The following is a 288,358-nucleotide window of genomic DNA, read 5'->3' as shown; positions in this document are numbered from 1 at the left end:
TTAGTTTTTATTAACAATTCAACATGCTTACTTCACATTAGGAGTTTTACTGATTGTATTCAAGTTATTTTCTTATTCAAACAACACGTATTTATCAAGTATACACCATATTCCAGGCACTGAGCTTTGGGTTGGGCTTCCAAGGGAAGCAGCACACACATGGTCTTTGCTTTCAAGAAAACAATCACTTGTCTCACATACACAAGAATAAGCGCAGTTGTTATCTGTGAAAAGTACAAGGACAAACTACGGGGTGTTAAAGGAACCCATAACAAGTAGACTTGAGCTAAACCCAAAATGGGCAGGATTTCTCCAGGCATGTGGCATCTGAACTAAACTCCTTCAGTATTAGGTAAGAGAAATGGAGTTGAGGGTGCAGTTCAAGATTGGAGTTGAGGGTGCATTTCAAGCAGAGAAAACATGTGCAAGGACCTAAGGGTAGACAGGAAGGTGACTTCCTTCATACTCAAAAGATGTCAGGTGTGTCCAGAACTTGGAGACCCAGGGAATGAATTGGCCTTAAGGTTGACAGACAAGCCGTGTTAAAGATTTTGGTCTTTGTCTTAAGAACAATGATGAGGATGTTCAATGACTTGCTCAAAGAAATCTAGCCAGTAAATAAAGATGGGTATAAATAAAGATAAATAAAACAAAATGTTAACATCTTACAACCAGTAATCAATGATAAGGGAAATCAAAAATAATCATTGCATTAGCACTTTCCCATATAGGGTATCATCAAAATCTCACAAGAATTCTATTAGTTATTACTAAATGTATTATTACATCTCCTAGGTTACAGATGAGAAAACTAATGCTCAGAAGAGTTAAGTGATATGCTTTGAGATTACAGTCAGAAAGGTGGTAAAACTGGGATGAGAAATTAGAACTATTTAATTGAAATCTTGCATTCTCTCCGTGAAGCATGCCCCATGTGGTGGTTAGCTGGTCCCTTAAATTCATTTTCAGAACTGGGTACCAGGGAACAAATAGGCAGATGCAAACCTTTCTGCAAGACTGACCTTGACCTCCATTCTTGAGGCATGTAATTGACAGTGGAGGAGAATATATGAGGCAGTTTGTAAATTATTCTAATAAATGGAAAGTCATTATCTAGATTATTCATGCACATGCATGATCAATCTTGGATTTTAACAAGGGAAAGAAAACAAAACATCTTTCACCACTGAAAGGTAATTTGAAATTTGTAACACTTAAGATATTAAAAATCTAGGTCACCTTTACCTTTACATGCATTGATTTTAAGAAGCTAGAATTCAGATAGAATTGAATGCTGTTATTTCCATACCTAATGAGGGGAAAGAAAAATTTGAAGAGGATCTAAAAAATTGTTCCATTTGTTCACATGAACAGTGCTCTTTGCTGTTGTTTTTGCCAAAAACAAATATTTTGCCATTTTGGTCAAAATGGTACTCTTGACAATAAAGAAGGAAATCTTATGAGAAAAAAGGAGCCACAGAAGAGACGGAAACTCCCTGGAAAGTCATTCGGCTCCAGGGGCAGAGCAATGTCATTAGCTCCTCAGCAGCAAAAGCTCTTGAATCACCCTCAGCAGCGCTGCCATTCCCAGGACCCCTCAGTCCTTCTCCGAATCATCTTTCCTTCTACTGACAGTGTGACAGCATTTGATATGCATCCCCTGGTTGTCACAGAATAGGAGCATGAACCTGGACAGGGTCTCCATCTTCTTGGCTATGAGAATTCACTAAATATCTGTTACATCCTAATCTATCTCCTCCCCTGACTATCCACTTTCTTCTCTCCTCTGTGCCTTTCCCCTACGGGACACCTCTGCCTGCTAACACTTGCGGGTGATCACTGCTTTGGTTGACTCACAACCCCTGAAGACCTCTGTGTCTTAGGGCCTCAGTTCACAGGGGTTCTCCCCATGTGAGTTTTGCTGCCTGCCCCTCCCTCTGTGTTCCTCCATCTGTATTCCTCAGTACATATTTGCAAGAGAAAACTTGATTGCTCTCATTCATGCCACATTCCAGTTTTGGTACAGCTGTTTCCACGAGGCCACTTTGTGGACTGCTGGCATGGGCCACCTTGGTCCAGGCAATCACGACTCTCCCAGTAAGATGGAGCTGAGGGAGGTCACATGGAGAATCACTTGGCACCAATGCGAGACCAAGCTCTGTGATCTGAGTACTTGGGTTCAAATCCCAGATCTGTCATTTACCACTGTGGGACTTTGGGAAGATTCCTTAATGTCTTCTATAAAAAAGGAGGGTAACTATAACTCATATCTCACTGGGTTGTGAAGATCAAATGAAATAACACACAAAAAGAATTTAGGACTGTATTTCGTACTAATAAGGACTCCATAAGAGTTAGCTATTGTTATGCACATCCATGTAGACGTGAGCATAGTAATTGCCCTTGACTGGAAACTGAAGGCCCAGAGGAACCCATCAATAATTTGTTCAGTCACGCATGTAAATTTTGTCAACTTCAGCTCTGTCTGTCAAAGCTCACTACCAAGGTCTTGGATTTTTGGATTTTTTTTCTCTCTAAATTTTTTTCACCTCTCTAGTTTAAAACAGAAAAATTAATATACACAAGTATGGGGAATTTCTGGAATAGGCTATCAAAATCCCACTTCTTAGTTGGAGCAAATGAAGTATTATGGTTGAGTTTAGACAGCTTTTTATGGTTGTTTAGGTGCAAACTTTCATGTTTGTTGTGTATATATTTAAGAACTCCCTAATCACTATGGGACCTGTTAAGCTCTTATGGAGTTCTTATTAGTACTAAATACAGTCCTAAATTCTTTTCTTGTGTTATTTCTGAGCCCAGCATAAGCCAAGAAAAATTATCTGGTAGGCTGGAAAATTGGCTTATTTAACTGATTTAATCAGGCCAAGTAGTCATAGAAGAAGAACTAACTAAATTTTTATATTTAAATCCGAAGTTTAACTGTTATGAGACAATACAGAAACAGCTCTAGTCTAAGGCAGTGTAATCTCTGACCCCATCTAAACTGATCTGGCTATGAAACGGCTGCTAGAGCCTAATCCTGAGATGACCTGAAGTCACCACATCCGCATTGTACCACTCTGGGAAGCTCCCCATTCACACCATATTCCAGAATACCATGAAGAAGCCTTATCTGAAGTCTAGGCCTTCCAGTAATTCTCACCAGGGAAGGATGAAGAAAGACTACAGAAGTCAAAAAGTTTCCAAATTCGCAGACTGATATTTGTTGAGCGGTTGCAGCATCATTATCCGTCATTAACATAAAACTCAGAAAACCATTAACTGGACCTGATACCTCCCATTTTCAATCCCTCCAATAGCATAGAACATGAGCACTTTAGTGTGGATGAGTGCTCCTGCCTCTCTCTGCAGCCTCACCTCATGACAGCTTCCTCAACCCTGCCCTGGTTCAAAATGCTTTAGCTCCTCTGCTTCCTTTCTGAGCCCAGCACATGCCAAGGCATGCCAAGGTCTTTCCCAGCTTATGGGGCCCAGGCCCTCATGAGCCCTCTCTCTCATTACCTACCTGAGACTGCTCCTGCATCCCCTACCCGGCATTTCCAATCTCAGCACAGTATTTGTTTCCCGTATAGCACTTACGATTTTTAATTATTCTGTTTATAAGCTCACTTAAATTCGGAGATCTCTGCCCCTCAACTAAAGCTGAATGAAAATGGGAACTATCTCTATTTTACTTACTATTAGGGCTCCAATATTTAGCACAGTGTCTGGCCCACAGGAGGTACTCAATAAATATTTTTTGAATGAATTAAGGAAAGGAGGGAAACCTAAGGGCAATTCACATGCTGCAGGGGAAGAAATAGGTGTCTTGTCCCATAATGCAAGTAGATGGACAAAAGCTGAGAGAGAATACAGCAAACTGAAAATTTTGTCCACACAAAAACCTGCACACAAATGTTTACAGTAATAACACAGGATTTTCTGCTCCTTAGTTCAGCTCAAATCAAGGTTCTTGTTACACAACCAGGAAAAATCAGGCACATGGACATATTGAAAGGTGAGGAGAGTGGAATTTATTAAAAGAAACTCTCAGCAAAAAAAAGGGGGTCCTGTCAACAGGCTCCCAGCCACAGACTGAACACCAGGCAGAGCTGAAGAGCCCAGGCTCCTCTTTCTGCATAAGGTGTGAATTACCAGTGGCTCTGCCCCACTCTCCCAGTGCGCAGGCGGGCCCTTAATCTGAGCCGCTCCACATTGATTTCCCTTACTGCACATGTGTTAAGGAAGAGATGGAATTTTTCACTGTGGGCATATCTAGGCAAGCCCTCTATGCACCATGACCTGGGTGGCATTTGGCTGTCTCCCGTCTCTATCAATAACAATATTCATAATTGTCAAAAACTGGAAACAACCAATAAATCCTTCAATAGGTGAATGAATAAACAACTATGCTACATCTGTACAATGAAATACCATTCAGCCATTAAAAGAAATAAGCTATCAAGACACAAAAATAAATGGAGGAACTCTGAATGTATATTCCAAGTGAAAGACCCATCTGAAAAGGCTACATAATGTTTAATTCCAATGTATTCGTTTCTGAGGGCTGCCTCAACAAATTACCACAAACCAAGTGGCTTACAGCAATAGAAATGTATCCTCTAGCAGCTCTGGAGGATGAAAGTCCAAAAATAAAGATATTGGTCAGATTCTGCTCTCTGAAGCCTCAGGGGGGAAACTTCTCCATGCCTTTCTCTTAGCACCTGGAGTTGCCAGCCATCCTTGGCATTCCTTGGCTTGAAGCTATGTAACTCCAATCTCACCCTCCATTATTACACAGTGTTCTTCCTGTGTCTGCATTTGTGTCCAGACTTTTCTCTTCTTATAAGAAAACCATTCATATTGGATTAAGGGCCTACTCTACTTCAGTATGACCTCATCTTCAATAATTGCGTTTGCAATTCCCCAGTAGAATCTTGTTTCAGGGTACTAGAGGTTAGAATTTCAATGTATCTTTTTGGGAGTGTTCACAATTCAACTCATAACATCCAACTAGATGCCATTTTGGAAAATGTAAAACTATGGAGAGAGCAAAAAATATTCGTGGTTGCCAGGAGTTTAGAGGATGAAGAAGAGAGGGTGAATAGGTAGAGCACAGGGGATTTTTAGGGCATCATACATGCTGTTCTGTATGATGCTGCAATGGTGTCTACATGGCAGTCTGCATTTTTTCCAAAGCCTTAGAACTCTACAACATGAGTCAACCCTAATATAAACTTTAGTTAATAATAATGGATCAGTACTGGTTTATCATTTATAACAAATGTACCACACTAATGCAAGATGTTAATAATAGGGAAAACTGGGATGGGGAAGTAATATGAGAACTCTTTTTTTCTGTTCAGTTTTTTGTAAACCTAAAACAATTCTTGGCCAGATGCAGTGACTCACACCTGCAATCCCAGTACTTTGGGAGGCTGAGGTGAGCAGATCATGAGATGAGGAGATTGAGACCATCCTGGCCAACGTGGTGAAACCCCATCTCTACTAAAAATACAAAAATTAACCAGGCATGGTGGTGGGAGCCTGTAATCCTAGCTAGTTGGAAGACTGAGGCAGGAGAATCGTTTGAACCTTGAGCTGAGATCACATCACTGTACTCATCCTGGCGACAGAGCAAGACTCCATATATAAAAAAAAAATCTTAAAAAATAAAGTCTATTAATAAAAAAAAAAATAGGCCACAGTTCAGATTTGGTTTCTTCTAAAAGTAGACGGTACAGTAGTCCCCCTTTATCTATAGTTTTGAGACTTACAATTTCAGTTACTCTTGGTCACTGCAGTTCAAGTGAAATTCCAGAAATAAACAATTTATAAGTTTTAAATGCTGTGTCACAATGCCTACATCATTCATCTTACCCCTCAGCACATAGGCATTTCTTCATCTCACGTCATTAAAGACAGGTAACTAAAGTACAGTAAAATATTTTAAGAGATCACATCCACATAACTTTTATTACAATATATTGTTATCATTGTTCTATTCTGCTGTTAGTTGTTGCTGTTAATCTTTTACTGTACCTGTTTTATAAATTAAACTTTACTACAAGTATGTACATATAATTAGGAAAAAATATAATGTAAATAGAGTTCAAGACTATCCATGGTTTCGAGCATTCACTGGGAGTTTTGAAAGATATTCCTCACAAATAAAAGGGGACTGCAGAAAATATTCTTGTCTTTCTATCTTTCATGAGAGGTTTCTAGAAATGATCAGCCTAAAACAAACTGGCTGTAGACTCCTGCCATTTTTTCTTTGTTTTCGGTTTTGGTTTTGCATTTTGTTTTTTTGCTTTGGTTTGGTTTGGGTTTATTTTTTTGAGACAGAGTCTCACTCTATCACCAGGATGGAGTACAGTGGCATAGTCTTGGCTCACTACAACCTCTGCCTCCTGGGTTCAAGCGATTCTCCTGCCTCCAGTTCCCAAGAAGCTGGGACTACAAGCACGTGCCACCATGCCTGGCTAATTTTTGTATTTTTAGTAGAGACGGGGTTTCACCATGTTGGCCAGGAGGGTCTCCATCTCTTGACCTCATGGTCCACCACCTCGGCCTCCCAAAGTGCTGGGATTACAGGCATGAGCCACCGTGCCCAGCCAGACCTCTACAGTTTTAAGAAAGCCATTTATCCATGAAGTATTCTTTACTCTTTTCATGTAGTTTTTACTTCTTTTCACTTGCCAATTATTATGACTACAAACCTCAATGTTCCAATTACTCTTTGGGAAGCTGTTAGAGATCAAAAATTCTGTCCCAGAAACCAGTCTTGCATTTGAGTGCTCTTTCACCAAAGTTTAACATTCAAAGTTGCTGGTTCTCTTTGGTCTTGGCAAGTTGTGTGTCATGGTTAAAAAAAAAAAAGAAAAGAAAGAAAAGGCACAGGACAAAGATGACAAAGACAGAGTCAGAAATAGTATGGAAATAGAATCTACCATACATACCAGAACATTCTGGATAGTAAAAGGGGAAAGGGGCAGCTATTAAGTGTAAAATAAACAGTCCCAGGAAGACTGAGCAATGAAATCACCTAAATCAAAGGGTCCATATTGAAGCTCCAACCCTGCTACTTATCATTTGGCCGTATCATTTATCCAAGTCCCATTCATACAGTGGAAGCCTGTAGGCAGAAATACTGTTCAGGGACACAAGACACTGATCTGTTTCTCTTTCTTTTCCCTGCTACAGGTAAAGATAAGGCCTTGTTAGTTTCAAGGACGAAGATCCAGATGTTTGTAACAGTCCTTCACATAGATAATATAAAGAATCTTCCAGAAAAGAGATGTAAGCCCTGCATTTAAAGAGTGATGCTACTGTAAGAATTGAGCTTTCCAGTTCTGGCAAGACCATATGTGGCACAGTCAGGTGCCTGCTATGGATGTGAGAGGGAGGCAACAGATCTTTTGCTGAGATGTAAATATTTGCTCTTGTTTTTGGTCCCCATTCCATTTCATAGTCTTAATGCACTGGATTGAACAGTGTCTCCCAAAAATCCATGCTCACCCAGAACCTCAGAATGTGATCTTACTTAGAAATAGGGTATTTGTCAGATGTACTCAAATTAAGATGACACCATATTGGAAGTAGGGTGGGTCCTAATTCCGATATCAATGGTATTCTTAATAAGAAAAGAAGAGCCACCTACACACAGAGGACAAAGTTCCCTAAAGACAGAGGCAGAGACTGGAGTGAGGTATGTATCAGCTAAGGAACCCAAGGATTACTGGCAACCACCAGGGGCTCAGAGAGAGGAATGAAACAGATTCGTCTCAAAACCTGCAGGAGGAACTGACCCTGCCAACCCCTAGATTTCAGATTTTTGATTTCCAGAACCATGAAAGAATAAGTTCCTGCTGTTTTAAGCCATCCAGTCTGTGCTAAATTAAGGCACCTCTAGGAAACTAATATACTCGTCTAAATAAACGTGGAATTAATATAATCTTAGAGTGGTTTTTGTGTTTGTTCTTACACTGTCTTTTTATAACCTACCTGAAGTGCTACATTCCTTCACCATGTACCCCAACTCTAGTCAGCTATCAAGTTCTTTAGCTTTCTCCATCTTTTCTCTTGTAGATCCCATCCTTGTTACATCTTTCTTGGACTATGGTAACGTTCTAAGTTCTCCCTTTACCTCCTACTTTAACCTACTCTTATCCCTCCTCAAGCAAAGCAGTCTTTTTAAAAAAGGAAACTTGGCTTTTTCTGTTACAGTGACTCATGCCTGTAATCCCAGCACTTTGGAAGGCCAAAGCAGGCATATTGCCCAGGAGTTTGAGACCAGTCTGGGCAACATGGTGATACCCTGTCTCTGCAAAGATATACAAAAAATTAGCTGAGCATGATGGTGTGCACCCAGCTACTCAGGAGGCTGAGTAGGAGAATCACCTGAACCTGGGAAGTCGAGGCTGCAGTGAGTTGTGATCATGGCACTGCACTCCAGCCTAGGTCACAGAGTGAGACCCGGTCTCAAAAAGGGAAAAAAGAATAACTAAATTTAATGAAATTTCTTCTTGCTTAAACCTTCTTAATCGCTCTCGTTGCCTATAGAAAAGAGAGAGAGAGAGAACCTCAGTTGTTTTGCATGATGTCCTAGTTACCTCTGGTTGCTGTAACAAGATAGAGATTGGATGTAGGTATATAGATTGGATAGCTTAAACAATGAAAAATATTCTTCACAACACTGGAGTCTATAAATCTGAGATCTAGGAGCCAGTAGGTCTGTATCTGTGAAGGATCTCTCCCTGGTTTGCAGATAGCTGTCTTCTTGCTATATTCTCATATGATGGAGATCAGAAAAAGAGACAAGCTTTCAAGTGTTTCTTCTTTTAAGGACACTAGTCCCAATCATAAAGGCTCTGCTGTGATGACCCAATTACTTCCCAAAGGCCCTACTTCCTAATACCATTACATCGAGGGTTAGGATTTTAACATACGAATTTGGGAGAACACAAACACTTAGTCCATAACACATGACATACGGGACGTTTTATAATATGACCCCCAACCCAACTTACCTTTCAACTATTTTACCTCTTGTGTAATACTGCTGAAGTCTTAGGGAATTAGTAATAGTTGTTCAAAAAAACTAAGCAGGTACACAACAACAATAACCTAAACAAAGCAATTATTAACTGTAAGGGAAACAAAAAGTCACACAAGAAAGCAGATGTAATCATATTACTTGGATGTAATCAGGTTGCTTGACACAGGTATGAAAAATCTTTCTAAAAACCATTGTGCAGAAAAAAAATCCACATAGCAAGCCTGACTGCTATGCTTTAAAAGCTTTGCTTACAAGGCTGACTCTTCTGCCCTTGGCTGGCATCATTTCAGGATACGTGATTTACTGTACCTAAACTGGCTGTACAAACAATATGCTTGTGCTGAGCACCTGTTTTTCTTTTAGCAGTCTAGAACTTTGTATACACCAAACAAAGAGTGCTTAGGTGACAAGCAATCAATTAAAAAATAAATTAAAATTATGGGCACTGATTCTCTATTGAGCTTCTCTGTGTGACAAAATATGTCACTTTTCGTCACAACTTGCTGGAGAAATTACATGTGTACTGTATGACTCTACTAGGAGAAGACTCTGGGAGCTTGCTCCTAGCTTCTGTGGACTTTACCCATATGCCTTTTACTGCTGTTGATCTTACTCTGTTTCCTTTTGCTGTTAAAAAAAAATAATAATAATCTTAGCCATGATGATACCATTTCGATGTGTCCCCCAAGGTTCAAGTGTTAGAAACTTAATTCCCAGTGTTACAGTGTTTCGAGGTGAGACCTTGAAGAGGTGATTAGATCATGACTCTGCCCTGCCTGATAAATGTATTAATGCCATTATCCAAGAGTCACTTTTTTATCTTAGGAGTAGGTTTTTTTTTTTTTTTTCAATGAAGTGTGAGTTCAATCCCCTCTTATGAGTGCATTCTCTCTCACTCTTACTCTCTCTTGCCCTTCCACCTTCTGCCATGGGATGGCATAGCATGAAGGCCCTCAGAAGATGCCAGCCCTTTGATCTTGGACTTTCCAGTCTCCAGAATCATAATACAATCAATTTCTGTTCATTACTAATTACCTAGTCTCCTATATTTTGTTATAGGAACAAAAAACAGACTAAGACACGTAAGTACAGCTATATACTGAGTCCTGTGAATTCTAACGAATCATCAAACCTAGACATGATGTTGGGGTCCCTTAGCACAATAACACAGTAAACACTGATTACTAATTTAACAAAATATTGAAATTATCTAACCTTGACAAATGAAGAAATGTAAACATATTGCCTGCAAATAAAAAGGTAAATCACAGAAAAAACAACTAGAAGTAGACAGTGAATTTGGGATAGGAAAAAGTAGATCCAGAGATGGCTAATTTTTTTGTAGGTTTGTAGTCATTTAAAAACTATATATATATATGTGTGTGTATGTGTGTATGTGTGTATGTGCATATATATAATGCTTATATGCAACATATATATAATGTTTATATAATGTTTATATATGCGTATATATGTGTATGTGTGTATATGTGTGTATATATATGTGTGTATATATATATGTGTGTGTATGTGTGTGTGTGCATATATATGTTTATATGCAACATATATATAATGTTTATATATGCTTATATATGTGTGTGTATGTGTATGCACATACACACACATATGTATGCATATATAAACATATATATGCACTATATTATATATATTACTTTTTATAAAAATTGAAATAAGTATAGAAATTTTTGCTAGAAAAATCACATTAGATTTGTATTGCTATTATTACTAACTCTATGTGCCAGGTACTTGGCTTTTTCTGTTACATAGTTAACCATATTCAATTTTTTTCTCTCACTCTTTCTCTGACAGACACACAAACTTAATACTTCACATAGGTTATATCACTTAATCATCACAAAATAAGAATTCTTATTTAGATGAGTTTCCAGATAGCTCATGATGAAGACAGCCCCCTAAATCCAAATCTTTCTAAATTTCCTCCAAAAGCAATATGAAATTAAAAAAAAAATACAAATGCAACTATTCAAAACCTGCACCTTCAGCAAATAGGAGATAAAAAATAATCAAACCTCAAATTACCTATACGTAGAAAAGCAACCCCAAATCCCAAGGAATTATTGCCCAATCTCCTGCAAGCCCTAGCAGAGAGCAAGAGCAGACTAGAAAAAAATGCACAGAAAAGTGGAGCTGGCAGAGAGCCTGAGAATGATGTAACTCACCTCCAGAAAGAGCAAATCTACTGTAAAGGGATCAATACTGAAAGAGATCTGAAAGATTAGAACAGTGGTCACAGGGAGGGACATTAAGAGTATGTGTGTCTAGGTGGCAGTCCTCAAAAGATATCACTTACAGGGGAGAAGAAAGCAAATTTGAGTAAATAAATAAGTAGAATGCAAATAAAGGAAGCTGGGTTTCTCATTGTCCAAAAAAGGAGGTACAAGTACAAAAGGAACCTGTGGCACCCGAATGGAATTGGAGTAATTATGACTTTGCATATAGGTGGATAGAAAGATATAGAAAACCATATGGAGTAATATATATACACAGAAACATATATTTCCTAGCTTTATGCAATAAAAGGGCACTAGAAGATATGACACCTCAATGACAATGAATGTTCCTACTACTCACATACCGTTTTTGAAATTCTTTCTCCACAGAAAAGAATCTTTGGATAAATGGCTGGTTCCTGAGATAGAACAGTGTAAAATAAGTCTAAATGTCTTTTTGCACCAGAAAGCAAGAAAATGCATAAAGAATAACAGCAACATGGCAAAACAACGCAGGACCCGAACTGAGAAGACATCACTGGCCAAATCTGGAATAATTTGAGCAAAAATAAATAATGACATAATAACGGTTATAATGGAAAAGATCTATTTTACATTAGAAAGCAAATAATAAATCTAGAAAAAATAACAGAAATTATAAAATCAACATGTGGCAACCATCAGAGTAATAATTGAGTGCCACAAATTGTCAATGGATGCTAAAACTCGTGGGCGAAATCTTCATGAGAAAAGAATATTTCTGTAAATGTTCTCGAAGTATCTCTTCACAAGACAATCATTGCAAAAGAGATAAATGGTAGTTTTATAGTGGAGAAACATGGCAGATACCATCTTGAACAAGTGATCAGAGTTATCAACAGTCATGGGACAAACGGACTTATATGGAAGGGCTAAGAAGCATTTAATGCAAGAAATGCATAACCTAATCTAATAATAAGGAAACATTAGATAAAGCCAAATTCACAGGCATTCTATAAAATAAGTGGTAAATTCTCTTCAGAATGTCAAGGTCATAAAAGCAAAGAGTGCCTGAGAAATTGTCATATATTAAATACCACTAAAGCTAGCAGGTGATCCTTAACATTATTGGGACAATTGACAAAATTTAATTAGATAATAGTATTATATTAATATTAATTTCCTGATTTTGATAACCTTTCTGTAGTTATATACCCAAAAAAGTGTATTTTTCAGAAATCTACACTAACACATATAGGGGTAAAGAAAATTCTGCAATTTACTTTCAAATGGTTTGAAAAATATATAAACACACAGACACACACAGAGAGAGAAGAAACGACAAAGTAAATGTAAGTATTATTAACAACTGGAACATACGGGGTGATGTACACGAGGATTTTTTGCACCATTCTTGCGACTTTTCCGTAAGTTTGAAATTATTTCAAAATTAAAACATTTTTAAAGAAAGGAAATTTTTTAAAAAATCTTCATCTGGCAAGCAAAAAAGCTTTAAATTAGGTTGGGTTCTGCCCATAGCTGCACAGGTAGTAGGCCGGAAAGCAAGGAGTCAAATCCAAATCTATCCCTTGCACTTAGCCACCAGAGCATACTGCCTACTCACCAACAGCCAAGCCCACATGTTGGAAAGTTTCATTCGTATTATATGTCCATAATTGGCAAATATATCGAGACGGAAACTAGATTAGTAGTTTTCTAAGGCTGGGAGCAAGAGAGGAAATGGAAAGATGACTCTCTCTGGTAAAAATATTCTACAATGGATTATGGTGATGATTGCAAACTCTATGAGTATACTAAAAACCACTGAATTATATACTTTAGGTAGATGAATATATGTTATGTAAATTATATGCAATATGAATCACATCTTAATAAAGCTGTTGCAAAAAAACCCAAAATTCATAAATGCTGAGAACTTTGCATTTCTGAATAATATTGTGACATTTGACTCTATTTCATACGCAAGTAACTTCTTCGAAACAAAAAAGAACCATGCTGATGAAATCAACCCAATAGTCCCATAGGCAGTTTTTTTCTTTGAAATACATAGAAATTGACCCTTTGGGTCTTAAGGCTTGAAACTTACATTTGTTTTATCTGAGTTCCTTCTTCAGGAAAGGACTCCCAGGCCTCTCAAAAAGTATCAAAAAACTAAAACTCACCAGATCATTGTATCCAGATGATGAGATGCCAGAAACCTTATTCATCATGACTGCTTCCTAGCCCCTCCCTAGTTCCTGTTTTCCCATACATTTCTTCCCTGCTATATAAACCCCTAAATTTAGTCAGTCAAGGAGATGGATTTGAGACTGATCTCCCAAATCCTTAGCTGGCATACACAATTAAAGCCTTCTTTCCTGGCTATGTTTATTGTATCAGTTATTGGTTTTCTGTGTGGTGAGCAGCAGGACCTAGGCCAAATCCCTGGTATTTTGGTAATCCTGGAACCAAAAATAACGGTGAACTGCTGCATTATTCATCATGAAAGCACAGACCAGCCCTTGACTGAAGCTTGAGATCAATAAACTACAATTAGAAGGTGACCAACAAAATGTCTCCCTAGAGGGTGAGTCCCATGGCACCTGCTCAGCATTTTGAGGATCAGTCTATATAAAGCTAAGGAGGAAAACAAATGGACTTGGTTTCCATTGCAATGAAATCCAGAAGGTGCTTGGTTGAAGGGGAGAAATTCATATTATCTTCTCCTCATCAACCTTGTTCAATGCTTGATCTCTGGAAGCACTGAGATGCTAAAATCCAATTGTAGAAAATCTTTGATTTCATTTTTGCTTTATGTATTTCTATACCATTTGAATGTTTTCAAAACAACCTGTAACCTTTTTCTCTTATTCAAAGTATTTTGTGTTGAAGAAGTAGGAAGATGTCTCAAACTGGGACTGCACCTGGGCCTTTTGTCTGATAAGAATAACAAAATGTCCTAATTAACTTAAAATTATCTACTTGGAGGCTGGTTCCTTAGGAAAGGCCTCCCCTTCCTATGGATATAAAACTAAATATGGGATTATATGAGATCTCCTATAGGCTCTTATAGCTTCCTAAAATCCTTTCTGGAAAGAAGGAGGGCATTGCAAAATAAATCTTCAGTAGCAATTGATATGACAAATAGGATATGCATAACTCTGATTCTATGGAAAAAAATCACAGGGTCCCTTGGGTTGAAGGATTTAAGACTTTAGTGGAGTCTTTTTGTTCTTTCTTTCTGGGTTTTTGCCGGGTACAGAAACTAGGTAGCCAAAAATGAAAATTTCCTTTTCTGAAGGGTTAAGATACTGCTCAGATGCAATGCCTCCAAAGATCATGTTTACACAGACAAAGAACAAGTACTTTCAGATTAAAACCAATCTGGATCTGAGTCCTAGCTCCATTATACCTTAAAATTAAGTGTGATATAGTCAAGTTATTTATATTTGGTAAGATTGTGTTTCCATTTGCATGAGGGGAATAGTAATATTTACTACCTCTTCTGGCTGTTTTGTAGATCAAGTAAAACACAGAACACACCTATTATAAAGCATGGCACATAGAAAGCACCCAATATGCATTAGTAATTGTTAGTCCAAGAGAAAGTTCCATCTAAAATCAAATACTGTCTCCTGCCCCCTGGAAACCTATATGGCACCCATCATAAAGGTATAATCTTCTGAACCTCATTTTCCTATTTGGAAAATAGGAATAATACCTATAGCAAAGGTAAGAATTAAATAAGAAAATACATGTCACAGTAATTTGTAAATTACATGGCTATATTTGCCTTATTTAATATACTAGTTTTGACAGCTAGAAAAAAACTGACAAGTTACATATAAGACACTCACCATTAGATTATCAGAGTTCTCAGCAGAAGCCTTGCAGGCCAAAAGAGAATGTTATGATATATTCAAAGTGTTGAAAGAAAAAAAAAAAGCTAGTAACCAAGAATACTATACTAATACTTCAGAAATGAAAAAGAAAATCTTTTCCATACAAGCAAAAGCTGAGGAAATTCATCACCATTAGACCAGCCTTACAAGAAATTCTTGTGCTACAATTAGAAGTAATAGCATAATAATTACCATAACAGAAACATATGAAAGTATAAAAGTCACTAGTGTAGGTAAATTCATAATGAAACTTGGAATACTTGAGTATTAGAATAGTATTATGGAAATCTTTCAAGCCTGTAGTATGAAAGTTAAAAGTCAAAATGGTCAAAAATACCAATAGCTACAATCAGTGCTAAAGTAACACAATAAATAAAGATGTAAATTAACATGATAAAAATATAAACTGGGTTGGTGGGGAGCCTGGACTATTTTTTGTGACCAAAGCTAAACTGTTATCACCTTAAACGAGTCTATTATAACTACAAGACTTTATGTTAACTCCATAATAATCACAAAGAAAGAAATTACAGAGGATACAAAAATAAGAAGGAGAAAGGAATCAAAGCTTAGCACCACAGAAAAGCATGAAACCAAAATGGTAAAGAGAGGAAGAAAAGGACAAAGGATCTATGAAACGACCAGAAAACAACAAAATAGGAATAAGTTCTTACCTATCAATAATAACCTTAGTTATTTGTTTATGGAGTTCAAGTCAAGTTATTTATTTAGAGTTTCAGTAAAAAACTGTACAAAGAAAAAAACAAACCCATTCAAAAGTGGGCAAAGGATATAACAGACGCTTTTCAAAAGAAGACATTTATAAGGCCAATAAACATGAAAAAATGCTCATCATCTCTGGTCATTAGAGAAATACAAATCAAAACTGCATTGAGATACCATTTCACACCAGTTAGAATGGCGATCATTAAAAAATCTGGAGACAGCAGATGCTGGAGAGGAAGTGGAGAACTAGGAACACTTTTACGCTGTTGGTGGGAGTGTAAATTAGTTCAACCATCGTGGAAGACAGTGTGGTGATTCCTTCAGGATCTAGAAATAAAAATTCCATTTGACCCAGCAATCCCATTACTGGGTATATAGCCAAAGGATTATAAATCATTCTATTTATAAAGACACATGCACACGTATGTTCATTGCGGCACTGTTTACAATAGCAAAGGCCTGTAACCAACTCAAATGCCCATCAATAATAGACCCCACAAGGAAAATGTGGCACATATACACCATGGAATACTATGCAGCTATAAAAAAAGGATGAGTTCATGTCCTTTGTAGGGACATGGATGAATCTGGAAACCACCATTCTCAGCAAACTGACACAGAACAGGAAACCAAACACTACATGTTCTCACTCATAGGCAAATGTTGAACAATGAGAGCACATGGGCACAGTGAGGGGAACGTCACACACTGGGGTCTGTTGGTGGTGGGGGGCTAGGGGAGGGACAGTGCTGGGTGGGGAGGTTGGGGAGGAATAACATTGGGAGAAATGCCTGTTGTAGGGAGGGGGGTGATGGAGGCAGCAAACCACCACAGCATGTGTATACCTATGCAACAATCCTGCAAAATCTGCACATGTACCCCACAACTTAAAGTACAATTTTAAAAATAACTGTACAAAGAAAGAAAAAAACTGTAAAAAGAAACAAAGTAGTAATCTTTCATGGGGGTAGAGAAAAAATGAAGAGATAAAAAAGTCATTATGTAATAGTAAAGGGGCTGATTCAGCAAGAGGATATAACAATCAGAAATGTATATATACCCAACACAGAAGCACTCAAATATATAAAGCAAATATCATTAAATCTAAAAAGAGAGACCAACCGCAATGCAACGATATTAGGGGACTTCAACAACCTGCTTTCAACAATGGAAACATCGTCTAGACAGAAAAGAACAAAGAAGCATTGGACTTAAAGTGCACCCTAGACAAATTAAACCTAACAGACATTTACAAAACATTCTATCCAGCAGTTTCAGAATATACAATTCTTCTCAAATGCATGTGGAACATTCTCCAGGATAGATTATATGTGACAAAACAAGTCTTAACAAATTTAAGAAGATACAGGTCATGTCAAGTATCTTTTCTGACCACAATGATATTAAACTACAAATCAATAACAGGAGGAACTTCAGAAACTTTACAAATACATGGAAATTAAACAACATGTTTTCGAATGACCAATATATCATTGAAGAAATTAAAAGAGAAATTTAAAAAATTTAAGACGAACAAGAAGGAAAACACCACATACTAAAACCTATGGGATACAAAAATAAAAGCAGTTCTAAAGAGATGCTTATAGCAAAAAACATCTATGTCAAAAAAGATAAAAAATTTCTGATAAATAACCTAATATTGCACCTCAAGGAACTAGAAAAACAAGAACAAATTAAATAAAAAAATTGGTAGAAGGAAGGGAATAATGAATGAAGCTCAAAACAGGTAAGACCCAGTCTCCACAAAAATAAAGAATTTAGCAAGGCATGGTTCTGTGCCCCTGTAGTTCTAGCTATTGGGAGGCTAAGGTGGAGGGGAACACTTGAGCCCAAAAGTTCAAATCTACAGTGAGCTATGATTGTACTGCTGCATTCCAGCCTGAGTAACAGAATGAGACCCCCACCTCTAAAGAAAAAGAAAAAGAAGAAAATCAAATACAGAAATAAAATAGAAACTAGAAAAATATACAAAAGATCAGCAAAACAAATAGTTGATGTTTTGACAAGATAAAATTTAAAAGCCTTTACTTAGACTAAGAAAAAAAAGAGAGAAGACTCAAATAAATAAAATCAGAGATGAAAAAGGAGGCATAACAATTAATGCATAGAAGTACAAAGGATCATGAAATAATATTATAAACAATTGCATATACCATCAAATTTGACAGAGAAAAAGAAATAGATACATTCATGGACAAATACAACATACCAAGATTGGCTTATGAAGAAATAGAAAATCTCAACAGACCAATAATGAGTGAGGAAATTGAATCAGTAATAAGAAGTTACATCAAAGAAAAGATTAGGACCCGATAGCTTCATCACTGAATTCTACCAGACATTTAAAGAGTAACATACCAACTCTTCTCAAATTATTCCAGAAAATCAAAGAAGAGGGAATACTTCCAAGCTCATTGTATGAGTCCTAGATTGTCCTGATACCAAAATAAGAGAAGGACATAACAACAACCAAAAAAAGCACAAAGAGAGAGAGAGAGAGAAAGAAAGAGAGAGAGAGAGAGAGAGAACTACAGATCAATATTCCTGATGGACCTAAATGCAAACATGATCAAGTGAGATTCAGTCCAGGAATGCAAGTATGGTTTAACATATGCAAATCCACAAACGTGGTACATCACAATAATAGAAAGGAGGACAAAAGCCACCTGATCATTTCAATAGATGCAGGAAAAGCATTTGACAAAATTCAACATCAGTTCCTGATAAAAAGTTTCAACAAATTAGATATAGAAGGTATATACCTCAATATATTTAAAGTTGCATATGACAAGCCCACAGCTAACATCATACTAAACAGGGAAAAGTTGAAAGCTTTTCCTCTAAGGTCTGGAATCAGACAAGAGTGTCCACTTTTACCACTTCTATTCAACATAACACTGAAAGTATTAGCCTCAGCAAGTAGGCAAGAGACAAAATAAAAGGCATCAAAATTGGAAAGGAGGAAGTCAAATAGTCTTTGTTTGCAGATGACATGATCCTGCATATGCAAAACCCTAAAGACTCCACCAAGCAGTGGGGGGAACTGTTAGAGCTAATAAATGAATTCAGTAAAGTTACAGAATACAAAAATCAATAAACAAATATTAACAGCATTTTTAAATGTGAATAGTGAACTCTCTGAAAGAAAAAGAAATCAAGAAAGCAATCACTTTACAAGCGCTAAAAATAATAGAATACCTAGGAATAAACTTAACCAAAGTAAAAGTTCTCTACACTGAAAACTATAAAACATTGATGAAAGAAATTGAAGAAAACACAAAAAAGTGGAAATATATTTTATGTTCATGGATTGGTAGAATTAATGTTGTTAAAATTGTCCATATTACCTAATGTTATCTACAGATTCAATACAATCTTTATCAAAATACCAATAACATTCTTTACACAATTTTTTACTCCTAAAATTTGTATGAAACTACAAAAGAGAAATAAAGAAACAAAAAAAAAAGGAAAAAAAAAAAAAAAAGAAACTACAAAAGACCCTGAATAGCCAAAGCCACCTTGGGCGGGGGGATGGGAGGGTGGGGAGGGGCAGGGGGAAGCAAAAGGCACCACACAACCTATCTTTAAAATATGTTACAAAGCTATTATAACCAAAACAGCAAGGTATTGGCACAAAAACACGTATAGACTAATGGAACAGAACAGACAACCCAAGAATAAATCCGTACATCTATAGCCAACTGCTTTTCAACAAAGGTACCAAGACCATACACTGGGGAAAGGATAGTCTCTTCAATAAATGGTGCTGGAAAAATTGAATACCCACATGCAGAAAAATGAAACTGGACTCTTATCTTCTACAATATACAAAAATCAGCTTAAAACATACTAAAAAATTAAACATAAGGCCAGAAACTATGAAACTTTTAGAAGAAAATGTAGGAGAAATACTTCATGACATTGGACTGTGCGAGGATTTTTTGGATAAGACCTCAAAAGCACAGGCAATAAAAGCAAAAACAGACAAATGGAATTACATCAAACTAAAAAGCTTCTGTACAGCAACGGGAACAATCAGCAGAGTGAAGTGACAACCTACAGAATGGGAGAGTAGTTCAACAGCAAACAATAATCATAATAATCCAGTTTTTTAAATGAGCAAAAGACCTTAAAAGACATTTCTCCAAAAAGAGACATACAAATGACCAAAATGTATGTGAAAAAATGCTCATCACTAATCATCAGGAAAATGCAAATAAAAACCACAATGAGATATCATCTCACTTCAGTCAGAATGACTGTTATCAAAAAAAAACAACAAAGGTTGGCAAGTACGTGGAGAAAAAGGAACTTTTACATACAGTCAATGGGACTGCAAATCAGTAGAGCCATTATGGAAAATGGTATGGAGGCTCCTCAAAACATTAAAAATGGAACTACCATTGCTTAGCAATCCTATATATCCAAAAGAAATAAAATCAGTGTGTCAAAGAGATTATCTGCACTCCCATGTTTATTGCTGCAGTATTCACAATACCCAAGACATGGAATCAACTGAAGTATCCAACAGTCAATAAATGGTTTGGAAAATGTAGTGTATATATGCAGACATATATACACTACATATATATACACACACACATATATATACCTTATATATATATACACATGCACACATATATATATACACATATGTGTGTATACACTACATATATACACACACATACACACATATATATGTATATACACATATATACACACACATATATACAGACACATATACACACACATATGTACACACACATATACAAACATATATATACACATCTATACACTGCATATATACACACATATATGTACACACATACATATATACACACATATACACTACATATATACACATGTGTGTGTATACACTACACATATACACACACATACATGTGTATACACGTGTGTATACATGTGTATACACGTGTGTGTATGTGTGTGTGTATATATGTTTGTCTGTGTGTAATGTGTGTGTATGTATGTGTGTACTATTTCATTGTATATGTGTGTAGTATTCCATTGTATGTCTGTATGTATATAATATGTGTGTACCACTATAGTCCCACCACAAGGAAATGATAAATGCTCAAGGTGATAGATCTGCTAATTACCCTGATTTGATAATTACACTATGCATACACGTATTTAAACATCACATTGTACCCTATAAATATGTACAATTATGCATCAACTAAAAATGAAAATAAAAATATGTATTAATTTTGTCATTCATTTTATTCATGTTATAATATTCCAAGCACTCATTACTGTTGCTATATAACCACAAAAAAATTCACAACCAGTTCTCAATTTTAAGCCTTAGGATTAAAAATGAAGATAGATTACTTTTTTCCAATGAGAAAAACACACACACACACACAAAATAAAAAGGAATGAAATAACATGTGTTACCATTAATTTTTTTAAGTGCCAACTCAACTTGTTTTTAACTCATGGTTTGGAATAATGAGCAGTAGAGAAAAACAAGTCAAATATTTATACATATGCAGGCAGAATAAGAGAATAAAAGAGCTGGATCAGTTTTAAGAGGGGTTCCAAATCCTGTTCATTTTTCTACCATCAAAATGCAGAGATTATACGATGAAGTATAGATAAGACCTTCAGAACAACATCATGAATCTTATCTCAATGGCTGAATTCTTAGAGACAAATATCAAAGTATATCCATGGTACAGAAATAACTTGTCTTTAAAGCTCAAACTTGATCAAACATCTCACATGGAGGGCTTGTTATGAGACAAATGGTTAGCTGCCACCGCCTCAGAGTCTTTTATTCAGCAGGTCTGAGGCGGGACCTGAAATCTGCATTTCTAAAAGTTCCCAGTTGATGCTGATACTGCATGTCTAGCAACCGCACTGAAAATCGCTGACCTAGACAAGATGGGTATTTCTGTAACTTGTGCAATTCTCCAAAAATGGTTGGGAGGAGAACATAGTAGTATTTTATTTCAAATAGGAAAATCACTGAATGGGAAGTAAGGGGATTGAAATTATGGTCAAGAAGTGCTGTGACTCCTAAAGACATCTGTTCTGTGAACCAGTATAAACCAGGGACTCCTTTGACCCAACTGCCTTGCTGGAGTCTCTAGTTCAAAGTATCTGTGGGCACCCACTGGTCCCCAAGAATGCAATGTTAGTACAAAGGGGAGTCAATTTGTCCTGATGTGGATACCACAATCCCAGAGAAGAGATCGGGGCACTGCTGCAAGTGCCCTGAAAGGATATGAGTCGACTTTCAACAGAGAGCTGAAAAAAAAAAAAAAAAAAAACACCAGCTTTTTGTTCTCTTTATTGTTCCGTAAGCAATTTCAAGTATTATCTGATTCCCAGCTGTGACTGAATTCCCGGCCATTGAAAAGCACTATTGGTACTACAACTGGGCAAGGTTATTAATAAGGTCCAGCATTTATTGAGAGCCTACTGTATGCTGGACACTTAACACGCATTATCCTATATAATCCTTGTATCCTGTATAATCAGCCTGTACAGTAGGAGCTACTATCATTTTCCAAATGAGCAAACTGAGGTTAAGAAATTGGTGCTAAATCATAAAGCCAGTAAATAACAGAGCCAGGTTTCCAACCAGAGCACACCGACTGCTCATCCTGTGCTATTTTCAGACAATAGAGACACGTATGAAGAATAATCTGTGAAAGGCACATCTATAAAGCATAACTGGTCCCTAAGAGTCTTCAGAAACCAAACACATTTCTATATGCATATCTTGTCACTTCCCTCAAAAAGCATGATTATTCCTTGTTGCTACTAAACAACAAACTAAAATATGATGCAGAAAGATACAAGGTTTCCTGTGTTCTGTCAGCTTCATAATTTTTATGTTATTTGATCGACAGAAATCCTCTTTGTCCGTAAACAGTGTGTTGATTTCCACCCCTGCTGTGTATCCTCTTCCTTCTTTATCATGAATCTTGGTCTCTCTCTTAGTTGTCCTACTTCTCCAGGCTAAGGAAACAAACATCCGAAGAAAGCACATAATTTCCGTGATTAAGCACCTAGAAATCCTGCATGACTTTGCCTTATTTACTATTCCCAACAAACTGCAAAGCCGACACTGTTCTCCCCGTTTCATGCATAAGGAAATGAGTCTGGGGATATGGAGTGTGGTGGTTAATATCATGCAACCAGAAAGGGGCTGAGGAGCTCCTTGAGTCTATGCCCTTTAACTCCAAAGCTGTTCTCTGTTTCTTTCCTGTTACTCTCCTTGCTCTTTCTACCACTGCTGTACTTTTCAAACACGGATTTCATAAAGCCTAAATAGAGAAAGTAGAGTGAAAGGTCGGCATGCAAAATATTTAAAAATGTATATCATTCCCTGTGATATTAGGGCCACCATTGTCATTCAGCTGAGGTCCCTGAGATGGATTCCCCTCGGGTTAGCTCATGAAGAATGTGTTCTGTGTGTTTGCCCCCTGAACAGGATGAACTAAAGCCAGTTGGTCAGTGGCTTGTCTGCCTAAGAGTTGAGTCTGACCTGGTTGGTGCTGTGGGGACGGTGCTGGCTCATTCCATCTTGTTTGAACTGTGCTATGTTACACTGCCACCCTGTGGTCCCTTCTTTGTGAGTTCAGATGCAAAACTGTGGCTTGACAAAATCAGCCTCATAAACCATTGGGAGTGAGTTTGGAGTAGGGGCTGAAGGAGAAACCAGGTTTGGGAAAGGATATGAGAGGCCTTAACTTGCCAGAGAAAACGTAGGTCATTTTTGATATAAAGTAATTTACTGGTTATAAACACAGGACTTGGAGTCAGGTCGACCAGAGTTTAAACCTACCAACTGTTAGAAGAAATTAGTTCTAATGTTTGACAGCAAAGTAGGATGGCTACCGTGAATAAAAATGTATTGTATATTCCAAAACATCTAGAAGACAGGATTTTAAATATTCCCAACATATAGAAATGGCAAATATGCAAGATGATGGATACCCTAAATACCCTGATCCTTTCACATTCTATGCATGTGTTAAAAGAAAAAACTTCAGCCAAATTAAATTTAAAGGAGTTTAACTGAGCAATGAACAATTCATAAATCAGGCTGCCCCTAGCATCACAGCAGATTCAGAGAGACTTCAACACAGCCACGTGGTAGAAGAAGACTTATAGACAAAAAAGGGACTTGATGTACAGAAATTGGAAATGAGGTACAAAAACAACTGGCTTGGTTACAGCTTAGCATTTGCCTTATTTGAACATAGTTTGAATACTCAACAGCATGTGAGTGGTTGAAGGATGGCTGCTGGGATTGGTCAAGACCCAACCACTGTTAGGGGCACACACTCCCAAGTTAGGTTCTCACTCTTGTCTACTACTATGTTAGGTTGCAGCTCATCCACAAGGACTTAAATACAGAAGTACAGAGTCCTTCTCAGGCCATATTTGGTTCACTTTTAAAATCCCCCCCTTTTGGTCATTTTCTCAATTTTAAGAGTGATCAAAACTTTAGTCATTGATGTTACTATTACCATTGTAAATGTACATATTTGGTCTTGAAACGCACTGGGAAACAGCAGAACAGTGAGTTTTGCAAAGGTAAGAACAAGGACTGAGTAGCGAGTACCTCCTTATGTTAGAACACCCTGTTTACACAAGTAGCACGATAGCACATGTACCCCATAAATATGTACAAACATTTTTTGCTTTTTTGAGATGAAGTTTTGCTCTTGTTGCCCAGGCTGGAGTGCAATGGCACCATCTCAGCTCACTGCAACCTCCACCTCCTAGATTCAAGTGATTCTCCTGTCTCAGCCTCTTCAGCAGCTTGGATTACAGGGGTCCACCACCACACCTGGGTAAATTTTGTATTTTTAGTAGAGATGGGGTTTTGCCAAGTTGGCCAGCCTTGTCTCAAACTCCTGACCTGAGATGATCCACCTGCCTCAGCCTCCCAAAGTGCTGGGATTACAGGCGTGAGCCACCTCACCCAGCCTAATATGTATAAATATTATGTATCAATTTTTTTAAAAAAATTTTAATAAAGTCACCAATGAAATAATTTCTTCCCTGGGCCCAACAAGATTCTTGGTCTGTATAATGGGAATAGTGATAATTTCTCAGGGCTGTTGTAGGAATTAAATAAGACAATGCATGCAAAGTGCTTAGTCTTAATCATGACACATAATAAGTTTTTGTTATTATGGAGCTGGGATTAGAACAGTGCTTTCCTTTCCAAAGCCCCAGTGAGGACAGCCCTTCCTTGTCACTTCCTAGGACTCCCTCTTTCTACTTTGCCCCTCTTTGGTTTGAGGCTTAACATGGGATCTTCTGCCACCTTTGAAGTGTAAACTTTGGGAGGATCAAACAGAGCACATTTCTCATCTCATCTTCATCATCTAGGAGTTTTGTGACTTTTTTCAGATTCATAGTAACTTCTGGAACCTTAGTTTCCTCATCGGTAAAATAAGGCTAATAACACCCAGGTCTTCAGATTATAGAAAGAATTAGAAACAACATATACGAAGCACTGGACGTGGTGTCTTGTACATAGTCATCACTCCATATGGTAATCCTTATTACTGTCATTATTACACTTGCTCATTCCAATTCTTCAATCCTTCCTTTGTCCTTCAAGAAGCAATAAGATTTTTAAGCTCACTTTAGCCATTAAATATCCTTTGGGTAATTGGGATGGAAAAAACACGCCCCAATAAAACATTATTTTTCCAATATGTCATAACATATTTATGTTCTCAAGATTGTGAAAATCATTTTCACATTTTGATGTTTCTAATATTGAAGCCTATTTTAAAAATCAATGTTCATTTGTATGTTTTGGTTTTTTCTACTTAGTTCCCAACTTCCTTCCCAAAAATTATTAAATCAAAGTATACCTTAGAATTCAGAATTAAGAAATACAAGCAGATTCCATTTTCATCTACCTTCAAATAGAGAAGACTAGATTTATGGTGACATCCTGAATCTTCTTAACTACAAAACCATGAAATCCCCAAATCATAGTTCTCTTCGCTTTCAGCCTTACTGCTAAAAGATACATCCTTAAAATTCTCTCCTGACTATTTTTCTGGGCTTCCCAGAGTATCTCACATGTGCTCATATTCTTTGGCTGTGAAGCCCTGCCCTCTGGGTTCTCTTTTTGGGGGACTGCTGCCGCTCCCCAGAGACCTGCCCTCACCAGGACCAGCAGCCCCCAGTGCACTGAGGTTGCGACAGAGAAGCCGAAATCCCCAACCACTGCCAGCCAGTCTCTCATGACCACCTTCCTTCGCCTCTGGCACTAACCCTCTGCACTTTCCCCATCAGGCCTCAGGCCAGCCCCTTCCCCAAGCAGAGGGATAGGCAGACACCCTGCCATTCTCATGCCAACACCCTTCTCTCCATCTCTCTCCTTGGGTATCTCTCCATTTGCTAACATTCCTCTCTACTCTTTCCACTAAAAGATTAAAAATTAAAAGCCCCCGTGAGCATTTGGTGCTTAGAGAGGTAGCCAGACTTTCAGTTCCTCTAAGCATCAGATTAGATTTCCAGGTTGGGTTCAGCTAGTTTAATCTATAACAAAAACATAATAAAGAGAAAAATTATTCCTTTTTTCTAAAAAGATATCTTATGAGTATAAAAATATATTTGTATAATGTAAAAATTTTTATTTCAACCTCATATATAAACATATATATGCATATTTTTACATTTGTGGATTATAGGTTTCCACTAACTATATGAACTATAATAGAATTGTATTACATAAATACATGCATACAATTTATATTATACATAACGTTGATACTTTTGTGATGTAAATAGTATTAATTATGCACTTAATTGTGTGCTACAATCATGAATGCATTTAACCTCAACAAATCTTTGAAGCAAATACTGTTATTAGTTCAATTTCACAGGTGAGCAAACAGAGGCGCACAGTGTTCAATACTTTGTTCAGAGTTTCTCCAGCTCCATACGGAGCTGAGCCTGGATTTGAACCCAGGTAGCTTGGAGCAACATCCTAAATACAGAGCTCTTTTATCATTTTTATCATCTGGGCCAGATTGCAGATAAAAGGAGCATGTTTTGACTGATGGCTATGGTATTAGTCCATTCTCATGCTGCTATGAAGAAATATCTGAGACTGGGTAATTTATAAAGAAAAGAGGTTTAGCTGACTCACAGCTCTGCATGGCTGGAGATGCCTCAGGAAACTTAATCATGGTGGAAAGTACCTCTTCAGAGGGCCGCAGGAGAGAGAATGAGAGCCATCAGGGGAAATGCCAGAGGCTTATAAAACCATCAGATCTCATGAGAGCTCACTTACTGTCACAAGAACAGCATGGGGAAAACTGCCCTATGATCCAATCACTTCCCATCAGGTGCCTCCCACAGACAAAACATGGGGATTATGGGAACCATAATACAAGATGAGATTTGAGTGAGGACACAGCCAAACCATATCAGCTACAAATGATAAGCTGCCGTTATGATGCAATATCCTCCGATCCACTCCAACCCCCTACAACACGCAAACATACAAAAAATATTTATGCTCACTTCAAGGCAAGGACCAATTTTCTTTTGCAAAATGTTTTTAAAAATCAAAATCACCCACCTTAATTTTCAAGGGAGAAGGATGAAAAGCCAGAGGCATGGGATAAAGGGGCCCCTGGTTGTATTCAATGAAACATGTTCCTCTGAAGCAACGGCAGTGAGTTGAGCCATTCAAGGGTTTAATCCAAGTGACTATATGACAAGCCCCTTCCCTTGCAATACAGAATGAGTTGGAACTCTTCTATTTTCTATTTCTTTATATCTCAGAAACAGATGAAAAGCCCTGAGCCCTCTAGACTCAATTGAAAAAGACTTGGCTCTGTTTCTTGAATATACAATATGCATTCCCAGGATACCAGAGCTGGCAGCACTAAGGCTGAATACTAAAACTGCTCCACCTTAGGCCAAGTAGGGACCTGGCTTTTTGAGGTCACTGAAATATAGTTAGGATGGCTGCCTTGGTTTTTCTAATAAAAGGAAACTTGTTACATAATTGAAAACAAGCCTAACGTGTTTCGTTCATTACTGTCAGAAGAAAAAAAAGAGAAGAAACAGTCCTGTTACTTACCCTCTCAAAGTCCCTCTGGGCAATTTGCCTGCATAAAAACTAGCCCATCATCCCCAGCCACTCCAGGTTTTGGCAGCACCTTCTCTAGTCCAGCCCTTGGCACTGAAGATAAAATGATCTTTGTAGCTGCTTCTTTGGGAAGGTAACTTCAGTGCAGTGGAACAACTAATGAAGGTGGAGGAATAACTGACCATTTCACTCTGGTCTAAATAGGTTGTTTCAGCCGCAGTGTGCAGCTGGTAGGTGAGCCAACCAACACCTTTTTCTAATTCTTCCAAAGAAAAACAAACTGAGCTTGGACACCTCAGGGCCCCAGAGAATGTGCTGGCAGCCCAACTGAGTTATAGCCTGCAACTCTGATAACTGAAGAGCTGATGGCTTTCTCTTTCTTATTTCCTTTCAATTCTCATTGCCTATTGCCCAGGACACCTGGGAGGCAGCAGCACCTATTAAGACACAGGTGGAAGTTATCATACAAATTGCCTTAGTTGCCATCTTCTCCTGAGCTAAATGGAAACTCTGACACCAACACGCAGATCTTGTGCACAAGCCCCCTTCTCGAGACAAGCCGTTAAGAGACAATTAAAGTGAGTGTTCTCAGCTGGACTATTATGTCCAGGTGCTGCCTCTGCTATCTTTATAGCAAACTGAAAGCTGAAGAGGTCTTGGATTAAACTGAATAAAGATTTTCTCAAGAGATGCCACTGCTAAGATACCATCAACTCAACTTGTGCGTCTGTGAAAGGAGATCCAATTCCTGATATCCAAAGTCAAGCCCACTAGGTAAAGCTTATAAAAGAGTCGGTCTTTAAAAATGGCCTGTGTTCTGGGCTATTCAAAGACAGGAAGACCAAAAAGAACTGAATCCCAAACAAATGAAAACTCTGGCTGAGGAGTACCCAAACTGAAAAGGGATAAGGAAAGCATCATGTAAGGCTTAAAGAGATAAAAATAGCAAATCAATTATCTTCAAGAAATAACCACTCTTCCTGGAGAAGAGAATCTTAGAAGTTGGATTAACTGCGCTCCTCACATCCTCTAACTCCGTTTCATTCCCTGAAAGCATCAAGTGCAGCCAATTTGTGACACTGTATTTCATCTAGTCCACGAATATTTATTGGAAGCCTACTGCATGCCAGCTATTCTACAGCAGTGAAGAAGCTTAACCCAACCTCTGTCTTCAGGGTTTACACTCTGTTGGAGCCCCTCCAACTATGTCATGTACAGTAAGATGAATTGGAAAGGACACCGAACTAAGACTCAAGAAAACTGAGGTCAAGACTCAGCTTCAGCCTTGACCTTATAAAAGACCATTTACAAATCATTACACGGGTGTCCTCACGACTTAGTGAAATGAGGAATGTTTGTGAGCTGCAACCTAGTTTACTTTCTGCTCATGTTCCTCGGGGTTTGGAGCTCACAGCGTCTTGAAGGTGACATGGAGCTTCCTCTACCCTGTATTTTAACTACAGAAGGTCTGTCTGCTTCAGTTTTAATACATCAGAGTTTAGAGTTCAATCTCCTTTGAAAATGAAAAAAATAACAGCTAACATAAAGTTTGAAAATTACTGCCTTAAACAATTTTAAGATCCATTCCTGTGCTGTGGTTTGGTTTCCCAAATTTCATAGTTTCTCCCACTTAGAGCATAAACCAGTCTTTTATCTCTAGCAGATAATCACTGGGGGAAACCTCTGAGAAAGGTTTCTCTCCTGATCATACATACTTCTCGCCTCAATATTATCCCACCACAACCCCAGATGATTTCTGTCTCTACTTATCCCCCGCAGCATTCCATATTATTTCTTCCTCTCATCTTTGAAATGTAAGGTCACCAGTGCAAAGCTGGTCTGGACAGCTCATACCGTCTACTATCCTTGAGATTTTTCCTTGTATAAACCACTGTATTTTCTATTTTAGCCACCACTATGGGCCACTTGTTCTCCTTGGGAAAAATTGTTGGTTTTGTTTGTTTGCTTGTTTAATTTCCATCTTGTTCTCAAAATGCATAAACTGCAGAATTGCATAATATCTTTAAATGATATCAAAATAATACATGCACATATTTTTAAAAAATAAATAGCCCAAACAGGCAGAATGGGAGAAAAAATAGGCCTACTTTCCAGAGAAAACTTCTTTAAATCATGTAGCTTTTATTTTTAGTCCTGGTAATTGCTTTTATATACCCTACATGATATGCTAAAATTTAACTTTTAGATTTTCTATATGTTGATTTCATTTTTTAATTTTTCAGATGGAGTCATGCTGTCACCCAGGCTGGAGCACAATGGCACAATCTTGGATCACTGCAACATCCACCTCCTGGGTTCAAGCGATTCACCTGCCTCAGCTCCTGAGTAGCTGGGATTACAGATGCACGCCACCACACCCAACTGATTTTTGTATTTTTAGCAGAGACGGGCTTTACCATGTTGGCCAGGCTGGTCTCGAATACCTGACCTCAGGCGATCTGCCCGCCTTGGCTTCCCAAAGTGCTAGGATTACAGGTGTGAGTCACCACTCCCTGCCTTGATTTCTGACATTATGGGGTGGAGGGGGGGGGGCAGTTAGTGCTTACCTACCCCATGCTCTCATTGTAGGTGTGTCACTATTTTAAGCAAATGTATTTTTCTAGTATGATGATTATTTAAATGCTGTTCCTGGAAAGGCCAAGCTGTTTTCTAAGAATGAAGCCTACATGAGAACCAAAAAGTGGAAAAACAAAGGTGGGAAAATAAATGGGGCTATGAATAAGATTAAAGTACATATTCTACAAAAAAAAAAAAAAAAAAAAAAAGAGTATTTCTCTAGTTCCATGAATAAGCCATTGCTTAAATCTTTCTCAAACTATAATGTGTGTAAAATTCATCTGGAATCTTCTCAAAATGCAGATTCTGATGGAATAGGTCTAGGTAGGGCCTAAGATTGTGCATTTGTGACAAACTCCCAGCTGGTACCAATGCTGCTATTCTGTGAACTATGGTTTCAACAAGGTCTTATCTGATGGCTTCCACATTTCAAATATGTTTGGTCGGTGGCTATAGTAGATTGCCAAAATTCTCACAAATCATCCTCTTCCTTAATAGCTATGTCCTTTGCAATATGGCTTTGCAACTTCTCCCATCAAAACGTCTCCATTGGCCTTGTGCTTTCTCTGGCCAATGGAATGTGACAAAGCAGCCCTGCAGTTCAAGCCTAGGCTTCAAGAAACCTTCTGGGATTTCCCAGTTACTGCAAAGAAATCTGGCACCATGTGAGTAAACCCAGGGTAGCCTCCTGGGAGATGAGTGACCACCTAGAGCAAAGATGAACCATCTCAGGTAAGCTTTGTGCCCCAACCACCACAATACACCAGCCTGGCTCCAGCTGACCTAGCACCTTCTCACACCTGAGTCCAGCTCAAATCGCCAAACCACAAATTCTTCCAAAATGAGATGTTAATTTATAACAGGGGTATCCAGGCTTTTGACTTCCCTGGACCACACGGAAAGAAGAATTGTTTTGGGCCACACATAAAATACACCAGGGATAGCTGATGAGCTTAAAAGAAAAAGTTGCAAAAAAAAAAAAAAAAAAAAAAAAAAAAAAAAAACTCATAATGTTTTAAGAAAGTTTACAAATTTGTATTGGGCTGCATTCAAAGCCATGCTGAGCCACATGTGGTCCCATGGGTTGGACAAGCTTGATGTATGCCATTGAGCTTGGTAGTGCTTTAATAGCTAAAGTTAACTTATATAGTCCCCTAAATCGGGAAATACTCAAAATAAACCCCAACCAAATGCTTTATGTAGACCTTTTTGGAGGCTGATTGAAACCAAACCAACATTTTTAAGATAACTGAGGAAATTTAAAATGGTATGAGTATTAGACGATATTGAGGAATTATTGTCCATTTTGTGAGATGTGGTAATGATATTATACTTATGTTTTTAAAACATTCTTATCTGTCAGGGACATAAAAAATAAACACATGCATATATAAAATAAATATGTACATACACACATACATAAACACATACACCCTGAAATATTTAGGGATGAAATAACTTTATGCTTGGAATTTGCTTTAAAATACTCCAGCAATTAAAATAAAAGAGCAGGGAACAGGGCATAGAACGGAGAAAATAGACTAACTATAATGGTGACAATGTTGGAAGGTTGATAATGGCTACATGGCAGTTTGTCACACTATCCTCTCTACTTTTGTGTATGTTTGAAAATTTCCAAAATAATTTTTCATGTTTTTTGCCCACAAAGCAGTTCTTAAGATTATTTCTGAGACTTTCTCAAGTACCTGGAAAGAAAACAATCACTAAATGGAAACACCACGTAATGCTATCATTGGCCTGATGATTTGTTCAAATAATCAATAAATTTCATAGCTATAGAAAAATTCCAACCCTAAGGAACTCCAAACTCCCTTGCTGTGGCCAGCACTGCACATCCTTCATAGTAGATGATGAAGGAGGAATTAAACACAGTTCCTGCCAGCTTTGAAAAATCATCTTACACTATATAGGCAAAGGCCAAAGACATATTGCCCTGGAGAGCCACAGGGCAGCAGTGGAAGGCAGGGCAGCCCCAGGAAAGCTGTGGCTCTGCTCTCCCAAGGCACAAATGGATAATCCTGCTTCCACCACCCACTGTCTTCAGAACTCAGAGTAAGTCACTGAAACTCTCCACACCTCTAAGATGGCAAATTGTTAAAGCTTGTCTTTATTAGCTCTTTGGTTTTATGTGTCTGGGTGAGGATTATATAAGATAATTGATGGACATGCAACATAAAAGCAGAATGGATTCTTCTGTTGATGTTACTGTCGCTATAATACTACTTATATTACAAACCTTGGAGAGAAGTTGAGTATGATATTAAAACAACTTACTGGCTACCATCTGACTCTTTTATGAGCCCCAGAATTCCACAGTGTTATCTTTCAATGTGATGTGCTTATTCAATGTACAAGATAAAGAGGACTTGTAGATTATCTTGGAATTTTATTTCTTCCTTTCAAATGTGGGTTTCTTTTTTATGTAATACTGGCTCAAGCTCTCCATCCTAAAAAAAATATACAGTTCTATGGCTATGACCTATCAAACTAAGGGAAGAGTTAAGAGAATTCATATTCTCAGTATCCTCTCTACTGAGAGGCAAAGGTGTGTGATAAAAAGAATTTTGATTCAGACTTTTTTCAGTTCTGATTGGCCACTTGCTAACTGTGTGCCCTTGGGATGGCTATTTTCTGGGCCTCAGTTTTTCCATCTTTAAAATGAGGGAATGGAATGGGTAGAAATAATACTTACCTTGCAGAGCTGTTATGAATATTTAAGCAAAGTGTAAAATGTGTCTAGCAGAGGGCTTGGCTAGCAGGCATGTGCTCCTTAAACAGTGACAACTACTCCTAGTATCACCCAATAGCAGTCATCTTGCACTTTCTACCTGAGTCTGCAGAGATTTCTAGATTGCATAATGGTGTCAGTTTGCTGTTCAAACATGGGAAATCCATAATCCTTTACTGGACCAATTTTTGGTATTGACCAATTTTTATAATATATGTATATTTTGTTCTTATTATAAACAAGAAGGGAATAAAAGTAAATGAAATACAGACCATAAAGGCCAGGAAATTAGCACAATGTGTAGCTTTTGATAATTAGCTCTGTTAAGCATGGAAATCAAAAAAGGAACTTGTAAAACCTTGAGAGTGATCTAGGTGATACACCTATTTTATAACTTGCAGAATGCCAGTAATTACTATATCCTTATTAATCGAAGCATAACATCTATATAATATAAACTCAATTCCATTTCCTCCCCTTCCATCTAGATTTGCATCCATTATATCAATTAATACAGGAATCAATTGATTTTAATAATTTTTTTAAGTTGACACCTTTACAGCTACAAAAAACAAATGCCTGTTCATTTGCTCTTCATTAAAGAACATTAAAAAGCCATAGGGAAAATAAATTTAACATCTTTTTTATACTGAACAACAAGCTTCATCTAATTTCTAGTTGGGAGACAAAGCTGTTGGGATAATAATGGGCATATGCAAACTCTCTTTAGTTTCTTCTGAATCAGACACTTGGAAAAATGCTAACAGACAGCAGCAGTACCAGCAAAATATTATGGACTTGTTGGCCATGACTGATGCTATTTGCTTGAGATTTTGGTAATCAAATGTGCCATTCTGATGTCTTTCATTGTCCTATAAGCACTCACTGAACCTAGGCAAAATAATGATCCTGCAGAAAACAATAACAAAACATTCCTCCCCACCTGGCATAGGAGCCTCTCAAAGATCATTGCCTCCCTCTATCCCCTCTCCCCAACCCCTCCCTTCTCTCAGGGTCCACTTCACTTGCAGGTATACGCCTTCTATTTACTTCCCTGTACCTCTTTTATCCTATTAAAGCTGTGTCTCCATCCCTCTGCTATCCACCTTCCATCTCTGGTTCTCTATTTTCTCTCTCTTCAAAACAGACTTGATCTATGTAAACATCTGGCTGCTAGAAACTCCTAGATTGGTAAATTCAGCTTTACTTGGTTACCTGTGATTTTGTGTTGTAGGCCCTCCTAGGTGAGTGAGGGTCACTACCTTTTCATAGCTGTTCATCCCCAGGCTGACCATCTCTTTACACAGATCCACGGGCAAGGATGGGACCGCAGTCACAAAGCTGGGGGTAGGATTGGTTGGGAATCGAAGAAGGAGTTGCCTGCCTTGAGCACCTTCTCCAAACTGATGCCTTCTCAAAATACTTTAAGCAAATATGTTGACATAATGAGTGTTAAGATGTATTAAATATGATCACAGAAAGTAATGTAAAGGGAGATCTGTGGGAAGTTAGATGGAGTGACTGTTGATGGAGCTACTGCTCATGCCTGTAATTGCAGCACTTTGGGAGGCCAAGGTGAGCTCTCTTGAGGCCAGGAGTTTGAGACCAGTCTTGGCAGCATAGTAAGACCTCTGTCTCTACAAAAGAAATATACAAAAAATTAGCCCAGGCATGATGGTGAGCACCTGTAGTCCCAGCTGCTCAGGAGGGTGAGCCAGGAGGATTGCCTTAGTCCAAAAGTTCAAGGTTACAGTGAACTATGATCCAGCACCTGGCACTTTAGCCTAGGTGACAGAGAAAGAAAGAAAAGAAAAGAAAGGAAGAAAGACAGAGAAAGAGAGAAAGAAAGAGAGAGAGAGAAAAGAGAAGGAAGGAAGGAAGGGAGGGCGGGGAGGGGAGAGAGAAGGAGAGAAAGAAAGAAAGGGGAAGAGAGAGGAATAGGGAAGGAAGGAAGGAAAATTAGATGGTAGTTAAAGGGACCTCTATATGTCCTTGGTACCCTGTCAGTCGTCAACCATCAGCAGAGGCACCTCTTATACACCCACAATCTCCCCTCCCCGGTCCCTGGGGTATGTGCATTTTCTGTGTGCCTCCTCTCCTATAGTGCAAGAACTTGACCTGGTTTATATTTGATATTGGAGTAACTTTTTTAGATTTAAAACATTTTTCTCAGGATAAAGCAAGAAAGGACAATAATGCATACATATATGTGGTTTTTATCCCTGCTATAATAATTCTATCATTGCCGGGCGCGGTGGCTCAAGCCTGTAATCCCAGCACTTTGGGAGGCCGAGGCGGGTGGATCACGAGGTCGAGAGATCGAGACCAGCCTGGTCAACATGGTGAAACCCCGTCTCTACTAAAAATACAAAAAATTAGCTGGGCATGGTGGCGTGTGCCTGTAATCCCAGCTACTCAGGAGGCTGAGGCAGGAGAATTGCCTGAACCCAGGAGGCGGAGGTTGCGGTGCGCCGAGATCGTGCCATTGCACTCCAGCCTGGGTTAACAAGAGCGAAACTCCGTCTCAAAAAAAAAAAAAAAAAAAAAAAATTCTATCATCAATATTGTGTGCCATAGGTATGAAAAATAAATATGTCTCCTTACATTGGAGAGGAAAATGTGATACATGGTGGTGAATGAATTATATCTAAGTTCACATCATGATTAGAATACAGTACTTGGACTTGACTTCCAGATTTCCTGCAAATAAAAGAGGTTGGCTCTCAATTTAAGATGGGATTAACATAAACTAATGGATCTTAAATTATGAAAGAAATGAAAGAGTCTAAAAGAAACCCGGCTAAAGGCCAGTGGATATTTTAGTATTCTTCTATTATTATTTTCATTATTATTAATGACTCCCTAGTGGTATATTTTAGAATACTGATGAGCCTTGACCTTGGATGCCATACCATCATGACATTATTAAGTGTCAGAAGAATTGATAGCTTTTAGAAAGTAACAGCAAGGCTGAAATTAACTCCCAACCAGTATGCAGTTGACAGCAGCAGATGGATGAGGGTAAGTGCAGGAAAGATATGGATGCAAAGGAGATCACATGTTTCTGCCCCTTGAATCTCTCAAATCTGATTAGCATCCGTGCTTTCCCAAAGACCGCTGTGAACTCTGATGGTAGAAGAAACTGAAGTCCTTCCCTTTTACTTCCATTGACCAGGGAGCTGGAGGATAATGATTTATAGATTCCCTTGTTAAATGAAAAGCAATCCTTGGTCTTGGGAAATAAAATTATTGGAGAAATACAGGCATTTTCAAACTCTTTAGTTTCTGTTGAATCAAGCACATGCAACGGTGCTAACACCTTTTAGAAGAGGTTTACATTCTATTGGAACTTCAGAATCTAGAACGCTCTTCTGTGTTCCAATTCTGTCAACATGGTCTGCATGCAGTTTAGAAGCACAGCAGCCAGTTAAAAAAGTAAAAAATTTAGAAAGGGAAAATATGAGAAAATTTTAATTTTTAAAAAATTTAAAATAAAAACAATTCCTGAAAAAGTGGGGTTTTTTGGTATCAAAAGCCTCTTTGGCCTTTGGCTTGAATGGCATATTCCTTCTGAGGGCTGTTTGAAATGGAATCTCTACCACTCTTCAGTGACTCTGAGCCCCAGAAGACTTGGGTAGAAATCAAGAACACTAGGCTCTGGCTCTTGGCACTTGTGCCAGCGTTTGATTTTTCTTCTGAGTTGGCAATACTGGGCAGGATCTAACTTCTTTCTCAAAGCCAAAACCCCAAAGAGGCTTTAGAACTTACAACATCAATCCTGCAAAGGAAACGGTATTGCTATAAGTGCTGGTCAGGACACAAACAGAGCCTGAAGATATTTAGGCAGAAAATCCCAACCATATAATCATGAAGATGATTATTAGAAACTTTTCAGTAGACTGTAAATTTCCTCTTCTTTGGGAGACCCTCCAAAAACTCTGGAGGAGGTAAAGATGCACATAACGTGGAAGGTCTAATTCATCAAAGCATGTTTTCACCACCATGCTGGGGAGGGAGTCAGAGAGAGGGACGGGGAAAGGAGAATGGGGAGGAGGCATGGAGAAGAAGAGTGAGAAAAGTTTTCAGTGTAGCATCTATGAACAAAATCATCTTGCAGTTTAGTGGCATGACTTCTTGAAGAACTGTTCAATGTGATTGCCAGTCACTAAAGGAGAAATCCAAACTGCAAGCCAGACAGAAAATAAAAATAAAAAGATGGAAAGCAATGCCCTTCCAATGATGCTGCTCCCCTAAATACCTGGCCCTTATTTCTATTGGGAAGCCGTTGTCTCCACTCTCTCAACAGCTCCTTCTTGTGCACTGTGGTGCATCTCATAGATCACAGTGGAACTTCCACAGGCAAAGGAGAGACGTGAACTGTCAGCAAGCTTATCTGGGGGCCTGGGTTCCACAGAGAGTTTGGGAAATGTTAAGAGAGAGACAGAGCAATTCTAGAGTTGGCTGTGAACTTGGTGGTAAATAGAGGTTTTTAAGAAGTTTAACTCTTTCTTCACCCTCTACTCCCCCCAGCCCCCTACTTTAAGAGCTCCTCCATGTTCTATTCTGGGCCCTTCTTTTTTTTCTACCATATTTTCAGCAACCTAAACAAACCTTCTTCTTCCCAGTTCTCTGTATTATTTACTTCTTTATCTCTAGTTTGAATGATTTGGGTTTTGCTGTTCATTGTCTTAAGCCATCCTAAACTCATTTTTCTAAGGAGTGGAAATAAATAAATAAACACACAAATAAATAAAGTACATGGGCCTCACTCTAGAGCACCCTCATGGTTTTAACCATTTCTGTAAAATGATTCCTGAACCTGAGTCTTCAGTCCTGAGAGTCTTCTCCCATAGCCTGAGTTCACTGGGTTGAATTTCCTTTTAATGTTTTCACTTGATTCTCCTGTGAGCAGCTCACACACAGATCCCAGAGCCATTTTCCTCTCATCCATTGCAGATCTTCTCCTAACTTGTATTACAAGGATTACTCATCACCTGCTCAGCCACACAGAAACCCCCAATCACCTGTGATTCCTCAGTCTCCCTTGTTCCTAAATATCCAAATATTTGTTACATACCATCACCCTGTTGCTGCCATATTTCCAACTTCTTCTTTCTCTTTCTATAAAGCCCTTCATTAGTCCAAAATTCCCTGATTGTCACTTAGGCATTAAAACAACCTCCCTTCCTAGCCTGTAGTCTATGCCCACCTCCAGACCTTCCTATATAAGGAAACCATTTAATTTCTCATCCAAGCCAGGACACCTTTAACAGTCAAAGCAGGCACTATTAATAATTACCTCAGAACAATAGATGAAATTCATATCTATCCTGGATATATATGGTCATGTTCATTCCGCATCCATCTAATGAAGTGAAGCTGAACTCTGATTCTATACAGCCCTGAAATAAAATCTTCACTAACTCATTGTGGCTGATCAAACAGATTTGATGCTTCTTGACACAGCATTTAGGAACTCAAGGCTCTGGCTGCAGCCTGCCATCCTAGCATGGTTTCTTTCCACCTTTCTTCTTGCCTCTCCACTCCAGCCAAACTCAGGGACCTATGCCCTACCACTTCCAATATTTGCCCTTTGCCTTCACCTTCCATATGCTCCACTCCCAACCACTGCCAGTCTCCCAATATCCAAATCCTATCTGATTATTAAGCTCCACCTTAAAGGCCACCCCATCTGGAAGCCATTCCTACTCTCAACATGGCAGGCTCTGAAATCAAACTGCCTGGATTAAGTTCCCAGCTCTTCCACTTACAGGAAGTGCACCCTCGGATGTTTTACCCTTGTCTTAGTTTTCTTACTTGTAAAGCTTCATCGGTTGCTCTGAGCATGAATTCACTAAATACTGAAAACCGCTTACAGCACTGTCTAGCCTGAGAAGAGTATCCTGGAAATGCAGGTGATCATGATTATCTTGAGACGCCTCTCTTTCCTTTATGCACCCAAACCCCTCCTCTTTTTTTTTTTTTTTTCCCATGAGATGGACTTTTGCTCTTGTTGCCTAGGTTGCCTAGGCTGCAGTGCAATGACACGATCTCAGCTCACCACAACCACCACCTCCCGAATTCAAGTGATTCTCCTCCCTCAGCCTCACATGTAGCTGGGATTACAAGCGTACATCAGCAGGCCCAGCTAATTTTGTATTTTTAGTAGAGGCGGGGTTTCTCCATGTTGGTCAGGCTGGTCTCGAACTCCCAATTTCAGGTGATCTGCCCACCTGAGCCTTCCAAAGTGCTGGGATTATAGGCATGAGCTACTGCACCTGGCCTCTTTCCACAAGACCCTTATTGCAGTTTACTTTGTACTTCGATATTTCCCAGAATAAAAATTTTTTGAAAATAATGTCTTGGTAACAGCAAACAAAGCAAAAAGAACAGACATAGAGCTTCCCTGGCCCACCCACCTGCTAGGTAGGCCTTCTGGGCAGCCTATATGTCCCCAAAATCATTGTCAGGGTTTTGGAGGAGAGGTTGCCCTCATCCATGTTAGGTTTTAGAGTAGGAGAAGCAGTAAGTAAGCAATCTCTCAGTAAACCTTCAGACCATAGCTCTGAGGAGGCCCAACATTACTGTGACTCGAGGCCTGAGGAGGGAACGACAGAGCAGGACAAGGAAAAGGGTCATAAATCAATGTGACAAGGGGGGCAAGGAAAATGCTCCACATTGAGGGATGAGTTGTTTAAAGCCCTGTGGCAGGAAGGACCAGGGACCATTCACAGATGTGAACAGCAGTGTCAAGAGAGAAAGAGACAATGTCCATTGAGGTGAGGCTGAGAACCAGGGACCAGGCACACAAACCAACCAAATCTAGGCCATGAGGACCAGATTGTACTTTATCCTGAGAGCAATGGGGAGCCATCGAGGGGCTGCGAGCAGGAAGGTGGGAAGATCATGTTTGTCTGTTGGAGATTTGTCAGAATTGTGGGAGAAATTATAGAAAATGCAAACCTTCTTGGAAGACTGGAAGGTTCTGCAAAAGCCTCGGAAGAGAGTTATGGCTGAAGGCAGCCTAATCCTCTTACCTTGAGCTAACAGCTAAAAGTAGATATAAAAGAATATAGAGGAGTTTATCTAAATATCTTGTTTACTCATGTGGTTCTAAGAACGACCTCTGATCATCCATGCTGCATGACTGCTCTCTACTTGGGTGTCAGGGGCCAGCAATATTAATTACCCTCTAATGGTGCTTACTCAAGACCTTTGTCATTTAATCTGTACTAAATAAATGCTAGCATTGATGGCTTATCAGGTGGCTGCTGACCCTGGCAGAAGTTCCCTGGCCATGCTGACTGGCAAGCCTGTGTCAGTGTATGTCTTTCATCCATCACTCAGGCATATTTGCTGGTCAGACTTGACATTTGTCTTTTGCAGAGCTCTCTCTGGTAACAGTGTAGAGAGTGGAGAGTCCACATACTAAAGTCGTTTGAGAAGCGGAGTTACACCAAGGGAATCCACTTGCTTTCCTACAGGGCTTGTTGCAGGCTGTAGAAACAGAACATGCCCTGTGAATATCCCAAGAGAGGGAGCAGCCAGTACATACATTTTTGCAAACATGTTTGAGTGTGGAACACTTTCATTTTTTCCTGCAAAGCCATCTATTATCATATCCTGAAATCCTGTTTTCTGAAACACTAGTTTGGGAAACACTGATTAGGCTTAAGTTAGGATCTTTGCTACTCAGATGTTTATGATTATGAAACACACCCCTAATGGCACCTTCAGCACAGGCTTTTTCATTGAATTTCCCTACATCCCCTAGCAGGCTGCCTTCTGTGTAGCATTTGTAAATTATCATCCTATCATTTACTGTAACAGCTGTGTTGTTGTTATTATTGACTGAAAACTTTCTAGGGGTGCCTGACACTGTGCTTCTCATATTTTATCTCATTTGATCCTTATAAAGTTCCTCTAAGTTTCATGGATCTTCAGGAGTCAAAAATGAATTTTCATGTGGTTTTAGCAAAGACATGGTATAGCCATCCAATGTGAATCCTAAATTCTTAATAATAATTTTGCTGTTTTTATTCTCCTTTCCTGCTTTACTTTGAAAAATGGGGGAAGGGATATTTTCAAGCCATCAGCACAAACTCTGCCCATATCACATATGGCTTTTGGGTAATGCTATAATTATAATTATGATAAACTTGAATGGCTAATTTTAGAAAATGGTTTTCCCACAAAGCAAGAGTGAAATGGCAGCTTGTTCACAGATGATAAGATGATGAGATGACTCAATATGCAAAGGACTCCCATTTGAGAAACTAGGAGCTAGAAGATTTAATGATCAGCTGCTTTTGGCCACCTGCCCAGCCACGCCTCCCAATGAAGCTCATCTCAGCAAGGTGTCAGGCACATCCATGCCAGCTGGAGGGAGCGAGTGAAGTGACAGAAGCTAATAAGTGATCCTCCCGTCTTTTTATCCCTGAGGATTAGAATAAAAATCCCATTCCTTCTACCAAAAAATGAGTAGAAAATGCATTTCCCACAGTCACACTCATTATCATCATAACCACCAGAGTAAGACCTAACCTTTTCCCTAGATGCTCACAGATGACACCAAAGTTTGCGTCAACCCTGGGAGGGCAAATCTGATGTCACCATTTTACAGGCGAGAAAAGAGAGATGTTGTGAGGTTAATTTGACTTGTCTAAATTTACCCAGTCAATAAACTAACACTCAAACCCAATTCATTTTCAACCACTCTGTTATACTGCCTTAAAATGGTACCAGTAAGTAAATCCAAGGGTCTGGTTTCCATAAGAGTTCATCAGTTTTACAAAGAAAGACTTTCTATCTGCCATTATAGGCTGTAATGATAAAACTATCCACAAATTAGTGCTTCTGATTTTCAGGAGCCATGAAGGCCTTTCACTGGCTTGGCCCTATGTTTGGACACTTTGCAGAGCTGTGTGGCCTGTTTCCCAGTGACGGCCATTGAGAGTACAGTGTACCTGGCCTGAACTTCTTCCATGCTGACTGCCTCAAATTGCTGTTGACCTTACCTTCAGAGTTGGAATAAGCCAAGGGCTGGAGACATGAGTGGCAATAGGTGAAGGTAAATCTCATGTTTTCTTCCTTTGGAATGTCTCAGAGGCCAATAGGATGAGGAGCCCACAAAGCAGGATCCAACTGTGGTTCTAGACCCCCAGTTCCCTCCTTGAACTCCCCTGCTATGTGATTTAGGAGAGATCAGTTCCCTTCTCCATCACATGAAGGAAGAGGTGTGTCCATAGGTGTGGTCCATGGCTTCTGAGTGTCCCCCAGGGATCCCCACCTCCTGGTCTTCATACTCCTCTGTAATCCCCTCCACTTGAGTTTGGATTGGACCTGGTAACTCAATTCCAGGAAGAGAATACAGCAAATGTGATAAGATGCCACATATGAGATTAGGTTACACAAAGACTGTGGCTTCTGACCCAGACACTCGATCTCTCCTGGCTTACTCACTGGCTCTAGGTGAGGGCAGCTGCCATGATGTCATCTGCACTATGATAAGGCTCCATTAATGGGAACTGATGTCTCCATTCAATAATCAGGAAGGACAATGTGTGGCCTGACCACAGCCATGTAAGCACGGAAGCAGAGCCTCTTCTCCTCAAGCCTTGAGATTCCCTGGCCAAGACCTCAATTGCATCCTTGCAGAGACCTTGAGTCAGAGGGGCACCTAGCTAAATTGCACATGGATTTTGGACACACAGAAACTGCAAGATAACAAGTGTTTGTTGTTTGAAGACATTAAGGTTTAGAATCATTTTGTGTGTGTGTGTAGCAATAGATAACTAGTACAATAAGAGGTAATTCCATGGTTGAGTACAAAGTGGTGACCTCAAGTTCTTCTCAGCAAAGGTACCTTTTAATGGTCTTCTCCCTATATATTTGGTGGAGGAATAATGAAACTTTTGTGGGTCACTGACACAGTGATGAGTCAGGAGTGTTGCATGCTGAGCATGTAAGATTTTAAATCTAAGGAACTCTGCATTCACTGCCCTGACATGTCCTCTGTCTAGCCTGGCACCTGCCTCTTCTGGAAGAGCAAAATTGATGTCTTATACTGCCATCTTCATATCTAAGGCCCTCTACTTAATTATTAAGTACCTTTTGTGTGTGATGCTGTTCTTTAAATCTGTACATCTACACATAAGCATATATAGAATATGTTTTCCTTTATATATTGACACAAACTTTCAGCTCAATGATAAGATTAAATGAACAGTATGTCATTCAAATGTACTTCATACTTAATATAGATATGTCTTTATTCATAGAGAGACTTCAAGGTCATTGTGTTAAGCAATAAGGGCTATAGCAGAAAAGAAATGAAAACTGGCTTTGCTTTACTAAATTTCAATAGAGCAAATTTGCAGCATATAGAACAATTGATCTCCTAACATAATATGAAAACAGAAATCATGGAGTTATTTTATTAAAAGTTATTAATTAATTAATCATTGAGTTATTTTCAATATCTGTCACTACCCGATTATAACTGCTCTCCATTAATTTTATTTTCTTCATACAGAGAAATAATCTTTGCAGATAAGTACTATCTTTCCTGTTTGTTCAAACTTAACTCTGAGGCTCTGAAAAGCACATGACCATATTTGGCACTGAAAAAGAGAATAAATGATCCTCTGCAAATTACCGTACTATAAAAAGGCAATTCACCAGTCTTCTATAGGGAGCCAAAAGAATGACCAGTATGAATAAAGAATAGTATATTCCTTTTCTCAGACAGACCGGAGCATGCATGCGCGCGTGCACACACACACACACACACACACACACACACACACACACACAGTCTATCTCTTCCCTCAGAGTAGCTATATTTGTTCCAATTAATATTTGAACAGTGGTAAGGGTTTGGACCTCATGACTTACTTGATTACAATGGTGATCCTTAAGGACGCCTGGAATACAAATGATTTTCCAAATCTAGAGAGACTTTGCAATGCTAAGGGCAGCACCAGATTAACTTCATTGGAAAAGAAAGCAAGTATAATATCCAGATTGATAAGGCAAATGAGGCACTGCCTTTCATGCTTTGGGGATCACGTTTGCACATCCCCAAAGGTATTTTGTATGAAACTGTCACCAGATTGACCCTTTCCTCAAAATGCATCACTTGGTACAATTTCAGTCTCTTTAGAGCCATCTATGCAAATGAGATGGAAAAACAGTCAGCCAGGTTACCATTAACAACAAGACAATATAGTACAGACGAACGTTGTGCCTGCTTATGCACAGCTGCTAAATGAAGGGACTGGGAACAGGTGATCTGCGCAGCTTTGCCAGCTCTGCAATTACTCTGCTGCACACCAAGTAAAACAAAGTGATGAAGCCTCTCCAAGAGGGCTTTGTAACCACACAGAACTGGAACCCCACACAATTAGTGTGGCCTTGCCCACTTTGCTGCAAGATCAAAGGGCTCAATCAAAGCCCTGGATCTAGCCCCCGACATTCAAGTGAAATAACTGGGGAGTCAACAAGCTCAAGAGGTTGGATGCTATTGTAAAAGGTCCATGCCAAGCAACTCTGGGTGTTTTAATGGCCTGCTTGAATTGTCTCAAAGCCCTCATAGAACTTTCTGACATTTTTTCTGTTTCTCTGCAACATTCCTTTGGAAGATGATGAAGTTCTTGGACATGTCAAGAATAAAACCATCATTACAGTGATGCCTTCGAGTTCGACTACCCCATGCCCACCCCTCAACTTAAAGCTGGGGGTGAAGGATCACATAAAGAATAGCATAACAATTAAAGAACTCTGGATTCAACAGACCTGTCCACTCTTTGCTGTGTGGCCTTGGGCAAGTAACCGAACTTCTCTAGGCTTCCGTTACCCCTGGTAAAATACGGACAGTAAGAGTATTTTTGCCTCCAAGACTGACTGCTAAATAAGCCAAGAGTCAAAGACCCCAGTCTGGAAACTCTGGAACACTATACCAGGTAGGGAAGACACTCACCCCATAAGACAAGAGTACCTGAGCCATTCCAAGGACATGAGGTGATTGACAGAGCTTTGAGTCCAACACCACAGAACTTATCTCTCCACTCAGCTTAGCTGGACATTGTGCTGAGTATTAACAGTTGATAGAACACAATGATTATCATTTTAACAGCATAGCAAGAAAGTCAGTATGTACTGTCCTGTTTAGAGGCATAAGAAAAAACATTTCAATACTTCTTAAATGAAGGACCTTACCCCACCATAGTGGGACAACTATTGGAATAGAGAACAGTCAGAACCAAATCAAGGCAACAAAGTCATCCAGAGTGATGTCAAGAGGGACAATAGCATGACTCCAAGGTTAGAAAAAAGCAGCAGAGTTGCTACAGTGGAGACGCAGGATTGCAGAAGATCTCTGTACACAGCAGGTGATCAATACATACTAGTTGAATGAACAGCTAAATTTGATTTGCACAGCCAGCCTCTGAGTTAGAGCAAATACTTTCCATTTTGCAGGTGTTGAGTCAGAGATTCCAAGGAAAAAAAAATACCTAAAATTATGTAACTAGTAAACAGAAAATCTAGAAATCAAATCCTGATTCTTACACTTTTGAATTCATGTCTCTTCCTATCATATGCAAATGCTTAGTAGATGGAATCTACTGTATCTACAATGATGCAATGGTATCATTGTTTTTATTACTGTTATTATTATCATTATTATTGCATCAAAATATCTTTTACATAAACAAAATTATATCTGAGCTCTGCCTTCCAGGTACACATCATTGAGTAAATAAAATAAGACAAGCACACAAATAACAATCTCTTGTAATTCAAGTAACACTGGGCTTGAGCCACCTTCTGAGACTTTTGCCAGTCCCAATGGGTCATTCATGTGGTCATGTCTGGCTCCAGGCTCTTGCTTTGCTGTCTGTGCTGACTCAATTTGGTACCAATTTCAACAGGGACATGAAATTCAGCCCCTCCTTAGATTTCACACAAACATACACAAACATCCAAATAAGCATACAATTACAACTCAAAAGGATTTCTGATTATTGTAGAATTTACTGAAAGTTTACAAAGGAGAGATCAACATCTAGTAGTTCATCCCATTTCAAACTGAACTTCAGGTTCAGGTTAGACAATAGATTTTCCCGAAGTTACTGTGTCTGGGTCTGACCTGCAGACCCTGACCAGCAATGGATGAACAAATGCACTCAGACACAGATATCCAGTGAAAGATTGGACTTAGGGGCCTGGGACCCTCACCAATACTGAGAAAGGTCCAGTAAAAAGTTAGCAGCCATGACCCCAGTCAGCCAGCAAAGTTCACATTTATTTAATACAGATTAAATGACAAAGGTCTTGAGTAAACACCACTAGGGGGTAATTGACATTGCTGACCTCCCAAGTATCGAGCAATCATGTACCCTTGTATAATCAAAGATTGGCCTTAAAAAACACATGAGTAAACAAGCTATTTAGATAAACTCCCCTACATTCCTATGTATCTACACCCTAAGCTTTTAAGATAATTCAGCTGCCTTCAGCCAAAACTTTTACTGAAGCTATGCACCCCCCGAGCCTGGCCTTCCAAGAAGGTTTGTGACTACTTCCTATAACTGTCTTTATAATTTTTCCTCCAAAATCTTTCCTGCCACCCTGACTGAACTTCCATAATACTGCATCAAGAAACTTTTACAAGACACTTCACCCCCACCAGTAAAGCCCATCATGTCATATATAGCTGGCTTCTTTCTGCCTACACACACGCTCCCTCCCACTTTACTTTCCTCCCTCTCTTTCTATTTTTCTTCTTAAAAGCACAAAGGCATTAATTTTATTGTGCCATTCAAAGGAGTATAACAGTCACCTTTGGTCTCTTGGCTCTTACTGAAGGCAGTACTACCTTCCACTTACAAGCACCTCATCAGTGTGGTTTTCTAATCAGACAGCTTTCTCCCTAAAAGTCATTCCAGTGCCAGCTGTTGAAATAATCTACTTAATGCCTTGTCACAACTGCATGAGTACAAGGTTGATCTGTAATAACCTTGTAATTGATTAAGCATCTACTCAAACACAACCATGGCTAATTAAGCACATATTTTTCCTTCGTTTATTTCCTGTGCATCATATAAATAAAATTTTGTAGCCTTTCCTTCTCCACTGAATTTTATTTAACAAACATCTTCTATATAACTACATAGTCATTATATGTGTCATTTTTCATGGCTATGTAATAGAGTTTTGAATGTATATACCATGTAGTTTACTTAACCATTCCCCTACTGTCAGACTTTTAGGTTCTTCATACATTTTTTCTGCTATAAATTAGGGTATATCTTTGTGTGCAGAGATCTTCTTTTGCTCTTAAAAATAGAAATTTGGGAAGATTTTTTGTGAAACTTTCACAAAAATCTAAATGAAATTATTGGTTTACAGATATATTAGCAGCTAAGATTCCAAGTATTCTACCAGCAGTTTATTTTCATTTAGAAAAATGCTTTTACAGAATCAAAGACATGTCTATAGAGAGCAATCAAATTCTTGTTAAGTGACTATCATATATCAGGTATTTTTTTTTTTTTGAGACGGAGTTTCGCTCTTGTTACCCAGGCTGGGGTGCAATGGCGCAATCTCGGCTCACCGCAACCTCCGCCTCCTGGGTTCAGGCAATTCTCCTGCCTCAGCCTCCTGAGTAGCTCGGATTACAGGCATGTGCCACCATGCCCAGCTACTTTTTTTTGTATTTTTAGTAGAGACGGGGTTTCACCATATTGACCAGGATGGTCTTGATCTCTTGACCTGGTGATCCACCCGCCTCAGCCTCCCAAAGTGCTGGGATTACAAGCTTGAGCCACCGCGCCCGGTCATATCAGGTATTTTTTATTAAGTGTTGATGGAGAGAGAGAAGAACAATTTTAACTTTTACAAATCCCCTTTATGAAAATGATGCCATTTTCTATACACTTGATTGACATTGACATTCATTCAGTGACATTCAAGGTAAGTTTACCAAAAGGATGGGAACATATCTTTTATATTTTATTATTTAAAATTATATCCATGCCATTGAATATTGGATTTTTTCCTGGAATGCCCTTCTGCACTTACAATGGTGAATTCCTATTCTTTTCCAAATACTGTTCAATTATTACCTCCTCTGTGGAACATTCTCTGGCCACCTGAATGATGTGTTGAAGCCAGCTTACATGAGCAACAGAAAGCCAGTTGTATGCATCTCTTTTCATATCTGCTTGCTGTGACTTTAGGTAGTTAGCTTGAAATCATCCATCACAGTAATATTTACACAACAAGAATTGATAAACTTACAAATAGAGACATTTCCCTAGAAAGATGATTGTTTAACATTTCCTGGACCACCTCCAGAAACAGGTAATCACATGTTTCTCTGAGCTACTTTTATTTATTACTACTTTTGGGTTTAAATTTTAAATCTTTTTCTTTTCTTTTTTTTTTTTTTTTTTTTTTTTTGAGATGAAGTCTTGCTCTGTCACCCAGCACCCAGGCTGCAGTGGCACAATCTTGGCTCACTGCAACATCCACCTCCTGGGTTCAAGCAATTTTTCTGCTTTAGTCACCCAAGCAGCTGGGACCACAGGCATGTGCCACCATGCCCAGCTAATTCTTTTGTATTTTTTTTTTTTTTGAGACAGTTTCACTCTTGTTACCCAGGCTGGAGTGCAATGGCGTGATCTCAGCTCACCGCAACCTCCGCCTCCTGGGTTCAGGCAATTCTCCTGCCTCAGCCTCCTGAGTAGCTGGGATTACAGGCACGCACCACCATGCCCAGCTAATTTTTTGTATTTTTAGTAGAGACGGGGTTTCACCATGTTGACCAGGATGGTCTCGATCTCTCGACCTCGTGATCCACCCGCCTCAGCCTCCCAAAGTGCTGGGATTACAGGCTTGAGCCACCGCGCCCGGCCTATTCTTTTGTATTTTTAATGGAGATGGGGTTTCACAATTTTGGCTAGGCTAGTCTCAAACTCCTGACCCCAGGTGATCTGCCCACCTCGGCCTCTCAAAGTGCTGGGATTACAAGTGTGAGCCACTGCGCCTGGCCTAAATGCTAAATCTGATGCTTATTATGTTGGTTATCATACCACCTCTATTTGCATATCTTTCACTCTCAGTCTGGAACTTCTTGAGCTTAGGGACTGTGTCTTAATCATCTTTTTGCCACTTCAGTTTTGTACGGAGTAAGAATTCTATGAACAATAGTGGTTATTATTGTTGTCATTGTCATCATTGTTATTTAAGTGGTTGTTAAACTAAACTGGTAGGTTAGTACATTAACTTTAGGGCAACATTACCTCCAACATAGACTCTTGGCAGATAGGCAAAATATAAACCAAGCCTGTTTTAAGTTGGCTTTTTAGTATATAAAAAAGCCAATTCAAATTACACTGGTATATTTTAGGGGCTCGATTTCATTACGTATTGTAGCTAATAAGCCAAGTGTCAGACTCAGAACAAACTATGGAAAATTTGTTGGAGCCAAATCTCAGTGATAATTAAAGAAGAATTAAAACCGATTTGATAAAATTAAGATATTGTATAACCACACATTCATTTTTCTCTCCCATGCCAAAGTCCAGTTTTTTTTTTTTATAATTTTTTTAAGCCCTACATGGACTAAAAAGGGACTTACACAGACTGGATACTCAGGCAAGTCTCTGGAACTGATTAAATGGTCCCTCTTCTTCATGCTCTGTTGACCTTGTCATTCAAACTTCCACAAATGATGTAAAATCCTTTTAAAATATTCAAAGACATACGTTTTAGGGACAAATTTTTGGCACTAAGGCCCTTGGTATCACAGATAATGCTTATAACTTTTGGGATATCTTCTTGTGGCCTGAAAGAGGTAAAAATGAGGATTCCTGAAACATTAATTTATAAAGAAACAAATTACAAAACACAAATGATGGTGTCATCTTCCTTAGCATTACTTCGAGTGCCTTCATAACAAAGTCTTGTCCAGCAATGGGTTTTAGAAAGAGCACTGAACTAGGAGTCACAATTGCTGGGTTTTAAGGCAAGCATCGCACTAGAAGCAAAATTATCTTGGGCAAATTGTTTAATCTTTCTTGGTTTCAGTAACTGAAAAATGAGGGGATTTGATGGATGCTTCCTTGTTTTCCCCCAGTTTTTAATTCTCTGACATCTGTGTAGCCTAAGAGATTAGTTCCCTTGATAAACTTATGCCAAGAGGAGCAGATATTGTCACCTTCACCTTTTCAGTGATTTTTCTCTGTTCTCTTCTAGTTAGAAATTTCTGATACTGATTTTCCTGCAGGCAGAGAACTGTGAGAAAGGAAAGAAACATTCATGGGAGTTTTGACCAAAGGCATCTCGAAACTAAAATATGAAAGTATGAGAAAAATACATAGATAATGAGCCTAGAATAACATACTCATGAAGCTTCTAATAAGACAATTCCATCCAAAAAACAATGAAGTAAAAACACATTTCAGAATCAAGAAAAATATGTAGAAACAATGAGCGAAGGATGTTTCTATTTCCCTATTCTCTGTGTAATGCTTATATCAGGAAAGAATCATTAAATCTAACAGCAAATTTAGCAAAGTTAGCCTTACTATATGGATACCCTGAATTAAAATTGTTTTTAAATCTTTTCTACAAAACTCAAAAATACATAGCTCCAACTGATAAGAAAGTATGATGAAAATCAAACTGATGATTAAACATTGAGCCTTAAATATTTTGAAATACAATCAATTGGGGAAATAAAGGAGCTCATTTGAAATGATACCAGCAATAAATAATATAAAGCATCTGTGCCAACAAATGCCGTGACATTATTCATATGTTCTTCACTGTATGTCCTTAAGTGAGAGTTGTATGTGATAGTAAATGGTCATTGTAGCACATCTGCTTCTCTGTATGGACAGGTGTGTTATGTATGCCAGAAGCATCTGTATGCCTTCTAACTTATAACTACTAGTATCCTTCTCTTGACAAGTGTTTATAGTATAATAACTAAGCATAACAGACATCATAAAGACCTGGTTCAAGCTATACCTCTTTCATTTTTTTATTTGAACAATGCACTTTACCTCTTGAAACTTAAATTTCTGTATCATAAGACAAGGATATAGTAATACCATCCTTACAGAGTTATAAAGAAAGGGCTTAGAACATTGCCTAAAATATAGTACATGCTCAATAAATTATTTTCATCTTGTTTTATAACCTGCAGTGTGCATGGTCCTGGGGATTTCAAAAGGTGCCAAAAAGTAATTTGCATATCCCTTTGTGTGTTAAGTTCCAAATGACTTAGAGGGTTTTAAGAATGTTGACTCTTCATGAATTCAAAGCGTTGGTGGAAGCTGCTATGTGTTATAGGTGTGAAACATCCCTTTCCTTGAGGTAGGAAATCAGAGGTAGCAGCAAGCCATCATTCCAACTGCAACTCTAGAAAAAATTAAAATACTTTCCTATGTGGAGTGAGATTTTTAGCTATTATGTTCCCTGGAGACACAGGGTAATTCTGGTAGGAACTGAGGACTGGCTTGGCATAGGTAGTGGTTCACTGCTAGGAACAAGAGAAACTAGCACAGCTTTTGATAGCTGCATGGGCTGACATGAGAAGTAAAATCTAGAGGAGACCCAAATGCATGGCTATTTTTCCCAGAAGGCCGCTTCTGAGTGCTGAGGCAGTAGGAGGCAAGAGTGGGCTGAGAAGACAGAATGAACTTTCCCACAGTCTCATAGTGCTTAGGCAACAAAATCCCACTAAAAGTGCACTGTAACAAGCATGCCACAGATCTCATCCTTGAGCCATTTGACCACAGAGATGGACTGAATATAATTAAAGCTGTTATCCAATCCTGAAACTGATAAAAATCTGATTCGACTGCGAGGATTAACACTTACACCTAGTTACCAAACAGAAATGGCTAAGAGCCCCTGAAAAAAATAATATCACTTATTTATATACAATGTGTGTGTAGCACTCAATCAAAATAAGCATGAAAAAGTGGCTAGTAATCAAGAGAAAAAACAGACAATAGAACTGGGCCCAAATGCAATCCAGGTATTGGCATTAGCAGATAAAAACATTTAAGGAAATATAATAAATATTCTCAAAAAAATTGGAAAAAGGTGAGAAAAATGAATGAGAACATAAAGACTTTCAACATAGAATTATAATCTACTCAAAAAACACATTAAAATGGATAGGCTAGAACTGAGCAAATAAAATATCTGAAATTAAAAACTTGATAGATTTAATAGTAGACTATAAGTCAAAGACAGAATTAAAAAATAAAAGATAGGCCTATGAAAAAGTTTCAGACTGAAGATTTAAAATGAATTTAAAGATGGGGAAGGGAAATACAGAAAGAATAGAACAGAGTATAATAGATATGTATGATACATAATTGAAGTCTGAGAAAGAGATAGAGAAAATGGAACATGACCAATACTGGCAACAAACAATTGCAAAATATCATCTGATTCTTCTCCTTTGTTTTTAATGTTGTTCATTGTGTGAATTACATTACTTTTTTAATGTTAAAGCAACATTGTATTCATAGAATAGGCCCCACTGCAGTAGTCAACGACTCTCCAGTCTCCAGCCCAACTCTTTCCTCTTGCAGTTCTTTCCCTAGGTCAACACACTGGAGCTACCATCCCTCAGCTGTTTCCCAAGCTGGGGTCCCTCATCATTCAATATGGGCCTCCCCATCCTATTACTGCCTCTCTGATAACCTGAAAACCAGGGGCTTGGCCACACTCACTAGGTATCCTCTGTAAGAAGTAGAATTTTTCTGTCATCATGTTACTGCTGTGGGACGTGGTCTTTCGAATACCTACCTACAAAGCAGCTCTTCATTTTCAGACATCCCTAAGTATTACAAATTTTTATTTATTTAAGGCTAAAATCTGCTTATCTCTAGATTACAATCTAATTTGGGGCTAAAGCTATTCAGAATAAGCCTATTACTTTAAATTCTTTTCTAATGAATTAATTTATTGTTATTGATACATAATAGCTTTGCATATTTTTGCAATATATGTGATAATCAATACATTCATATAATTAAGTCAGTGTAATTGGAATGTCTATCACCTTAAACACTTTTCTTTATGCTAGGGACATTCAAATTATTCTCTTCTAGCTATTTTTAAATGTACAATTGATTTACATTTACTATAGTTACACTACTGATCTATCAAACACCAAGGTTTATTTTTTCTATCTAAGTGTACATTTGTACCTACTAACTATACATGACAATTTTTTCAATATGGGAAGATAATTCCCAAATACCCCCAGTTTTCTCCTACATAAGTTAAATATCTCAACTTCTATTGACTTTATCTTATTTCCATATTAACTGGGACTCTTTTGGTTACTAGTGACAAAAACTTAGCTAACACAGGCTTTGGAAGGGAGGGTCTAGAACATAACTGGGAAATTTAAGGGATTAGAACTGTCTTTGGGCATCCACATGCTTTGCTTTTCTAGAGCTGACTTCACTTTGGAGCATGTGCTCCTGAGTGGTAACTGTATTACCTGTGAAGGCTCTGCCATGCCCTGGAGACATCTGTTGGTGATCAACATTGGGCTCCTCATTACTTATGCAGATTTCTGAAGCTGGCTTGAATTTCTCTCCAGAAAATGGGGTTTTCATTTCTCTCTCATTGCAAGGCTGCGAATTTTCTACATGACTGGGGAGGCCCCAGGAAACTTACAATCATGGTGGAAGGCACCTCTTCACAGGAGGGCAGGAGAGAAATTGAATGCCCAGTAAAGAAGGAAGCCCCTTATAAAACCATCAGATTTCATGAGAACTAACTCACCATCACAAGAACATGATAGGGGAAACTGCTCTCATGATTCAATTACCTCCACCTGGTGCCTCTCACTACATGTGGGGACATAGGAACTATAATTCATGATGAGATTTGGGTAGGGACACAGCCAAATCATATCAGTAACAAACATGACAACAAACAAATCCCAGTTGACATAGTCTTTACAGCATGTAAACAAAGAGCAAAGATCACCTGCTTCTTTGAATGCCAGCGAAAGTCTTGATTGGCCCAGCTTATGATGGCCTATCAACTGCCAACCAATCACATGCAGATAGAATGATAAACTGTTCTGATTGAGCAGAACTGGTTTGGGGGAAAGGAAAAGGAAAATTAGCCCTACCCAAACCAAGGGGAAAAAAATCCAACCACCGGGAGGAGTGGAGGAAAACCACTCTAGTTTAGCAATGTCCTACTATAGATTAGATGACAATGCTAACAATACAGCCATGATTACATAATTGTAATTCGATAGTCTGTAGCTCTTAAATGTTATGTATATTCAATGACACTGAAGAATGCCCATGATATATTGTTAAATGAAAAAAAATTCCACAATGGTATATAAACTATTTTGCCATTTTAATAAATAATACTCTTGATAGCCTGCACTCCACACTTACCCTCACGAGCCTCTTTGAAATATAGGTGGTCCATCCTAACCTACCTAAACTCATTTTGGCCCACATTTTCTCATCTTGCCCTGAAAGATAGCAGGAGAGTTATTTGTTAGATACAACGTTAAAGCGTCCTACATGTGAAAAAAAATTATCTTTATCTATGAAAGGCAGAAAATAATAATATAAGATGGTTTTTCAGACAGTGCAAAATGGATCCATAGAATCCTTACTAAGTTAATTTGACTGATCCTAAGAGCTGTGACATCTTTAACCATACACAAAGGGCTCTTCCCGCATTAAGCAAAATGTGTAGCAATCAAACACAGCAACATCTGCCAAAAGAAATAAAACCAATAAATTGCAAGTGATTGTTTATCTAATGTGATATAATCAGCCATGCACACAGATCATTCCCCAATAAATGCTCTCACCATGCATGGAATATGAAGCATAAATCAATTTCTGATTACTATAATCCTTTAAACAATAATCTGAGAAATATTTCTGTCAGAAAACAAGCAATAAAATCAGATAAAGTGCTCTGCGGTCACAAAAGTTTAAAGATAACTCTGTCTTTATACAATGACCGTAGGTTGTATAGGAAATAGAAAATAATAGGCATTGCATTTTGAAAAACCTTTACATTCATCGCATTATTTGTATAAAATGTGACAGTAATTTGATCCTTCTCATGGAGTTCCCTTGCTTAAGAAAACTTCATTTGAGAAAATTGAATCAACCTTCCTTTCATTTAGAAATAATTCTTGCTTTATGTAACAAGCCACGTTTTCTTTCTTCTCTCTCCACTTTTTACCATCCTCAGGAGCATTTTCAGAAGAACAGAAGGTTTATGGCTCTCGGTTTCCAGGTTCCTGCTGTTTCTGTTTATTCACCACCTGAAGTCTTAATTCTCTGTGTGTAACCCTGCAATTGACTACTGCAGAGATAATTTTGACATAATCATGCTAGAATTATGACTCTGGGACAAGGATCACGGGAAAGTGGATTAAGTCTTACAATGGGTCCTAAATCACGAAGAAGAACCAGCAATAAGATAATTTTCAGCCTGATTATCTGTTCTATCTTTACTACATTTAAAAATAAAATCCACAGGCTTACTTTTCCCTCATTGGTTCTTAAACTCATTTCCAAGGCTGTTTCTGCAGTTATTAACTTCTTCACATCTAGAATTCTGACAAGGGAACCACTTTAGAAATGTCAGAACTAAAAGTTGGTTGAGTTGAGCTGAGTGAAATGTACCAGGTAATCAGCAGCTGCTTGGGACTCTGGCACAACTCAGAAATGAGTTTCACACCTAAATCCCACCTCCTCACTTTCCGAGGTAGACGATCTGCTGCTGGTTCAGCCAACATCAAAACAAATTCATCCTTGTAAGTCTAAGCATTACTGTGAGCCCCTATTGATTATCAAAGCAAAATTCAAAGCAGCCCACACTAAAATTAAACAGAAGAAATAAACCCCACAGTGCCTCTGCTGGGTCTTGGCAAACAGACGGGCTGAGGCAGAGCCAGAGGCAGCCTTAGGAATTGTGAAACCTCAGCTGTGCCTGCTTCCTGAATTTCTATGATGCACAGTTGCTTGGTTTACTTTCACTTTTCCACACTAGCTTTTATCCATCAGAAACACTTAAAGCCATTGTCAGGCCAATCTGATGTCAAAAACAGAGTCAAAGAAAGGCACAGTGCTTGAAGTTGGGACATAGCTTAGCCTAGCTACATGTTAATTAGAAAAGAAATCTCAATTACTATTAAAAATGACTGTGAGAGACACAGCCTAAGGTTACCTCCAAATCACACTCTTGGGTAACTCCCTCCCCTCAAATGTGGGTGGGTGGAACCTGGGATTTGCTTCTAACCAATCAAATATGGCAAAGGTGATAGGGTATTGCTCCTGTGATTATACTGCATTCTATTTATAAGACTCCATCCTACCAGACTGGAGGGACAAAATGTCCCAGTGGCCTTCAAGAAGCAAGATGTGGTGTGAAATGCCTATGGAGAGGATCACATAGCAGAGAACTGGGGGTAGCTTCTGTGAACTGAGAGCCTCAATTCTACAACCACAAGGACTTGAATTCTTCCAACAACCACATGAGATTGGAAGAGGACCCTGAGTTTCAGAAAGGAATGCAGCCTAGCCAATGCCTTGATTGTAGCCTTCTCACAAGGCCACAATAAAAAACTCAGATAAGCTGTGTCTAGACTCTTCACCCACAAAAACTGTGAGATAATGCATGCTATATGTTAAGCCACTAAATGTACATTTGTTATCCAGTATTAGAAAACTAATACGGTGACCGTCAAAATACTCACATTGGAAACACATCTGCATGACCACTGGAAATCAAGGATTGGTGCTACCTATAATCTAGAAATCTAGAAGAGTTAATTCTTCAGATACAGTCTGATATGATTTGTCTGTGTTCCCAGCAAAATCTCAATTTGAATTGCAGTTCCCATAATCCCCATATATTGTGGTTGGGACTCAATGGAAAGTAATTTAATCATGGGAGCTGTTATCCTCATGCTGTTTTCATGATAGTGAGTGAATTCTCACAAGATCTGGTGGTTCTGCAAGGGGCATTTCCCTCTTTTGCTTGGCACTTCTCCTCGCTGCCAACATGTGAAGAAGGACGTATTTGCTTCCCCTTCCATCATGATTTTAAGTTTCCTGCAGCCTCTCCAGCCATGCTGAACTGTGAGTCAATTAAACCTCTTTCCTTTATAAATTACCCATTCTCAGGTATGCCTTTACTGGCAGTGTGAGAGCAGACCATGGACACAGTCTAAGTGGTCCTGGATCAAAAGAAAATGCTGAAAGCAGACCCTTTCTGAGAGCAATGCCTCTGGAAGGGAGGAAGAGGAACTGATACACTCCCACAGATGCCTCTCTATCTGTGAGAATGCATTTGGCTGTAAGCAAAGAAAGCACGAGTCCACATGGCTTAACAGCAAAGGAAATTTAATGACTTGGGGAAACAAATGCAGAAGAATCTCTTTCTAGAGTTGGAGAAGGACTGATTCAGCTACTCAGGATGTCACTAAAGCCTAGTTTTGTTGTTTTCTTTCTAACTACATTCTGCTTGTCATGGTGTTAGATGTATCCTAAGACTGGCTCCTCCACTCCATAGAGTCAAGGTGTCTGCCAACAGTTCCCACTGCTGGCTGCCTCCTCTTCCACAACCATCAGCAAAGTCTTTGTCGCAGGATTCTCAGAAAAATTGCTGAGAGTTACACTGATTGGACTGGCTTGGTTCACATGCTGATCTCCTAAACCAGTCCTTGCAGCCTGAGGGTCGAAATACACATTTGACTGAGCCAAGGTCTCTGTTCCACCCCTCAAGCTGGGAATGAAAAAAAGCATGAAGAAACACATGGAGCCTTAAATGGAAATCACGACTCTGGAAAGGAGAGTGGGTCACGGGTGCAGGGAGGCTGCTACCAAATGTCTAGTAAAACTCCAGTTCTAAGAGGTGAGTTGGCACTGTTCCCAGACTTAGAAGGCAGGAAGTCATAGGGAACTCATGGAAAGCCCAGCCCTTTGGGTCCTCTCATTTGAACTGTAGCAATGCACAGTGGCTGTGAGGGAGGGCATTAGACATGGCTCCTGGTCACAAGTCTGAAAGCAAACAGAGGGCTGGCCATGCTGAAGAGCCCTTTGTCCCTGAATAAGTGTGACAGCACCCAGCTTATGGGCTGGTTGTGGCTGCAGCTGTGACTCTAGGTCCCTGCCCCTTAAGCTGCAAAATCACTGAGCAAGCAATCAGAACCCAGTGAAGTTCTTTGTTGACCCCAAGTCAACACCAGGCAAGCAAAGATATTCTTCTCTAAGGAATGGCAAATAGAACAACTACTGAGCCTAGTAAAATAGCTTATAGGTCATAAGAAAAAAGCAAAAAAAAAAAAATTCTAAGATGACTCAGTAGAGCTACTTTCTTTGAAACAGTTACTTCAAAAAAAAAAAAAAGGAAAAGTTAGAAATTATCTGATTTGTCATTCTTCGACCTTAATTTTTGGACCACATATAATTGAGTTAATCATAGGCCTCAGTTCATGACATACTAAATAATCCATATTTTTGACATGAATCAAGAACCTACAGTCCGCCACCATAAAAACATTTTGCAATAAAAAAGAATTGCAAGGCCAGGAGTGGTGTCCATATTTGCAATCCCAGCAGTTTGGGAGGTCAAGATGGAACAATCACCTTGGGTCAGGAATTCAAGACCAACCTGACCAACATGGTAAAATCCCATCTCTACTAAAAATACTAAATCAGCTGGTGTGGTGGCACATGCCTATAATCCCAGCTACTTGGGAGGCTGAGGCAGGAGAATCACTTGAACCCAGGAGATAGAGGTTGCAGTGAGCCAAGATGGAACCACTGCTCTCCAGCTTGGGCAACAAGAGCAAAACTCCATCTAAAAAAAGAAAAAAAGAGAATTGCACTGAAATACTCCTATTTATCTTAAAAGTAAAATTGATGTTAAAGTCATTATGGAAACATTTAAAGGCAATTTGGACTATGCAGATGGAAAAAGTAAAACAGCCAAATAGAAAATGGTGTCAATAAATTATCTCTGAGAAGCTGGTATCACTCCTTCTGAAACTATTCCAAACAATCCAAAAAGAGGGAATCTTTCCCAAATCATTTTATGAGACCAACATCATCCTGATACCGAAACCCAGCAGAGACTCAACAAGAAGAGAAAACTTCAGGCCAATATCCATGATGAACACAGATGTAAAAATCTTCAGTAAAATACTGACAAATCAATTGCAACAACACATCAAAAAGCTTATCCATCACAATCAAGTAGGCTTCATCCCGGGGAGGCAAGGCTGGTTCAACATACACAAATTTATAAACGTAATTCACCACATAAACAGAATCAAAGACAAAAACCATATGATTATCTCAATAGACGTAGAGAAGGCCTTCAACAAAATTCAACAGCCCTTTATGCTAAAAACTCTCAATAAACTAGGTATTGGCATCTACAATCATCTGATCTTTGACAAACCTGACCAAAAAAAAAAAAAAAAAAAAAAAGCAATGGGGAAAGGATTCCCTGTTTAATAAATGGTGTTGGAAAAGCTGGCTAGCCATGTGCACAAAGCAGAAACTGAACCCCTTCCTGACACCTTGCATTAAAATTAACTCCAGATGGATTAAAGATTTAAACATAAGACCTAACACCATAAGAACCCTAGAAGAAAACCTAGGCAAAACCATTCAGGACATAGATATAGGCAAGGACTTCATCAATAAAACACAAAAAGCATTGGCAACAAAAGCCAAAATAGACAAATGGGATCTAATTAAACTCCAGAGCTTCTGCACAGCAAAAGAATCATTAGAGTGAACCAGCAACCAATAGAATGGGAAAAATTTTTGCAACCTACCCATCTGACAAAGGGCTGATATCCAGAATTTACAAAGAACTAAAACAGATTTACAAGAAAAAAATGAACAAACCCATTCAAAAGTGGGCAAAGTATATGAACAGACACTTTTCAAAAGAAGACATACATGAGGCCAACAAACACATAAAAAAATGCTCATCATCACTGGTCATTAGAGAAATGTAAATCAAAACTACGTTGAGATATCACCTCACACCAGTTAGAATGGTGATCATTATAAAATCTGTAGACAACAGATGCTGGAGAGGATGTGGAGAACTAGGAACACTTTTACACTGTTGGTGGGAGTGTAAATTAGTTCAACCATTGTGGAAGACAGTGTGGTGATTCCTCAAGGACCTAGAAATAGAAATTTCATTTGACCCAGCAATACCATTACTAGGTATATATCCAAAAGATTATAAATTGTTCTATTATAAAGACACATGCACACTTATGTTCATTGTAGCACTGTTTACAATGGCAAAGACTTGGAATCAACCCAAATGCCCATCAATGATAGACTGGACAGGGAAAATGTGGCACATCTATACCATGGAATACTATGCAGCCATAAAAAATGATGAGTTTGTGTCCTTTGTAGGGACATGGATGAACCTGGAAACCATCATTCTCAGCAAACTGACACAAGAACAGAAAACCAAACACCATATGTTCTCACTCATAGGTGAGTATTGAACAACGAGAACACATGGACACAGGGAGGGGAGCATCACACACTGAGGTCTGTTGGGGGGGACTAGAGGAGGGACAGTGGGCTGCAGGGAGTTGGGGAGGGATAGCATGGGGAGAAAATGCCAGATATAGGTGATGGGAATGGAGGCAGCAAAGCACACTGCTATGTATGTACCTATGCAACAACCCTGCATGTTCTTCACGTGTACCCCAGAACCTAAAGTGCAATTAAAAAAAAAATATATATATATATATATAATTACCCCTAAGGTAAAAGCAATAAAAAAACAAAAATGATGTAGAGAAAAGATAAAATATGAGAGTAAAGAGATAATTTCACTCTGAGGAGTGAAGAAACAGAACTGAGAAAGTGAAGAATGAAATGAAGAGAATGAAGAATGGGAGTGAGGAAACAATCAGTGGAAGAGTGACAGATACCAAATTACACAGAAAGTATTTCTTATTTAGAAAAAAATTTTAAATAATAGAGAATACACACCAGATATTTGGCAAACAGAACCCACCATGACATATGTTAGATAAACATCTCTACCTTCAAATATAAAGAAAAAACTTAAGCCTGAACAACATAGCAAGACCCTATCTCTTTAAAATTTTTAAAATAAGTAATTAGCAGCATTCCTTGTAGTCCCTGTTATGGCGATGCTAAAGCAAAAAGACCACTTGAGTCCAGAAGTTTGAGATCAGCCTTGGTGATATAGCAAGACCTAATCCCAATAAAATTATACATATATATAAATTAATTTCACACTTCAATAAAATATGCACAATGTCACAAAGAAGTAAAAAAAAGGAAAAAATCAAGAGTATGGTACTCACCAAAGAGTAAGTATTCTATTGACCTCCTATTTCAACTACTAACGACTGAAAATCATGCAAAGATCTCTACAGACCTTTAAAGGAAAATACCATGATGCAAGAATTCCATGCCCTGAATATGTGACACCAAAATAAAGTAAGTTTGGGATATGAAACAGCTCAGAATATGTACTGCCTAGAAACTTTTCCTGAATAAATAGCTCAAAAATATTAAAAAATATCAAGATGCATTGATGTTCACCTGATATTCATCTTCTTTGTTTTGATTTGTTTTTGAGAGACAGGGTGTTTCTCTGTGACCCAGGCTATAGTGCAGTGACATGATCATGGCTCACTGAAACTTCAGCCGAAGCAATCTTCCCACTTCAGCCTTCCAAGTAGCTGGGACTACAGGTACGCACCACCACACCCAACTAATTTTTTTATTTTTTGTGGAAGTGGGATTTTAGCATGTTACCCAGGCTGGTCTTGAACTCCTGGCCTCAATCACCTGCCTGCCTTGGCCTCCCAAAGTGCTGGAATTACATGCATCAGCCACCATGCCCAGCTATATTAACAATTGTAAATATGGTACAATTGAATTTTTGTAACCCTAAAGCCTAAAAGGAAGCTCAAATAAATATCATACCTCTTTTCAACAACTAAAAAGGAAATATTTTTTAGGAATTTACCAATTCAAAGCCAGAAACTAAGCAAACTAGGATGTCATCTTTTAGCACAGATGTACTTTTTAAAGCATACGTTTTATTGAAGCAAAGCATACATAAATGTAAAACTACACATAGGCAAAAAACGCTGAGGCAAGCTGTTTCCTCTGCATCTTGGAGAGCACTTCCATCTGTCATTTGAGAAAGGGCCACAGTGAGGTTGCCCAGGGTCTCAAAGTAAAAGCTGACTCTAGGGCTTCCCTTCACCCCCAGAATACCTCCCTATTGCCATCTCCTTGAGGAATCAGAGGAGCTGGCACATTTTTTTCCCTGATAATCCTTTGTGACCTTTCTATAAGACTCTTAATTTCCTTCTTTAAGTTACAACCAGAGGCTGGAAGTTTTTGCACTGGGATCAAATATTCCATTATCATTATGCCCTAGGAGAGACAGTTTTACAATCACATGTGCGTGAGGGGACTGGTAGATAAAGTATGACCTTCCTTCCACAAACTAAAAGCTAAAAGACTTTATTCATATTTTTTTCCTTCCCAAATTGAAGGAATTCATTTCTAGACATCCTTGGCAGGAGCTCAGAACTTTTTTATGCAGGCTCCATGCTGGCAAAATAGATATTTTTTGGTATCCTACTTTTGGCTGAGCCGTGGTAATGTTGGCAATGGTGGTGAGAGCAGGAGATCAAGTCATTTTTCAAAGTTCTAAGTAAATGATGTTCTAGTAAGATCAGTATGAGACAATTAAAGACTAATACAAAGGTTATCACAAGGCCAACATCTATAAGTTAGACCTTTTTTTTTATCTCCCTAAGGGCAGTGGCTTTCAAATTTTAACCCATATAAGAATCACCTGGAAGTCTTGTTAAACACAGGCTTCTGGCTGGGCACAATGGCTCACACCTGTAATCCCAGCACTTCGGGAGGCTGAGGTGGGTGGATCACCTGAGGTCAGGAGTTTAAGAACAGCCTAGCAAATATGGTGAAACCCTGTCACTACTAAAAATACAGAAGTTAGCATGCACCTGTAATCCTGCACCAGGTGTAATCCACCACCTAGTAATCCCAGCTACTCAGGAGGCTACTAGAGTAGCACCTGTAATCCCAGCTACTCAGGAGGCTGAGGTAGGAGAATAGCTTGTACCCTGGAGGCAGAGTTTGCAGTGAGCCGAGATTGCACCACTGCACTCCAACCTGGGTGACAGAGTGAGACCTTGTTTCAAAAAACAAAAAAACAAACAAGCACAGACTTCTGGCCCCATTCCCAGAGTTCCGGGGGTTGGAGAGTATGCAGGGGGAAGATTTTTGCTTTCCAACAAGTTCCCAAATCATACTGATACTGCTGGTCCAGGGACCCTACTTTAAGAACTACCAATCCTCAAGGAACCTTCACAGTAAGTATCTGTAATGAATCCAAGCAATGAAAACTTCAGTGAATTAGACTTCATCAGAATTACTTCGACTTTGTTTTGATAAAGTCTATAGACATTGTTGTTTAATGCTGAATACATATGCATTATCTCCACCTAGGCATCAAATGAATGTTCTTTGAGGTACTGATCTAATGAGAATACTGGTGGATATAAATGTTCTTCCATTTGCATTTTAATTATTTGAGAACTAATGTTCACAAATTTGCTCCCCAGTGCTCTAATCATTTCCTCTATTATTCAATGATTATCAAAGCATGTCATTAATCAAATAGACCAACACAAAATGTTTTATGATGTGAAGAAATAGAGTCTCAAAGAATGTATCTCACAACCTTGGAGAAAACAAATAGAAACTTAGAAGTGCTTCACTGAACCATCAGTGATGATTTATTGAACGCCTCAAGAGGAAGTAAAAAGCTACATTTGCATCATTTCTGTATTTGATCAGCCATTGCTTACCTGACTTGTTCTTAGGCTGCCTAGGATTCCAAACTGGCTTCCCTTTAGGCTTTTTCATAAACAAATCACTGGAAATATCTCTAAGGAGGGGAGAGGCCAGTTCCTCCTTGTGGCTGGTGGCGAGGTTGCTTTCACTCAGCCCAGAGGGCACATTGTTACAGGTGTGGCACTTGTTGCTCGGAGCCCTCCCCTGGCAGCTCACTCTGGTTCTGAGGCTCTGAGGATCGTCAGGACCCACCTGGGCGCGGTTGCCTTCAGGGACAGACCATCTCGCAGGTATTAAAGGCAACATTCGGCGGTTTTCCAGGCTTCTCTCTTGCACTTTCCTTTCGTCCTATTGCTATCAGGTTCCCTTGTTTTGCTGGTCTCTTCAGGTCTCGTTAAAATTAATGAATCATTAATCTACAATGGTTTAACAATTTCTAGTACAATGAGATGGCTTCCCCAACAGAGTGGGTGGGTGTTTGCTGGATTCTCTTGGAAGGTCAAAGGCTGGTGAATTTTCTTTACGATGACCATGTATTGATTTCCTCTTTTAAACATCAAGGAGAAGAGTTAGCATGAAGGGATCTACTGTGAACTTTGATTCTACCGGATCCACTGGGCGTAGTCATTTAGGGAGCAACTCCCAGGAGCCTTGGCCATTATCTCATTTAATTTCTGCAACAAGCCTGTAAGGGAGGTTCTTTGATGCCCTCTTGGTAAATGCTGCACACATGTTGGCAGAGGAGAAGTGGCTTGTCCTAGGTCACACAGCCACTTGGCAATGAGACTGGAAGAGAAACCAGATCCATTTACTCTGGTGCTTGAGTTCTTCCTGCCTCTCTGCAAACCACCTCCCAAAGCCCTGCTGTTTTTAAAGTTTCTCCATTTCCGCAATGAGTCATGCCAGCGGTTACTATTGCCTTGGTTCCAATGTTTAACCCAGTGGCTCATAAATAAGACTTACCTATGTGAATCTTATTGGCCATACATAACTTCCTACCGGCAACTACAACCCTTTGTCTGAAACTACTAGAAAGGAAATCCAAATCTGTAACCTAATCCCTCAAAAGAGGAGAGAGAACGGGCCAAAGGACAGAGGCGAAACCCAAAGACTAAGAAATCTGATCTATTATACAAGTGCCTATGCAAATATACTGAATTCCTTTAACATTGGTGCACCTAGAATTTGGACAGTCTTCTAAAGGAGAAAAATAATGGAATGACCCTGAGTGTATATACACATGAAAGTCCCTACTGATTCAAAATTAGCTGGGTGTGGTGGTGAGCATCTATAGTCCCAGCTACTCAGGAGTTCTGCAGCGGGAGGATTCTGTGAGGCTAGGAGTTTGAGGTTACAGTGTGCTATGATCATGCCACTGCACTCAGCCTAGGCAACAGAGCCAGACCCCATCTCCAAAAAAAAGAAAAGAAAAGAAAAAGAAAGTACCTATAGATTTCATGCTCAACCCAGCATTTGTTGGAAGAATGAAGAACTGGCCTCTCCGTGAAGCAACAATGTACCTTATTTTATCAATGGTCAGGAGGGACCATTTCATGCCTCTCCAGCAATGTTAGTATCAACCTTTAGAGCAGCACCCAGGAATTACCAATCTAAAAGCAAAACTAGTACAGTTTCGCCTTACCTGAACATAAGTTTCCTAAACTGGCATTGCCTTCTTTACTTCACTCTGCAAAAAAGGGTACCTCGTGCATGTTAGTTCTACATGTGAAGTTCTGTAGCAGTTGAGTCCTCAACTCAAAATAAAGCAAATCCAACATGCAGAATTTTAGATTTCTTTTGTGAATAAGAGTTGAACTGACTTTAGTTTGCATCTAAGTTGTTCCTCAAACAACTCACCATCTAAAATCCAGTACCTGTTAGTTTCACTTGGCCTTTAAAAAAAAATTACAGAGATGGAGTCTCACTATGTAGCCCAGGCTGGTCTTGAACTCCTTGGCTCAAGTGATCCACCTTTGCCCCAAAAGTGCTCATATTAGATTCATGAGCCTCTGTGCCTGGCCTTATTTGACCTTAAACAATGTAAGAGTCAGGGAGTAAAATAAGAGATCACAAAGTCCCCAAAATCAATGTCACAACATTGTCATGACTGAGTGTCTCCTCTTTACTGATAGGAATAGATCTAACAGCCTGTAATTCTCTATTCAGAAGGTTGCTGGACTTCTATGACTGACACAGATTAAAAGAAACAAAGAGGAGAGAGTGGTTGCCATTGACAAGTACACAAAGCATAGGGAGAAGTAAGGAATAAAAATTAGGGAGTACATCAGTGTGGGGCCATTTGGTGTGGGAGTGAGTATTTAGATGCTATAAAAACCTTTAACAATTATTGTATTCTCCACAGAACTACAGAAAACATAGTAATAATCACTGTATTTTGACAAAGTATCATGAATAATAGTCAGCAGAATGAGGTCAGGTTATGAGGGAAAGGTTTATTGGTTTTCAGCCTTTTCTATATCAAGTCGAAAATGCAAATAATACACTGTGGAAAAGTTCTACTAAAGCGGTTCCTCAAACAACTCACGAATATTGTCCATCCAATTAAAATCATAAGAAGTAAATTATTAGCCATTCTTAAATTTTGGCGATCCAAATGAGGCCAAAGGGTTTCAGATTGCTGAGTTCTGCTTTAGAATGATAAACTTACTAAAACTATTATTGATAATCTTAGAATATATGGTCAAGTACAAATGTTCCATCCACAAACATCCATGCACAGTCTGAAGTCGCCTTCCACGCCATCTGGGGCACGGAAAAATGGGTCTCTCACCTGTCCCACAGTCTCACGTCTGGTCTGTAAATCATCAAGCATCAACTCTCACGCAACAAGTGATGTGTAAGGATTGATGTTTTCCCACACATACCTTTAGGAAGGTACAGAATAACGGAACTGCAATAAGTCACTCCCATGAATCAAATTGTGAAATAAGAGTTGGCTTTTCTTGAGCATGAGAAAAGATAATTCTGCATGCATGAATCATGGAAAACGCCTCCATGAATAGTAGGTTGCCTGGCGACATCTTGATTTTTCTTTTCAAACTTGCAAGTCATTTTTCCAAAATGTAAAGATCAATAGGATCTAAAATAAAGACAATGCCAGATACTTTACATTGGTTACCTTCAAAGCTTGTCTCACTCTGTAATTTAAACCTTGAGAGGAGAAAGCCTTGTTTTTGTATCCCTGGGATGCACCAAAGTATGTCCTTCCATACATAAATATAGATGATAAGGAGGATTTAATGTATATTTGATTCTCTTAAGATGAAATCATCACAAGGAGAGGAACTGTGTGGTTTCCAAGAAGTATCTTAAGTTACCAAAGTTGTTTTGTTTGTTTGTTTGTTTTTGTTTTGTTTTGAAATGGAATTCTGCTCTCGTTGCCCAGGCTGGGGGGCAATTGCATGCCACCTCAGCTCACTGCAACCTCCGCCTCCCAGGTTCAAGCAATTCTTCTGCCTCAGCCTCCCAAGTAGCTGGGACTACACCAGCTGCCACATTGCCCCGCTAATTTTTTGTATTTTTAGTAGAGACAGGGTTTCACCATGTTTAAAGTCTTTTTTGTTTGAACCTAGAAGGAATATTAAGTAGACAGTAAACAGATTTCAATATGCTATTAGATGAGAAGGCTGGAGTCACATATATTAATATCTTCTGAACGTAAAGGATGCTGATGTGAGCTGAACTCTATCTCCTATGAAGAATTAGAAGTTTTCCTTTGAAATTTTAGATCTTTTTTTCTCACTGCAGTCTCCCTCATTTGCTACAGATTCCACAGTCTGCTCTTCCTCACTAAAGATGCGACAACCTGCTTGAAATTCTCTGAAAAAGGACAAAGAACTGCTAGAGGAAGTGTGGTGCTTGAATGCAGAAATTGAGCAACCTCCATGTGATCCAGAGAGCAGCAACTCAGACGTCGCCTGGAGCCTGCTACCAACAGGTCCTCTTAGCTTTATGGAGAAAACAGAGTCACTCTGTCCAGAGGTGCCAGCCCGAGGCTGTGGAGCCTCTCCTGGGCATCCGCTGAGGAGCCTGCCGAAACAGCACTGTGAGAACCAGGGGAGTCTCCTCCAGTTTGACCGGCAAGCCCCAGGCCGCATCTCCATCTCACCCACTTTGAGGAGATTAAGGAGCCGGGGCTGTGGGACTTGGCACTCACTGCCTCAGCAAGATGCCTCGCAGATGCCCACCTGGGAAGACTGGAGAGAGCCCGCGCCTGCGGGCTCCCCATGTTACCTTTCCAAGAGCCTTCCAGGAAGCCCAGAAGATCCTTCGTACTTGCTGTCACCCTTGGGACTGCGCTCAAGATTGACCCCTGAACCTGAAAGGGCCCTGAAGACAGCTGACTCACTGGAGTCCCAAACCCGGCCCACTGACAAGTATCTCCCTCTCGAGCTTCAGCCTGTCAATGAAGGGTCCCTACACCAGGCCTCTCTTCTGCAGGAAGAAGGCCACTTTTTGCCCAGCCCCACCCCACGATGCCCTAGTCCTCAGGTAACACAGCTCTAAACCTCCTACCTCTCAGTTGGCTAACCACAAAGCAAAATAGGTCTCAGAGCTGCTTCGTTCCCCCAGGGGCTAGGAGATCCTAAGAAAGGAGACAGCACAGGAAGTCACAGTGAGGGAACACATTTTCTTTAGGAAGCATTGGCTCTGAAGTGAAAGGAGGGCGGCAATCTGGGGAAGAAAGAAAATAATCTCACTCACTTTCTTCTGTCCTTGGAGGCACTTTAAGAAAGGACTCACCTGCCAGGCACGGTGGCTGGCATCTGTAATCCCAGTACTTTGGGAGGTTGAGGTGGGTGGATCACGTGAGGTCAGGAGTTCAAGACCAGCCTGACCAACATGGAGAAACCCTGTCTGTACTAAAAATACAAAATTAGCCAGGCGTGGTGGCGGGTGCCTGTAATCCCAGCTACTCGGGAGGAGAATCACTTGAACCCATGAGGCAGAGGTTGTGGTGAGCCGAGATAGCACCATTGCACTCCAGCCTGGGCAATGAGAGTGAAATTTCCTCTCAAAAAAAAGAATAAAGGAAGGAAGGAAAGGAGGGAGGGAGGGAGGGAAGTAGGGAAGGAGGATCAAGGCCAGGCCACCGATGGTCTGTCAGGCAGCAGACAGCAATGGGGGCCTTCTTGCAAATGCACACTATTTAAAGACAACGTGGTGTCACTGATTTAAAAGGAGAGAAAGAGCCAGTTACGGTATTCAAATTTCCAGTCCCACCAAAATGTAAACCATTTTTTAACTAATAGGGTTCACTGTTTCTCCTTTCAATATGTTTGCTTTGGAGTTTGGGATGGGTTTGAGCAAGACTAAAACATATATTCTTCAAATTTATTTCAGGGAGAAGAATTGCACCCATCCAGGTGTGTATGCATTTATGGTCTCTGGTGCTATGACATCTGTTGACTATTTACTATTACATCTTTATTTCTGTCCTGACATAGCAAAGCTGATGGTGCGTACTGCACTTTGTTTTACAGCACTCAAGTCACTCTTCACATTTACAGGTGCAAAAGTTTGGATTTCAAGAATATCCCTGTAAGAGCACAGCATGTTGGGGCAGGATACGACATCCATATGCAGTTGTGGTTTTCATTTTGAATTGTCAATGTCTTGGCCCTGTGGCTTAATTAACATGCAGTTAGTAATAGGTTTTGTCTGCTAGAGAAAAATAGAAAGGCCAGACATATTCCACAGCTTTTCAAAAAAAATTAGAGGACAAAAAATGAAAGGAACACAATGTCCTGGTTAAATCTAGGGTGACCTTTAAAATACCCGTTATGATAGAGTGTGCCCTTATCCAGAATGAAGTAGACTGTGTCATTTCTGAAACCAGCTCTAAACTTTCAACATGGCCCCCTGGTTGTAGCAATGGATCTTCCATCCTTGACAGGGATGAAGAGTTTCTGTGGCCGCAGGGAAAGATCCATACCAAATTCCATCATTCTGACTAGCAGGATTGCCAGGAAAGCCCTCATTTCATTTGAAAAGTCACAGATTTTTTTTTTTTTTTTTTTTGGAGAAAGAGCCACTGTTTTATTACTGGACCTCCAACCTCAAGCAATAGTTTGCTGTTCATAGCAGTAAGGATACCATCCATTTACACATTCTTTGTTGATTTTAACCCTCAGTGACCTAACTGTGTCAACAAAAGTAGAAGGTACTTACCAAGCCATAGGAAAATGTAAATTGTTATGTTGGTGTATCAGTTAGCTATTGCTAGATAACAAACCACTTAAAATAACAGACAGTTACTGTTTCTTATAAACCTATGTGTTCCCTGGGGGTGAGTTGCTCTAGGCTGGATTTAGCTGAGCAGTTCCACTCCAGATGTCCCTTATCCTGCTCATGGGATCTAAAAACTCGCATGGGTCCATGGGATCAATTGAGCAGATTCTTTATACAGTGAGGGGAGAGGTTCAAGAGGACAAGTAGAAACATGCAAGGCTTCTTGGGACCTGGGCTCTGAATCTGGTCTAATTTTATTGACCAAAGTAAGTGTCTCAGTTGAACTCAGGGTCAGGGAATTACATGTTACCAACAATGGAAGAGCATTGTAGTCTTATATGGCAAAGTGTATAGATGTAAGCATTGGGGAAGAGTGGGGCTCTTAGTGTAAATCTTCCATACATGTGAAACAGAATTAAGCTCTAAGATGAGATCTAGTTCAGTTGTGTCAAAGAGAAGTGAAAAAGAGTAGACTTAGAAAGAAATGAGATATATAGAGTTGGATTATTTTAATAGGATGTTGAGAAATTTTATTCCTTACCCTAAGAGCAGTGTGAAACCATTTAATAAATTGATGTGATCAGATGGATGTCAGTTATACTTGGGATTTAGATGCAAGCAGACTTAAGTCAAATAATTAGAATGGTCAGGTATGAGAAGCTTGTGAGATTATAATGAAGGCAGTGGAGTTAAGAAGTATCTCATTATAAGAGATATTTAGGAGATACAATCCCCCAGACTTTGTGAGTGGTAGCCTCTTAGGGGCGAGGGAAAGGAATCTTCAAGAATGACCTCCAAGCTTCTGGCTTGTACAATTGGGTAACCAAGGTTTCCATTCACTGACCTAGATAAACTTGGGTGAGGAAATGAAATATGGTGGTTGGGGTATAGGTCTTGAGTTCACGTTTGTACATGTTGAGTTTGAGGACCTATGAAATATCTGAGTGGAGATTTTGAGTAAATAATTGGTTAGAGAAGGCATCAGGGAAGGATATATTATATGCATATTTGTGAGTCTTAAACCAAGGAATGTTTCCTAGAACAGGTAAAGTCTGGGTCCAGCTCTGATTATTAGACGGAGCCAGCAGACATAAAGGCAAATCAATGGGATGCATCAAGCCATTTGCAAAAAATGACATGAAGGTAATTTCCATTGCCATATGGAATCTTTGTGAGGAAACAACAAAAATAGTCTTGGTAAACTTTAAAAGAACAGCTAGGTCAGGCCAGGCATGGTGGCTCATCCCTATAATCCCAGCACTTTGGGAGGCCCAGGCAGGCAGATCGCTTGAGGTCAGGAGTTTGGGACCAGGCTGGGCAACATAGTGAAACCTCCTCTTTACTAAAAATATATTTTTTAAAAAAATTAGCTGGACGTTGTGTAAGGAACCTGTAACTCCCTTCTTAGCCTGTTGTCTTAAAGGTAGGAGGAACCCAAAGCGTCCAGGTGGCAATCTTAGCTTCCAGTTTAATAGAATCATTGTTGTGTTTGCTGGTGGCAGCATTCCTCCCTCTGGAAGCTCTAGGCCAGCAGAACGTAATGTTGCAAGAACAGGAAGCAAAAATTTGGCTAGTGGGTCACTAGAAGTGATGGTGAGTGGTGTCACTTCCACTTCCACCTCTTGATTCCTGAACTCATAGCGAATCCTGGCTAAGAGAGAAACAGTTCCATATATTGGATGCAGATTCAGAGCATACATGGCCTTCAGGAGAAGTTTGCCCCAGCCCTGCAAAGTATCATCACCTAGTTGGCATTATAATTGTGACTTCAGAAGGCCACTCCACCATTCTGTCTATTTAGCCGCTTCAGGATAATGGGGAACACAGTAATACCAGTGAATCCCATGAGCACAAGCCCACTGCCACACTTGCTTCAGCCATAAAGTGAGTGCTTTGGCCAGAGGCAGTGCTGTGTGGAATACCACACAAATGTCTCATCAGTAAGTCGAGTGTGTTTGCCACTTCTTGCTCACTGGATCCAGCCAGCGTAATGTCATCACTGTAATGGACCAGTGTGCTATCAAGCAGTTCTTCTCAAGTGTAGGACACCTTCTAATGGGTCACATTCTCAACCTCACCTCTAGGGACCCACTGGGACTTTAGCCCAGTTACAGGTCTAAAAGCAAACAGGGGTGTTGGGGGTGGCTCCTGAGGAGAAGCAACATTATCTTGCCTGCAGACAGGGCTTATCTCCTCAGACAAAGGTGGAAAGGCTGCTGATGGCAGTGTGGGTCAGGCAGGGGATGTCGCCACTACTGGGGATGGGGAAGCTATTTCTTTTGGCAAAAATGGTTCATCAGAGTTTACAAACTGAGTGTCTCCAGCTTTATCAGGGTCCTTCTGCACATCCCCATTCCAAGTGGCAGGATCCCATTCTTTTCCAATAATGCCTTCACGTTAACAGTAGGCACCTGGTGAGGCTGTGCATACACCTTTCTCTGCAGGTCAGCCACTCACATAAGAGCTTGTGTCTGTTTTTCCACAACTTCAGCTCTTTCTTTACAGAAGAGAAGACTCACTCAGGGTAGTCTTAGCAGATTTGAAGCTCAGTGTCTGCTTCTGAAGCTGGGAATTAGAATTCCTGAGTTTCTCATTCACTCTCATCACTTTGTCCACTGAACTTAGGAGCAACCAAGCAGCTTCATTATGTTCCTTGGTTCTCCACATATGGTCAAAGGTATTGTGTACAGAGTCACTAAACTCCTTGCCTCTCACAGGCGGTGAATCAGGAGTGTCAAATGCATTTATTTTGCATAACTCTCTAAACGGTTCACACTAAGGACTATCAGTGTTCTCCATACTATTAGAAGTAGAGTCCTTAGCATTTTGGGATCTAATCATATGAAGCAGCCAACTCCAGAAACCCCAAAACCAAAAAAGAACTCCATTCTTAATACTCTGTTCCTCTAAAATCACTCCTGGTACCAAAATCTGTATTAGTCAGGGTTCCCTAGAGGGTCAGAACTAATGGGAAAAAAAAAATTATATATATATGTATATAATATATATTTGTAATAAACTATAATAAAATATAAATAAAAATAAAAATATATAATATATATTTATAATAAACTCCCCTTTATATATATTTATTATATATATTTTATATATTTATATAATATTTATATATTATATATAATTTATAATATATATAATTATAATATAATATAATATATATAAATTATATATAATTTATATCTAAACTATATATGAATAATATATATTAATAATATATAATTTTTATATATAATTTATATGATATATAATATAATATATGTATATATAATAATATAACATATTATATATACATATATTAAATATATATTTATATGTATAAATATATATTATATATGTATATATAATATGTTTTATATATATATATATATCTATAAAGGGGAGTTTATTAAGTATTAACTCACATGATCACAAGGTCTCACAATAGGCCATCTGTAGGCTAAGGAGCAAGGGGAGCCAGTGCAAGCTCCAAAGCTGTCCAATGTTCAAGGGCAGGAAACATCCAGCATGGAACAAGCACGTAGGCTTGGAGGATAGGCCAGTCTCAAATTTTCTCGTCTTTCTGCCTGCTTTATATTCACTGGCAGCTGATTAGGTGGTGCCCACCCAGATGAAGGGTGGGTCTGCCTTCCCCAGCCTACTGACTTAAACGTTAATCTCCTTTGGCAACACCCTCACAGATACACCCAGGATCAATACTTTGCATCCTTCAATTTAATCAAGTTGACACTCAGTACTAACCATCACAACATCCTTACATTACTGCTAATAAATAAGAACTGAAAGAAAACAGCCCAGACACATCTGCGATCTGTCTCTCTCTACTCCCTATTCTCTTCTTCCACATGTCTCTGTGGTCTTTTCTGCAGCAGCCATTTGTTCGAAGAGCCCACTTCCTTTGAACAGGTGTTTACCAGGCTGCATTGCATGACCATGTAAGGTTAGGTGAAGAGTGAAGAGCTCTGCATGAGGCCCCACTGTCCATGCAAGAGCAAGGTGCCTGCCTTAAAAAAAAAAAAAATAGGCTTATCAAATGGTATAAACTAGGATTTAGCAAACTACAGCCCATGGCCAAAATAGTCTATCACCTATTTCTGTAAATAAAGCTTTATTGGAACACATCCACGCCCACTCATCTGTGCATTGTCTGTGGCTGTTTTAGCACTGTAATGGCAGAGTTGAGTAGTTGCAACCGAGGCTGCATGACCCACAAAGCCTAAAATGTTTACTATCTGGCCCTTTAGAGAAAAGGTGGGCTGACCCCTGGCCTATACAATTAAGAAATGCTTTCCTCTGTGGCTTCCAATCACAGCAAAATTTTTTTGCTTGCAGAATAGACAGAAAACCTTTTCCAAAAATACTGAATCTTCTATTATAGTGGTTTGGCTGGGCAGGTTTTGAGACAAAGTCTTGCTCTGTCACCCAAGCTGGAGTGCAGTGGCGTGATCTCAGCTCACTGCAACCTTCGCCTCCTGGGTTCAAGTGATTCTCTTGTTTCAGCCTCCTGAGTAGGTGGGATTACAAGTATGCACCACCACACCCGGCTAAGCTTTGTGTGTTTAGTGGAGACAGGATTTTGCCATGTTGACCAGGCTGGCCTCAAACTCCTGGCCTCAAGTCATCTGCCCACCTCAGCCACCCATAGTGCTGGAATCGCAGGTATTGTGGTGTTTTAACATGTAACCTGACAGTGTGTAAGCGAGAAGTATCCAATATACCTGTAGTTCTGAAATCAGCTAACTGGTAGTTTTTTCTTTGTGAACTCCTTCTTGCTCCCATTCCTCTCTCACTCTGTAACATTTGAGTGAAATCATACTCATTTCAAGCCTTCCTCTCTTATCACTAGAATATGGCACCTGGGAAAAGAATCTTCACAACTCGTTCTTACTCAAGGATGAGGGAATTTAGCCTTAACAGAAATATACTCTCATCTTTCCAAGGACAGCCAGTCTCCCTTTTGGGTTTCCCTGCATCCTATAAATGTCTCCATCATAATATCTAAAACTATATTGTGTTTCTTTTACATTCATCTGCCCCTGAGAATCTAAACCTTCCTGAGAGCAGAGACTGTTTCTTATTTACCTTTGAACCTCTAGCATCCAGTACCCAGAAAGAGTCTACTTCCAAAAAGATGAATGGAAGAAGGAAGACAGGCAGGTTGGCAGGCTTCTTGGATTACAATGCCGTCTCCCTACCTCCAGTGTATTTGCATTTTAACAAAAGGCAGCTTGAAGTCAAGCAGTGAAGCTGTGTTTGTGGAATCTTAAACATCAGAAGGAAGTGAGGGAGATGAATTTGTAGGTAGGGAAACCTTCCTAGCATCCCTTAAATTTTGTATTCACAGGAAGTTGTCCATCTCACCTAGTTTTCAGGTCAGTCCTGAAAGTGAGAAAAGAAACATACATGCTACATTTCTTTAAGAGTATAGACTAACCTTCCAGTGCTCAAATAGAGAGTAGGAGAAAAGTTAAATATATGCATATTAGCCAGTGGGGCAATATTAGCTTGAAAGCGAAATGATGAGATATTTGAAAGTCTGTCTTGAGGGGGAAAACAAACAAACAAAAGTATTAAATGCCAGAAAAACTTCCTCCAAAGTCGGATTCATCTGAGGTTACCATTAGGGGGCAACAGGACAGGGAGTCAAAATCTACTGGAGTCAAACTCCCTGAATTTGAATCCTAGCTCCACTTCTCTGTGGCAACACGATCTTGCATGATTTCCTTAACCGCTCAAAACTTCAAAGTTTTTCTCCCTGAAGTGGAGATACAAATACAGTCACGCACTGCATTCATGATGTTTTAGTCAACAATGGGCCTCATGCGTGACCATGGTCCCGTAAGATTATAATAACGTAGTTTCACTTACCTAGTCTCTGTTTAGATACACAAATACTTCCCATTGCATTACAGCTGCCTACATTATTCAGTACAATAACATAACATACGTGTTTGTATCCTGGGAACTACCATTTGTATCCTGGGACACCTGACAGACCAGGTGTGTAGTAGGCTACACACCATCAAGGTCTGTGTAAGTTCGCTGTGTGATGATCACACAGTGACGAAGTTGCCTGAGGATGCATGTCTCAAAATGTATCCCCATCATTAAGCAATGCACATCTGTAGTGTTCATCTCACAGGTCTTTCTTTTGAACTGGTTAAATAATATAACTCAAATAGTAGCCATGGTTATTGTTACAGAAACCATTCATCCAGCGCTTTCCACATGTAACTCATTGGCTTATTCTTTCTAGAATATTCTAACCTCTGAGTTAAATATTCTAACATCAGGAAAAACCAGATGTAATGTATCTGTCCTTTAGGTTCAATACGATACAATATTAAACCCCACACACTTTTATTTAAAATCCCTTATGGCCCTAGCACTGTCTGTTAATACTCTAGAACATACTAGAGGAGGAGAAGACTGTCAGCTTCTTCAGGGCTTTACAGCTTGTTGGACAGGATTCAGAGAGTCATAGGCAGTGTGTTATTAGTGTTCATTACTCAAAAGAGAAGACTGTAGCCCGGGGAGCCTTTCCGATATGGGCATGGTGGAAGGGGAACCGCATGCCATTCTTCCACCAGCATCAGCTCATTTATTAGTTGATGCAAAAGTAATTATGGGTTTTGCCATCACATTTAATTGTGGCAAAAAATGCAATTACATTTGCACCAATCTAATAAAATGTAAGTTCCAGGAAAGTGGGGTTTGCCTCTGTTTTGTTTATTGCTTTATCCCCGGTACCTAGAACACGGCCTGGCAAATAGTAGGTGTCCAATAAATGTTTCAGGAAGGAAAAAGAAAAGAAAAAGGAAGTCGATTCGCAGTTGGGTTTGAACACACATTTTAGGAGAAATTGTATGGTCCCCTGTTGTTTTGTGTATTTTCTCCTCCAACTATTTATTTGGCTCCCTCCAGCTCCTTTTGACCTCCTCGACCTTTCTTATTATTTTGTGCTTGTCTGTGTAGAAATCCCCACAAACCCCCTGGGGATTTGGGAATTTGTATAAGTATTGCTTGATCCCACAATCAGGAGTATGTTGACTTGTCCAGAAAAGACAGTAATCTAGAAAGAAGGTGAGATTTCTGGGCAGTTACCAGCAGTTACCCTGGTGATCTGAACACATGTGCTCAAAAACTATGACTGATTTGACCCCGCAGCCACAGTCCATGGCGGTTCTCACACACTGATGAGACTCTGAAGAGGCATCTCTGTTCTGTGTTCAAACTGATACGTAGAGCACGAGTCTTCCATTTGTTCCCTCCGCATTTCTGAGAAATAGCCATCATGGTACTGGCTTCTGGGTGGTAAACTAGAAGCGCCTCATCCCGTCTACCTTCTCATTTGCATTTGCAACAAATGGAATGCTTTGACAGAAAGTTGAATTGGAAACCACAGTCAAACCTACAAAAGCCCATTCCCAACGACGTTTTGGGCTCATAATGGAAAAATATATCCCAGATTTAACCAAGAGAGCTGTAGTTCAATAACTGGCAGTCAAGTTGTCATTTCTCTTTTGATTATTTTAAAAAGAGATTTTTAGAAAAAGTTTGTTACTGATGCTTAATTTGCTCTTCCTGTGTAATCAACTCATAGTTATAAGCAAGCATTCCAAATTGCACTATATTTCTTGCATAGGGTAAAACATTATGATTCTTAAAATGGAATGCCTACTTTTTCTAGACACACAATTGCTGAAAAGCTGCCTGCTGTGAAGGGCTACATTTACCATGAACTTTTACTACCAGACAAGGACTATAGTTTCTGATAAATAGGGTCTGATAAGGCTGCCTAATTTAAAAAAAATCACTGGACAACATTTGTAGCGAAGAAAAAGATATGACTATGCCTTAGCCAAGTTGCAGTGTCTTCAATAAGATTTTTATTCCTTTAAGACACACATATCACTAAAGACAATGGGACTTCCCATATTCTCTAGCCTTGGTTATTGTTTTTTCTTAAAATTTGCACTTGGGGATTAAGACCAGTAGTTCTTGGTTCAAGTCTGCTGCACAGAAGGAATCTTTTAAACATGTAAATGATCTATTAGTCATATTTCTAAAAGGGGAGCTTTGAATTCATCATCTTCAAACATTTCTGCCAAGATAAAGGTCACCACACAATTCCTGTCCACACCCACTGGCCACAGAAGGAAAGACAGGGAACGATGCTCCTGGATCTCACACTTGAGAATGCAGGATGCAGACAGCCTCACGCTGCACGCTTACTTTCCACAGAAGGAAACGGCAGTCCAAGGAAACAACAGGCCAGGGTCACTGTTGGGAATTCGGGTCCTAAGTTGGGTGCCCTTGCCATTCAATGAGATTGCCCCATATTTGTTTCCCTTGGCTGCTATGATAAGTTACCATAAATCAGGTGGCTTAAAACCAAAGAAATTTATCCTCTTTCCATTCTGGAAACCTGTGTTCATCTCACAGGTCTTTCTTTTGAACTTGTTAAATAATATAACTCAAATAGTAGCTATGGTTATTGTTACAGAAACCATTCATCCAGCGCTTTCCACATGTAACTCATTGACTTATTCTTTCTAAGATATTCTAACCTCTGAGTTAAATATTCTAACATCAGGAACACCAGATGTAATGTATCTGTCCTTTAGGTTCAATACAATACAATATTGTACCCCACATTCTTTTATTTAAAACCCCTTATGTCCCTAGCACTGTCTGTTAATACTCTAGAACCACAAAAGTCTGAAATCACAGTTGGGCAGAGCCGAACTTCCCCTGAAGGCTCTAGGGGAGGGCTTTCGCTTGCTTCTCATACAGGCGTTCCTTGACTTGTGGCTGTCCCACTTTAATTTCTCTCTCTGTCCATCTTCACATGCCCTTCTCTCTTTGCTGTGTCTCTTCTCTTAGTATCTTTTTTTTTTTTTTTTTTTTTTTTTTTTGAGACAGAGTCTCACCCTGTCACCCAGGTCGGAGTGCAATGGCACAGTCTCAGCTCACTGCAATCTCCGCCTCTCAGGTTCAAGCCATTCTCCTGCCTCAGCCTCCTGAGTAGCTGGGATTACCTGCGTGCATCACCATGCCCAGCTAATTTTTTATATTTTCCGTAGAGATGGGGTCTCACCATGTTGGCCAGGCTGGTCTCGAACTCCTGACTTCAGGCAATCCATCTGCCTTGGCCTCCCAAAGTGCTGGGATTACAGGCATGGGCCACTGAGCCTGGCCTCTTAGTGTCTTTTATAAGGACACTTGTGGTTGTATTTAGGGCCCACTCAGACAATCCAGAATAATCTCATTTCTAGATCCTTAATTTTTTTGTGCTTTAAAATAGTAGTATATTTTTCTCTTCTTCCCATTTACAAGTCTTTTTGGAGTCAGACCTGCATGTTTAAATTTCTTTTTTTTTTTTTTTTTTTTTTTTGAGACGGAGTTTCACTCTGTCACAGACCGAAGTGCAATGGTGCAATCTCAACTCACTGCAACCTCCACCTCCCAGGTTCAAGCAATTCTCCTGCCTCAGCCTCCCGAGTAGCTGGGACTACAGGCACCTGCCACCACCCCCAGCTAATTTTTCTGTATTTTTAGGAGATGGGATTTCACCAAGTTGTCCAGGATAGTCTCAATCTCTTGACCTCATGATCCACCAACCTCAGCCTCCCAAAGGGCTGGTATTACAGGCATGAACCACCATGCCCAGCCCACATATTTGAATTTCTAATTCTGGCTCTGTTATTCACTACAACAATGTGACCTTAGTTCCTTATGCATCCCTCTAAGCCTTAATTTCCTCTGGTCTAAAATGAGTACAGTAATTTCCACTACATAGGGTGCTTGTGAAAATCAATATGATAATGCATGTAAAGCGCTTAACAAAGTGTCTGAGAAGAATCAGTTCTCAGTAAATGCCAGCTGATTTTAAATTAGAATAATATTCACCAAGATCCGTCTATTTCCTACAAAACGTACACATTTGAGATCTACTAGGGAACCCATTTCCAGCAGCCAGAGACATTTCTGGCACCAGCACGTGAGAGCTGCCTCATTGTTGAGTGCTGACGCAGGGCGCCGGGCCTGCTCAGCAGTGGGGTAGGGGGAATTCCCGGGATGCTCTGAATTGTTGCGCTCTCAGCCCACACCATGGACCTTCAGATCTTCAGCAGAGCACAGAATAAGGAGACATTCTGGTACCAGAAGCGAGACGAGATTATTCCAGCAGCCATGGGACTAGTCCCTTCGGATCTGACGAGCTTGGGGCAACGCAACTCAGGGTTAGTGAAAGAGTGGCTGTATTCGGGTTTCTACATGGTGGGTGGGGGTGGGGAAGGCCAGTAGAGGGGTGTCCAGCCCTGGAGAGCTGCAGAGTCCGGGTCAGACACCCAGTTATACAATCTTCCGAGTCCCGAAGCTTGCCCTGAAGCAAAGAACCAGAATAGCCAAGCATAAAACCAAAAAAAAAAAAAAAAAAAAAAAGCATTTCTCAAGGATATTTGTTTAGTTGTGTTTCTCTAAACAAAAGAAGGGCAGCATGGAGTTATACTGTACTTACAGGGTGACAGTGGGTTGCCAGCAACACCCTAAATAGTTTGCCTGTGTTATTAGTTTATTCACTAGCTTAGTCCTCCTGTGAGAAAATCCAATCTCTACAAATACTCTTCCCTGTCTTCTTCACATCAGACACCCCTGCCCCACAGACACCACTTTGTTTGCTGGAGGGGGATAAGAATTCTGAATTCACTATAATTGCTCCCAGTGGATAATCAATACAGAATTGGAGACATTGATCCTGCATGAATGCCACGTTTTATTAAAAAACACTCCTAATATTTAGAACAGCTAAATGAAGGTATCAGTTTGGATACACACACCACCCACCATGAGACCTAAATTCAAAGTCATGTTGAACTCATTACAGCTATTTGACTTAATACCATTCATCCAAAGATCTGAGCAATCCCAGCTGACACGGACCCAGGTCTTTTCTAGAGTGCCCAGAAATCCAGTCCACTGCCAGGCACGGACTCAACATAGACGCACATTTTCTGCACCAATCCATGTCTCTTTATGATACTGGGTGTGAATGTTCTGATTACTTTCCTGGTTCTCTGCATGGCTACAATAGTGGTTCTTGATATTTTTATTAACTCAGGCTATCTTTTGACTAACAAAATATATTTCATACCACAGAAATTTTGTTATGCCCTTCCAGAGGCATATTCACATTTCCAGAATAAGCATTCATGGATTTTGAACACCAAGGCAAAAAGCCAAGGTCATGGATCAAGCCATTTACGAGCTGGTTATCTTATCCCTGCTCTGTATGTGCAAATTCAGCTCCAAATTTGACCTTTGTACTCCCAAATGGATGCATGATGTCAGAAGGTATCCCAGACAAGAGCAAAATGGATAGGGGTAATGTAACCAACCACTTTTAACTGGGGAGGAGTGAGCACTCAAACTGCATTCTGCTTTTGTGTATGCATGTAATTACTCATTTATGTTCCAGAATGGAAAACAAATGCATTTAAGGACTGTCAGTATTTTAATCTATAGGTCAACATGTCTATTTATTTGACAAGCTTATCTGAATACTTGTTCTATGTCAGATTCTATGCTAAGTGATTAGATTCTGTGATATATAAGATCCAGTATGAACCGTTGATGTATTTGTTATAAAGAGACAAGGTAGGAGTGGGGAAGGGAGGGAGAGAAAGAGAATTGTCCCCCCACGAGTGGGTCAGAAAAGATTTATGGAGGAGGAATGTCTAAGCTAGAATTTAAAGATGAATACAAGTTTTTCAGGCAGACCAAGTACAGCTAAGCAGGCAGATGGGAACTACCTGAGCCAAGGCATGGAGGCGTGAAGTGCACAGTGTGTTTAAAGAACAGTACACAGCTACCTATTCTTGGAATACACATTCTGTAGGAGTTTGTGTAGGGAAATGGCAATGATCAATCACTCTGACTACATGTGGGTTTGGTTATTGTTCCATTTACTTAACAAATGTTTACTGAGCTCTTACTAAACAGAGGAATTTAGACCAGGAGCTGGAGCTTAGGGTGGTAGAGGAAATAAGACATGAATCTACAAAACGACTTTATAAAGTAAGATACTTTCCATGAAAGAAGATGGTTTCATTCATTCATGTTCATCAGCAACAATGGATTAAGTTCTAAAGTAGCACCTACCAACACAAATGATCATAAGACATGTTTGTTGTACTTAAGAAGCATCAGTCTAGTAGAAAAGACAGATAAATAAAACATGATATTATAATATACTCAGTAATCAGTCGAATAGCGTTCACTGGCTGCTTACCAAGTTTTGGACACTGTTCTAAGTGCTTTATATTAATTAATTTAGTGCAGCCTCACACAATATTATTATTGGCTGCATTTCCCAAATGGCAAAGTAAGGACCAGAGAGGTTACTTAAGTTGTTCAACCAAGGGTCACAGTGCTAAGATTAAACTCCACGAAATTTGACCCCACATTCTTTACCACCACTCCAAAGAACTATAGAAGCAGGGAAGAGAAACACATAAGCCATCCAAGAAGGGGTCAGGGAAGATGAATTATTCTACCCCAATAGTAGCTATATGCTCTCTAAGGTCTCCAGAGAATAGAAAAGCAGTTTATAGAATCTTGTGAAACTACCAAACTTAATGATACTAGAGTGTATAACTTCTAGAGTTCAAGCTCAAAAGAGTCCATTTTTCCCCAAAAATTCACCTAGATTATATTTCTGATTCAAATGATTGTTAATTTTTTCAATCTCTACCCTGTTGGGCCTCTTTAAATGCCAAAATCTCATTATGTGCTTCTTAGATTTTTATCAAGAGAACTATACAGTTGATGGTGAAGCTTCTGACATATTAGGGGTCTTCTTTTTCTGAGCTCTCAGCATTTTATGTTATATAATACCTTCTGAAGACCATTATAAAACCTCCTGGCTGGATTTATACACTGCTAATCGATTATATGTCAATCCCAATGTCCTGTATGCAATATGATGAAACTGGAATTATGTTTCTCATTCGAATTATTTTAACTTTCTCAACACCCACCTAATTAGGTTCCTTCCATCCTCGTAACTATCATGGACATTGAGTTGGCAAACAAAAAAGGAAAGTTGTAAGAAGTCACAGCCCTAATGATCTTCTTATAAAACCAAATCATAAAGTGGAGAAAAAATCTATCAGGAGTGTAGAATCCCGAAAGATGGCTTCATTCTTAGAGGAGGAATCCAGGATGAGAGATCTGTGTTAGTAAGGATAGCATTTGCCTGCATGTCACAGAACCCAGCTAGAATGACCTAGGCAAGTAAAGGGTGGGTTTTCGGTGACATAACCAGATCCCAGGCACCTATTTTCTTATTCTGCTGTTGTGTTTGCAAAAGTTCTGGTATATGCTCAAGTTTCAAGATCTATTCCAGATAGCAAGAAGGCAAAGGACAAGAGGTAAACAGAAGAAGCTAATTGAATCTGTCCCTTTTGAAAAACTTTTTCCAGAATTCACATGCTTGAGCCTCCATTTAAATCTCGTTGGCCGGGTTTGGGTCACATGGTCTTCACTAGCTGCAAGAGACTCATAGCAGGTCAGCCTATGACCTCAGCACATATCACCCCAGACAAAGCAGGGTTTTAATAGCAAGAAAAGGAAAGAGCATGCACATTCGGTTGGCACATTATCTATTATTACAAGAACAATGATGGCTGCATTCTCCTAAAGTTTCCTAATGTAAAAAACAATAAAAGAGCAGAGAAAGGGCAGGTGAAGTAGATTACAAGATCCCAGGAAATATAGAGAATTGAATAAAGCTGAGCCCAATGTCACTTAAGTACTTCCCTTTTGTGCTCCTTAACAGAGAGAACCCCTGGGCCCAAGTCTCATTGTATGAGTACGAGTTAGACTTGGGGAAGGCAGCGAAGAAATAAAACATTACCAGCTAAAGCACCAAACTGGGAAACACCATTTTGTTTGGTGAATTACGACTCATTCCCTATTTCCAGAGATCAAATTGTAAGGTAAACAATACGGGGCAGGTAATTGAAATCAGATCACGGAAGGCTTGTAGGCGTGCTTTAAAACTGTGTTAATCTGGCATAAGCTGAGAATCATCTGAGGTGTCTTAAGCCAGGGAGAGAGAGTTCAGACTTAAATTTTAGGTAACTCATCTGTAGTGACCATGTATAGGATGGAATCAAGTAGATAAAAAGGAAGGGTTAGAAACAAGGTAAGAGGTGACCATGTTAATACAATCAGAAGATGTTGAGGCCCTGATCTGGTAGAGACATGGAGAATTGCACAAATATGAAGAATTACCTCCTCTAAGTATCACGGGAGACGTTTTGGAGGAAGTAGCCTTTTATAACTGAAAATAAACTTTATTTTGTGTCTACAGTGTATATCTAAACAGTCTGAGGCATCCTTTCTTCATATATTTTGTAGAAAATTATGGAATATAAGTTAATTAATTATAAATTCTTAAATAACTTTTTCTACTATTCATAAGTAAAATGTTTTGAAAAGGATTTTGGCAAAGCCTGAAAATGTGAAATAATACTCAAAACCTAAAGGTAGGAAAGGGCTATATCAAGTTACTTATATCCTCAGAATCCATTGTTCTCCAATTCTGGTGAGTATCCAGAGAGCTGGGTAAAAATACGGATGCAGACACCCACTTCAGATTTACTAAATCAGCATCTCCACGGTGGAACTTGGGGATGGGTATTTATAATTAACTCCACAGGATATGCTAACCTACCCTGGTTTTCATCAGCAGCATGATGAACCTACCGGCATAATATGGACTCCAACTTTAGACATATTGACAAGAAAGAGAGCATGGGATCTGAGAATGTGCAATTAAGAAGCAAGAGACAGAAGTGCAGGCAGAAAGGCTCATATAGAAGGTCAGGACCATGGAATTTGGCTGCAGAGCATGGTAGGACTTTAGCAGCAACTAGGTAGGAAAGTGGAAAGAGCAGAGGAAGGACTGTGACAGGGAGACTAACAGGGATCCAAGCACGGTCACTTTTGGGAGTGGGAGGGCGCTAGATGGCAACAGACAAAATCAGAACATCCAAAAGGATATGACAAACCTGGGCTCTCAACTTTCCAGGGAATTTCATAGCTATGCTTTTGTTGATAAATCAAGACAAATGTCTTTCTATGTAAAGTAACATATATATGCTAACTATTTGTTGGTGAAAATACAGAGTTTACATTGGTCAACAAGCAGAAGAAATTGCATCTCTCTCTCCCTTAGAATAGACCAAAAGAATATCTGAACAGTTCTGATGAGAAAACTGTGAATCCCTCTGATTCCATGTTATTAGGAAGGTCCTCAACATGACAGACACCTTACCGCTTTTGCTCCTTAGAGATCACTGAGCAAATGCCTGGTGGCTTTGGCACTGTTCCCCCACTGTGTCTGTGACATCACCCATTTATTTTGTGAACATCCTACAGACACGTTTTATGAAATGGGCCAGAGGAAAGGACATCGTAGGGGAAAGGAGAAGGGCGGGAGAAAGGGGAAGGTAGATAGTCCCGTGTGATGAACTTTTCTAACAGCACTTCTCACTTTTCTCTGGGAAAAGTACAAGTGGCTGACTTTTAACAACCAGCTTCAGCTTGTCGGGGTACCATGGTCACCCCCATGCATCCTACTGCCTTCTGAGGCAGGGTGCATAATTTGCAAAGACTTCTGTGTTTGAGGTCTTTTTCCTAATATCCTTCTGAGTCAGAACAAGCAGTTTGCATTTGTGTTGACAAGTCGAGGTGAGCTCTTCTGCTTTGGATTACTCAAAACCGTAATTGGCAAGGAAGTCTCGAAGAGGCGGTGAGTAGATGTGTGGGGCATCTGTGTCATCACAGCCCTCCCGTCCCTCCCAATCCTTCCTGACAGAGCAGCAGCAGACAGCTTGAAGCCATTCTGCATGACCAGAGGTGGTCTGAACCATGAACCTGACTAACCCAGCTCTAATATCTCTCCTCATATCTTTAAAAAAAAGATTTTAATTCAGGGGGGTACATGTGCATATTTGTTCCATGGGCATATTGCATCATGGAGGAGATCAGGCTTCTAATGTACCCATAATCCAAATATTGAATGTTGTACCCGAGAGTTAATTTTGCAACACTTACTCCCTTCCCACCCCACCCCTCCTCACTTTGGGAGTCTATTGTTTCCGTCTTTATGTCCATGGGTACCCATTGTGTAGTGCCCACTTATAAATGAGAGCATGTGATATTTGACTGTCTGCATCTGGATTAGTCCACTTAGGATAATGGCCTCCAGCTCCATCCATGTTGCTGCAAAGGAAATGATTTCATGCTTTTTCATGGCTGCATGGTATTCTGTGGTGTGTGTGTGTGTGTGTGTGTGTGTGTGTGTGTGTATACGTGTGTGTGTATATATATATACCATATATATTAGATAAAGAAAATACAGTATATATATGTGTGTGTATATATATACGTGTGTGTATATATGTGTGTATATGTGTGTATATATGTGTATGTACATATACGTGTGTGTGTATATATGTGTGTATATATACGTGTGTATATATACATACATATGTGTGTATACATATATGTGTGTGTATATATACACACATATATACACGCACATATATACACACACGTATATATACACACACATATACACACACACATATATAAACACACATATATATACACACACCATAGAATATACACACATATACACACACACATATACACACATATATATATACACACACCATAGAATATACACACATACACACACACACATATATACACACACATATATAAATATGCTGTATTTTCTTTATCTAATCAACCATTTGACATTTAGTTCAGTTCCATGACTTTGCCACTGTGAATAGTGCTGTAATGAACATATGTGTACAGGTGTCTTTCTTATATAATGGTTTCTTTTCCTTTGGGTAGATACTCAGTAGTGGGATTGTTGGGTTAAATGGTAGTTCTATTTTTTGTTCTTTGAAATATCTCCATACTGTTTTCCATTGAGGTTGCACTAATTTACATTCCCAGCAGCAGTGTATAAGCATCCCTTTTCTCTACAACCATCCCAACATCTGTTGTTTTTTGACTTTTTAATAATAGACATTCTGAGTGGTGTAAGATGATATCTCAGTGTGGTTTTCCTTTGATCTCTTGTGCACAGGTTCTATGAACACAGGCGAAGTTCTGTGGTGCTGAACTTACCTGGACTTGAGGTGTTCCCCGGGGACCTTCTGGTGTCAGATGGAGCTGCTGACTACCTATGCCACCCACTTCTGCTGCTGAATTCAGGTTCTGTTCATTCAGCATACTTTCATTCCATGCCCACTGTGGAACAGATACTGCCAGAACCCGGGGAAATTTTCAAAATATTGTATAATTAGTAGAATATATGCCCTGACCAGTTAGAATCAGCTTCACCAATTACAACAGGCACCAGCTGTTGCTGGAATTACTGGAACTAGCTAAGTACCAGCCTTGGTGTTGGACCAGGCGTCCCCAAACTTTTTACACAGGGGGCCAGTTCACTGTCCCTCAGACCCTTGGAGGGCCGTCACATACTGTGCTCCTCTCACTGACCACCAGTGAAAGAGGTGCCCCTTCCTGAAGTGCGGCGGGGGGCCGGATAAATGGCCTCAGGGGGCCGCATGCGGCCCTCGGGCCGTAGTTTGGGGACGCCTGTGTTGGACATTCCATTTACAGAGATGAATAAGGTATGGTTCTCTCCTTAAGATGTCTTCTGGCCAAATGTCTTATCCCAGGCCCAGGACTTGAGACAGGTGCAGCATGTTAGATCAGAGTGCCCTCTCCAGGCTGGTGAGTAGCCTCCCCATTATTGCTGTCATGTGCATCTCCCATTCCATTCCCAGGCTTCAGCCTCACACTGATATCTTCCAACCAGGGTGCTACCACGGGGAGGCAAAGGTGCTGGTGGCAGATGAGTGTCTGATAGAGAAGAGGCTTTAGGGATAAAGCTCCTGCATCTTCAACTCATTTGTGAAATAAAGGAACAATTAGGTGTTCAGGGTGTTTTTTTCTAGATTCTGAGGATAGGTCAATCAAATCCTTTGAGAGCTAAGAGGAGACTTAAAGATTATCCATCTTTTTAAACTGGTTTAGTTCTTAGCAGAGTCCTTTTTGCAACAGAATCCTTACTTGGAAACCCGATGAATAAAACAAATCCAGGTGAAGCTACAATGTTTGCAGCTGGGATGAGCCCCAAAGACTCACCTCCAAGGCATCCCCAGGAGCCTTGGACACCCGGCAAAACAGTTTGAAAACCACCAGGGTCATCCCTCAATCACACATGTGAAAGTGAGACCCAGAAAGGAGAAGTGGCATAGTGGTGGAGTCAGCTGGTTTGTGCAGAGAAATGGAATCGAGGCTCCTGGCTGCGAGTCGGTGCCCTCTCTACCAGCCTGCAGCTGTCATCATCTGTCATCTATTGTAGGGGCAGCTGCAATCTCCTGTATGGGGAGCCCAGGACCACCAGTGAATAAGTCATACATGTTTATAGCTCTTTATTTTTACACACCCTTCCAAGCCTACTTACTGTCTTATATGATGCAGTAGTTCAGCTGAACAAACCAAGAGGGGTCTGCTTGGGGACATGCCCCTAGAAATCAGAGCTAGTTCAAAACACAATGTGACTTTAAAAGAGGTTAGTGTGTTTTATGAGGCTTTAGAATGCTCTCAGTTAGTTAACAACTAGAACAGGGGTTCCCAAAGGCTGTCTCGGACCAGCAGCTTCGCCTGAGTTGTTAGAATTGCTAGAACTGCAGATTCCAGGCTCTCCACCCCACAGACTTTCTGAATCAGAAACTCTGGGGGTGAAGTCCAGCAGTCTGTTAGTCTGGTTTTTTTGGTGGTGGTGGTGGTGGTGGTGGGTTTTTATTTATTTATTTATTTAGTGAGACAGAGTCTTACTCTGTACTCACCACCACACCTGGCTAATTTTTCTGTATTTTTAGTAGAGATGGGGTTTTACCACGTTGGCCAGGCTGGTCTAGAACACCTGACGTTAGGTAATCCACCCTCCTCGACCTCCCAAAGTGCTGGGATTACAGGCGTGAAACACGATGCCCGGCCAGCAGTCTGCTTTGTTTTGTTGTTGTTGTTGTTTTTCATGAAGTTAGATGAACTCCAACTTCATCTAACTGTTTTGTTTATTATTATTTTTTTTTTTTTTTTTGAGACAAAGTCTCGCTCTGTCACCCAGGCTGGAATGCAGTGGCCCAATCTCCACTCATTACAAGCTCTGCCTCCCAGGTTCAAGCTAGTCTCCTGCCTCAGCCTCCTTAGTAGCTGGGACTACAGGTGTGTGCCACCACACCCAGATAATTTTTGTAGTTTTAGTGGAGATGGGGTTTTGCCATGTTGGCCAGGCTGGCCTCAAACGCCTGACCTCAGGTGATCCACCCGCCTCGGCCTCCCAAAGTGCTGGGATTACAGGTGCGAGGCACCATGCCTGGCCTAGCAGTTTGTTTTTTAACAAGCTCTGTAGGTGATTCTGATGCCAGCTCCAGTTTGAGAACCACATGCTAAGGAATGAGGTCATCATTGCTTCTACAGCTCACTAGCTGTTTTGTTGTGTGCCTAGCATCCTGGTAGATACCACACAGCAAAAGATAAGCAGCATCCTCCCTTATACCCCTCGATGCCCTCTTCTCAAGGAGTTTAGGATAGAGGCCTCATGTTCCCAAGGCATGATCTAAAGCAGTGCTGCTCACACTTTACTATGCATATGAGTCACCTGCAGATGTTGAAATAAAGATTCTGGTTCAGCAAAGTTGTCTATTTAAGGCAGATAATGAAAGATTGTGAATTCAATAAAGACTCATAAATCTTGTGAATATTTACAAAGCTTTCTCAAGGCTCCAAAGCTAGAAAAGCACAGGAGAGAAACTGGCCAAGGACCAGGGACCTCAATTATTGCAGTTCAAATTGGATGTAGTAATTTACCACCAGGCATGTGAGAGCTAAGTGTGGTGAAGCTGATTTGTGCCTAAGGGAGAGTCCACCTAATCTCCCTTTTGCAAAGATCAATAAGGTGGTCAAAATGAATGAGAGGATAATCTGTTGGGCAGGTGGCTCCCAAGGTTACCGTGGGAAGGTGCCTTAAGCACATCCTTTGCAGTAAATGCTGCTTAGATCATTGCTTCCCTTTGAGTGAATTATTATGCACACTCTCTTGGGGGATCTGATAGAAAGAGAGATGGGCATGTAAGACATCCGTTTTGCATACTGAATGGTCAGAACATGCCACCCACACCTAAGAGACAATTTTCAGCTTTTTCTAGGTAGCATTACAACTTTAGACAAACAGCATAAAAATCAAAAGGCTAGAATCCAGTCAAATCTCTTTCCTTCCTGGTCTTCAAAAGAATAAGGGATTGAATAATGGCTTTCTTTTAAACTCAAAGCAACTCCTGGAAGCCCCAACATAAAAATGCATGACTTTGGGGGGGTGGGGTTTGAGACGAAGTCTCACTCTGTTGCCTAAGCTGGAGTGCAGCGGCACGATCTCGGCTCACTGCAACCTCCCCCTCCCAGGTTCAAGAGATTCTCCTGCCTCAGCCTCTCCAGTAGCTGGGATTATAGGCACATGCCACCACGCCTGGCTAATTTTTGTTTTTTTTAGAGATTTTTTTAGTAGAGATTGGGTTTCACTATGTTGGCCAGGCTGGTCTTGAACTCCTGACCTCTGATCTGCCCACCTCAACCTCCCAAAGTACTGGGATTACAGGCGTGAGCCACTGCACCCAGTCGGTGATGTTTTAATGTTCCCTATTTTCAGAGTCTTCATTTAACCACATCTGGGGATTATGAGTTAATGTAGTTTCCAAGTCTCCAATTTGCTCGGGCTATTAAAGTTTGTATGTGATGGGATGATTCTGGTAAGACAGTGTAAAATGAAGGGCCTATCCTTTTAGCCCCAAAGTGCTGTGGCTCTCTGTCTTAAATACATTACTCAACATCTTTAGTAAAGTTTATAAATTTCTCCTCAAGTGGTGAGGAAAAAATGTTTAAATAATTAACAGTAAAGAAACAGGGCAATACCACCTTAAGGCAGCAACAGAATACCAACTTCTCGGTTGCAACATTGCTTCATTCACTTGTCTGTAAAAATGTAAATATTCATTTTGTGCATTCTCAAGAGAAAGAGAATTAAAGCAGGATGAATCCTGTTTGGCTAATTTTCAAAAAGCAGGTTTTGTAAAGCAGTGCAGTGATCTGTCACTAGTTACTATAAGTACTTGTAATAATAGATTGTCTTTAATTTCACCCAGAATCCAAAAAGCCAAGATGGCCTTTCTCCAAAAGAGGAGTGGTAAGTGTTGCGAATTGCCATTTTTGTTTTAATTAAGCCTCCTGTAGCTAAGAAAGTAAGAAATGTCTGAAGAGCCCCTTCATTCTGCTTTATCTTTGCATAAAAGCAGATGGCACGTGAAATATAAATGATATCATCACATCCGTAGTATTGGCTACAGAACATGCCAAATGGTGCCAATTTGTGCAGCGAAACAGTGCTAATTGCCAGTGGTTAATTAGCTCTGAAAAAAAGCACAAAGCAATCCTAATATAGTGATGCTTTACAACACTAAATTTATAACTTGCTGCTTAGAAAGCAGCTCACTCGTTGAAGCAAACTTGCACAAATGTATGCCCCAGTTTGCAGTTCATGCCGTGTATATTGGGAACATTGAAAAATGAATGAGATCTTACAGAAACAGATTCCATAAATACACTTCTATTTCTGGGAAGGCCAATGGGATTAGTCCTAGTAGGTTTAAATTCATTCTTGGTGCCATCAATAATTGACGAGTTATCTATCTCAATCAGTGGTCCCTAAGACTTTACTGTCTAGGACAAGGGTGACCACAGTCAAGCCATTCCTTCTGGCACACTGTGGAAAGAGGGAGGGAATGTTCATGATGTCAGCATGACTCCTCCTCTTTTCTAGGGGAAAGGAAGGGACTGATCTGTGTTCTCCCAGCAGTATCACTTGCAGTACCTACATACCATGATCAGCAGCAGCAAGCAGCAGGGCCTTATGGACGGTTACTATGTCTCATTCTGTTAAAAATCTGCCCATATGGCCTTTCCAATCAGTTTGGCATCAGCTGCTGACATCTGCAGTGGTTCTATGAACACACACACCTTGCTATTTTTTTAAGTCCCATCGCTAAATAAAAAGCCCTCTGAGGTTCCATTCCAGCTACTTCACTTACTGCCCTATGACCTTGGCCAAATGGATTACTCTTCCCTCCGCTCATATCTTCCCTATAAAAGACAGAAGAGCAGTCCCAGCCTCACAGCGTGGTTGTAATGAGTGCCTTATGATGCATATGGAGCCTACCCCAGAGCAGGGCGCACGCAGACACTCAGTCAATCTTGGCCATTATCACCAGTAGTAGCATCTTTAATTAGGGTTTGGAAAACTACTTATTCTCATAGCCAAGTGGATGATTGACTTTCAGTTTTTTCCCCAAAAATAAAACATTTATATGAAGCATACTCTAAACATCACAAGCTACAAATCATAAATTGTTAGTAAAATTGTTAACACCATTGCCACCAGGGCTGTTGCTCATCAGTCATTTAGAGACGTGCTGTGTCCATTTTTCTGACAGATCTGAGACAAGGATTATGATGCAGCCCCTCCTGAGCTCTTTCCTCAAATAAACAGAGGCAGAGCTGGTCACTACCAATCACATCTGAGGTCTCAGGAGAAGGGGCATCTCCCCGCCCCCCAGCCCTCCCAAGGGCTTATCTAGGACAGGAAAACTCTCAGGCCCACCTGAGAGATAGAGTATGCTTTTGGAAGGGAAGAACTTGGCTAAGGAAGGGACACTCCTACAAGGTGTTAGGATCAGTCCATGCTTTTCCCCATAAAGAGGCAACTTGTTCTACACACATGTGTTAAGCAACTGTGCCAAGTACTGGGACAGATATCTAAGATGCCAAGATGTCCCTTATCAGCTCACAATTGAGAAAATGGAACTGAGAAGTAAACTGTGGGTAGTGGGAGAAACATGCTAAATGGTTAGCTCTGTGTTGGAGGGAGGGAGAGCGGCAATGATGGAGACACACAAAGAAAGAATAATTAGTGGATGTTTTCAGCAATGAAGAGAAGGTCATTTCTAGAAGCTTCACTTTCACAAGAACACAATGTCTTGTTTTCTTAAAATTAACATCTTTCTTTTATCCTCTTAGCTTTATTTATCAGATAATTCATACCTCTATAAATGGTAATATATAACAATGTATATCAATATACATCAATATAGCAAACACACTTCTATGTTGTGATCTGTTTTTCCATAATTCATCTCTCTATAAATGGTAATTCACATCAATATAACAAACACACTTCTGTGTTATGATGTGTTTTTCCAATCTATTACAGATTTGTCCTTTTCCTTCTTACTTCCTTTCCTCCCAGCTATCAATATAATATTAGTAATAAAAGCTGACGCATCTATAATGTTTAGAACATTACCAGGCACTGTTACTGTTTGCATGTATTCTTGTTTATGTATGTCAGTTAACACATGTGAACTCACAAATTCTACAACAATACAACAAGGTAAGTAACATTATTACTTCTCATTTTGAAAATGGGGAAATGGATTCAGAGAGGTTGACTAGTTTGTCTGAGGACACACAGCTCATAAGCTATGGAGCATCCAGCAGTTCCAGGCAGTCTGGCTTTGAGTTTGTTCTAGCCCTGATGTGGCCCTGCTCCTTCAACTGTGGGAGTCCCCATCACCAGACCTGAAAAATCCTTCCTCCATTCTCTCATTAGAGCTCTCATAGATCTTGCCTGTTCTCACTGATTTGTCAACCCCTCCAAAAGTGTGTGTATTCAGTCTTAACCTTCAGTTTTGCTCCAGTTCCATATGACCAGTGACTACTGCATGTCTTCATGCCACCTACCTCTTAGTTACTAAGTTTGAGACTCCAGAATTAACCTTGGCTTCTCACTTTTCTTTATCCTCTCGAATAACCTTCAAATGCTTGCCATCGCCTCTCCTAACCACTGCTACCACAATGGAGGCAAGAAGGCACTAAATGGGTGTGTCATTTTCAAGAGTTAATGTGACCACTGGGAGGATGGTCTCCTCTCTTCTCACTGGAATACCCACCCAGCCATTTGGCCAGGAGGCTAGTCAAACCCGTAGAAAGCCATGGTGAGCGCCCTTCAAAACACAGGGCTGGCACCCACTTTCCCACAACACCAATGCTGCTTCCATTGTCTCAGCCTCTTTCTTTTCCAACTGGCGGCTGATTTTTTATTTCCACAACATGCAGTCGCTATGGTTTCAGACATCAACAAAAGGCATATGTCCCAATTGCAGTAGGAGGTCTTTAACTGGTTCCAAAATTCCCTTGCTGCTGTGGAGGCTAATGAGTCTACAATAGGTTTCCTCTTTCAGTGCCATAACCCTACCAGAGAAACCAGTCACAGCCCATTAGCGCATTCTAAAACTGTGATAGGGTCTCTTTTCAGACACGCAGGGAGCCCCTACCTGCAACAGCAGATAACCTGTGCCTTCTCTTGCTCATGAAAATAACGTTGATTAACTTTCACCAAACTGTTTAGATCCACGCCAATATCACGCACCCTGAGGCAACAGAACAAGTCAAAAAATTGTTTGTGACAAACATTCATTTGAAATGCAGCCAAGCTGACTTCTAAAAGCCTTGCGCATTGTTATTCGATAGCTTCTTCCTGCTTTGGCTGGTAAAATAAACTCTTTAAGTGGGCAATTCATGACGTTGCAATAGAACAGTGAATGAACCAAAAAGAAAATGCTCACAATGTAAGTAAAAAGCAAGTTGCAAAAGGATATGTAAATATGATACATTATACAGTTTAAAAATTAATTATGAATATGATCAGGAGAATATTTCCAATGGAAATATGAGGGTGAAGACACATTTCATGGTGTTTTTTTTGTTTGTTTCTCAAATATTCTACAGTAAACATATATTATCTTAACAATCTGATTTTTTAAACAAATATTATTAAGAAAAGATGACTATAACAAAAATAAGTGGGTGATTCCATTCTAAGGAAACTAGTGTTTCCAGCATATTTTCGTATTCTTTAGCAGATAATTATTGTTTGGGGCAAGTCGCTTTAACACTGGGCTTTATTTTATCATCTGCTAAATTAAGGGTTGAACCAATATGTCTGAAGTACCATCTGATGTTAATTAAGTCTTAGGGTCCAGAGTTGGGAAAAGTTAAAACTGTGAAGGCTATGTCACCCCACTGGGGAGGCATGATAAGACTGTTGGCTATATGACCATTCTGTGCCTTGGATTTTTCTTTATTTGTAAAATGAGAGGTTTGAACCAGATAGGCTCACAGGCCTGTATCCTCCAACTCTGACATTCTGTGGTTCTGTGGCTCCTACCAGAGCTCAGAAATAGCTTTGGAACTGTTAGTGGCTTAACAACAAAATATGCCATCTCTTATCGTGAATGTTAGGGAATGGACAAAAGATGCCGAGGCTACCAAAGTCGTGTCATTAAGGAATTTGTGTTTGAAAATCGTGTTTCTAACCATCTTTAAGCAGGGAAAAGACAAACACAAGTACATATCCGATCTGGAAAACTGCCTGTCCTCTGTGAAAATTACCAGCTTCAGGGGCTACGAGTTCTACAGTCTTAAGGTATCTTGCAAACTGTTTACTGTGGGGTATGGCTTTTTCTTTTTGTTTTTTGTCAGGGTGGGGAGGGGAGGGTCAGTATTTTAAGCTGCCAGATTGCTGCCTTGTTTATAGTAAGAGCAAAGCGCAAGAGAGGAACCCAGGGCTGACCAGGGCCTGCTCTGCTCAAACACACTGAAAGCGAGGGAAAGTAATTTTATCTTAAATAAGGTAACAAATGTGAGAGCACTTCATAGGCCGGGAAGCCTCTATAAATGTTAAAAGTGGTGTTAGTACTCTTCATCTCTCTGGGCCTCAATTTCCTCACTGGTAATGTCAAGTTGCCGTTAAGTTGTTTTTGATAAGACAGTTTCTAAAGGTCTCTTTGAGTTTAAAGCTCTCACTTCATGATTCTTCAGTCATTAATTTCAACAAGTTTTGCCTGTGGAACCTGGAATCAAACTTATCAGTTTTGGGTTTGGGGTTCTTTGAGATTTTTTTGGCAGTAAACTGAAAAAGACTCATGATATTCTCAAGCATAATTCAAAGCACCATGAATCTGAATTTCTTTGAATTTTAAACTAGAAATAATGCACGTCGTGCATTTCATGCTGTGCATTAGAAGAAATTGGCATCCCAGACCCCCACAGAGAGAAGCTGTGGTTTGGGTCACTTGAGGAGTCCCTGCCAAGAGGGATGCCCAGTGCCTGAAGCAGAAATCATGATTTCGGGAGTTGCTTGGTCCTTTGGAAGTGCAAGCCATAGCAAATAGCCAGCAGGTCAGTCCACTGAGGTGGAAACGTTTTGTTCTCTCTTTTTCCTCATGTACAGGATAAGACCTGGGATGAAGTCATGGAAACACATCACAAACTCCCTACTGATCAATTAGACTTGAGAAAGCAGCAAGAGGCCATGTGGGAACTCTTCACAAGTGAATGCACCTATTTTTTGGACCATTTATTAGTTCTTAAAATGGTAATACCAGGCTTCATTTTTATAGTAGATGGAAAATATTAATTCGGTTTTTGGGCACTGGTTTTCCTCTTCTGAAAGAAATAAAGAAAAGAAAAGAGAGGCAGAGAAAGAAAGAGAAAGAAAGAAAGAAAGAAAGAAAGAAAGAAAGAAAGAGAAAGAAAGAAAAGAAAAAGAGAAGAAAGAAAGAGAAAGAAAAAAGAAAGAAAGAAAGAGAGGAAGGAAGGAAAGAAGGGGGAGGGAGGGAGAGAGAGAAAGGAAAGGAAAGGAAGAGAGAGGAGGGAAAGGGGGGAGAGGCTTTTTCCTCCTCTTTCAGGGAATAGTGAAAATTTTTATTTATCATTTATTTTTGTTTTATCTATTACTTGACTGTCTGTTTATACTTTCCTTAAACATTGGCTGCGATCTTCTAAGTGAACTAGCCTAGTGTCCCATCTGATGTTGAATCAATCTCTTCTGCCTTGTCTCACCAGTTTGCACACTTCTGAGCCAGGGAGCTCGCTCCCTTCTCAGGCAGCCCATTTCATCTTTGTTTAAGTTCCTTCTTGGAGCTCTTGCTCCCTTGTGAACAGCGCCAGCTGAATGCTTTCTGTCAGCTGCAGGGCCACCATTGCAGATTTCTGGGGCTACCATCCACATGCAAGTTAGTACTGTTGAAACACATGGTATATTCATGATGTCTCTCTTGTAAATAGCACCCCTATGGTTGCACACTGCTGCAGGCCTGATCCATTAAGGCTCAGAACAGAGAATTTCTTCTAGAAGAACAATAGGTCAAGGAAGAGAACCATAGAGCAGCTTCCTGCCAGGACCACAGGGGAGGATGGGCCACACAGCTCCCAAGATTGCCTCTGCCCACAGCACTTTTGCATCCTGGTGACCATCTTACACGGTTAAAAGGCACTGTGCTGGCAGACCTGAGTTCAAGGCCTGGCTGTGCCTCTGATCTGCCTTGTGACCTTAGGAAAGTCTAGTCCTTCATATCCTAAACCGGGGTCGGCAAATCTTTTCTGCAAAGGTGCAGATAGTGAATATTTTGGGCTTTTCAGTCTATACAGTTTTTGTTGCAACCATCGAACTCTGCCATTGCAGTGCAAAAGCAGCCTAAAGGAATGTGTCACCCAAAAAAACATCATTTACCAAAACAGGTGGCAAGCCCAGAGTTTGACAATCCCTGTCCTAAGCTATAAAAGAGAAATGGCAGTACCATCTCTGGCTATCTCCCAAGACCATTTTGATGATCAAATTCGTTTTCTTTGAAATCTGTCAGGTGCTATACAAATGTCAGTTATTTTCTGTAAGCAATATTTTTTTTGCCAATCACAGTGCTAAATTCTTAATTGAGCAAAATGTAAACCACAAAGACACTCCAGGAGAAAACTGAAATTTAGAGACAATATCAGGATGCTAACATGAGCATATCATAGAAAACTAGCTTAAATAATACTATATTTTATTAGTCCATGTGACTGCAAAGTTTAGAGGTGGGAGAGAATTCAAGACATGTTTGATCAAGGGCTCAAAACCAAAACAACATTTCTTTCCATCTCTCACCCTGCCTTCCATGGCAATAGCCACGTCCTGTGGCTAGTTTCTCTTGTAGTCACAGCATGGCTGCTATCCTCGAGCACAATGGTCAGAAAGAGAGAGATCTTCTTAGCATTCATAGCAAAAGTCTTGAGATTTATTCTGATTGGACCAGCTTAGATCACGTGCCCACCGCTGAGCCAAATACTCTAGCTCCGTAATGAAAGAATGTGCCAATTGGCTTAAGGCAGTCCGGCCCACCCCTGGGAGAGAGGTCAGCTTGCCACATGGCACATGTGCAGCCTGGGGGAAGAGTAGACATTGAGGTGAAAACCAGACTGTTTTTCGGGAAGGGGAGTATCAAAGGCCGTGGTAACAATACATGTTCACAGCAGAGCACGAAGCCCCTGAGCTATGCCACCTTCCTTGTCCCAAGCGACAGCACAGGGCTTTCTATCCCACTGTAAGCTGTCCAGGCTTTTCAAACTAACATTTCCTGTTTAAGAAAAGGCCAGTTTGAGCTCACTGTCAAATATCTCAGTGTATTTTAAGTATATATGTACCTTCCTTTCACACAATCAATCAATATGTTTTCCAAAAGTGCTTATGAATTAAAAATTGGTAGCTCATATAATAAATATCGGTGGTTTTTAAAAATAGCAAAATTTCTGTAAAGCAAAGAATCTTATAGCAAAAGTCATGTTTCTTCCAAATTGACCCTATTTTTCTGTAGTCATGAGTTCTGTTTCTTACAATCATCTGTCTCAAATGCTTGGATCTTGACAGACTTCCAGACAACCAATACTCCATGGATGCTAAAAGGTCTAAGTGTTTCTCGACAGGTGGTCTCTAGACCAGCAGCATCAGAGTCCGCTGGGGACTTGGTGGAAATGCACATTCTCAGGCCCCATCACCAATGAGGTTGAGGCCCAGCAAGCTCTGGTGTAATGAAGCTTCCAGGGGATCTGATGCAAGTTCAAGAACCTCTCACTACACTAATGAAATAATACAGGAGAGGGAATTGGAGAAGGTTATCTATCTAAAGCCCAGACTTTTGACCCCGAAAATTCTTGAACTAATTTGTCCTTTTGGCCCTTTGAATGCTTTCCCTCCTACGTATACAAAGTATTTCTTTTTCAATAAATTGATCTCTCTTCAGTTTCTGGAAGGAAGGGCAGGCTATCTGTGAGTGAGGGTTGAAGTTCTTCTTTCTTGACTTGTTATGTAGTGCTCCTGTTTGTGAAATCATCAAATTAAGTAAAAATAACAACAACAAAAATTCCTTTAATGTTTTCATCTATGTGTAATGCCTCTAAGCAAATCCCAACCTTTTACCCGTTAGTGAGATGAACTCACTAAATCTCTGTTTTTAATAGACATTTAAAATATACTGAAAGTAAAGTACATTTGAGTCTTTTGCAGAAGAAAGAGTACATGAGAACACACCATGAATATCATTTTGCTCTCAAGTTAGTAGTGTTGGCAAGAAGAGAACCTTTGGGATTTCTCTGGCACTAGAAGCAGAGGAAGCCCATTTGGACAGATTATGTTCAATAGGAAAGTTGTTAGAATTCACATAAGCAACCACAACTTTCATACTGAAAAGCTCATTTCCAATATGTTCTGTGAAGCTTACATGTCATCATTCATATTGAGTATAACATTTAAACCTTGAGAGTGCTGATTTCTACATTGTTTTGTAAAGTTATACCCAGGAAATTTATGTTTAATATTCTTGCAAAAGGCATGTTTCAACATTTAAAAACAGAAATTAATGTCATATATTTTTTATTTCAAAGATCTTTATGAATACATTAAAATACCTGCAAACTCATGAATATCTCCTAGATGTGGATTTATGGAGACTCTTTGCAAACCTGGAGGAGTTAACTCAGGTAAGCCAAGTAGGAAAATGTTAGTAGGTGTATTTTAACATTCACTAGAGGACCATGAAAATTCATGTTTGGTCTATTCTTACGGTTTGTATTCCATAATACATCTCCATATTCCATTCCCAGTTAGGACTTCAGGTTAATAAGACGGAAGTTGAAATATCCTTTCCCATAAATTGTAGATATTAGTTAACCTTCATTTACCATTTTTCCACGGCTATTTTTAAAAGTAAACACATTCCTAAGATCTCCATCATCTTCATAAATGTTTATTTTCAAATGAGTAATATCCTCTTCTCTCATACATTATAAATAAATAATATTTTTCCTCTTAAAAGGAAAGGAAAAGGGATAGCAACAAGAATTTATTTATAAGAAATATTTATAAAAAATATGTATTGGAGGGTGGGGGAAACAAATCTGTGAATTTTGCTAGGAGATAAATTTGAAATGGGAAACATCTGTAAGAATGATATTTGAAGTTCAACAAATATTTATTCCTTAACCCTGGATGTATGCCTACTTTTGTTTTCTTTCTCTCTGGCCCTAGACAAGCCTTGGTTTTGTGAACAGTCTCTTTGGCATCGTCAAGGACTACGTAGACACGTCTGAGACTTCCTCATCACTGGATTTCATTTCTGTGCTCACGAAGGTAAATTCCTCCCAGTAGATTTCAACTTTATGAAGTAAAATCACCAACCCCCCAGGACAGTTGTTTATACCCTACTTGATTTTTCTTCTCCCTGGGAATGTTCTACCTCCACTCCTACAAAGGAACTGTCCCTTTCTCTGCCAATCAACGTTTTCAAAAATAACTTGCAGATTCAGTTTTCCCATCGTCACATCTCCTGTGTGGGTTTTATTAACACAAAATCTACTTGCATGGAAAAGCCATTTCCAAGTCTGTTTTTTAAATGACTTCAATTTAGAGCAATATTCATGGTAATAGTTTAGTGTCTGCTACTTACGTGATTCAGTTGTTTTAATGAAAGTACCAGTCTCTCAGAAAGAAACAGAATAAACCTTCAAATCCGTCAACACCCTTGATCATATTTCTGTGAAATGAGGAGAAAAGAGGAAAACATGTAGTCCTGGTTTGAGAAATGCTTTTTATTTCTTTAGTAGACATTTGAACATCCTCTCCTATTTTTCTTACTTTGACGTGTTTGTTTTGTTTTGTTTTGTTTTGTTTTGTTTGAGATGGAGTCTCGCTCTGTCACCCAGGCTGGAGTGCAATGGTGTAATCTTGACTCACTGCAACCTCCACCTTCTGGGTTCAAGCAATTCTCCTGCCTCAGCCTCCTGAGTAGCTGAGATTACTGGTGCGTGTCACCATGCCCAGCTAATTTTTGTATTTTTAGTAGAGACGGGATTCATGATGTTTGTCAGGCTGGTCTTCAACTCCCGACCTCATGATCCACCTGCCTCAGCCTCCCAAAGTGCTGGGATAACAGGCATGAGCCACCATCCCTGGCCTACTTTGAGGTTTTTAATCTAATTCTAGTCTAATTTCATTGAGCAAGATTTGAATTTTTATACTCCGCTTTTTAAGAGAAAACATAGATTGAGACTGATTGAGAACTCACTAAGTGCTATGTGTGGAGCTGATGCCCTGTGCACAATAACGTGCAAAATTAAACAGCCTCTTGCTTTTAAGGAATTTTAGTCTAGTAGGGGAGAAGTTAATCCAATAATGACACTAATGGTTATATAATTAAAGCAAGATAAATGCTGGGGAAAAGGAGGAACATAAATATTATGAGTGTTCAACAAAGGAAACCTTTTAAGTTGGGGTGCATAGTAGGGTAGTCAGAGGTAGGAAATGCTTCCTGGGGATATGACACTTGAAAAGATACACGAAGAAGGAAGAGTTTTAACAAGGCAAAAATAAGTAGGAAGGTCCTTTAGTGAACATTGAAAATGAGTTTAAATAAGAAAATCTTTGGATGTTTTTGTTTGTTGTTTTTTTTAGACAGAGTCTCACTCTGTTGCCCAGGTTGGAATGCAGTAGTGTGACTTCAGCTCCCTGCAACCTCTGCCTCCCAGGATCAAGTGATTCCTGTGCCTCAGCCTCCCAAGTAGCTGGGATTACAGGCATGCATCACCACATCTGGCTAATTTTTGTGTTTTTAGTAGAGACGAAAGTGTCACCATGTTGGTCAGGCTGGTCTCGAATTCCCAAACTCAGGTGATCTGCCTACCCCAGCCTCCCAAAGTGCTGGGATTACAGGAGCGAGCCACCACACCTGGACCAAATTTAGTTTTTAGTAAATATTCTGGAGAAATGTCAGCTTTTCATCAAAACATGTACGTACACTTAGCACTAAAGAATGGGATACTGTTGGGCTCTTTACTAAGGGTAAACCACATACAAATAATAAACCCACATATGAATGCTCCATGCTGTTACCAATGTGCAATGATGGGTTATAACAACTTTTCCTAAATTTAAAATGTTTTCAGCCAAGTGAGAGTCAGTTGTGCCACAGTAACAAAAACCCTCAAATCTCAGTGGCTTGGTTCACTTCTCACTTAGTTCAAGGCCCAGCTATCAACATTTCCCTCCAAAATAAACTCACATCATCTTTCGTTTTTGTTTTTTTTTTTTTTTCTTTTTTTTTTGAGACGGAGTTTCACTCTTGTTACCCAGACGGAGTTTCACTCTTGTTATCCAATCTTGGCTCACTGCAACCTCCGCCTCCTGGGTTCAGGCAATTCTCCTGCCTCAGCCGCCTGAGTAGCTGGGATTACAGGCACGTGCCACCATGCCCAGCTAATTTTTTGTATTTTTTTAGTAGAGACGGGGTTTTACCATATTGACCAGGATGGTCTCGATCTCTCGACCTCGTGATCCACCTGCCTCGGCCTCCCAAAGTGCTGGGATTACAGGCTTGAGCCACCGCGCCCGGCCACATTATTTTTCAATTACTTCCTGCTGAAGCCAAAACTTGACACTGCTCACTATAGTGTTTTTTAATGTCCTATAACTAAATATTTTTCTAGATGTCACCCTCTCTGGCTTTGTTACTATCACTTCCGTTAGTGGTTTTACAGGCTGGGTCTGCTTTCTCTACTCACCAGCAAATACGTTTTCCTTCTCCGATTTCACCACATTGGGATCTACTGGAATTCCTTAATGCAGCCCATGAGTCATTATATTAATCAATAAATCTATCAATGGACACATAGGCTTAGCAACATGGTAGACACTATAGAATCCTGAAGAGAGTACTTAACAGTAACAAGCCAGGAGAATTGCTGAAGGGAAAAGAATAACCATTGTTCACAAGAAAGACACTTAACTGGGATGGTGGCATGTAGTTCAATGTGCTCAGTTGACTCATTATATGTATAAATAAATATACATAAATTAACAATTTGCCTTATTCTAGAAACAATTTAGGTGGTTCACAAATGTGTAGTCATTATAGCAAGTTTAAGACATTAAATAAGAATAATGAAGAAAGGGGAAGACAAGATAAGCATTAGATTGAATAAGATAAAATGCATGCTGCTAGATGCAGTATGCTTGGTGGGGATGTCCCAAATTTCTACATACTTAGAAACCAGCAAAATTAAATGCATGGACATTCTTGAGGAATATCAGATGAAAAGTTAAGTGTCCTTACTTTAATCACTTACTATCAACACAAGCTTAACATCAACCAACAGGGTCACCCAAATCAAAAGCAATATTTGTCACTGGGTGTCCTGCTGGGTGTGGGGCCTAAAGAAAGCGTAAATAGAAGTAAAGGGGTGAATCAAATCAAAACAGCCTAAATAGAATTTTAATAGGGAGAAAATCATTATTATTGAGGTGTTAGCTGTTTATTATGAGGTATTACTGAGGTGTTAGCTGTTTACCATATTTTGTCAAAAGAATGTTTATTGCTATTATATACAGTGCTACAATGAACATATGTGTGCATATGTCCTTATAGTAGAACGATTTATGAGATTACCTGTGTATTTCCATATGGTTGTAGCACCTGCTTGATCATGGCGTCTCCACCACTTTTCCCTGTTCTAGTTAGGATAAAAGTGAAAAGAAACAGAGTCTGCCAGGGGTCAATGCTCCCCTTAACTTGCATTCATCCTCTTTCTGCCCTTCCTTTCTTGCAGTATTTCCGAGGGAGTCTCTGCCAGAGCCACCAGACCTACTGCCTGAACTACTCAGCTGCTATCTTTTATCTTGAGAGCCTGAGGCAGAGAGACGACTTCGGAATTTATTTAAAAGTAAAGTATCATTTTCTTTTCCTTAGTATTTTTCCGGACGCTTTTTGGGTGTCACAGGTACTCTGGGAATTATTACATCTAAATTAAATGGGAAAGAAGGAAATGAAATGATCAACAATATGTTTTAACTACAAATCTGCTTTCCTCATAAATACATTGTCTGCTGTACACTTAGGAATATTAAATGGTGCCCATCTGGAAATATATTATCTAATATCCCTCCTGAAGTGTTGGCTGGGGCTTAAAAATGTTTTTTGTTCACTGTTTTTTTGCGGAAGAAATTGGTACATTGTAAGGAGAAAACTATAGTAAGAACCTGAGCTTTGTGACTTAGAAGTTTGGCTCTTGCAGGAGTTAGTTCCAGCATAGAAGCCTGGTGCATCTTTTTTTTTTTTTTTTTTTTTTTTTTTTTTTTTGAGACGGAGTTTTCACTCTTGTTACCCAGGCTGGAGTGCAATGGCGCGATCTCGGCTCACCACAACCTCCGCCTCCTGGGTTCAGGCAATTCTCCTGCCTCAGCCTCCTGAGTAGCTGGGATTACGGGCACGCACCACCATGCCCAGCTAATTTTTTATATTTTTAGTAGAGACGAGGTTTCACCATGTTGACCAGGATGGTCTCGATCTCTCGACCTCGTGATCCACCCGCCTCGGCCTCCCAAAGTGCTGGGATTACACTGGTGCATCATTTATACTGTATTCTACATGTATGGTGCCCCCTTGATTACAGCATAAAGCACAGTGTCAATGTCGCCCCCAGAGTTGCACCAATATGGCAGTTCTGGGTCCCACAGCATTAAAAGAAGAAATTTCTGCTGGAGTCCTTCAGCATTTTCTAGTAGGCAAAGCTGAAGCCAATTTCCCCTGACTTCCCTGATTCTGTCAGTCTCTGCTTTGATATTTCTTTAGTCTGAAATGGAACGTTTTCAGTTCTGTGTCAGAGCCCTTTTGGATCATCCAGAGAAAATGGTCTAAGCCTTTCCAGAAAACCAGCTCTTCCCTGCAGCTGCAAGAGGCCCCTGCCAGAGTATGACCTCAGAGGCTTGGGAAGAAAGGCTGCCATGGTTCCCAACGACTCAAGTGTGAATCAGTGGGCTTCTGCCATAGCCTCTATGTGCCGGGAAGCCTGGGTATGCCAAGGATGAGAAAAGAGGAATAATCCTGTAGCTTCAGCCCTTTAGTGCTTTATTTGCTACTCAAACTGAAAACTGAAAGCTCATTAGATTTCCAAATGCATGAATAATCATGTTCCAAATGTTTTCCCTAGACGCTGATGGATTAGACTCAGCTAGGCCCCCAAACTGAGAGAATCCAGGTTCATTTCTCTCCCTTCCAAGCTGGGAAAGAGATTAATTCAACAAGGTCCAATCATCATTTTCAAATAACTTTGGAAAATTCTATATCCATGTATTCAAAGCCAAATGATTTTTGTCAACGGCACCAAAAACATACATTGAAGAAACAACACTCTCTTGAGTAAATAGTGCTATAAAAACGGAATATCTCGATGCAGAAGAATGAAAGTAGATCCCTATCTCTCACCATATGTAAAAATCAAATAAAAATGAATTAAAGACTCAAGTGTAAGGCCTGAAGCTATAAAACTGGTGGAAGAAAACATAGAAGAAGCACTTGAGGATATTGGTCTAGACAAATATTTTAGGGCCAAGACTTCAAAAGCATAGGCAACAAAAGCAAAAATAGACAAATACGACTGTATTGAACTAAAAGGCTTCTGCACAGCAGAGGAAATAACAGAGTAAAGAGGCAATCTGCAACATGGGAGAAAATATTTGAAAACTATTCATTCAACAGGGGACTAATACCTAGAATATACAAGGAACTTGAAGAGCAAAAAAATAAATTGAGAAAAGAATCTGAATTGACATTTCCCAAAATAAAACATACAAATGGCCAATAGGTATATGAAAAAAAAAAAGTTCAACATCACTAATCATCAAGGAAATGCAAATCAAAACCACAATGTGATATCATCCCACCCCAGTTAGAACAGCTATTACTTTAAAAGATAAAAGAAAGCAACAGATGCTGACAAGGATACAGAGAAAAGGGAACTTCCGTACACTGTTGGTGGGTATGTAAATTAGTGCAGTTGTTATAGTAAACAAAATGGAGGTTTCTCAGAAAACTAAAAATAAAACTATCATCGATCCAGCAATCCCACCACTAGGTATTTATCCAAAAGAAAGGAAATCAGTGTATCAAAAGATACCTGATCCCCATGCCTACTGCAGCACTGTTTACATAGCTAAGATATAGAATCAACCTTGTATCCATCGACAGATGATTGATAAAGAAAATGCACTACGTATACGCAATGGAATATTATTGAGCCAGAAAAAAAGGAAATCTTGTCATTTACAGATGAAACTGGAGGTCATTAAGTGAAATAAGCCAGGCACAGAAAGACAGATATTGCATGTTCTCACCCGTATGTGGGAGCTGAAAAAGTTCATCTCATGGAGATAGAGTGTAGGATGATGGTTTCCAGAGGCTGGGAAGTGGGAAGAAGGGGATGAAGAGAGGTCGGTTAATGAGTGCAAACATACAATTATAGAAGGAATAAGTTCTAGTGTCTGAAGGAATAAGTTACTCTCTCTCTCTCTATGTGTATACATAATATATATATCATATTTTATATATATATACTATATATATATATCATGTATATATAATAACCCACTAGGGTGACTATAGTTAACAATAACTTATTGTGTTTCAAAAATAGCTAGAAGAAAAGATCTGAAATGTTCTCAACATGAAGAAATGATGTTAATAAATGTGATTATGGATATCATAAATATCCTGATTTGATCATTACACATTGTACAAATGTATCAAAATATCACATGTACCCCATAAATATGTACAATTGTGTATGAATAAAAATGTATGTAGTGTCCAAAGATATTTTGGGAAAGGTGGTAGAGGATACAGTGCTGTTATAGCACATGATGCTTTTTTTTTTTTGAGACAAGGTTTTGATTTGTTGCCCAGGCTGGAATGTAGTGGCACAATCTCAGCTCACTGCAACCTCCACCTCCCAGATTCAAGTGATTCTCCTGCCTCAGCCTTCTGAGTAGCTGGAACTACAGGCACCTGCCACCACTCCTGGCAAATTTTTTTTGTATTTTCAGTAGACTGGTTTCACAATGTTGGCCAGGCTGATCTTGAACTCCTGACCTCAAGTAATTCGCCCACCTCGGCCTTCCACAGTGCTGAGATTACAGGTGTGAGCCATCACGCCCAGCTACATGATGCTTTTATGCTGCATAATACTTTAACAGACACTTTCTCAAAAGGCTCTTAATTCTGAACACAAACCTGTGAAGTTGATTATATTGTTCTTTTGTGTCCCTGAGGCTCAGAGAGGTTAGATGACATTTGCAAGGTCACACAGCCAATAGGTGGCAAAGAAAGAACTATAGAAAGATTTTCAGACAAAAAATCCAATGCTCTTCATACCAGAATTGTTTCCAGTTCCTTAAGGCTACTTTCCATCACCATGGAACTATTAGCCTCACGAAACTAGGCAAGAGGTCAGGGAGAGACCCGCAGATAGAACTCATAACACATGATGCTGTAAACACAAGGTGACTAGTGTTTGAGCCCTTGCTATGGCCCAGACACTGCGCCACATGCTGGTGATCCATGATCGTCTTGTCTACACACTAACTGCAGATTTTTATGTTGTCCCCGTTTTTCAGGAGTTTAGACAAATTAGGCAACATGCTGAAAGATATGATTGTTCTAGGGCAGAGGTAAGATTTGAATTCAGACCTGTCTGAACCTGACGTTCAGTCTCCTACAATGTTCTGTCGTAAACAACATTCTTGGAGAATTTAAACCCATGTTGTGTTATGGGCTGCCTGAAATTGACCTATAAATGCAGTGGGATAAATTTACCTTCCATTTCACATGAGGCTAAGCTTTATGAATGCATGTACTTTATCCTCGGGCATATTCATGGGATTAGAATTCTTCCTGCTGTTTTTTAAAAATGTCTTTACTTACGTATTTATTTATTGAGACGGGGTCTGATTCTGTCACCCAGGCTAGAGTGCATGGTACAATCATGGCTCAGTGTAGCCTTAGACTCCTGGGCTCAAGTGACCCTCACACCTCAGCCTCCCACGTAGCTGAGACTACAAACATTTGCCACCACACTCAGCTAATTTTCTAATTGTTGTAGAGACAGGGTCTTGCTATGTTGCCCAGCTTGTCTCAAACTCCTAAGCTCAAGCGATCCTCCTGCTTACTATTTCAGAAACAAAATGATGTAGAGGAAGAAACTGAGAACTTCATACCAAGTCTCTTAATGTGGCTCTTCTAATAATGGCTAAGAACTCTAGCCTAATGGACTGAATGGTCGAGATGTGCCAGGCTCTGTTCTAAGCACTTTGTGTAAATTATCTCATTAAAACCTCTCACCAAGCCAATGAGGTAGTTACTCTTGTTATCTACATTTTACAGATAAGTTTTAGAAAGGGTAAGTAAATTTCCTGAGGTTTCAAGAATTCTGGTGGCCCAGTCCCAATGCTGTGCCCCACCAAGACAGATTTATTAGGACTTAAAAAAAAAACAGGGTCTCACCCTGTTACCCAGGCTGGAATTCAGTGGTGCCATCATGGCCCACTGCAGCCTCAACCTCCCAGGCTCAAGCGACAGGACATAGTTTCATTTGGGGCCCTTTAATCCTTTCACGGATTCCCTAAGCACGTTGGATATTTATTATAAAGCAAGAGTACCCTCCATGGATCTAGACTCATCAATAAAAAGTGCCTTTTATGTCCAGTCTCTCTCAATGGAAATGTTCTTTGCCTTTCCTAACGGACCTGAAAAATGAAGTCAGAAGAGAGATGAAAGGAAAACTTACAGCTTTACTTTTGTAATGTCAAGCTATTCTTTTTCTCTTTTCTGAAGTTTTCTGAAACACTAAATGCTTCTAACATCCCTGCCTGGATCCTTGTCTAAATAATTTACCATAGATGCTTTCTGCCAATTGCCATGGAGGAACTTGGTGTTTTCACTTTGACCTGGAATACCAGTGTGTGCTGGCAGCCAGAGCTGTTCCCCACAGCAGGGCAATTTGGGGCAGTGGCCTGGGGCAGTGAGTTTTTTGGTAGGGCAGGGGCCTAACTGCTGCTGAGAAATCAGTTACAAGAACTCCCAGCCACCCAAGAGGTCCAGGACCCACAGGTAGCACTGGAACACTGCTGCCTATGAGTCAACATGGAAATCAGCCGCTAGAGAATAGCCCTGCTCCCCTCCACTCACAGCCTTTCTTCATCCATCATGCTTGCCTCTGTCTCCATCCCTGCCAACATCAATGAGAAGAACCACAGCCATTGGACCTGGAGGAGAACTTGGAGATCATCTAGCCAAGAGCTATGTAGCCAGACCGGAGTCTGAGGCTGCAGTCAGCCATGATTGCACCACTGCACTCTAGCCTGGGTAACAGAGTCAGATTGACCCTGTCTCAATAAATAAATAAAAATAAAATAGTAGGAAAAAAATTTAGACCTATTAAAGTGCACCAGAATAAAGTGCATGCCTTCATAAAGCTTAGCCTCGTATGATATGAAGGGTAAATTTATCCCACTGCATTTATAAGTCAATAACGAGAACCACGGCCATTTGGAGCTGGAGGAGAACTTGGAAATCATCTAGCCAAGATATCATCTGGCCAGACCGGAGTCTGAGGCTGCAGTCAGCTGTGATTGCACAACTGCACTCTAGCCTGGCTGGCAGAGTCAGATCGACCCTGTCTCAATAAATAAATAAAAATATAATAGTAGGAAAAATTCTAATCCCGTTAATGTGCACTAGGACAAAGACATGCCTTCATAAAGCTTGGTCTCTTGTGATATGAAGGGTAAATTTATCCCACTGCGTTTATACGTCAATTTCAGGCAGCCTATAACACAACATGGGTTTCAGTTCTACAGGAACTTACACCTGTAATCCCAGCGCTTTGGGAGGTGTGCAGATTGCTTGAACCCAGGAGTTTGAGACCAGCCTGGGCAACATAGTGAGACCCAGTCTCTATGAAAAACTTAAAAATTAGCTAGGTGTGGTGGCCTGCACCTATAGTGTCAGCTATGTGAGAGGCTGAGGTGGGAAGATCCCTTGAGCCTAGGAGGTCGAGGCTGCAGTGAGCCATGATCGATCACTACACTTCAGCCTGCGTCAAAGAGCAATACCCTGTTCCCCACACCCTTAAAAAAAAAAAAACTGATAGTGTGGGAGGACAGTGAGACCCCACCTCACCCCACCAAGGACATGGTCAAGCTATGAAAGGCAAATGCAAATTGCTAGGCAGGATGCTAGGAGGTAAACAGGGAGGGTTTGTTTAAGTTCTACAGGGATGTTGTTTACAACAGAGTGTTTTCAGAGATTGACCATCGGGTTCACACAGGTCTGAATTGAAATCCTACCTCTGCCCTAGAACAACCATATCTTTTAGCATATTGCCTGATTTGTCTAAGAAGAGAAATTGAAGGTCCAGAGAAAGAAGGTGGTCCTCGGAACCAGGATCCTGGAGCTCTGTTCACCATGCACCGTGAGCTTGCTCTCACAGCCAGCCATCTGTACGTAGGGGAGAGGAGAAGATTGAATTTGGCAGCATCCTTATGATGAAGAGCCCAGGATATTTTTTAAAACATCCAGCTGAGCCAGGTGCTGTGGCTCACACCTGTAATCCCAGCGCTTTGGGAGGTGTGCAGATTGCTTGAACCCAGGAGTTTGAGACCAGCCTGGGCAACATAGTGAGACCCAGTCTCTACGAAAAACTTAAAAATTAGCTAGGTGTGGTGGCCTGCACCTATAGTGTCAGCTATGTGAGAGGCTGAGGTGGGAAGATCCCTTGAGCCTAGGAGGTCGAGGCTGCAGTGAGCCATGATCGATCACTACACTTCAGCCTGCGTCAAAGAGCAATACCCTGTTCCCCACACCCTTAAAAAAAAAAAAACTGATAGTGTGGGAGGACAGTGAGACCCCACCTCACCCCACCAAGGACATGGTCAAGCTATGAAAGGCAAATGCAAATTGCTAGGCAGGATGCTAGGAGGTAAACAGGGAGGGTTTGTTTAAGTGGGACGAGAGAAAGAACTCTCCCTTTCCAAAAAGAATGGAGCCAGCAAAATAGTGCGACTTGTGGGCTGTGTATTTGACCCCTCTTCACAACCCAAAATCTTCAGTAAAATAAACATGCATACTCACAAAACATGTCACGAGGAGGTTTACAGCGGAAACTAACATAGGAAACCAAGAGGATACATTTGTTCCAAGCTGTTCAGGGAAGAAACGGTGTACATGAAAACAAGAGTCCAGGGGAAGCCATTAGAATCTCAGTCCCCAGATACTGGTGAATATCTAGGGGAGAAGTTTGGGCTTCCACAGGCCATTGGAAAGTGTACATGGCCTGTGGAAGTCCAAAGGGAAACAAGAGTCCAGGGCCCAGAGGAAGCCATTAGAATCTCAGTGCCCTAGATATTAGTAAATATCAAGGGGAGGAGTTTGGACTTCCACAGGCCATTGGATTAGTGGAGGCTTGAGTCAAATATACCTAGATCTTCAAAATACAAGGATTGACGTGTGGGCTTGAAGACATCTCTGGGGATGTAGCCATGAGTCTCCTGCAGTGTGGCCCACGTGAGGATGGCCCTGAAGGGTCTGGGTCATAAGGCAAAGGGGCTAACCTGGAGAATGAAAGGAGAATGGAAGGCAGAAAAGAGGCGACAAGACTGCAGCAGGACAAATATTTCGTGTAAGGGCAGGATCCCTGTGGTAGTCAATTCAGACTGCTAAAACAACACGCCACAGATTGGGTGGGTTATAATCACAGGAGAGTGTGTTGCTCACAGTTCTGGAGGCTGAAACTCTCCTGGTGCCAGCATGGTTAGGGGCTAGCGATGGCCCTTTTCTCGGTTGCAGACAGCTGTCTTCCCATTGTATCCTCACATGGTGGAAAGAGAGCTAGAGAGCTCTCCAGGATCCTTTTATAAAGGGCACTAATCCCATTCCTGAGGGTTCCATGCTCCTGGCCTAATCACCTCCCAACAGTCCCACCTCCTAATACCATCCCATTGAAGGTTAGGATTCTATTAGGTTGGTGCAAAAGTAATTGCAGTTTTGGGGATTTTAAAGTAATATGACGTGGATTTGAAGGAAAGCAAACACTCAGTTTATATTAATCCCTCTATCACTGCACTCAGGGTCAATCTGGTATGAGTGGGCAGTGTAGGAGAAGAGGAAGAGAATGCACCCCCCGTGCTCCTTCCTGATGTACCCGTCTGCGTGCTGCCCATCAACCACCTTCATGTCTCATTAATCACCTTCATAAAGGCCAGAGAGCGCCCTAGGTTCAAGGAAGCTCACATTCAAAGAAATGGCACAGCAAATAAAACTAATGTAAAAGCTATTCTCCTGTTCACTCAGGTTTCTCAAACATCGTTTATGGAACCCCAATGTATAAACCCATGGCAATACTTAACTACAGTTACTAAATTACTAACATTTCTTTTCTTGTCTTCCCCAGTGCTGGCATACCCTAGAACTGCCTCTTCTTCCAAACCCCAGCTCCAAGCACTGCCTATTGAAAACCATCCGCGTCTGTTCTTTACCTCTCTCCTCTCCCCTCTTTGTTCTAGATCAACTGAACCGCTTCAACTTCTGTGTTCATTTCTCTTCATTTTTTATCATTACCCTGATCCTTCCCAACTAAGGGGAGTCAAGGAACTGACCCAACAAGCACGAATCCTTCCTTTTCCCCCAACCTCAATTCTCAATTCTCCTAACTGCATCACAAGTGGGAACAAAGCTGGTGAAACCAGAAACCGCCCCCAGGGCTGGGGAGGAGGAGCCAATGGGCAGAACTAAATTCATTCTCAAATGAGAAGGGTAGACAAAGCCGGGGCACATCTATCATGACGTCTTATCACTGCCGCTAATGGAACATGCACTTTGTAGGGGATTGGATCTGTGGCTTATAAATTGTCCCAGGAAACTCACCAGTGCATCCTGCAGTTAACTGAGTAAAATCTCTAAGAAGCTCTCATATCCAGGTTTCTTAGTGGCTCAGTGGGCGAGGTGATCATTCTGATGTGGCTCCTTTTGCCTTCCCCAGTGGTGTGAGCAGAATGAACAATGCAGACGGCTCCACCTGCCTGAGTTACTAGTGGCCCCACTTCAGAGGCTCACTCGATATCCATTGTTGCTGAAGAATATCTGGAAAAGGAGCATGGACTCTGCTGAGAAAATCATGATCTACTCCATCAAGGAAAAGGTGGAAAAGTCCATCCGTAAGTCCCTGAGATAAGTGAGCTTAATTAAAGAGCTGGGGCCTTGTGACTCCTGGGAACTCTCTGGGCTTCCATCCTTGGAGGTAATTCCATTGATTTGAGGTCATGGCTCTCGGAAATGTGGGTTCGAGTGTGAGTGCATTGTAAATCAAATGCGCACAGAACAATGGGCTCCAGTCACATCCTGGCAAACCCTGTGAGAACTCTAGCACCAAGTTTACACAGGACGTGGCTCTGTCTCCAAGTGTTTCAGAAGTGAGTTCGGGCAGGAAAAGTTACTTCCCAGACAACTGAAGGCACTTTGTTTTTAACAGTCATACTGACCCCACACACAAAGCAAATGGGAGTAAACACCGTGGAAAATGTGTCCAGAGGATAAATTACCATTCATCATTTCTTAAATCACCGAAAGCCAGGGTCAATGTGAAACTACGCCAACTGCAATCTTTAGAACTGAAATTTGAGGATGGGAACTGAGCAGGCCCTATGATGACTTCAGTTTATTTGTTTAACTTTGTATAATTGAAATTCACATAAAGAAGTTCATGATTTATGCCCATAAACCAAGATTTCCTGGTGGGCATCAAAAGGGAACAATTCAAATTGGTAATATTCAGCTGTACAGAAATTTTTTTTTTTTTCTCCTTTGGCAAGTTTAAAAGTAAAATGATACTGCCTGGAACAGGTGCTTTAAAACAAAAGTAAAATGACCATTTAATTGTTTGTTTTTTTTTTCTGCTTTTAAATTTTTTATTCAAATTCTAAAATTACCTGAAGAGCTGGAATTAAGTTTATCAAGCGAATAAGACAAAGATTCAGTTAAAGATGACTTCTTTAAACTTTTGAAGTAATCTTAAGGTTTATTATTCATTTGGATGGGTTTGGAAGGATAAAGCAGCACCTCTGGAGATTTCTCAGTAAAAGATGGATTCTCATTGTTGAAGGAAGAGATCTATGTGGCCTTCCTTTAAGTCTATTAGCTTAGAGATTGTGAATTCTGAAGGGTTCCACTAACAACGGGATTCTGCAGGTCTTTTGCTTGCCTTCCATGTTTTCAAAAATCATTTCAAACATGTTACTAGAAAAACGTTGGAAAATGAATACATACCTCCCAAAGAGAAACTGAGTGCTGACCAAAAAAGAAATAATCACCATTATCATGGAGTGAATATATACTTTTATCATTGGGGCAAAAGGGTATGTTTGTCCTTGTTAGTCTGATTTTTTTTTTCTTCCTCTAATTACAGGCTCTGTGGTCTAGGGAATAAGAGAAAACTACCAAGAATTTTATTAGAATTATTGAAATAAAAATACACAATATACTTTCAACTTACTGAATTAAATTAGTTAAGCTTCATTTTTGTCTGCAAGTGGCTGATTTCAAATTAGTGAGTTTTCTAAGTCACATGAACAGCAAGTAATATGTGAAATGAACTTAATATATGGTCTGGCTCCAGGGGCAGCCAGTGTTTCTAAACAATTCCTGTGAACTTTGGTTAAAATCTATACTGCAATGTCACATGCACTTAAAAATAGACTGACTGACTGTGTCTTGTCTTTCAGGCGACCTTGAAGGAAAAGTGAAGTGGCTGGACAATTTCCAAAAATTTAGATATCTACAGGAGATTATAGTGTGGCCACCGCTTTGGGATAGAGATAAAAGGTTTTTTGTTCCAGAGGTACGAAGAAAAGATCAATTAGGACTTATGTTCCTCTCTGGAAGTTGGGCATTCAGACAGAAATACAATCTTAGATGTCCCCATCTGTCTACTTGAAGAAGAAATCTAGTTTCTTGAACAAGAAGTAAAGCCTTCATCTGCAGGGCATTGTACGTGGGAAGGCCGAGGTCATTACGCCATTCTTATGATGGTCCTACTGAGAGCTTCTTTCATTATTTCCCATTCCCATGTCCATCTGCTGGCATTTCCAAATGTCATGAACTTTCTAGACGGAGTTGATTACCCCAGCTTTTTAAACATGTTCTCTTCCGATCACTAACAACATCTCTTGTATTTTTTCTCTTGTTTTACAAGTGTTTGAAACACATTTTTAAAGAACACACGGCAGAAAACATCTTGTCACCAACCAACAGACACCTTCTCTATGAAGGAAAATTAACTCTTGCAGGTAAATAACTGCTTCCTTTAAAAAACCATCTGTGCTGCCTTGTAACTTGTTTGACCGCCAGTAATTGAAGAGCAGGAGGAATTGTGTTTGCCCATGCTGCAGGTGATGGAGGGTGTGAATCAGAGAGTATCCTATGGGGTCACACAGACTCAGGCTTGAAAGAAGACTTTACAATGTAACTAGCTAGGTGCCCTCCATTTTCTCTCTGTAATGGGATAACTGCAACTACTCCATAGGATTGTTAAAACAACATCTGTCTCTTCTAAAAGTACAAAATTAGCCAGGCCTGGTGGCACATGCCTGTAGGCCCAGCTACTCGGGAGGCTGAGGCAGGAGAATTGCTTGAACCTGAGGAGGCGGAGACTGCAGTGAGCCAAGATGGCATCATTGCACTCCAGCCTGGGCAACACGAGCAAAACTCCATCTCAAAAAAAGAACAAAAACAACATACAAGAACAACTTAGCTCACAGTCTGGAATCTAGTAAACACTCAGTCAATGGCAGCTGTTATCATCATAATCATTGTCTCCTCCAATGAGCCAGACAATCAAGCTCTCAAATGTTTATGGAGAATCTATTATATAGGACAAGTTGTGCTAGGTAGGTGCCACTGGGAGATATAAACTACATATTCTGTATAATTCTTTCCCTCTAGTTGGGAAGCTCTGCCTTATTACCAGACCTACAGGATAAGTTCAGAAAAGAAGAGAGTCCTTGAGGCGGGAGTGCCCTGGAGAGGCTACGTGCAGTCTGTAGGACTGGAGGTGGGCTTGGAGGGGCAGGAAGGATGAGGTCAGTGGAAGGACAAGAGGGAGGTCATTCAGATAAAGAGCGCAGCTGGAGAAAAGTCGTGGAGGGAGAAACCCCCGGAGAAACTCAGTTTCTAGCAGAGTACATAGGAAACCAAGCCCCTGGGCTCACCACCTGGCTCATTCCCTGCTCAGCCTTTTCTGCCTTCACAACCTTGGGCCATTTACAGTGATCTCCTGTGCTTCAGTTTACCTTTCTTTATTGTGAGGATTAAATGAACCAACAGATGTATAAGCCTCAAAAGAATGATTGACCCAAAGTTCATGCTCAATAAATATCATGATGACCAGAAAGGCTGCTTGGCTGAAATAAGATTTGCAATCATTTATTTATTCATTTTGGCACAAAATCTTGACCAGGCATCTACTGAGTGTGAAGTCCTGTGGGATGGGAGGTTGCCTAACTGTGGTGATGTGATATCTTGTGGGGAGGGACTGGGAAATAATGTCTTACTCAGTATGTGTATATTGAGACTCTGCTCTATTTTAGAGGTAGTCTGGATGTCAGGTTAGGACATAATCCCCACCTGGCAGCTGTCAAATAAGGAAGATAGACATGTCCAGTGTTTTATATCCAAGGGTTTTTCCATACATTATCTCTTTCCAGTGAGTTAAACAGAGAAGTTGCTTTTAATCCCTTGCTATAGGTGAGAGATTTGGGGCTCGAGGATGTTCTTTATCATGCCCTAGTTCACCTGGTGGGTAAATGACAGAGTACCAGCTGGAGCCAGGCTGCCTTGGTCCGGCCAGCTTCCAGAATCATAGCAACTGCCTTGGAAACCAAACAGAGGAACCCAGCCAGGAAACTGCAGGCAACCAAAAGTCATTGAGTTCTCAGACAGGGAAGTGATAAGTTAAAAGGGCATTGAAGAAAGCGTTGTTAATAAGCAATGTTCAAAATGGCATAGAGGAGACCAAAGCAGAGAGATCAGTAGTGAAACTGGAAGTTCCATGGTGAACAGGCCAAGGTGAGAACACTCTGGGCCTGGCTGCTGCTCTACTATTCTTTACCTGTGGTCCACTCACTCCCTACTTTCATTTGAAGAGATAACAATTTAAATTATTTATAACTTCGGAGTAATTATATTTTATGACAGGGTCAAATTTAAGTAATAAAGCAAAACATTATCTGTGTTGTTCAGCATGTATCTTTCCCTCCAAAATTGGCCCCACCTGAAATTATGTGAGACTTTGGTTCACTCCTTCCCTCTTCCTGCCTATCTCCCAATACTGCGAGATGCACCAGCTTCTCCTAAAACTTTAGAAATGGGCGTGATAGAAAAGGATGCGAGAGATATTGTAAAGGCAAAACCAGGAGGACTTTACGACCGATAAAGTGGATGAAGAGGAAATGAATCTAAAAGTGTTCTGATCTATGTATCTGAAAGTTTTGTTGATAATGCCATGAGTGGTGGAGGGAGTAGGTCAGAGGGTCAATTTTAGGGTTCAGGTTTGGGCATAATTAGAACCCACATGGAAGCTGGAAGAGCAGCTCCTGGTGGGTGAAAGGCTATGTCAGACGTGAATGCATGCATTACATGGGTTTGAAGTGACTGTCATAGATGTGTGGGTGGGAAGCTCATCTAAGAAAGACTTTACAAACAGACTCAACAGCAGTCAAATGCGGTAGCATTGAAATAACTATGTAATGTCACTAACACCAGGCACTTGTTTAATGGTATACGCTGCACTAGTCAAATTCCACCAGAGATGGAGACTCCATGTTGTAATTGACATGGTATCAAGTAAAGTGTAATGTCATGAGACTTTGACTCAGAGTTGAGCATAGAGATTTGACGGGGCAGGGTCACAGTGTGAGAAGAAACAGGACATTCACTTCTTGGTCTTTTGGCTAAGATCAGGTGAAGAAACAGGACATAATTTTGAATGAAAAATGCATTGAACCAAGAGTCAGGGGACCTAGCACCAATTGTAGGCTTTGGGAAAATTTAAATTCTCTTATTCTCTTGTATAATATTATTGCTGCCAATGATGACAAGGATGATGAAAATGATGTGATGAAACCTAACACATACTGCATTTCCAAATGTCTTCCAGCCTTAAAAACTATACTCCTTATAACCAAATCAGTATATTTTCTCATTCCCAGAAGGTATACATTTTTATAATTTGTTTGGTAACTTGCTTGGTGGAACACTAGGTCCTCAATAAATGGTAGCTAAAATAATTATCACTTTCTAGAATAATGTCTGGAACATTATCTAGAATGACTAGAATATGTAGAAAGTGTATTCCCTGCCTGTTTGTCAAAATAAAATAGTTGAAATTATAAGGAGAAAACAAAACTATTTCATTTTGACAATGATCATTGAGCTGACACATATATGAGTAGCAGAGGATGGAGAGAGCAAACTTTACAGGTCTGAAGGTTTCTGTGGACTGAATTGTGTCCCTCCACAAATCACATGTTGAAGCCCTAATGTCCAGTATGACTATACTTGGAATAAGGAAGAAATGCAGGTAAAATGAGGTACTCATGCTGCAACCTTGATCTGAGAGGATTAGTACCCTAACCAGAGCAGACACCAGAGAGCTCACGCTCTCTGCCACGTAAGAACACATCCAGAAGGTGGCTATCTGCAAGCCAAAAAGAGAGACCTTATCAGGAACCGAATCTACCAGCACCTTGATCTACTTCCCAGGCTCCAGAACTGTGAGGAATAAATTCCTATGCTTAAGCCACCCTGTCTGTGGCATTTTGCTATAGCAGGCTGAGTTGGCTGTTCACAGGGCTAATACTGTCCCATCTTAGCCCTGTATATCAATTGGCATATACAGTCAGCCACTGGAGACAGACAGGTAACCATCACTTGAAAGAGATTGTTTCTTTCTCTCTTGTTAAGTCCCAAGGTATATGACAGCTCCACTCCATGAAGTCATTAGGAATCCAGATTCCTCCTGTCATATTGGCAAATCTAGGGTATTGCTTTCTTCTGTGTGGCCCCAGATGATTCACCAATATGTTTGCATTCTACCCAATAAGAAAGAGAGACAGCGATAAGAGAGCTTAGCCCTCCCCTTCACGAATATGACTCAGAAGTTGTATGCTTTGGTTCACACTCCACTGGTCAGAATTTAGCTCCTTGGTCATATTCAGCAGCAAGGAAATGTAGTCTCTATTCTCCATGGATGGGTACTCACTAAAACTTGGGGATTCCGTTGGTATAAGAGAAGGGAAGAACAGTTTGCGAGGGACAACGCAGTCTTTGCCACAACTTGATGTATGAAAAGTTAAGTTTCTAGTATGATTTTTTTAAAAACTATTCAAGGACTGTTTAATTTGAATAAAACACTTGATTTGATTTCTCTCCTATGCAAATATAGAAAAAAATCTTTTCTCTAAACTTGAGGATAGAAATGAATACTAAATGTTTCATCTACTACTTTAAAGCTTCCAGGGGTCAAAACATATGAGAAAGAACTTCTAGAACAACATACATAATATAAATAGAACAACCTGGAAAAAAATTTACTGGGTTTTTCTGTTTACTCTAAGCACTTGTCACATCCCCCTCTAAAAATCTTTTCCTCTGAAATCACTTAAATTTAACCTTTTTTTTTTTTTTTTTTCTAATTTCTAAGTGACAGAGTAAATTAAGGAAGGAGATGCCTTATTCTAATATTTAGTTTCTCTTCTACTACTATTCCCTTCTTAGGAAAAACTAAAGAAAACTATTTACCTTAAGTGACTATTAAAACTAATAGAAAAGTTTGTAAATATGAAGTACATGGAGAATATCTAAACATTTATACCCAGGTTCTAAAACTTGAGAAATAAGTAGTTTTAATGACTGTCAACATAGGCCGCCATAACAAAATACCACGGTCAGGCTGGATTAAACAGCAGATATTTATGTCCTGCAGTCTGGAGGCTGAAAAGTCCCAGGTCAAGGTGATGGCAAATTCTGAGCACTCTCTTCAAGATGAGGGGTGGGGACCCGGGCGCATGGCTCATGCCTGTAATCCCAGCACTTTGGGAGGCCGAGGCAGGTGGATCACGAGGTCAAGAGATCAAGACCATCCTGGTCAACACGGTGAAACCCCGTCTGTACTAAAAATACAAAAAATTAGCTAGGCATGGTGGCACGTGCCTGTAATCCCAGCTACTCAGGAGGCTGAGGCAGGAGAATTGCTTGAACCCAGGAGGCGGAGGTTGCGGTGAGCCGAGATTGCGCCATTGCACTCCAGCCTGGGTAACAAGAGCAAAACTCCACCTCAAAAAAAAAAAAAAAAAAAAAAAAAATGAGGGGTGGGGGACAGGGAACTCTCTGGTGTCTCAACAGAATATTAATTCTACTGGATCAGTGCTCTAGCCTTATCACCCCATTACCCTAATTACTTTGTTACTCCAGATGCAGCCACACTAGGGGTTTAGGGCTTCAACATACGAAATCTGAGGGACACAATAGCATAGTTCATAGCAGTAAGAAAATGCCTTTTCTCTGGTTATGCGTGCCTTTGTCAATAATCACCCAGAGGAATCAAGAGGCAAAAATGCTGCAAATTCAATTAGTTGACGGATTTACCTTCAGCTTAGTTGAAGCCACTACAAATACCATCTGCATTATCTTAGATCCAAATGAGATGCATCATAAATACAATGTCTTTAAAGTTGGAAGCCTGGCCTCTCAGCAAGTCTCTGCTTTAGGAAGAAATCAATTCAAGATTGAGGCAGGCAGCTTTCTGACCTACGTGATTGGAGCCCCTGGGGTACCATAATACCCATCAAGTTTTGTTTTATAAAGAATTCATTGATTTTTTTTTTAAACCCCTTCTACTTACGGTTTCAAGTCCCCATTTCAGCTTCTCTTTTTTTTCCTCAGAAAGCACAAGATTCCTAGATGCTTATCTGTTTCTCTTCAATGATTTCCTCTTAGTTACGAAAACTAAGCGCAACAAAAAGGTAAAATGTTGATATTTCAAAGTAAGTTTCTTAAGAAGTTTGCTAAATGAGTTGTAAAAATATAAAATATTCTTATACATCAAGCTGAATCTTTTCCTCTAAAGAATGAAGGCATTATAAAATACTGGCTTTTTTAGTCATAAAGGTCTGAATTTAAAAAAATAAAACCAAAAAAATGCAAGTAGCATTTCTCAAGGATGTCAAAAGAGGAATACATTTTTAGAACAACTTAATCTATATACTTGCAAGCTAAGTCCCAGAAGCCAGAGAACTTTGCCTGACCTGCCTAAGCAAAGGAACCCAAAACATCTTTGTCCATTTTGGCCCATTCCTTTTCTGAATTGGCCACCACAACAAAAACAGCCGGAGAAGGGGACTCTCTGAACTGTCTACTGTCTTGTGTCGAGGTGGTATTCAACACTCATTCTAATTTGAAAGCTCACATTATTTCTGAGAAATAATGATTTGGAGTGAAGGTAAGAGGGAAACCCAATCACTCAGTATCTACCTATATAAAAAGTGTAGAAGACAATTATATATGCAGCTGTCATCACAGACAGAGTCAACTAGGAGCTAGAGCTACAAAATCTCTACAGGGAATAGGAATTTTTTCACGTTACTTAAGTATTATGTGTTACTATTATTGTTGTTGTTATTTTTACTACCCATTAAGCCACTGGTCTGCTGCAGGTCCCCGAAAGGCTGTCTAATTTACTATTTCACAATCTGTTCCCTGAATGGTGTGTGTGAGTGGTATCAGCAGGGAAGTTTCTCTAAGGCTCTCAGACACCTGATCCAAGATGTGGGAAGAGGAATGCAATGTCCTCAACCGTCAGAGATACCTAATGTTGCTTTATTCCACTCATTTCTTTACCAAGTGACTAGCCTTACACAGATGATAAGATCATGAGACTAGCTATCTCATATCTTTTAATAAACTAAGCTTCTACATTGCATGTTGGTTAGTTGAGCTAAATCAACGATCTTTAAGTAATAAAATAGATACCCATTAATCAATCTATGAATAGTTGATCAATGGTTGGGGAAGGAATGGGTGCACGAGAATATTAAGGGTCACAGTTTCAGAATTTGTATGACCTCCTATTTTAAGTTACTCAGACTAGCATGTCTGCATAAGCCACGTTCTGAAAAATCTCTAGCCCTTTCAAAAAAACCTTGATGCTTGCATAGTTGACCCTCATGTCAAATAATGGTACAAATTAGAACATAAGAATTAATGGCAGCCCATGCTGATCATATAATAAGCTGATACTCTGATTTCATGCATTCCAAGTTGATTGCTAAAGTAAGAAATTGTATCAGTTTATATGCCTCTTTGCTATTTTATGTACAATTTATACCATGCAAGTCATACTTTTTTTTTACCCCTTTTGAAAAAAATCAGCATCTTATGTGTTCAAAATAATTTCAATTATTTATAAATTCTAGAGCATGGAATCTATTTAGAATTCAGTATTAGATCCCAGGCATACAGTTGGCCAAAGTGACGCCCCTTTTCTCATTCATCAAACTCAATAGCATAAAGAGATTAAGATACTGGGAATGAAGAACTTCCCATTGACGTGAGAGTGATTTAAATGCTTCCCAGTTAGGGATATCAACCATTATTTATTCATCAGGTAATGAAACTTGCAGATCAGAAACACTTTGCTGCTGGACACAGTGGCTCACTCTTATAATATCAGCACTTTAGGAAGCTGAGGTGGGAGGATCACTTGAGCCCAGGGGTTCCAGACTAGCCTGGGCAACATAGGGAGATCCCATCTCTACAAAAAAATTTAAAAAAACAAAAATTAGCAGACCATGGTGGTGTATGCCTGTAGTTCCAGCTACTTGTGAGGTTGAGGTGGGAAGATTGCGTGAATGTAGGAGGCTGAGGCTGCAGTGGGCTGATGGTGACAGAGTGAAACCCTGTCTCAAGAAAAAATTTTTAATAATAATAATAAAATAAACACTTTCCCACAAATCACTATGCTTTGGGGCAATGCTTTTCAATATCCAGAAAGAATAGTAAGTTAGATTTTAAGCAAGTGTTTCTCAGAATCTATTTGCTTACAGAGGCACTTTAGATAAGGGTGCCAATTATTTATTTCCTATTTATCGCATTATTTTTCTTGTTAATTTCAGAAACTTGGAGGCTCGGACTCTGGTTTCATGTGCCCTTCTCTTACTCCTGAGTTGCAAGCAGTAATAAAAGAGGGTGGTTCGTGTACAGTACTCGATCAGCCTATTCCACTAGATAGATTGGTAGTCAAAAGTATTGAACCACTCCATGTGTCAGGTACGTGTCTATTTTCATTATTCAGCTCATCTGTTTGCCATCACAGAGGTTTATGTTGGCCTTTTTTGGCAGCAGGGTACAAATCTAATTTAAGTCTTCATAAAAACAAGACTGTGTTCCTATGTGTCTATATATAATATTTTCACTCTATGAATTAGTTATAATGTCCAATGCTTGAATGATAGCTCTGTCACTTGCTAGCTGTATGACCTTAGACAAGGCACTTCAGTTTTCTAAGTGTCAGGTTCTTCTTAACAAAATAGGGGTAATAATATCTATTTCAGTGAGTTTCTGTGAGAATTAAATGAAATAATAAATGTAATGCATTCAATAAATGATAGTTGCTGCTATTGTTATTGTAGTATTAATACTATTGCTATTATTAAAACACTGAGAAACCATGACCAGATATGCAAGACTAAGATATTATAGTCTATCAAAAGCATTATGCCAGAAATATATATACTCATATATATACACACATATATAGGCATTTATCCAGATAACACATGTATCAGAAATATATATCATTTTTAATCTTTTATTCAAGCATTTTTTTTTAGTATCTCCTGAGAGCCAGGCACTCAGATGGCCTTGCAGATACAAAGATGAATAAGAAACAGCCGTTGGCCTTCGGGAGCTCTTAGAATAATGAAAGATCAGTAAATCCTCTGTCAGAAAAGCCCTGGGACCCTGAGTGACTCAAGGACATTTCATTCTACTTAGGGCTTGAGTGGGCAGCAGTGTTCAGGAGGAAGCAGACACCACTCTGCCTTGGCTAGAGGCTTCTAGACCAGCCGAGGCCAGGCAGGTGGGGACTGACTTCCTGTCTCCATGGGAGGGGCAGGAAAAAGAAAGCAGTCACCATCCCCCTCAATTCCAAACCCAGCAGCCAAACCCAGGGCTTCAGTGACTAGCGTAGTACTGACCCATATATAATAAAGAAACCTTAAAGAGTGAATGAATGAATGAATGAATATGCAAATAACAATAGCAAATACTTACATAGTTATGCTACATAACTAAATTATATATTTAAATGCCAGCTGGGTGCAGTGGCTCATACCTATAAATCACAGTACTTTGGGAGGCCAAGATGGTAGGAGTGCTTGAGGCCAGGAGTCCAAGACCAGCCTGGGCAACATAGTGAGACCCAATCTCTATTAAAAAAAAAATAGTGAGGTGCAGTAGCACACACCTGTACTCACAGCTACTCAGGAAGCTAAGGCTGTAGGATGGCTTGAGCTCAGGAGTTAGAGGCTGCAGTGAGCCACTGCACTCTAGCCTGGGTGACAGAGTGAGACTCCGTCTCTGAAAATAAAAATAAATTGTAAAAATTGTAATGTCTTACATATATTAACCCATGAATTAATAGAACCTCTCTCTCCAAGAGCAGAAGGGAAGCCTGTATCCAGAAAGACAACCTCTGCCTCCTGTGTCCCTTCTATTTTCAGTAAGATTTGCTGAAAGGTAACAGGGCTGACTTTAAAGTCTCTGGTGTTTGACTTGACTGGGACCAGTCAAAGTCTATGTAGGCCAAAATCTGAAAAGCCCGAGAGTGGTTCAGGAGCAAGCCACAAAAGGAGTATGTCAAGGTTGCAAAACCCTTGCCTGGTGAGTGTGCTCACTTTCAATGTGAGCCTCTTCCCTGCCCAAGGGATGGCAGAGGAATGTAGCTAAAGCAGAGCTTCAGTATGTTGTGGCTGGAAATCACTTCCAGTCTGTGACCTGTTTAGTTTACCTTTTCATGGGGAAAAGTATCACAGCAGAGGGCAGCCTCCTGTGCTAGGAATTTATTCTTTTACTACAGTGGCTATAGTTCTAGATTGTGGCCTGATACATGGACTTGAGTAAAGGAAGGTGCCAGAACACCCATGAGGAAGAGAAAGCAGTGTAGCTAAGAGATTGAGTGTAGTCACAACCCTTCCAGCTTTAAGACTTACACTTCCTGGGAAATCTGACATCAGTGAATTACCTTGAAAGATGTTTTTTCTCCTCTATTTCATTTTTTTAAATTAAAAAATCTTTTAAAAAATACTATGCTTCTGGGGCCAGGTGGGGTGGTTCACGCCTGTAATCCCAGCACTTTTGGAGGCCGAGGCAGGCCAATTATTTGAGGTTAGGAGTTCAAGAGAAGCCTGGCCAACATGGTGAAAAAATACAAAAAATTAGCCAGGCATGGTGGCACACAGCTGTAATTCCAGCTACTCGGGAGACCGAGGCACAAGAATTGCTTAAACCCAGAAGGCAGAGGTTGCAGTGAGCCAAGGACGGACGTACCACTGCACTGCAGCCTGGGTGGTGGAGTGAGACTGTCTCAAAGAGCAAAAACGAAAACAAATACGCTTCCAGTGTTTCCACCTTTTTTATTTTCTGACTTGTATCTACCATCTCTTGTTCCTTTTAAAAATATTTTTCTCATTCCTCGGACCTATTAACTTGACTAATTAGATACATTACATGAGGCAGAGTAGCTATAGAGCTGGAAAGAGTAAATGAGAATGAGAGAGATTGAGCTCTGGAGTGACAGACCTAATTCCAAATCCTGGCTATATCATTTATAAGCTCTGTGAGCTCGGAAAAATTAATTTCTACGTTCCCTCATTTGCAAGTAGGAATTAGCTGACCTATCTTGTAGGGTTCCTATGTAGAGAAAAAACATAGCATGGTGCCCAGTACATAGAAAATGCTTTTAAAATGGTGTCAATTAATGCATTAGAATGTCAGTGAAAAAAGACCTAGTCCTGCCTATATATTATACTCTCTCCTAACTGTATTTTACAGGCCTAGCTTAGCAGGTCCTTTTATTTATAAAGTCCTTTGTACCCATACTCCAAACCAAATGGATGAAGGATGCCTGGAATAACTTAAAAGTACAGTTACAGTTTTTGAGGAAAATAATTCCAAAAACCAGCCAAGAACCACCACCTGATCTTTAAAAGCCTCATTTGCTACAGGAAATTTTTAAGGCAAAGAATTAGAGAGTAAAACAAACACAGCCAGCTTTTTTTACCCCCAGAAAGTCATTTTAATAGGTTTAAATCCTCTCACTGCAGAGAAGCTGGACAGAATTTTATGGCCTCTCATTAACAGACTTTGTTGTAGTAGAATTTAGGAATTATGATGTTTAGACTGTTAGTATAATCTGTGATACTGGGGTAGTTCTTGCAGTTAAGAAAATAAGTATTGTATTCACCTGGAATCTGAAAGAAGCCCAACCCTCCTCAGATAAGCCTGAGTTAAACTAACCCCAACCAACACAAATAGCGGCAGCAGACAAGCTTATCAGCTTAATGATTAGCAAGAATATGTCACTTGCTCACTTTCTCTTCCCTGAAGCACATAAGGGCAGGAGACAGCCCAGGCCTGTTTTTTAGTTTGTTTGTTTCTAAACATTGACTATAGAAAGAATGCATAAGCTGCAGGACTGTGTTGTATTAATAATTCAAAGTGACTTTCATTTTAAGAGCTCCTGCTATATTAAAAAAACAAAAAATCTGCTCGCCTATCTCCTGTGATTTTTTTGAGACCAGCTAGAAAACGACAGAACAGGCTTTCCTTTGCAAACACAGAAGCCATGCCAACGCCTCTTTTTGTTTTGTTTTACATTTCAGTTTGGTGGACGCTGCTTTATTTGAGTCCGTTTTTTGTTTTTTCTGGGCCTGTAGTGAAGCATTCAGGTGGTTTTGTATTTTTGCCACATCTTAATTTGTTTATAAACCTTGTTTGGATGTGACTTCCCTTTAAATACAAAACTAAAAATTTTTAAAGGAGTGAGAAACAAAACAAAAAATATTACATTGTTTTATTTTGATTATCTGTATTTTCACACACAAAAAATATCTACCTCATATGCTTAGCTTTTCTGTGAAAAGGGGCCCATTTCCCATCACTTAAGAGGTAATTGCATTTCATCAGGTCCCAGAAGTTATTAGCTAAGGAAGAAAGGTTTTCATATTAGAATGGGCTTTATTTGAACACAGTAGTGGGGTCTTGGCACTGAAATAAATTTTTTTCAAAAAACTGTAATCTACATGAAACTCCCACCCTCATTAAAAACAAAAACAAGCCAAATAGAAAACAAACCCCAGGTTTTTGTACTAAGAAATTGTTTGGATTTCATATGAAATGATTTGGCTTTTTGTCTTTGTAATATCTTTTTCTAGTCTTTGGGCTGAGAAATGCTTTTCTCATACAACATGAAAACAGATATCGACAGTGTATAGCAGCATTCTTATTACAAGCCCAAACGGAAAACATCAAAGTATGTATTTTAATTTTGTAGGTCTTTGATTCTTCAGCGTTTACATAAAGAAAAATCTCACCCCAAGGCTCTTAAGTAACAGTGAATGGAAAGTTTTGTGTATTTCCCTCATCCACTTGTAAAGGACAGATTTGGAAGGAGGGGAGGGATACATGTAGTCCATATAATGCTCCGAAGTCTCAGTGTTGACAATTTCCTCACACTTGCAGAATTGACAAAACGACTTTTACTCCTGCTGCAGACGCTCAAGAGATGCCTGTTCTGCAGTTTCTGTAGGAAATGGGGTACGAATTGCTTTGGATTGAATGATGAACTTTTAAGATGCTCCAGTCAATTGCCAAAGTGCAAATAATAAGATATTAGCGTAAGAAGAGCCTGCTGCAATAATGATCCGTGTCAAGTCAGCCTGTCAACCGTTGAAAAATTGCCATTGTTTTTACAGCTATGGAGTTGAAAGAGTAGCTGCCTGACTCTGATTTCTCTATGTTAGAAGTTTCTATTTTTGTATTTCCCGTGGTAGGCGTTCATCACGGCCACAATATGGCCAGGCAATAAATGCAATATTCCATTTCCTGGGTCACTGCCCTCAGTCTCTTTCAAATTATACCACTGGTTAAGAACTTGTTTTCACAGAGAATGGAAATGCTAGCAATGTCATTTTCAAACCACATATATTCTCAGTACTCATTTTTCTAATGAGTTATTGACTCTTATGGTTTCTTGATTACTCATTAACTGTTATCCAACTTGCATACCATACTCATTTAGCCAATTTGCATTTTCCTATATGATTAGAAGTATATTAGATGTAAGAAAGAAAATGGGAAACATATGCAAATATTTCATTAGTCTTCAGTTTTAAAGAGCTGGTCAATAAATACAGAAAATATTAGCCCAAATATGTGAGAAACTATCAGCTTAACATTCTAATCTCTATTTATTTTTTTTTCTTTTTCAACAGAAAACATGGATGGCACAAATAACAACAGCAATTTCTTGCTTTACCAAGAATCAGGAAACCAAGAAAATACCTTTATTCACATTGCCCACAGAATCCTCCGAAATTTAGGGACCTAAAACAAGTGGCATGCCTTTTTAGAAAATTAGGGTTTAAGGCATTATCCCATTCAAACTTTTGTAACATTTAGATAGTGATGAGCTACCAGGAAATGTGCATTTTAAAGAAGTTCCAGAATTTGGAAATTTGAGCTAGGAAAATCCTCAGTATAGAGGAATAATGACTGCAACAAATTTGAACCCTGCGGAATTTCTTGACAAGTATGTACTGACATCCAGATTACCTTCTAATGTTTCAGAGAGGTTCATAAGAGATGTGAGTGAAGAAAGGTGCTAATTTGTAAAAAGTGAATGATCAGATAAACAGAGTATCAGAAGGAAAACAATGTCCACCGCTTGTGTCCAATTTGCACTCCAGCATCTCACTTTGTGTGTATCTATTAAATAATGAAACCAATTTTCCTTCATGGCTTGTCAATCAATCTTACTGCTTTATAGTCCTACCTCAAACACAATGTTAATTCTTTAGATACAAAGCTTGACTATTCTTTTAATAAACAAGGAAGAAGGACTACATTTTAACAGCAATTTTAAAATCCCTATTCTCAAACTCATCTCAGGTAAACTTTGTAATACTCTAACCTGGAAGTAGACCACCCCAAAGACTGAATTCCCTTACTTTAAGATGAGGATGGAAGAAAATCTGGCTTTTCCCAGTTAACACTTTTGCACAACTTTTCTTGGCCTGCTGTGAAGTGTACAGATTTTCATAGGCATAGTAAGATATCTGTCTCTTAACTTCATGTTTGGAAGAATGATGGTGTTTGCCATAAAAATACTTTCTGGTTTTGATTGGAGGTGTGTGTGTTTTGGCACAGAACAGTCACCTAAGTTTATTTGGCAGGACTTCAAATTTCTTCAGAATTTTTATTAAGGCAGTTTGAAGAATTATTATATTATCATGGCAGGATATATACTATTAACTATATTCAAGGAACTAGTTCTTAAGGTCAGAGTATTTTATCAAATGGAAGTCCACAAACTTCCATTTCAGGCTCGTACCTTTTGCAATTTGCAAAGTGGAAGTAGTAAATTTACCAAATGTGGCTGTAAGACAACTGAAGCCTTAGTTGATTTTGTTAAGCTGAAGAATGGGACAGAGAGGATGATGTTTGGGCAAGTCACATGCACCGTAATTCTTTGAGAGGGATGAAATTTCACCAGGCAAACAAGGCAGTAGAGATAAGTGCAGCAGAAAGGCTTTTGTAAAAGGCAAGCATGGTTAGCATGGAGACTAATAATCTCTTTATAATAATGTCAGACATTTAAGAAGAAGAGAAAATAAAAGGAAAATCTGGAAGGCAGTAACTATTGTTAATAAGAATAAATGAGGTAGTGGGGAAAGGCAAAGAAGGAGAGAACAGACTTCAAGCAAATTCCTAGAGATGGCATCTGGATGGGATTGAAAGCAGTTATGTCCAGGAGAAGACAATATAGGTTTATGCAAGAGAAGATTTTATAAAGAAATTTCTGGCTGAAAAAAAATTTTTAAATTAACAATCATCTTGCACATTTTCCAACCTAGGAGGGTAAGCAGTAGACTAGGATGAAGTGTCCTCTCAAATTCCTTGAGTTCCATGAAACCAGCAACCACAGATTTACCTGCATAAAGGTAGTTTTCTCCCTCTAGATCTCATTAAAGGGAGAGAAAGACTGACTAAATTAACAAAATATGTAAAACAGTTCAAGAATACACTGCACATAAACTGACATTTTATAAAGCTCACAAAATAACATGTCTAATATACAATATATTAGATGCTTGAGGATATGCACATTAAACTCTTCAGAAGATTAGCACATTAGAATGAAGTACATTTGAATGAAGAGGTTGTGCGGGGAGGAACAAAAACCATTCTAGAACCATGGTTCCCAGGAAGAAAAAATAGTGAAAAACAATGGCACATTGGGCCTTCAAAAAGGTGTATTTGGGGAGGGGAGGGAGAATAAATAAATAAATAAATAAATAATTTTTAAAGTATCTTTAAATGGTCATCTGGGTATGAAACACAGATACAAAATGAAATAAGGGATTGATTACATATTTTTTATGTTTCTTTTTAGTTTTGTTAATTCTCTATAATACTAAATGGAATGTCTAAAGCAAAATGGCATTAATAATTTCTCTTAAGATCAGAAACTTACTATTCTAAATTAAACAACATTAAAACACCACTGTCTATATCCAAGTGCAAGGTCTTAATATTCTGTAAATAAATAATGCAAAATGGTTAATATAATGTTCTCTTTTGTTAAACAGACAAAACAATTTATAGTCACAGAATACATCTAAACTTTAGAAAGAAACGTTTTTTAATATAATCTTTAAACATATTTAAAAAACAAAAGCAACAATTCAATAAGGATCCTTCCATTGTACTTTATACAGACTTAAATGGTGTCATGTACTTTATCAGTTACATTTATAATTAATAACCTTCTAATCACTGAGTTTAGAAATTGCAGTATTTACTGAACTAACCTTTCTCACAAAATAAGGCACAACTACATGATCACAAGTAGTAAACACAATACAAATAATGAACTCAAAGACTAAATGAGAAAATGTTCATGCAAAAGTATTTATAGAAGTTATGAATGTATGATCCAGTTCAAGGAATTACAGAATGTCATATACACAACTGCATCGTGTTACAATAAATTTATTACTTCTACACAGAAAGAACTTAGTGACTTCTAATTCTATTTTACACAATTTTACATAAATTTAGTAAGTTTATGCACAATATTCACATCCGCAACAATAACAAATTGATCATTAAAATTCAGGCAAAGGGCAATTAAGACACGATAACGTGTGGCACATTATAATTACAGAATACCATTAATCAAGCTATGTCTAGGAATACTATAATGGTGGCACATTTAAATCTTATGGATCAAATAATCCATGGTTTTATAGCCAAAGTGCATTTGTTTTTTTTTTTTATTTAAAAAAACTCCTCTAGTCAAACAGGTCATGAATATCAAAATATATGATCATAATTTGCTCTCCACTTAAAAGCTAACCATTTTTATGCAAATGTAAGGTTTAAAAAAAAGTGGCTTTGAAGTTCTCAAAACTACATAAAATAATCATAAAGACTTTTTAAGAGAGATGGGAAAATAAACAAATTTGGCAGTTACTATTTAACATTACTGTCAGGAAATACTAACGTAGCTAATTCCACATTAAGAGGTAGTTGAACAAAATGTTATTTGTACACTGCACTGAGGTTTTTGTGTTTGTTTCCCTCATTTTTTCTTCAAGGGAACAAATCCTATACCAGCAGCTTTGTCTACTTTCTATTAAAAAAAAGTCTGTAGGTATAGTTTATTGTACACTAACCCAGCAAGACTTGATTTTAACTTACATTCTGTGCCGGGGTTTGGAATTTACTAACGTGATGCCAATGTGTTTTGCATTAAAGCCAAGAGCTGTGCATGCCAGCTCTAACTCACTGAGAAAAAATAGTACCAGCAAACATCTAAAATGTATAGCCAATAAGGACTCCAAAGATGATTTTTTAATTAAAAGAAAAAAAATTTAATTTTTGTTTACAAAACATTTTACATTGGGGAGAGTTAGTGGCAAAAAATGTTAGGTTTCATTTATATTATCAGTATTAGTGGCCTATGGTAGGCAAATTATTCAGGATTTATGAAATGAAATTAGATAAAAATGAAAAAATCATTCAAACATCTATATATGGTTTACTTGTCGTCTTACAATTTTTTTGTGTGAATATGTTGGGGGTCAAGGGGAGACAAAGAGAAGGCCTGTAGGGCATCCAACTAGGAGATAAAGTGAACAAATATTCGAATCCAGATTTTTCATGGCATTTTATTATCTCAAAAATAAAAAACAGTAGTGCTGAACATCTGTGTTTTTCCAGCATACTTACTAAGTTATTTATATGTAAAAGTATAGAATTAAGACTATTTGGAAGGATTTATAAGTATATAAAATGCATAAATAGTTCAGTTTATATTATCCAACTATTATTTTCAATAAAGAGCCACTGTATTTCTTCATTATATTTGCTCAAGGATATATGTTTATCCAAGTCCAGGGACTTAATCGGTGTTCTTAATAGCTAATGACAACAGAGTTTACTTAAATTTTTAAAAAAATAATTAAACAAATATGTAGTGATCTCTTACAGTTTATATATGTTGTAAGTACAGCATAAATATGATAATTCCATTTCAGAATATTTGAAAGCAAATGTATACTATATTTATTATAAATGAAATACGAACTACTGTTATAAAATGATTGCACTGAATGAATGTATAACTATGTTTCTTCTCTAGAAAGATTAATAAACCAATATTAATGGCTTCTCTCTTGAGATGTTTTACAATTTTCCAAATTAATAAGACTATTCTAAATTAAAGTTTGACTCCACTGTTTAGCATACAAATAAGCTAATTCTTAACAATCCTTAAGGTGCTTAGCCATGCTGTTTCAGTTTTTATTAACTGTGGGATTCCTAAATATATTTATTTTTGGTGATACTCTATTCCCAGCTGTTAGTTACTTGAAGGGAACTTCACAATATTATTTTTGTAAAGTTATAAGTAAAACTGGGAACAGCTGATATGGAACACCAAACTTGGAACCATTTTAACTTTTAGTCAATTTTACAACTTTTAAAAATTCTTCCATATAAGGTAAAAAATAGAAAATAAAATATTTAATGTCTTCTTACCATTTTATATCTTGTTTTCACAGACAAAACCACAGCAATATTAGTTACTAGCTTTAAGATGCAAAATTATGAAACAAATATATGAAGCTGAGCTATGCTTGAAAAGGTTAAACCAAATAAAGGAAAAAAGCAGATCTATGGAAAAAGCAAATTCAGAGAGTCTGTAAAAAGCAAACTAGAGAGACAAAAATAATAGTATGTTATGAAGGCTGATCTCAAAAGACTTCTCACTTACAAGAAACCGAGAATAAGAACATTATACAATGTTTATTATTCGTCCTCCAACTGAAGGCAAGGGTAAGAAGCTTTCTAAGATTCTAAATGGACAGTATGTAAGAGTGTAAGAAAGAGACAAAGACAAAAAGAAAAATTAACCCCATTCTTTAAAATATGACCCCAGATAACCATAAGTAAGCAAACTGATTTTATAGTGGTTTTCATAAAATCCACCCAAGAGAATTTAATTAATATTGTTAAAACAAAAACCATTTTTGAATTCATGGTTACTGTATTTTAAGATAAACGGTATTTAGAACACCCAAGTAGTAAATGTAAAACATAACAATGCAACTGAGCTATGAACCTATATATAATAGAAAAAGATAGCAGGAAAGTGTTACAGTTCTGTGCATGACTTCACAAAAAGAATATTTAATATAATTAATGTGCTCTTGTGCAACAAAAACAGCAACAAGTGATATCATCCATGTACACTTTTGCACATTAAATTTAGGAGAAAGAAATAAGCTATGGAATTGCATTCTTCATTTGTGAATAATGAAATTATATTTAAAAAAATACATTGCTATTTTCTGTCCAAAGTTTATTTACATTTCATTGGCTAATTCTAAACTTGGCATGAAAGCTATTCCATGAGGCTAAATGAAAAAAAAGTAATGAAAGATGGTAAGCCCAAGTCTCACAAAAATAGAAGAGTTTTACTTGATATCCGTAACATTCCAAAATATACGAATTCCTATTTGGTCTAGTATTGTAACTAGTGTCCAAATCAAATAGTAGTCCAAGACCTCTATTAAGTATATTTATTAAAACTCTAATGTTAGTGTAATATTACTCTGAAGTCATGATAACCCATTATCCTTGCAAGTCATTGAAACATGCATCACAGACACGAACAGGCTTCTTGGAAGAAGGAGTTAAGGCATTTTTGGCTGAACATTCAGCACAGAAGATATTTCCACACTGTCGGCAGTGATGCTATAAAAAACAAAAATTAAACAATTTCAAGAATAAAAACTATACCAAAAGTATTATGAAATTACACAAATATCACCAACTACATTGTGAAGGTATATTAGCTTTCAAGTCATTGATATATTATTTAATGATATAATGTTTCAATATGTTAATTTAATCCCTTTGTTATAATTAAACTGAATGCTTCCTATTTATCAAACAGTATGCTAAATATTTTACATGGAATTTATCATGGAACTCTCAAAAGAACCAGAGGAGGCATTTAAAAAGTTCTTATAAAGTATCCCTATCAAATGAAAAACTATTCCTATTTGCCAAATGTTTCAGGCATTAATGTCTTCAATAGGAATATAAACTTAAATCATAACACAATGGTACCATTTAGAATACATTTTTTAAAATCTCTGCTTTTTCTTCCTTTAAAGAACCCGATGATTAATTACTAAAACATGAGTTTAATATTGGCACACTGGTTCACAAATGATTGTTCCAGACAGTAACTAAGTTGGAAGACAAAGGCTGAATTTAAAAGTAAAACTCTAACACATATGCTAACCAGAAGCTACACTACATGAAGTTTAGTTATTTTATGCTGTTGTTAAAGTTTACTGATAAGTAGAAAATTGTTTTGTCAAATGAAGGATTGTTTTTATGGTTGAAATATTAATTAATTTTCAGTGACAAATGAAATCCAGAAACATAGTTACATGAAGAAAATTTCATTTACCCGTCTCACTGTTACTGAAAAGCCTTTCCCACAGGCCATACAGTTTTGTACTTCATTGTCTTCAGCCCACTTTCTATTCAATGCTTGTGTATGTTTGATCTGTTTTTTTTTAAAAAAAAAGCATCAATATATTATAATATTCAACATTTTAAAGAATGCCAGAGTTCTATAAAATTTTGATACGATCCATAAATTAAAATTTAAAAAATCAGAAATACACTGGTCAGCTTCAATTGTCATAAATCTGAATGACAAAATAAAATTAATCGAATATTATTCCTGAAACATCTTGCTAAACTTTGCTGATTTCTGATCCATTCTAAACGTAATAATGAATCCTTCCTGAGGACTCTGAGAATATTCTCAGATCACTTCTTTAACACATACTGACTCATCTATTCTTTCGTATTCTTGAATTTTGTAGTTTTTTTCCCCATACTAAGAATTAGTGAATGACACGGCTTTCTAATAAATCTCTGAGGTCTCTGAAACAAGTTCTTTATTTTTATATTTCATTATCCATAAAACCTACAATACTGCTATACAGACAGTAGCTATTTGAACATATTTATAAAACATGAGAATTTTTACAAGTTAAAAATATGCTTTGCACTAAGAAGTCACTCTAGACTAAAAAACTGCCTCACAACCATAGGTGACTGACCTGAAGTGATTGGTTTTCTCTGCCCAGCTCCTGCACTGCTGCAGTTGTATTATCCAGCTTTCTTTGCAATTCTAATACTTTGGTTTGAAGCTTTTCTATTTCACCTTCTCCTTTAAGACATCTGGAATAGATTGCAAAGAGGTAATTAATTTTTTAGGAAATCATTAAAGACTCTTCTAGGGTATAGATAATAGACAACTTTAGTAATTTTAAATATATAATGCATTAATTTCAACTCTCTGATTGTTTTACAGGTTAATTTTTAAATGGCTACTTAAATACCTATAGAGGTTTATGCACTTTTCTCAAGATTCTATTTTTTTAAAATATGGAATATGATAATCTTCTTATTACTTACAATGGAAATAAACTAATTTTACTAGCTATCAATCACCTTTCCAGTAGTGCTCTCCTTTCATCTTGGTTATTCTGAACCGTTGCTTCTAATACTGCAATTTCACCCCGTAGGTCATCCGTCTGCTTCTCGAGCTCACTAACTCTCCGTTGACTAGATTGCCACTCCTTCTTCACAGTGCCTAAGTTTTCATTTAATGCTGTAATCTGCATGGTAAGTTTAGCCTCATTTTCTTCATGCTTCTTCATTCCTACTTCTTTTTCTTTTATTTCAGAATGCTAAATAAAAGGAAAAGTGGGAGGAAAAATCTATCATAAAAGTAGTGCAAAATAAATTTAAGTGATTTTTTTTAATTTAAAATATTGGCAATATAAATAATATTGCTTCTTCAGGAATGGAAACAGGACATATTTCATTACACATTAATAAAACCGATTCACAAGCATCTGTGTAATTTGAACTGCCTCAAAGGTCATAATGCTGAAATGATGGTTAGTGATCATCATGATAGTGAGCTAAAGTGACACGATGTGAGATGTTTCTTTTTCTCCACTGGAGCAGGAAAGCCACATGTGGTTAGGGAGGAATAGCAAGGTGCCCTAGAGACAAAACTTAATGTCCTTATCCCTCCCAAGTCCACAGCATTCTTTTCTCTATCAAGTCTGCCAAAAACCAATATGAAAGCTTCAAATTGAACTTAAAATTGAAACTCTTCAACTAAAATATTCAATGGCCAAGTTATCTGGGCATATTTGGACTTAATTCAACAGAGGAAAGCCAGATGCTTCCCATTTGGCATGTGCAACTTAGGAAAGGAAAAGAAGACTTTATTCATCATAATTCCAAACTCAAGTTTCCGTTTCCCTTTTATCAACATTCACTTTGAACCAACAAATGGGTTTAACATGACTAGCATTCACACCATTGACCAGATCTACACAGTTGTGGAGTTGTTTAGTTTCTGACACTTAAAAAAAAAAAAGTGTTTTTAAAATTATATTTCAATTCAATGTTCACTTATATAAACAGTAATATGGTTACAGGGTAAAATATTTCCAACCACATGTCAGCTATTTAAACAAATCAGACTTCCTGTCTTAATCAGAAACTAAAATGTTAGGAAAGCATTTCAATCATATCTTGTAAGTAGAATAGTCCTCTCACTAGATTGATTTAAAGCTCTATTGCAAAACACACTTCCCACCATCAACTCACTGACCAACTTAGCTTCTTTCTCAATAAATTCTTTCTTCAGCTCCTCTTCTTCCTTTTTCACCTGGTCTTTTAGCATCTGCTGATTTCTCTTCTCCTGCTCAACAGCTGCCTTCAGGGAGTCTGCTTTGCCCTGAAGTTCTAATTTCTGCTGAATTAGAAGCTGTTTAGCATCCTTAAGATTTGTTATCTCCTGTTGAAAAAGTAGGGCCAAAAATAAATCATGCTTCCTAGTAAGTATTTCAAAATGTAGCTAAAATTTATGCAATTTATCACAATAGATCCAATATAAGTTTTACCCACTTGTGAAATTCTTAAAGTTCAGTATTTTAAACAATTGGTTAAAAAGTTGCAAGATTATAATACATCCTACTCAACAATCATTTAAATTCAGGTGACACCTGCTATGCATACGTTTTGATTATATTATGTGGAGAAAAAAAAACTGTACCATCTATTTTCCCTTTCCTCACTTAACATTTAGTTATTACACACTGAGTTAGGTTCTGGGAATATAATATAAAGATGTATTATACACATTTCCTGATTTAAGGAAGTGCATTCTGGAAGACAGAGGAACATAAAGAGATAATTAACTATAAACCAAATGATAACTATGCTGACAGACATAAAGGGTATTGTGAGTGCTCTCAAGAAAGAATCTAACCTTTTTTTAAGGAGTAAGTACTTTACAAAGCAAATGATAAACAATTAGTTTTCTTCAATGGGTACCCTATCTATGCTTATAACAGGTAAAATGTTAAAAATAAGAGATTATGAAAGGACTTTAGGAAGAAAAAGGTTGAATCCCTTTAACTCTTACTTCTAAACTTACATGTTTTTAAATTTACTACCTGTGAATATAATTTTATAAATCAATACATCTCTTGATTATCATTTCAATGACATTCAAACTCTTAGGGTTAATTTGCTTCATTCAGTAATGTGAAAACAAATGTAACAATTTCAATATGTGTATGGATATCATGCCATACAAAAGCACTGTGGCAAGAGTATTTGTCAGAAACAACAGAACAATTTGTCTAGCACATAGCAAGTCCTCAATAAATAAATAAATGTGTGTGTGTATATATATTTCTTTAAATAACAACACAACAGAGAAAGCAGGAAAAATGATTATATTAACATACCTTTACGCTTTCTTGTTTGTGGGATTTGAGTTCTTCACTTAGTTTAGTGATTTCTTTTTCTTGTCTACCTTTAATTTCTTCTATCTCTGCCAATTTAGACTTTTCATTTATTAGTTCTTTTTCTTTCAGTGACTGTAGAAAAATAATGATATATTTTTAAATAATTTTAAAGCAAATAAAATGAAAATGAGTAATAAAAAGACTGCTACTATTGATGACACTGGCTCTGTCCCCTTCTACCTAACTTGGGCAAATTACTTATCCTCTCTTGGTTCTTGCCTGTTTTTATTATTGTATACAATAATAAAAAGATAATTATAAAGATTAAATTGTTATAGTTGATATTGTGAAATAAATAGTACCTGGTCAGAGTAATGATACTGTAAAATTTGGCCAAAACTACCCTTCTTACTCTTATAACTCCTATATTATTACTGTCACTATCTTTATATAAGGTATCGAGTTAGGAACACTACATATTATCTCATTTAATCTCTAGTATATGTAAATTTTTTAACCTCCATTTGATAGGTGAAGAAACAAAAGTTTAAGAGATGTGAAATTATCAGAGGTAGAGCCAAAACCAAAGCAAGGTCTGTATGACCTAAAGCTCTCACAACTAAACTCCTATAAACGCAGTTGTTCTTCTTTTTCTTTTTGAAACAGGGTCTCATTCTATCATCCAGGCTGGAGTGCAGTGGTATGATCACGGCTCACTCATTGCAGCCTTGACCTCCCAGGCTCAAGCTATCCTCCCGCCTCGGCCTCCCAAGTAGGTGGGACTACAGGCATGTGCCACCATGACCAGCTAAATTTTTTTTAATAGAGACATAGTCTTGCTATGTTGCCTAGGCTGGTCTTGAACTCCTGGGCTCAAGCAATCCTATCTCCTCGGCCTCTGAAAGTGCTGGGATAACAGGCATTAGCCATCAAACCTGGCCTTATGAACAACAGTTCTGTCAGAATTCTCTAAACTTGAAGCACAAATCATGAATTTCATTCCAGCTTCACCATTGCCACACCCACGAAAGGTTTTAAATTAAATTTCAGGAACTGAACCACTTAGAATATACAAAGAATTTCAGGGATTATACACTGCAGAGTAATATCCTGTCAGCTAATAGGAATATATGACTTCAACTATAAAACAAAAAATAAACTCTTTCCTAAGATATGAATTTTTCTTTCATATAGAATTTAAAGTGATTTTTTAAAAATGTACTGCTCATATATTAATAAACCAATGCTTTCAACTTTGTAACTTAATAAACTCCTTAGAAAAAGCTGGTTTTTAATTTTAAGAATTCTTAACATGCTTAAGGATTATTTCTAGATCTTTTATTATCTCATTCACACATCTAGAGGATAATATATTATATGAGAAATAGTTGAGGAACTATATTATCTATTCTGAAATAACCAAGGTTCTACAGTATGAAAAATTGGTTTGTAAAACTAAAAAAGAGCAGTAAGAAAAAAGGTTAGAAATAACAAGGAGGCCATTAAGAAGTACTTCCTAGCATTAAAATCCCAATGATCAAAAGTGTCAGAAACTAGAGGTCCCTCTGAGAGGGCTGTTGAAAATAAGGGTGATACCTGTACTGAATAAGAGGTTTGACTAGATGATCTCTAAGACAACTGTAACTCTAAGGTTGGAGACTTAGGTCAGAAACAGGCAATACCTTTTCTTTCTGAATGTCTTGTAGTGCTTTACTTTGCTCCTGCAATTGCTGTTCTTTCTTTGCTGAATCCTGCTCCAACGCAGCCTTGGCAGTCTTCAGTTCTTGAATCAATTTATTTTGATTTCCAATTTGATTTCTGTTTGAAATCAAGTCCTCCTGTGCTAAAGAAAGCTTCTCTTCTACGGACTTACAAAAACAATTTTCCCAAATTATTATATGCCATGATTTTAGTAAATTCAACAGAAACATAAGCTAATATAAGCATTGTAGAAAGCAATACACTGTAAAAAGATAGCATATTATGCCCTTCAGTAGGATCAGGTAAAAGAGAAATAATTCTAAAATATGAACTCTCTAGCTTAAATAGAAAACATTTATGATATAAAATATTTAGTAAAATGGAAGCAATTCCAAAGCTGCTAAAATAATCTATTTACTAATAAATATTTAAAGTATTTGCTAAATGTTGATCACATCTTCCATATCAGCTAGGTGACATGAAAGAATACCAAATAAGTAGGGACCATATCAGATACACTTGGAGAACATACATATGGTTAAAGAAAAGTCATGGGATGATGTGAAAGAAAAAAATTTTAAAACAGATATAATTAAATGCTTAATTATGGATACATTTACATTTGGTAGGTTCTATGATGTCCCTTGACATGTTAAAAACATTAATAAATAGTATGGTGTCAGGATATAGTGGTTTTTGTCCAGGGTTCCTAAATCATAACTCCCACATCCTTTGTTACAGTTTTCTATTACAATGTTGGGTAGGTTAGGCCTCAGGAAACAGATTCTCCTTCCTTCTTTCCACTGGTCCCTAGGCAGGCCTCTAATCTTTTTCCCCACCCCACTTTCTGATTGTGGGTCTTAAGACTCTTCCCTGAGAGGGTCCTGCCTCACACCCTGGGTGAAGGAATGCTTCCATAAAAACCCAAGAGGACTGGGTTAGGAAGTCCAGATAGCTGAAGTTCCAAGAGGACTTCCAGATAGCTGAACAAATGGAGGTTCCTGGAGGGTGGCATGCCCAGGGAGGGTATGGAAGCTCCGTGCCCCTTCCCCCATATTGCCCTAAACATCTCTTCATCTGTATTATCTATAATATCCTTTATAACAAATCAGTAAATTTAAGTAAGTTTTCCCTGAGTTCTGTAAGCTGCTCCAGAGAACTAATTGAACCCAAAGAGGGTGTCGTGAAAACCCCAACTTGAAGCCAGCTGGTCGGTCAGAAGTTCTAGAAGTCTGGACTTTTGATTGGTGTTTGGAGTTATAGGGAGCAATCTTGGGGATTAAGCCCCCAATCTGTGAGATTTGACACTGTCTCTAGGTAGATAGTGTAGGAATTGAATTGGAAGATACCCAGTTGGTGTCTGCTGCTTGATGTGTGTGGGGAAAACTCCCGTATGTTTGGTCACAGAAGTCTTCTGTGTTGATGATTGGTAGTGGTGTGAGAGTAGAGGAAAAAGACAATTTGGGAGTGTTTTTCCTGAAACAAATAGGAAGGCATGTTTTTGTCATCTAATAAAAATAACTATTTCACAGCTGACAACCAGATCAAGTGAACAAAAAGAGCAAATTCAGCCAAATATCTGAGGCTCCATCCTGAGAAGGTGCACTATCCTCTTCTCATCTATATTGTAAAAGTAGTGATTGCCATTTAACACAGTCCATAGTTGTTTACTGTTTTAAGGCCCAAGTGTTTTAAGAAGAAGAAGTTGGGGAAAGGGGAAGCTTTTTCACTTATTATACTTCATTTGGGGATAAATATGGTAACAGGTAGATAATGGGTATGGTAGGAACCTTGCCACTCTCAGCTGCTATTGAAAAGAATCAGCAGGGTAAGAGATCCAACTGATCTCTTCTCCATCAAACCTGGAAAAAGCCAATGTTTCTTATTCTGCAGATACGGTTGATGAAAAGGAGGCAGAAAATGTACTTTAGGAAAGAATCCCTGCTGAGTAGGCTTGTATATAGTAAGTATTCAGTTAAAGAAAAATGAAAATAAAGAAAGATTTTATTTATGAGGATTCTTAAGCTTCCTGAAAAAGAAAGTTTACTTCTTACCAGTAACCCAGTTATGTCTTTCTTATATAAATTAAATCTTAATTTTCAATGACTGCCAGTAGAACACTAAACCCCTTGAGGCTTATTTTTTTCAGGAAAGAATTAATGTCAGCTAGTTCTTTACTAAGCAGGCAGCTAACCATTAATTGAACACACTGCTAAGGCAGAACAGGAATGGGTACAAGCTGGTGTTTAACTTAAGGGAGTTGAGTACATCGCCTGAAAAGCAGAACAGGCATGTAAAATGGAGCTGTACAGGGCAAGAGAGTATATGCTATGTGGCAAATATACAGAAAAACAGTGAGTGTGAAACACTGTGGAGTGTGGTTTACAGAAGGCTCTACAGCACACGTGGGAACTGACTTCTGTGTCACAAAGGGTGAGAGTGATTTCACATAAAAAAGGGGAAAAGTGACAGAGTCCAGTTCAAACAGTCTACAGCAACTATAATTAGTTAGTAGAGATCCTAATCTAATGTTTATGAATACCAAAGCTTGTTAGAGCTTGGAAAGTACGCCTACTCTCTAACCACAAGATTTCCAAAAAGCCCATGGTTTAAATAACAGACTATAAAATTTTAAACTTACAAAACCCAGTGATGATTTTTTAAACTCAAGTTCAAAATTTGGACTGCTTCATGAAATCTTGTCTGAAGATGCCAAGACATACTGTTTTCCCCTGCTTCTGAACTTTCATCTATGTAATTCAATGACATAGATGCCATTTATACTGCCATGTATTTTAAATGTTCTTTTCATCTTTCTTATTGCAGACCATATCATTTCATCTGCTCAGCCTCTTTTCCCTTGGAGAATACTCTCTCCCATTCCATGGCTTCTTGGGACTATCCTTAACCCATCTATTCCCCTTGAAACAGGCAAATCCCTAAATGGATCAACTACTAACCTTGACCCTGATTATGCCAATCACATTATAATGATTTCTGCAGTGTTCTATGGAAGCTATTGTTTTTGTCTATTCAGCAAGTTTTCCCAATCTTTCTTAAAAAAAAAAAAAAAAAAAAAAACTTCATAATTTTAGTTGTTTTTTCTTGATGTCTGATGAAATAAGATTTATATTTAATTCTAAATCTATTCTCCTAGAATTTTCACTTCACTCAGTATGTAAATTTTACAGTTAAATTTTACCTCTACCTTTCTTGGATAATAAAGAGTAGTGCACAGCATAGACAATCTGAAATACCCAAAACTTAAGTACTTCATAAATAATCCAGCAGATGGGGCTAAAGGCATAGATCAGGCCAGGCTATCTTCCATTCTATTGGTGTCTAGGTATACACTGTTAGGCCATACTGTACACTGTTAGCCCATGGTAGATAGCCTTGATGTAGGTAGGTGTCATGTTACAAGGATCTGAATTTTCTTCTTCTCTCTCTTATATACAAGACCATACAACATCACTGAAGCAAAAGAAACATAATAATTAACAGTCATCTCTTATTCTAGTCTAGAAATAGCATCTGAACTTTCCTAGGAATTTACTATTAAAAAAAAAAAAAAAAACTAGCTTCCTAAGTACACTTCTCATTTTAAAAGTATTTACATAAAATTTACCAATCATTTATTCTGCATAAAAAATCTAGTGAAATGATGAAAGAATGGTAGAGTTTGAATCAGAACTAACATGTAACCATGGTTCTGTCATGGTACAGCAGGAGGCCTGTCTTCTCTGCAAAAGGAGGCCCTGTGCCTGCTTTCTTTGGCAAAAGAAAGCTTTGGAATGAAGGATCTATCCAAGGCCTCTTAACAGTTGTAAAACTCTATGGCAGTCTTGTCCTTCAGCTTACTCTTTTTGCACATATTTTCATTTGAATTATTATTTCATATATGCAATTATTAGTATACAACATAGCTTTCAGGCATAATAAAAATTGCTAGCCTAATGAAAGAATATCAATCTAATCAATTAACACATTGATTAATTAAATGTTGGTTCCTGTTACTAGCTTATGCTCTGGGTTAATGACATCCATATAAAAGAGTGTGATTTCTATAAGACTTTTCCAATCAATAAGTTTCATCGCTTCTATCACTTAAATATCCTTCAAATTTATCCACTTTTGTCCATCCTTGCTATTACCAGCCCACACCACCATCATTTTGCACTTGGACTACTGCAAAGTCTCCTTTCTGGTCTTCACATTCAGCCCTGTTTCTCATTTCTCAACCTCCAAAGAGTCATTTGCCTAAAATACAAATGCAAGTAACTCCCTTTAGTGATTCCTCACTGCCTTTAGTCTAAATTCAAACTCCTCCACAAAACTTCTTTGACGTTCAATAATGTTGCAAGGACAAATAATTTAACATTACCTAAATCTTGTGTAGTATTTTTTCTTAATAACAACTCTTGCTAATTTTTACCTCCACATAGATAGATAGACAGATAGACATACAGATAGATAACCCACTGTAGATAGATAAAACAGACATACAGATAGATAATCTACTGGCATTATGAAAATTCTTTTATCCAATTTCCTCTCTCTTTGTCAAATAACTAATCATCATTGATTCCTTCCCTTCCTTTGCAGCCTGGTATGGGTTCAGCCCTTTTGTTTCTTCTCTCTCTCCAATTAATCTCCTCTATTTCACACTTATCTTTTTGTTGTTGTTGTTGTTGAGACGGAGTTTCGCTCTTGTTACCCAGGCTGGAGTGCAATGGCACGATCTCGGCTCACCACAACCTCTGCCTCCTGGGTTCAGGCAATTCTCCTGCCTCAGCCTCCTGAGTAGCTGGGATTACAGGCACGTGCCACCATGCCCAACTAATTTTTTATATTTTTAGTAGAGACGAGGTTTCACCATGTTGACCAGGATGGTCTTGATCTCTTGACCTTGGGATCCACCCGCCTCGGCCTCCCAAAGTGCTGGGATTACAGGCTTGAGCCACCGTGCCCGGCCTATTTCACACTTATCTTTAACTTTCATCCCAGTTCTAATCAACTCATACTTCAACTATTAGAATTTATGGAGAAAGTAAGTTAGCAACCTCTTAACTCATTCTCCACCACTAGTCTATCCCAGGTCCAATCAAAGCTGTCTGCAAACCACTACCACGTTGTTTTCTAAGTACTATTTTCTTCATTTTACTCCTCTGTTTATTTTTCCCCTCAAATATAAAATCCAATTATCTTTGCTAGGCAACTAAGATATTCCACAATTTAGATCCAACCTTCTAAACCTTAATTCCAAACATAAACTAGCACTCCAGCAAGGCAACTATGTTAACTATCTGCTTGCTTTACTCATTCTCACTGTGGTAACTTTTCGCAAATGTGCCCCTGACTAAAATAACCTTTCTCAGGATTCTCTGTGTATTCAAATTCAGGATCTAATCAAGTTCTACCTCCTTCATAAAGCCTTCCTTGTAACAGCTGATGGATAAAACATATGCTTTATATCTAAATAAAACATTTTAATATTCTTTCTCAGAATTTTGCAATATGTACTTTAAATAAACAAAATCTCAAACATAGGAAAGAAACAGAAAGCATTTCCTCTTGACAAAAAGAGAGAAAAAAAACTGGCTGAACCTTCTGTGAGAGAACACAAATATTCCATTTTCCTTAGAAAACTGATACTGTCATGTGACCTAAAATTTTTACCCTTTTCCGATTATCCTTCAATTTGATAAACTTGATACTTTAATCAAATAGTATTACCATAACCAAAATTTCTGTACATTGTTACATAATTAAGGTAAGTTTCTTTTGAGCTATAATCTCCTAATTTTAATCATTAGGCATTCCAGTAATCTTGGTAACTTGACAGGTATATAAAACTAAAGTCAGAATTGCCTGAGAAGCCATGGTAAAATTGCTTGCATTTTTCACAAGTGGTTTACATTTAAAACTCCTTAGATTTTCTAACAGCAGGCCATTTTTAAAATTATTCGCACATAAAGACAGCATAATACTTACATAAGTTAACAGTGTCACAATTAAGATATATCCAAAATATCTTACTATTATGTCATTTTAAAATGTCCACATTTATGTATATTATTTTGTTATAATACAAAACAATTTTTTAAAGCATGCTAATACAAAAATAATAATTTAATAGAAAACAGCACGCTATTCCACAAATACTAACATTCCCTTGCCCATCTGGATTCAAACAGATCATTTAATAAATGTCTATAAATAACTTACAGAGTTTTTAACGGTACAGTATAGTTTACTATACCTTCAGATCTTGCCTGGTAGCTAGAAGTTCAGACTCCTTCCCATAGAAATCAGATTGAAGCTGTTTTAAAGTTTCCTGACATTTTTCGTAGTTGTTTTGTAATACTGACACTTTCTCTTTCTCTGCTGCAAGTTCTTGTGCTGTCTGTGTGGACTGCTGCTGTAGTTTACTCTCAAGCTCTGTCTGAAACATACATTGGTTATTTAAAACAGTATGCATTCCAAAAACCAATTACAAATATAAAGCAAAATCCAGATATCTAGCAGAAAATTCCAAAGAATAAGATGAACTACACTTAAATCCTAAAATTCTACCTCAATAGGGTAGAACCTTACTTATAAAGTCAAAGAATTACAAAATCTAACAAGTTTCAATTTAAAGACTATAAAATACAAAAGTAATTAAATTAAAAAAGGCATTTCACTGGGAAGTACTATCAGGTCTCAGGAGAAGGATTAACAATTACTTTCTGATGGAGCGTGCAATGCTAGATGCCTCAGCTGACCTAATTTAAGGTGGAATAAGGGAAACTTGTACATGAAAGAAAGAAGCTATTACTTTGTTGAAGTATTAATATATAGTTTCTACCCTTGGAAATTCAAGAATAACTCAAGAAAATTCTACAGGTCATCTTAATTAATATCAAGGCAGAAAAAGAAAATCTCATAAAGTTTTAAAGCTCCTCTAAACTTGTCTTTAGTCTTCAAGAAGATCAGGAGATATGCACAAATTATGATATAGTTAAAATACATACATGTACATGGCATGAAAAACAGGTATTTGACTTTTAAAGTCTCAATAATGACCATAATGGCTCTTTGGGCTCATGTTTGGGCTTTCAGTACTTTTCCTATGACAGACTGATTCATTCATTTCTTAAAAATGACTAAGTGCTTATTTGCTAGAAAAGACAAAGTTCTCTTTGAGGAACTCAAACCACTAGTGAAGAAGTTAAATGAGAAAAAAAAAAAACAGATAAATGCAAGTTTGATAACTGCTCCCTTACATAATACAGTCTTCTGTTTCTTTACATACTTTCTTTCTCATTAAATTATAAGCTACTTGAGAGTAAGGAGCCACACCCTATTCATTTTATATTTCCACATTAGCTTTTGAACAAAGTTGGCGAGGGATTTTTGATTTAACAGCATGCTTTCTTGATTCTACATCAGCAAGTCCCAAATAGTCCTATGCTATATATAATGTTTAAAATCATCTCTAGATAACTTACAATATCATTAGGTAACACAGTATTAACAACATAAATGCTATGTAAATAGTTCTTTTACTGTATTTAAAATTTTGTATTATTTTTAATGTTGTACTATTACTTTTTATTTATATATGTAGAAATGTGTAAATGCATTATGATCTTCAATGTGAAAAATTATAGATATCTATATCTATAGATATTAAGCTATCTATCTATAGATATCTATAATGTGTGTGTATATATATTTTTGTTTTATATATATATATATCTTTTTTTTTTAAAGCATGTACACAAATACATCTAAACATTATCCTTGTTTTCCCTACTTCACCATGGGCCAGTGACAATGGTAACTTTGTCGTGGCCTATTACTACATGGTCTGCCACATACACTGACACTTTCAGATCACAGTGTGCTATACTTCCATATAATATCCAACAACTGTTTTACTTCTACATTGTATGGGTCACAGTACTAGAAACCTTAAATACATTATCTCAATCTTTATAACAACTCTATGACTCCATTTAATTGAGCTCGGAAGAAAGAATCATTTCTCTATGACCAGTAAGCTAACGTGTGTCCAAATTTAATAAAACTAAACAAAATATAAATTCAGATCTGCCTGGCTTGAACATCTTTAGATGACTTACAATACCTAATACAATGTAAATGCTATGGAAGTAGTTGTTTTACTGTATTTAAAATTTTTGTTTTCTTGTTTGTTTTGGTTTTGTTTTGTTTTGCTTTTTTGAGACAGAGTCTCAGTCTGTTGCCCAAGCTGGAGTGCAGTGGCATGATCTTGGCTCACTGCAACCTCCACCTCCCAGGTTCAAGCAATTCTCCTGCCTCCCAAGTAGCCTCAGCCTCCCAAGTAGCTTGGACTATGGATGCACACCACTATGCCCAGCTAATTTTTGTATTTTTACTAGAGACAGGGTTGCACCATGTTGGTCAAGCTGGTCTCGAACTCCTGCCCTTAGGTGATCTTCCCATCTCGGCCTCCCAAAGTGCTGTGATTACAGGTGTGAGCTACTGCAGCCAACCAATTTTGTATTATTTTTTAATGCTCTACTGTAACTTTTTATTGCTTCTCTTCTCTCAAATATTTTCAATTCCAACTGCAGTTACAGAATCTACAGATATGGGGGGTCAACTGTACAGGCAATATATAGTAATCACAAATCCAAAAGAAATGTTACTGTGACTCATATATTTTAAATAAAAAAAATGAGAAAAATACTTGCATTTTTTATTTCACTAAGTTATGATGCTATAAAAATGAAGATTTTGTAAATACTTAGATACAAGCCTAGCACATTTTGAAGAAAATGACCTCAGGATCTGAAAGTATACAACCAAGCATGCACTGTGATAATTATATGCTGATTTTGATTATATATGGTAACACAAACAAAAGAATAGACACATTTGTCTATTCTTGGTTGTATTATTAGAGAACTACTATTTTGTAAAGTAGCATAATAGTTATAAAAACAGCAGTCAACATAAAATGTGTATTTTTTTATTGTTTTAATTTATATACTTCGTACTCTAGTGGTATGGTATATTTAGTTTATTCTACATAGTAGGGATTCTACTTTCTTCTCCACAGATCAATTAACACGGACATATTAACAGTAGAGAACTAAATCATTTTGTTCTTATATTTCATATTAAGTACAATCTGTTTTTATAACTCTTGGTCTGGACAAGTATTAAAAAACTTAAGAATAAAAAACGTGCTCAATAATAAATTAGAATAGGTTTGGAAATGGAAACCATTATGGTATAACTTAAAATATTAAATAATTAAAACTATATGAAGCTTTATACTACTGAAAGTTTTTAATATACCCCACTTTGTAATTTTTGTTCTTACCCCTTAATAAGAACAATTTATTTTAAATTTAAGTTTTTCTAATACACTATGAATGTTGCATAAATTATTCCCTTAATTGTTGTTAGTTATATATTATTATTATTATTATTATTATTTTGAGAGAGAGAGTCCCTCTGTCACCTAGCATGTGGCATGATTGCAGCTCACTGCAACCTTCACCTCCTGGGTTCAAGTGATTCTCCTGCCTCAGCTTCCCAAGTAGCTGGGATTATAGGTATGTACCACCATGTCCATCTAATTTTTGTATTTTTAGTAGAGACTGGGTTTTACCATGTTGGCCAGGCTGTTCTTGAACTCCTGACCTCAGATGATCTACCCACCTCGGAGTGCTCGGATTACAGGCATGAGCCACTGTGCCCAGCCAGTTATATATTATTTTTAATAAGGTAGTTTCATGGCTATCAAATGATTAGCACTATAATTTTAAATAACAATTATCTGACAACAGCTATAGTGAATGGAAATCCAGATTCAGGTATTTGATAATATAATAAAATGCTTTATTCACATACTGAACTTAGAAAAAAATTTAGCTCATGTAAACTTTTCTATGTGGCAACTCATCCATCTGTATTAATCATTGTATTATTTTCTTAATTGCCAAGTTTTTCTTCCTGTTAAAAGTAAAGAAATGTATCACTACCTTCTGTAAAACAGCAATTTTAAGTTCTCCTTGGAGTGCTTCAATTTGTTTTTTATTCTGTTCACTTGATTGCTTCAGCTCATTTATGTTCCCCTGAAGTTGTTGCTCTTCTTTTTCCTTTTGTTTTAAAGTATTCTGGGCCTGTGTAAGTTGTTCCTGAATTGAATTGAGTTCCAATTTCAACTGATGAGAAGCCTAAAAGAAAAAAAAACTATTTAGCCTTCATTTGTTCATTCAAAAGACAATTTACTGAATAACTACTACACTCCAGGCACTACTCTAGGAAGAAATTACTGAGGGTGTTGGCTACAGATAATCAATCAGTAAAGACACTTGCCCCCATCTTGCTTTCACAACCAACATAGCTATTAGATGACATGCTGGATTAATCTTTATTATTCAACATTACCTTTCTTTTTAACTTATATATATAGTTAGAGCCTGTAAATGATCAGGATTAGTATTCTCTTGTATCACAGAAAATAGGTATGTCAACATCAATGATTGCTGGATGTCTATTGTCTTTCAAAAACATTATTATATGCCAATAAGCCTACTGGCCACAATTGTCACAAAGAATATATAGTAACTATGATAAAACCAAAATCACTTTTAACAAATATGTTTAGTGTCTGATGACATGAAAATACGCTGCACAGGCCAGGTGCTCATTCCTATAATCCCAGCACTTTAGGAGGCTGAGGCAGGCAGATCATTTGAGGTCAGGAGCTTGAGACCAGCCTGGTCAACATAGTGAAATCTGTCTCTATTAAAAATACAAAAATTAGCCAGGCATGGTGGTGAGAACCTGTAATCCCAGCTACTCGGGAGGCTGAGGCAGGAAATCACTTGAACCTAGGAGGTGGAGGTTACAGTGAGCTGAGATCGCACCACTGCACTCCAACCCGGGTGATAGAGTGAGACTCTGTTTCAAAAAATAATTTAAAAAAAAAAAAAAAAAAAAACTACACTGCAAACAGTTACCTCATTTAGAGCTATCTGGGGCATATTTTACTTCTACCTTGTTTGTACAATCCACCAGAATATGTTTCTCTTCAAATTCAGATATCACACAGAAGTCACACTCAGGTTCCTCTGTGGCCAAGGTAAACCACTATTATCTCCCACCCTCCAACCAAAGTCATGTTTTCAGTTCTCTGCATAGTTCACTAAGAACTCAGCATTACATTTGAACATTTGCCCATATCCAAAGTTACTCTGGAAAAAGTTTTAGTGTTATACACAGATGTCTCAGCTTATCTCCACAATGAACAGCAAAATATTTTTATGCAAAACAGGAGTCAGATAGTATGACAATAAGGATGATATGATATGATAACCAATGTTAAAATAATAACTAGCATATGAGGATTTATTATAGTCAGTGTCCTGAGTACTTTAAAAGATATTAACCTGGCCAGGCGAGGTGACTCATGCCTGTAATCCCAGCACTTTGGGAGGCCGAGGTGGGTGGATTGCCTGAGCTCAGGAGTGTGAGACCAGCCTGGGCAACACGGCTGCCCATCTCTACTAAAATACAAAAAAAAATTAGCCAGACATGGCGGCATGTGCCTGTAGTCTCAGCTACTTGGGAGGCTGAGGCAGGAAATTGCAAGAACCCAGGAGGCAGAGGTTGCAGTGAGCCGAGACTGCGCCATTGCACTCTAGTCTGGGCGACAGAGCGAGGCTCCGTCTCAAAAAAAAAAAACAGAAAAAGATATTAACGTATTTATTTCTCACAATAACTCTATCACATAGATCCAAACAGACTCTATCATATAGAAATCAGGGCACAGAGATTAAATATTCTGTCTAAAATATGGCAAAATGGCATAGCTAATAAATGGCATAGCCAGGATATAAATTTGGACAATCTTGATTCAGAACTTGGGCATGAAGCAATTATAATTTTGCTACTTACATGGCTGGCATCTACAACACAAGTCTGCTTTCAATCAACAACTAGAATACAATCACATCAAATACTTGTCAGTACTATGTCTTGCTCCTTTATCAAATAAGATTTTCTAGAAAGTTGCATGCCTGGACTCTAACAGCTAGCAGGTATGGCTTCAGAGAGTAACAACCATATATTATACCTATTTGTTTACTCATGTGCTTGTCTGTTTTTGCTGGAAACAATAGAAGCAGTAACCACAGAAAAATATCTTAGTTGTTATACAACCATTATCAAGTATACATCTGCATAAGTAAAACTGTCCATGAAATAAAGAGCCTTTAAAAGGTCATTTCTATAGAAAGCATTTTAAGATTTCTTTTTCAACCATAATAATATTCCTTAACTCTGTAGTTCACTGACTCAATTTGCTGTCTTTATTAATTATATTTCTTTATTTGGACCTTTGGTTATAAACTAGCTTAAGTCTTTTTAATAGTAGGTAAAATGCAAATAACAATTTTAAACTATATACATGATTTGTTACATTTCAGAGAATTAAACGTATGACCTAAGTATCAATGTGAAAATACTTTTTTTCCCTTGAAAATATTTTTAAATAAAAAATTCTCTGTGGAAACGCCCCCAAGAACAAACATGCTTTATATATTTATTTAAAATATAAAGACCTGACTATACTTTACATATTTTATGTTACAGAAAAAAGAAAATCTTACCTCCTTCTCTTTTTCAAGTGACTTTTTCAGTTCCTTCTGTTCCTTAAGTGTGTTTTCCATCTGTACTTGAAGTTGATGCTTTAATTCTTTGCAAGTTTTCTCCTAAAAATAATTAAAACTATATTACATAAAAAAATTTGTAATAACCTTAAGAAGTTTAGTTTATAACCTTAGTAAAATACAAACAAGGAAATAAACTAAAACTATTGATGAGCTAAGATGAGACAGGGTCACCCGTTTCAATGATAAAAATAGGCAAATATTACAGAAGTAATGGAGGAGGGACAACAAAACACTAAGGGTTTTGATCATCAACCAAGTCACAATAATATATTTTAAACAATATTAAGACAGTATTTTAGAACACTTTGGAAATTATATTTTATGTCACACAATTCATTATAATTAACTTGCCACACTACTTTTAGAGCAATGGGCTTCAAGAAAATGGGAGCAAGAAAACTTAGAAAACAATAAATTAAAAAATAATCACAAGAGGAAAACTGTACAGATAGAAAATAATTTCTCCAAACAGAAAGGAACATAAAGGCAAAATACTAATAACACAGGAGAAAGATTGTGATATTCAACTGAAAATATTCTTGCCCTTTAGAAAATGGCACACTCACAGGCACACACACACCCACACCATTATCTTGGGCTTCTTTTCAGGTGAAGCAATCACAACTAATTTCCTCATAAGAACTACTTTAAATTATTAAAATGTGGGATGAAAAGCAAACTGTGAACTAAGCAGAAAAATCAGTACATTTTAAATAAAATAATCACTTCTCCCTAAGAAAGTAAATGTAAACTACTAACCAAATCTAATATAGCAGCTTTTCCTTTCTGATTCTCCTTTTCAAATTCACTTTTGGAGTTTTTCAAAGAATCAGAAACTTTTGACAGTTTCTCTTTTACTGTAGAAAGTTCTGACATTAAAGCTTCTTTCTCCATATTCACTTTTTGTAGTTCTGTTGCTGTTGTTTGAATTCTGTTATTCAACTCCTCGTGCTGCATCTTTGCACCTTGACTTAAAGTTTCCAATTCTTGTTTCAGTATTACTTTTTCTTCCTCTTGCTTGGTAAGCTTTTGCTTGATGTTTTCAAGGGCTTCAGATTTTTTCTGAAGATCCAATCTTGTACTGGTTACTCTAAAGATTGTTTAAGAAACAATCTTTTTAAATAACATGTAATTTACAATTTCTAATTTACCATTCAAAATTATCATAAACAATTACTGAGTTCTGAAACTTTTTTGTATAGTTCAGAAGTAAAAATAATCTAATTTCATAAAATCACACAACTAAAAAATACTTTAGAACATCTCATTTTATCACTTAAAAGATGTAGATTATTTTTCTGAAGTCAAATAAGTTGATAGTGAAGACAAAACTATCTAAGCCTCCTGACTTAATCCAGTTTTGTCCACCATAACTAATCCCCAGAAAAAGAAAAACTGCATATCACAGACCCTCTAGTCTATAATAGCCAGAAATGTTTTTCCATAAAGAATCTATTCATCATGTTAGTTCTCCAGCAACCACAGAACTTTGTCTCTTTCCTCAAAAACATAAAGCACATTATGTTTGATAGTTCTTAAACTTCAAAATATTTATGGTTAACCCAGAAAAAAATCAAGTAAGAAAATAAAAGAAACATAGAGGGAAGACAAATTATTTACTTTAACACTGGAACCTGGCAGATTATACAAAGGATTTGCTATCATTTGTTCCTTAATATAGGTCTCTTACACCTGAATGAAAAAGCAACCACAAGAATGAAGAAATAAAGATATAATTTTAGAATAGCTATAGACTTTTATTGTTTTCATAAAAGTAACTATGTAAATTATACAGCAAAAACCCCCAATACACTGTAAATAACAGCCATTTTTAAAGTCAAAACCAGATGCTAAGTAACAATATTTCTAGAATGCTCTCTAGTTCAAATGTAATCAGTATAAATTTATAACCAATAAAAATAATTCAACGATATATTAAAGGGAGGTTGTTAAAAGATGTACTAATCACATATTTGAAACTGTGCATTAATACAATTTCAAAACTGTATTTATACCTTGAAATTTAACTTTTTAATTCTAGAAACACAGTTTTAACTTCTAAAAAATAACTAGAGAAGACATTAAAGTTTAATAGGTTCACAAGATATTATGCCACCCTGATTTTTAAAGGTCCAAATGGAAAAGTCATTATGCTAATATTATTTTATCATTTTAATATAATTAAAATCCCTGTCAAGCAACCCTAAAATTAAGACTTAATATATTTATTTACCATGCTGCTTAACTTTTCCAAAATTAATTACAAAATCATAAGGTTATGTGAATCAAAGAAAGCAAAACGGAAATAGAGGCTTACATAGTCACTGTGAAACTTCTTGTTTTTTTTTTAAGTAACTAAAGGAAGAAATAAACAATCATACTTGGAAATTATAGCATCTCTTTTTTAGAAACTAATAGAACCACCAGAGGAAAAAATTGGCAAGAATATAGACAACCAGAACACCAGAACAGCACTGTAATTGTTATAGACCACTTCACCCAATAACAAAGAGTACATATATGTGCACATAGAAAATTCATTAAGATAAGCCATATGCTGGGCCTTAAATAAGACTTAGTTTCAAACATTTGAATTTTACCAAAAATGTTCTCTGACCACAATAGAATTAAATTAGACATCAGTAACAATAATATATCTAGGAGAGCCTCAATAAAGGTAAACCTACTTATAACATATGCATCAAAGAAAAAATCACAAAGGAAATCAGAAAATACATTGTAAGATGGGAGGGAAAAGTTGGGTGAATAAATTTAAATGGGCCCTCAAAAGGGGGGCCCTGCATCCTGTTATTTGGGCTGAGCCCTGGGCTCATAGGTGGGCTTTAATCAAAGTCCCAATATGTTTATCTGACATAAGAGCAGAAGGGACTCCAGCCTTCCTTGCCTAGGTAGTACTCCAGATATGTAAGAACACCCCAGAGGAGAAATGTATGCACAAAGTACATAGACAAAAAAGATCTCGGTATTAAAGGTTTTCCTACCCCAAAAGGATGTGGGAGCCTTGTGAGTAAATTCTTAACCATGACATTAGAACACAGAATGAAAATGGGCCCACTTCCATTGGGCCCATTGGAAACAGAAAGAACCATTGGGCCTGTAGGGTTTTGGGGGAAGAGAACCAAAGCTGTCTCAGAGGTGATCTTCATGGACTGATAACTGGATTCTAGAGATAATGATGAACCATTTGGTCGGTAATGTAACGGATCAGATATGTTCCTCAAATATCTAGGCACTGAAAACTGCAGTGAGAAGTAATGATACCTGATGCACAAGATACACTTCTATATCCTCCGATTCAAAGTATCAGGACCCAATTTAGTAGATATAAAAATAAGAATATTTTCACCATCGTATCTCCAAACAAGGATGAAAACCATGAAGATGTGAAACCTGATAGGTTTTATTTCATCTTCCTGAAGAAGACTTTTCTCAGGCGTTTAGTCTCCACCTTTACTACTGGAAGAGTCAAGAGCCCTCATCCCCTTGACACAAGTCAAGTCCACCAATTCATTCAGAGTAGCTGATTTTATGTTTAAAGACAAAATGCACTAAAATATAACCAGCCATATGAAGACATCCAAATAATTGGGGTGGAACTGATTTTTATCCAAAAAATTTTCTGGTGAGTGATGTGCTTACTGAAAATCTCATCATGGCAGGACCCAAATTCAGCATCAATATCAAGGATAAGCTGGGCAAGAGATTAATTTTACCTTGGGAGTGAAGGACTGATGCTGCAGCTCAGCACTTTTATGACTATATATGTTCAGAAGCACATACCCATTCTGCCACCAGAGACATTTGAAACTTTATAAACCAATAAATCTTAAAGGTCTTAATATCTTCTAAACCAATCCATCCTTATACTCAGAGCTGCCATGAATCCACTGAGCACTTTAGTGCAAATTAGAAAAAAGATACCCTCCTTCAAGATAATTTGTTACATCTGTGGCAAAACTGTCATAATACGCTGATTTTATTAGAATAAGACTTAATACTACCATCTGCATAAATCTTACATCTCGCATTGACAAGTGAAAAGTGGGTAACTGAAGAAAAGAAACAGACACTACAAAATGTAGACAGACACAGAGAAGCTTTCACATTTAAAAGCTGTTTTAAAAAGCAAAGTAAACATAAAGTCTAAAGATGGAAACAACAAAGAGGAGAAATAAATAACATAAAAAATTGTCAAAATCAATTAAATCAAAAGCTTTTACAAAATTCTGACAAAACTAATAAATCTCTAATTAAACTGATTTTTAAAAAGACAAATTACCAATATTAAGAATAAAGGAGGAAAACTACCACAGATCCTACAGACTTTAAAAGTATAATGTTATGAACAACATTATGCCAATAAATTTGAAGTTTAGAGGAAATGAACACATTTCTAAAAGAAATTACCAAAACTGACTCAAGCAAAAAAAAAGTCAGAAAATCAGAATAGCTCTCTATCTATTAAATGAATTGAACCCCAAAGGAAACAACCCAGAAAAAGAACTCCAAGCCTAGCTGGTTCACTAATGAATTCTATCAAACATTTAAGAAACAAATTATATCCGCCCCATACAAACTACTTCAGAAAGGAGAAGATGAGGAAATATTTCTCAATTCCTTTTTAAGGCCACTATAACTCTGATATCAAAATCTGACAATGATATTAAAGGAATACTACAGACCAACATACCTTATAAATATATAAAAAATTTTTAACAAAGTATTATCAAATAAAAAACAGCAATATATAAAAAGGTAATATAGCATGGTCAAGTGAATTTATTCCAGAAAAGCAAGGTTCTTTTAATAGTAAATCAATGTAATTGACCATATTAACAGAATAAAAGAGAAAATCCACATGATCATACCAATAGATACAGAAAAAAGAAGTTGATAAAATTCAATCCAAGCACAATAATTTTTTCTGTCGCCCAGGCTGGAGTACAGTGGCCCTGGAGTGCAGTGGTGCAATCTCAGCTCACCACAATCTCTACCTCCCAAGTTCAAGCAATTTCCATACCTCAGCCTCCCAAATAGCTGGATTACAGGTGCATGCCACCACGCCTAGTTGATTTTTGTATTTTTATTAGAGATGGGGTTTCACCATGCTGGCCAGGCTGGTCTCAAACTCCTGACCTCAGGTGATTGGCCCGCCTCCCAAAGTTCTGGGATTACAGGCGTGAGCCACAAGGCCGATAATTTTTTTTAAAAAAATAACTAGGTATCCAAGGTAATGTCCTCAATCTGATAAAGGGAATCTCAGAAAAACCTATAGCTAACCTCAAATGTAATGATGAAACATTTAATATTTCCTGCCTAAGATTAGAAATAATGCAAAGATGTTTGCTATTACAAAATTTATATTCAAAATTTTACTGTATGTCCAAACCAGTGAGAAAAAGGCATAAAAGGCCTATAGGTTGGAAAGGAAGAAGTAAATTTGTCTCTATTCGCAGATAACATCATTTTCTAATTAGAAAAACGTCAAGAACTCTATAAACAACTACTAAAACTAAAAAGTAAATTGGGCAAGGTTAAAGGGAGAAAGTCAATATAAAAAACTGTATTTTTATACTAGTCACAAGGAAGTGGAAAATTAAATTTAAATAACAATTTATAATTGCATTGAAAAATACTCAGGAATAAATTTAACAAAAGATGAACAAGATGTCTATGTTAAAAATACTACTTAAAATACTACAGAGGTGGATGCAAGATGGCCAAATAGGTACAAGCTCTGGAGTACCAGTCCCAGAGAGAACAACGCAGAGGGTAAGTGAACACCACATTTCCAAATGAGTTATTACTGCCCACAGACCAGGAGATCCCTGGGGTGAAAAGCACCACAAGCTTTCAACATGGCTGTTTCAGCCAGCGCAGCAGGTCTCCACACAAAAACTCACACAAATCTGGGTGGCCATTTCAACTGGTGCCTGGAACACCTGGGAGACAGAGCCGCCCATTCAACTGAAAAAAAGGGGGCTGAAACAGGGAGCCAGGTGACCTGGCTCGGCAGGTCCCACCTCCACAAAGTCCAGCAATCTGACATGCTCTGGACTGAGAGTTTCCCAGCAAGCACAGCTGGACCTGGGACAGTCCAGCTCTGCTGGGGGAAGGGTGTCTGCCACTACCGAGGCAGTTTGCCATTACTGAGCCAGACCGCCATTACCGAGGCAGTTCTAACTAAACCTCTACAAACAAAACCAAGAGGAAGTTCACACAGCAGCTGGGCAGAGCCCTCGAAAGCTCAGCAATGCCTCTGCTGACAGACTGTGACTAGGCTACCTCCTTGCTGGGCAGGGCAGCTCTGAAAAAAGGCAGCAGCAGGTCAGGAACTTATAAATAAAGCCCCACCTTCCCAGGACAGAGCACCTGAAAAAAAGGCGGTTATGAGTTCCACTGCAGCAGACTTAAATTTATCTGCCCAGTAGCTCTGAACAGAACAACAGAGCTCACACACTGGCACTTGAACTCCTATAAGGGACAAACTGACTCCTCAAGCAGCTCCCTGACCCCTGTAGATTCAAAGAGCCATCTCATAAAGGAGAGCTCAGGCTGACATCTGGTGGGTATCCTTCTGGGAAGAAGATGGCAGAAGAAGAAACTGGCAGCAACCCTTACTCTTCTGTAGTCACTGCAGGTGACCCCCCCAGACAAGCAGGGTCTGGAGTAGACCTCCAGCAGTCCTACAGCAGAGGGACCTGAATGTTAGAAGGAAAACTAAAAAACAGAAAGAAATAACTACATCAACAAAAAGGACATCCACTCAGAGACCCCATCCAAAAGTCAAGAACTACAAAGACCACAGGTAGATAAATCCACAAAGATGGGAAGAAAGCGGCAAAAAAAGGATGAAAACACCCAAAACCAGAACGGCTCTCCTCCTCGAAAGGATCACAACTCAGCAGCAGCAAAGGAACAAAGCTGGATGGAGAATGAGTCTGATGAATTGACAGAAACAGGCTTCAGAAGGTGAGTAATAACAAACTTCTCTGAACTAAAAGAACATGTTCTAACCCAATGCAAAGAAACTAAGAACCTTGAGAAAAGGTTTGATGAAATGCTAACGAGAATAAACAGCTTAGAGAAGAATATAAATGACTTAATGGAGCTGAAAAACACAAGATAAGAACTTCGCAAAGCATACACAAGTTTCAATAGCCAAATCGATCAAACAGAAGAAATTATATCAGAGATTGAAGATCAACTCAATGAAATAAAACGAGAAGGCAAGATTAAAGAAAAAAATATTGAAAAGAAATGAACAAAGCCTCCAAGAAATATGGGATTATGTGAAAAGACCTAATCTATGTTTGATAGGTGTACTTGAATGTGATGGAGAGAATGAATCCAAGCTGGAAAAGACTCTTCAAGGATATCATCCAGGAAAACTTCTCAACCTAGCAAGGCAGGCCAATATTCAAGTCCAGGTAATACAGAGAACACCACAAAGATATTCCTCAAGAAGAGCAACCCCAAGGCACATAATCGTCAGATTCACCAGGGTTGAAATGAAGGCAAAAAAGCTTAAGGGCTGCCAGAGAGAAAGGTCAGGTTACCCACAAAGGAAAGCCCATCAGACTCACAGTGGATCTCTCAGCAGAAACCATACAAGCCAGAAGAAAGTGGGGACCAATATTCAACATCCTTAAAGAAATGAGCTTTCAACCTAGAATTTCATATACAGCCAAACTAAGCTTCATAAGCAAAGGAGAAATAAAATCCTTTACAAACAAGCAATTGCAGAGAGATTCCATTACCACCAGGCCTGCCTTACAAGAGCTCCTGGAAGAAGCACTAAACATGGAAAGGAACAACCAGTACCAGCCACTCCAAAAATGTATCAGTGGTAAAAAGCATCGACACAATGGAGAAACTGGGTTAATGAATGGGAAAAACAACCAGCTAGCATCAAAATGGCAGGATCAAATTCACACATAGCAATATTAACCTTAAATGTAAATGGGGTAAATGCCCCAATCAAAAGACGCAGACTGGCAAATTGGACAAAAAGTCAAAACCCATCAGTGTGCTGTATTCAGGAAACCCATCTCATGTGCAAGGACACAGAAAAACTCAAAATAAAGGGACGGAGGAAGATTACCAAACAAATGGAGAGGAAAAAAAAAAAAAAAAAAAAAGCAGGAATTGCAATCCTAGTCTCTGATAAAATAGACTTTAAACCAACAAAGATCAAAAGAGATAAAGAAGGGCATTACAAAATGGTAAGAGAATCAATGCAACAAGAAGAGCTAATGATCCTAAATATAAACACACCCAATATAGGAGCATCCAGATACATAAAGCAAGTTCTTAACAACCTACAAAGAGACTTAGACTCTGACACAATAATAGTGGGAGACTATAACATTCCACTGTCATTATTAGACAGATCAACAAGACAGAAAGTTAACAAGGATATCCAGGAATTGAACTCAGATCGGGACCAAGCAAACCTAATAGACATACACAGAACCCTCCACCTGAAATCCACAGAACATACATTCTTCTCAGCACCATATCACACCTACTCTAAAATTGACCAAATAATTGGAAGTAAATCACTCTTCAGCAAATGCAAAAGAATGTAAATCATAACAAACAGTCTCTCAGACCACAGTGCAATCAAATTAGAACTCGGGATTCAGAAACCAACTCAAAACCCCACAACTGCAGGGAAACTGAACAACTAGCTCTTGAATATTGACTGGATACACAATGAAATGAAGGAAGAAATAAAGATGATCTTTGAAACCAACGAGAATGAAGACAAAATGTACCAAAATCTCTGGGACACATTTAAAACAGTGTCTAAAGGAAAATTTATAGACATAAATACTCACATGAGAAGCAAGGAAAGATAGAAAATTGATACCCTATCATCAAAATTGAAAGACCTAGAGGAGTAAGATAAAAAAAAAAAGAAAACCCACAAGGTAGCAGAAGACAAGAAATAACTAAGATCAGAGCAGAACTGAAGGAGATAGAGACACAAAAAAACTTTCAAAAAATCAATAAATCCAGGAGCTGGTTTTTTGAAAAGATCAACACAATAGACAGACTGTTGGCCAGATTAATAAAAAAGAAAAGAGAGAAGAATCAAATAGATGCAATGAAAAATGATAAACAGGATATCACCACTGATTCCACAGAAATACAAATTACCATCAGAGATTACTACAAACAACTCTATGCACACAAACCAGTAAACCTCGAAGAAATGGATATATTCCTGGACACTTGCACCCTTCCAAGCCTAAACCAGGAAAAAGTCGAAACCCTGAATAGACCAATAACAAGGTCTGAAGTTGAGGAAGCAATTAATAGCCTACCAACCAAAAAAAGCCAAGGTCCACATGGGTTCACAGCTGAATTCTACCAGACATACAAAGAGGAGCTGGTACCACTCCTTCTGAAACTATACCAAACAATCCAAAAAGGGAATTCTTCCCAAATCATTTTATGAGACAAACATCATCCTGATACCAAAACCCGACAGACTCAACAAAAAAAGAAAACTTCAGGCCAATATCCATGAAGCACGTTGATGCAAAAATCTTCAATAAATACTGGCAAAACAATTCCACCAGCACATCGAAAAGCTTATCCAACACGATCAAGTAGCCTCCATCCCAGGGATGCAAGGCCAGTTTAACATACGCAAGCCTATAAACGTAATCCATCACATAAACAGAACCAAAGACAAAAATCACATGATTATCTCAATAGATGCAGAGAAGGCCTTCAACAATATTCAACAGCCCTTTATGCTAAAAACTCTCAATAAACTAGGTATCAACAGAATATATCTCAAATTAATAAAAGCTATTTATGACAAACTAACAACCAATATCATATGGAATGGACAAAAATTAGAAGCATTCCCTTTGAAATGTGGTACTAGACAAGGATGCCCTCTCTCACCACTCCTATTCAATATAGTATTGGAAGTTCTAGCCAGAACAATCAGGCAAGAAAAAGAAATAAAGGGTATTAAATTAGGAAAGGAGGAAGTCAAATTGTCTCTATTTGCAGATGACATGACTGTACATTTAGAAGACCCCGTCATCTCAGCCCAAAATCTTCTTAAACTGATAAGCAACTTCAGCAAAGTCTCAGGATACAACATCAATGTGCAGAAATCACAAGCATTCCTATACACCAATAACAGACTTAAAGAGAGCCACATCAAGAATGCACTGCCATTCACAATTGTTACAAAGAGAATAAAATACCTAGGAATACAACTAACAAAGGATGTAAAGGACCTCTTTAAGGAGAACTACAAACCACTGCTCAAGAAAATGAGAGAGAACACAAACAGATGGAGAAACATTCCACGTTCATGGTTAGGAAGAATCAATATTGTGAAAATGGCCATACTGCCCAAAGTAATTTATAAATTCAGCACTATCCCCATCAAGCTACCTATGAGCCTCTTCACAGAACTGGAAAAAACTGCCTTAAACTTCATATGGAACCACAAGAGAGCCCGCATAGCCAAGACAATTCTAAGCAAAAAGAACAAAGCCGGAGGCATCATGCTACCTGATTTCAAACTATACTACAAGGCTACAGTAATCAAAACAGCATGGTACTGGTACCAAAACAGAGATATAGACCAATGGAACAGAACAGAGGCCTCAGAGGCAATGCCACACATCTACAACCATCTGATCTTTGAAAAACCTGACAAAAACAAGCAATGGGGAAAGGATTCCCTGTTTAATAAATGGTGTTGGGAAAACTGGCTAGCCATGTGCAGAAAGCAGAAACTGGACCCCTTTCTGACACCTTACACTAAAATTAACTCCAGATGGATTAAAGACTTAAACATAAAACCTAACACCATAAAAACCCTAGAAGAAAACCTAGGTAAAACCATTCAGGACATAGGTGTAGGCAAGGACTTCATGACTAAAACACCAAAAGCATTGGCAACAAAAGCCAAAATAGACAAATGGGATCTAATTAAACTCCAGAGCTTCTGCACAGCAAAAGAAAGAGTCATTACAGTGAACCAGCAACCAAGAGAATGGGAAAAATTTTTTGCAATCTACCCATCTGACAAACAGTTAATATCCCGAATCTACAAAAAACTAAAACAGATTTACAAGAAAAAAAAAACACAAACCCATTCAAAATTAGGCAAAGGACATAGACACTTTCAAAAGAAGACATATATGAGGCCAACAAACATGAAAAAATGCTCATCATCACTGGTCATTAGAGAAATGCAAATCAAAACCACATTGAGATACCATCTCATGCTGGTTAGTATGGCAATCATTAAAAAATCTGGAGACAGCCTGGGCACGGTGGCTCACGCCTGTAATCCCAGCACTTTGGGAGGCCGAGGCGGGTGGATCACGAGGTCAAGAGATCGAGACCATTCTGGTCAACATGGTGAAACCCCGTCTCCACTAAAAATACAAAAAATTAGCTGGGCATGGTGGCGGACGCCTGTAGTCCCAGCTACTCGGGAGGCTGAGGCAGGAGAATTGCTTGAACTCAGGAGGCGGAGGTTGTGGTGAGCCGAGATCGCGCTATTGCACTCCAGCCTGGGTAACAAGAGCGAAACTCCATCTCAAAAAAAAAAAAAAAAAAAAAAAAAAAAAAAAAAAAATCTGGAGACAACAGATGCTGGCGAGAATGTGGAGAAATAGGAACACTTTTACACTGTTGGTGAAAGTGTAAATTAATTCAACCATTGTGGAAGACTGTGTGGCGATTCCTCAAAAACATAGAAATAGAAATTCCATTTGACCTAGCAATCCCATTACTGGGTATAATCTAAAGGATTATAAATCATCCTATTATAAAGACACATGCACACGTATGTGTGGCACTGTTTACCATAGCAAAAACCTGGAACCAACCCCAATGCCTATCGATGACAGACTGCACAAGGAAAATGTGGCACATACAAACCATGGAATACTATGCAGCCATAAAAAATGATGAGTTTATGTCCTTTGTAGGAACATGGATGAATCTGGAAACCATCATTCTCAGCAAACTGACACAAGAACAGAAAAACAAACACCACATGTCTCACTCATAGGTGGGTGTTGAACAATGAGAACTCATAGACACAGGGAGGGGAGCATCACACACTAGGGTCTGTTGGTGGAGAATAGGGGATGGGCAGCTGCGGGTAATGAGGTTGGGGAGGGATAACAGGGAGAGAAATGCCAGATACAAGTGATGGAGGCGTGGAGGCAGCAAACCATATTGTCATGTATGTACCTATGCAATAATCCTGCATGTTTTGCACATGTACCCCAGAACCTAAAGTGCAATTTAAAAAAAAAAAAATACTACTTAAAGAAATTAAAGAAGGCCCAAGTAGATAAAGACATATGTTTGTGTACTAGAAGATTCAGTGTTAAGATGTCACTTCTCCCCAGATTGATTTACAATTTCAATGCAATTCTAATCAAAATCCAACAGCTTTATTTGCAGAAATGGACAACTTAATGCAAAAATGTATATGGAAAAGCAATGAACGTACAAGAGTCAAGACAATCTTGAAAAATAATAAAGTCGAAGCTACATTTAAAATACCATCTGATGGTATATTAAATTTTTTATGGTTATTTTTGTGTGTTATACCACACAAACTTAGCTACATTTATGATTTTCAATATCATGATTATATTAAGTAAAATGATATTAGGTACCAATACCATAATACTTGTGGCAGGGTACCATGTGGTTTTCTACAGGAAAAGAATAAGGAAGATATTGACTAGAAGGGCAAGTGAAAAAACTCCAGTAGTGATGAAAATGTCCTATATAGGGCTGTGGCTAGATGCATAGATACAAAGAATACACACTTATTAAAACTCAAAGTACATATGTAAAAATCTGTGCATTTAACTATGTGTGAATTTCACCTCAATAACAAAAACAAGAATTACACTGGTATTTGTGTTTCCTTTGTTTTTATAAACATAGACAATCTGCCAGAATGCATCACATAGCTGAGGTTATTTTTTTTGTAAGACAAAGTATCACTTTGTCACCCAGGCTGGAGTGCAGTGGTGTGACAGCTTTAACCTCCCGGGCTCAAGAAATCTTGCTATGCTACCCAGGCTGACAAGATCACTTCTTATCAGAAAGAATACATTCCCTGCTTGGTATAGCTAGAAGTCTAACTACTTTTGAGTATTACATAAATATTCCTGAATTTTTAAATTTTACATTAATTTATTCAAATTTGCAAACACTTCAAAACAAATGATTTACCCCAGAGAAATGAGCAGCTTATCACTGTTGAAAACACATGACCCAAAGTTTGTAAAACTAAGTTTTCAGTCCTCTGTAGTGAAGTTTTACCATATTATGATGGCTTTATTTTTTCATTCATATTAACATCAGCAATTTATAAAATTAACACAAAATAAATATTTAATAAATCTTTAAGCACTACGATAGCAAAATTTAAATCTGAAGGAAATTTCAATACTTAGTTTATAACCTTTTCCCTTAATTTATAAGTAAGATGGTTTAGCTTACATTTCTTTCTCCATTTCAAGTTGTTTACTCAATTCTGTGGCTCTAAGCTCTAAATCTGTGTTCAGCTGTCTTTGCTGTTGTAGATCTTGCAAAGCCTGCTCCTTGCTTGCTTTAACTTCGAGACTATCAGCTTCTAGTTTCTATGGAAGAAATATGGTATGGCAGCCATTTTAATATTAGTAATTAGCAATCCATTATTAAATATTATAACATTTTGGGTTATATTCAAATAGGTGTGAAATACACAAAAATAAAAATCAAATATTTATTATAATATAAAACACATTCTGAAACCATTACTAAAGAGGTTATTTTAAAATCTATCAGAATACCCAGCAGAAGGCTTTATACATAATAGGCAGCTGCTAAGTGCTGATGTTTAAAATTAATTCTTGTCTGGGCACAGTGGCTCACACTTGTAATCCCAGCACCTTGGAAGGCAGAGGCAGGCAGATCACTTGAGGTCAGGAGTTCAATACCAGCCTGGCCAACATGGTAAAACCCCATCTCTACTAAAAAGAATAAAATAAAAATACAAAAATTAGCTGGGCACGGTAGTCCACACCAGTAGTCCCAGTTACTTGGGAGGCTGAGGCAGAAGAATGGCTTGAACTTGGGAGGCAGAGGATGCAGTGAGCTGAGACTACACCACTCTACTCCAGCCTGGGCAACAGAAGGAGACTCCATCTCGAACAAACAAACAAACAAAAAAAACAATTCTGAATAAAAGAATCAACTTAAAAGAAACATAAATAGTTATTACCTCCATAAAAGTTGTTAACTCAAGCATGAAAAAAAAAGTTAACAGGTTCTTCACTCATGTACTCACTTAAAATATATTATTTTTTATAGTCATAGTTAAAAACACTGATGTAATTACAAGATATTTAAAACTAAAATGAAGTTCTCATATACTCCTTCTCATTAACACCTATTGATCCAAAATATAAAGCCAATTAAATTCCTCATTTTGCTTCTTTAATCTCTTGGACTAGATAACGTTGTTCTTCAGAATATAGTTTGTATCTCATATATATATACATGTAATTATGTTTGTATTTTTACAAACTTACAACATCAAACTGTTAAAATTAAGTTTGTAAAGCTTTACACAATACTTGCACAGTGGTAGTGATTTTGCACAATAAATATCTTATGAATTGAATGGTACCTGTAGCCCTTACCATTGACCTACACTGAAAATATTCATTAAATAAAAGGTATTTGATGTAGCTATTCTACACGTCTACATAAAAAAATATAAAATACTCCATAAAATGATAATTACAAAGTATTAGAGCTGATCATCACAATAAACACTCAGTTCTAAATAACCACTATTTTTTAAAAGGTACCCAAATAGAATTCTCATTAGATACTTTTCAGTAAAATAATACTTCTGTTTTTTTAACCATGCCTAAGGTACTTTGCATTTGCTATTATCACTTGCCATAAAGAAAAAAAAAGGAACCTATAAACAGAATTGTAATTCTTCTCCCATATTATATTGGTATGTACGTACATATATACATTTCATGACTCTACAATCATACACATATGCTTCACCTGGTTGTGGAAGTGTAAGTTACATATATATAGTAACTTGAGAAGTTTCTGTTTAACTGACAGTAGCTCAATTTAAAAAAAAAAAAAAATTTTTTTATTTTTAGCCAAAAGCAGTTAAGAAGCAAGTGATTCTAGTTTAAAGGACAAAAAACTGAGGTCAAATCCTTCTGAGATGTCTAATCATTTCATCCCTTCAGCAAATCATTCACTTGGAGTTTTGTTAAAGTAAGATGCAGTTTACCATGGTCTCAATGTGTTATTAAATTAGAGGCAAAATATTGAAAGGGTATGAAGTTTTAAAAAGGAAAAAGGCTACCATATCTGAAATGTGATATTGGAATAAGTTGGTAGGAGATGGAAGAATGAAGGATTAGAATAGATTTCACAACAAAAAATTGTAAGTTCCTTGTAATTGTAGAGTAGATCCTCAGTTAGTTGTCTTTGGAAAAAGTAACACATTACAATGGAATCAGTATGTATGTTGACTGTTATTTATAAAAGACACTCATTAAGAAAGAAATTAAAAAGATAGAATTCAAAATTAAGACGTGAAAAATTACAAGTAATTTTTTAAACATTTTATACCACAACTTCACCTTTCTTTGTTAATTAAAAATCTTTGATTCCATGTAGGTCATGAGATTCCACTGCTGCTGAAGTAGAAAATATGACTAAATTCAACTTCTTTTATACGAACCTTAATTTGACCTTCTAGCTCTTCGATTTTCTGTTCTAAAGAGAGATATTTTTCTTTATATTCTTTAAGATGACTTTCCAGCTGACTGCAATGTTCTTGCTTGTCTTGTAACTTTGCAGTGACCTGATCCAACTGAGTAGTAATCTTATTTAACTCCTTTAGAAAAGTACAATTGAAGAAAACTTTGGTAAGGTTTAGTATATTGTAGTGTCCAAATGTTCAAAGTAAAATTGAAAATATGAATTTTATTTAAAAAAATATTTGGAGTAAGATCTCAGATAAGTCTAATGGTATTTTAGAGGCTATACTTACCTTTCAATATAAAGGACATGAACTAAATTCTTATGTAGTCTAAGATACTAAGTTTATATAGTCTAAGATACTAAGTTTACATGTATAACAGTTTAATAGCTTTTCAATGTTTAAGAAGAATTCTTTTAGGAACCAAAGATACAACAGAATATTAGCCAGGCTAATAATAAAGTAATGCTTTTATATTATAATTAAATATTTTCAATGTTCAAAGCACCATTTTTTTAAAGTATTTTTTAAAAGTATTACAGTGATTATGAGGCTTGTTCAATTCATCTGGAATATCCAGTTGCACAAAAAGAACAAAATAAAAATTACTACCAAATCTACTATCCTATCCAAAAGTAGGATATATACCAAATTTAAGAGCAAACATTCCATTTAAATAGGACTGTACTAAAGGGTGGATATAGAAAACTGTTTCTTAAGTTGATGTACTTCTGTATTTAAAAAAAAACAACAACAACAGGCTAATAAGGCTGGGCACAGTGACTCATGCCTGTAATCCCAGCACTTTGGGAGGCTGAGGTGGGTGGATCACCTGAGGTCAGGAGTTCGAGACTAGCCTGACCAACATGGTGAAACCCCACCTCTATTAAAAATACAGAATTAGCTGGGTGCAGTGGCCCATGCCTGTAATCTAGCTATTTGAGAGGTTGAGGCAGGAGAATTGCTTGAACCTGGGAGGTGAAGGATGCAGTGAGCTGAGATTGCACCACTGCACTCCAGCCTGGGCAACATGAGCAAAACTCTGACTCAAAAAAAAAAAAAAAAAAAAAAGCGAGGGGGTGGGGGGACAATAACTAATATTACTCCTTGAATAACAAGTAAATTTTAAAAATTCCTACCAGTAAAAGCTAAGAAAAATCTACCAGCAACATTCACCTTGACCCTAGAGTAGGATGCTTCTATTCTATCAGAGTATTGAGAAAAGTAACTCTTGTATTCCCTCCAGCTCCTCCCTTCCTCCTATTCCCAAGAAAAGAGTAACTCTTATAACTGAGGTAGAATATATAGCGTTCCAAGTGGCAGGTACATCTGGGTCATGGTCCAGCCTACCTACTAAAAACAAGTGTGGAGGTCTGCCCTTCCAATCACCAACACTTGAAGGGATGAGGCAACAATTCAAAAGTTAGGAGTAAATGCTTCTGCTCTACAGCAAGGTCTAGTCTAGAGAATAAGAACAGTATCAGGAAGCCCAACCACAGCTGCACACTAACAGTGCTTTGTCAAAAACAAAGCTGATATTTTTATCTCCATCTAGCTGACCCCCACCTTTACTACTCAACTGGTTCTGAACTCATGGAGAAATTAAGGGGGAAAAGCAAGTCTATCACAAGATTATACAAAACTGAGTATCATCTTTACATGTTCGCAATTTGTTTTCTACCAAAGCACTGGGTTACAGTATGAAATTGCATCAGTTTCCCCACCTGCTGTTTATCTTGTAATGCATTTTGAGCTGTGTCCAAATGATTCTGAAGATCGGCTCTTTGAGCAGTTTTTGCTGCTTCTGCTGATAGCAATAGTTCAGTTTTGGCTTTAATCTGTAACAACATTTACAAATTATTTAATTTATATTTAGTTATTGATTTCCTTTTGCTTGAATGCACACTGCTTTTGTGATTAAACAATTTAAAAATTAAGTCAGGACAGGCATGGTGGCGGGCACCTGTAGTCCCAGCTACTTGGAAGGCTGAAGCAGGAGAATCGCTTGAACCCAGGAGGCAGAGGTTGCAGTGAGCTGAGATCGCACCTCTGCTCTCCAGCCTGGGCCACAGAATGAGATTCTGTCTAAAATCACACACACACACACACACACACACACACACACACACACACACACACACACAAAAGGAAAAAGAAAAGATACACTTTTGTCCAGAAAAAAGGTTACTATATTTTTCAGAAGTGAATACTTGAAAGTCTAGCACTCTTATAATAAAGTAAATAACCATACCCCCAAAAAATGATGACTCCAAAGATAATCAAGAATTACAGAATTCAAGGACTCAAAACAGCCAGACAACTGGCACTTTGTAAAATTCAGTATTTTCTGATAATTTCTCACTTAAAGGGTTTTACTTTTGATGCTTAGAGTCAAAATATTAAACATTAAAAATTCAAGGCTTTCAACAAAAATCAAACAAGCAAACAGATCTATCATGTTAGTGTTACTAACAAGATCTATCTCGTTACTCAAAAGTAACATTTTTAAGTGTTTGAATACCTTTAGTACAACTCACCTCGAATAAGAAAAGCAAAAAATAAAAATATATATGTAAAAAGACATATTTAAAGTTAACATTTTGAGAAAACAGAAAAATGGGGGGAGCATTCTTTTAGCTGGTTGAAGAGAGGGTCAATGAACATAAGAAATCTGAAATTTACATTGTATGCATAATTACAAGCTGAAGGAAAAATTCAATTAATTTTTTCTCAATACCTAAATACTTAATTTTCACAGGAATAATAGTTACATCAAGGTATATACATCTACACTGATTTAAAGATGAAAACTAAAGAAATCCTCCCTTTAAACAATACATAGTAATTCTATATTGATGGATATATAGCACAGACTATGAATATATTTTTGAAAAAGTCAGCTTTGTTTACATATGGCATTTCATCTACTGGAGGAACCAAAAATTCATGAAATATTTTAACATGATAACCATTCATGATCTTCTTTATACAGCATGCTTCAGCTAATGTGATACATATATATTTCAAAGTCATGTTGCATATAAAGAAAGTTTGGGGGAAATTAAGTAATTGCTCCATGGTTTGCCTCATTTTAGAAAGGCTTCTGATGGGGGTGGGAAATGTGCCTATTCATATAGCCAGCCCCTCCTGCTTACTTTTTTTATAAGCAAGTACCTAAAAGTACCAGTTGCTACAAGGCTACAATTGTTACAGCTTTTGCATTAAAGCCCTTAAAACAGTGAAAGCAGTGAAGTGCCCTCATTCATGGGCATAATAATTTACCGTGATGCTGTCATGATCATGCATACAAAGAAGTACCTTAGAAGGGATCAAAAGGTATATTATAGAAATTAAAACTGAGAAACAGCTTAAAAGCCTCATTTGTATAGTTAAAGAGACACTCCAGGAAAAAACAACAACAACAACAACATTATCTTAACAGTTAAGCTACAGCTGGCTACAGCTAATACCCCTTGGCTAAGCAGTTTTGGTTGACATTCATTTATTAATAATATCACTTAAAGCACTAGGTTTTCCTGAGTCTTAATTCTCAAAAGAAAAGTAAGGCCATACATCCTACTTTATGAACTAACACTAGTTCACAAAGAATTTAAAGCAGTTTTGAAAGAAGCCTCAAAAACTTAAAAATATCTACAGGTAACACTTTTCAAAGAGTAATGGCAAAGAGGTTATTGTCAAGGTGATAATGGGAGCAATGATAGTAACAAAAAATGGGCTGATCTCATTGCTGGAACTAGTTCTGAAATGAATAGCAGTGGAAGGGCAATCTTTTGTAAAGGAAAGGGTCCTACAATGCAGAAAGAATCACAGACTGGCCTAACACATTAGTTCGTCCACATTGTCTCTACACTCCCATTTCCTCCCCATGCCCCTCCCCCTTACACTGAACATTGACATATTGGTTTATCTATCAAATAACTCATCAAACAAATAATTTTTTAAAGTGTATTCTCTCCAAGTTCTAATAAGTATTCCAGTTATATTATTTTATTATATTCCTGATTTCCAGTGGCAGCCTTCTCTTAAAATAAAATCAAGGCCTGAACTATTTCTACACATTTCTCTTCTATAGCACAGAATAAGAAATCAATAGTAAGAATGGAGAATAACAGTTACCTATTATACAAGTAAGACTAACCATGAAGTTCACAAATGATGTAACAAAAAATTATGTCTTACTGCTCACCCCATGATTGACTCATTGAGCAAGACTACTATATACACTTCTGAAAGAATATGGTACCATGTAGCGGATTTTTTTTTTTTTAAATCAGAAGTCAGACCTTTAAAGGAAGATTTAAAAAATCAAAGTCAAAAAATATTTAACACAGAAATCTAATGGTACAGTATCGAACTAATTTGAATTTCAAAAACAATAATGACATGATCAAAACAAAAGCTACAAGATTTAGAGATTTCAGCAGGTGTAGCTTGAGGAGAGACACAGAAACAGAGAGGGAGACAGAAAGAGAGAGAGAGCTACAGCGAGAACCTGAGAGCAAGAGCCAGAGCCAGAGAGAGGGAGGGAGAGCAAGAGGGTGAGGAGAGAAGAAAAGTGAAAGGAAGGCAGAAGGGAGAAGGGGGGAGACAGAGAGAGAGGACAAACCGGAAAGTTCAAAAAAATTGTCTAGATATAGCCTTTATCTAATTCCTATTTCAAATTTTTTCCTATTACTACGCAAGGCAAAAAGAGATAGAAACAGAATTTAAAATATTTGATGGCTGAAACTGGTACTTTATACAAACATTAAATTTAATGTTACCTGTATGTCAAGCTGGGAGACCTTCTCCTTGCTTTCATTTAACTGACTATTTAATTCATTGACACTGGTTTCTAGGGAAAGGACACGGTCTTGCGCAGCTCTAAGATGTGCCTTCTGCTCTTGTACCTGGTCATGCAAATCCTCCTGGGCTTGTTTATGGCTTTCTGACTGATTCTTCAGCTTCTCTGTTAGTTGAGTTACCTATTATACAAGTAAGACTAACCATGAAGTTCACAAATGATATAACAAAAAATTCAGAAACCTAAATTTGAGAACCATGAGAATGTTAAACTGCTTTATGAGAGTTTATCTCAAATTTTTCAAACAAAATTATTTACTTTTCCAAATATCTCAAATACCAAGAAATAACATTAAGTTCAAACACATTACTTTTAAAATAATCTTTGAGTTGTAACTTATATAGAATTTATTCCATTTAAGTTGTACAATTTGAGATTTGATGAATGTATATACTCATTTAACCAGCCATCACTACAATAAAGATAAAGAATATTTCCATTATCCCAAAATGTTTCCTCATGCCTTTCTGCAGTCGTTCTTCCCATCCTATCTCTAGCTCCAGCCAATCACTGATCTTATTAAATAACAAGATTTCTTTATATGTTCTGGGCATTTCTGAATTGGCAGATACATGTATTGCAAATGTTTTCTCCCATTCTATCTTATGGCTTTTATTTTTATAATGGTATCTTTTGAAGAGTCTACTTTTTTTAAATTTAGATGAAATCCAAGTCATTTGATATTTCTTTGAAGTACTTTGCTTTGAATTCACCAAGGTTTTTGAATCTGTAGGTTCATTTTTTTCATTAAAAATTACGTTTTTCACTTGCATCCATTGAAATACAGAAATAATTTTACAAATTAAAAGCTTTTTAGCCATTGTTTCTATCTTCTTCCTCTCCATCCTTCTGTGACATTAATTGTACTTATGCTAGCTTGTATAATACTATCCCATGGGTTGCTAAGGCACTGTTTTTTTCCCCAGCCTTTTTCCCTCTGTACTCCATTGTGAACAATTTCAATTGTCTTTCATGTTCACTGATACTGTTTTCTACTTGCTTAATCTATTAAGTATATCCAACAAAACTTTCATTTTTTTTTTTAAGAGACAGAATCTCACTCTGTCACCCAGGCTGGAGTGCAATAGCACAGAGGTAGTGCACTCCTGGTTTCAAGGAATCCTTTCATTTCAGCCTCCAGAATAGCTGGGATTACAGGCACAAGTTACTGGGCCCAGCCATTTCTACTTCTATTTCCATCATTACAGTTGTTTGTTTCTATCCATAAACATATTAAAGAGCTGTTTTAAAGTACTTGTCTGATGACTACAACATCTCTCACTTCAGGGTCTGTTCCCATTGAATAATTTCTCTCCTGGTCATGGCTCACATTGTTTCTGTTTCTTCACATGTCTAGCAATCGTTTACTATTTATTGTGACCACTCTCGATGTTGTTGTCGTCTTTCAAAGAATGTTGAGTTTTGTCCCAAGTATTTAATATATTTGTGATTCTACTGGATCTTTTTAAGGCTTGTTTTTGCACTTTTAAGGTTAGGTGTATGGCAGTTTTTACTCTAGGGATAGTTTAGCCTTACTCGTCTCCTCGGGTATGACATTTCTGGTGTGTCTACTGAATACTCCAAGTGTTGAGCGGCATCGTTCTACTGACTGACTGGAACTTGAACATCTCCCAGCCCTGTGTAAGCACTAGTAATTTTTCAGCCTGCAGCTCCTTGATGGTACTTACTTTCTGGCCTCATAGCAACCCACTTTACAAGTACAAAAACAAAACCTTCAAGTAGATTCCTAAGCAGACTTCTGAAGCTTTTTCTCTGTACTGCTCCTTCCTTTCTGGTATCCTGTCTTCCAAATTTGAGCTGCCTTAACCTCCCTGAACTTCAGTCTCTCAATTTAATTTAATCTCTCATATCCTCAGGTCAATAAGACCGCTGGGCTTTTCCTTAGATTCCCCCAACCTGAGCCACAGTCTGGAAAATGTCTCTGGGTCCAAAGTTAGAATGGTCAAAGAGTTCTTTCAGGGATCACAGTCCTGCACTGCCTATTGCCCAATGTCCAAAAACAGTGGTTTTGTACATTTTTTCCACTTTATTTATGGCAGAAGGGCTAAATAGGTTTTAACTATCCCAATATGGCCAGAAACAGAAGTAGATTTTAATTTATTCTTTAAAATAAACAGATGACTTCCTGACCATATTTATGTGATAAACAACGCCAAGTTGTATACAACTAAAAACTAACCTAAAGAATTCCTCAAAACTAGCTTAGAAATTTGGGGGGGTAGGGGGGGAATCTGTTATATTCTAATTCTAAAATTAGAAAAGTGATATGGCCTTCTGATACTTTGTTTTAAGTGTTTTCTCATTTAGATATTAACTTATTACATAATTCTTCCCCCAAAAACTATAAATTCTTTTTTGTTTGAAAATATACTGATCTAAATTTTATAAACTTTTCTTAAACTACATTTTAATGTTAGAACATTAAGGCAACTTATGAAAATTATTATTGGCTATACATTATCCAAAGACATACACTTTACCAAAATATATATGTTAATCAATACACAGTAAAAACTAACACTTGATTAATACCTTTAATTTACTACTACATTTCATTATTCATTTTTTTAAATATCACAAAATACCATTAGGCAAGTATGCACTATTAGTATCTCTGTTTTTCCAGTGAGCTAGCAATGTAAAATTATTTACTCACAGTCACACTCATTTACATCCAGGGACATGAACTGAGACATTTTCCTTTGTCAAATCATGTGAACTAACTATCACTACAACCCATAACCTACCTCTTAAAGTACATGAGATGCTATTTGTCAAAAAATACTTAACATTTAAAATGTGCTAAAAAGAGAGAGAAGGAAGAATCATTGAAATAAAGCATTTAGGAAGACTTACAGAGACAGAAGTAAACTTTAGAAGTATAGTAGGTTTTACAAGCTTACCTGCTCCTGTAATGTATGGTTTTTTTCTTGTAACTGGTTAAGAACAGCAGTCTCCCCTTCACCAGCCTGAATTTTTGCATAAAGATCTTCTCTTTCCTTTTCTAGTAATGAAATATTTTCTTTGCTCTTCTGTAGCAAAGCTTCAAGGTTCTGGATCTTTTGGTCCTTATCACCAATTTGACGTAGTACTTGTTCCAAATCATTCTGTAAAGAATTGAAAACTACTGCTTTAAGGATAGAGAACTTAAGTTATTCCTCCAACATAAAATGACTAATAATAAATTCTATCACTCAAATTCTTAGTCCCACTTTTTTAAACTATTACATTTTAAAATGATAAATTTAGTTAAGTAATTAGAACTGTATATTTAATAATATAAATCTGTATCATTATAAGCTAGAATTTAACAAAAAACTCTCAATTAACCACATTCTTTTTTAACACTTTAATCTTACCTCCTCCTCCTATTCTTTTTCTGACCCATTTCAGACACATGAGACCCATCATTCCTTAATCTCACACTAGGCACACTCCTACCTCGAAGCTTTTGTACTGTTTGTTCCTTCTACTTGGAACTCTTCCCCCACAGAGTCACATAGTTTACTCCACCTCCAAATGTTTGCTCAAACATCACCTTTTTAATCAGGACTACCTCTGACCATTACATTTAAAATTTCAGTCTTTCCCAATACTCCCTATCTTGATTATAATTTTCTTTCCATAGTGCTTACTTTCCAACACACTAAATAATTTGCTTATTTTTCACGCTAATCCTCATTCCAACCACCCTCTGTTAAAATGTATGCTCTACAAAGTCAGGATTTTGTGTCTTAGTCATTGAGGTATCCAAGATATCTGACACATATGTTCTAAAAAAGTCATCGAATGAATAGAAAAATGAGTGATTCCACTCTAAATCACATACACACCCAGGCTCACTTCAACACCCCAAAAGAACTCTTCTATCGATACAGCAAGGGATCCCTCTTCTTTTACTTCCACACTACTCTGCTGACACAGAGTCAGCAACCATGTGGTACTCTTATGATTTGTGCCAATATTAAAAGATTTGAGATCACTCACTTGCAAGCATACTTCTCATCCTTCTAAGCTTTGGTCAAATGACAAAGGCAACCAACCGTCTCTGCTTTGTCTCTATTCCTGCCACTGACAGATAACTCCTCTCTCCACATTCCACTAATCTGGAATCAGAATCCCCTGCCTAAGCTTCTTTCCACAGAAGTCACTCTGAGGGAGGGAAACATCACATACTGGGGCCTGTCAGGGGGTTGGAGGTCAAAGGGAGGGAGAGCATTAAGACAAAGACCTAATGTACCTGGGGCTTAAAACCTAGATGATGGGTTGATGGGTGCAGCAAACCATCTTGGCACATGTGTAGCTATGTAACAAACCTGCACATTCTGCACCTATATCCCACTACTTAAAGCATTTAAAAAAAAAAAAGTCACTCTGTTTCCAAGTCTTCACCAAAATGTGGTTCTCCCTTTACAGATGCCAATTCTCCCTTACCCCTCGCCCTGCTCTGGTCAGTAAGGCCTATTCCACTGAGCAAGTAGAGGAGGGTGACCTTTTCCTGGTGTTTCACTGCCATTACTCTCTCCTTCATGTGAAAGCTTTGTGCTGCCCTGGGGAATATGCCATTTACTTATTCTACTCTCTACTTTTTGTTGCTATCATCTATAAATCCCTACCTCATTCACTGAAGACTTGAGACCTGATTTAGTCTTTCTCTCAATCCCAATTTCTGCCAATTTCCTGGGAAATACAAAATACATAGAGAATTAAGACAATAGCCTCAACATTCATATTATCTTAATTCCTGGACCTTTATTCATTCCACATTTCACTCACTCATATAGGATTTGTAACCAACTGAAATTCTTCCAGCTAGAAATTTCTATCCTACTCTATAACCACAACTGTCTTCCAATTTAATGACCTAATTTCTGTTCTTCAATGTTAGAGACCTCAATTTCCTTCTAGCATATTCAGCATATGCCTAGCTTCTCTTCCTGAACCTTCCATATAGATATGAATCAACCTTAACCATTCTTTCAACCACATTGTCCGTTTCCTCTCACCCAAAAATTTCCAAGAGCCACCCCCAAAAAGCCCAATTCTCCACTCCTATACTTCTAAGCACTGTAAAGAGTAACATCACAAACCTCCATAGATTGGTGCTACTACAAATTTCTAGCTCCAGTTTCAACCTCCATCATAGAATATGTTCAGAATTGTCTTGTTAATCATTTTATTTGAATGAGGCTCTCGCCCTCAAACATTCCCCTCAATAACTACTTAAAAAATTCCATATTCTCTCTACATTCTCAATCTCTGCTTGCCTGATATTCAGCTATTACTATATCCAACTTTCACAATAAACATGAGAGTTTCAGGAAGGATCAATCCTGATTTTCCAAAAATAGATAATTTGATATGATACACATATACACATATAATTAATTAGAATTATATATTTAATAATATAAATCTATAATATTATAAGCTAGAATTTAACAAAAAACCTTAAGTAACCACATTTTTTCTAATGCTCTAAATTTATTTCCTACTACTACTCTTCTGATCCATATCAGATACATGAGACAGATATAGATACACATATATACATATAACTATATATACATAATTATATATAGATATATGGAGCTATGTATACATACCTTACTCCATATTTACCTCCTTTCCTCAAGCTTCAGCCAATGAGCTCCATTTCACCCTCCCCCACTGTATCAGTAACATTGTAGCTTCTGAGCAACACCTTATTCCCTCAGTCGCCTCTTCCCCAATATCCTTAATAACTCCTTCCCTATGAATCCTTTTGTCCTAGAATATAAACATGTCCAGTTCTCTTATTCTCAAAAACACTCCCCAGGACACATCCCCCTCCAGTTTCTGCCCAGTCTTTAAACAACTGACATTTAAATTTCAAAAATAATTTATATTTACATTCCTAATTCCCTTATTTACTCACTAATCAACAATCAGATTTTCATCTCTATTACTTTACTGAAATTATGTTTAGCAAGGTTATCAATTTACTTCTTAATTGCTTAATTTAATTGGCATTTTTCATTCATCACACTGAGCATCACCACCACACACACCCATATTTGAAGGTGCTGATTACCCCTAACTTTCAACTCTTCCTATTTCTTTGGCTTCCACTCTGCAGGTTCTTCTTAATTACTCTGATCTTGGGCTGCTCTTCTACTCAGTCATCCCTTAAGGGCTGGTATTTCTCAGAAGTCTTAAGCTACCAATTATCTATTTTTCTCACTGTACTCTCTCTCTGGCTGATCACATCTACTCTAATAATTCCATTTACTTCATATATGCTTATGTCTCTCTCAGTTAATATATACAGCATGATTCCCTCCTCCAAACTTTAAATTAATATTAAATACATTGCTCTGGTAGCTCATGACATGTCCCAAACTGAACTTATCACATTCCCCTATAAGATGGCCATTTGTCTCACATTCAGTAACACAGTTGATGACACCTCCATTTACCATGCATCCAATGGAATTCATTCCTTTTCTCTCTGATCCCTTTTATCTATTAAGTCAACCAGTGCTGTTTGTTTATTTTACTTCCTAGGTATTTCCCACATTTGTCCCTATGACTTCAACAACTGCTTGAACTAAGATCATTGTTATTTTTCATCTGAACTGCTGCATGTATTAGTATTTTAACTCATCTCATTCCAGAACATTCCCAACCAATTTCATCTTTCACACATCAACAAGAATAATCTATTTAAAAAGTAAATCTGCCTATGGCAATTCTTTCCTAAGACCTTCAATACCTTTCCATCTTCAATGTCTTTCCATCTTAAAATACAAATGTCACATGAGATCCTCTATAAACTTATCCATATCTAATGCTCTGACTTCTTTAAGTAATCTCTAACATATACTTTAAGTTCCGGCAAAACCTGAGTTTAGTTCACACTAGCCTCAGTATACTTAAATCTTTGTAACTTCTATCTGGAGCAAACTTCTAACTACCACCATCTTTGCACCCCCAAAATATCTACTCATCCTTTGTGTTCAGGTTGTCACTTTAAAAAAGTTTTCCATGGCTGCTCTTTTCCAGACTCTGGAAAAGAGTTGGGCTAGGTAACTATTCTCTATACCACCATAATAATTTTATATACACATATACACCTAGAACCAGACTTATTACATCTCTTTTATTAGTTGTTAGGACTTTTCATGTTTCCGTAATCTCTTTTATTAGTTGTTAGGATTTTACCTGGCCTCTCTTTCATCCTTTCTGCATTCCTTCCCAGGGAATAAGAATTTACACTTAATAGAAGGTGCAGAATAAGGGACAAATAAGCATGTTCAATTGGGTCCCTGCTGTCCTCCCTCAGTTTGAAAGACAACCTGTCTGCAAGAAGGTGAAAGGCTGCCATTTCCAGCTTTGTGGCTAAATTAATTACTTTAATTCTGGGGTATGGCATAAGAAAGCCCACTTGGCTGCTGACCTAGACTAAACTCCTCACACTTGCTTTACTATTCCCATTTCTTCCTTGCGCTTTACAATAAAGCTCCTAGAATTATCTATATTCAGTCTATCAAACTTTTTTCTTTCCATTCTCTCTTAAACCCCCTCCAAACAGGCTTTTGTCCCACTTCTCTATGCAAATCACCCTTATCAAGGTCCTCAATGACCTCCATATTGACAAATCCAGTGGGACTCTCTATCTTCATTTTGTCTGGTATCCATCCTTCTAAATGCCCAGGCCAAAACCCCTGGAATCATCCTTGAGTTCTCACTCAATACTCTACAATAAATCAGTCAGCTTTACCTTTACAGTATATCTAGAATCTGACTGCTTCTCACTACCTGCATTGTTTCCTCTAATCCAAGCCACATCATTTCTTGTCTAGACTATAGCAGTAACCTTAGCTTGTTTCTATGCTTCTACTCACGTACCCATACAGTCTACTCTCAATACATCAGCCAGAATAATTCTGTGAAATTATAAGTCAAATCATATCACTGCTTTGCTAAGAACTTTCCAATGGTTTCTCATCTTATCTCGAAGTAAAATAAAGTCCTTAAAATTACCTACAAGGCACTAGAGGTTCTGATCTCCTGTGAGTTCTATGACCTGTCCCTTTTAACTCCTAACACTCTCCCACTGCGGGCCTGACTTCCTGTCGTTCTTGAGACATCCTCCAGTCTCTGGACCTTTTAACATACTAATGGTCTTCTCTCTGAATCCATAGGCTCGCACCCTCCTTCCTTCAGGTCTTTCATTCTCTTCAGAGAGGCCTAACACTGCAGTCTCAACTTTGCCCCCCACAAAATACTTCCAACTCCCCACCCCTCCTCTCATCTTTATAGCACTTATCACCATTTAACATGCTATATGTTTTTCCTATTTACCTTGATTATTGTTGCCTCTCTCACTAAGCTTGTAAAAGCAGACATTTTTATCTGTTTTGTTCCCTCCTATGTTCACAAAATCAGTTCTGAGAGTAGACATTAGTAAATATTTTTAAAATAACAAAATAAAAGAATAAATAAATGGGCCAGGAGTGGTGGCTCATGCCTGTAATTCCAGTACTTTGGGAGGCCAGGGCAGGCGGATCACAATGTCAAGAGAGAGAGACTATCGTGGCCAATATAGTGAAATACCATCTCTACTAAAAATACAAAAATTAGCTGGGTGTGGTGGTATGTACCTGTAGTTCCAGCTACTCAGGAGGCTAAGGCAGGGAAATCGCTTGAACCTGGGAGGCAGAGGTTGCAGTGAGCCAAGATCACACCACTGCACTCCAGCCTGGTGACAGAGTGAGGCTCTGTCTCAAAAAAGAACAAGTAAATGAATGCGGTATTTAGATCTCTATCCATCTGACTCCCATGGCACTCTCCAAACTCAGAAGAGAAGGGCATATTATTTATTTCCTCCTTCAAACTACAATATTGTTTCTATATACATATCATTAAATTGGCATCTCCTAGGGGGCAAGTACCCTGTTCACAGTGCTAGGCACAGTGATTGATAAAAGAATGAATTAAAAATATTAAAGTCAAATTCATTTCAACAGCTCGGCAACCTCCCCTCACCATAACAAAATGAAAACTTAACTTCTTTTGCTATTCTAAGCTATGCTGCAGACTTTGTATAAATTTAACCCAAACAATTATATTTTCTACACCTAAAATTCCAATGTTCAGATGATGGTTATAAACCAGAAAAAGAAATGACCAATAAATACTAAATTCTACTGTAGGAAATACAAAATATTCTTCTTTACTGGACTAACTATCCCAGGTAATTTTATTTGAACATTTCTGATTTTCCAAATACTGTATTTTAACCAATAATAAATGATAATAAATTTATAATTTAAATAACAAATTTAAACATATTTAATAGATAAATCTAATAAATTTAATTAATATATGAAATATAATAAATACATAATAAATGTGTTTATAATATTTTACACTATGTTGGAAAAAACTTTTCAACATAGTAATCAAAAGAAAAAGAATTTTCTGATTATCCAGGCTTCAAAATTATCAATATCCCACACAATCAAGTATTTTGCATTTTCTAGTTTTGCCACAACAAAAGGATAATTTGGATTAATTAATTTTCTTTTTTCCCTTATAGTATATGTAATGGTAATTAATTTTTGTGTGCAAGACTATTAATGTAAACAATGTTTACCTGAGCTTCTCGAAGTTTTGCTGTGGTGCTTTGCTGAAGAGCCTGTTGTTCTTGATGCTGTTGCTTTGTTTTATCTAATTGATGCTGTAATTCTGTAGAACTTGTTACTTTTTCCTTCAACTTAAAAAAAATGTAGATTGTCAATTGATAACTTAAAGGCATAATGGTATTATTCATAAACATCAGGCATTACCTCAATTTTCAAGTCTGAACAGAACAATAAATTCAAGTAACACATAAGAAAGATCAACTTTAAAAGTAGTATCTCATTACATAGAGAATCTTAATCTCTTGTTGAAGAAACTATTTTCTATAAATAGACTTATCCTAAAAAATCTTTCTCCAGGTTGGCATTCAATTATTTTTTTGGAAAACTGGTATGATCAAGGGATTAATTACATATAAATTATTTGTAACAATAATCTAAACTACATATCAGTATTTATTTTTTTTTCCTTAATAGTCATAATTGCCACTTGTTGGAAAAGAATAGGATCATCTACCACATCTAAGATTTTAGGTCTAGAAGAAAACCTATTGCTGAAGCTACAGATTTTATTGTAGAATATATGCTTAATTCCAGCCAGGCATGGTGGCTCACACCTGTAATCCCAGCACTTTGGGAGGTCAAGGCAGGGAGATCATTTGAGGTCAGGAGTTCAAGACCAGCCTGGCCAACATGGTATAACCCCATCTTTACCAAAAAACACAAAAATTAGCCAGGCATGGTGGTGCACACTTGCAGTCCCTACTGGGTAGACTGAGGCATGATAATTACTTGAAGCTGGGAGGCACATGTTGCAGTAATTGGAGATAGTGCCACTATACTCCAGCCTGGGTGACAGAGTGAGAGACCTTGTCTCAAAAACAAATAAAATTAAAAATTAAAAACTTAAAAATAAAAAATAATGTGTTTAATTCCAATAAAAGATGCAATCTAATAACTTTGACTTTATCCATATTACAGGCATCATTTTCAGCAAATGCAAGTCTAATTAGGGATAGCATTCAAACATATGCTTAATTTTTAAAAGCAAAAATTCTTAAATGGAAACTCAAAGTTTATATGTACCAACTACATGTCATTAATGAGCTTTATCAACAATTAATAGTTTACTGTTTCATTAGGAAGTAGTCCTTCCTGGATAGGAAGACTCTAGCTGCCTGATGGGCTCTATCCCAGAATGTTTCCTGCCTACAGTTCAGAGTAGTTTTCTTTGTGCATTTTTGTTCAGACCTTTAGGGAATACAATTATAACAAAATGACTTAATGTAGTTAATAAGCAGGATGCTGCTACTGGAGAGTAATAAGTGTTGCACTTTAAAAAGTCAAATTAAAGTTCTGACAATTAACAGATTGATGAATCACAACAATATTAAAGATGTCTCAAGTCTACTAATACACTGAAAATGCTAGCTTACCTGCTCTTCTAACCGAGAAAGTTTGAGTTGCAAATCAGCCACTTGTTGTTCTTTATCCATCAACTTTTCACTTGAAAGCTGTCTCTGCTCCTTTAGCCTACCATGAGCTTCCCCTAGTTGGCGCTCTGTCTCCAGAAGTTTGCTATGTAACTTTAAAAAAGAAAAAAAAAAGTATGTACATATGTATAAACACACACACACCACCACCTACTTTCCAAACAATGTTTTACTTTTCACCAATATAAATACAATATCGTAATTTTCATGATACTTTGGGGAACCCTAAGATTTTATATAGTAATTATAACTGCAACTGAATTTTAATCACATAATTAATCACGTAAAATTATAGTTAAACATCACAATTTTTGTTTTTGTGTTACTGTTCTCTTAAAACAAATGCAGGCTCTTGTATGGATATAAATGTTGTAATTTTCAGAAACTTAAAAGAATAAAATTCAACTTAAAAATTAGGACACTTAGTACAAACTCAGATCTATTCTACAGTATTGTTTAAAGTTCCACAGTGATTCTTGCTGGTTTTCCACAGCCAAGAACCATCACAGATAAATTTTTACATTTGGGTATTAGATAGTGCCCAACACATTCCCAAGTCCTCATATTTGGCATATAATTTCTAAATAAAATAGAGAAAATGATTATAAATATATTTTATACATATATCCACACGTAATATAGTATATTATCATGAATTATGTCTTTCTTTACTAGACTCTGAACTCTTTGGGTGCAAAGACCATGTCTTACTCATTTTTTATTTTCACTATCTGGCATCTTGCTTTTTTTTTTTTTTGGAGACAAGAGTTTCACTTTGTCACCCAGGCTGGAGTGCAGTGGCATGATCTAGGCTCATTGCAACCTCCATCTTCCAGGTTCAAACAATTCTCATGCCTCAGCCTCCTGAGTAGCTGGGACTACAGGCACACGCAATGTGTGTGTGTATGTGTGTGTGCGTGCGTGTGTGCACGTGTGTGTGTGCACGCGCGCACATGTGCACATACACATATCTATATGGCGACCCTCATTCATTGACTTTACAAATGCCACCCAATTAAATCTAAGGGAGTTAAAAACCATCACAAGTATTCCATCCCTGTTATACATACCCTATCCTAAGAGCAAATCAGTGTCCCTTCCTGCTTCTTACAATACTTTCCTGCCACTAGCTTGCTCTCACTAATCCCCCTGGCTGGAAGACATATTTGCTTTCAAACTGCCACTTGTCAAAACCTGTTCAATATTCCCAATTTCAAGTACCACCTCTCTCTAACACAAAGATTTCCTGATCACATCATTGGATAAAATAATTACATCAAGTGAAGTACTGGGCTGGGGGTAGGGGAGGACAGAAGAGAGAAACTCTTCTAAATTCCCATAATATATGGGATCCTTTTATTATAATTCTCATAATCTTTAGTATGATAGATAGTACTTGTCTTATCCTCTCCATGAAATTTACATAATTATTAAAGGTAGGTACTATTTCTTATTCATTTTTGCATCCCTAGTAAACGAGGCATGTGTCTTTCAGAAAGCATAAATGCTCAATTTGCTTATCTGAAATAAAAGTCAAATATATAGGTTAAAGTTATTCACTGATATCCCCATGCCTCAGTTTCCTGCCATTATGAATGCTTACATTTATTCATTCATTCACTTACTAAAACATTTGCCAACTAACAAGCAAAATGTTGGCTGGGCACAGTGGCTCACGTCTGTAGTTCCAGCATTTTGGAAGGCTAAGGCAGGTGGATTACTTGAGCTCAGGAGTTCAAGACCAGCCTGGGCAACATGGTGAAACCCCGTTTCTACTAAAATACAAAAAAATAAGCCAGGTATGGTAGTGTGTGCCTGTAGTCCCAGCTACTCAGGCCCCTGAAGCACAAGAATTGCTTGAACCCAGAAGACAGAGGTTGCAATTAGCCTAGATCATGTCACCATACTCCAGGTCTGGGCAACAAAGTGGAACTCCGTTAAAAAAAGAAGGAAAGAAAGAAAGAAAAATGCCAGGTAGTGAAAATAAAATGAGTAAGACATGGTTTTTGCACCCAAATAGTTCAGAGTCTAGTAAAAAAAAGACACAATTTATGATAATATATATATTGTGATATTAGTAAAATACTAAAGATATGTGCATGCCTAAGCTATCTTGGGTGTCGGGCAGCAGTGACATGTTTCAAATGGATTTCTAGGGAGAGTGGAAGGGCAGGTGAGGATTGAAAAATTATCTGTTGAGTACAATGGTCATTATTTGGGTGATGGGTAAACTAATAGTCCAGACTTCACCATTATACAATATATACATGCAAGAAATCTGCACTTGTACCCACTAAATATATTTTTAAAAATTTTTCAAATCTTTTATTTTTATTTTAGGTTCAGGGGTATATGTGCAGGTTTACTATATAGATAAATTATGTGTCACAGGGGTTTGGGGTACAGATTATTTCATCACCCAGGTAATAAACATAGTACCCAATAAGCAGTTTTTCCATCCTCACTCTCCTCCCACCTTCCACCCACAAGTAGGCCTGACTGTCTATTGTTCCCTCTTTGTGTCCATATGCACTCAACATTTAGCTCCCACTTATAAGTGAGAACATGTGGTATTTGATTTTCTGTTCCTATGTTAGTTCACTTAGGAAAATGGGCCTCCAGCTCTAAACATGCTGCTGTAAAGGACATGATCTTGTTCTTTAAAAAAAAAAAAATTAAAAAAAGTGACAAGTGAAGTAAATAGTAAATAGTATTTATCAAGGTAAAGAGAAATAAAAAGAATATCTCAGGTCAAGAAGACAGACTGGGCCAGGCGTGGTGGCTCATGCCTATAATCGCAGCACTTTGGAAGGCTGAGGCAGGTGGATCATGAGTTCAGGGGTCTGAGATCAGTCTGACCAACATAGTGAAACCTGGTCTCTACTAAAAATACAAAAATTAGTCAGGCATGGTAGTAGGTGCCTATAGTCCCGGCTACTCAGGAGGCTGACAGGAGAATCACTTGAACCTGGGAGGCAGAGGTTGCACTGAGCAAAGATCACTCCACTGCACTCCAGCCTGGGTAACACAGCGAGACTCCGTCTCAAAAAAAAAAAAAAAAAAAAGACTGAATGATACCACAAAAGCAAGACACAATACAATATGTAGGAAAAAACTGAAGATGCTTCTGTATTCTTGCAGTGAAGAATAAGAAAAGAATGGTAAATTGTTGAGGAGGTAGGTAGGCCCACAAGATGTCTGTGGATACTGCATGCCATGACAAGGAACCTCAACTTAATCCATTACACCATAAAGAGTTATTAATAGGCTTAAAGCATGATTGGAACATGGTAAGATTTGCCTTTAAGACAGATTACTCTGGTGGCTATACAGAAGATCAATTTGTCAGGGGCAAGAAGGAAGACAGATAAGTTAGCAGTTGTTAGAGTGGTTTAAGAGTGAGACAAGCAGAACAGGGCTTGCAGAAAGAGTGAAGGAAAAGACATGCTAGATAAATATTCTTAACTCTTGATTCACTGTATCATGGAACTCAGAGTCTAATCTCAAAAATTAGTATTAGCATATGTGAAGTGCTTCCTCTAATTCCTGAAATATAACTGAAGCTCATTAAATTACTAACATAATCATTATTATTATTACTAAAGGACATAAAGCTGTGAAAATTATTAATTACAATAAAATTAAGTATCAATTCCATTTTAGAAAAATAGCTGAACATTATCAAAAAAGTAGCAAAGGAAATGAGTATCTCCCAATTTCCATTTACAATCAATTTTCAGTGTTACCTAAAGCAATAATTAGAATACAGACATTAAAAAATTAAGTTAATGGCAAAGTCAAAACTTGCATTAAACTTCATCTGATACCCACTATATTATTAACCTATACAAAATAGTTTTGCCTTTAAGCTAGTTTGGACTTTAAGCTAGCATTCTGTATATGTAAATAACACAGTTCAAAATATGAGCTATATAGGTAAATAATACAGTTCATATATTATTTACCTATGCAAAATAGCAGCATTAGGGCTGATTCACTTTCTATAAAATATCTAATTTTTATTTTTATTAATTTTCAAAAAAAGTTTTTCCTAAAACACATGGTGTTTAAAAATATCTAATTTTTATACCATTGGTTTTATAGTAATGATGCTTTTAAAATTTAGTAACAAAAAAGAAAAAAAATTAAATGAAAGAATGCTCAACAATTCAATTTAATTATAATAGTTAAAACCTAGTGAGTACCTACCATGTCCCAGGTACCATCCTAAGCAATTTATAATATCAATTCATAAACACTTCCCCACAAAGCTAGCTGTAAGATGGATACTATAATTTTTTCTTAAGGGAAATTGAAATCAAAAGAAATGAGATGTGACAATACTACAGGATATAAAAGTTAAGAGTTAATCTTTTGAAATGACAGTATTTTTTCAACATGAACTATATTATGATCAAACAACCATCAAGTACACAAAGAAAAACCAGAGGGAGAATTACAATAAATAAGATTAACAGCTCTTACTTGATTAATTTCACTTTGGAGTTGTAACCCATGCTGCTCCTTTTCTTCTCTCTGTTGTTGCAGCTGCTTAAACTCTGCCTTTAGATGCTGGTGCTTACTCTCTACCTCAGACAATTCTTCTTTAAGCTTTTGAGTAGCTTCACCTTTTTCACTTAGTTCTGCCTGTATTCTCTGCAGTGAGGTCTCAGATGCAGACAATCTTGACTGAAGCTGCTGACAATCTAGGTCTTTTTGATGAAGGGTTGCCTGAATATTCTTTTTACTCACAGATTCTTCATTATGTTTCTCCTCTAACTTAGTATAGTCTTGTTCTTTTTTCAGCAACTTTCCCGTCAAGGTCTAAAATATCAATTTAACAATTTATTTCCTTTTCTAACATTTTTAGTTACCCCAATTATTTGAACAATCATTGGAGCAGTACTATCTCCTACTAAACATTTTAGTCAACATTAAAATATAAAACAGTGACAATATTCTAGTCAAGAATTAAATCATTACATACTAACTTGTGATTTCAGTATTGGTCCACTTGACTAAATTCTACGAATAATACAACTTAAGAATTGCCAAGCAAATGTTGACATAAAATAAAAACAATACAATCTCCTGGATTTTTTAGGGTATGTGACATATTTATATTCTTCCATTTGAATTAAAAATTGAAACTACCTTTCTACCAACAAATTATTTTGAATAACAATATTATGCAAACTCTTATTTTTCACTGTGCAATTTCATAGTTGGTAAGAGCTTTAGCAAAACAGTATCATCCACTGTTCTAATGCACCTTACCCTATTGATTGTATCTTTTTATTCTCTTCTTGTTAAAGACCAAGTTTTAGAGTAACAAGCTGAGACTAATTCAAATTTTTTCTAGGGGTATAAAAAAATGATCTAGAGCTATTACTCACCTGCCTTAAATTTTGCATTTTATTCAATGCTATCAAGTATAAAACATAAGAATAACGCTTCCAGTCAAAGACCGGGATCAACCCACCTAATAAATGTCAAAGCCTGATCTCAGTGGAGTTGTAAAAATTAACACTGAACATTTGAAGTCAACATATTTAAACATAAATTATGGATCAGAATTTGAACTAAATTCTGTAAGACATTCAGCCAGGCTAAGAAACTACTATAAGTATCTGGTGAGTCAATTAGTAGACCTTTAATGTACGAACTTATATGCAGTGTGCTGGAAGGGGATGACACCGAAATAGGAGAAAACAATCAAAGCCTTCATACCTTCAAAAGAATATACTTTAAATTAAATACACACATCAAAACAAACAAACAACAACAATAAAAACCTTTCCAAGAAAGTCAAACGCAATGCACAAGTCAGAATGGATTAATAGAAAAGTGTGTCAAATTTCTTAGGGACGATTGAAAAAAAAAGAGCCAAGTCAAGTGGGACTAACTAGTAAGATCATCTAAATGCAATGAAGTTTGAATCTCGTTTTAAAAGTGATGGGAAAAATCAAGGAACACATATACATGATACATGCCATCTGCTTTATATAAATGTATAAGACACAAAGGACGGGACAAACAAGTTTAGGTGGGGCAACAGCAAACCCTATTATCTCATAGGGGATAACAGATTTAGGTACCAACACGAGAAACATGGCAATAAAGGTTCTTCAATATTTGTCTGAGAAAAAGTAAGCTAATGTTAATTATCAAATAGGAATATACTATGGAAAAGCAGTGCCCAGAAAGATGATAAAAGTATATATAAGAGAGGCCAGGTGCAGTGGTACTCTCAGTAGTTTGTGAGGCTGAGACAAGAAGATTACTTGAGGCCAGAAGTTTAAGACCAGCCTGGGCAACACAGCAAGACCCTAACTCTAAGAAAAGGAAAAAAAAAATTAGCCAGGCATGGCAGTGTGCAACTACAGACCAGCTACTCAAGAGGCTAAAGCAGGAGGCATGCTTGGGCCTACAAGTTCAAGGCTACAGTGAGCTAAGATCACGCCATTCCACTCCAGCCTGGGCAACAAAAGCAAGACTCTGTTGCAAAAAATAAAAGAGAGAGATAGATAAGAAAGAAAGAAAGAAAGATAGAAAGAAAGAAAGAAAGAGTACATATAAGAGAGACATAATAGACAGACTTAGAAGTAAGAAGAGCAACCATTAAGTTTGTTGCAAAATTAGCTAAACGATGTGTGCCTTGACTAAGCAACAAAAACAGAAAAAAAAGACATAGAGCCAAGAAAACTACAGAAAAAAATACTTCTGATTCAAAAAAATATATTTCTGATTCAACTGTATGTTAGAAAAATCATCTTTTTATAAACATTTCTAATTCCAAATCTTTCTTGATATAATTTTCCATTTGTTTTGTTTAGGAAAACAACATTTATTTTAGAATTTGTAAGCAAATTAAGTCTATTCAGTGATCTATAAATCATCTTTTTAAAAAAGAATTCTGGGAGAGAGATCCAAGATGACCATTTAGCAGCAGCTCACAATTGCAGCTCCCAGTGAAGGCACAGGGAGTGAGTGGACGCAAAACTTCCAGACGAATTTTTGTTGCCCACGGACCAGGAGATTCCCAGTGGAGGAGCCCCACGGGTCACCAGTGCAACTCTTTGACCGGTGCAGCTGTTTTGACGGCGTCTTGGCACGGTGGTTCTCAGTGCGGAGTATGCAGAACTGGGTGCCCTTTTAGTTGGCGTTTGGAGATCCGGGAAGGCAGAGTCACCCATTCAGCTGATTGAAAAGGGGACTGACACCAGGAGCCAAACCAGGAGATTCCCAGGCAGAAAAGCACCCCTGTTTCAGCTGGCGTGATTGCTGCACGGGAAATTGCATAGATCCCGGCGCCTTTTCAGCAGGTGACTGGGGCACCTGGGAGAGAATCAACCATTCAATTAGGAAAAGAAAAAAAGGGGGCTCTGAATCGGGGAGCCAGGTGATCGGGCTCGGCTGGTCCCACCCCCACAAAAAAAAACAGCAATTGGAAATGCTGACAGTTGAGAGTTTCACAGAAAGCACAGCTGAACCCAGGAAGGGCCAGCTCTGTGGGGGAGGGGCGTCTGCAGAAGGAAAACAAAGAAACAGAAGTGATATCATCACCAACAAGCTGGATGTCCACTCAGAGACCCAATCTGAAAGTCAGCAATTACAGAGATGACAGGTGACTAAATCCACAAAGATGGGAAGAAACCAGCACAAAAAGCAGAATGCCTCTCCTCCTTCAGGGGATCACAGCTCATCATCAGCAAGGGAACAAGGCCTGATGGCAAATGAGTGTGATGAATTGTCAGAATCAGGCTTCAGAAGGTGGATAATAAGAAACTTCTGTGAGCTAAAAGAACATGTTCTAACCCAATGCAAAGAAACTAAGAACTTTGAAAAAAGGTTTGATAAAATGCTAACGAGAATAGACAATTTAGAGAGGGATATAAGCGGAATAAGTGCAATGGAGCTGAAAAACACAATACGAGAACTTCGCGAAGTATACACAAGTTTTAACAGCCGAATTGACCAAGCAGAAGAAAGGATATCAGAGGTCAAAGACCAAATCAATGAAATAAAAGAAGAAGACAAGATTAGAGAAAAAAGGTAAAAAAGAATGAGAAAAGTCTCCAAGAAATATGGGACTATGTGAAAAGACCTAATCTACATTTGATAGGTGTACCTGAATGTGATGGAGAGAATGAATCCAAGTTGGAAAATATTCTTCAGGATATTATTCAGGAAAACTCCCAACCTAGCAAGGCAGGACAATATTCAACTCCAGGTAATACAGAGAACACCACAAAGATATTCCTCAAGAAGACCAACCTCAAGGCACATAATCGTCAGATTCACCAGGGTTGAATGAAGGAGAAAATGCTAAGGGTAGCCAGACAGAAAGGTCAGGTTACCCACAAAGGGAAGCCTATCAGACTCAAAGCAGATCTCTCAGCAGAAACCCTACAAGCCAGAAGAGAGTGGGGGCCAATATTCAACATCCTTAAAAAAAAGAACTTTCAACACGGAATTTCATATCCAGCCAAACTAAGCTTCATAAGTAAAGGAAAAATAAAATATTTTGTGAACAAGCAAGTACTCAGAGATTTCATCACCACCAGGCCTGCTTTACAAGAGCTTCTGAAAGAAGCACTACACATAGAAAGGAACAACCAGTATCAGCCATTCCAAAAATATACCAAAAGGTAAAGAGCATCAACATAATGAAGTATCTACATCAACTAATGGGCAAAATAGCCAGCTAGCATTAAATGGCAGTATTAAACTCACATATATTATTATTAATCCTAAATTTAAACCAACTAAATGCCCAAATCAAAAGACACAGACAGGCAAATTGGATAAAAAGACAAAACCCATCAGTATGCTGCATCCAGACCCATCTCACATGCAAGGATACACAAAGATTCAAAACAAAGGGATGGAGGAAGATTTACCAACCAAATGGAGAGCAAAAATAAATAAATAAATAAAAAGCAGGAGTTGCCATTCTCACCTCTGATAAAAGAGACTTTAAAGCAACAAAGATCAAAAGAGGCAAAGAAGGACATTACATAATGGTAAAAGGATCAATGCAACAAGAAGAGCTAACGATCCTAAATATATACGCACCCAATACAGGAGCACCCAGATACATAAGGCAAGTGCTTAATGACTTATAAAGAGACTTAGACTCCCACACAGTAACAGTGGGAGACTTTAACATCACACTGTCAATATTAGACAGATCAATGAGACAGAATATTAACAAGGATATCCAGGACTTGAACTCAGACCTGGAACAAGTAAACTTAATAAACATTTACAGAACTCTTCACCCCAAATCCACAAAACATACATTCTTCTCAGTATCACATCACACGTATTCTAAAAGTGACTGCATAATTGGAAGTAAAGCACTCCTCAGTAATTGCATAGCATTTCACAGGTTTAAATGAAATTGGTTGGCTGCTTGTTTGTTATTTTCCTCCCTTATTCCTTCCTGTCTCCATTGTTAAGTACAATTATTGGCATAAAAGAGGTTTTTAATACCCATTTTTAGACTGCATTCTGGCCTGGTCAATAAAGCAAGACTCTGTTCTCTCTCCCTCTTTTTCTTCTTTCTTTCTCTCTTTCATCTTTTTTTCTTTCTTTTTTTCTTTCTCCCCACCCCCCCAAAAAAAAGAGAGAGAGAGAATTCTGTTACTGAATTTCATAAATACAACCATGTTCACATACACTGAGAACTTGGGTGGCATATGCCTTTTAAAATATGCTACAAAAATTAAGGTTCATAATAAGTTAGTCTTCTTCCCCTGACTTACTTAGAAAGTAACAAAATAATCCCACCATTTCTATACACCCTTGAGATAGTTTCACTCTTTAAGAGGCAAAAAATATATGGCAACAACTAGGGACTGATTAAAATTGCCTTGTCCTAAGAAAAATAATGAAAATCTACCAGCATTATTACATAGATAAAAGAGAATTAAATTTTCTTTAAAAGTACTGAAACCACTTTCTTTTCAAAAGAACCTAATCCACTCACACTTTGTAATTTTCAAAAGGCTAACTATATTTTATTATTAAAACATTTCATTATTATAGTCTTCCCATGGAATCTGAAGCAAAATATTATAGTGAATACAAGGTTTTTGAAGAGTGACTTTTTAAAGTATAGTGAAATCCATTAAAAAATATTGAGCATTTTTACTTTTCCATATTAATCTTTAAAACAAAATACGAGATAGGAATTTTCCAGATGAGGAAGCTGAAGTTGACAGAGCCTGATATGACTGATCAAATGGCAGAGTCATAGATTATGATTCTAAATCCAATAAATTTTTCACAACACAATTGAGACATTCAATAAATTAATTCATGCACCCTAATACATCTCCTATTCAAATTTAAATTACAAAATGCATGTTAAGCCTATGTTATGACCTAATTATCATCTGGTTAAGTAAAATTCTTCCCTTCCAAATATCCAAACCCTTTTTCTTTCACCAATTGTTATCTCAACATATATTCTTACAGTGCCAATTTCCATAAATTAGGCTCTATTTTTCATTTGTTACTTGTTCAGGTAATAAAAAGGAATACAAAAAATGCCATATTGTAATGCTTTGTAGCTTACAAAGTTATTTCAGAGATCTCATCTCACTTGTTCCTCAGAATAGCTTGGCGAGAATGAACAAATTAAACTACTTTGTAACTCTCCAACATCTCTTATTTTATGAGACACATATACTCTTATATTGTTCTATATCTTTTGTACACCTAGGTCTCAAAATGAAATGTCTTCACCCCTCTGCCATGTGAAATGCTCCTTAAGTATCCTTAAAGATTCAGCTAAAAAGTTATGTTTTATACAAAAGCCTTTTCTAATTTACTAGGCAATAGATTAGGAAATTTGGTCTTGACCCAATCCTGTATCACAACACTTAACAATTCAAAATAACAACCAACATTCACTAAGGTGCCTACTAAAAGTCAAATAAGCACTTTATCTTCTATTAATTTATGTAATATTCCTATTAATCCTAAGAGGTAAGTGGGTATAATAACATTTCTTGGCAGTAGAGTAAACAGACTTTCAGAGGCTAGTGAGTGACAAAGATTTAAGAATGCCTATGATTATTGTACTATACTGTTCTTATCAATATACTATTTTGCAATATAGAGATAATACACAGCAATATAATAACTACTAGCCACATCTGGCTCCCACTTTGGCATGTGAGCACCTTAGAACTGAAACTGGTGGAAAAGGAGAACAATGGAGGACAGAAAAGGGGTGAAAGGTGAGACCCAAAAAATAAGTCAGTCTCTTACAATGACCTATATTAAATTATAGTAGTGATTGTAGATAAGCAATATAATTTTGTTCAGAATTTATAAAGAAACAATCAATTGAGCTGTTTAAATGTCAGAAGTTATTTTTATTAAAAATGAAGAAGAAAGTCTTTTCAATTTTCCCATTGTGTTTTTAAGTTTTCAAGTTTAGTAATTATAAAACACTGGTTTAAACTTGAAAACCTTGACATTAACACAATAGCAATTTTCTTTTCCATCCATTATATATTACAATGTTATCTATCCATGTTGATACTACCTGTGACCCACAAAAGCTGCCCAGGACATTTCATGTACTAGCCTTCAAACGACCAAGTAGAGAGATAACAAATTCAATGCACATGAAAATCACCACTGTCAACAATTACAATTTATCAAAGACATGGGATGAGGAGGGGTGAGGGAGGCAGATAGTGAGATAATAAGAAAAGGCAGATGCAACTCTTGGCTTGCACTGACTGGTGACCAAATCCTAAACAGAAAAACCCTTTAGGAAAAATAAAACAAAACAAAACTGTAAAGTGTTATATTTATGTAAGGCATTATTAAGATTAGTAGAAGGTCTTATTATTCCCTAATTAATAATGTTCCAATTCTAACACTCTGAAATCATCTTGATTCTATGCATTATCTATAAAACGGCCATAGTACTTCTTTCAATGTGTGAAAATACATATAGGCACACACATAAACACACACCCCCAAAGTGTATGCTAGATTATTTGACTGTACATTTCAGCTATCAGTGTCAAATCATGCCTTTTATTAGTAGCTTAATGTTTGAAAAATACACAATAAATTACACTGATCATCAACACCCACTGCATGTAAACTGCTCCTCTACATATCCTGGTCAGCTTCCAACAGACAAAAGGTAAGCTCTGGGTTCAAAGAAATTAAAAATCAAACAGAGGGACAAAGGCAAAACTAAATTATGTAGAAGTGTTCTTTGTGTAGTTTGACAGAAGATAAAAGGGGAGCAAGGGCCTAGAGGTTTACTAGGGGAAAGCACAGCCAAAAAAGATTACATTTTAAACATCAGTTAACACCAAGGGTTGATGGGAAATGAGCAATAGTAAACTGGTATAATTACTTTGGAAAATAGCTGGTCATCTAGTAAATCTGAGCATTGGTCTGCTCTACAGCACAGAAATTTTACTTGGAGTATCTAACACAGAGAAATTCTTGTACAAATGCATAAGATTTGTATATGAATGTTCATAGCTATACTATTTGTAGTAGCAAGAAAAATAAAAAATAGGAAGTATACGTGGACCACTTCTGCTCCACTATAATATAGTTGTCATGAAAAGTACTCATGTGATTGAGTTATGCTGAAGTAGCCACATTTTTTTAAATGAAATATTACTTTTGCCAGAAAGACAACAAACTATTATTATTCAAACTTAAGTAGGAAGGGAATCTGTCACTTTAAAAAATAGAATTGATCCAAGCAGTAAAAAAAAAAAAAAAATAGAATTGATAGTATTTGTGGCCAGTGATAAAATTCGAGCTTTCAAATGAAGCTTAGAATTTTGGAAAACACGTATCCACCACCATGAGCTGGACAGGTTCCTCATATTTAAAGCCTACTCTGAGATTGGTGGTGATGTTGACAAATGTGAGTGTTTTTCTATTGTACAACAAATGTGTCAACATTTGGAAGATCTGAGTAACTCAGTGAACCAATATTTTCCACATGACTAATGCATGATCTTACAAAATCATGCACAGGAAAAGATCCACTCAAAAGGCAAGACAGACCAAATTTTAATGTTACAGGGTACAAAAAGTCCACTGATAACAGCTTCAGATTCTACATTGTAACTAATTTTTAAGACACTATCATCAAATTTGAGCACAGTATCAAATAAGGAAAGCCACAATTGTCTGAGAACGCTATTAAAATATTCTTTCCTTTTCCAACTTCATACCTCTGTGAGACTAGGCTTTCTTCATATACTTCAACCATACTACAATAGATTTAATATAAACGCAGATATGAGAATCTATCTGTCCTATATTAAGCTAGACATTAAAGAGGTTTCCAAAAATGTAAAGCATCACTATTCTTGCTGAATTTTTTTGTTTTCGAAAATAGTCATTTGTCATAAGAAATGTTACTTATGTTAACATTTAATGAGTTAATGTTTTTAAATAAATTAATATTTTTAAATTCCTTTTAAATTTCTATATGGCAAATATCCATAGATATAACCTCAGACATGGCTCTTTGGAGTCCTTAATTATTTTGAGAATGCAGAAAAAGCTGGCCAAGGGCAGCAAATTACCCTGAAATTTCACAGCAGCAGCCTAAAACAGTATATATTATCTCACATAGTTTTTCAGGGTCAGTAATCTAGAAGTGGCTTAACTGGGTGATTTCATCTCAGGGTTTCTCATGAGGTTATAATAAGCTGCTGGCCAGAGCTACAGTTCTGAAAACTTGACAAGCATTGGAGCGTCTACTTCCAAGCTCATATACATGACTGTTGACAGAAGGCTTAATATTTATAGATAATTATATTTCTTTCTTTTTCCCCTTATGCTCTATTTTTTTCCTTCTTGACTTTCCGTATATTTCACCAAAATACAACTGAACCAATATATACACATCTTTGAATAAAAGGTTTTTAAAAAGTAAAGACAAAGGGAAAAAGTATTACTATTAATACTGAACTAATATACACACATCTTTGAATAAAAGGTTTTAAAAAAGTAAGGACAAGGGGAAAAAGTATTACTATTAGTACTGAACTAATATACACACCTTTGAATAAAAGGTTTTAAAAAAGTAAAGACAAAGGGAAAAAGCATTACTATTAGCACCTCCTGTACCCCCAAACTAAATACTATTTGCTGCTTTTTTTTTTTTTTTTTTTTGAGATGAAGTCTCACTCTGTGGCCCAGGCAGGAGTGCAGTGGCGCAATCTCAGCTCACTGCAATCTCTGCCTCCTAGGTTCAAGTGATTCTCATGCCTCAGCCTCCCAAGTAGCTGGGATTTCAGGCATGTGCCACCATTCCCAGCTAATTTTTGTATTTTTAGTAGAGATGGGGCTTCACCATGTTGGCCAGGTTGGTCTCAAACTCCTGACCTCAGATGATTTGCCTGCCTTGGCCTCCCAAAGTACTGGAATTATAGGCGTGAGCCACTGTGCCTGGCCAATGTTATTCATTTATAAAGAAACAAGGCAGAAAATATTAACATTTAAAAACACAAAACAAACTGAAGGCTTATCTTCCTGATTTTAAAACTTATTACAAAGCTATAGTAATCACAACAGTGTGGTACTAGCATAAAGATGGACACAGAAACCAATGGAATAGAAAAGAGAGCCAGAAATAAACCTTTACATATATTTTTGCTATGGTCTGAATGTCTGCATCCCCCCCAAAATTCACATACTGAAACCCTAACCCTCAAGGAGCTGGTATTAGGAGGTGGGGCATTTCAGAGGTAATCAGGTCCTTAGGGTTGAGTTCTTATGAATGGAATTACAAAAGAGATACCAGTGAGGTCTCTTGTCCTTTCCACCAGGTGGGACACAGTGAAAAGGCACCATCTATGAACCAGAAAGCAAGGTTTCACCAGACACCAAAACTGCTAGTGCCTTGATTTTAAACATCCCAGCCTCCAGAACAGTGAAAAATAAATTTCTATTGTTTATAAGCTACCTAGTTTATAGTATCTTATAGGAGCCCAAACAGACTAAGACAATGGTCAAGTAATTTTTGACAAGGCTTCCAAGATTATTCAATGGGGAAAGGACAGTCTTTTTAACAAATCTTGCTGGGAAAAACAGCTATCCATGTACAAAAGAATAAAATTAGATGCTTACCTTATACTATATACAAAAATTAAATCAAAATGGATCAAAAACCTAAACATAAGACCTAAAAATTAGAAAACTCTTAGAAAAAACAAACAAAAGAAAAGCTTCATGACACTAGATTTAGCAATGATTTCTTGGATATGACACCAAATAAACCTTAGCAAAAATTAAAGTAGATAAATTAGACTACATCAAATTTAATATTTCTACAGAATGGGATAAAATATTTGCAAATCACATATCTGATAAGGGGTTCATATCTAGAATATATAAAGAACTCCTACAACTACATAACAAAAACCCAGTTTTGTTGCATATGACCAAGCACATTAAAAGATGTTCAACAACCTAGTCATTAGGGGCATGCAAATGAAAGCCACAATGAGATACCATCTTATACCCATTAAGATGGCTACTCTCAAAAATAAAAAAGAAAATAAGTGTTGGTGAGAATGCAGAGAAACTGGAACCCTGGTACAGTTGGTGGGAATACGAAAGGGTTAAGGCTACTATGAAAATCAGTATGGCAGTTACTCAACATTTTAAAATGGAATTATCCTATGATCCACCAATTCCACTTACAGGTAAAGAATTGAAAGCAAGGTCTCAAAGAGATATTTGTACAGCCATGTTGAAAGTAGCAACATTCACAACAGCCAAAAGACAGAAGCAATCCAAGTGTCTATCGACAGATGAATGAATAATAACATACATACATACAATAAAATGTTATTCAGCCTTAAAAAACAAATTCTGACAGAAGCTATAACATGAATGAACCTTGAAGACACTATGTTAAGTGAAATAAGTCAGTCACAAAAAGACAAATATTGCTGGATACAGTAAACCAAGGTTGAAAAAATTAAAAAAATTTTTAAAAAAATTTTAAAGACAAATACTATATGATTCCACTTATATGAGGCACCTAGGGTAGTCAAATTTTAGAGATAGAAAGTAGAATGGAAGCTTCCGGGAGCTAGAGAGAAGGAGGAATATAAAGTTAATAGTTACAGAATTTCAATTTTGCAACTTTATTTCCCATTATTGTGCAAACCAATCTTCAGGACTTAAAAAAAAAGTTCTGGGCCGGGCGCGGTGGCTCAAGCCTGTAATCCCAGCACTTTGGCAGGCCGAGGCGAGTGGATCACAAGGTCGAGAGATCGAGACCAACCTGGTCAACATGGTGAAACCCCGTCTCTACTGAAAATACAAAAAATTAGCTGGGCATGGTGGCGCGTGCCTGTAATCCCAGCTACTCAGGAGGCTGAGGCAGGAGAATTGCCTGAACCCAGGAGGCGGAGGTTGCGGTGAGCCAAGATCGCGCCATTGCACTCCAGCCTGGATAACAAGAGTGAAACTCCGTCTCAAAAAAAAAAAAAAAAAGTTCTGGAGATTGGTTTGCACAATAACGTGAACATACTGACACTAAAAAAACAAAACAAAACAAAAAGAAACAGAATAAGTCACATTGTACTATGCCAATATATTTTCTAATTATGTAAAATTAAAATTTTAAATAAATAAAATCAGTTTACTAATATACATAGCTTTAAAATTCTCACCTGATTTTTTTGTGTTAATTCATTAACTGAACTTTTAAGTTTTTGTAGCTCTTGTACATATACAGCAACTTCCTGGGGGCCTTTGGCAAGTTCACTCCTTAGCTGGCTTATTGTGGCCTAACAAAAAAAATAAATAAATAAATAGAGCAAACTAAACTTTTTAAAAAACAAAGAAATGAAAGTATACAAAGGTTTTAAGAAAACAAATTTTTTGTTGTTGGAATTGTCAACTTTGTTCTTTATCCTACCACCCATAGTGCCACATTATGCTTTTTTTGGCTTACAACTAATTTTTGGAATTATCCAAGATGTACAACCTCATTTATTTAGCAATACATAAAATGAAAAGTTGGCATCCTACTTTAAGTTTCTGAAGTATCAAACTGCGAACCTAAATTTACTGTTTCTTAAACTCTATACTTCAATCTTCGTCAATTTAAACATAATATGCAAGTTATGTCTACATTTTCTCCCAACTTCTACAGCATAAAATTATCCTTTTACTTTAAGACATGTATATGCAAACATGCAACATGGAGAATGATACTGGTGAATCATCTTTCTAAACTGTAATGAAAATGTCTTTTTCCAAAGAAGTTACCAAGCTGAAGTTATACACAATTACATTAAGCTAGATCACTCTATGGTCAGGTATAATCATCACGCATGAACTTGCTTTAGCGCATTTTAATTTTTTTTTTTTTTTTTTTTTTAGACAGGGTCTTGCTCTTTCACCCAGGCTTGAGTGAAGTGGTACGATCGCTTCCCTGCTTCAAGCAATCCTCCCACATCAGCCTCTTGAGTATCTGGGACTACAGGCGTGTGCCACCACACCCAACTAACTTTTTTATTTTCTTTTGAGAGAGGGTATCGCTATGTTGCTTAGGCTTATCCCCAACTCCTGGGCTCAAGCGACTCTCCCACTAGGCCTACAAAAGCACTGGGATTACAGGCATGAGCCACTGAGCCCAGCCCATTTTAACATTTAAAAAAACTCGAAAATCAATTTTTATTATTAAAGCAAGTTTGATCATTTAAAAATAGTACAACAGAAAGAGAGGTAAGCAAATATCTTGGAAATATAAATTTCTTATACATAAAAGCTGAACCATTAGAGAGACTTTTTTTTTTTTTTTTTAGGTATGGTCTGCTGCAAATGACATGGACAAAATAACTTTCTATTATATTAATATTTCTAGTATTGCTTATTGGCTTTACTTTCCACTTTATTTCTAAAGTTACAATCATTTCCATTACTGAATGATTTCTTAATTTCTTCATTTTTCTTTATTACTGAATTAACTTTCTAATATGGATAAGATATGTTTTAAATTTTTTCTTAGTAAATACTTATAAATACTTATTCATATCGTACATTACAAATGAGTGCTTTTGTCTTCAAGGGAGAAATCTCAGAAGACACTAACTTATTGTGGCAACAATAATATTATTCAAGAGATCTTTGGCTACTCTTCTTTTGGAAACCGTTACAGAGTGTGTGGAACTTATTTTTTTTTTATTTTTTATTTTTTTGAGGCGGAGTTTCGCTCTTGTTACCCAGGCTGGAGTGCAATGGCGCGATCTCGGCTCACCGCAACCTCTGCCTCCTGGGTTCAGGCAATTCTCCTGCCTCAGCCTCCTGAGTAGCTGGGATTACAGGCACGCGCCACCACGCCCAGCTAATTTTTTTTTTTTGTATTTTTAGTAGAGACGGGGTTTCACTATGTTGACCAGGATGGTCTCGATCTCTTGACCTCGTGATCCACCCGCCTTGGCCTCCCAAAATGCTGGGATTACAGGCTTGAGCCACACCGCACCCGGCTAGAACTTATTTTTTTAAGGAATTCTCAGTGGTGGTGTATCTTCATCCATTTTATGGTGGTTTTTATTTTAATTTTTGGAAACCATCAAGTTTATAAGCAAGGTAAGTGAACTGAAAGATCAAATACTTGGGCTTATCTTATTTTAATAATTATTTTATTTAATGGTCATTTTATTTTAATAACTTGGGCCTATAATAATCAGAAGGTAAGTGATTGAATTGAATGATCAAATTCTTAGGCTTATTTTAATAACCATAAAATAATAAAACTAGTTTTTTAGTGTCTTCCAAATGGGCTAAATGTCAATTAAAATAAGTTTCAAAAATGCTTTTAGGAATGGAGTATGTCTGAGATACATACCTTTCTGGGAAAACATTCATTTAAATGTACAAATTCTGATGCAATGAAAGCAAACTGTAACATTACCATACTGTTACACCTTATACAGAGTGATTCAGTAACATATGTAACAGCTGATATATTAATATACATATATAATTATATGTATGTACATAATAATATATACATACATAATTCAAAGACGAAAATGTTGAATTATGCATGCATTTTCAATTACACTGAAGTTAAAGGCCTACCCTAAAACCATCTGTTTTAAACTCAACATGTAACCTTGAAATGGATTTAGCTATTGGGAGTTTATTTCAAATTATCATTCCTAGTAATTTTGAACCTCAAAATTTTTTCGTTAGCAGGGTTACAGATGTTAAAATAAACATCAGCAACAAATTGACTATTTTAACTTACTACGTTTTAATCATATGGCAAAAATGCCAATTTATCACGAAAAATATCATATTTAAATCTCTGGTTGTAAATATCAAAAAATTTGCACAGATTTCTGGCACATAATATGCAGTAATAATAACAGTATATATAAAATGTAAATCATGTGTATATTTCATTAAAATACCATGATTTCATAATGAAGTTTATAAAATGTAGTAAGCCAAGTGTAAGGTCTATCTTGCTGATAAATTCCAACATGTAGAAATAAGAATTTCTAGTAAGAATAACAGTAAAACTTTCCTTATGAAATAATGAAAATGTAAAGCAAATATGCTTCAAAAATATTGTATCTTTTTTATAGCTTTTAGATATGTTCTTATAAATGATTGTATAAGGTTAACAACTACAAACTGGACACTAAGTGTATTATTTTCATTTTGTACACCAAATTTGTATATTGTGAACACTAAAATTTTTATATAGATAAATTCCAGCCCTTAAAACTTTAAAATTTACTCAAGGGGACAATAAAGAAAGATGTGGGAAGACTTATACATCCAGAGGTAGACTTTAGTTATGAAGAAAAGGAGTGAGGAGAGTGAATTCCAGAAAGGTTTCCCCTTTTCAATTGCATATTACGAAACATTGATCTTTTACAATAATCACATATTATGTTCATATTTGGGGAAAAAATAAAGATTAAAGAAAGATAACTACAAAAAAAAAAATGTAAATACATCCTCTCTTCAGATATCACTATGGGTGAAGTTCAAAGATCTCTGTTCACGTTGACATTCTTCTCTAACAGGCGAAGCTTATATGTGCTTTGGACTTCAACCTCCTCCTGGGAATCCTAGCTCCCATTGCTTCACTCTGATTCTTGCTTACTTCATTCTTCTCACACATATCCTCCCTGAGATCTTTCCAGACCATTCTAAAACTGTCCTATAGTATTCCCACTTCCACTATGGCTCATACATGCTTTATTTTTCTTCCTCACAGCCCTTATTATTACCTGGTTTTGATTATGATTCAGTATACTTCTAGTCTATTGTTTGATTTCCACAAAAGATTAAGCCTTATGGAAGGAAGCAAGCATTCTGTCTTTTCAGTATTTTAATCCCCACACCTAAAGCAGTCCCTAATACTTGGTAGACACAAAAAAAATTCACTAAAGGAATTAGTAACTATACCTCCAAGGAGTTAATAGATACTTATTTCCAAGGAACAGTATATTAGATCCTATAAAACAGTTTGCATTTCCTTGATTTTTCTGAAATGTCGCTGAATTCAATACTGAATTTTTACTAAAAAAGTTTACATTACAAAATAAGGAATGATATTGCATGCAAACATCCTGCTGGTGCATTAGAATTAGAATTAGAATTATTGTTTTAATATGCTACAACTATTAGTAAATAATCATTTTTAAATGGTTGAAACTATGCTTGATTAACAAAACAAAAATGGGCATGTCTTTGAAGTTCTAAAATTGCCTTAAAACACAAAACTGTCATGTAACAATTGAAGGTGATACATTAAGGGTATTATTAATATCAAAAAGTCTCCCAAAATCACATTACCTCAAGTTTAAGCATCTCCATTAGAAAGCAGAAAAAATAATAACAAAATGGTGGATGAAAGGTGGCAGACAAGACTGACAGAAGCACACTTTGAGCACATAATAAAGATGACCAACATGACTACAAGTCCAGCCTCTTAGATAGCATACTTTAAAAGATACTTAAATACTTTAATAGCTATGCATGGGGGTAATCATACTTATTCCATATATACATAAACATTTTAGCTCTTAAAACTGGGATTCAAATAAATTTATTTGGAAAAAAATAAAAATTCTTTAAAAATCATTTCCATTAACTGCTATACCAAATATAAGTTGATTACAGCTTAGATATTTCCAATAATGTAGATTTTTTATAAATAATACTTTTTAACCTTTAAATCCCCAATTTCCAAACTATAAAACAGCCAATTATTTATAGAGAACTTTCAAATGCTTTAGAATGAGATATTTTCCATATGCCCTCAAAAATACCCAGGCAAAAAGAAGTCAATGAATTCATAAGGTATACATTCAATGAAAGTAATAAAACAAGGACATACACGGTTAATGATGTACACCAGATTATATATCTTCAGCCCCAACTAGATATACTAGTCAAATAACAATTTATTTCAAATCAATATTAAAATACATATTCCTAAAACTGCCATTAATTTGATTTGAAATAAATGCTTATTTGACATTTAAAAATAATTTTTTTCTTTTTTTGAGACAGAATCTCACTCTATTGCCCAGGTTCAAAGTACAATGATGCGATCTTAGCTCACTGCAACCTCTGCCTCCTGGGTTCAAAGGATTCTCCTGCCTCAGGCTCCCAGGTAGCTGGGATTACAGACATGCACCACCACCCACCTAGGTAATTTCTGTAATTTTAGTAGAGGTGGAATTTCACTATGTTGGTCAGGTTAATCTTGTACTCCTGACCTCAGGTGATCCACCCACCTCGGCCTCCCAAGTGCTGGGATTACAGGCATGAGCCACCACACCTGGCCCTTAATAATAAATTTTTAGCTTCTTTAATTCCTTTATATGTCTTTTGTTTCTGATGCCAATGTTTAGGTTTAGTAAAAGGAGCAACATCTATAATAAAGTGCTATAATTCACTAACATACTTGAGAATAAATAGAACTGAATTTTAATAAATAGAACATGTCATATATTCAGATTAAGGAGAAGCTAAAAAACAAATGCAGTTATAAACAAATAAATGAGATGAAATAATTAGACAGTAATTTTTTTATATGGAAATGGTATGACACAACTCAAAAGTATTTTAAGCTATTATGCAATACCAATATTACAATATGGCAAAATAAAAAAGTAACAATAAGTATTAAGATTAATAGCACAAATTTACTTATAAGGTGATCATCAGACCACCTAAATTAGGAGACAATATGATAAAAAGGGATTGACACAGGCTTTGGATAAGCCCTGAGTTCCAACCCTAGCTTTTATATTAGGTGTGACCTTAAACTGCTTAACCTCATTGCATCTCAGATTCCTCATATGTAAAATATACTTAATAAACTTACAGGGTTGTAAGAAACAAATGAGACTACATGTTTTAAGTGCCTAACATAGTATCTAAAACCTACTGGTGCTCAAAAAAATAAGTTTGCTTCTAGTAATAATATATTTCTGACTTTTAAGTTGCCATTTCCTAAGTTATTCAAAATATTTTAACATAGTCTAGGTCTCATTCATCACTACATATCTATTAATTAATTAAATAGGTAATAAGTATTATTGTTTTATTAAAAATATAATGAAATATTAAATCACCTATCCAGTTACTAGGCACAAATAAATTCCTTTCTAAATTGATTTCCAAATACTTGAAAGATAACATTTTTAAGAAAATTTGAATGAAGACATAACAGACTGATTTCTAAGCCATTTTCCTTCTTTCCTAGAAATATCGTTTCTAGAAAAATAAATAACTGTTTCCTACCATTAGCCCTGTTTGCAGGAGGATAATGGAGAGAGACACTAAATTCTTTAACCTCCCAATCTGTCATAATTCCAGTCATAGAACAAGTGTGGTGACTCATGCCTTTAATACCAACACTTTGGGAGACTAAGGCAGGAGGTTCTGCTTGAGGTCAGGAGTTCAAGACCAGCCAAAGCAACATAGTAAGACCTTGTCTCTACCAAAAATAATTTGTTAAATAAAGAAAACCAAACTCCAATCATAGGTTTTTCATCTTAAATGACTTCTTCTCCTTACATATAAAGGTATTTTAATCTACAATAATAAAAATATAAATTCATAAAACTCTAAATTCTTAAGAATTTATTAGAATAATTCTTAAATATTACTTTGAAATGAGCAATTCTTAAATTAGAGTAACTCTCAAATAAAATATTACTTAAAAATGTCTTCCCATTAGCAAGTTCATTATATTCTCAACTTTTTTTGTTTGTTCGTTTGAGAGAGAGTTTCCCTCTATCGCCCAGGCTGGAGTGCAGTGGGCACCCATGGCTCACTATTGCCTTAACCTTCTGGGCTCAAGCAATCCTCTCACCTCAGCTTCCGAAGTAGCTGGGACTACAGGTACATGCTACCATGGCTAGCTAAATTTTTGTAGAGATAGGGTTTCACCCTGTGGCCCAGCTTGGTCTCAAACTCCTGGACTCAAGCAATCTGCCTGCCTGAGCCTGCCAAATTACTGGGATTACAGGGGTAAGCCACCATGTTCAGCCTACATTTTTTAAAATGCCAGTAAATATATAAATTTATTTTCCTTGTTAATACTCTATTTGTTTAACAAGCATATGTATAACTCCAAAACGTACAGCTGGAGTAAGTCAGAGAGGACTCAACTTTAAAATACATACTCCTAAAACAGCCATTAATTTTGTTCTATTTTAGTCACCATAATACAAGTATCTTAAATTTTCAAATAGGATTTAAGATATTTTTAAATCAAAACAGAGTGTAATTTTTTTTTTTTTTTTGAGAAATACCAGTAGGCAGACATATCTAATCAAAAGCAGTTCTTACTGAAACAAAGAAATAAATGACTGGGTTCACCCAGGTTTAAATATTTCTATATTAACATCTGAATAGAACTTTTCCTCATGAGACTTCTTTGATTCAGCCTCTCCTTGATTCCACATTTGTACTTACAGATTAATCACTGCCTTTTGCTGATTAATAATACCAGTAGAACAAGAACTTTTAACTGACTTCAGTAAGTTCATGAACCACCTGAAATTGTTTGACAATTTTTGGAATTAAGTGTTATTTGGCTACAAAGTATCAATTTTGGACAGTGTGCATCTAAATATCATAAGTTAGAGAGTGAAGTGTTAAGCATCATAAGGTTTTACATGCCAACGTATGTTATATCCACGAACTTTCACCACCCCTTCACATGAGTATATAGAAGGAAGATTTTGAAAAATGAATAACATGGGTTATCTATAATACTTATACCCCAAAGCTTGATGACATGTTACTATTTATGAATAGAGTGGCTTTTATATCACCAGTTACAAAACTCAAGAGATTCAAATTACAATGTCACGGTAACAACATTTTAAACTGAAAAAATGAAAATCAGAGGTCTACTTCTCATAAGGGAGCTTAAAGATAACAAAGTGTTTCCTATAATAAAGTAAAAAGAACAAAGGCTAGCATTTTTAAGCAAATTTATTTGTTATATATCTTAGAGTTTGTTATATGCTGACATAATTATACAAGGGATTTACAAGCCAAAGTCATGTCATGTGAGAAATAGTAAAAGGAACTGAGAATGTTTATCCTGGAAGAGAAAATACTCAGTGTAAATATGAGCAGTCTTCAAACACCCACCGCAGGTGGAAAGAGGAACAATTTATTCTGTGTAATTTCTAAGGAGAGAACTAGAACCAGTGCATGTAAATTACAGGGAAACAAATGTCAACTCAACAGAATAGACTTAGGAAGAAATATGCACACCTATACCACACCCAGCAAGGACTGTGGATCACTTATCAGGGTTGCTGTAAAGGGAAGTACTGGATGGAACGTTAAACTAGCTCCTTTTAAGACTTCTTTCAAATTCATAATTCAAAGTCTATCCATTAGAAATAAGCTTATGGCTAGGCATGGTGGCTCACACCTGTAATCCCAACACTTTCGGAGGCCAAGGTGGGCAGATCACCTAAGGTCAGGAGTTCGAGACCAGCCTGGTCAGCATGGTGAAACCCTATCTCTAGTAAAATTACAAAAATTAACCAGGCTTGATGGTGGCACCTGTAATCCTGGCTACTTGGGAGGCTGAGGCAGAAGAATCGCTTGAACCTGGGAGGCAGAGGTTACAGTAAGGCAAGATCATGCCACTGCACTCCAGCCTGGGTGACAGAGCGAGACTTCATCTCAAAAAAAAAAAGAAAGAAGCTTATTATAAAATAAGCATTTCTTAAATATTTTTCTAAACAACAATGGTAATATAATTGTAGAAAATGATACCATTCTTCCTTTATTTCTACCAAACTAAGATAAACTCAATTACCATTTATCAACTAACCTTGAGTAAATTTAACCTTAAAAGTCATCTCTCAGCAACATGTATCATTTATTAAACAGAAAAATAATCTTTATGCATATATTCCTCTGAGTGTCTAGCTTTATAAAGCAAAATATACTGACTGTGAGACCACACTGACTATAAACAAGTATTATTCAGATCAAAAATGAAAGAATGACAAATATTATTTTGATAGGCCAAAAATGAAAGAACGACAAACATTCTTTTGATAGGCCACTCAGAAAAATCTCAAATCCTGGCTTCACTCAACAGTATACACTACACAAGCTAATATCAATCACATTTAAGTACAATGAACTTCATTACCTCTGAGCTAGCATATTGTGACTGTAATTTTTTGCATTCGTCTTTGAGTTTTTCAGACTCTCGCTCACGTTCCAAGGTCATGTTATCCATTAGCGTTTGAACTTGGACCAGTTCTTTCTTTAGCACTGCAACATCTTCTATACCAGGTCTCTGAAGCTGTGAAGCAACAAATTTTAATTAAAAATTAAAGTGAAAAACTAAAATAACATACATTTTTTAGAATCAATTTCACTACAAAGAAATCAAAAGGAAAACAATCTTCAATATCAATTTTTAGATTCCAAACAGCACTGGTATCTTCTCCCACAATAAGCTATCTCCTCTTCTCATCCTACCTCGTTTTTAACAGTATTACAACTCAAGGTGCAACCTAGTGAATTCACAATTATCTTTATTACTCTGTTTTCCTTTGCTTCACAAACTACAACTATTTGTCATAACAGTGACTTGAAAATGTTACATTCCTTCTTTTTCTATTCTAGGAAACTGGTAATAAAAATGAAGGAGCAGATGTAAGCAAAATTAGAGTTTGCTACACGTTGGATATAGTTAATTTACATATTTATTGAGAACTAAATAAAGGAAATAAAGTCAAGGACAGATCCAAGATTATTAAGACTTAGAAGAGGATTAGAGATGTATGGTTCCAATAACAGAAATACAGTAATAAAGGAAACTTTGATTTTATACTTGTTGAATTTGGAATTATAGCTAGAAATTCAACACAAAGTACCCTAAAAACAGATGGATTTATAAAACTAACATGCAAGAGAAGAAGACCACAATCAGAAATGCAGATGTGAAAATTACTAAAATGCCAGATGATATTTAGATAGAAACAACAAAAATGTTAAGGTAGTAAGTTATGTATCATAACATTCCATTTTTATTTTAAAAATCATATATAGAATATATATGCAGCTGGTAGAATATAGGGACTTGTTTATATCTTCCATTTTACTCAAATTATATTTTAAAAAATTTTCCTTCAGGGTATTTTATTTTTAATTCAGAAAAGTTTAAGAGTATATCTCAATAAATCATTCCTAAATTACCAGTTCCGTCTTCAGATCTTGAATTACAGTTGCCTCTTTGTTTAATTCTTCTGTCAGATGTGTCACTTTCTGTTCAGCAGCTTCTCGGAGACTCCTTTCTTCATCATACTTTGACTTTATATCTAATTAAAGATAGTTATATAAATATTAGTTTTATGACATTAAGGGAAAGACAGTTTTATAAGTTCTTGTATATTACTTTGCATATCTGTATGTCACTCTAATTCAAATTCTCATTCCTTAGACAACCATAAATATATACAGTAAATTTATACTTCCAATTACATAAAATAAACTTAAAATTGTTTGTCTACATAAATTCCACTCAACATTATGTAAATAATTAGTATTTTAATGTACACTTAATCACATACAATATTTTACCTAAAAGCACATGTTAAAAATATATATATGTGATAGTATAACCAAGTGTTATATTTATATTATTTAATTCACTTCTTTAAAATGTTCCTTTTTTAATCTTTAAACATATCACAAAAGAAAGTGTATCTTCTCTAAATTTCAAGAAGAACCTACAGAGAAATACCAGTCCTTTGAAGGAAGGCAGCTAGAGGACAAACAAAATAATTTACATAGCAACTCTGAAATCCATTACTTACCACTGTAGCTTATCGCAAATGCTTTAACACACTAAAATACTGTATTTATTGCTAGGGTATATAATGGCAAAAAGGAAATGAGATTGATTTACTGGCTTAAAAATTATAACTCAATTTACCTGCAATTTCAGTAGCCAGTTGGGCTGCTTTCTGTTCAAATAAGTCTTTCATTTGCTTAATATTAAAATTTTCTGTTTGGGCTTCTTCTAACTGCTGTTCCAAAGACTGTAGTTCTACAAAAAAAGTGTCATGGTTATTCAAATACCATGTTAATTACATACGCTACACTGTTATTACTTATATTCATTACAGTTGTAAAGATGATCAACCTAAGTTTATTATCCAATTACAAGTAGAGTATTTTGACATTTCAAGAATTAAGTATATCTGATTCATTTAAGGCACAAATCATAATTTACAAACATACAATGCAAATGAAATAATATTTAGAATCACTCAAATAATCTACAAATATTTGATTAAAAATTATTTTGATTTCATATTTCACAGTTATTTTCCTATATCTATCAACTGACCAAAAAGGAATATATTCTTTTTTTTTTTTAAAGGGATGGGATCTCACTATGTTCCTGAGGCTGGTCTCAAACTACTGGGTTCAAGCCATCCTCTCCTCTCAGTCTCCCAAAGTGCTGGGATTATAGGCATGAGTCATCAAGCCTGGCTCAAAAAGGAAAACATTCTGCCCTTCTTGACAAAATCAGTTACAAAGCAGGATGAATTAGAAAGTTAATCAAGATCTTGAAATTTTTAATTTCTTAAAGTATGCAGTCAACTCCTAATACTTTATCATAAAAAAACTATCTTACTCTTAATACAGACTTCATTTTCATTAAACAACCATATTAATGTAATATTCGAGAAGTTTATTTCTTACTTCAAAATATAATGAACTAAGAAAACTAAAATTTTAGTTAACTGATTAAATTATGACGTTCACATATAACTCTCTAAACCTCAAATATGACCATTATCTTCCCATTTTAAAGTCATAAAGCATAACCATGAAACAAAATTCATTTAGCAGACATCAAAGAAAAAGAAAGGAAAAAAAAATAAGAAGAGAAAGAAAATTGAAAAAATATCTGCTTTAAATAAAGTTACCTGCTGATGAATCAGTCACCAATCCATCAGGTTTAGCCTCCTCAATTAAAACAAAAGACATAAACAAATGATTAAAAGGAAACAATACAACTGTTAAAATTGCCAATGTTAAAAAATCTCTGAAAGTCACATTCTCTCAGGTAAGTAGTAAGATTTTGGTAAAAATTTAAATTTAGTAGTTTCCATTCTTCCAGATCTATAAGAGACCAGTAGGCAGACTAGCATAATGATCTAACTTCAGTTTACTAGTTTGAACATAGATTTTTATTTGTATGCTAATATATATGAAATTATTATGGTCTTATGATAAGACATCTTAAATTTCATGAATTCATTAATAAAGAAATAGCACAATTATTATAAATATAGATTCTAAAACAAATAAGTCAACTGGCAACATTTAGTCGTATTAGTATGTAGCTTTGAAGTAATTTCAAAGTTTGCTACATCGATGCTATATATTGCTGTAATAAGAACTTGGAGTGTTATCCCCCTCCACTCAAGCATGTGATGCCTATTAGACCCTATATGTGACAAGTTGGCATGAACTTCTCTCTCCTCAGTAATATTATATCGGACCTTATCATACCCTAGATCTGAGCTACTGACCTCAACTACTGGACTTCAAAATACATATTAACCCAAGAGTTTGAAAGATACTTTGAAAGCTTAGGCCATGGCAGGCTGCACTTTGTTGGCTGCTTTCATTGAGTTGGCATCTCATGTTGCAACAGGGCCACATCCTGTTGGCCTTTGAGCTTTGAGTCTGGCCAGCCAACACCTGTATCTCCTGTAGCAGCAGGAGATCCCCACTGTCCGGGATCGCCACTGTTTTGGATTCCATCTCTCCAGAGAAACTGCTCATAAAAAAGGTATACCTCAATCCTTTTAGCCTTTACTTTTCATGAAAGCCTGCTTCCATCCTGATAGAGTGACTAGACTTTGGTATTTACCGTAAGATTAGAACATTTTATTCTCTTCCTTTTAAGCATTGTGTACCTAGGAAAATTCCCTTTGGTAATAAACCATGCAATATGTGAAATCATACTTCAAATCATGCTTATTACAATAAAAAACAACACCTATATTATTTGAACATTTGCATTAGTTAAAACATACTATCAAACTATCACTACTAAAATTTGCATTATTTAAAACATGCTATCAAACTATCACTACTAAAAAAACTGGCTTTATAATCATAATTTTTAAATTCAGGACAAGCCAACTTTAAAAGAAGCAGAAATAACAGATTCCATAAGGCTTTATTTGTCACATGTATTAGGAACAAAATAATATACTACCTTGGCATTATTTTTATATTTTAAAGAATTATACACATCTGAAAGGGTTTATAATAAGGCATTTCATTGTATATCTGACTTTTTATTTATCTACACATTGAACTAAGACATACTGATTGCTAAGAGTAATAAGTATTTAAAATATATTTTCCCCCAAAGATAAATTTCCTGCCAAGTTAACTTATAACTTGCACTGTGGAGAAGTTATTTACGTCTATTAAATGTGAAATAGTCATCTCAAATGTGGTAAACAATTTCCACTCTGTTGTCAGATACAGAAAAGAATACAGTCTATATATGATTAATTATTAATGGCATCTACACAAAACATAAGTAAATAAGCTATAAATACTTTGTACTACTAAAACCCTCTTTAATGTTAACAGAATCACCAATTAGAGAAGCTGAGTAGTAATAAGACTGATTATCTTGTTATTTATTTGTTTTTGTCTTTTTCAGTCTAACTGACAATTCTTGGTGCAAAGACTAAAAAGCAAAAAAGACTCACTGAAAGTCACAATATGCCAAGACAATGTGCAAAGGGATTATTAATTACTTTACAAAAATGTTAGAACTATTGCTGAAGGGTAACTACTTTTATTCTTACATATGATGACTATGGATTTGGTAAGATTTCATTAATCTTTGATTCTTCCTATAATTGAATAAAGTCAAGATAATTTCAGCATAAAAGTCATAACTAAGGTTATTTACTTAGAAAATACATTAAACTATTTAAAATCTAAGATATAAAAAAAAATCCTATCAGAGAGAACCACTTTTGATACAATTATTTTGTTTTTTTCTATGTATTATTTTTACGTAGTTAAAGGCATACAACACGTGTGTGTGTGTGTGTGTGTGTGTGCATGTATGTACAAATAAATATTTTTTTATTTTTTAAAAACTTAACATTGTTAATAGAACAGGTTTTCCAGTTTTCAGTCTTCACTAACATAATAATATTACTAGCTATTTATAGCTAGTAATATTTCTTTTCCTACCAATAGACACTTTAGTCATTATCAATTTGTCAGAAATTTAAATGCTTTGAAGAGATTCACTACTGTTTGAACCCATTATTTTTTAACCATTTAGGCATATTGCAAAAAATTAGAATACTATAGCCTGGTATTTTAAAAAACAACATATAGGTACCTGATGCTTGGTTTTTTTTGGGGGGTGAGGGGCGGGGACATAGTCTTGCTCTGCTGCCTAGGCTGGAGTGTAGTGGTAAGATCATAGCTCACCACAGTGCTTAAATGGAGAGCTCAAGTGATCCTCCCATCTCAGTCTCTCAAGTAGCTGGGACCACAGGCACATGGCGCCACACCCAGCTAATTTTTAAATTTTTTGTAGAGACAATGGTCTTCCTGTGTTGCCCAGGCTGGTCTCAAACTCCTGGCTCAAGCAACCCTCTCACCTCAGCTTCTCAAAGCGCTGGGATGACAGACGTGGGCTCATCCAGTAACTGATTTTTATTGTAACACCTTTAAAAAAAAAATTACATCTTCGCTCCTCATATATTTGTTTGCATTCAACAGAATTACAAGGAATATACACTGCAGGCTACTAAACACAGAGAAACAAATTAGGAAATTATTTATATCAGGCCACCACCTGCTTGCAAAAAGGTATTAAGTTTAATTTTCATCAATAATAATAAACATGCTTTAAGTATTTTAAAAGCAATTACTTGCTGCTGCAGCCCTTGATATTTTTCTAATTCCTTCTTTAATTCTTCAGAGTACCATTTTTCTTCCTAATAAAAAAGATTTTTAATTAGTAAATTTAAAAAGCTGTATTATCTGAAACACTGAAAATAAACAAGTATGACAATTTTTATTCCCACCTTAAGTGAAGCCTGTAGGTCTTGGACCTCTTGTCTGAGTAGTGTTACATCATCTCTAAATAAAAATGGGAGGAAGGAATTAATAATGTCCTTTAATTAACAACCTGGTCTTAACAAATCATAGCTAGTAACAGTACAGTAATAGCATAGTTTTTCAATTAAAAAAAAAAACTATGGAAGATTTTATGTATAATGGCATATATATATAAAGCCCTTAGAAAAACAACTTTATTGGTAAAGCTCATTGTTTATAAATGGAAAACATTTTCTCATGGAAATAATCATATAACTGACTGTTAAGTGCCTGAGCTAGAGGCAAAACGTCTTCCATTAATTTACTAACAATAAGCATCAATGGCTTCCTATTGTAGTTAGCATAAAATCTAAACTCATTAACATGGACTATAAAATCTGCATAATCAAGTCCTTGCCTTATCACTCTCTCTTTCATTCATTTAGCTCTATCAACATTGGCTTGTTTCTTTCACACTGAGAAAAAGCCTTGGTTCGCTCCTTGCCACCCTCTACTCTGAGGAAAATGCTGCTTGTGCATTTCGTAGCTGCCACCTCACCGCTGCTCCTTCTCAATGCCACTTCCACTCACAGCCACCAACACCAACATGAACGGGAGCTCAACAGCTTCCACAAGGCATTCATGGAGGAGGGCACGTTCCTCTTCACCTCAGGGTGGGTGGGGGAAGGCTACCCATATAAGATCTGTGACCAGATCAGTGAGGCTGTCCTTGAAGTCCACCTTCAACAAAATCCTGACGACAAAGTAGCTTGTGAAACTGTTGCTAAAACTGGAATGATCCTTCTTGCTGGAGCAATTATATCCAGAGCTGTTGACTACCAGAAAGTGGTTGGTGAGGTTATTAAACACACTGGATATGATGATTCTTCCAAAGGGTTTGATTACAAGACTTGTAATGTGCTGGTAGCCTTGGGGCAAGTCACCAGTTAATTGCTCAAGGTGTTCATCTTGACAGAAATGAAGAAGACATTGGTCCTAGAGACCAGGGCTTGATGTTTGGCTATGCCACTGATGAAACTGAGGAGTCTATGCATGCCTTTAACCAGTCATGGAATACAAACTTAAAGCCGAACTGGCAGAACTATGCCATAATGGCATTTTGCCTTGGTTACGCCCTGATTCTAAAACCTCAAGTTACTGTGTAGTATATGCAGGATCAAGGTACTATGCTTCCCATCAGAGTCCACACAATTGCTGTATCTGTTCAGCATGATGAAGAGGTTTGTCTTGATGAAAATGAGGAATGCCCTAAAGGAGAAAGTCATCAAAGCCATTGTGCCTGAAAAATACCTTGACAGGATACAATCTACCACCTACAGCCAAGTGGCAGATTTGTTATCGGTGGGCCTCAGGGTGATCTTGCTTTGTTTGACTGAATGGAAAAACCATTGTGGACACTTAATGGTGGTTACGGTACTCATGGAAGAGGTGACTTTTTAGGAAAGGATTATATTAAGGTCAACATTCAGCTGCTTATGCTAGTCATTGGGTAGCAAAATCCCTTGTTAAAGGAGGTCTGTGCAGGAGGGTTCTTGTTCAGGTCTCTTATGCTACTGGAGTTTGTTACCCATTATCTATCTCCATTTTCCATTATGGTACCTCTCAGAAGAGTGAGAGAAAACTATTAGAGATTGTGAAGAAGAATTTCAATCTCTACCCTAGGGTCATTGTCAGGGATCTGGATCTGAGGAAGCCAATTTATCAGAGGACTGCAGCCTACGGCCACTTTGGTAGAACAGCTTCCCATGGGAAGTGCCCAAAAAGCTAAATATTAAGTCTTAGCCTCTTTTCTGCATACTTGTTGGCACAGGCTACAGAGAAGCCTTCAAGCTCTGAGGGAAAGGGCCTTCCTTCCTAAATTTTCCTGTCCTCTTTTAGCTCCTGAGAAGTTGCAGTCACTCTAATCAATGACATGAATTTTAGCTTTTGTGGGGGACTGTAAGTAGGGCTTGGTATTCTGTCCCTATTTTATTCACCATTGTAATGAATTTAGTGAGCATAGGTGATCCATGTAACTGCCTAGAAACAACATTGCAGTAAATAATGCTTTGAAATTGAACCTTTGTGACCTATGACCCAATGCTCCAAAGTCCCAATTGCATTGACTTTCCCACCAGATGCTGAAAATGTCCTTGTAATGTGCACATAAAGTACTTGTAGTTCCACTTACAGCCTCTGTCTGGCAATGCCACAGCACTGTCAGCATGAATTTGTAATGTCTTGAGCTCTATTATGAATGTGAAGCCTTCCCCTTATCTTCCCTGTAACTTGATCCATTTCTAATTATGTCCCTTTTTGACAGGGAATGTTCCCTATCTGATCAATCTTGCATGCAATGCAAGTTCCCAGTTGGAGCTGTAGCCTGATATCAAAAAAAGACAGTTACTATTAAACCATCTCCCTGGTGTTTATGCTCTTAATTGCCACCTCTTTAACAGCACCAAATCAAAATCTCTCGACTTTCAGCTGTCTTTTGGAGAACATACATAGTAAGGTTTTAATTTAGTAAACCAATCCTATGCACTGTTTCAGCACTAAACAAACCTCATCAACTCCTAGCTCTAGTAAAACAGGCACTTGGCACCTTTGTGAAACAATACAGAGGAGTCACAGGGTAGTACCTGAGGGTCTGTAGGTTGCACACTTAGATACTAGATAACTTTTTTTTTCTTTATAAGAAAGCCTCAGTACTTCACACTGTACAAAAACTCCTCCCAGGGTTTTAACTTTATTTTCAAAACCAGGTCCAATGAGCATTCTGAACAGCTGGTGTAGCTATAGAGAAGTCAGCTTCCTTCAGAGAGCAGTGCTTTTGGCAGGGAGGAGGAAATCCCTTCATACTTGAACATTTTCTAATTGCTTATTTATTGTATTGTGGGGTATGGTGTAGTACAGAGAAGCCATCACCTCAGATGGCAGCTTTTAAAAGATTTTTTTTTCTCTCTCAACACCATGATTCCTTTAACAACATGTTTCCAGCATTCTCAGGTAGGCCAAGTTGTCCTACAGAAAAACCTTGGGTGAGACCTATAGGTGATCTGGCTGGTGTTAACAGAAGGAAGGGCCAAGCTGGTGTGGCTGGCCATGGAGAAAACTGACTTGGCTGGTGTGGTACAGAGAAGCCAGCTTATTTACATGCTTATTCCACAACTGCTTGCTCTAAGCAGAAAGCGCCTTTCAGGATCTATTTTTGAAGATTTATTACATTTGTCTGCTTCTCAATTCCAACAGTTTAATAAAGATCTAAATAAAATTATAGGTTCTACCTTAAAAAAAAGAAAAAAGAAAAAGCTCTGTAAAATGGGGGAGGGGAATACATACATACACACACACTCACACACACACACACACACACACACACACACAAATTGGCTTATTTCTATTCCTTTGGGTCTGACATGCTCTTTTCTGAGAAGCTTCTCACATTCTGTTTCCCTCACCTAAGAGTCAGACTGACAAAGAATCGTGAACTGACCATTCTAGGCCCTGTTGCAGGAGAAAGATTTTTATGAGAAAACACCTTTATAAAGAACTATTCTGGATGTCAGGAACGTATCTTCCCTTGCTGGATTGAAATTCATCTTACAGATATACCCAAACATGCGCAAACGGTATCTCCACAAGAACTTATATGATGTCATATACAAAACACTAGAAGTAACCTAAATAGTCATCAACCAAAGAATGATAAAATTCCATGCTATCATTAAAAAGAATAAGATAGCTCTATCTACACTGATATGGAAGAATCCATAAGATATAGAGAGAAACAAAAGGTATAGAACAATGCAGAACTGCTATCTTTTATGTAATTACAGATATTTATATATTTATTTATATATACATAGATATAAGCATATGAATATATAAGCATAGAATATCTCCAGAAGAATACATAAGAAATTGATGAAAAAAAGAGGCTAGGGAATAAGGGGTGGCAAGAGCTCAATTTTCACCACAAACTTTTTTGAACCATTTGAATTTTGTACTACGTATATATCATCTACATGCATACATTTAAAAATCTAGTCTTAAAAAAACCGACTAATGCATCAAGCTTCAAATATTTGATTGATGTTGAGGAAATTCCCATGTAAACTGTTGAACAGAGGGCTTTAAAGCAAAAAGGTTTCATTACCACCTGAGTCATATGCAGCTTATAGTCACATGTCATCCAAAGTGTTATAGAGTAGAATGTAATAGAAACAAGAGAGGTGTAGAAGACGAAGACACAGTAAGATAAAAATGGAAACGCATGCAGTAACTATTCCATAAGCAAAGAGAAGCCAGTAAAAATTATTACTTAGAGTAACACCAATTAAATTTGCATTTTAAGAATATTATTCTGGCCGGGCACAGTGACTCAGGCCTGCAATCCTAACACTTTGGCAGGTTAAGCTGGGAGAATTCCTTGAGGACTTCTTGAGGTTCCTGGACAGCATAGCGAGGCCCTGTCTCAAAAAATAAATAAATGAAAGTAAAAATTAGCCAGGCATGTTGGTCCACACCTGTAGTCCCAATTACTTGGGAGGCTGAGGCAGTAGGATCACTTGAACCCAGGAGTTGGGGACTACAATAAGCCATAACTGAACCAGCCTGGAAAACAGAGCAAGATCCTATCTCTAAAAAAAAAGAAAAAAGAATATTATTCTGGCAGCCATATGGAGAATTAATTGGAAGACTACAAGACTAAAGACAGAGAGCCAACTATAAATAAATTTAAAAAAAAAAAATTTGAGTAAGATTTAAGGTCTAAAATAAACTACAACAGTAAAAATATGAAAGAATGTATGCTGTTAAGAAAACAATTAACTAAACTTTATGACAGATCAGATGAGGGGAGCAGGAGCAGATGTGTAAAAATGAGCACACCTACTTTACTGGCTTTAATAACTAGGTCGACAGATAATGCTGCCATTCACCAGAAGAAGTAATAGAAGACAAACCGTAGGTTTAAAAGAAAATGGGATAAACTCTGTTTTCTAAATGTCAGTAATGAGGTGCTTGGGGAACATCAGAGGGAATATACCTAATAAGCAAATTGAGAGGTAATTCCAGGTTGGAAATGTGGTTTAGGAGGAAGTTATGGATGTAGATATTACCCCAGGTAGATCACATAGAGGAAGAGGAGCTTACAAAACAGATCAAGAAAAAATTATCACAATAGTATGTAATCTCAGAAGACCAGAAGGAAGGAGAGCTGGCAGAGCCAAATTTTGCAGTGGTTGTTGTAGAGTCTACAGACATGACTACAATCAAATTCTTCCTTTCCTATACACAAAATCCACTAATCCACTGAAAGACAAAGTTCACCTTCAGGCCTCACGAATCTGACCTGGCAGTATGACTACTTCATCCAGTAGAATGGCGGAAGTGATGCTCTTGACATTTTTGACTCAAGCCTAAAGAAGACTGGCAACTTCTGCTTCTTTCCTCTTGGAGCATACTACCTTGGAACAAACTACCAGTCTGTGAGGAAGTCCAAGCAGTCACATAAAGAGGCCCACATGAAAGAGAACTGAAGCCTCTGACATAAAGTCCCAGATAAGCTCCCAGCTGGCATCCAACACCAACTTCCAGCCATGAATGTGAGGCTATTTAGAAACTTCTGGTCTTCCTACAACCCCAGTCTACCTCACTTAAAGCAGAAGAACCATTCAGTCAATTCAAAGAATCATGAGAATTAATAAATTGTTATAGTTTTAAACCACTTTGCTCTTTCGGTAGATTGTCAGACAGTAATAGATAACCAAAACAGAGGTCAAGCAAAATAAGAACTGAAAATAATACAGGTTACTGTTGGCCTTTGAAAGAGCCATTGCCAGAGAATGATAGGGCAGAAGTCAGGCTTCAATGATCTAAAACACTAAGTTAAAAGTTAAGAACAAGGGTAGACCATGGATGCTTTTATGTTAAAAGTTCATATATTGGACATGGACTAATTCATAGTTGAAATGCAACTCTATTAAATTGAAATAAAATATAAAAACATTTATAATATAATCTAATATAACCACACATTTTTAATCCATTTCCTAACAAATGACAAAATAGTAGCTGAAATTATTAATTCACACATAAAAATACCTGAGAGCATTAACAGTCATATTAAAATGGAAGATCCATTCTTCCCAAAAGCACTGGTTTTCCCACATATTTTAATACATTAAAATGACCATGTTTCATAATCCTACAAAGTTGATGTGATTATTATATTTTCTTTTATGTAGTATTCTTTGTGTCATAGCAAATTAATCAACCAGTAAGGTTTTTTAAGGAAAGCATAAAAATACTTTTTTATAATTATAATGAAGTGAACTGTTTATGCTCTCAGTGGGGATAAAAGACATGAGTTCTCTCCAATGGCAAAATAAATGCAAAGTTATATTGCTGAGTGCAATTCTAAGCAGTTATATTTTAGTTTACTTTTACTTCTTAAAATAGCCAAGACAAATTACCAAGAAGCACAATGTATACATGTGCCTATTGCTATACTGGTGATTATAAATGAAACTTTTTAAATTTTAAATTAAAAATTAAATTTTCATTGTTGGCTAAATTCATCATTTTAACAACTTACTATAAAGTCATGTCAGCAAATTGTATCGTTTTATATTATATAGAATATACTAAATACAATTTAACCTTCTTTTGCTAACTCAAAATCTTCATTAAAAACATAACCTATATACCATATTGTATAAAACATAACCTACATACCACTGGTATAACCAGTTACTGGTCATGGATTGAATAGTTTTTAACAATAATTGAGGAACGATATGCTCAATGAGGACAGATTTAAATTAAATAATATAAAAATTACTATTTTGATCAACTAATTAATTATGATTAAACAATGATATCACAGGCATATTCCGTAACATTATACTTCAAAATTATCATACTGTACCGCTTCAAAGCAAGATTAGACTCTCCTCCATGACCTGAATCATTACCAGCATCATGAACAGCTTCGTAATGTTTGAAAAGTTCATCAGCAGATCCAAGAGATTTCATACACTGGGGACATATGAAACCCTATAGAAAAAGGCAGAAAACAGTTTCAAAATAGTATTTAATATTCTGAAATAACAATTTGCATATTATGAAATATCATCAAATATCTTAATCATACCAATGGTTCCATTAGGTAAATTATATCTTATGGTATTAATCCCAAATTCTAATATCATGCAAAGATACTTCACTGTCTATTCTAGTTGAAGTCTACAAAATGCAAAGAAAGCCCTTACAACCATCTTTTAAATTAGATAAAGTAATAGCTGGAGTACCCAAGTCTAATCTGAAAAGCTAGTTTTAATATAGATTAGTTGAGAACACTTGCCATCATATCCTTCCATTCACTAGATAGCCCCATTAGTAAAATAATATCTGTTCCAATCTATCTCACAGGAATGCTAACAAAAAAAAAAAAAGATGATGATGATGAATCACTGAGGGGAGAAAAGTAATTCATAATCACCACAAAGCTCAGATATCAACAACAACAGACAATTATTCTAGTCAGTAAATTTCTTTGCTAACCTAAGGCTAACACAGTAAAGGCCTAAAATTAGTGTGTAGCCCCATAAAATATTTTAAAAATATATAACTATACAACAAATCCCAGAATTACTATATGGTTAAAACTGTCAACTAGAGTACCATGTTAAAAATGCTGATAAAGATCCATGTTTTACAAGTTTTAGGTTCCAATTCATTAATGAATCATAAAATCAACTTACTGGGTTACAACTTTTTTTTTTTTTTTTTTTTTTTGAGACAGAGTCTTGCTGGACACACCCAGGCTGGAGTGTAATGGCACAATCTTGGCTCACTGTAACCTCTGCCTCCCAGATACAAGCGATTCTCTCTGCCTCAGCCCCTCGAGTAGCTGGGATTACAGGTGCACACCACCATGCTCAGCTAATTTTTTTTTTTGTATTTTTAGTAGAGACGGGGTTTCACCATGTTGGCTAGGCTTGTCTCAAACTCCTGACCTCCTCAGGTGATCCACCCACCTAAGTCTTCCAAAGTGTTGGGATTACAGGTGTGAGCCACCACGCCCAGCCAAAACTTTTAAAAAATAATTCTCTACAACAAAATATATTAGAGTTTATCATATGTATTAAGGATAAATAATGTTTTGTTAACTTCTGTTTTGAGTGATTACAGTAAAAAGTATAGTTCTTAAGTGGTTGCTATCAAAAATATCTGAGAAGCACAGGTATAGACAGCTGTTAGTTACAGGACAGAATAAGTAACAATAATGACTATTTGTAGATTCTATACTATGTGTTACAACCTCATTTAAATCTCTCAATACTTTCTTAGTATTATTATCTCCATTTTACAGAAGAGGAAATTAAACCTCAGAAAAGTTATGCTACTTTCCTAGGATCACAAACCTAATTAAACCAAAAGATGCACAAGCCTGCTAGACAAATCCCATGTTCTGAAATGCTATACTATTTCTTAAACTCATTGACTCATGCTTATAAATCACTGCCTTAAAAGAAGCCCTTTTATCTAACTTTTTAGTGACTTTATTCAAAAAATACTTATTGACTATAATTTCAAGTGTTATCACTGTTCTCTACAAGATAGAAATGATAAAAATACAGTCTTGGCCTTCAAAAAACTGAGAAGGCAGAACATATACATATTTAAAAAAATACCTTCATGAATGAAACTGAATTAATGATTAACCAGATGGCACTTAAGTTTATATTGTAGGGTACCTGATTGCAAAGTAAATTACCAAATGAAATAAATCACAGCCTTCTCTCCAATTGTCTGTTGGTCCTATAAAATATTACTTACTCAACTTCTGTATCCATCAAATTGTCAGTAGTATTCAAACTGTTACATAATACCTCCAGGTGTGGTGGTTCACGCCTATAATCCCAGCACTTTCGGAGGCTGAGGTGGGCAGATCACTTGAGGTCAGCAGTTCGAGATTAGCCTGGCCAACAGGGCAAAACCCCATCTCTACTAAAAATAAAAAAATCCGCCAGGTGTGGTGGCACACACCCGTAATCCCAGGTACTCAGGAGGCTGAAGCACTAGAATCACTTGAACCTGGGAGGCGGAGGTTGCAGTGAGCCGAGACAGCGCCACTGAACTCCAGCCTGGGCAACAAGAGCAAAACTCTGTATCAAAAAATGTGTGTGTGTGTGTGTCTGTCTGTGTGTGTCTGTGTGTGTGTGTGTGTGTATGTGTATTCATAAAACATAATACTTCAGTACCATCAATCCAATATAAATAGAAAACTCTCAACTTTGAATTACTCTTGAAATTATTTGCATTCCAAAGTGTTTATGGATAGTAGTTTCCCCGCACTTTACACACATACATCACATACATATGCATACATGCACACACACACATATACACAAACACACCATATCAAGGGTTTTGAAGAAGCCTTACTCCAAAATCTTGACTTTAAAAAAATATTACTGGATATTAATTCTGAAAACATAATCAGCCCATTTTTCACCCTAATACACAAGAATATCCTCATGCAATCTATTCTGCATGAGTATTTCATATGCTGAAGAGTATCTATGGTCAGTCATTAAATCAAAGATAAAATAGTAATTATTAAAAATATGATAAAGTTATTACACATACAATTCTGCTAATTAAAGGTATCAAGAAATAAACTTGCTTTACTTCCATCAAACACAGCACAATTCTAAAATTTCCCTCTATTACGGATATAAAAATAAAATGAAATGTGTGTGGCACTGGTGCATCAATGCATTTCTGCACTGTAAGCAACAAAAAAATACATTATAACTTTGAAGGTTCTATGGAAAGTAAATTTTGTTTTATGAGAATGTACAGCTTGGTACATATAAGAATGGCCATCCTTTCTTCTTTCTATAAGAAATAAATACAATTCCCTTTAGGGATCACTGTTCCCCAAGGCTCTCTCATTGACCTCCTCCTCTTCTGACTCAGTATTCTCCAGGTATATAATAATGCAATGGTCTCACTGACGTGCTGATGACTCCCAAGTCCATCTATCTAGACAAGAAGTCGCTCCAGAACTCTTCTGGATCTTTAACAACATGTATCTCTACCTGCATCCCACAGGCATCTCAAATACAACAAATGGAAGACTCATTTCCCAAACCTCCTTTTCTCACCAACACCTACCTTTCATCTGAACTAGAAACCTAAAAATTTGGCTAAACTACCCTCCCTTTGACTCATTTCTAATAAAACACTAAGCATAAACATTTCTCCTTTCCATCTTCTCATCTCCATCCTCGTTGCAACTGCTCATGTTCAGACACTCAATATTTCTTATCCAGATAACTACAGTAACATTAGAAACAGTGTTCTATATCCAGTCTTCCCTCTCCCTAATTAATCTTCCACAGGTCTGCCAGAGGAATCTTTCTAAAATAGATTTTTCAATATCCTTCACCAACCTTTATCATCAACATGGCATACAAGGTTCTGCATAACCATTCCCCAACAACCTATGCAGTCTGTTCTCCAGACACCCCCTCACCATACTTCAACAATACTAAATATCTGTGTTTCCCTGAGCATACCATCAAATTTCTGTGCCTTTGGGTATACTGCTTTTTCCCTCCAGGAGCATTCTCACCAGCTTGTCAAGTTCCTATACTCACTATAATAGTCAGTATATTGGAATTTTTTCATCCATATTTCCATAATGGCCACAGATGGTACTTTAAACATACCATATTTTTCTAAATTGCATATTTACTGAAATATGAATGAAACTGGCAGTGCAAAAACTGGCACACACACACACACACACACACACACACACACACACAAAACAAAATCTCTAATAGCTTATATATTATAAAATCTCCCAAGAGAGAAAAATGAGCTAAGCAATCAGTACTCTGAGCATGTAAAAACTAAAAATAAATAAATAAAAAACCTCTGTTCCTTGAGTGCTGATGCAAAAAAAAAAATGTACATCCTCATTTATTATTTGTGCACATTATGTGTGACAGAATCAAGGCTGATTATTAGACATTCTGATATGCAGACAAATATTACCAGACAATGCTATATAATATAATTATATATAAAGAATTATGGGAACACAGGAGAAGTATCCAACTCCACCTGTGGCAGCAGTTAATACTTTACAAAAATACATATTATATATGTGTCTCATCTCCATCCTCATTGCAGCTGCATATTTTGTGTGTGTGTGTGTGTGTGTGTGTGTGTGTGTGTGTGTGTGTGTATCAGTCACTGGAATTAGTTACTAAAGAATTAATAGGAGTTCACGGGCCAGATAAAAGAAAAGCATTCTAAGCAAATGGAGCATAAACAAAGGTGCAAGAAACACTATGAAACATAGTCATGTTTCGTTTAGAAAACAGAAGGCTTCTAGGTGTGTTCTGATCACAGAGCCAGAGTGAAGGCCAGGGGCACAAAAGGTGAATAAATGCAATAATTTCCTATGAAACTCCTGAAATGAGCAAAGGGTAATATTGAGGTTGTGCCTCTGGACATCAGAATACAGTGATACCACTGGAGATATTTGGTACTCAGCACTGTCTTCTGAATGAATGAATGTTCCCAGTCAGGATGTTAGTCTAGCTGCTATTTTTCTCTTTTTCTTCAAAACCATCTGTTGGCATTCTTAGATCTCCTACCCACTGTTGTACAACACTACTAGATTTGCCTTTAGTGCAACAGTACATGTACCCCTAATGTTTAGCCTGTCATTTCTCTTTTGTGCCTCAACTTCTGCTAGTGACTAGAAAGCAAATTAAAATGTGTTCCTCACAAAAGCTACATCCCTATTACACAATTTAATCTTCACAACTTTAGCTTTTTGACTATTGCCTCCACTTCAGTTTTGGGCTCCAGATACCTAAGAGTGCCAGAAAGCCAATGATCACACTGAGGTATGCCACACCTTCTTAAAACTTCCAAGTATTACCAGGTTAATACCCCAGAAATAAATGATTCATTCCTAATGAGAAATTTTAAAAATCAGTAATATACAATTCATTATAGAAATATTCCACATAGGCCGAGTATGGTGGCTCACACCTGTAATCCTAGCACTTTGGGAGGCCGAGGCGGGTGGGTTGCAAGGTCAGGAGTTTGAAACCAGCCTGACCAACATGGTGAAACCCCATCTCTACTAAAAATACAAAAAAACTAGCCGGGCGTGGTGACGGGCACCTGTAATCCCAGCTGCTTGGGAGGCTAAAGCAGGAAAATTGCTTGAACTCATAAAGTGGAGGCTGCAATGAGCCGAGACCATATCACTGCACTCCAACCTAGACAACAGAGCAAGTCTCTATCTCCAAAAAAAAGAAAGTGAATTTTCCATGTGATTAGGACTTTAGTCTTTAAATAAAACTTAAATTTTGGAACATTTCTAATAAAAATAAATCTTTCTAAAATACGTATAATTCCTCATCTTCTCAAACAGATGATATTAAACCTTTGCCTAATGCCTCTGAGACATAAATATTTATCACTAAGTAGATGTCTTCTACCCTATTAATTCTGGCAAGCCTCTTTAATTTTTATACCCATACCTTATAGTTTGTCTGCTTTGTATTTCAACAGTCATTTCTAAAAATTCTTAGCATGCTAACTCTGGGAATGCTAACCTGCACTGGGATTGGCAGATTAAGAAAAAAAAAAGTGGGCTGGGGGTGGTGGCTCATGCCTGTAATCCCAGCACTTCGGGAGGCCGAGGCGGGTGGATCACAAGGTCAAGAGATCGAGACGAGACTGTCCTGGTCAACATGGTAAAACCCCGTCTTTACTAAAAATACAAAAAATCAGCTGGGCATGGTGGCGCGTGCCTGTAATCCCAGCTACTCAGGAGGCTGAGGCAGGAGAATTGCCTGAACCCAGGAGGCGGAAGTTGCGGTGAGCCGAGATCGCGCCATTGCACTCCAGCCTGGGTAACAAGAGCGAAAAAAAGTTCATTAAAACGTTCCGTCTCAAAAAAGTTCATTAAAACCCATCAATCATTTAAAATAACAGTATGATGAGTTTAGAATGAGTGCCTCAGGGATGTCCCATGAACAGAGTGCATGACCATTAATTCATGGACTTTGTAAATCAATTTGATATAAGAGACTCCTTTACTTTTTTCTAAATGATCTCCAAGGTGATCAAGGTTGCTAGATAGACATTTATCAAAGAAGGACTGTTAGCTAACAATAACACACTAAAACTAGCCAGCCACACTTATTTCCTTTAGTCATTTCAAATTTGTCACCAACTTCCAAAAAATGCAATTTACTTAAGATTAAAAACAATAAATTCCATGCTCTTAGAGTTTGGTTATCTGTAATCCTTTCTCATCCACTGCAGCTGGGAACTTACTTTAACTAGATACTTAAGGTATCCCTGTTGTACCAAGTATCGTTTTAATTAAAAGAAAAGCCCTTGCCAAGTGCTGTGGTTCACACCTGTAATCCTAGCACTTTGGGAGGCTAAAGCAAGGAGATCACTTGAGGCCGAGGCCAAGAGTTCTAGACTACCCTGGCCAACATGGTGAAACCACCACCTCTACTAAAAAAAAAAAAATACAAAAAAATTAGCCAGGCGTGGTGGTGTCCGCTTGTAGTTCCAGCTACTCAGGAGGCTGAGGCAGAAGAATTGCTTGAATCCAGGAAGTGCAGGTTGCAGTAAGCCAAAACTGTGCCACTGCACTCCAGTCTGGGCAACAGAGTGAGACTCTGCCTCAAAAAAAAAAAGAGGGAGGGAGGGAGGGAGGGAAGGAAGGAAAAAGGAAGGAAACCCCTTAATTTAAGTGCAGAGTAGGTGAGATTATTTATTACTTTTGATTTTTTCCAGCCCATAAAAAAGAAAAGTTGACCCATAAGGTCCAGAAGGATAACATGTGATAAAATACTAAGCAGATTTTCAAGAATCTTTTATGCCTCCATCTTTGCTTGCACTGCTTCAGCCAGTTTAGCTGGTATCCTCCTGCATGCACCCATTTTCTCCACCACAGTTAAAAGCTCTGGTTTAAATGTTCTCTTATAAAGTTTTTCCTGAGTTCCTCTCATGCTGAATTAGCCACTGAACTTTTTGCAAATAATATCTATCATAGAAACCTCTTGGGGTAGTTTTTCATACCATATTCACCTATTACCTCCCTTACCTGCCAAAGTATCTTCCAAATAAAAGGTATTCCACTAATGTGTTAAATAAATAAATGTCAATGAGATTGCTTACTTATATACATAATTGCCTCACAGAAGAAAAGTAATTTTTGGTCTTTCTCACGCAAAAGGTTGCATTCTTTTATAAGATTTATACAGTATTTTTTAAAGCTATGTTTCCTTTTTTTTTTAATTCCATCATGATTTTGAAAGAAAACATATATCAGAATCATCCGAGAAATTCTTTCCAGCCTAAAGATGGGCAACGCTTCCACTAACTGGCTTCCCTCCTCAGACTTTGTTATGTGCCAGGCCCACACTACTGAGAAATATTTTTGGAGTGATCCACTGTTACTTATGAGAGTATGTCATTCTGTCACCTTTCTCAAGTCTGGGGGAGTTAAAACAAAAATTAAGACAGTCTTAGATTCAAGTTCTATGCTGTATGTTCTCCCAGATAGGGACAATAACTGTTTATATGCAAAGTCCTCCTTTTTTTTTTTTTTTTTTTTTTTGAGATGGAGTCTCATTCTCTTGCCCAGGCTGGAGTGCACTGGCGTAATCTCAGCTCACTGCAACCTCCACCTCCCCAGTAGCTACGATTACAGGTGTGCACCACCACACCCAGCTAGTTATTTGGTAGAGACGGAGTTTCACCATGTTGGTCAGGCTGGTCTCGAACTCTTGATCTCAATGGCTAAGCTGGTCTCAAACTCCTGACCTCAAGTGATCCATCTACCTCTGCCTCCCAAAGTGCTAGGATTACAGGCATGAGCCACTGCACCTGGCCACAAAGTCCTCTTTCTCTGTAAGCACAAAGTATTTTATCGTAAAGCATTTTAATACAATCATAAATGAAACATTAACAAAATGATAAAAATACAACTTACCAATGTTGGAATAATATTCACTTAATATTTCAATTTCATGGCAAAACTGATTCAAATATTAACTTAAATTTCTGTATTTATTTACAAGTTCACAAAAAGACAGGTGCAAAAGTAAGAGAAACCATGCAGACTTCCCAAGAGCCTCTTTTCCTTATTAAAACATCTTTTAAGCATGCATAATTAAAGCAATCCATATTCCCTTGTAGCATAAAAAGTGAAGCAACACCGAGGCAAAGAAAAACCAAGCTATTTTGAGTAACCCAAAACCAAGCTGCTAAAACAAAATATACAGGACCCACAGTAGCACTGGAGTCATTAAGAAGTTCCTGTCCTCCTGTTTCATTTTCAGCATGCACTTTCTGGTAATGCTCCAATAAATCAACAGCAGTTATACATCTTTTCATACATAAGGGGCAGATGAAACCCTGTGAAATAACAACTTTTAGAAAAATATATGGAAAAATATTTTTATAAAACAAGACAATGCAAATAGAAATAAAAAGAAATGTGTATCTCTTTTTAGTATTTGTAAGGACAATTTTCAAGTGGTAACTGCACAAAAGGTGAAAACCTATCTAAAACAGGACTTCTAAAATTAGTTCCCATGCTATAAATTTGCATTGGTTCAATTTATTTTCATTATGGTATCCAGTTGCTTCAGTTAGAATATTCTTTATGATTTTTTAAAAAAATCTTTGTGTTTATGACACTTTGTCCTTACATAAGACCTATTATCAGAAAATTAGCTTTTATTTTATTTTACTGATTGATTGATTGATTGATTGAGACAGTTTCACTGTTGTCCAGGCTGGAGTGCAGTGGTGCCATCTCAGCTCACTGCAATCTTGGCCTCCCCGGTTCAAAAGATTCTCATGCCTCAACTGCCTGACTAGCTAAGACTACAGGTGCATGCCACCACACCCAGCTAATTTTTGTATTTTTAGTAGAGACAGGGTATTACCATGTTGGCCAGACTGGTCTCAAACTCCTGACCTCAGGGGATCCACCTGCCTCGGCCTCCCAAGGTGCTGAAATTACAGGCATGAGCCACTACACCCACCGGAGATCAAGAAATTATTGGCAAGTATAATAAATACTTTCACATTATATAATGTTCTCAACAAAAAAGTTCTCCTTGAAACTAATTTAATGGAAGTAATTTTCAGTCTTTACTATATTCCACCAGCCTGAGATCCCATTCTTGCCCACACCCATAATTCCCAGCAAATAATTCTTCCTTCTAATTTTCTGAGCCAAATAAAACCATTTTCAAACAGTATTTCAAATTCCTTATACCTAACAGTATCGGTATTTCAAAATATGAGCTGTTATACTGATTTATGTATGGCTTAAGTTTTTGTCAAATAACAATAATAGGATGACGGGGTGGGCATGGTTGCTCACACCTGTATCCCAGCACTTTGGGAGGCAGAGGCAGGCAGATCACTTGAGGTCAGGAGTTCGAGACCAGCCTGGCCAACATGGTGAAACCTCGTTTCTACTAAAAATACAAAAAATTAGCCAGGTGTGGTGGCATGCATCTGTAATCCCAGCTACTCAGGAAGCTCAGGCAGGTGAATTGTTTGAACTCAGGAGGTGGAGGTGGCAGTGAGCCAAAATGGCACCACTGTACTCCGGCCTGTTGCTAAACATAAGTGTCCTTATCTATAAAATAGGCCTAATATTAGCACATATTCTTCTAGAGTTATTGTGTATGTAAAATACTAAATATAGTGCCTGAGACATTGTAAGTGCTCAACAAATAGGAACTGTCATTAGATGTCTATTTAAAAATGAAAGGGAAGGACTGAGAGACTAGATAAAAAGATAGTAATTAAAAACCTAGATTACTCAGCAAGGCCAAGGAAATGACGTAGTGACAATATGAAGAACAAAGTTTGTGAGATGATTGACAATTATGGTAAAGAATGAGGCGATACGATTTTAGTATTTCAGGTTAAACTATTGTGCCTGATGATACAGTAGAAGGTATTGCCATGGAATTGAGTAGCTAGAAAAGAGATAATAAAGATCATTGACACTGACAACATTAAGGAACTTGGAGGTTAAAATGTTCCTTGACACTGGGAGGTCACATTTGACACAGTGACACTGACCCTGGAAGGTTAAAATGTTCCTTGACCTCCCAATTCCTTAATGTTGTCAATGTCAATGATCTTTAATATCTCTTTTCCAGCTACTCAAATCCACGGCAATACCATCTACTGTATCATCAGGCACAAAAGTTTCACCTGAAATATTAAAATCACAATTCCCCATTCTTTACCACAATTGTCTATCCTCTCAAGCCCGGAGAGATGGCTCATGCCTATAATCCCAGCACTTTGGGAGGCCAAGGTGGGTGGTCACCTGAGGTCAGGAGTTCAAGACCAGCCTGACCAACATTGAGAAACCCCATCTCTACTAAAAATACAAAATTAGCTGGGTATGGTGGGGCATGCCTGTAATCCCAGCTACTCAGGAGGCTGAGGCAGAAGAATGGCTTGAACCTGGGAGGGAGGTTGCAATGAGCTGAGATTGTGCCATTGCACTCCATCCTGGGCAACAAGAGTGAAACTTCATCTCAAAAAAAAAAAAAAAAAAAAAAAAAAGTTCCTTGAGTTATCAAAGTCACTTAGGATAATAGCAAGGAAAGAGAGGAAGACTGAAAACAAATGTTAGATGGGAAGCAAGACAGGGTAGCAATTAAGAGCTACCCTTAGGCTTGAATCCTGGATTCATATCACTCTTAGTAGCTACATGACCTTCAATTTTCTCAACTGTTAAGTGAAATAACAATAACATCTACTTCATATGGATCTCATGACACTTAAATAATACATGAAATAAACTTATCATTATACCTGGTACAAAGAAAGATTCAGTAAATGTTAGCTATCATTACTGTAATTATTCCTTTTGTTAATAACCCTTAAAGATTATCCAGAGGATGAAAGTGAAGAACAAGAGTTCGATATTTTTTTTTAGCTGAAGAAAGAGTTGTCTTCCAGATGACCACAGTCTCAAGTGCTAAAACTACAGAACAATTCCTCTTTAAAACATGCTTCGGCCAGGCACAGTGGCTCACACTTGTAATGCCAGCATTTTAAAAGGCTGAAACAGGTAGATCACTGGAGCCCAGGAAATTGAAACCAGGCTGAGCAACATGGCAAATCCTCATCTCTACAAAAACTACAAAAAAAAAAAAAAAATTAGCCGGTCATAGAGGCATGCATCTATAGTCCCAAGTACTTGAGAGGCTGAGGCAGGAGAATCACTTGAGCCCAGGAGGTCCAGGCTGCAGCGAGCCATGTTCACACCACTGTGCTCCAGCCCAGGCAATAGAGTGAGACCCTGTCTAAAAAAGGAAAAAGAAAAGAAAAGAAAATCATGTTTCATTTGTTTTTTGTTTTGTTTTTTTGAGACAGAGTCTCTCCCTCTGTTGCCCCGGCTAGAGTGCAGTAGTATGATCTTGCTCATTGCAACCTCTGCCTCCCCAGTTCAAGCGATTCTCCTGCCTCGGCCTCCTAAGTAACTGGCATTACAGGTGCCCGTCACCATGCCCGGCTACTTTTTGTATTTTTAGTAGAGACAGGGTTTCACCAAGTTGACCAGGCTGGTCTCGAATTCCTGACATCAGGTGATTTGCCCACCTCCGCCTCCCAAAGTGCTGGGATTATAGGCATGAGCCACTGTGCCTGGCTGTTTTGTTTTTGCCACCACAGTTTTAGGCTGACTTTCACTTTACTCTTGCTTGTTCACTGTTAAGTTTCCATATACAATCATTCATTCAAAAGGTATTTACTTGCTGGTATTCTACCATACAGTAGGGCAGGGGTCCCTAGACAGCATCTGCATCCTGTGCTCCTGGAGTACCGTATGTGGCGGCGCCGCAAAGCACAGCATTGCTCACGTACAGCACTACTTCCGGTGATGCGGGATGCACGCGTCACGGCTCCGGAAGCACGTCATATGACGCACATCCAGTCTGCAGCTGCGGCGCCCCACATCACCGGAAGCAGTGTGAAATAACAGCAGAAGTAGGAAGAAAGGCAAAGCACTATAACCATTACTACACAGTACAATGGCCCCCATACTCCCCCAAATGTACAACAACATAATGGCCCCTATAACCTCCCTTTGCCCAAAAGTCTCCCCCAACATTACCACACACTGTGTTTCCCCTATTATAAGACCCTGTCTTATATTAATTTTACCCCCAAAAGACAGGGGCTGTCTTATTTTTAGGAGGTGTCTTATAATACAGGATACATGCAGCAGTGGGCTTCCCACAGAAGAGGCCCACCGCTGCTGCAGATGTCCAGGACGCTGTATACACGGTGTCACAGGCTGATCACTGCCATCCCATATACAGCACTGGAGGCGGTGCTGGGCCTGTGACACCATATACCGCTGTCTGGGATAGTGGAGGCAGCAGTGCTGGCTGTGAAGAGTGTCACACCTTGCATAGTCTGGCCCTCCAACGGTCTGAGGGACAGTGAACTGGCCCCCTGTGTAAAAAGTTTGGGGACCCCTGCAGTAGGGTAACTGTGGTTAACAGCAAAACATTGTATACCACAAAATAACCAGGAGAATGCCCTCACTACAAAAAAATGATACATGAATGAGGTCATGGATATACTAACCACACTGACTGGATTATTATGCAACATAGATATATATATGAAACATCAAATTGAAACCCACAAATAGGTGCAATTAAAATTGTCAATTTAGGCCAAAAGTGGTGGCTCATGCTTGTTATCCCAACATTTTGGGAGGCCAAGGCAAGGGATAACCTAAGGTCAGGAGTTCAAGATCAGCCTGACCAACATAAAGAAACCCTGTCTCTACTAAATATACAAAATTAGCCAGGCATGGTGGCATATGCCTGTAATCCCAGCTACTTAGGAGGCTGAGGCAAGAGAATTGCTTGACTCTGGGAGGCGAAGGTTGCAGTGAGTTGAGATCGTGCCATTGCACTCCAACCTGGGCAACAAGAGCGAAACTCATTTCTAAAATAAAAAGTGTCAATGTAAAAAGTAAATAAAAATTTTAAGTACTATGTGATTTTTTAAAAATCACATGGGTGGCTGGGCACTGTGGCTCATGCCTGTAATCCCAGCACTTTGGGAGGCCAAGGCGGGCAGATCACCTGAGGTCAGTAGTTCAAAACCAGCCTGGCCAACATGATGAAACCCAGTCTCTAATAAAAATACAAAAAAATTAGCCGGACGTGATGGCACATGCCTGTAATCCCAGCTACTTGGAAGGCTGAGGCCAGAAGAATTGCTTGCACCCGGAAGGCAGAGGCTATAGTGAGCTGAGATCCTGCCACTGCACTCTAGGCTGGGTGACAGAGTGAGACTCCATCTCACACAAAAAAAATCATCACATGGACATGTGATTACTATGTTCTAGCTATTGTGGTATGGTATTAAGAATACAATAATAAATAAGACAAAGTCTTTACCCTTAAGAGGCTTACAGACTCTTTGAAAAAGTTACCAAAAGAAATTACATTTTAGGCTGGGCACAGTGGCTCCTGCCTGTAATCCCAGCACTTTGGGAGGCCAAGTTGGGTGGGTCACAATGTCAAGAGATCAAGACCATCCTGGCCAACATGGTGACACCCTGACTCTACTGAAAATTAAAAAATGAGTTGGGCATGGTGGCGCACACCTGTAGTCCCAGCTACTTGGGAGGCTGAGGCAGAATTACTTGAACCCAGGAAGCGGAGGTTGCAGTAAGATGAGATTGCATCACTACACTCCAGCCTGGTGACAGAGCAAGACTGTCTCAAAAAACAAAAACAAAAAATTACATTTTATACCTCTCTAATCAGAAAATTTTATTAGATCCACATTCAAAATGTATCCAGAATCTCAGCACCCCTACTGTTACCACTCTGCTCCAAGTCATCCTCACACTGCACATAGATCATTGTAATAGCCTCCTAATACTCTCTTTGCTCCTACCCTTACCCCACTGTGTATTTTCAACACAGCAGCTATCGTGTATCCCTTAAAAATGTGAATCAAATCAGGTCATTTCCTTGTTTAAAATTTTCCAATGGCTTCCTACCACAGTAAGAGTTAAAAACTAAAATCTGTATAATACTCTATAAGGCCCTACAAGAGGCAGGCCCAATGTCTCCTTGGCTCACTATGCTAGAGCTACACTGGCCGCCTGGCTGCTTTTTATTGAGATGGAGTTTTGTTCTTGTTGCCCAGGCTGCTGGAGTGCAATGGCGTGATCTCAGCTCACTGCAACCTCCGCCTCCCAGGTTCAAGTGCCTCAGCCTTCCAAGTAGCTGGGTTTACAGGCATGTGCCACCACACCCGGCTAATTTTGTGTTTTAATAGAGATGGAGTTTCTCCATGTTGGTTAGGCTGGTCTCGAACTCCTGACCTCAGGTGGTCTGGCCACCTTGGCCTTCCAAAGTGCTGGGATTACCTCGGCCTTCCAAAGTGCTGGGATTACCTCGGCCTTCCAAAGTGCTGGGATTACAGGCATGAGCCACCACACCAAGCCTCTGGTTGCTTTTTCAACATGACAGGCATATTCTCACCTCAGAGACCTGTTGTTCCACAGACCTGGAAAAATACTTGCCCCAGAAATCCACGACTCATTTCCTCAACTTCTTCAGTTCTTTTTGCATTATCCCCTTCTCAGAGAAGTCTTCCCTGATAATTATTTAAAATTGCAGCCACCAAGAACACTTTATATGCTCCCTTTCCTGTTTTATTTTTCTCAGTAATACCAACTGTCTAAGTTGATACATTATTTATTTATTTATTTATTTATTTATTTTTGAGGCAGGGTCTCGCTCTATCATCCTGGCTGGAGTGCAGTGGCACAATCATGGTTAACTTGCAGCCTCAAACTCCTAGGCTCAAGTGATCCTCCCACCTTAGCCTCCTGAGTAGCTGAAAATACAGGTGCATGACACCACTCCTGGCTAATTTTCTTTTATACTTTTTGTAGACACAGGATCTCCCTGTGTTGTCCAGGCTGGTCTTAGGTGATCCTCCCTCCTTAGCCTCCCAAAGTGCTGGGATTACAGGTGTGAGCCACCATGCCTGGCCAATACATGTTTAATATGTTTTTGTTTTTGCCTGTTTCCACACACTTGAATGTAAGCTCCACCAGGGTAAATATTTTTTAGTTTATCCTAACAAATGAATAATCGGGAAATCTTTCACCCATCCCACCACATGAAGACACAGGAATAAGGCACCATCTATAAACCAGGAAATGGGACCTCACCAGACACCAAATCTGCCAGCACCTTGATCTTGGATTTCCCATCCTCTGGAACTATGAGAAATAAATTTCTGCAGTTTATAAGCTACCAAGTCTATGGCATTTTATAATAGAAGTTTGTGGCATTTTATAATAGCAGTCTGAACTTACTAAGATAAGCAGGTGAGGTACAGAGATTAGCCTATGGAAAAGCCTCAGAGAAAATAAAAAATCTTGGCACACTATAAAAGCAGAGAAAGTTCAATATGTCTGCATCAAAGGGTATCAAGAAGACTATGGGAAGAAATGAAGCTATAGAGGTAAAAAGAAAGCAGATCACCAACAAATAAATAAATAAACAACAAAAAAATACTTCTAGAACAAGCTAAAGAATTTAGATTTTATTCTAAGGACAACTGATTGAAAGCCATTAACCTGGGTGTTTTGTTTTTTTGGTTTTTTGGTTTTGTTTGAGACAGAGTCTTAAGCACCTAGGCTGAAGTGCAGTGGCATGATCTCAGCTCACTGCAATCTCTGCCTCACAAGCTCAAGAAATTCTCGTGCCTCAGCCTCCCAAGTAGCTGAGATTACAGCCATGCACCATCATGCCCAGCTAAAGTTTTTTTTTTATTTTTTTATATTTTTAGTAGAGACAGGGTGTCTCCATGCTGGCCAGGCTGATCCCCAACTCCTGGCCTCAAGTGATCCCCCAGCCTGGGCCTCCCAAAGTACTGGGATTACAGACATAAGCCACCATGCCTGGCCTAACCTGGGTTTTAACCAGGAAAATGGCATAATAAAATCTTAGTTATATTTTAAAAGAATAGATTCAATTAGAAGAGAGAGGAGATAGGAGGTGGGTAACATTAGACAAAAGGAAGACAGTTACAATAATATGTGAGAATTAATGATTGATGGCAGTCTGATTAAGGCAGCAACGGAATGGACTAACATTATTACTTAAGCAATTTGAATATAAAAAGTTTTCTGAGGAGGTGATAATTGAAATAAAATTATTATTATTATTATTAGAGACAAAGTTTTGCTCTTGTTGCCCAGGGTGGAGTGCAATGGCGCAACCTCTGCCTACTGGGTTCAAGCGACTCTCCTGCCTCAGCCTCCTGAACAGCTGGGATCACAGGCATGTACCACCACACCCAGCTAATTTTGTATTTTTAGTAGAGATGGATTTCACCATCATGTTGATAAGGCTGGTCTTGAACTCCTGACCTCAGTTGATCCACCCACCTCAGCATCTCAAAGTCCTAGGATTATAGGCATGAGCCACCTCACCTGGCCAATTAAAATAACATTTAAAGAAAGGAGCCATCAGGGGAGAATGTTCCAGGTAGAAAGAACAAGTAAAACGACTTTCAACTAGAGTTATAGGTTTAAGAAAAAAATAGGTCAGAGTAGCCAATGTCAATGAGCAAAGGGGAGAATAAAAAGAAATGAGATTTGATAGGTACGTAGAGGCCACATATGTAGGGCCTTACAGACCATGATAAGATATAATGGAATTGATTTTGCATAATAGGAAGCCAACGAATTTTTTTTTCTTTTCTTGCTGGGAAGAATAACCTCCAGCACAAGCTGGAAGAAGGCACTTCCTAAAGCCAATGAAGATTTTAATTGAGGGAATGGCCTGATCTGATTCCAGTCCCTCTGGTTGCTCTTTGGAGAAGTGACCTAAAGTAACAAGGATTACACACTCTTATGATCATCCAGGTGAAAGACAATGATGGCAGCAGAAACAGAAAGAAGAGGATAAGACCAGGCACGGTGGCTCACACTTGTAATCCTAACACTTCAGGAGCCAAGATGGGCAGATCACTTGAGGCCAGGAGCTTAAGACCACCTTGGGCAACACAGCAACACTCTCTCTACAGGAAAATTAAAAATTAAATTTCTACAGAACTTCCTTTGGAAAAAAAAAAAGGAAGTTGGGGAACAGACTGAAGACACATCTAGGGGCTAAAATGAACAGGAGTTATCATGTATAAATACGGTAGATGAGAAAAAGGAATAATCAAGTTTGCTCTGAAATCCTTAGCTTCAGCTATCTGAGATTTTCTACAATTTTCAGGTTTCTAAGATAGCTAAAAGAATAGCAAGTTGAGCCAGGTGCAGTGGTTCACACCTGTAATCCCAGCACTTTGGGAGGCTGAGGTGGGCAGATTACCTTAGGTCAGGAGTTCAAGACCAGCCTGACCAACATGGTGAAAACCCATCTCTACTAAAAATACAAAACTAGCTGGGCATGGTAGCACATGCCTGTAATCTCAGCTATTTGGGAGGCTGAGACAGGAGAATTGTTTGAACCCAGGAAGCGGAGGTTGCAGTGAGCCAAGACTGCACCATTGCACTCCTGCCTTGGGCAATAAGAGCAAAACTCCGTCTAAAAAAAAAAAAAAAAATAGCAAGTTGAATGTTGGGGCAGGAAAAGGGTGGAGGCAAGAATTTAACCTAAGCATATTAAGTTTATGACAAATATTAAATTTAAAATGCATATTAAATACCTAAGTTTCCACCTGAAGAATTTAGAAAAAAGATGAGCAAACTAAATCCAAAGTACATAAATAGAGGAAATTAAATATAAAAGCAGACACCAATAAAAGAGAAAAGCAAAAGAGAGAAAATCAACAAAGTCAAAAGTTGGCTATCTTAAAAATTAATAAATGGATAAACTAATAAGAATAATCAGGGAAAAAAAGAGAGAAAATATTTTCTCTTTTACCAAAATCACGGGATATCACTACAGATGCTATAGATATTTATGCCAATAAATTCAACACCTTAGATGAAACAACAGATTCCTTAACAACACAATTCACCAAAACTGACTGAAAAAGAAACAGAAAATCTGAGTAATAATACACTTCCCAAAAAGAAAGCTCCAAACCCAGATGGTTTTACTAGTGAATTCTAGCAAACACTCAAAGTATAATTAGCACCTATTTCTTTCAGAAAATACAGAAAGGAGTACTTCCTAATTTATCAGGCCAGAAAAACCCAGATACCAAGACCTGATAAAAACATTTCAAAAAAGAAAATTTTAGACTGATATCCCTCATGACCAAATGCAAAGGTCCTCAAAAAATATACAAACAAATGAAATCTAACAGTATATAGGCTGAGCATCTATTATCTAAAATGCTTGAGACACTTTTGGATTCTCGATTTTTTTCTTTTTTTCTTTTGTATTTTGGAATGTTTACATGATACTTACCAGCTGGGCATCTTAATCCAAAAAATCCAAAATCTGAAATGAATACCATTTCAGCACTCAAAAAGTTTGGAATTTTGGGGCATTTTGGATTTTGAATTTTCATATTAGGGATGCTCTACCTATATTAAAATAGTATTAACAACACAGCAAAACCAAGTGGAGCTTATACTAGAAATAAAAGAGTAGAATCAACATTCAAAAATGAATGTAAATAATCACAATAAGGGAAGGAGAAAGTCATATTAACATCTCAAAAGATGTGGGAAAAGCATTTGGCAATATTCAAAATTCATTCAAAGGGAAAGGGTAAGGGAAAAAAAGGAAAAGAGGGAAGAAAGGAAGGGGAAAAGCTCTCAGAAAACTAGAAAGCATCCTTAAGCTGATCAAAAAAAACTATGGCTACCATCATTCTCAGTGGTAAAAACCTTAAATGCCATTCCCCTAAATTCACAAAGTAAAATAATTGCTTTCCCCAATTCTATTTAATATTCAACCCAAATTAAAGTCCAATATTGTGTGCTGCCTTGACATCTAGTAAAACTGGGAGGGCCTCAAATAGCCTAACCACAAGTTTCCCTCCCCATTCTGCTCCCAAGGATAAGGTCACCTGCTCCTCAAACAGCCCTCCTGATCACACTGCCTGCTTACATAGTAGGTTTCCGTACCGTGGTCCCCTGCCAGCCCGCAGACTTATCCAAACAATCCGACCATATCCCTCTTTAGGAACCAGAAGGCACCCAGCCTCTTGATAGTACTAAGCCTGCCTCCCACAGCCCTTGGTTGTTCATTTTGTTCCCAAATGTGATCTTCATGTAGGCATGCATGGCTCCACAGCTGAGGAAATATTTAATTAATTGGTTAACAGGTTTTTTTCTTAATCCAAAATGAAAAACAAAAAAGAAGGATATAAAATATAAAACAGGCCAGGCATGGGGGCTCATAGCTGTAATCCCAACATTTCGGGAGGCCCAGGTAGGAGGATCATATGAGGCCAGGAGGTCAAGACCAGCCTCCAGCCAGAGTCACAGATGGTGACCCCATCTCAAAAACTAAAAATTAAAAAGTAAAACAGGGATAGGTACAGTGGCTCATGCCTGTAATTCCAGCACTTTGGGAAGCTGAGGCAGGAAGAATGCTTAAAGCCAGGATTTCAAGATCAGCCTAAGCAATATAGTGAGATCCCATCTCTACCAAAAAAAAAAAAAAAAAAAAAAGCAAGGCATGGTGATGTGCATCTATAGTCCCACTAGTGGAGACATCAGATTGGGAGAACTACTTGAGCCCAGGAGTTCGAGTCACAGTGAACTATGACCATGTTCTAGCCCAGGCAATAGAGCAAGACCTTGTCTCAAAAAAACAAAACAAACAAACAAATATATATCTATGATAGAATAAATGATACAGGGAGAAATTTTAACATAAAGGCAGCCCCCAACTTGGGATAGTTTGACTTAAAATTTTTTACTTTATGAAAGATTTATCAAGATGTAACCCCATCATAAATCAAGAAGCATCTGTGTATCTAATCCAGGTTTCAGATGGCAATAACAGAAAAAAAAATTGAGGCAATAGTCAAAGATAATCACTGAGAATTTTCCAAAAGACACACATACACACACACACACACACCCCCCAAGAAATGAAAGAAAGAGACTAGAACAGATTAATTGATTGGCTGATTAATTCTCAACAGTAACCATATGACCCAGAAAGAAGACAGAGATGGAAGTTTTCAAGGTGTGACCAAAAAAAAGGTCTGTATGTAGAATTTTATGCTCACCAAATCTTGTTTCCAGGACGAGCATGAAATAAAATTTTTGTCTAAAACTGAGAGTCTAGCAAATTAGTCCTCATTTAAAAAATCCTAAAGGATATATTATAAAAAGAAGAAAATAATTTTAAGTGGAAGGCTGAAGATGCAATAAAGAATGGTAAACAACTACACTAGTTAAATACATGAATAAATCTAAAAATAATAACCTCTAATTTGTGAGGATAAAAGAAAATAAGATAAAACTGAATTACAGAACCACAATATAACATAAGTTGGGAAGTAGTGATCCATATGAAAGCATTCAAAGCTCCTTGAAACCAAAGGAGAGAAAAATATCTTAGACAATATGTATGTTACAAAAGAAACAAAAATGGGCCAGGCATGGTGGCTCATACCTGTAATCCCAGCACTTTGGGAGGCCAAGGTGGGTGGATCATTTGAGGACAGAATTTTGAAACCAGCTTGGTCAACATGGTAAATCCCTGTCTCTATTAACAATACAAATTAGCAGGGTGTGGTGACGTGCACCTGTAATCCCAACTACTTAGGAGGCTGAGGTAGGAAAATGGTTTGATCCTGGAAGGTGGAGACTGCAGTGAGCCGAGACTGCACCACTGCACTCCAGCCTGGGCAACAAAGCAAGACTCCATCTCAAAAAAATAAAAGGAAAAGAAACAGTAAATGAACAGAATATAAAGCATAATATCCAAACTAGCTGCAGTAGCCAGGACCAAACCCAGCAATGTACTCTGCCACCATGTGAAGGTCACTTACCAAAGGGCCAGCAAAGAAGAATAATAAACAGCTAGAGGTAGGAAAAAAACCAGAAGTGTGGTATTACAGAAACACAGAAAAGAGCATGTAGTAAGGAGGTTAAATCCAAACTAAGGCAAAAAAAAAAAAAAAAGAGAGAAACAGAAAAGCAGAAAAGCAAGACAAAGTATATAAAGAACAGTAAAATTAAATCGAAATACATCAATAACCAAAATAATTCAAAGGGGTTCTCCCGGTTAAAAGACAGGTCATGCTCAAAAAAAAAAAAAAAAAAAAAAAAACCTAAAACGGAAGGAGCGAAAAATATGAAAATGGAAAGAAAGTCCGAGAGCAGTAGTAGCTCACTCCCGTAATCCCGGTACTTTGGGAAGCCAAGGCAGCAAATCACCTGAGGTCAGGTGATCAAGACCAGCCTGGTCAACATGGCAAAACACCATCTCTACTAAAAATACAAAAAAAAAAAAAAAAAAAAAAAGGCCAGGTGTGGTAGCACACATCTATAATCCCAGCTACTCAGGAGGCTGAGGCAGGAGAATTGCTTGAACCTGGGAGGCAGAGGTTGCAGTGAGCCAAGATTGCACCACTATACTCTAGCCTGGGCAACACAGTGAGATTCTATCTCAAAAGAGGAGGGGAGGGGAGGGAGAGGATGAAAGGAGGTGGGGAGGGGAGGGGAGAAGGGGAGGGGAAAAGGAGAGGGGAGGAGGAGAAGGGAGGCGAGGGGAGGGGAGGGGAGGAGGGGAGGGGAGGACAGAGGGGAGGGAAGGGGGAGGGGAGGAGAGGGGGAAAGAGAGAGAGAGAAAGAAAAGAAAAGAGAGAGAGCGAAAGACAGACAAAATACTTGCGTTATTCCATTACTGGGGTTATTCCATTGCTATTAAACATCAATTCACCAAAAAGATCTAACAGATCTAAGTAGACAGGATATGAAGCCATTGACTGTAAACAGCATATTAGAGAAGTTTGGCTCTGAAGGAAAGCAAATAACAGATGGTACCTGAAGGGGGGATTTCAAATCAAAGAAAGCGTTTTTGGTTTGGGTTTTTTCATTTTTTATTTTTTTGGTGTTCTTTTCTTGTTTGTTTTCATATGAATCATACTGAACAAATTTGTGCATTATTGGGAATTACATGAAGTAGAGGTAAAAGCTGAAGTAGCAGGAGGGAGAGAGGATAAATCAAGAATAAGAAAGAATGGAATCCAGAGAATAAGAGAAAGGAGTGAAATTTGATAAAAAGGATTTGTCTTCAGTGTATTAAAGTAAATCAGGTATGATATAGGTATGATAAAATAAGAAGTTTTATGTAATCGTTCCGATTTTCTCAGTTATATGTAAGGTGACTGAGAGAAGGTTAAAAAGAAGAGACAGAGAGATTTGAAAACAAAGAAGGTACAAAATAACTATCTTAGAAAGTAGGAAGTTTTAACCCTACTAATACAATATTAACAGTGTTGCCCAGCACTGCTCAATACCATACCCATTGGAGATGTTTTTTTGGTGTTGGCCTGACTGAGGCCAACTCAATTATTACTAGATTACTTTCCTGGGTTATAACTCAGCACTTTGAGTTCATCATATCATGAACACAGTTTGGAACATTTTTCTTAAAGACATTTCCTTAAACTTTTTCTTAATGAAGTCCAGCTAATACCTTTCCTCCCCTCTCACAAATTTGTAAAATCTTACTATGGTTAATATACATACACATGGAGACAAATAATAAACAGATGGTCAGAGAGACAAAACAGAATGATGAATTGACAGAAAGAGGACATATCCAGAAACGCATGCACAATACATAGACCCATCAACTAAGGGGTGAAGAAAAGGAGAGCAGAGAAAAAAAGACTGGGTAAGGACTACAGCTAGGACTTCAAAGGGGCAACTGACAAAAAGTGTCAGAGCAAAATGTGAGTGTCTTGATCTCTTAGTGGCAGTATTACGGGTGAGTGTTATGTCCTTCACATTCCTTATCTCCTTTTTCTATAATCATCAAATGTTACTTATTCATTAAAAATAATAGGGTCAGGCACAGTGGCTCACACCTATAATCCCAACACTTTGGGAGGCCAAGGCAGGTGGATCATGACGTCAGGAGTTCGAGATCAGCTCAGCCAACATAGTGAAATCCTGTCTCTACTAAAAATATAAAAATTAGTCAGGTATGGAGGTGCACACCTGTAATCCCAGCTACCTGGGAGGCTGAGGGAGGAGAATCGCTTGAACCTGGGAGGCGGAGGTTGCAGTGAGCTGAGATTGTGCCATCGCACTCCAGCCTAGATGACAAGAGTGAAACTCTGTCTCAAATAAATTAATTAATTAATATAATAATAATGCAACTAAGGCTGACTTTTCAAAATTTGAGGGTTTTTTTACTTATTTACAAATACTCCATTTTTAATATAATGTATTTATATTTAATATAATGTCTTTAATACCAAAGACAAAAGTCCTTACAAAGCCATAAATGAAGACAGTAAATAATATGTCAATTTTATAGATAATCCAATTTTTCCTTAGTGCAGTAGTTCATGACAGTATACACACATAGATACTAATTAATCTGTAATTCTTTATAAGCAGACTTTTTAAAACCTTCAGTGAGATAACATTAGCATTAAAGACAAATTGGTAATACTATTTTTCAGAGTCTTAATATACACTTTCTCAGTCTCACAACTAGGCACAGGCTAGCTACAAGTATGTTTCACAAGTTACATTCCAATTTATAAGAAAAATTATGAGAACTTTTTCTATACAAGGCAACTTTAAGTCACCAATCATTACACCACATATTTGCTCATTTTCTCTTAAATAATATTGAATTTTATTTCCAAGTTATTATTTTCATACCTCTGAAGAGCTTTCATTATTGACATCTACTGTGTTTATAGGAGTTGCTGATGAATCTAAATCAGAACCTTGAGAGCCAACTCTCCCAGGAGTCTAGAACACAAACAGAAGGGGGAAAAAAAACAAAGCAGACATTAATAATATATTCATAAGCCATTTAATAATCTAAATCTTTACACATAAGAAAAGCAGATGTCTTTACAAAAATTACAGTACTAACAGTATCCTTTATCAAAGACTGTACCTCTGTATCAAAATCTCTATATATGCATTTCTCTCATTTTCAGTCACTTTAATAAAATGTATACAGTGCTTTATAAAGTATTCAAGTCACCTTCACAAAACATCTTACTTAATCAAAATGACATCTCTAAGACAGGTAAGATGGACGTTATCACTGTAGAGAAGAAAACAGATTTAAAGCAGGAAGTGACATGTTCAACATTGTACTGTTTTGTTTTTTGTCTTGCTCTGTCACCCAGGCTGGAGTCTTGCTCTGTCACCCAGGCTGGAGTGCAGTGGTGCAATCTCAACTCACTGCAACCTCCACCTCCCATGCTCCAGTGATCCTCCCACCTCAGCCACCTGAGTAGCTGGGACAATAGGTGCACACCACCACACCTGGCTACTTTTTTGTATTTTTGGTAGAGACAGGGTTTCACCATATTGTCCAGGATGGTCTCAAACTCCTGAGCTCAAATGATCTAGGCACCTCTGCCTCCCAAAGTGCTGGGGTTATAGGTCTGAGTCACCATGCCCAGCCCACCATGGTACTGTTAACAAAAATCAAAAAGTCCTCAAGATGCAAGTTTAAGGAGGAAAAAAAAAATCAGAAAGCACTCAAGATCCAAGTTAAAGAAAAAAAAATCAGAAAGAAGCAGAACTAAAGAAGCAGATTTTGTGAATGCTTTGACAATGCTCTCTTTTCTACACAAACTAAAACTATAATGATTCAAAGGGTGCCAAAAAGACCAATGCATCCCAAGTTATCAAGTCCCCATCATCAACCACTCAAACCAATCATTACCATCTGTCTCCAATACTTGATAGGACACCACCAGACACACATTTTTGAGCATTAAAGGTCTTTTCCTCCTGCACCATTTATCACTTAGCATTATCATTTATTAACATGTAGGTGTTACTTGGCCAGGCACGGTGGCTCACATCTGTAATCCCAGCACTTCAGGAGGCCAAGGCGGGCAAATAATAAGGTCAGGAGTTTGAGACCAGTCTGACCAACATGGTGAAACACCATCTCTAATGAAAATAGAAAAATTAGCTGAGTTTGGTGGTATATGCCTGTAATCCCAGCTACTCCAGAAGCTGAGGCAGGAGAATCACTTAAACTCGGGAGGTGGAGGTTGACACAACCACATATATGTATATATGGTTGTGTCTTAAGGAATATACATGTGTGTGTTTGTATATATATGTACATGTGTGTGCTACTTTTATATCAAATTACTTTTTGAATGAATTTGAAACCTAGTAAAACATTGAGTAAAAAGAGATTTAGAGCACAAAAACTGACTCAATAACACTCAACAAAAATATATGTGGTTCATGCTAGCATTATTTACATTTTACAGATGAGGGAACCAAGTCATAGAGACTAAGTAAATTGCCCAAAGTCAGATGGCTAATAAATGGAAGAAGAGATTTTAATTAGAGCAGTGTGGCTCTTAATCACTAACTCAGGCATCCCCAAACTTTTTACACAGGGGGCCAGTTCACTGTCCCTCAGACCGTTGGAGGGCCGCCACATACTGTGCTCCTCTAACTGACCACCAATGAAAGAGGTGCCCCTTCCTGAAGTGTGGCGGGCGAGGGGCGGTGGGGGGTGGGGGTTGGATAAATGGCCTCAGGGGGCCACATGCGGCCCTCGGGCCATAGTTTGGGGACGCCTGCTAACCAATACTGCTTCTCTGTTAGGTATCTCCAATGAAATGCCCCTCAATCACCCAAGATTCAAAACAACTCATGACATATTTGCCTCAACATGTGAACATACTGTACATCACTACTAAATATTCAACCCAAATGCCAAATAAGAATGAATTCATAATGCTATATTCATTCATCAAAATGATTATTAAAACTACATACAGGCCAGGCATGGTGGCTCATACCTATAATCCCAGCACTTTGGGATGCTGAGGTGGGCGGATCACCTGAGGTCAGGAGTTCAAGACCAGCCTGACCAACGTGGAGAAACCCTGTCACTACTAAAAATACAAAATTAGCCAGGCATGGTGGCACATGCCTGTAATCCCAGCTACTTGGGAGGCTGAGGCAGGAGAATCACTTGAACCCGGGAGGCAGGGGTTGCAGTGAGCCGAGACAGTGCCATTGCACTCCAGCCAGGGCCACAAAAGCAAAACTCTGTCTCAAAAACAAAACAAAACCAAACAAAAAACTATATACAATGGAAAAATATACACAGTATGATTTAAATTACATATAAAAATTACTAATACAAGAAAAAAGGTTGAAATTCAAATAAGGATTTCTGTAGCAAGACAGGAGTCTTCATTTTAATTTTTTTTCAGTTTTTGTTTTTGCTTTTTTTCAGAATTTTAGATCCATACTTGAATTGCTTTTATCTTGGAAAAAAAATGTTTTATGTTAAAGATAAGCAGACCTCCAGCTGAGTAGCCAGCATTCCTTTCCTTTCCTCATGCAGATACTTTGCACATGTATTAACAGGCACATCTCCTTTTATTGTGTGTCACTTTACTGCACTTTGGAAATATGGCGCTTTTTACATATTGTAAGTTTGTGTCAACTCTACCATCAAACAAGTCTATTGGAACCATTTTTTCAATAGTATGTGCTCACTTTGTATCTCTGTGTCATATTTTGGTCATTCTCACAATATTTTGAGCTTTTTCATTATTATCATATCTGTTATGGTGATCTATGATCAATGATCTTTGAAGTTACTACTTCAAAGATTGTTTTGGGGCACTAAAACCCACACGCATGTAAGATGGCAAACTTAATTGATAAATGTTGTGTGTGTTCTGACTGCTCCAGTAACTGGCCATTTCCCAGTCTCTCTCCCTCTTCCTTGAGATTTCCTATTCCTTGAGACACAACCATATTAAAATTAGGCCAGTTAATAACCCTATAATGGCCTCTAAGTGTTCAAGTGAAAAGAAGAACTGCCCATCTCTCACTTAAAATCAGAAGCTAGAAATGATTAAGCTTAATGAGGAAGGCATGTGGAAAGCTGAAACAGACCAAAAGCTAGGCCTTTTGTGCCAAACAGCCAAATGTGAATGCAAAGAAAAAGTTTCTGAGGAAATTAAAAGTGCTACTCAATTGAACACACAAATGATAAGAGCACAAATTGCTGAGAAAGTTTTAGTGACCTGAATAGAAGTTCAAGCCTTTCATAACATGCCCTTAAATCAAAGCCTAATTCAGAGAAAGGTCATAACTCTCTTCGATTTTACAAAGGCTGAGATAGATGAGAAAGCTGCAGAAGTCTGAAGCTAGCAGAAGCTGGTTCATGGGATTTACAGAAAGAAGCTGTCTCCATAACACAAAAATGCAAAGTGAGCCAGCATGTGATGATGGAGAACCTGCAGCAAGTTATCCAGAAGACCTAGCTAAGATAATTAATGAAGATGTCTATACTAATCTCAGACGTTCAATTCAGGAAAAAAACAGCCTTCTATTGGAAGATGCCATCTAGAACTACCATAGCTAGAGAGGAGAAATCAATACTGGGCTTCCAAGCTTCAAAGAACAGTCTAATTCTTCTTAGGGATTAATGGAGCTGATGACTTTTAAGTTCAAGCCAATGATAATTTATACCATTCTGAAATTCCTATTGCCCTTAAGAATTATGCTAATTCTACTGTGATCTATAAATAGAACAAGAAAGCCTGTTTACCACATGGATCACTGAGTATTTTAAGTCCACTATTAAGACCTACTGCTGAAAAAGAAAATAATCCTTTCAAAATATTACCGTCCACTGACAATACACCTGGTCACCGAAGAGCTCTGAAGGAGACATACAATAAGTTTAATGTTGTTTTCATGCCTATTAACACAACATCCATTCCACAGTCCATGGATCAAGGAGTAATTTTGACTCTCAAGTCTTATTATTTAAGAAATATATTTTGTAGGGCTATAACTACCATAGACAGTGATTCCTGTGACAGATCTGGGCAGAGTATGTTAAAAACCTTCTAAAACAGTCACCATTCTAGATATGATTAAGAACATTTGTGATTCATGGGAGGAAGTCAAAATATCAACACTAACAAGAGTTTGGAAGTTCATTCCAAACCTCATAATGACTGTGAGGGGTTCAAGACTCCAGTAAAGCAGATATGGCAGAATCAGCAAGAAAACTAAAATTAGAAGTAGAACTTAAAGATGTGACTGATATATATATATATATATATAATATATTTCAGACAGGGTCTTGCTCTGTCACCCAGGCTGGAGTGCAATGGTGCGATCTTGGCTCACTGCAACCTCCACCTCCCAAGTTCAAGCAATTCTTCTGCCTCAGCCTATTAAATAGCTGGGACTACAGGTACCAACTACCATGCCTGGCTGATTTTTCTATTTTTAGTAGAGATGGGGTTTCACCATGTTGGCCAGGCTGGTATCGAACTCCTGACCTTGTGATCCACCTGCCTCGGCCTCCCAAAGTGTTGGGATTACAGGCGTGAGCCACCATGCCCAGCCGTGACTGATAATTTTCATGATAAAACTTTAATGGAGGAGGAGTGGATTCTTAAAGATGAGCAAAGAAGGTAGTTTCTTGAGGTGGAATCTACTCCTGGGAAATATGCTGTGAACACTGTTGAAATGACAAAAAAGACTTTAGAATATTTCATAAATTTAGTTGATAAAGCAGCAGCAGCTTTTGGGAGGACTGACTCAACTTTTGAAGGAAGTTCTACTGTGGGTAAAATGCTATCAAATAGTACTGCATGCTAGAGGGAAATCTTCCATGAAAGGAAGAGTTAATCAAAGCAAAGCAGCAAACTTCATTGTTGTTTTAAGAAATTGCCACAGCCATACCAACCTTCAGAAACCTTCACCCTGGTCAATCAGCAGCTATCAATATAGAGGCAAAATCTTCCACCAGCAAGAAGATTATGACTAGCTGGGCAAGGTGGCCCACATCTGTAATCCTAGTGCTATGGGAGGCCGAGGCAGGAGGATCACTTGAAGGTAGGCATTTGAGACCACTCTGGGCAACATTTAAAAAATACAAAATTATATCAAAAAAATACAAAAATTAGCCAGGCATGGTGGCATGCACCTGTAGTCCCAGCTACTAGTGAGGCAGGAGAATATCTGGAGGCGGGGAACCTGAGGCTGTTTCACACCAACTTCCTAAAACTAAATTGAAAGGAAAACCCTAACTTTCCATGCTTAAGTAACAAAAGGACCCTTTGACTTTTTCCATGTGGCAGATAGGAAATTGGCTGTCCACAACAAATCAGACTCACTGTGGGCAAGTCTTCGTTTGCACATAAGTAAAACTGTGTAGCTTCACCCTAGGCTCTGATTGGAAGCTTTTCATACAACACTGTTGAAATGACAACAAAGAACTTAGAATATTCCATTAACTTTAGAAATTCCAAAATTTTGCGTAAAAATGCTATCAAACAACATTGCGTGCTACAGGGAAATCTTTCATGAAAGGAAGAGTTCATCAGAGCAATGCAGCAAACTTCATCGTTGTTTTATTTGTATCCCAAAATTGGAATAGAAAATTCCAAAACTGGTTGCAAAAAGCAACCAATCAGATGTTTGCACAGGAGTGTGACCTCTGTAACTTCATTTCAGCCTCTGGTTGGCTGCTTTCTGCAACCAATCGGACTGATTGTGGGAACCACTTCATTTACATGAGGTGACCATGAAGTGACCAATGGGAAACATCTAGTGGGTATTTGGACTCAAGAAGATTCTGTATCTGGGCTCAGGCCCACTTCCACACTGTGGAGTGTACTTTCATTTTCAAAAAATTGTTGCTTTTGTTCTTTCAGTGCTTCATTCTTTCTTTTACTTTGCTGGGCATTTTGTCCAACTCTTTTCTCAAAACGCCAATAACCTGGACAACTTGCAGTCATGACACTCTACCAGTGATACTAGGAAGGCTGAAGTGGGAGGATCACACTTAAGCCCAGGAATTCAAATTTGCAGTGAGCTATGATCGCACCACTGAACTCCAGACTGGGTGACACAGCGAGACTGTGTCATTAAAGAAAAAATATTTGAGAAGGTTTTTTTCACTGAAGGCTCAAACAACTGTTAACATTTTATAGCAATAAAATACTTTTAAATTAAGGTATCTACTTTGTTTTATTAGACATAATGCTATTGCATACTTAATAGGCTTCAGTATGCCGTGAATATAATTTTATATGCACTACAAAACCAAATAATTTATGTGACTCATTTTATTGTGCTATTTGTTTTATTGCAGTGACCTAGAACCAAGCCTGCAAAATCTCCAATATGCCTATATACAAGTATGCCTATATACTTGTATTATATTTATATAAATTAGGAAACTAGAACAAGTAGAAAATAACAACCAGTACTTAAAGCTACAGAGAAACTCCCAAACTCTTCTTAAACATAATTCCTCAAAGGAGGGTGTAAGATAAAGCTCTTATTTTATATTCTGGATAAAGTATTAACCTAGTATGCTATGACAAGGGGGAAATAAAAAGATCATGAACCTTTTTTAAAGTACTTATGTTCTTTAGAATTCTCAAAAGAACTCAGGGTTCTGTGAGGTTCTGCCAACTGAAGAATGACAAGGAACATTATGGCTGGGCGCAAATGGCTCACGCCTGTAATCCCAGCACTTTGGCAGGCTGAGGTAGGTGGATCACTTCGGGTCAGAAGTTTGAGACCAGCCTGGCCAATATGGTGAGACCCATCTCTACTAAAAATACAAAAATCAGCTGGGCATGGTGGTGCATGCCTGTAATCCCAGCTACTCGGGAGGCTGAGGCAGAAGAATTGCTAGAACCTGGGAGGCAGAAGTTGCAGTGAGCCAATATCATGCCACTGTACTCCAGCCTGGATGACAAAGCAAGACTCTGTCTTTAAAAAAAAAAAAAAAAAAAAAAGAGAGAGAGAGAAGAAATATTACCTTGTGTAACTGTTTTCTTTCTTCCCCCACCCCCAAACCCCAGCTTTTTTTTTTTTTTTTTTTTTTTTTTTTTGAGACAAGGGTCTCACTATGTTGCCCAGCCTGGTCTCAAACTCCTGAGCTCAAGTGATCCTCCCACCTCATCCTCCCAAACTGCTGAGACTACAGGCACAAGCCATTGCATCCAGCCTATGTTTCAATAAAGATGGATAAAGAACATCAGGGGTACACTTCAGAAAGAGACAGGTATCTTACTAATGAGTGAAAAAAAACAAAACCCCACAAACATTGTTGAGAGATGGAGGAGGCAATAATTGTATCCTTTCCAAGAACAGTAGCAACCACCACACCAAGGCTTATCCAGAACAGACAGAAAGTGGCACAGTTTCAATAAAGTACTAAAGATGAAGAATGCAAAATGAATCTCTGGTCAAACACAAATGAAAATGAGATGAGCTGATATAAGGAGTGTCCATTTGGTTGTCAGTATCAGGAGACACTACCCAAAATGATGAAATTGTAAGGCTTTCATACTCAGAGAAGTGAAAGAAGGTTAAGCCAACTGAATATATGAGTGAAATACCCATGAATTTTAGATACCACCAAGCTAGATCAAATCCCACTTCAGCCTAACTTCAACTTGCTACAGGTTTTGGAGAGGTTGTACTTTATTGCCAGGTCTCAGAACCTGAGCACTACCTCCTGCCTCAGGGTGGTTGCTGCCCCTTCTGGGAGGTTTCCATTTTCTAAACAAGCAGAAAAAGCTTGTGAAACAATCAAAGCAGTGATGCCAAAGATGTCATGGCAGAAGGCCTGGGTTCCTGAGCCACTGAGAGCTCACAGGGCTGGATTTGACATTCCTGATGAATCACACAGGCACATTCATCCTGCTGACACTGTATTTCATCCTCATTGCAAAACTCAGGATCATCTTCCTGGGCACTGAATAGGGTCAGCTTTTAACCTAGTCTCTTCACTTTGACGGAGGGCCAAAGTGGTGGGACAATTAGGGGAGAGGGTGGAGTGGGCCTCTACTTTCTCCTTCTTCTTGCTCATTCTCATTTTCTTTGTCCTTACAACCTTCCTAAAATGCCTATGCTTTTTTTAAAGTTGACCTATCTTTCTTTTCTGGACTGGAGGCATAGCAGGATATTGTGAAACCTCAGCCACATGACTATTGGGAGTCTCCTCCAATGGTTCTAACAATGATTCCAAACTTCTCTGCAGAGGGTCATTCTTCCTTGGGCAGAATTTATCTCTTGTATCTTGAGTATTTGGTAATTGGTTCAAGTCTTTAGTGACATGTTTGGGAGACTCCTAAACTCAGTTAATGAGGATTTTTTTTAACCTACTATGCTGATCCCAGCCACTCTGCAGAAACAAAGAATCACAACAAACAGACCAAAAGTCAAATGATTTTTTTTTTTAAACGTAGTTAGCACCCTGACTGTTTCCAATGATATATCATAGATACAGCTATCACAGATACGAAGTATACTGATCTCATATTTCTCCCCTTGACTTATCTAAAGGCATTCAATGGTCTTCAGAAATAAAAGTGCCCAAGTTGTTCTTGGCCTAGGGAATCTCAAATTTCCTGGTACAGTATGAAGGAGAAGGCCTCAGTCTCTACAGTCCCTTTAAATTTTCCCAAAATCTAACATTCAAAAACTGTCTAAATTTATCCAGAGTATATATTAACTGCATTCATTTAATGCCCACAAAATTTTCTTGTTTTAACTATTAGATCAGCTATAGTCCTCCAAACACCAAAGCAAGATCCTTTCCCAAAATAATAATTAAGGCATGAATTTATAACTAAATAAAAGCCAGCTCTGGATTTAGTGATAAACTCATGGATGTGGCAAAAAGTAAACGGTGAAAATGTTACAAAAGAGTATTTAAATTGGATTTTTTTATTTATTTTATTTATTTATTTATTTACTTATTTTTGTCACTCTGACACCCAGGCTGGTGCGATCTCAGCTCACTGCAACCTCCACTTCCCACATTCAAGTGATTCTCCTGCCTCAGCCTCCCGAGTAGCTTGAATTACAGGCACACCCCACCATGCCTGGCTAACTTTTGTATTTTTAGTAGAGACAGGGTTTCACCATGTTGGCCAGGCTGGTCTCAAACTCCTGACCTCAAGTGATTCACCCACCTCCATCTCCCAGAGTGCTGGGATTACAGTTATGAGCCACCGTGCCCAGCCTAAATAAGATATTTAATATAAAGAACTGTTGTATAAAACTAGAAATTCATTTTTGATTCATTAGCATTTCAATAGCTTCACACTACAATGAAAGGCAATGGAAAGAGGAAGTTATACTTCCAAAGAACTGTATTTTCCCCATTTCTATTTCCTTTATTTTTCCAGATGCCAGATGGCTTATTACCTAAGGTTTTCCTTGACTGAGAAGAAGTAAGCAATTCAAAGAAATACGGTACTTTTATTTTTTTATTTTTGTAGAGATGAGGTCTCCCTATGTTGCCTAGGCTTATCTCAAACTTAATAGGCTCCAGTGATTATCCTGTCTCAGTCCCCCAAAGTGCTGGTAGTACAGGTGTGATCCACCATGGCCACCTGAAATAAGGTATTTCTACATAATCTTATTATCACCACCAAAAATACCCTTTCTCAAATCTGCCTAAAATAATCATGGTAAATATATGTAGGTAAAGCCTAAGAGGCATGGGGAGTAAACAAAGCAAAAACAGAGAAACCCTCACCAGATAGGGTTTGTTTTGTTTTGTTTTGTTTTGTTCTATTCTGTTCTGTTCTGTTCCGTTTTGTTTTGAAATAGAGTCTCACTCTGTCACCCAGGCTAGAGTGCAGTGGTGCAATCTTGGCTTACTGCAACCCTCTGCTTCCGGTTCAAGCAATTATCCCGCCTCAGCCTCCTGAGTAGCTGGGATTACAGGAATGTACCACCACACCCAGCCAATTTTTGTATTTTTAGTAGAAATGGGGTTTCGCCATGTTGGTCAGACTGGTCTCAAACTCCTGATCTCATGTTCTGCCTGCCTTGAACTCCCAAAGTGCTGAGATTACTGGTGTGAGCCACCGCACCTGGCCAAGACAGAGGTTTTTGATGCCCATATTTTAAACAGACTCCTCTGATTGTTGTTAAATTATCTAAATCCTTCTTATTCTGTTTTTAAGCCACTAAAATTCCTTTATTTCCATGAGAAGCCCCAAAACAATAACACTAACCCTAAAGAAATAACATTAAGCCTTCTAACTTTTTCACTTACAAAAGTTTTACTTTGCAAAAACAATGGGATTGAAATGATTTATGCTAAAAATTTAAAGTGACAGGCTGGGCACAATGGTTCACATCTGTAATCCCAGCACTTTGGGAGGCTGAGGTGGAAGGATCAGTTGAGCCCAGGAAGTCAAGGCTGCAGTGAGTTGTAATTATGATACTTCACTCCAGCCTGGGCCACAGAGTAAGACCTTGTCTCAAAAAAAAAAAAAAAAAAAATACAAATATTATTAACACAAAACCATTCTTAAAAACAAGGTAAGAATCACAGTGGACCAAAAATTAAATGGACACATTAGAGTATCCAGGATTCTGGGACCTAAAACAGGTAGAGGCAGTCAAGTTCAGTAATAAGAACCAAAAACGCCCTGAGTATGTGAGGTAACAAGAAACCAGACCCACTGTGAGAACTCAGTAAGCGGGGCAAGGTACTATCCCTTGCCACTTTTTTAAAAGCTGTAAATCCTGCCATGTACTGTTTAGCAAAGTTTTTCCAGGTAGAGATGAAAGGGCGTTCCAACCAAAGCATTATTTATAACAGCTTATAAATCATAAGCAATCTGTATGTTCAAAATGAAGAAACTATAAACTAAACTATGACATAACTGTCCAACAGTCTTGGCAATTTATGTCATAAGTGTGAAAGTTGGGTAAAAAAATGGGAATGCATGTGATATACGTCGATCTACTATGAAAAATTAAAAAGAGAAAAAAAGACTATATAAATATACATATGTATAGAGATTATGTTTATTTCATCTAAATTTGTCAAAGAAAATACAACATTTGTATATATTATGACTTCAATTACATAAAAATATATACACATAAAAAGATTAAAGGGTAATCATATAAGACTGATGAGTTTTATGATAGGGTGATTTTTGTTGTTACTTTTCCTCCCATATCACTAAAAGGATGAGACTTGTGTTAAGATTATTTTATTAACCACCCACCTGCTTCCACCCAAAATTTGTTAGTGTTGTCATATTACTTTTAAAAGTTTTCAGATTTTTTTTAAAAATTGGGCTTGACAGAAAGATCCAGAGAATTCTAATTATCAAACACCTATCATTAATGTTTAAGTATCTGCAACCAGACAAACGAAAGGAAAACCAGCTAAAACAAAACTACTTCTCTATTCACAATACTTCTGAACAAATCTGTGAGTTTTCTACACCAAGTAATACAGTTCTCTGCAGACACCAAATGTAGGTCCTACAATTTAACTGAATTCTGACACTATCTCGAATTAGCACAGACCTTGAAGACTAAGGGATCAGTCCCATAAGACTGCCCTCCCTTTCCAATGCCAATAGCAGTAAAAGGTCCCCAGGTTACTCACCCATACTTTTGTCTACCTTGGCTACATATCAGGAACTCTCACAACTCCCCTCTTCAGGTTTGATAATTTACTATAGCAGCTCAAAGAACTCAAGGAAACACTTTACTTATGTTTACTCTAAAGGATATCTTAAAGGATACAAATAAACAGCCAGATAAAGCAGTATGTAAGGGAAGGTCCGCACAAGAGCTTCTGTTCCCAAAATTTTGGGATATGTTACCCTCCCAACATATGAATGTATTCAACAACCAGGAAGCTCTCCAAAACCACTGTTTAAGGTTTTTACAGAGGTTCCAGTATGTAAGCATAAGCATGATTGATTAAGTCATTGGCCACTGGTGATCAACTCAATCTCTAGCCCCTCTATATTCCTGGAGGTCAGCAGGTAGGACCGAAACTTCCATATCCTTAATCTTGTGGCTAATGTCTATGGCAACCAGTCCCCAGCCTGAAGCTATCTAGGGGCCCATCAAGATCACTTCATTAGCATAAACTCAGGTATTGCCAAAAGGTCTTTATTATGAATGACAAAGACACTCCTTTCACCTCCATCACTCAAGGAATTCCAAAAGTTTTAGGAGCTCCATGACAGAAATAAGAAAAAAGACCAAATATATATTTCTTATTATGACACAATATTACACCAATATTTGAAATGATGAAAAAAATACACAATATTCAAAGTATTTACTTCAAATAAGAGCAGATGTCGGCGGGGCATGGTGGCTCATGCCTGTAATCCCAACACTGGGAAGCCAAGGCGGGCGGATCTTTTAAGGTCAGCAGTTAAGAGACCAGCCTGGACAACATGGTGAAACTCCATGTCTACTAAAAATACACACACACACAAAAAAAAAAAATTAGCTGGGCGTAGTGGCACTCGCCTGTAATCCCAGCTACTACGGAGCCTAAGGCAGGAGAATCACTTGAACCCAGGAGATGAAGGTTGCTCACTTCGTCTCCCAAGAATCATTTGAACCCGGGACACATGGTTCCATTGCACTCCAGCTTGGATGACAGAGAGACTCTGTCTCAAACAAACAACAAAAAAAAAACAGATGTCTGCAATAAATAGGATATCCTAGATTGTTGGTATAAAAACAGATTCATACTGCAAGATCAGTAAAAAACAACATTAATCTCTGTAAAAAAAAAAAACTATAAAAGAGGCAAACACAAATTTGAGAAAGAATAGCACTTGAAGGGGGAAAATGTTATTGTTTACCATACACAATATCGTAAAAAGAAATACTACCATCACAGCACTGTCACAGAGGTTTTAACAACTTAAAATTTTTCTGAAATAAATGATTGCTCTATTGCAGACTAGTTGTTTACTGAGTATATTTCTTTTTTTTTTTCTTTTTCTTTTTTTTTTTTTTTTTTTTGAGATGGAGTCTTGTTCTGTTGCCCAGGCTGGAGTACAGTGCCATGATCTTGGCTCACTGCAACCTTTGTCTTCCAAGTCCAAGCAATTCTCCTGCTTCAGCCTCCTGAATAGGTAAGACTATGTGCACCCGCCACCATGCCTGGCTAGTTCTTCTGTATATTTAGTAGAGATGGGGTATCACTGTATTAGCCAGGCTGGTCTTGAACTCCTGACTTTAGGTGATCCACCCCCTCGGCCCCCCAAAGTGCTTGGATTGCAGGTGTGAGCCATTGCACCCAGCCTCTTTTTTTTTTTTTAACAGGCAAAATCTCACTCTGTCACCCAAGCTAAAGTACAGTGGCACAATCATAGCTCATTGTAGCCTCAAATTTCCTGGGCTCAAGCCATCCTCCCGCCTCAGTCTACTGAGTAGCTTAGGACTACAGATGAGTACCACCCCACCTGGCTAATTTCTTTTCCTTTGTTTTTGTTTTTGTTTTGTTTTGTTTTGTTTTGTTTTTTGAGACAGGGTTTTACTTTGTCACCCAGGCTGGAGTGCAGTGGTGCGATCTCGGCTCACTGCAACCTCTGACTCCTGGGTTCAAAATATCCACCCACCTCAGCCTCCTGAGAAGCTAGGACTACAGACGCATGTCACCACACCCAACTAACTTTTGCATTTTTTTGTAGACATGGGATTTTGCCATTATGCCCAGGCTGGTCTCAAATGCCTGGACTCAAGCAATCTGCCTACCTCAGCCTCCCAAAGCGCTAAGAGATTATAGGCATGAGTCACCATGCCTGGCCCTGGCTAATTTTCTTTAAGCAAAATTATTTCTAAAACTGGAAAGGATACAAGTATTAGAAATTAAATAATATACAACTCAAAAACTTGCTGATTTATAAGATATCTATAAGGAATTCTTATAAAATGTACCTTTCAACACTGATTTGGTTAATCTATTTCATCCTCACCTCACCACAAAAACAAATTAGAAAGATTTTCACAAATTCAAAAAGTCCAAAAAGCCATCTACTATAGGCAGACTTTAAGAACAATGCTGCCGGGCGCGGTGGCTCAAGCCTGTAATCCCAGCACTTTGGGAGGCCGAGGCGGGTGGATCACGAGGTCAAGAGATCGAGACCATTCTGGTCAACATAGTGAAACCCCGTCTCTACTAAAAATACAAAAATTAGCTGGGCGTGGTGGCCTGTGCCTGTAATCCCAGCTACTCAGGAGGCTGAGGCAGGAGAATTGCCTGAACCCAGGAGGCGGAGGTTGCGGTGAGCCGAGATCGCGCCATTGCACTCCAGCCTGGGTAACAAGAGCGAAACTCCGTCTCAAAAAAAAAAAAAAAAAAAAAGAACAATGCTTTAAATACATTACGCGAGCCTTATACTAAATGGATAGTCGAAGAGCTCTCACTAACTCTTTTAAGAGCTAAAAACATAACATACAGATAAAGGGAAAAGGTATTTTTGCAAATAAAAAATACTATTTCAAAAAAAAAATTCATGTAAAGTAATTGAGGAGTTCCCAGGGAGTTTTCACACTTGACCTCTTAGCTTATCACATACTCTCTAGGTAAATTCATTTACTCCCTTAATTTTCATTAGCACTATTGCTGACAATAATAAAACACTAACTCTAATCCAGACATTTGCTGAGTTTCCAATTCATATTTTCCTGTGCTGCTAAATTTATTAAGAGCACTACAAAGTCAGATTATTCAAAACCAAATTCATTTATCTTTGCTCAAACCTTTCACCCATCTGCATTCTCCATCTCAGATTACAGAACCATTACATACTCATTTTGCCTAAATCCAAGGCATCACTCTTACTCGTCTCTATTCCTTAATCTTCACATCCAATCGCCAGGTTAATTCAATTGCCCACATAAATTTTGCATCTATCCCCCTTTCTCCATCTCCTTGGCCACTACTTTAATTCATGTTGCCATCATCTTTTACCTGGATTATAAAAGAGATCTAATATAACACTCTATACCTTTATATCCACATTTCTAGTTGTTTACTAAGAAATCCAGTAATGGATTTCTCAAACCATTGTAACCAAACCAAAGTCTTCATTTATCTCAATACTTTACCATCCTAGAAAAAAGTTTGCTTACCTCACTATGTTCTCCAGCTTAGTCAATAATATCCTCATTTATCAAGAACTTCAGTTAAACCCTAAATGAAGCTGGGTGCAGTGGCTCATGCCTGTAATCCCAGTACTTTGGGAGGCCAAGGCAGGCGGATCATCTGAGGTCAAGAGTTCGAGACCAGTCTGATCAACATGGAGAAACCCTGTCTCTACTAAAAAGACAAAATTAGCCAGGCATGGTGGCACGTGCCTATAATCCCAGATACTCGGGAGGCTGAGGCAGGAAAATCATTTGAACCAGGGAGGTTGAGGTTACAGTGACCCAAGATTGTACCACAGCACTCTAGCCTTGGCAATAGAGTAAGACTGTCTCAAAAAAAAAAAAAAAAAAAAAAAAACCTCTAAATGAACTATTAGCCGGGCACAGTGGTAGGCACCTGTAATCCCAGTTACCTGGAAAGCTGAGGCAGGAGAATCACTTGAACCCAGGAAGTGGAGGTTACAGTGTGCTGAGATCATACTGCTGCATTCCAGCCTGAGTGACAAGAGTGAGAATCTGGGCCAGGTGCAGTGGCTCACTTCTGTAATCCCAGCACTTTGGAAGGCTGAGGTGGGTGGATCACAAGGTCAGGGGTTTGAGACCAGCCTGGCCAACTTGGTGAAATCCCATCTCTACTAAAAATACAAAAATTGGCCAGGTGTGATGGCACACGCCTATAGTCCCAGCTACTCGGGAGGCTGAGGCAGGAGAATCTTTTGAATGTGGGAGCTGGAGGTTGCAGTGAACCTAGACTGTAGCATTATACTCCAGCCTGGGTGACAGAGCAAGACTCCATCTCAAAAAAAAAAAAAAAAATTAAAACCTAAACGAACTAAAACACGATATTTGCACACCAATGGTCATAGCAGCATTATTCAAAATCGCTAAAATATGTAAATAACCCAATGTCCATCAATGGATGAATAAACAAAAGGCAGTGTACACATCAACAATGACATATTATTCAGCCTTTAAAGGGAAAAAAATTCTGGTAACATGCTACAACATAAATGAAGCTAGAAATAATTACGCTAAGTGAAATAAGCCAGACACAAATAGATGAGGTACCTAGAAGAGTTAAATTCATAGTGACAGGAAGTGGAATTGTGGTGACTGGGGCTGCAGGGGGGCAGAGGAATGAAGAGTTATTGTTTAATTAGTACAGAGTTTAGTTGTAATGATTGTACAACAATGTGAATACACTTAATGCCAGTGGACTGTACACTTAAAAATGGTAAAAATAGGCTGGGCATGGTGGCTCATGCCTGTAATCCCAGCACTTTGGGAGGTCGAGGCAGGTGGATCACCTGAGGTCAGGAGTTCAAGACCAGCCTGACCAACATGGTGAAATCTCATCTCTACTAAAAACACAAAATTAGCCAGCATGGTTGTGCACACCTGTAATCCCAGCTACTCTGGAGGTTGAGGCAGGAGAATCACCTGAACCCAGGAATCAAAGGTTGCAGTGGGCCAAGATCATGCCATTGTACTCCAGCCTGGGCAACAAGAGCAAAACTACATCTCCAAAAAAAAAAAAAAGGTAAAAATAATATCCTTTAAATTATGTATATTTTGTCCCAATTTAAAAAAATTGTTAAAAACCTAAATAAGCATTTTATTGCAGGCATAACCACACAGACAAAATAATTATTTTAAGTATTTAAGAATGCAGAGTTTTGACTACATATCCTTTGGGATATAGTATAAAGCCAAAAAACACTGCTAAAAAAAGAAACAGTGAAATTAATTCAATAATCTTACCAATAATATTCATATTGTTAATTTTAAAGCCATTTATGTGTATTTTAACAAAAAACAGTTATGCTAATGTTAAGAGCCAAGATATTCAGTATAAGATAAAAAGATATAAATATAGAATAAGTAAAAAAAAAAATTTATATCTTAAATTTGAATTTGTATTTTCATTTTTGCTTTTTAACAATAATTCTTATCATTCAAAAGCTTAAAAGCAAAGACAACCCAAAAGCAAAGTGCACCTTAGTCCTTATACTATGATCTCTAACCATCACTTCCCTCTCAAAGGAATCAGGAACATATTATTGTGCCAAAAAGCAAGGAAACATTTTGAACACAAATAAGGTACTGTCAAAATGACAAACATCACCTTGAAGGTACTCCCACTAGCTAAAGCTGAGATCATTTTCACATCAACAAATAATACTGACTGCAAATGACTGGTGCACACTAAATATATATAAATCCCTGAGTTAGTCAACTGATCTTTGACAAAGAAAAAAATGGCAATATAATGAGTATCTTTAAAAAGAAGATATACAGATGGCAAATAAGCATATGAAAAGTTGCTCCACAGCGTACACCATCAGGATAATGCAAATTAAAACAATGGGATACCACAACACACCTAGGAAAATGGCCAAAATTCATAACACTACCACCACCAAATGCTGACAAGAATGTGGAGAAGCAGGAACAGGAATTCATTGCTGGTGGAAATACAAAATGGCACAGCTACTTTGGAAGACAGTTTGACCTTCCTTACAAAACTAAACATACTCTTATATACAATTCAGTAATCACACTCCTTGGTATTTACCCAAGTGAACTGAAAACTTCTGTCCACACCAAAACCTGCACACAGATGTTTAAAGTAGCTTTATTCATAATAGCTAACGCTTGGAATTGACCAAGATGTTTTCCAGTAGGTGAATGAATAACTTACTAGTACATCCAGACAATATAATACTCTCCAGTGTTAAAAAGAAATGAGCTATTAAACCATGAAAAGACAATGAAGAAACTTAAATGTATACTAAGTTAAATATGAAGTGAAAGAAGCCAATCTCAAAATGCCACATACCGTATGATTCCAGCTATATGGATTTCTGGGAAAAGCAAAACTATGAAAAAAGTGAAAAGATCAATGGTTGCCAAGAATTAAGGGGAAGGGAAGGATAAACAGGCAGAACACAGTGGATTTTCAGGGAAGTTAAATTGCTCTGTATGGTATTATAATGGTAGATACACAAAAATTTGTCCTGAAACCCACAGAATGTACACCACCAAGAGTGAACCCTACTGTAAACTGCAGACTCTACATGATAATGATGTATCACCATAGGTTCATGAATTGTAACAAATGTACCACTCTAGCAGGGAATGTTGATAATAGAGGAGTCTATGCATGTATGGGGGAAGGAAGTATATGGAAAATCTCTGTAACCTTCACTCAATTTTACAGTGAACCTGTAACTACTCTAAAACGTAACTTCTATTTTTCAAATCTATGAATTTTCTTTTCTCAAGAAAAAGAAAATAAAAAATAAAAAAAACTAAGCAAACCTCAGTGATCACTACTGGAATAGCTAGTATACCAATTATTACTCTAAAACTTAGTAATCGAAGAAAAACAATTTAGTATTTATCCTTACTAAATTTTTTAGTAAAACAATTTAGTATTTATCCTTACTGTTGAGTTTGAAGAGTTCTTTGTATATTTTGGATAATAGTCCATTATCAGGTATGTCTTTTGTAAATATTTTCCTCCAGTCTATGACTTCTGTTTTTACTCTTGACAGTATCTTTTGAAATAGCCCTGGTTGGTGTTCAAAAGTTCTTTACAGAAAATTTTCAGTTAACATATGTAAAAGCAATGAAAGATTTAGAGATCATTTTGCAAATACTGCTGAAATCTAACCCAAATGATATCACAAAATCTTCTCTGAATGTTCTCAAATAAGAAATCTTTCATCCTTTAAACTTGACTACATCCCTTATTTATATTTCCTCTTGCAGCACTTACTCATAATACAAGGAAGAACAAAGTGGTGTGAGTGGTAGTTTGTTATTATAATCACCATCAATGAATCAGGCCTATGTTTTCATGCCCTTGTAATTCTCTTATGTAATCCTCCCCTACATAAACTCTGGGCCAGCCATGAGATTTGCCTTGACTAATAGTAGCAGCAAATGAGATACAAGCAGAGACTTGAAAGATGTCTGTCTGCACAATGGGATTTGTCCTTTTGCTGGAAACTCCTCTGCCACTACATAAACCCAGACTAGCCTTGGACACATGTGGCCCAATGGATAAAACTAGCAGTATGAGTGAAGGTATCTTAGATCATCCATTCTGTTTTCCACCTTATTTTCTTTCTATAGATTTAGTGAGTACAAGTACAGTTTTGTTAGATGGGCATATTGTATAGTGGTGAAGTCTGGGCTTTTAGTGTACTCACCCCCCTAATAATGTCACTGTGTACAGAATAGGTAATTTTTCATCCCTCACTCTCCTTCCACCCTCACCCTTCCCCCATTTCCATCTTCATGCTTATTTGTATCCATTGTTTAGCTCCCACTTATAAGTGAGAACATGCAGTATTTCACTTTCTAAGTGATTTCACTTAGGATAATGGCCTCCAGTTCCATCCCTGTTGCTATAAAAGATATGATCTCATTGTTTTTTATGGCTGAATAGTATTCCACAGTATATATAAACCGCATTTTCTTTATCCAATCATCTGTTAATGAACATTTAGGTTGATTCCATGACTTTGCTATGGTATAAAATGCCGTGATAAATAGCCATGTGCAGATGTCTTTTATACAATGATTTTATTTTCATTTGGATACATACTCAGCACTGGGACTGCTGGATTGAACTGCAGCTCTGTTTTTTGGTTTTTGTTTGTTTGTTTGTTTTGTTTTGAGACAAAGTATCATTCTTGTTGCCCAGGCTGAAGTACAATCTCGGCTCACCACAACCTCTGCCTCCCAGGTTCAAGCAACTCTCCTGCCTCATCCTCCGGAGTAGCTGGGATGCCAGGCATGCACCACCACACCCGGCTGATTTTCTATTTATTAGTAGAGACAGGGTTTCCCCATATTGATCAGGCTGCTCTCAAACTCCCGACCTTAGGTGATCTGCCCGCCTCGGTATCCCAAAGTGCTGGGCTTACAGTTATGAGCCACGGTGACCAGCCCTGTATTTAGCTCTTTGAGAAATCTCCACACTTAGTTTTCCATAGAGGCTGTACTAATTTACATTCCACCAACAATGTATAGGCATTCCCTTTTCTCCACATCCTTACCAACATCTGTGGGTTTTTTTTTGTAAATTTTTCTTAACAGCCATTCTGACTGGTGTAAGACAGTATCTCATTGTATTTTTAATTTGCATTTCTCTGATGATTAGGGATGTTGAGCATTTTCTCATGTTTACTGGTCACTTGTATGTCTTCTTTTGAGAAATATCTGCTCATGTCCTTTGCTTTTTGATCAGCTTATTTTTTTCTTCTTGCATTCCATGTAAATTCTGGATGTTAGTCCTTTGTCAGATGCATAGTTTGTAAATATTTTCTCCCATTTTGAGGGTTGTCTGTTTACTCTGTTGATTATTTCTTTGGCTGTGCAGAAGATTTTTACTTTAATTAATTCCCATTTTTCTATTTTTGTTTTTGTATTTGCTTTTGAGTTCTCAGTGATAAATTCTTCACCCAGCCCAATTCCAGAAGAGATTTTCCCAGGTTTTCTTCTAGAATTTTTAGTTTGAGGTTTTTTTGTTTGTTTTTGAGACAGAGTCTTGCTCTGTCACCCAGGCTGGGGTACAGTGGCATGATATTGGCTGACTGCAACTTCTACCTCCCAGGTTGAAGCGATTCTCCTGCCTCAGCCTCCTGAGTAGCTGGGATTACAGGTGTGTGCCACCACACCCAGCTAATTTTTGTCTTTTTAGTAGAGACATAATTTCACTATGTTGGCCAGGCTGGCCTTGAACTCCTGACCTCAGGTGATCCTCCTACCTCATTCTCCCAAAGTGCTGGGATTACAAGCATGAGCTGCCACATCCAGCCTAGTTTGAGGTCTTACATCTAAGTCCTTAATCCCTCAGTTAATTTATCTTCTGTATATGGTGAGAGATATGGGTCCGGCTTCATTCTTCATATGGCTAATTTTCCCAGCACCATTTACTGAATGAAGTATCCTTTCCCCACTGCATTTCCCTGCCTCCACCACACCCTTGGGTCTCCCTCTACCACTCACCTACCAGCCCAGGCCTCCAGGGCCTCTGATCCTGCCTTTACTTTCCCCTCGCCCTGCATTCAAATGCCAGGCCCATCATCAGAAGCCCCAGTGCAAATTTTTGTCAACTTTGTCAAATATCAGTAAGTTATATGTACACGACTTTTTTTCTGGGTTATCTATTCTGTTCCATTGGCCTGTGACTATTTTTATACCAGTATCATGCTGTTTCGTTTACTGTAGCCTTATACCATAATTTGAACTCAGGTAATTTGATGCCTCCCACTTTGTTCTGCTTAGGATCCCTTTGGTTATTCGCACTCTTTTTTGGTTCCACATGAATTTTAGAATTGTTTTTTCTAATTCTATGAAAAATGATGTTGGTAATCTGATAGGAATTGCATTGAGGTTGGGCACACTGGTTCACACCTGTAATCCCAGCACTTTAGAGGCCAACGTGAGAGGATCACTTGAGGTCCAGAGTTCAAGATCACAGCCCCTGGGCCACATAGCAAGACCTTGTCTCCACAAAAATATTTCTTTTTTTTTTTTTTTCCTTTTTGAGGAGTCTTGCTCTGTCACCCAAGCTGGAGTGCACTGGCGTGATCTCAGCTCACCACAACCTCCGCCTCCAGGGTTCAAGCAATTCTCCCACCTCAGCATCCTGAGTAACTGGGAGTACAGGCCCGCACCCCCAGGGCTGACTAATTTTTGTCTTTTTAGTAGAGATGGGGTATCACTATGCTGGCCAGGCTGGTCTCCAACCCCTGACCTCGGGTGATCCACCCGCCTCAGCCACCCAAACTGCTGGGATTACAGGTGTGAGCCACCATGTCTAGCCCAATAAAAATACTTCTAAAATTAGCTGGGCATTATGGCATGTGCCTATAGTCCCAGCTATTGAGGAAGCTGAGGCAGGAGGACTGCTTGATCCCAGGAAGTCAAGGCTGCAGTGAGCTATAAATGTGCCACTGCACTCTGGCCTGGGCAACAGAGTGAGACCCTTTCTCAAAAAATAAAAATAAAAATAAAAATAAAAAAACAGAATTGCATTGTATCTGTAGATTACTTTAGGCAGTATTGCCATTTTAATGATATTGATTCTTCCAATCCATGAACATGGGATGTATTTGTGTTATCTGTGATTTCTTTCATCAGTTTTTCACCGTTCTTGACTTCATCATATCTGCTTGATCATTACTGGTATATAAATATGTCACTAATTTTGTACATTGATTTTGTATCCTAAAACTTTACTGAAGTCTTTTACCAAACCTAGTCTTCTCTAGATATATGATCATAGCATCAGCAAACAGAGATAATTTGACTTCCTCTTTCCAATTTGAATGCCTTTTATTTCTTTCTCTTGTCTGACTGCTCCAGCTAGGACTTCCAGTATATGCTGAAGAGGAGTGGTGAAAGTGGGCATCCTTATCTTGTTCCGATTCTTAGAGGAAATGTTTTCAACCTTTCTCCATTTCATGTGATGTTAGTTATGGGTCTGTTGTGTGTGGCTTTTATTATTTTGAGGTATGTTCTTTCTATGTCTACTTCATAGGTTTTTATCATGATGGGATGCTGAATTTTACTGGATTTTTTTCTGCATCTATTGAGTCCATCTTTCATTTATTTATTTTTTTGTTAAGTTTTTAAGTTAAAAAAGAAACTGGGAGGCTAAATGACAACTGCCAATCTGCTTTTGATGTTATTTAACAATACCATCTACAACTTCAATGAGCAAAACCGAATACAGTTGCCTATTATTAAGTTATTAATGCTAAATTGAATGTAATTCCTATTCAACTTTTCTTTCAAAGTGGTCTCTAAGAGCTCATCCTCCCTATTGCACTTGACTCTAGCCCTCTCGAAAATTTCTCAAGTGTAGACCAGGCACAATGGTTTACACCTGTAATCCAGGCACTTTGGCAGTCTTAAGTGGGAGGACCACTTGAGGACAAGAGTTTGAGACCACCCTGGCCACCATACTGAGAGCCCATCTCTACCAAAAAAAAAAAAAAAAAAAAAATTTAAATTAACCAGGTGTGGTAGTGTGCACCTACAGTTCCAGCTACCCGAGAGGCTGAGGTAGAGGGATCATTTGAGCACAGGAACTAAAGACTGCAATGAGCTATGATCACAACACTGCATTCCAGCCTGGGCCTTGTCTCTAAAAAACATAAAAACCAAATTTCTCAAGTCCCAGCAATATGCTTCTGCCTCCTGAGTCTTTCCTGCCTAATCAACTGGCACACCAGAGAAAGGGGTCAGAAGCAAACACCTATCTAAATGCAATTGATTCAGTGCTCCAAAAACCAAAGTCCATCCAAATCTAGACACAGTGATTCAGAATATGGAAGTTGGAGTCACACAGGTCACACAGACCTATAATTGACAACTTCTAGTTTAGCCATTTAGAAACTTTGTAAATTTACTTCTCTAAGCCTGAAATTCCCATTTGTAAAGTGAAACTAATAATGTCAGCCTCACAGAATTGTTGTAAAGATTAAATAAATAATAAACATTAAATGTTTAAATTAATGCCTGACATTATGGTAGATATGCTATAAATAGTAGATACATATTATTATTAAGTACACCTCTATGCACAAATAAGACCTAGAATCAAAATGTAAAAGCTGTCCAGGCACAGTGGTTTATGCATGTAATCCCAGCATTTTGGGATGCTGAGGTGAAAGTATCACTTGAGCCAAGGAGTTCAAGACTAGCCTGGACAATAAAGTAGAGACCCCATCTCTACAAAAAATACAAAAAATTGGCCAGGAGTGCTGATGTGAGCCTGTAATCCCAGCTACTAGGGAGGCTAAGCCAGAAAGATCACTTAAGCCTGGAAACGTTGAGGTTGCAGTGAGTCATGACCATGCTACTGCATTTAGCTTAGACAACAGATAAAGAACCTCTCTCAAAAACAAAATGAAACAAAAACAAAATGTAAAAGCTAAAAGGTACTCAGAAATCATTTGGTCCAATTGCAGTCACTTCATACATGAAGAAATTGAACCCTAGAAAGAATAGCTGGCTTGCCTGACAACACTCTGCTATCTAATGGTAGAACTGCAGTTAACACTTAGGTTTCTGGGATCTCAATTGATATTTTCCCTACAATCTCAAAATGTTTCTTGTTCATCTCTCTGATACCAATTAAGACTAACTTCTCTAATCTCAATTTCTTCATTGATAAAACTATAGGGACAGGATGACTTCACACAGGTCCTTCCAGCTCCAAAATTCTCATTCTATGATTCATGTGGAGCCATAAATTGGCTGACTTAAAAATATGTCAAACATATTTCCAATATCTGTATATGCTTAGTTTTATTACGGTCATATTTAAAACTCTAAAACTTAAGTTACTAGTTACATCAAAATAATTTGCCTCTCACAAGCAACCAAGTCAGTAAGAGACTGAGAGTATTAGAATTCATTATAGATAAGTTCCTAGTACCTAAATTGGGTTTACAGATATTATACAATTAACTTAATATTAAGTAAAATAATAAAAGTTTTAAAAATATCCACCACATGATTAAAATTGACCTACACATTTTAGGCAAGTTTAAAGCATGGGGTGTTTTGATTCATCAAATATGAAAAGACAAATACAAAAACATACCAAAATAAGGGTTAACAGTCTACTTTAAAGAAGAAGCCACTTTTCATTTTATTTAAGTCTTAAACTTACTTAATGGAACAGGGAAACGTACTGACAATAAAATTTCTTGAACAGAGCATCTGTGGATCATGCTCAAAATCATGGACTATGAAACGATCTTAAAAATCTGTTTGATGGCTGGGCACAGGGGCTCACATCTATAGTCCCGGCGGTTTGGGGAGGCCAAGGCAGACAGATCACTTGAGGCCAGGAGTTTCAGAACAGCCTGGTCAACATGGCAAAACCCATCTATACTAAAAATACAAAAATTAGCCAAGCATGATGGCATGTGTCTGTAGTTCCAGCTATTCAGGAAGCTGTGGCACGAGAATCGCTTGAACCTTTAAGGCAGAGGTTGCAGTGAGCCTAGATCGCACCATTGCACTCCAGCCTGGTCAACAGACTGAGGCTCTGACTAAAAAAAAAAAAAAAAAAAAAAATCTGTTAGGTAACACTTTATAATCTAACAGAAATTTGAATCTACTGGCTACAAATTCCCATTATAAAAGATATACAGAATATCAGTTTCAAAGAAGTAGGCCACAAAATTCATAAAATTAAAATACATCCTGAATATCATCATTTTCTATAATGCAAAAATCATAAGAGAGGCTATCCAAATAGTATATGACTGTCATAACTTGGGTTCCCAAGGAAACAGACTCTGAAACTGAATTCTGCATATAAGAGGTTTATTGGGAAGTAATCTCAAGAACAACACCTGTGTAGGCAGAGGAAGCATGATTGGCTAGGGAGAGAAGTTGAACAGTACTGAACAGTAACACAATTGCAACAGCAACCTCAGTGAATCCTAAGAGTTCTAAAGCTGGGACAGTCTTTCATATAAGCCCCTAATAAGGCAAAGCATATCTTCCATATTAATCAGTAATTAAATGCAGGCTTCTTCCAGGAAGAAGACATAATCTTGGGTGCTTCCTTCTACAAGGGCAAGTCTGAGAAAAAGACGCACTTATGAGCCTTTAGCAGCCATGACTCCAGGCAGATAAAGGAAGGTGTCTCCATCCTGAATAGGGATCTAGGTGTCACACTATAATAATGTACCTTACTTGCCTTTGAAATATCACAAAGGGCTATACACTGGAGGGACAAAGATCTCGGTAAAGAAGGAGACCTAATATCTTCTGGAGCCTACTATGTGGCAGGTGCTGTGATAGTCATCTTACATAAATTATCAAATTTTATCACTAAATCCTCAATTCCTAAAGACTTTTGTTTTTTCTCAGCAAAGATGCCAGAAATTAGGGCAAAAGGTATCAGGATTTGTTATATAAACACACCTAAAATGCTACTTTGAGGTTGCAAATGATCTGCAGACTCAACATTCTGGTTTTTTTCTTAGTTTTCAACTAAAACTTTTATCAGGAAGAGTATTTTAGAGATCGCCTAGCTGAAAGGCACAGTGGATCGCATCTGTAATCTTCAGCCATTTGGGAGGCTGAGGCTAAAGGATTTCTTGAGCTTAGGGGTTCAAGACCAAACTGGGCAATACAGTGAGACTCCCTTCTCTACAAAAAATACAGAAAATAGCCGAGTATGGTGGCATATGCCTGTAGTCCCAGCTACTTGGCATGTTGAGGCAGGAGAATCTCTTGAGCCCAGGAAATCAAGGCTGCAACGAGCCATGTTTGCACCACTGCACTACAGCTGGGGCAACAGAGCAAGACTGTGTCTGAAAAAAGAAGGCTGGGTGCAGTGACTCATGCCTGTAATCCCAGCACTTTAGGAGGCTGAGGCAGGCAGATCACCTGAGGTCGGGTGTTCAAGACTAGCCTGACCAACATGGAGAAACCCCATCTCTACTAAAAATACAAAATTAGCTGGGCATGCTGGTGCATGCCTGTAATCCCAGCTACTCGACTACTCGAGAGGCTGAGGCAGGAGAACTGCTTGAACCCAGGAGGTGGAGGTTACAGTGAGCCAAGACCACGCCACTGCACTCCAGCCTGAACAAGAGCAAAACTCTGTCTCAAAAAAAAAAAAAAAAAAAAAAAAAAAATCACCTAGCTGGTGGCCTCACTGAACAAATAAGGAAAATAAAGCCCAGAAAAAGCTCAATGATTTTCCTAAGATCACATTGGTAGTAGAAATAGAACCTGAACTCAGGTCTTTGATTCCAGATTCAGTGATTTCTTAACGTGCTCTGGTGCCTTTATACTCAAAACTTAATAAAAACAAAATAATCCTGAGGCATAAATTTTATTATAAAGCTCTGGATATCAACTTCCCCTAGATTATATGCATTTTCAAATTCCAACACATAAGAAATTAGTTTTATAGTAGTTGAAGAAATCCCAGTTGGTAGTCTGCTAAATGAAAGACTATATTTTTATTAACCATAAAATAGGGGCCGGGCGCGGTGGCTCAAGCCTGTAATCCCAGCACTTTGGGAGGCCCAGGCGGGTGGATCACAAGGTCAAGAGATCGAGACCACCCTGGTCAACATGGTGAAACCCCATCTCTACTAAAAAATACAAAAAATTAGCTGGGCATGGTGGCGCGTGCCTGTAATCCCAGCTACTCAGGAGGTTGAGGCAGGAGAATTGCCTGAACCTGGGAGGTGGAGGTTGCGGTAAGCCGAGATCACGCCATTGCACTCCAGCCTGGGTAACAAGAGCGAACTCTGTCTCAAAAAAAAAAAACAATAAAATAGCTAACATGTAAACTCTATGATGGGCACCATGCTAAGCACTTCAGTTGCTTTGTAACATTTAATCTTCACAACAATCCTTTGCGTAAAGACAACAGATTGCTCCCATTTATCCAAGTGGGGAAAAAAAATAAGCTTAAAGAGGCTAACTTAGTCGTTAGATAAGACCACAAATGTAATAATGGGCAAAGCTGGGATTCTGTCTTACTTTGCAGCTACTTCTCAATTTTTCTTTTCCGTAAACTTCTCAAATTTTCATGATGTATATGACCTATTTTCATAATTGGAAATACATTTTATTTTTAAATATTTTTAAAATAAAATCATTGCTTAAAATATGTAGGCAGGGGCAAACTAGTTATATGAAAGAAAAAAGTTTTATGGAACAAAATAAACTCATACTTCTTTATTAGAGATCTACCTCAATATGACCTAACAACCTCTTAATCCATTTAAACAGCAATTACTTTGGTACAGCACAGTAAAAAGGAACTCTTAAAACATTTCCCAAACATTATTTAGTTAATAAAGTCAAAATAAAATACCACCAAGACACTGGAAAAATTTTTATATTAGCATACTTATGTAAAATTTAACCACAGCCGGATATTAAGAACTGAGATAAGGGAAAGAATGTGATTTTTATTAAATTGCATCTACTGCTATGGCCCATGCACCACTAAAACAGACATCTATGCATCTAAATTATTTATGTTATTATACTAAATATGTCAATCAATCACAGGGCATGCAATGGCCATGATCCATCCTAAAGTAAACTGTCCTACCACTGTTCGTGTTGAGAACACAGCCCAAGACAGACAACTTATATAATCCCATGCCTATTGCTGACTAACCAGATGTGATCACTTAGGCTCAACTATTCACAAGCTAGCTAGTCATCAATGAAGCAGCCCAGTGTGGGGTGGAGGGGTGGCTGGGGGGCACCAATGCAGGAGTGAATGGTTACAGCTGGGTACCATGTTTAGGCCTGTGAATTACAAACTAAAACATGATTGATTCGCTGCACAAACTGACACTAGGCAGACATACAGTGTAGTTATAAGATAAAGAGTACCTGAAGGACTTAAGAAAATCAAAGTTACAACCCAGCCAAAGTTTCAAAAAATCATCGATTCTGAGTGTGCAGAAGCCATGGTATTAAGAATAAAACTAGCGCAGAGAGTAAAAAATCATTTAATGGCAGGAACAAGGATGCAAACAGGTGAACTGAGTCCTTTAATAGCTAAACTCTACAGTGAAAAATCTATAAAGCCCTGTCACAGAACTCCCAAAGAGCACTGCCTTAATCCTGCAAAGTCTTCCAGTAAAAATGTCTCAGAGGCTCAGCCCAATTTTGGTCTTAGATTTCTATGAAACTCTACCTTTCTGTATTGCAGAATGTATCCTTATAACCATTACTATCCTATTTGAGCTAACCTGATATTCTTTACTCCTAGAACCAAATGAATTTAATCATAACTATTATCACTGTTACAGAGGCATGGTAAAGTTTATTTCTAGAAGAATGACCTACATACAAAACGTGTGTTTCATGGTGTCACAACTTCTAGAAGATAGAATATTACCCTACCCCCTACCTTGATTGCCTAGACCAGCAAGGGACACTTGACCCAGAGGAAACAACTCTATTGGTCATCCACAGAGACCTATGCATGACCTGACAAGAAAAGATGAGAAGACAGTTTTAGATTCTTCTCTTGGGATTCTGGAAATGAGACACTGGGCCAGTTGGCTATGCAAAGTTAACATGAAAGGCATGCAGAATCATGTCAGATGGCCATTGAAATGCTGGCCATACTTAGTAAGCAGCAGCAAGAAGAGGAATAGGCACAGAGAAGTGGAGACAAGAAGCCAGTGGTCCATCAAAGAGTGTGAAACAGAGAAAAGAGCTGCCTATGTCCCTGACACATCCTAGATCCTACTCTCCAGAGACCCAACTAGCTATACAGTAATTCCAGACCTTGGATCACTATGAAACCTTAAAATAAATCCCCCTTAAACTAATGTGAGGAGATCTGTAATCCTTGAAAATAAAGTTATTGGCCAGGCACAGTGGCTCATGCCTGTAATTCCAGCACTTTGGGAGGCCGAGGCAGGTGGATCACAAGGTCAGGAGATCAAGACCATCCTGGCCAACGTGGTAAAACTCCGTCTCTACTAAATATACAAAAATTAGCTGAGTGTGGTGGTGTGCCTATAGTCCCAGCTACTCTGGAGGCTGAGGCAGGAGAATCACTTGAACCCAGGACATGAAGGTTGCAGTGAGCTGAGACTGTGCCACTGCACTCTAGCCTGAGCGACAAAGTGAGACTCTGTCTCAAAAAAAGAAAAAGAAATAAAGTTATTAGAACATGGTCTAAGAATGACAGATTATATTAATGCATTTAATATTTTAATACATTAATGCATTTAATATTTCAATACTTTCCATGTAGTCTGTACTCCGTTTCTATTCCCTTACTTCCTTCCTAGTCATTCATTTACCACTATGACTCTCTTGAAACTGAAATAGGTATGGCCCAATTGTTGCGTTCAGTGGGCACTTCTCAGTACTTATTTGACTCACTTCTCTTCCAACATTTACACATACCTAACACCCACCTTTACTTGTCTCCTAAGTGCTGGACCTGTATTTTCTCCTGCCTACCTAACATCACTGGGAAGTCCAGACCTCTCGCTCACATTTATCTTCTTTCCCAACCTTTTCCTCCTCCTCTATCCTAAACCTTAGTCTATTCCACCACCCTCACAGCTACCCAAACTACTCAAAAGTCAACAAGTTATATCAATTCTATCCCTCTTCCTGAAAATCAATTTATTCTCTCTCTATCCCCAAAACCGCTGCCTGAATTCAAGCTTTCATTATCCCCTAGACCGAAGACCAGAGGTCCAGAAATTCTGATTCAGTTGAGAAACTCAAAAATCTGGTTTTTTTTAAAGAATTCCAAATGATTCCAATATGCAACGATTTTAAGAACTACAATAACTTTTTTTTTTCTTTTTTTTTTTCGAGACAAAGTTTTGCTCTTGTTGCCCAAGCTGGAGTGCAGTGGCACAATCTTGGCTCACCGCAATCACCACCTCCTGGGTTCAAGTGATTCTCCCATCTCAGCCTCCTGAGTAGCTGGGACTACAGGTGTGCGCCACCATGCCCAGCTAATTTTGCATTTTTAGTAGCCATGGGGTTTCTCCATGTTGGTCAGGCTGGTCTCAAACTCCCGACCTCAGGTGATCTGCCTGCCTCGGCCTTCCAAAGTGCTGGAATTACAGGTGTGAGCACTGTGCCTGGCCAAGAACTACAATAACTTTCTAGCTGATCTCTCCTTAATGAAGTCATCCTCTCTACAGGACCAACAAGTAGGCAATACATATTACTGAAAAGCCACTAGGTATCAAGCACCATGTTAGACCGAAACACACAAAAAAAGGACAACAAAATCTTTACCCTAAGGGAGCTCACAGTCTAATAGAAGTCAAATAAACAAGTTATAAAAGCAACATAAATTTTCTAGATATGTAATATAATACCTATTATATAATAAGTGTTTATTAAATGCTGGAAACTCTGGTGAGTGCTTCATGAATTATTTAATTATTTTATTTAATCCTTCATTAGCACTGTGAAGCAGATATTATCTTCAACTTATAGATTAAGCAATTAGGTCTCAGAAAGCTTGAAATTTTACATAAGTTGTTACCCTCGTGAGTAAAAAAAAGCCCAGTAGTTAAATAATGGTCTAATTCCAAAAACCTAGTCTCATAATTAGTATAGGGTGCTTCGAGCAGAGGGAAAAAAAGAAAGCAAATAATTCCTAGTGTCATCTGAACTGAGCAACATGGACAACTGAGAGAATGGGTAAATTGTGAGAAACACAATTAGTGAGAGACGGCAAGATCAATGCATATACACAGGGAAATGGAGACAATCCTGAAGTGGGAGCACAACGTAAGGGCCTTTTGTCCCAATGTAAAAAGTCTACACATCTCCTATGGACACTGAGTTGTCACCAACATATTTTAGGCAGAAGAGTGACTCAACTGATTTGTTTATATAAAGATTATCTCAAGCATGGTGACTCACACCTATAATTCCAGCACTTTGGGAGGCTGAGGTGAGCAGATCGTCTGAGGTCAGGAGTTCAAGATCAGCCTGGCCAACGTGACGAAACCCAATCTCTACTAAAAATACAAAAAGAAAAAAGAAAAAAAAAAGTCAGGCGTGGTAGTGCACACCGGTAGTCCCAGCTACTCACGAGGCTGAGGCAGGTGAATTGCTTGAACCCAGGAGGTGACTACAGTGAGCAGAGATTGTGCCACTGCACTCCAGCCCGGGTGACAGAGCAAAACTCTGCCTCAAAATTAATTAATTAATTAAAATATAAAGATTATCTGGGAAAAGTATTTTGGGAGGATTTTCCTTATTACAAATTTGATAACTTTAAAATTCTGTGGCTCCTTACTGTCTACAGTATAAGGTCCAAAACCCTTCAAGCTACCTGTTGCAACCACCCTATCCGCATGCAGAAATACTCACAATCCCTCTACTCTATACTAAACTATATCATGCTCTTGGATTTGTCTAGTTCCTATCTCTAAAATGCCCTTCTCTCCTTTGTCCCTCCTTGCCTGAGTCACTTCCATCCTCTGCAAAGACTTCCTCAATCTCTATTCCTTGCCCTCCCCTACCACACCCCCCTCTGCCACATAGTTACTTTTTCTTTTGTGCTTACAAACTCTTCCTCTGTGTATCTATTACAACACTTATCACATTGTTTTATAATTACCTGTCTCCTCCATTAAAGCTCAGCAGGTTTTTTCGTTGCTGTTGTTCTCAAGAGTGTTTTATCTCCAGGCCCAGCACAGTAGTTAACACAGAATAAATGTTCAGTAGTACATAAAATGAACATAGTTAGCACCTATGTTCTAAGTCCTTATCTACCAAAAATAAATAAATAAAAGGAGATAAAAAAATAAAACTAGGAAGTGATAAGTGTTCCTTAAAGAAATGTGAAGTTTATAATTATAATAACACCAAAATACCATTATAAAAATCAGCCAGGTGTGGTAGCTCTCACCTATAGTCCCAGCTACTCCTGAGGCTGAGGCAGGAGGACCACTTGAGCCCAGGAGGTAGAGGCTGCAGTGAACATGATGGTGCCACTGCACTCCACCTTGGCTGACAGAGCAAGACCCTGTCTCAAAAAAAGAAGAAAAAAAAAAAACCCACCAAAAACAATAAAATACCAACATTAGCAGCAGCTAACACTTATACAGAGGTTACTATGTGCCAGATACTGCTGCAAGACTTTTATACATATTAGTTATCTAGTTCTCAACTCTATAAGGAGGGTACTATTATTACAACTATTTTACCGAGACACAGAGAAGTAACTTCTCCAAAACTACATAGGTAGTAAAACGGAATAGGATACAAACCCAGGTAGTCTGGCATCAGAGTTCACGTTCTTGGCTACTACATTACATTATCACTTCAGCTCAAGCAAAAGGCCACTGGGAATAGAAAAGAAAATTGGGTACCAGCCTTGGTTCTTTCATTTCTTAACGTTATCTTTATTCTTAGTTCTAGACCTGGTTTTAATATCTTAATCTCTTCTTTATTCCTAACAGGCTAAAATAAAAATAAAATAAAAAACAAAAGAACTACTCAAAAAGAAAATAATTCCATTAGCTGTCACTTTCCAAAATTCACTTCAATGAATTAGTAATACATTTTTTTAGGAAATTAATGTTTATTTTCAAATTATTATTATTTTAATATATATTTTATTGTGTTTTAGGTTTTAGGGTACATGTGAAGAACATGCAAGACTGTTGCATAGGTACAAACATGGCAATGTGGTTTGCTGCCTTCCTCCCCATCACCTATATCTGGTATTTCTCCCCATGTTATCCCTCCCCAACTCCCCACCCCACAATGTCCCTCCCCTAGTTCCCCCCAAAAGACCTCAGTGTGTGATACTCCCCTCCCTGTGTCCATGTGTTCTCATTGTTCAACACCTGCCTATGAGTGAGAATATGTGGTGCCTGATTTTCTGTTCTTGTGTGAGTTTGCTGAGAATGATGGTTTCCAAGTTCATCCATGTCCCTACAAAGGACACAAACTCATCATTTTTTATGGTTGCATAGTATTCCGTGGTATATATGTGCCACTTTTTCCCTGTCCAGTCTATCATCGATGGGCATTTGGGTTGGTTCCAAGTCTTTGCTATTGTAAACAGTGCTGCAATGAATATACGTGTGCATGTGTCCTTATAACAGAACGATTTACAATCTTTTGGATATATATCCCGTAATGGGATTGCTGGGTCAAATGGAATTTCTATTTCTAGGTCTTTGAGGAAGTGCCACACTGTCTTCCACAATGGTTGAACTAATTTACACTCCGACCAACAGTGTAGAAGTGTTCCTATTTCTCCACATCCTCTCCAGCATCTGTTGTCTCCAGATTTTTTAATGATCCCCATTCTAACTGGCATGAGATAGTATCTCAATGTAGTTTTGGTTCGCATTTCTCTAATGACCAGTGATGATGAGCATTTTTTCTTATGTTTGTTGGCCTCATATATGTCTTCTTTTGAAAAGTGTCTGTTCATATCTTCAATGGGCTTGTTTTTTTTCTTGCAAATCTATTTTAGTTCTTTGTAGATTCTGGATATTAGCCCTTTGTCAGATGGGTAGATTGCAAATTTTTTTTCCCATTCTGTTGGTTGAAATTAGTAGTACTTTCATCAAACTTAGATGTGCAACTAATCTGGAAAGCCTTCCTGACATCTAAGACCAGGGCCCTCTTCTTGGGTGTTCCTAAGGCACCCGGCATTTGTCCTTCCTAGAATTCACTCAATGGTGTAGTTGTATGACTCCCTGAACAATTTCACTCTCTTCCAATGGATACTAAGCTCCACAAAAAGTCATGCCTGCTTTACCCACCATTGTCTGCACAGCACACAGGAGGCCCACAACAGATGTCTTAAAAAAAAAAAAAAAAAAAAAAAAAAAAAAAAAAACTAATCACAATAAGTTACTTTTTTTTTTTTTTGGCAGGGTCTCACTCTGTTGCTAGATTATAGTGGTGCAATCTCGGCTCACTGAAACCTCTGCTTCCCAGGTTCAAGCAATTCTCCCACCTCAGCCTCCCAAGCAGTTGAGGCTACAGGTGTGCACCACAATGCTCAGCTAATTTTTGGATTTTTTGGCAGGGACAGGGTTTCACTACACTGACCAAGCTGGTCTTGAACTTCTGACCTCAGTGATCTGCCTGTCTTGTCCTCCCAAAGCGCTGGAAATACAGGTATGAGCTGCAAAGCCAGCCCATAATAAGTTATAATACTTAAGAAAGAAATGGCAACAAAGTCTACAAGCTGCCTAAGTTACTACATGTTGATTATCTTTCTAACCATCAAGTCCTTTAAATGCACGTCTTTCTTCAAAGAACTATTAAGTAAAATATTCAACACGTACATATTGGAGCTACTTCATTTTGGTTTTGTTTTGAGGTTTTGTTTTTTTGTTTTGTTTTGTTTATCCCCAGGCTCTTTCAAGCCTCAGACAAACATCTTAGTAAAAGTTAATGAAAAAGAAAAAGGAGCAGGAGCAGGAGGAGGAACAGAAGCAGGAGAACCAGAAACCAAATTTCTGTAGTATATTCTGAGACTTACTGATGATGTTCAAAGACTTTGAGTTCTAATGGACTGTAAGCACTTTGTCTTTTCTTCTTTTAAAAAATGCTATTTAAAGGACACTATTCAGAAGAAAAGAATATAAGAATGGTTAAAATGAAAAGGTCATCTAAAAACAAAATGTTAAAGGCATGCCACATAATTTTAAAGCAGAGTCCATTTCAAAGAAATCTCTAAATCAGCAATAGCTTTAATGTTTTGTTTTTTGTGTGTGTTTTTTTGTTTTTGTTTTTGTTTTTTGAGACGGAGTCTCAATCTATTACCCAGGCTGTTGTGCAATGACACAATCTTGGCCCACTGCAACCTCCACCTTCCGGGTTCAAGCAATTCTCCTGCCTCAGCCTCCTAAGTAGGTAAGATTACAGGCATGCACCACCACATCCGGCTAATTGTTGTATCTTTAGTAAAGACAGGGTTTCACCATGTTGGCCAGGCTGGTCTCAAACTCTTGACTTCATAATCACCTACCTCAACCTCCCAAAGTGCTGGGATTACAGGTGGGAGCCACCATGGCTGGCTAATAGCTTTAATCTTATACCTTAATACCTGCGCTGAGAAATAAGATTAGCAGGATAGGGTAAAATAAATGGTTGCCATGTTACACAATTTAAAGACTACAGTCATACTTGCTGGTGGATACCACCAGTTAATAAAATATATATTCTACCTTCTAAACAAGTAAAATATATCACCAGATTTATTTAAGATATTTATCAAAATGACCCTATTAGATATTCAGCATTAACACTGATCCAACTACAAAATAAAAGCTGAACTTCTTCAAAGGGACTCCCACAATTTGGTCTTTAGCCACCAAAGCTTCATGTATTACTAATCACTACATAACATCTCACTTTCTAATTTTCATTGTTCACACTCCCCACAGTACTACTTACGCCTTTTATGACTCCATGTTTTTGCATTTGCTGTTCCCTCTACATGACATGCCCTTCCCTCTTCTGAGCTGTGAATATGCCTCCTCCCTGAAGCTTTTCCTAATTGCCCTAACCTCCTCCCACAGAGTGACTCCTGGGTCCTCTGCCCTCTTCATTATTCTATTATGTACCACCATCATTACTTTTAAATGTTCACCTCCCAAACAGGCTGTGAGTTCTAAAGGGAGGACTCATAGCTTAATGAACTGTTTCCCAGCCCTTAGCATGAAGCCTGGCACTTACTGAAATTCAATCTAAATACACTGAAGAAAAGAAAGTTAACTCAACTGTGAGAAACACTTCAAACTTTCCTATTAAAGAGTTCATGCATTTAACACAGTGATTCTCAACTAGACTCAATTTTGCCCCTAGGGGACATTTGGTAAAATCTGGAGATATTTTTGGTTGTCACAACAAGGGGGAAGGGATATAGGGGAATGTTACTGGCATCTAGTGGGAGTAGATGCCAAGGATGTTGCTAACATCCTACAATGCACAGGGCAGCCTCCCACAACAAAGAATTATCCAGTCACAAATTCGAACAGCGCCGATGTTAAGAAACTCAGTTGTCAATTGACTTATTCGGATGTGATGATTCAGTATCACATCTCTACAATAAACACGATCAATTTCAACTTTGTCGTTTCAACTGAAGTGTCTTTAACAGTTGATAGGTACACACCAACATTAAGAATGATCTTCATAAAATCTCAATGCTTAACTTTAAACCAAGCATCCCATATTTCTGAAAACCAATCTATAACTACAGAAGCCACTCTTAAATCAGTAAACACTTTTATTTGTAAACTTCAAAGCAAACCACAGGCAAACTAATTTTCACTTGTAGAACTATGACAGAAACACAGTCTGAGACATGAGGTAATCAGTTCTTCCAGGTCTGATAAAAGAAAAATCTTCTAAAGCCTGCAAGCAAATCAGGCACAGATGTCTTTACTGCTGAACTAAGGAAGTGATGGGGAAAGTAAAGGACATGCCCTTGCTACTGCCAAAAGCTTCGCTTACCGAGATTTCAAAACTGACAAAACCACTGCAAAATACAATTCAATGTCAATACAGGTTGTCAGATAAAGAAGTTAACTATTTCTCCCTTTAGTAACTGACCAAGTTTCACATGACTTCATTATTTCAGGAGAAAGCTAGGCAGAAGCAAGAGCACTCCCTTCCTATCTACTGGATGACTCAACTCTCTTCCGCACATGCCTCGGCTGAATCCTACAAATTCATTAATTTCTTTTGTCCTTTCAACTAGTTATCCTACTCACTCGGTAAAGAAATTATGGGCTTGGCACCTACTTTTTAATCATTTATATTGTGTTACACTCTATCAGCCTCAAAAAGAAAGGAAAAAAGCTATACCAAAAAAAAAAAACCTTTAACACTTGATAGGTACAGTAACTCTTATAGAAGAGATGTGAATTATGTTATTGTAGTAACTGATTCCTAAATGATAAACCTACAGCTTTCCAATGCTCTAATCTTTCTAACCTCAAGGTTTTCCGGGTTTCAGAGTCAGCACTGGCAGAAACTAAGTGTATACCACTTGATCAAGCTCAGTGCGGATTTAGCCATAATAAGGTAATGGGCTTGGACAGGAAACGCATTTTTAATTTAAAAAAAGTTTCCAACAGTGAGTAACATCTTGCTTCTCGGCTGACTTTGGCAGTGTCAGTCCCACGACTGGGCCCAGGCTAGGCCAGGGCTCACCACGCCACCCTACAACGTGCTCCGGACGGGAGAGCGGAGCCGTGTGTGGCAGGTGCGCGTCAGGTCAATGTGGGGGGCCCTGGGAGCGCGGTGGGTGGAGAAGGGCGAAGCGGGCCGCCCGCAATCTCCCACGGAGCGTTCCCCACGCCGGCAGGCGGCCGGCCGGCCCGTCCCACTGGCACCAACTCTCCATTTTCATTCCCACTCCCGGATCCCGGGAGGAACGCGCCGGCACCACACCCTCCAGCCCGCAGCCCGCACGCACGCACGGGGCCCCGCGCCGGAGGCGGCGCCAGGCCTGGACGCGCGGGGCCACCGGGGCTCCGCCTGCCGCCCCGCCGCGCCGGCCGCACCCGCCCTCCCCGCCCCCGGGCCGGGCGACCGAGGCCTAAGCGCCTGCCGGGCTGCGGGGCCTAGGGAAGGAAGGACCCGGCGCCGAGGAGGGGCGCCCGCGCCGCGGCCCCGGACTCCGGCTGTCCCGCTCACGTGCTGCCGGAAAGACGGTTTCACTCTCTTACCCTCTGTAAAATCCTCCTCAACATGGTTTAACCACCACCCGGCGCCGCCGCGGTGACTCTCCGGACCCTACGCGGGGCCACTCACTACTCGGGGTGCGCGGGCGGGAGGGGCTGGGCCGGGAGGGGATCGGGAAAGAGGCCGGGGCGAGGCGGTGGCGGCAGCCGCTCGGGCGGCCCCGACTTCCCCACAGGCGGCGAGAGGGAGCGCGCGAGATAGAGCAAGCGAACGACGAGGCAGCCTGCGAGCGCCTCCCGCCCGCCCGCCGGGCGGCTCCCGTAACTGACAGCTGGGCGGGCCGCCCGCGGCCGCCGGGGGGTCGGGCCCTCCGCCCCGCCCCTCGCCTGTCCATCCGCGGGAGGCGGGGCTGGAAGGGGGCTGGGCCGGGCCTGGAACCAATCGGAAGCGGTGGCAACGTGGGTGGTGTGTGACGGACAGGCGGCAGGACGCTGGCTCCGCCGCTTCTTCCGGCTGTCTGTGGGACGCCGCGGCTGCAGAGCGCACGCCCGGCCTCCGTCAGAGGGCGGCGTCCACGCGCCGACTGCGTGCCCGCTAGTGGAAGGCCGGCGGAGACCCCTGGGGCCCGGCCGGGGGGTGTCTCTCCCTGACCCTGTCGGGAGGAGAGGACGGCTTAGGCTGTTTTGTAAAATGTGTCGGGGTGACCCGTCCCGCGATTGCTCCCAGCCCTGGACATGGTATTGAGCCTGAGCTAGATCCTGGTTTCTGCTGCGAACGCTGACTCTATGTCTTAGCCCCTGGGTTGAAGCCGACTGGCGATCGCAGACGTGCCTAACTGGTCTGTTGGGCTTCCCTGCCCTTTTCCACGTTTCCTATCTCTGCTCCCTTCTTGAGTCTAATTTCAGCCAAAGAGAAAGCAAAGATTTAGGAAAGAAGGGTAGGAAGAAGCTGGAATTTGAATTGGCAAGAGAAGTTTAAGGTTGTCTTTTCTGGATCAAAACAATTTTTAATATAATAGGCTGATGTTCACGTGTCGCACTTTCTAAAGCCCGTGCTTGACCTATTCGCCTAAGGAATTATAAGTCCTATTCTGGTAATAGATATATGAAGTAAATTGTCATTAATGCCTCCGTTTTACAGATTAAGAAAAAAAATGAGGTCACAGATAAATACCGCGCCAAAATGAAATGGACTTGGAACTGACCTCCAAGCAGGATGTCATTATTTACTCAAAAATTACAGCTCCTGCGTCCC

The 288,358-nt window shown here is 38.0% G+C and overlaps 2 protein-coding genes, 1 long non-coding RNA gene and 1 pseudogene across 6 annotated transcripts; 2 read left to right on the top strand and 2 right to left on the bottom strand.

Moving 5' to 3' along the window:
- Positions 1-63,712: 63,712 nt before the first annotated feature.
- Positions 63,713-114,682, bottom strand: LOC141585091 (uncharacterized). Its single transcript, XR_012518381.1, has 3 exons — positions 113,940-114,682; positions 101,640-101,726; positions 63,713-65,130 (listed from the first exon to the last, which is right to left on the bottom strand). It is a non-coding gene; the product is annotated as an uncharacterized LOC141585091 (long non-coding RNA).
- Positions 64,478-130,149, top strand: PLEKHG7 (pleckstrin homology and RhoGEF domain containing G7). 4 transcript variants are annotated; one of them, XM_010338486.3, is made up of 17 exons: positions 64,478-64,634; positions 68,132-68,856; positions 69,709-69,731; positions 87,785-87,912; positions 91,911-91,951; positions 96,206-96,304; positions 97,112-97,255; positions 100,579-100,674; positions 101,222-101,323; positions 104,794-104,907; positions 114,055-114,229; positions 115,793-115,908; positions 116,263-116,356; positions 122,010-122,089; positions 124,238-124,391; positions 128,558-128,655; positions 129,617-130,148. In XM_010338486.3, exons 2-17 carry the CDS (start codon positions 68,317-68,319, stop codon positions 129,722-129,724), a joined length of 2,112 nt encoding a protein of 703 aa, XP_010336788.1. In that variant the 5' UTR covers positions 64,478-64,634; positions 68,132-68,316; the 3' UTR covers positions 129,725-130,148. The 4 variants fall into 4 exon arrangements, with proteins under 4 accessions (XP_010336788.1, XP_074258537.1, XP_010336790.1 ...); XM_074402436.1 differs by having other exon boundaries at positions 96,209-96,304; positions 129,617-129,724; XM_010338488.3 differs by lacking the exon at positions 128,558-128,655 and having other exon boundaries at positions 129,617-130,149.
- Positions 130,150-132,022: 1,873 nt separating this feature from the next.
- EEA1 (early endosome antigen 1) lies at positions 132,023-287,410 on the bottom strand. The gene is made up of 29 exons (XM_039472113.2): positions 287,149-287,410; positions 248,633-248,725; positions 224,627-224,754; positions 217,680-217,734; positions 217,524-217,589; positions 214,524-214,563; positions 213,521-213,634; positions 212,782-212,903; positions 211,727-211,882; positions 202,725-202,841; positions 190,510-190,848; positions 185,968-186,117; positions 184,546-184,665; positions 177,809-178,012; positions 174,805-175,005; positions 171,745-171,858; positions 170,000-170,155; positions 167,737-167,876; positions 154,954-155,284; positions 154,132-154,233; positions 151,498-151,692; positions 147,738-147,920; positions 141,457-141,642; positions 139,775-139,906; positions 138,631-138,816; positions 137,451-137,689; positions 137,057-137,177; positions 136,393-136,491; positions 132,023-135,665 (listed from the first exon to the last, which is right to left on the bottom strand). Exons 1-29 carry the CDS (start codon positions 287,170-287,172, stop codon positions 135,543-135,545), a joined length of 4,236 nt encoding a protein of 1,411 aa, XP_039328047.2. The 5' UTR covers positions 287,173-287,410; the 3' UTR covers positions 132,023-135,542.
- Positions 217,974-219,489, top strand: LOC141585090 (S-adenosylmethionine synthase pseudogene; annotated as a pseudogene).
- Positions 287,411-288,358: the final 948 nt, after the last annotated feature.

The sequence above is a fragment of the Saimiri boliviensis genome, chromosome 7 (genome assembly GCF_048565385.1).
Source record: "Saimiri boliviensis isolate mSaiBol1 chromosome 7, mSaiBol1.pri, whole genome shotgun sequence".
Lineage (NCBI taxonomy): Eukaryota > Metazoa > Chordata > Mammalia > Primates > Cebidae > Saimiri > Saimiri boliviensis.
This window is presented reverse-complemented; position numbering and strand designations above follow the sequence as displayed.

Coding starts and splice junctions, on each gene's coding strand:
- EEA1 (XM_039472113.2), bottom strand. CDS start 287,172: ATGTTGAGGAGGATTTTACAGAGG. Junction 175,006..177,808: donor ACCATACATTACAGGAGCAG/GTAAGCTTGTAA, acceptor CTTGTATAATAG/GTAACTCAACTAACAGAGAA. Junction 137,178..137,450: donor AGGAGAGCACTACTGGAAAG/GTGATTGATAGC, acceptor AATCTATTCCAG/ATGTCTTAAAGGAGAAGGTG.
- PLEKHG7 (XM_010338486.3), top strand. CDS start 68,317: ATGGAGAAAACAGAGTCACTCTGTCCAGAGGTGCCAGCCCGAGGCTGT. Junction 87,913..91,910: donor ACTTCTGCTGCTGAATTCAG/GTTCTGTTCATT, acceptor AATTTCACCCAG/AATCCAAAAAGCCAAGATGG. Junction 115,909..116,262: donor AAAGGTTTTTTGTTCCAGAG/GTACGAAGAAAA, acceptor TTGTTTTACAAG/TGTTTGAAACACATTTTTAA.